The 281,312-nt window shown below is 56.2% G+C and overlaps 3 protein-coding genes across 5 annotated transcripts in view; 2 read left to right on the top strand and 1 right to left on the bottom strand.

Annotated features, from left to right (window-relative positions):
- The window catches only part of LOC308352671 (uncharacterized protein C7orf57), a 14,717-nt gene extending 5,940 nt beyond the window's left edge, over positions 1–8,777 (bottom strand). For both annotated transcript variants that reach the window (XM_080818988.1, XM_080818989.1), the window contains exons 1-5: positions 8,684–8,777; positions 8,182–8,337; positions 4,016–4,201; positions 2,766–2,874; positions 1–134 (exon numbers count right to left, since the gene is read on the bottom strand). The exon at positions 1–134 is cut by the window's left edge and continues 23 nt beyond it. In XM_080818988.1, coding sequence (XP_080675114.1) covers positions 1–134; positions 2,766–2,874; positions 4,016–4,201; positions 8,182–8,236 — 484 coding nt within the window. In that variant the 5' untranslated portion in view covers positions 8,237–8,337; positions 8,684–8,777. The remainder of the gene's footprint in view (positions 135–2,765; positions 2,875–4,015; positions 4,202–8,181; positions 8,338–8,683) is intronic.
- Positions 8,778–45,401: 36,624 nt separating this feature from the next.
- HUS1 (HUS1 checkpoint clamp component) lies at positions 45,402–55,497 on the top strand. 2 transcript variants are annotated; one of them, XM_080818145.1, is made up of 8 exons: positions 45,402–46,592; positions 47,376–47,503; positions 47,587–47,763; positions 49,051–49,158; positions 50,074–50,148; positions 51,771–51,870; positions 53,203–53,322; positions 55,308–55,497. In XM_080818145.1, exons 1-8 carry the CDS (start codon positions 46,541–46,543, stop codon positions 55,388–55,390), a joined length of 843 nt encoding a protein of 280 aa, XP_080674271.1. In that variant the 5' UTR covers positions 45,402–46,540; the 3' UTR covers positions 55,391–55,497. The 2 variants fall into 2 exon arrangements, with proteins under 2 accessions (XP_080674271.1, XP_080674272.1); XM_080818146.1 differs by lacking the exon at positions 45,402–46,592 and adding an exon at positions 47,026–47,124.
- A 19,858-nt stretch (positions 55,498–75,355) lies between these two features.
- On the top strand, positions 75,356–155,270 carry PKD1L1 (polycystin 1 like 1, transient receptor potential channel interacting; the record flags this gene model as incomplete). Its single annotated transcript, XM_080818178.1, has 49 exons — positions 75,356–75,432; positions 76,129–76,427; positions 81,493–81,663; positions 83,177–83,296; positions 83,736–83,904; positions 84,574–84,813; positions 86,266–86,398; positions 89,126–89,332; positions 92,280–92,461; positions 94,477–94,698; positions 96,740–96,900; positions 99,434–99,499; positions 101,153–101,329; positions 102,315–102,392; positions 103,535–103,677; positions 104,807–104,927; positions 107,160–107,271; positions 109,940–110,135; positions 110,954–111,010; positions 113,411–113,623; positions 114,611–114,853; positions 116,290–116,400; positions 116,494–116,648; positions 117,812–117,912; positions 120,998–121,190; positions 121,694–121,777; positions 124,669–124,876; positions 125,889–125,995; positions 126,654–126,876; positions 128,546–128,719; positions 129,506–129,625; positions 129,713–129,770; positions 129,868–130,156; positions 130,790–130,943; positions 131,526–131,604; positions 132,892–133,030; positions 133,825–133,909; positions 134,239–134,391; positions 135,197–135,315; positions 142,452–142,575; positions 143,875–143,988; positions 144,712–144,884; positions 145,734–145,968; positions 146,569–146,673; positions 146,919–147,059; positions 148,040–148,174; positions 150,216–150,260; positions 154,118–154,279; positions 155,112–155,270. 49 exons carry the CDS (start codon positions 75,356–75,358, stop codon positions 155,268–155,270), a joined length of 7,332 nt encoding a protein of 2,443 aa, XP_080674304.1.
- Between the last annotated feature and the right edge of the window lie 126,042 nt (positions 155,271–281,312).

Below are 281,312 nucleotides of genomic sequence, written 5' to 3'. Positions count from 1 at the left end.
CCTCGGCTTCCCTCTGCCAAACCGTTTTCACGTCGAAGTCGAAAGGCCCCCTCCTGGACTCGTAGCTTCCGTTGCTCTGCTGGGGGCTAAACTCTTCGTAAACCATGTAATCGGGCATGGAGACAGCGGGGATCCTGCGGAGACAAGAGCTCCGACCTGAGGCCCCCTCTTCCCCCCCTACTCTCCCCCTTCTTCCCCTCCCTCCTCCCTCCTTCCTGCTCCTCCGTCCTCCCTCCTCCTCCTCCCTCCTTCCCCTCGCCCACTTCCCCCCTCCTCCCCCTTCCTATTTCTCTCCCTCCTCCCCTCCCTCCTCCCTCTCCCTGCGGTCCCACAGCAAACACCATCCCTTGCCCTCCTCCCACACCAGCTCTCGCAGGCCGTCCCTCCCCGTTCCACTGAATGAATGACTAACGCTTCTCGGGGCCGCTTCCCAGAATCGGAGTCCAAGTCAGAGGTCACAAGGTGACACAACCGGTAAAATGAGAGCATCTTACATTACGAATTCTTGAAGTAGATGAATTAGAAACTAATGATTTCTGTTATGATATCATCTGCCACTTTGTCCGCTCAGACTATCTAGACCCCCTTCAACATCTGCCATTGCACACGGTCGTTTCATAACAATAATACCCTTTTTCTGTTTGACAGTCATTTTTAAAAAGACTTTATTTATTTATATTGAGAGCGAGAGATGGGGTGGGGGGAGCATGGCAGCAGGGGGAGGTGCAGAGGGAGAGAGAGACTCCGAAGCAGACTCTGCACTGATTCCAGAGCCCGACACGGGGCTCGATCCGAGCCTGACCTGAGCTGAGACCAAGAGTCGGAAGCTCAACCGACTGAGCCCCCCAGGCGCCCCTCATGGTCCTTTTTACTGTGGTACTGAAACTCCCAGCCTGGTTTCCTGTCTCCACTGGCGAGCACTCAGGCCTGGCTAGAGGCTGGGGGGTGGGACGTGCACCTGCCAGCACTGTCCTCTGTCATCATCCCCCCAACACACACACTGCTGCGGGCTAAGGGCGAAGGGCTGGGACTTTATCCCGGCAGCAGTGAGGGGCATGGAGAGGGCAGGGACTGCAGCTGGGGGAGGTGGGGAGGGGGGGGAAAGGGGAGATGGGAGGGGAGGGCCGGTCCTCCAGGATGCATCGCCTGTCTAAGCCAGGGCTGCTCCGAGCAGGGGAAGGGAGGGACACGGATGAAGTCGGCAGAGCACTAGGAAGTACAGAGAGGAAGGGGCTCCCGCTGCCCCTGACACAGAGGGAGGAAGGAGGCGGGCTGGAGGCCCCTGGGGAAGCTGGTGCAGAGGCCAGGGAGCAGAGATCAGAGGCTGGGAACGCAGGCTAGAGACGGGACCCCAGTGCCCAGGAAGAGAAGCCCACAGGTGTGGCACCCCCCTGCTTCCCTGCAGGGACAGCAGAGCGAGCCCTCCCATGTTTAGGGCTCTTTGCGGACAGGGAGAAGCCCCAGGGCCCAGAAGGGAGGGCTGGAATGTCCGAGAAAGGGACAATTTCCACTGCAGTTCCTGGGCTCCCAACCTTTCTCCTCTCTACCTCCCACCCCCACACGCTGGGAGGGCCACTAGGAAGCTTGGAAGATTGGCAAGGGCACACAGGATGGGAGGGACGGCCGCACTCCCTGCTTCCACACCTGGGACAAGGACAGCCAGGGACACAGTGGAGGGGCAGTGCATGTGGCCCGGGGGAAGGGAGGAGGACCTGCCTGCTGACCCTCCCATCCGGGGGCTCGGGCCCCAGCTAGAGCAGCTGCCCCTGGGCTGCAGAAGGCCTCAAGGACGCTCAGTGTCCGCACAGCCCCAGGACAGCTGGGCGCCCCCTTGGCCATGCGTCCAAGCAAGGGACAGGTCACAGGATGGATGGAGAGTGCGGAAACCCAGCGCCGCCGGTCACTCCATGGCAGTGGGGTCAGGCCCTCTCCTGCCTCCTTCTCTCTTCTCTGCTTTGCTCCAATCAGAGCTCAGCTGTGTCGGCCAAGGGTGAGCTTTAAATTACGGGGGACAGGAGCCCCCAGGATGAAAGTGCAGGACCACAGACAGAGCCTTCTAGGGACACGGGGTGACAGCTCCGGCCATCTGTACTCCTGTGTCCCAAACCCCACAGGGAAGCCACAGGAAGTGGTTTCTCCCAGTGCCTCCCAGTCCAAGAGAGGGGGCATGGAGGCTACAGTGTGCACGCCCAGACAGGAATTCCGTAGACACTGGAGACATTCTGGAGGACAGGGCTCCCCACAGCTCTGTGACCACCATAGGTTGGGATTGTCTGCATTTCTGGCTTCGTGGGGCACCTGCGTCCTTCAGGGCAAAGAACGCTTCACCAGCCACTGTCACCGGCCCTGGGAACAGGGCAAGGCCTGAAGCCGTGGCCCCTAAGCAGCCCCGGAGGTCCAGCCCTGGGACCCCTGCGCGGTCATCCCTCTTGTGGCACCCCGACCCATTCCCTCCTGGCTGCTATACCACCCGGGTTGTCATTTCACACTCCCAGTGCCCCTACTCAAGATCTCTTGGTTTAATGGGGCGCCTGGGGGGCTCAGTTCAGCGTCTGCCTTCAGCTCGGGTCATGATCCCAGGGTCCTGGGATCGAGTCCCGCTGCTGGCTCCTTGTTCATCGGGGAGCCTGCTTCTCCCTCTGCCTGCTGCCCCCACTGCTTGTGGGCTCGCTTGCTCTCTGCCAAATAAATAAATAGAATCTCCAAAATGCAGAGCGGGCTACGCTCCCCTGTAACAATGAGGGAGGCAGCCCCGTGATACTCACTGTCTCTGCTCGGCCGTGGGCGGCTTGCTGTGGTGGATGTACCAGTCTGGCAAGGAGTAGGCCACCGGGGAGCCTTTCCTGGTCCCGGGGACGAAGTGCTTCAACAGATCTCAAAGCCAAAAAGACGCCGGGGTGAGCAAGCAGCGCGAGCAGCAGGCAGCTTCCCATAAAGTTGTCAGAACAGCAGGAACCCCCATCCCCCTTCCCCAGCCTCCCCAGGGGCTCACATCTGCTGCATTTCTCCCCCTCTCCCCCATTCATTAGTGTCATCACCATCAATGCTGTTTGGGGAGCAGTTTGGAAGCCCCTCGCAGACCTGTGGCCTCCTCTGCCCCCATGAACTTGGGTAGAAGGTTCTGGAAGACTGGTGTTACATAATGACAGCGCCCAGATCTGTACCGGGAAGTCAGTGCCGATGCCATCCTGTCACCTAACTCGGAGGGCCCATCTAGATTTTGCCGGCTATCCCAGGAACTTTCTCTCGACCCGAGGCCGGGGAGCGGGGAGGAGGCTGGAGGAGCACTGCAGGTCCTGTCCTGGCCTGACTCGGACGGATGCGAAATGGTGAGTTTTGGGGTCTTGAACATCCAAGCCTGGCTGTTGCGGGGCTGTTTCCCACCACCCGTGACAGCCTCCTGGGGAAGTATGGTGGCCAGGAAACAGGACAGGAAAGGCGGTGGCTCTCAGCGTCCCTTACCACGGGGCCTGAGCCCTGCCCCTCACCAGCGATCTGTATGAGCTCAACCAGGCAGCATGTTTTTGGCTAAACCGTGGACCAAGGTGGACACTCACCAGCATCATCGCTGAAATCATCTGTGACCTTGGTGTTGAAACCGCTCGAACACGCTGGGCGAGGGCTGTGATCTTAAACCCAGGACCCCGCGCTCCAGCAGCTCACGAACTGGTTTCCCCAGCAAGGCTACGGAACTGCAGGCGGGGACTCTCTGGGGAGGTGGACAGCTTCTGGGGACCCTCTGCACCTGGACCACGGGGATGGGGGCGGGGACCCTGACACAGGGTTGCTTGCAAGCCAATTCCGTAATTTCGGTCTTTTTAGTCTTTGCCATTAAAAAGGAGACATCCTTCGGGCCACACCCATCCCAGGCTGTGGCCTGACCCTCGATGTCCACTGGCCTGGGGCAGAACTCAGAGATGTTACAGGTATTTTCACATGGAACCATGAGGACCAAAACCAGCCAATACCCCAGGCCCGCGCAGTGGAGACCCAGGGGCGTGCACAGGCTGCTTACCGGGTCGGCCGCCTTGTTTCGCGAGCTTTACATACTCGGAGTCTGTTTCTTTTACCCAGTACCTCCGGGGCACAGGCAGGTGCCCGTTGGGAGGCTCCCTCAGATCACTGAGGCCCGGGATCTGGGAGGCCGGTGGGACATCCACGGGCTTGTCAGACCGCTTCACGGGAAGGTGGTAATACCAGTCTAGAAAAGAGGTGACCGAGGACCAATTAATTACACCAAGTTCAGGTTGGCTTGCTGCACTGCCTACAACACAGCCATGCCCCAGAGAGCATCTCAGCCTCCGCAGGACATCAGCACAGGAAACGCTTCCTTGGGACATCAGCATGGGAGACATCACCACAGGACATTAGCACAGGAGAAACTCCCACAGGACATCAGCACGGGAGACATCACCACAGGACATAAGCAGAGGAGAAACTCCCACGGGACATCAGCACGGGAGACATCACCACAGGACATAAGCAGAGGAGAAACTCCCACGGGACATCAGCACGGGAGACATCACCACAGGACATTAGCACAGGAGAAACTCCCACGGGACATCAGCACGGGAGACACCACCCCCCTCTCTGGAACGCCTGCAGTGAGCTTGTAGGCACCAGTCTCCTGAGCCCACCGGCATGCCAGCTGCTGGTCCCACCAGAAGGAAGAATTCCTTCTATGCGGCCCTGTGTTCCTCCGCCCCAGGCTGCACCTCTGCTCCAAAATAGTGGCACGAGGACCTCCTCCAAAGTGTCCCTGTCCCCCTGTGTCTGTGTGTCCCGGGCACTCTCTCCTCCGGGGAACTGGGAGTAACTGGCATTTCTGGATATATTGGAGAGTGCACATTCCTGAAGAATCCCAAGACACTAACAACACCACAGGGTAGCGTGGGGGGCACGGGACCAAGGCTGGCCCAGATCTGCTGAGCTCAGCACATGAATGACGCTGAGACACACAGCCCAGCCCAGAAGTGGCACTGCCCACATCCGACTGGGGCAGGAGGAGGCAGGCCGGGTCCCCATCTGGGGACCTCCCTACGTGATGCCCCCACACCTCCGCGGGCCCACCCCGCTGCTCCCGAGGCCTGTGCTTGAGGCCACAGTGGGACCGAGTGAGAGGTCCCAAGAGCAAGGAGACGGGAGGAGGCCAGGACCTCGGCCTGGCAGCCGGGTGTGACGGAAAGCCACCGCAGGTCCCAGGCGGGGGACGAGGCTGAGTCTGGCTCCCCGGGAACGTCAAGCGGGTCCCACAGAGCAGCAGCGTGATGAGCGCAGATGGAGGGGGTGCCACTCCCGTGGGTGGGGGGCTGTGAGCAGGAGGAGGGAAAACACGGGAAGGAAGAAGGAGGGGAGAGGAAGGCAGCCTGCTGTCTGTCCTCCCCACCCCCCTTGCTCTGTGCCCCACGGACAGAGGGGCCCCGGGCAATGCAGTGAATGTGGCATCCACAGAGCCATGGAGCCCCCAAGTGGGCACAGGAGCCGGGGGCCTCCAGGACAGCCTCATCTGCAGGCCGCTTTGGGACCACCTGCCCCTGCCGGGAGGGAGAGGTAGAAACAGAACCCCAGACCTGCCGTTATCGGTGCCCACTGTAATCCCACAGAAGGAAGAGATCACAGACACGCAGACTTCTCTGAGGGCATTTTTAGGTGAGATTAACATTTATAGCAGTGGACTCTGATTAAAGCAGATCACCCTCCATCATGTGGGTGGGCCTCGTCCAATCAGTTGAAGGTCTTAAGAGAAAAAGACTGAGGTCCCCGGGGTGGGGGTGGAGTTCTGCCTCCAGGCAGCCTTCAGACTCCAAACGCAGCATTAGCTCTTCTCTGGGCTTGGCCTCCAGCCACACGACTGTGTGAGCCTGTGAGCGACTGTGTGAGCCTGTGAGCCGGTTCCTTAGAATAAACCTTTAGATAGATAGATGGTCCACAGATAGATGATAGATAGCTGATGGATGACACAGAGAGGTGCACTGTCGGATCCATTGCTCTGGAGAACTCTAATACGGTAGGATCACAGGAAAACGGTGCTGAATAAATTAAATTATGTAGAGGGCACCTGACTGGCTCAGTTGGTTAAGGGTCTGACTCTTGGTTTCTGCTCAGGTTCTGATCTCACGGTCCTGGGATCGAGCCCCACATCTGGCTCTGCACTCCGCTCAGAGTCTGCTTGAGATTCTCTCTCTCTGTGCCCCTGCCCTTGCTCACTCTCTCTCTCAAATAAATAAACAAAATATTTTAAAAAATTAATTTACGTAACACACAAGTATCTCATGAACATCTGTTCTCTAAAAGTAAAGCTTAAACATCCAGTTTCTACCTCTACCTAAAACTGGGTTCACTGCATGAAAACGAATATATTTAACATAACAAAATATTTGAATATCAAAGGACAGCAATTAGCTGAATCAACATCATACGCTTGAGAATGAAAAAAAAAGCATTAAGAAAGGTTTAAGAATGGAGCAGAAGCTCACAGGTAATTTAAGACTTAGGAGAAAGAACTAAGCAGCTTCCTACTCTCAACACATTCAGCTCAAAGATTTTCCCTTTTAGAGGGAAGGCATGCACTTCTTGCTTTATTTTTCCTCTGTGTTTTCATTACTAATTAATCCACAGAGAATGGTGTATCTTGCAGTTCTCATTACTGGAAGCTTTGGGCAGGCACTGAGCTCTACTCCAGGCATTCATAACTGCGTGCAAAGGAGCTCACACACAGGCATGCTTGCCCGCTCGCGCGCGCGCACGCGCACACACACGGTGAAAGGAATGAGAACTGTCTGGTAGCTTCTATCACTTAGAAATTACTGGTACTTGTACAGCAATTACTACCAGTACTACTGTGATCAATTACTACTCTGTCGATTTCTTTTTGTTCCTTTTATTTTTACCAGCAGTGCTGGGTATCGTGTAGATTTCCTGTTTAAAAGTCTATGTATTTATTTGACAGAGAAAGAGAGAGCACGTGTTGGGTGGGGGAGAGGGGCAGGAAGAGTGAAACTGTCAAGCAGACTCCCCACTGAGCACCGAAGCAGGTGTAGGACTCGATCCCAGGACTCTTGAGATCATGCCCCAAGCAGAAACCAGCAGCTGGAGGCTTAACCAACTGAGCCACCCGGAACTCTAGTCCCAAGGCAGTGTTTTATGCCCACTTACCCCGGGGCTCTGGTGGCTGATGGCCACGCTCCTGCCTTTGGGCAGCTGCAGCCTTGCAAGGCCTGGACAGAGGAGCCCCCGTGAGATGTGTGACCTTGGGCAGCTTCCTAAAACTCTCTGTGCTTTAGTGCCCACGTCTAAAAACCAGGGTTAATGATATGACGTCGAGTTGTTTTGAGGTTAAATGTTAGTGTACAGAAGTGCCTGGCCTTTGTCAGTGTCCACTGATATCCTATATACAGGGGAGTCCACTAAGGCTGGGGAAGTCACAAAGAGGCTGAGAGCCCACAGTGGAGAAGGGGACCGGGTCAGCTGCCCCACCCCCACCCACCACACACCCAGCTCCCAGCACACCCACGGTGTCACCAATGGCAACGACCGAGCTCTGGACTAGGTCACCAGCTCATTTAGGAATGAGAAGGCCACTTCTGAGCAGATGCGAGCTCGGCAGGTGCCCACCAGCTCCCACCCGGAGGCTCCCCGGGGGCACCCGAGCCCCCCTTCTCCAGCCTTTCTTCCCACCTTCCCAAGAAGGGGAGGAATCAAGACAAGCGGCACAGACAGGCCGCAGCATCCAGCTCTCCCTCCCTTCTGCCCAGCTGCCCCCAGAACCCTCCACCCAATCCTTCTCTGCGCCCAGCCACGAAAATCCCAAGACGCGGTTAACTGGGCGGGGGCATAAATCACCAGCAGAAGAGAGGTCACGAAACGCTCTGGGATGCAGCGTCCATTTTCTGGGATGGAAATGAGGTGCTTACACTCTCGGAGACAGCTGAGGCTCACCCCGGTCAGACCTTTACAGGACAGAGACCCTCCAGCCTCCACCCGCGGAGGCAACAGGAGGAGGCCGGCGTTCTTGCCGGGAACATGGAGACTAGCCGGGTTCTGGGTGCGCCCCCCGCCCCCGCATTTCTTTCCCTGTTTCCCTTTAAGCTGCCTGGACCCCGAGGCCCAGGAGCAGCACTTCTGCGGGCCCCTGCCCCGCGCGGCGCGGGGCTCGGAGCGGGGCGGCTGCGGGTCACTCACCGCAGGGGGCGTGGCGGCCGGCCGCGCCCTGCAGCTCCTTGCTCGCGTTCCTCATGCCGGGGCGCCACGCGGACCGGGTGCCGTCGGGTGGGCCGGGACGCCGCGGGGCTGCGCTGCCGAGGACACGCGCCGGACCTCCTGTCCAGGCCCCTCCACCTGCAGGCGCGCAGGCGTCCCGTCGTTCAGCAGGGGCGTCCCGACCGCGGGGGGAGCAGCGGGCGCGGCCAGGCCCGGCGCGGCGGGGCGCACGCTCGCCGGTACACAGACCGGGCACGTCACGCGCGCACGCGGCGGGGCAGCGGACGGCCGCGGGGACACGGCGGGGGCGCCCGCACACGGGCGTACAGCAGGCGCCCGCCCACGCCCGGTCCACCGCGGGGGCACGTCCACCGGGATCACGGCTGCGCGCGGGGGGCCCTCCGGGGCCGGGGTGACAGAGGGCCCCGCCCTCCCCCCTCGGCGCCGCCCCCCGCCGCCCCGCGCCGCCCCCTGCCCAGCTCACCGGCCCGCCGAGGGTCTCCGTGAGTGCGGCCCGCTCCGTCCGAGAAGACTCCACTCGCGGCGGCCGGGGCCCCCGCCCACCCCGCACTCCCAGCGGATGCGGAAGCGCAGCAGCCTGCGTCGCCCGGGCAACGGCCGGACGGCCAACCGGCGGGCGGGGCGGGAGCGCCTCCAGCCAATCGGGAAAGCTTGCGGGGAAGCGGCCGACCAGTCAGGGCCAGGGGGCGGAGCGATAGCGCCCGTCAGCGGGCAGGGGGCGGAGCCGGGGTCCGGCGGGGGGCGGGGCGGGGGCGGGGCGTGGAGAGGCGGGGCCGGCCCCGGGCTCCCTCGGGTGCTCCACCCCGGGGAGGTTCCAGGAAGGACAACAAGTTAGACGGATTGGCCTGCTCGTCGCCCGTTTAATTCATGCATTTTTTAAAGAGGACGAACGGGGGCCCCTGACGCCCTGGGAGGAGCCCGAGACTCGGTGTGGGGCGGCGAGCTGGAGCCCGCACTGGGTGTCGAGGTTACTACAAAGGAGAAAAACAACTTTAAAATAAATCAACTTTAAAAATAGAGGAGGGAACCCAGCAAACGCCGTTTCCGCCCACCGCGTGCCGGCAGGGGACGGTCCCGCAAGGGGCCTCCCCAGACCCCGTGTTTTCAGGGTGTTTCCGGTTCGCGACGGACCGACGCCGCTGCGGCTGTTTCTGGGGAGCCCCTGACCCAGGGCGCAGCCGCCTGCACGGGGAGCGGCCAGGCGCGGGCGCGGAGACGCCCACCCCGGGGCGCGACCCTCCTTAGGACCCGCGGTCCGCGCTCGGAAACGGGGCGCCTCTGGCTCCGATCCCAGCCGTGAAGGCCGGCGGTCCCCTGGGGAGACAGTCGCCGCTTCCGAGCTCGGAGGCCGAGGTCGCAGGGGTCGGGCCCAGTGAGAATCCAGGTGCGGCCCGGGCGGCCAGAAGGACGAGCGCATCTCCCACCCTTCGGCCCCCACCGCTCTCCCGAGCGCTTGCAGGGATCCAGACGTCCTCACACAATCCCACCTGCACATTTGATGTGGTTTTATTTGTGGATGTTTGGATGAATTGTACATCGTACCTACATCTTTTTTCAAAATATATTTTTTTAATTTACTCATTTGAGAGAGACAGAGCACGCGAGTGCATGAGCAGGGGGAGGGGCCGAGGGAGAGGGAGAAGCAGGCTCCCCAGTGAGTAGGGAGCCCCAGGTGGGGCTCGATCCCAGGACCCTGAGATCAGTGACCCGAGCCGGAGACCCTGAGATCAGTGACCCGAGCCGGAGGCGCTGCACTGACTGAGCCACCCAGGCACCCTTCCTACATATATCTTACCTGCCTATCTGTACATAGACATCCTCATTTATTACATATATCCCACTATATTTAAGATTTTATATACTCTGTATCATGTATACAGGCATCTTATTCTAGATATATCTTAGTAGAGAGCTCCTGCTCAGCAGTATTTTGAGAAAAGGAAAAAAATGCATTTGAGTACACATTGTGATTTCTCAAAGCCCTTGAACCTGTCCTATTTTTCCTCTCTCCTAGTTTACCCCTGTTGTTGACTGAAGCTGTTTATTTCAACTCCCAGGACACAGGTTCATTTCTGCTTTTGCCCATCCTTGTTATGTACCCTACCCAGAGCAGCTAAAAGGTCTGGACAGTTCCCTTCCCTAGACATCCTGCCCCAGGACTCCATCTGTCCCCTCTCCATCAGGGGTCATGCTCAGGCCATGATCTCAGGGTCCTGGGATCGAGCCCTATGCCAGGCTCCATGCCCAGCTTGGAGTCTCCTTGGAAATCTCTCTCTCCCTCTCCTTCTGCCTCCCCCCATCCCAACAAGATAAGTAAATAAATCATTTTTTTAAATAATATAAAATGATTTAAGGACAAGCTCCTCCTTTGTGACAAAGATTTCAGTATCTCAATATTACATAGCAGTTTGGGCTTTCAGCCAGTTGGGAAAACAAAACCATCCTCTCTGCCGGCACAGAGAAATCCTGTGTCCCCATCAACACCTTCTACTGTGCCCTGTAGTATGTGTTAAAGGGATAATGGCCTTTTCTTTCTTTCTTTCTTTTTTTGGTAGACAAATTTCACATTTTATTTTTTTTTAAGATTTTATTTATTTATTTGACAGAGATCACAAGCAGGCAGAGAGGCAGGCAGAGAGAGAGGAGGAAGCAGGCCCCACGCTGCGCAGAGAGCCCCATGCAGGGCTCGATCCCAGGACCCTGAGATCACGACCTGAGCGGAAGGCAGAGGCCTAACCCACTGAGCCCCCCAGGTGCCCCTAAATTTCACATTTTAAAATGGATGTAAGCCATACCCCTTGCTCAAGATTGAGATGGAACAGGAAGAATTTTGGAAAAGTAACAGAGTGAACACAAGATATACTTAAGGGACAAAAGGGTTTAGATCGGTTCAATTAAATCCCTGTAATGCAACAATTTCTTATTTATTTATTTATTTATTTGACAGAGAGAGAGAGATCACAAGTAGGCAGAGAGGCAGGCAAAAAGAGGGGGAAGCAGGCTCCCCACTGAGCAGAGAGCCCGATGCGGGGCTCGATCCCAGGACCCTGAGATTATGACCTGAGCCGAAGGCTGAGGCTTAACCCACTGAGCCCCGCAGGCACCCCAATGCAACAATTTCTATACAAGGCCAAGGTGATTGTATTGTTTGGGAGAAACACAAAGTCAAAACTTATAATTGAGAAATAATAATACATTATTTATTAGTTTCAGTTTTTTGTTATACAGTCTATCAGAAACCACTATTTAGAGCAGAGTTGTAGGATTTTTGTTTTGTATATCAAAATGAGATGAGTTGTTTTTAAAGGTTTTATTTTTTTATCTGACAGAGAGAGAGAGCAGGAGCAGGGAGAGGGGCAGAGGCAGAGGGAGAAGCAGACTCCCCACTGAGCAGGGAGCCCAATGCGGGGCTGGATCCCAGGATCCCGAGATCATGACCTGAGCTGAAGGCAGACACCTAACCAACTGAGCCACCTAGGCGCCCTGAGATGAATTTTTTTTTTATATTAATGCAGTATTCTGCTGCCTTTCTTCATTCCAAGGGGTACAATGGGTCCTGGTCATTTTTAAAAAATACATCAGTCTGCCTGCTTTGCATGCGAGCTTTCCGAGGGACCTGCCTGGTAGGTAGTTCCCAGTTGGGAAGGGTCATAACTAAGGATGAGAAGGATAATGTCATCCATGAGGATGACAGTGAAGACGGCTATAGACGGGATGGGTGTGTGTCCCCCACACCCCCTCCCCAATCTGCAAGTTGTAGTCTAACCCCCAGTCTGCTGTTATTTGGAGGTGGGGCCCGTGGGAGGTGATCGGGTCATGATGGGATTAGTGCCCTTATGAAAGAGGCCCCGCAGAGGTCCTTGTCCTTTCCCCGTGTGAGGACACAGCTGGAAGGCCATCTGTGAACCAGGAGTGAGCCCTCGCCAGACCCCGATTCCGCCAGCACCTGGATCTCCGACTCCCAGCCCCAGAACTGCGAGAAATGAATTTCTCTTGTTCACAAGCCCACCCCGTCTGTAGTTCTTGGTAAAGCATCCCCTGCACGGATTACAACAGGACCGGGTACCAGAAGTGGGGTGTTGCTATAACAAATATATGAAAATGTGGAAGTGGCATTGGACGTGGGTAGAGGGTAGAGGTTGGAGCAGTTCTGAGAATATGCTAGAAACAGCCCGCATTGCTGTGCACAGACAGCCGAGGATGATTCTGGCAACAGCTGAGAGAGCAAAGAGGGGTTCCAGAGAAAGCTTTGTCCCCCCTGGGGAAGGTCAGCGTGCTCACGGACAGAACATCGGTAGCATACACCGGCAAAGGCCATGGTGACAAGGTCCTGGATGGAAACAGGGAGCACCCTACAGGACAGGGGCAAAGGCCACCCCAGCTAAAAAGTGGCAAAGATCCTGGCTGCATTGTGTTTGTGACCCGGTGTTTTAGGAAAGGTGGGCTTGAGAGGCATGACATTGAATACTCAGCTGCAACTATTTCCAAGCAAAGTGCTGAAGACGCGGCTTGGCTCCTCCTGATTGCTTGCAGGAAAATGCGAGAAGAGAGACAGGTTGCACTGGAGACTTGCAGTTACCCAGCCCAGGACATACTTCTCTTGTTCCTGGCTCTGTCGGGAAGAGCTGATCACGGGGCTGGGAAGGCCCTGCGGAGGAAGGGTCTCAAAGCACAGGGGCCAAGGCGGGGAAGGGAATCAGTAGTAAAGATGGTGTCAATCAGAATTTCCATCTCCACCAATTAGAAGACAGGAAACACAATCGCAGGTAGGAGGCCGAGTGGTCCTTGTCACAAGAGTGCTGTTAAAAAGATGGTCTGATAAGGATGGCATTTCGGGGATGCCTGGGTGGCTCAGTTGGTTAAGTGTGACTCTTGATCTCAGCTCAGGTCAGTCGTGAGATTGAGCCCCGCATGGAGCTCTGTGCTCAGCATGGAGTCGGCTACGATTCTCTCTCCCTCTACCCCTCCCCTGATCACTCTAAACAAAAAAAATTAAAAATAAATAAATTAAAAAAAAAATTTTTTTAATGCTCATTGGGATGCCTGGGCGGCTCAGTCTGTTAAGAGTCTGACTTTGGCTCAGGTCATGATCTCAGGGTCCTGGGATCGAGTCCCACATCCAGCTTCTTGCTCAGCGAGGAGCCTGTTTCTCCCTCTTCCTCTGCCGCTCCCCCTACTTGCACGCTCTCGCTCTCTTGCTTGCTCTCTCTGACAAATAAATAAATAACATGTTTTAAAAAATAAAAAAACAATAAAAAATTTAAAAACCACTCATCAGTATGGGGCAGGTTGGATGGATTTCAGCGCTCAGAAAACAGCCTGCAGCCATAGAAGACCGGGGAGGGTCACCTCCAAGTGAGTTGGGAGGACTTAAAGATAGACATTTTAAAGGAAGAAATGCAAGATGCAGAACACGGGTTACGGTCTGCTCCCAAGCCCACAGTGTGAAGAAATGAGTGTATTTATAGATATTTGTTCCTAACCACATTTTACATAAATATGTCATCGTATGTGCATTCCGTATCCTTGAACAAAAACAAGAAAGTGGGAGGAAGGACAGCCCGCAGCGGGGGTCAGAGCATGGCAGAGACGCAGCCTGTCCCTCTGCTGCTTTCTGTCCCCGGTGAGCTTGGGACAGCAAGGCAGAGAAGGAGACATGCTGGGGTTTCTTGGAAGGAAATCCCAAGACCTCACAGGGTCAAAGAGTAGATCAGCGAACTGTAAAGGAGCACTTATGAACCCACCCTGAAACCAGCGTAGACAAAAAGGGAAAAAAAACGTGAAAATCCCAACTGTGACGGGGCCGTGAGCTATGGGGAGAGTGGGGCCAAAGGAAGTCACAGTGTCCCTAAGTGGGCATCACCAGAAACCAGAGGGACTGCAGAGAAGCATTTGAGGAGCGGATGGGGGAGAAATATTCCCGAAATGAGGCAATGCAGGAGCACCCCCACGGACCTTGAAAGTAGCCGCGTCTATCGGAACAATGGGAACTAAGGTCCCACTTCGGTGTATCCAAGAGAAACTGAAGAACGCCAAAGAGTGAGAGAGGAAATGTTAAAAACTGTAAGAGGAAAAAGATCAAACCACCACACACGTGCACAGACGTACGTGTGTGGACACACAGACACACATGCACACAGACACACACACAGAGGGACACACACGAAGACACACATATGCATACACATAGACACACACAGACACACACACAGACACACAGACATGTGCGCGCGGCCGCACAGGAATGAAGAGGAACCAAGGAGGCGGAATCCCCATCACCCCCACCCGCAGCCGCCTGCTCCAAGCACGCTGAGGTCGAGCTCCCCGGCTGTCACCAGGGACATATACAGAATGAAGTCGCTCCTAGGTGTGGGCTGGCGAAGGGTGGGCCCCGGACACGCACAAGGACGGGCGCCGGCTCTTACCTCTTGCTGGAGACCTGAAAGCAGCCTGAGTGCGCATCCGTGCGGGAGCAGGTGGAGGACCGTGACGTGTACGTGACAGAATCGATCATCGGAGACTGCGCTGGCGCGAAAGCGATCGCGCCCAAGTGAAGACGTCCCAAGACGACGGGAGAAAACGGAGGAAGGCATCTGGCGGAAAGCAAACACACACCATTGTGTTCTGTAACGACACGTGTATCGTGATCAAACATTCAACAATTCGTGGGAATTCCGTGTGTCGGTTTCCAGATCATAGTTCCCTGTGGGAAGGAAGGGACAGGAGTGACGTTGGGGGGTGATGTTTTGGGGTCTCCCGTGGTCTCCGTGGTGTCTTAGCAAACCCCCGGCTGGTGACAGCGGGGAGCTGGGTGCAGGGGACCTCAGACCGGGTTACGGTGAAGCACGAGCACGCGCTCGGGACGAGGTTGTGCCGGCGGAGAGGCGGTCACAGGCGCACCGCCTGACCCGGGCGGGTGGGGTCCCATTGTGATGTGTCACAGCGGGTGATGCAACAGAAGGGTCCTCAGCAGGCCCAGATCTGCCCACAGACGGTTCCCCCCTCGGAGGAGGAACACCCGAGAAGACGAGAAGCCCACCCGGATCCTCTGCGTAGGGCGTCATGCTTCTCCTAAAATAGCAGAGAGCGCGGGGCTGCCCTTCTTCCTCCTCCCAGCTCGGTGCTGCCTTGTGCGGGAACATGAGCGGGAGGCCCAAGCCGAGGAGGGGCGCCAGGACTTTGAGAGGTCCTTCGGCGGAAGCCGGCGGCAGCCTTCCCATCCCGCTGGCGGAGGACGGGAGCCCCGAGGCCAGCCGGTACAACGCTCTGGGGAGGGTCGGCCGTGCACCTCGCAGTGCCGCGGGCCAGACGTGCAACGCTCACCTGGGCACGGACCCAGTGAAAGCTTTTTTTCTTCTGGAGAGAAAGTCATTTCCTATCAGTCTCCTGGCAGGTGTCTCTTGACCACAGGGCACGGGGTCTCCCTTCCACGGTGGGGGAAGGGGGGAGGGGGGGTCACTTTGATTCCTTCCAGCCCAGGGGCCTCAAGGACTGTGGACCAGAACCGCAGCAGCGGCAAGGTGACTGCTGTGCCCTCTACGGGTTTCCAGATTATCCCCGTTGGGGCCCAGCTGTCGGTTCTCTGTGACTTACCCGGTCGAGGAGCCTGGACACGGAGTGCTGAGGGCATCCTTTGGGGGACAAATGATGCACAGTTTGCGGACACCCATTTGGAGCCAATAACTGCGTCCTGTGGCCAGAGCGGGTATGGAGTGGCTGCAAGGAGGTGGCGGGGAAGTCCCGCCCACCCGGGAGGGGGGAGGGGCAAAGACCCCAGCCCCCCCTCACCCCACCCCCGCCGCCTGCTGGGAAAGCAGAAATGGAGTCACCGAAGAGCCCCGGGAGTGACAGCACAGCCCTTGCACAGAGACAAAACCGCACAAACGAGCGAGGGCTACGACGTTTTGTGTCATTTGTCACGATACAGGAAGACAGTTTTGGTCGGTCGGAAGCAGAAGTAGCCAAGGGCGGTCCCCGCCGAAGACAGGGTCCCACAGCGGGGGGCAAAGGCATCCACGGGGCTTGGAAAAGCAGAGGCTGACAGCCAGGGTTTTCTGGAAGAACAGAAGTAACCTTTGCCTGGCGTGGGCATGTGGTCATTTTCAGTTCATGCAGCCCGTGGCGAGGGCTCACCTGTGCTGTAGATCCGCCTTCCAACAACTCTCTTTAGGCAGTGGACCCCCCACGTGACCCTAAGTAGTAGTTGCAGAGGATGTGGCTTCAAGACACACCTCCCTCTGAGGGCAAAGAATCCAGAAAAACTTTTGGGTCAGGACAGAGGTGACCTTTGGGGTGGACAGGACACAGTCTGATGGGGGCACAAGAGGGGCTGCGCGGGGCTTTTGCTCATTCCCGCGGAGCTGACGCGGGTGTGTTCATCCTGCGAAGGTCCTCGGAGTCTGGCGGTAGGATTTGTGTCCTTTTCTGTGTAGATGGTAGACGGCAAGGAAAAGTGAGGAGAAGCGTTAGGATCTTTTACAGAACTTCATCAGATAGTTGTTAATCATCCTAGTTTCTTGGCTGAACACCTCTTTCTTTCTTAAGTAGTAAGACCTAAGCCATGGGGCTCCCGGATGGCTCAGTCCATTAAGTGCCTGCTTTCAGCTCAGGTCATGATCTCAGGGTCTGGGATCGAGCCCCCACATCCGGCTCCCTGCTCAGTGGGGAGCCTGCTTCTCCCTCCCCCTCTGCCCCTCCCCCTGCTTGTGCTGTGTGTGTGTGTGTGTGTGTGTGTGTGTGTGTGTGTGTGTGAAATAAATAAAATAAAATAAAAAAATAAGACCTGAGCCAAAACCAAGAGTTGGACACTTAACCAACTCACAACCAACCAACCCCCCCGGCAACCTTTAATACCTAATTTCCACGAAATCAGACTCTAACCTCTTCTCCTTCTGCCTCCAGATGGCGACGACCACCCTTTCCATTAGGTCCTTTGTAAGCATCTACACACACATGAAAACACCGGGGCATACACAGGACATCAACACCAGCATAACCGTGTAACACGTGTGACAGTGAGGGACAGGACGTTTGAGTGTGTAAATACACCCCCAAAACCGTTTTCTCTCAATTCCAAAGCTCCCTTGGGAAATGAATTGATTCTCATACTCGGCTGGAAGGAACACGTTTGTGGACTTGGTTGTGGCGGTCAGTTTCACGTCCAAAGTACAGGTTCTTGGCGCTGGGCCCTTACATTGTTTTTGTTTTTCTTCTCTGTAGGTTAACCCAGTCCTGGAAGACTGTCATAAGTGCAGTGTCTATACTGACCCTTCTTCTTATAGGTAAGGCCCTCAAAGCCATGTCGCAGGACGTTTCTGTGTGGGGAGGGGGATCTCTGTGGAACGAAATGCCAGACCAAACTCTGGAAGTCAATAAATGTCACAGGGAGGGGCACCTGGGTGGCTCAGTGGGTTAAGCCTCTGCCTTCGGCTCAGGTCATGATCTCAGGGTCCTGGGATCGAGCCCCGCATCGGGCTCTCTGCTTGGCAGGGAGCCTGCTTCCTCCTCTCTCTGCCTGCCTCTCTGCCTACTTGTGATCTCTGTCTGTCAAATAAATAAATAAAATCTTTAAATAAATAAATAAATAAATGTCACAGGGAGACGGCAAGGAAGACTCACTTATCCCCGGGGAGGTGGAGAAATGGCTGAACGTGCTGTTTGCAGGTCTCTGACTGCCAACATCGCATATCGCATCCCCTAGCACACGGAAAATTGCTCTAATATATCGATGACTTGAAGCACAGAGTGCCCAGTAAAATCAAGGCTCCAACCTGGGGGCTCAGTCCATAAAGCATCCGACTCTTGGCTTTGGCTCAGGTCATGATCTCAGGGTCATGGGATGGAGCCCCACGCTGGGCTCTGTGCTCAGTGGAGAGCCTGCTTCCCCCTCTGCCTCTCCCTTCTCCCTGCATGCATACACACGTGCTCTCTCTCAATAAATAAATAAAACTAAAAAAAAAAAGTTATTGTCTATTATGTCCACTGTTTGGACTTCCCCAGGGATGGCTTTGGTCCACTCGTTTTTCTTTAATTGGGTCATACTTTCTTGTTTCTTTGCATGTCTTGTAATTTTGTGTTGGAAATGGGGTATTTCAATATTTAATATGGTAACTCAGGAAGTCAGATTTCCCTCCTTTCTCAGGGATCGCTGCTCCTCCTTGTTGAGGGCTGTAGTCTTACTGATGATCACTGTTTGCTCTCTCAGTGGTCTGCTAGGGACCCGACAGATTTCCTGGAGTCATCGAGAGAGAGAGAGAATGAGGACTCTCCGAGTCTTGATTCTGACTTAACCTTCACCTCTGGCTCACACAGACCCCGCAGAGCCACCTGAGATCAAGCCCGGGATCTTCTCTACGATCTCTTCCGAGCATGCACCCCGTTCCCGCCACGCATCGTGCATCCCCTTTTCCCTTCCAAGCCCTGTTCCCACAAAAGACTTCTTCCTCTGACTTCCCCTTCCCATGCCGTGGGGCAGTCTGCCACTTGCCCCGTTCACTATCCCTTGCTTGGGTGGGGAAAGCCAATTTATGTCCTTAAATCTTTTTTTTAAGGGTTTTATTTATTTGTTTGACAGAGAGAGAGAGAGCAGAGCAGGGAGCAGAGGGAGAGGAGAAGCAGACTCCCACTGAGCTCTATCCCAGGACCCTGAGATCATGACCTGAGACGAAGGCAGCAGCTTAACCCACGGAGCCGCCCGGGCACCCCTGTCCTTAAATCTTTCAACAGATATCACAGCCTCCCAGAAAACCCTTCTAGCCCAAAGGAGTGGGAACACCGGGCAGGTCAAAACTCCCAGGCCCTGTAGATTAAGAACAAGTCGGCATTAGCCCCCTGGAGCCAGGGAGCTACACCAGCACTGTATACTCCCATCCCCCCCATACTCCCCGTCCCTGCCACCATGGTGGGACCGTGGGGGGATGACAGGCAGGGGAACAGGAATCCCACACTCTTAACAACAATAATCTGCTCTTTTCTTCAGTCCTCTGGTTGCTGTAAACTTGGGATTAGATTTCAGAGTCCAACAAAGGTAGAGCCTACTGGTCTTTGCCAACATATGAACATTTCAACAGAGAACTGATTTTGTTAAGCACCCAATATTGCCATTTTCCATCTTGTCGCCCAAGGGTCTGATATCCTTCTTAAGAGGTTATGTATCCTTCGTGCTTAGAGAAATTCTTACCAGTGCATGTAGCATGTCAGGGCAGGCGGCTGGCTTCGTCGGTGGAGCTCGCAACTCTTGCTCTCGGTGTTGTGAGTTCAAGCCCACACTGGGTGTAGAGAATGACTTAAAAGTCTTTAGAAGAAATACAAGCAGGATATCACGAATGTTTGCAGACAGAATCTTTCATCAGAGTCGGCCTTTTCTTTCACAGGACTTGGCAATCACATGTGGCTTAAAGAAACGGAGTTTCCTCACAAATCCAGACCATTTTACACTCTAATTGCAGAATACGGTTCGAGGCTTTATAATTACCAGGTGATGTTTTGTTAAACCGTTTTCTATGTCACTCGTTTAAGATTTAATATGCTCCAACTTGTAGTGTGTTACCTTCGTTTTGCATGTGAATGTCTGATAGAAATAGTTCAGGGACCAGAGTCCTGTTAAGTGGTTTTATGATGAAGCTACAGTTTGACCTACAAACTCTCTCCAGCCTCTGATCCTGGCAGGCTCCTGCCATAGCCTGACTATTTGGGAACGTTTCGTCTTCTGTTTCTTTCTTTTGCAGTGAGGATGTCTGTCCTCTCCCCGTCTCATGATTGTACTTAGCAAGCACATGTTTGGTTTCCTAGCCTCACAGCTGGAGGGGAATTCGCTTCAGGATGAATTTTATCTGGGATCTTAACCCATATCGACTTCGGTGCTATTTAGCCGAGGCTCTGGACTTTAGAGTTTTCAGTTCATGGAAACTGAATTTTGAGTTCATGGAATCAGCTAAGACTTCGGAGGCTATTGGGATAGAATGAATGCATTTTTGGGGGGACTAGGGTCAGAATGCCACAGACTGAGTGTTGGTGTCCTCGCAGTGGAAATCAGTCCCCAGGGGTGTGGAGGAGGGGCTTTGGGAAGTGATGAGGTCATGGGATGGAGGCTCACTCCTGGGATGAGTTGAGTCCCCTTCCAGAAGAGACTGCAGACAGTGCCCCCATGCTCTCTGCACCACCCGAGGACACAGAAGACGCTGTCTATGAACCAGGAAGCAATTCTCACCAGACACCAAATCCACCCGCCTTGATCTCACACACCGGTGTCCTTCCTCTCTGTGGCCCACCCAAGCTCTGCCTCCAAAGACCAGACAAGAGAAGGATGAGCAGGGCCAGGTCAGCCATTGCTCCGTGGGAAGAAGACAGAGAAATGGGCTCCACCTGGCAGTGAGCTTGCACCTGACTTCCCGGCCACTGCCCTCGAGATCCTGTTTGCCAGCTCACCCGTCAGCCACTGGAACCCAGGGCGTCTGGTCATGTCTCCACAGGGGGAGACGCTATGGGTAGGGTCCCCACGGCATCCTACCCAGGGAGGAGCATCCCCTGGGACGTTGCTAGGTGGATACCTAGAAAGGCTCCCAGCTGCACGGATGCGGCCTTGTCTGCACATTCTGGGAATCTGTCTCTAACAAGTGTCAGATCTGGGATGAAAGGAGCACCCCCCAAAAAACCCCAAAGGAAGGTCAGTGTGACTGCACCACGCGGCCCTCACATCAAAGGCCAGGACCCAGGCCCACAGGAGCTGGGGCCAGATAGTCAGATCATCACCAGGAAAACAGAGATGAATGAGAACTCAGCGTGGCCAAAAGAGGCCTCTGGTTACTGCCAGTTTGGGATTAGCCCCTTTTACAGCGGCTGATTCTGTGGGTCAGTGTCACTAGGCTAGGTGCCCGGATGTTCCAAGTATTAGTTCTAGATGTTGCTGTGAAGTCATTTTTTGATGTGATTAACATTAAACTGATAGGCTTTGAGTAAAGCAAATTAGCCTCTGCCGTGTGGGTGGGCCTCACCCAATCAGTTGAAGGTCTAACAAGAAAAAGTGGAGACCCACAAAGAGGATGAAATTCTGCCTCCCAGCAGCCTTCAGACTGGAGCTACAATATGAACACTTCCCTGGGCCTCCGGCCTGCCAGCCTCCCCTGTAAGTGTCAGACGCCAACCTCCTCAATCATGGAGTCAATTCCTTATAATGAATCTCTCCCTTTCTCCCTGCATGTCCCACTGGTTGTGTTTCTCTGGAGGACACTGGACTGACACACTCGTCAGCTCCCCTGGCAGTTGGTCAGGCTTCACCATCGGGCACTCCCTCTGCCTACAATCTTCTGCCCAGACTTTGTGGGGGAAGCTCTTCGGTGACATTCCAGCCCAGCTCCGGGGTCCCCTCCTCGGAGGCTCCTGTGGCCAGCCAGACTGCCCGTGACCGTGTCTGCACATCCCAGGGTTGCCTCTCCTGTGGACACGTGGTGGACTTGTGGCACCCCTTTCTGCCTCCTCCCCTCCCACCGAAATGTAACGAGCGGGGGCTTGTCCAGAGCATAACGCGGTCGCCAGCTACGCAGGGGCTGGGGAAACACCACCTCCAAGAGTGAGTGATCTGACAGTGTTGTCTACCCCTTTTTCACAACACCTTCTTCCCCTCTAGCTCTCAGTGTTGGGCAGACCGGCACACTCAGCTGTGCTTCCCCCTAAAACTTTCTCCCGCTCAGCCTCTGAAGCCAGAATTTCTCATGAGGATAGGGTTTCGCTGCGGCCATGCCATTGACCAGTGTTACCTGGTTTTCCTGCGGAAGAAAGCCCTGCTGGAAACCTTGTGGCCAGCGCCACAGGACTTATCCCTAGGTGATTTCTTTCTTTTTTTTTTTTCTTTTTCTTTTTTTGGTGATTTCTTTATAGATCCCAAGCGACGGGCAATAGAAGCCGTTTTTATTCAACTAACAATAGATTTTAAACAACATTCCCTTCTCTTCAGATATCATTTTTTAAAGATTTTAATTATCTATCTGAGGCAGAGAGAGAGAAAGAGGGATTGAGCTCACACAGGAAGAAGGAGAGAGAGAAGCAGACTCCCCACCTAGCCTGACATGGGACTCAATCCCAGGACCTGAGATCATGACCTGAGCAGAAGATGACGCTTCACCAACTGAGCCCCCAGGTGCCCCTAGATATTGTTTTATAACAACATCTTATCCTGACTAATACTGTAGTGAATAGACACGAGCAGTAACATATTTAATAACACTTATTTCCAAACAATTGGAATGTTTGCAATTTTCTGATATTTTATAATCCTCAATGTCCCTCTTGCCAAATCTTTTCAAACATGCTTAATTTTTCGCTTAGGATAAACTCCTACAAGGAGGATAAACAATCCCCAGATTTTCGGTGACCTTTGTATATTGAACCTTAATAACTTGATCCTGCCTTTCTAGAATCTAGCCATGCCTCCTCCACACCACGGGGAAAGGGGACGGGGGCAATCACCCCACACCCGAAGCACATTTAATACACATTTCAGTTTCTCCTCAAAATGAGGATTTCACAAGAGTATTACTGAATCCTACTTAATAAATCCACTTACAGGCTAGGAAGCTGCTTAGAACCATTAGAGAGATTATTCGTGGGGCTTGAGTTCAAACCCAGGTTGTGCTGAGACTGGCCCTGCCCGTCTGAACTATTGGCCACTTCTGCTGGGGACGCGGGTTTACTGATCCGCGCCACACGCCCCCCCCCAATATGGTCACTGTCAAGAGCATCGGACCAGTGACTGTGAAGTAGCCGCTCCAAACACTCAGTTGGTTGACATCGAGCACCCTCTACGAAGCAGCGAGCTTGATTACTAACCCAGGAACACAGTCGGCAACTAATACACCTTCAACGATCCTCTCACGGGGTGTGTACAGGGACACAGGGCAAGACACAGGACAAGGACACAAGGACAAGGACGTCTCCCAGGAGTTTCGTTAAGGGAAAAAAGAAGTCACAGCCGCGCGCGCAGCGCACGTGACCATGAGCATCGGGTTGGTCCCAGCGCACCTTCCTGGAGCCCATTCCAGGGCAGGAAATCCCGGACCTCATCCACGTTGCCTGAAAAAGCAGAACACAGTGCGCCCACTTGGGCACAAAGCCTGTGCTTGAAACTTGGGACCAGCCCAAGAAGATGAGCCCCTGAGAGCTCTTGGGGAGGACACCGCCTGCGGGGAGGGACTCTAGAAAGTTCTCAGGGGACCCCGTGCTGCTGGCGTCAACAGGCGTGGTGCAACGCAACTCCTCCCACACCTTTGATTTTTGGCTTTTTTAGCACTGCGCGTGGTCACCCCTGCTTCCCATGTCAACCCCCACTTCCGTGGCTCTGGTGCTGGAACCCAGCGTGGGGTCAACAGCTGACAACCTCCGGGCAGGGAAGGCTCCCGACCTGCAGGGCGATCTCCCCTCCTCATCCCCTTTTTCTTCTTCCTTTTACGTCCTCGCCGGTTCATTGTCCTGGGTCTTTTCATGCTGTCTGTGTTCCTATGGTGGAAACCCCCTGAAACCCATTCGGGGGAGAAGCCAGAACAAAATATAATTTTTTTACATCCTGAGATTTTTAGGGACGCCGGGGTGGCTCAGTCGGCGAAGTGTCTGCCTTCGGCTGAGGTCATGATGTCAGGGTCCCAGGATCGAGCCCCGCATCGGGCTCCCTGCTCAGCGGGGGGCCTGCTTGAGATTCTCTGCCTCTCCACCCCCGCAACTCACACACACCTGCTGTCTCTCTAAAAATAATAATAATAATAATTAATTTAAAATAAAGCCCCAGCAGTGTCACTTCACTGCATGCCACACTGTGCTCCTTGGGGCCCGAGGTCCTCACGTGGGCACAGAGCCCTTCGTGGGCTGCCCGCCCTCCGTGCCTGCGCTGATTTCCACGGGGCAAACGGGGAGGAGGGCGGGTCTTTGAAACAGAAGGGCAGACTGGTCAGCAGAGGAGGACAGCAAACTGTTTCCCAGGCAGCACGTGGATGGTCACTGGTTTGGAAGGGGACCCCCCCCCAAAGCTAGCCAGGTCCCCGCCTGAGAACCCGCGTCACCTTGATGTGGAAAGAGAGTCTCGTCAGTTGCAGTGAGGGGTCCTGAGAGGAGATCGTCCTGCATTTCCCAGGTGGACCCTAGAGCCAGCGACAGGGGTCCTTGAAGGGCCCAGAGGGAAAGGCCTGCAGGCCGGGCACGGGCAGCCCCTCGCGGGGAGCCAGGAGCCACCAGACGCTGGAAGAAACAGGAGGCCGAAGGTCCCTCTCTCCCAGCTTCAGAGGAAAGCACGGCCTCCGAGAGCAAGGGGGTACCTTTCTCCCGTTGGAGGCTACTGGGTTTGTAGCCATTTGTGGGAGGGCCTGGAAGCCACGCGGCCGAGGACCAGGAGACGCAGAGGAGCTGGCGCCCAGGCAGAGAGGCTGCGAGGGCTGCAGCCCCAATCCAGGCCTGCCGTCCCCGTCCCCGTGTCCCCCTCTCCGCTGACACCTCTACCCTCAGCAGCAGACTCAGCCCCTGCTCATTCTCAGCCTGGTCGGGGCATCACCCCTGCCCACGGAGATGGTCAAGGTCAGACACCTGTCAGCCTAGGTCAGTGTCTGCATGTCTGCCAATGGAATCCTGCCATAGATCCATCAGTTAAGCAGAAAGAGGATGCCCCTTCCTATTTACAAGGACAGCCTAAGGCCTCAGCAAGGCCCTCTGACCCCTCCCTCCCTCCCTCCTCCTCTCCCCTCTGTCCCCTCCCCCACAATCCCCCTAGCACCTCCCCCCCACTCTCCCTCGGCCCCCCCCCTGTTCCTTCCCTCCCTCTCTCCCACCTGCCCCCTCCGCCTCTTCTCCGTGTCTCAGGGGCACTGAGCGCTTACACTAGCTTGAGAAGCAGCCCCTCTTCCGCTCCAGCTGTCAGTTTCCGCTTTGGGTGTGGCTCCGTCCCCCAAAACTAACCATCTGCAGGAAGGCGGACAGATGTGCAGGTGTCTTAGGGGACGCTTGGCTTCCCCCTGTCATGCATGTCCGTCAGGGAACAAACGGGATTTCTTTCCCCTTTACGAATAAGAACACTAACTCTGCTTGACCAGGCAGGATGCGGAATGATTTGAGTCCCGTGGTTTCTTGCAGGCCAGACTCCGGATGCCCAAGGAGCAGCTAGAACTTCTAAAGTGAGTGACGCGCTCTGATCTGTGGGGCGCTGCTGCTGGGACTCCAGCAACAGGATCCTCTAAAAACCATAAAACGAAAATCACTCCCACTTCCTTAAGGAAATACACACTGCTGCCAAGGTTATTTACAATTAAAAAAATGAAAACTGCCTAGAGAAGAAAAACAAGCCAATGGCTAAATACATTGGAAAATATCCGTGTAATGGGGAATTAGGGAGCCTTCAAACTAGCTATAATAATGACTAATGCATGTATTTAATGATTATAATATATAATAACGTGTATCTAATGCCTGGGAAGCCGAGCAGGACACCAGATCACAAACAGGATCTCTATTTTGTTACTCATTTTTCACATGGGATAAAAACTGTTATAAACACACTGAAATGCAACAGTGTTTATCTCCTGAGGATTTTTGTATTCACCAAACCTTGAACATGTACTGTTTTACAAATTGGGCAGCAGGGGGGAGTACTAGGTGCATAGGGCGTCCATTTTTCAACCTAAAGAAACACCTGCTGGCTTGACATCTTCTCATTGGGTCCACCAGCAATTTTCAACCTGTTCTGCACTCAGCTGTCACCCTCCTGCTGTCCGTGTGACAGGTGGCGGTCCCCAGCTGTAATCTCCAGCCACACAGCCTGTAGCCACCCTCCTTCCTAAGCCTCATCCGTAGGATCTCAGGGCTCAGGACGAAACCCCTGCTCCATACCCCACTGGAAATGCAGGACGTTCCCCCATATGAACAAGGGAACAAGGTGGCCCTTAGAGATTTAGGCTTCATGCAGTGAAGTCATGCAGCCTCTGGTCAGGGTAGCAGAGCCCCCAGGGAAGGATGAGGGACGTGTGAGGTTGGAGGATCCCTACTTCCCTGCCTAGAACGCGCCCCAAGCGTTGGGACACGGTCTGGAAGCTTCTTCCCCTGAATGTCCTTGCTTTTCAGGGGGAGTGAGAGGCGGTGCTTTGGACAACAGGGCGTTTCTGGACTCCCTCTCTCTCTGCTCCAACATAAGGCCCCTCCCCTCTTCCTCTGGGGCTCCTGAAGCCCAGCGCAGGGCAGGAAGCCCACTCCCCCTCCCTTCACATCGGGGGTCTCCCTTTACAGGAAGGAAAGCCAGACTTTGGAGAACAACTTCCGTGAAATTCTATTGTTAATTGAACAAATAGATGTTCTGAAGGCATTGCTTAGAGACGCGCAGGACGGTCTCCACAGCCACAGCTGGAACGTGGATGGAGACGGGGACCAAGAGCCCCCAGAGGCCACCGACGAGGTAAGGGCACCTGGAAGGGTTGCACCGCACGGCTCTGGGAGCAGAAAACTCGGGTACTGGCGGCTATGTGTCTGTGTCTGTGTCCTCCTGACCATTCTCCCCGACAGGAGCTTACCTTGAGAAGGTTTGCCTGGGAACCCCTTCTCTATCACTGCTGTGTCACACAGATGACCGTTGCTGTATGACGGATGTCACCCCCCCACCCCAAGTCAATAGCCAATTCCATCTTACTTTCCAGTAAAACAAACAGAAGGTCATTCAGAAAGGCAGCCTCTGAATACTTAAGGAGCAGAATATTTTTATTCACGGAGCCGAAGCTAACGCAATTGACCTCATCAGCTCCCGATTAGGGAAGGAGATGCTGGAATTCAGTCACTTTGGCTGCACTTGCCATCTCCCGCACTTCCCATCTTCCTTTTTTTTTTTTTTTTTAAGATTTTTATTTATTTATTTGTCAGAGAGAGAGAGATACAGCGAGAGAGAAAACACAAGCAGGCCTCCCACTGAGCAGGGAGACCAACATGGGACTGCATCCCAGGACCCAGGGATCATGACCTGAGCTGAAGGCAGATGCTTCACCAACTGAGCCACCCAGGCATCCCAAGGATGGGTAGTTTCTTTTGGAGGGGGGGCATTTTTTTTCGTTTATTTTCAGCATAACAGTATTCATTGTTTTTGCACCACACCCAGTGCTCCATGCAATCTGTGCCCTCCCTAATACCCACCACCTGGTTCCCCCACCCTCCCACCCCGCCCCTTCAAAACCCTCAGGTTGTTTTTCAGAGTCCATAGTCTCTCATGGTTCACCTCCCCTTCCAATTTCCCTCAACTCCCTTCTCCTCTCCATCTACCCTTGTCCTCCATGTTATTTCTTATGCTCCACGTATAACTGAAACCATAGGATAATTGACTCTCTCTGCTTGACTTATTTCACTCAGTATAATCTCCAGTCCCGTCCATGTTGATACAAAAGTTGGGTATTCATCCTTTCTGATGGAGACATCATACTCCATTGTATATATGGACCACATCTTCCTTATCCATTCGTCCGTTTGAAGGGCATCTTGTTTCTTTCCACAGTTTGGTGACTGTGGCCATTGCTGCTATGAACATTGGGGTACAGATGGCCCTTCTTTTCACTACATCTGTATCTTTGGGATAAATACCCAGTAGTGCAATTGCAGGGTCATAGGGAAGCTCTATTTTTAATTTCTTGAGGAATCTCCACACTGTTCTCCAAAGTGGCTGCACCAACTTGCATTCCCACCAATAGTGTAAGAGGGTTCCCCTTTCTCCACATCCTCTCCAATACACATTGTTTCCTGTCTTGCTAATTTTGGCCATTCTAACTGGTGTAAGGTGGTATCTCAATGTGGTTTTGATTTGAATCTCCCTGATGGCTAGTGATGATGAACATTTTTTCATGTGTCTGTTAGTCATTTGTATGTCTTCATTGGAGAAGTGTCCGTTCACGTCTTCTGCTCATTTTTTTGACATGATTATCTGTTTTGTGTGTGTTGAGTTTGAGAAATTCTTTATAGATCCTGGATATCAAGCTTTTGTCTGTACTGTCATTTGTGAATATCTTCTCCCATTCCGTGGGTTGCCTCTTTGTTTTGATGACTGTTTCCTTTGCTGTGCAGAAGCATTTGATCTTGATGAAGTCCCAAAAGTTCATTTTCGCTTTTGTTGGATGGATAGTTTCTAACAAGCAGTGGTGAAGTCCGTGAAAATGGCCTGATGCCCAACTACCTACAGAATGATCAAGTCTAATTACCAAGCACAGACGCGAATGAAGGGGCGACCCAGCAGGTGGCACACAGAACCCTGTGTGACTGCCTCACTGCAGAGCATGACAGGTCATTAGGGCTTCTGAAGGGGCCTTGGGTCCAACCTTGCTGGGACTTGGGGGGTGTCTGGACACATCGTGGCGGCCCGGAGAGCAGCGATGCCCCAGCGCCGTGGAGGGCACTAGAAATCCTCCTTCAGCGACCGGCTCAGCGCAGCTCCCTCAATGTTCACTATCGGTAATTCACAGATTATGGTCTTAGGGTCCAGATAACAAAGTGAATGGTCAGAACTTGAGCAGTTGGCCGAGATTAACAGAGAACTGTTTTTGATATTTGCACAGGAAATGTCAAACTTGGTCAACTATGTCCTTAAAAAGTTGAGAGAGGACCAAGTCCAGATGGCTGACTATGCCCTTAAATCCGCAGGTGAGTAAAAACTAAAGAGTTAATGCTTCTAAACCGTCCCTGTTCTCTATATTTTATTTTGTTTTTTTAAGTTTTTTTTTTTTTTAAGATTTGATTTTTAAGTCATCTCTACACCCAATGTGGGGCTTAAACTCACAACCCAGAGATCAAGAGTTGCATGTTCGACTGACTGCGCCGGCCAGATGCCCCTCTTTCTATTTTTTTTTTTTTAATTCAGAAAACACTTACTGGGGCACCTGGGTGGCTCAGCTGGTAAAGCTTCAGCCTCCAGCTTGGGTCATGATCCCAGGGTCCAGAGATTGAGTCCCACGTCAGGCTCCCTGCTCAGCGGGGAGCCGGCTTGAGTCTCTCTCTCCTCCTCTTCCTCTTTCCCTCCCGCTCATGCTGTCTCTCTCTGTCTCTCAAATAAATAAACAAAATCTAAATAAACAAACAAGGACATGGGAAAGTGAACCAGAGAATCTTCTCTTTCTTTCTTTCTTTCTTTCTTTCTTTCTTTCTTTCTTTCTTTTTATCTTTCTTTCTTTTTTTCTTTTTTAAGTACTGGCACTCGGACACACCCTTCTTACGCTTTCTTTCCTCTTCTGTATTGAACGCACGTGCGGCTTCCGTCTCGAGAAATCCGTGACGATGAAGGTAAATCCAGAGATTGTGTAGAAGAAGGACGAGCAGGATACGTGATGGTTTCTTAATAAATGTGAGCGTGAAACACGGTGCCATCTTCTGGCTGGGCCAAGATGGAGAGAGCCCCACCGCGTACACGCAGCTGAAAGATTTGGACAAAATACAAAAAGCAGAGATCATGACCTGAGTCCAAACCAAGAGTCGGCTGCTTCACTGACCGAGACACCCAGGCGCCCTTGATAGTGTTGTTTTTATGATTTTTTTTGTTTTGTTTTTAAGTAGGTTGGGCTGTAAAGAAGTGGGTGTCCGTGCATCTGTTTAGGTACTAAACACAGCCCACGTCCTATTTCCACCCCTGAATCAGTTGTTCTGGAATTCACTCCATACCGGTTTCAGAAATGCTGTGAAACCACACGGAGCAAGGATGTCGTCCCAAAGTGACACAGCCTGAGCCGCAGTGAGAGCGGGAAGCCGTGCTCTCCCGGCCGAGTCCCAAGTGTGAGTCTCACCTCACTTGCAGTTTGCCTGGGAATGCTTTTCCAACAAAGCTGGAAGTGATGCGTTCTGAGACCTGTACTTCTTTATTTTTCAAATTCTTTTGTCTTTGCAGGGGCCTCTGTCATTGAAGCTGGGACGTCGGAAAGTTACAAAAATAATAAAGCGAAACTTTACTGGCATGGGATCGGCTTCTTAACGTATGAAATGCCCCCAGATATTATCCTCCAGGTAAAAGCGAGGCTCAGAGGAATCCATTTGTATCAGAGGATTCTGTTCCTATTTATCATGGAGATACTAACACTCAAAATCGAGGCCACTCTGAATTCGCCACAGCACCTGAAACCCTCACCTTGCATTTTATTTTACTATTTTATTTTGGGGGAGGGGAAGGGAGAGGCGGAGAGAGATTGAGAATCCCAAGTAGACTCCACGCTGAGCGCAGAGCCTGATGTGGGGCTCGATCTCACGACCCTGAGATCGTGACCTGAGCTGAAATCAAGAGTCAGTTGTTCAACCAACTGAGCCACCCAGGCTCCCCTATACTTGCATTTTAATAGTCATCAAACTATATGAATTATCTCTTATTTTATGAGCAGTAAACTATAATTGATTACTGTTTTTATTATTTTAAAATCAGTAAGCTAGATTATTTCTTAAGTAGGACGTTTGCATTCCATATCTTTTCCTGAAGTTGATCCTGTGCCCCCCACCCCTTTTCTGTTGAAAACTTCAGTCTTTCAGCAAATGTTAGCTCCAGGTCCTCACCCCTAAGTGTCAACACTGTGCCCCCTTCTTTCCAGACCAACACATTCCTCCAAAGTCCAAGTGTAACAGGAGAGATTTCCAAATGAGATTTCCACTAGCCTGTGAGTGCAATTCAGAAGACTCTAAGTAGACACCAGCAGATGGTAGGGCTGCTCTTAACTACCGTCTACAAACCTGATGTCCTTTTCCAAGGGAGGAACACCTTCAGGAGCAATTGTGCAGATCTCGTTGCAGACTCTAGATCTAGAACATAGTACATTCTTCTTCCTTACCACCACCACCGCTTTGACCACCACCACCGTCATCACCTCCACCGCCACTATCATCATCTCCACCAGCACCATCACCACCTCTGCCATCATCACCTCCATCATCATCATCACCACCATCACCTCCAAGACCACCATCACAACCACTGTCACCTCCATCACCACCATCACCTCCACCACCACCATCACAACCACCATCACCACCACCACCACCATCACCACCACCATCACCTCCATCACCACCACCACCTCCACCATCATCATCACCACCTCTATCACCACCATCACCTCCACCATCATCATAACCACCCTCACCAGCTCCACCATCACCTCTGTCTCCACCACCACCACCATCACCACCTCCACCACCACCATCATCACTACCATCACCTCCATCACTGTCTTCATCTCCAGCACACCATCACCACTCATGCCAACTGGCTAAGTAACAACATACAGTCTAGTTAGAACAATAAAAGAAGATGCATAGTAAATAAATCATATAATCCTATAACAGATAATCCTATTAGGAAGGGCTTTGAGTGCTAGAATTGTAATGTGCTCTGGGAGAACAACCAAACCCCTGGGTACCTTGGCAGTTTTCCCATGTGGTATGTACCGCACACAATGCCTTCGTATTACAGGCATACATGAGATCTGTGGTAATGATGAACTCGGTGTTTTCTCTCCAGCCAGATGTCCACCCTGGGAAGTGCTGGGCCTTCCCGGGTTCCCAGGGCCATGCCCTGATCAAGCTTGCCAGGAAGATCACGCCAACTGCTATCACCTTGGAGCACATCTCGGAGAAGGTGTCTCCCTCAGGAAACATCTCCAGCGCACCCAAGGAGTTTTCTGTGCATGTGAGAGGGAGTTGGAATCACCTCAGAGTGGGTTATGCTAGGAGGGGGTTGGCTAGGAATCAGACACTGGGCTGGCACCTCAACTGGGCAGCTAACCATTTTTATCACTGCAAGACAGTTCCTTCTTTCCGGGACCTCTGCTTTGCCATCTACAAAACAGGGAGGGTTGGACCGGAGGATTTCTATGACTTACTGTTTTTTTTTTTTTTCTTTGATCAAAGCTACAGGTGCACAATTTAAAAATCAGCATTCTCATATGCTTATAACTAAACACTTTTTTCTTGTGCCAGGGCTCCCACCCAGGTTTCTACTCTCTGGAAGCTTCCGCTCGCCAGTTTTAGCTGCTCGTTCCGGCACACTTCCCTTCATGTTTGCTTTTACCGTTACTACTTCTTTTGAAAGTAATCTCCGTGCCAGATGTGGGACTCGAACTCATTATCCCCCCAAAAATCAAGAGTCATGTGCTCTACCAACTAAGCTAACCAAATGTCCCTACATTTATTTCTTGAAATTTTTTTCAGTTTTGCTTATCATCTGCTGACTTCTCTGATGAAAAATGAAGATGATTCCTCGTCCACGGCTCTCCCATCCTCCCCCAGTGTTTAGGTCTTACCTGTCTTTAAAAAACAAGTTTATTGAGATGTTATGCACACACCAGCAACTCGCTTAATGTGTTCACGTCTGTGGCTCTTAGTATATTCACAGAGTTGTGTATCCATCACCATAATCGACTTTAGGACATTTTTGTTGCTCCCCAAATAAGACTTGCCCTCCTTAGCTGTCAGCTCTCATCGCCGAGCCTGCTCCCTGCCCCACACCCACGCCCCCACACACACCACTGACCTACTTTGTCTCTGCAGTGCTGCCTACTCTGGACGTGTCATTTAAGTGGAATCGTATAATACGTGGTCTTCAGTGCAAGGCTCCTTCCACTCAGCATCACGTCTTTGAGGTTCCTCTGTGCTCTATAACGTGACTCCGTACCTCATTTTTAAATTGTTGACTAATAGGGGTGCCTGGGTGGCTCATCCTTTGAGCGTCTGCTCTTGGTTTCAGCTCAGGTGGTGATCTCAGGGTCCTGAGATCGAATCCTGCGTTGGGCTCTGCGTTCAGCATTGAGTCTGCTTATGACTCTCTCTGCCTCTCCCTCCCCCGTCTCTCATTCTCTCAAATAACCTTTTTTAAAATCTTAAACATTTAAAGAAATAAAAATAAATTGCTGAATAATAAAAATTTCATGGTGTGGCTAGAACACGTCTTCTATGCCCACTCATCAGCCGATGGGCGTTTGAGTTGTTTCTCCTTTCTTGACTATCGGGAATAATGCTGCCGGGAACATACATGTACAAGTCTTTGTGTGGACGCTGGTGTTCATTTCTCTTGGATCTATACCTGGACGTGGAATTACGAGGTCACGGGGTAAATCCAGTGTCAGTTTGAGACGCTGCTAGACGGTGTATTTTCCTCTGCATCAATATGCGTGTTTTCACGGTCAGTGTGTGCGTGGTGGTGGTCTCATCGAACCCTGCGGCATATTGGAATACTATTTTCTTTGGGTGAGACTTTGATGTTCCCCTCGTTAAAATGAATGCCTCGTTTCAATTGAATTTGCTTTCTTTTCTACATTCCCAGCCCAAAACCGTCCCCCACCTCGTTTTCGGAAGGGTTAAAGTCCTGCCATGTGTTCCTTCCTGTCAGGTCATTTCCAAGTTTCCCCTTCATTTTATTTTTTAAAGCTTCCCCTCTCGCCCCCTCTGCCCTCGTGCTCCGATCTGACCGGACTTCCCGTCCTCACCCTGAGGATGCGACTTAACCACCTAATCTATGATTTAAACAATCTTTTTCTCTCTAATTTTCCTTCTTTGTTTGTTCCACCTTCTGAAAGATTTTTATCAACTTATATCCTAAGCCATATGTTGAATTTTTCATTTCTGCTGTCATGATTATTCTAAGATTTATTTTTTCTGCAAATAACGCCTCTTTTTAGAGCCTGAATTTCTTCCTCCATGGATGCGGTATCTTCTCTCAAGCTTCAGAAGATGCTAATGGACACTAATTAGAGCTGTACTGCATGTTCTCCTGCTCCCTCCCGTGTCCTTATTCCCAGAGACCACTTCTCCCGTTTGTGGAAAGGTGCTTTTCTCTGGTGTCTGCTGATGCTCGTCTGTTGCATTTAGGAGCCAAAGGGTAGAAAGCCAGCCAAACTCTGTGCGTGCAAGGTGGTGGCCGCCGGGTGGGTGGTCTGCTTGGGCCGATTCCTCCGGAAACCCCAGAGTGTGATGGGGGGGCAGGTTGACCCTTGAGGAATCCTGCAAACTTGTGCCCAGATTTCAGCTTGGTCAACCACCTGCGGGGACAATAGGTACATGGGCTCCCCTGGCAACCCCAAGGCCAGCCCCCAGCCCACGGCCCCGTGTCTGCCCTTCTGGGGACTGGCAATGATAGTGTCAGCATGCTGCTGGTCCCCCTATAACCAGGATAACCCATTCTTGCTCCAGGCCACTCCACCAGTCACCGATCGGCTCTCTCCGGACCTTTTCGTCTTAGTGTCTGTTCCCGGGTGTTCCCTGTTGCTCTCTGCCTTGGTGGCCCGATCTGGAGGGGGGGTTGGGGTTAAAGCATGAGCGCTCAGTCTGCTTTGTGTACCCCTTGAGTGCCTGTAAATGGCATGATTCTGGGTCACAAGACAGAAAGGAACACCCTACCCTTTGAGGCGAACCTGCTGACACCCACAGTGGGTGTCTGCTGACAGACAGACAAAGGTTGGATTTGAGCCGCTCGAACCCCATCTCAGAGAGATGCATCGGTTGCTCATTATAGGGGAATTATGGGCAACCCTTCAGGCAATAAAAACCATTCTCATCATTTTTCTCTTATATTAGCAAATTCAGGAAGCAGTAAAATTAAAGTTAAAGGAATTAGAGCAGTCACTCCCTCCCATTCAGTTGAAACCCCTCCCCTACACTTGACCCCCCCAAAACTTAACTACCAACATTTTACTGTTGACCCCTAAGTCTTACTGATAACAGTCAATGAACACATTATTTTGCATGTTATATATATTAGACGCTGTATTCTTATAATAAAGTAAGCTGGAGGAAGGGCACCTGGGTGGCTCAGTCGGTTAAGCGTCTGCTTTTGGCTCAGGTCAGGATCCTGGAGTTCCAGGATGGAGACCCACATCAGGCTCCCTGCTCAGTGGGGAGTCTCTTTCTCCCTCTGACTCCCTTTCCCGCCTCATGGTCACTGTCTCTCATTCTCTCTCTCAAATAAATAAAATATTTAAAAAGAAAAGAAAAGCATGTAATTATCCAAAAAATCCACATCTGTGCGGACCCACACACGCAGTTGAAGCCGGGTTGTTCAAGGGTCCGCTGTGTATGAGGTTTGAGCTGTATGTTGTATCTGTAATTGTGGCTGCATTAAGTAATCATGTTGTAGCCAATTCTGTTAATAAAATTGTGATGGGGACACCTGGCTGGTTCAGTAGGTGGAGCTTCTGACTCTTGATCTCGAGGTCATGAGTTCAAGCCCCAAGTTGGGCGTAGAGCTTACCTAAAAAAAAAAAAAAAGAACCTTATGATAGAGCTTACGTATTAATATTTTCACTGTCAAACAGTTGAACCAATGAACTCTTTGTTTATTGTGTTGCCATGATTCAAGGAAGCTAATGATAAAGTTCAGAGCCACAAAATAAATTCATTTCCACTGGTCTGTCTCCTCTCAAAAATCTTCCATTTTGAAGGTAGAGGAGGAAGGAGCCCAAGGGAAGGAGCGTACAAATATCATTAAGTTCTTTCAGTCAAAAACCTTACTTTTTGGATGGAGTTATTTGTGTTCTCAAGTCTGGCGATTGGATTACACTTATCTCATTTTGAAAAACTTTGGGTCAGCATGGGGACGCATTTTGCGTGTGTGTGTTTTAAAGATTTTATTTATTTTTTTTTTTTACTGGAGGGAGGAAGTGGGCTGGGGAGCCGTGGAGGGAGAGGGACAGGCAGATTCCGTGCTGAGCACAGAGCGTGACCCTGAGCCCAGATCGAGAGAGGGATGCTTCACCAACCGAGCCACCCAGGCACCCCTCAACTTTGTGCTTATTTTATTCAAAGTATGCCAACTGCAAATTCAGTTACTGAACCAGGGTCCGTGCTGGGATACGCTCTGGTTCCCTGTCTCTGTCTGTCTGTCTGTCTGTCTATGTATCTGTCTATTGATCGATTGCTTGATCTATCTCCCTATCGTCTGTCTATCCAGTCAGAACTGCGGTCAGCCTCCTCTTGCCTCATAAGCTGAGCTAAACACCTCTTGGGTGTACAGGGCAGCACCACGCTCCTGGCCAGCGGCCAAAGATGTCTTGAGAATTGCTGCTACCTGGACGGACAACCTTCTCCTTTTATGTAGCCGAACATCCATTCACGAAAACCCCCTCATCTGTTGCTCTCCTTCACAGGGCATCTCCAAACAGTGTGATGGAGAAGAAATTTTCCTCGGTCAGTTCGTCTATGACAAAACGGGAAGCACCGTTCAAACATTTGAGCTCCAGGTACCGAGGGCCCCGGAAAACATGGGGTGTGAGGAACTCCATCCCTGGGGCGAAGGTCTGTGGGTGTTGCTGATGCCGTGTTGTATGAGGATAATTATGACAAAAGTGTGAGCTACGGAAGGCGAGGCGCAAATTCCATCTTTAGCTCTAAGAGCTACATGGATTTTAATGCCCCCAAAAAACAAATACCAGAGCAGGTTCTAAGCCAGATTCTTTCTCATTTTCTCATTTCTCATATATATATATATATGAATGAATATAGTAAAATATAGTAAATATATTTACTATATTTTAAATATAGAAAACTATAGTAAACTCTATTATAAATATAATATAAATAAAATAAACTATATAAAAATAGAGTAAAGTATATACATATTTATATATAAAATATATATATATTATATATATATAATATATATATATTTTACTGTATTCATTTTCTTGGTCCTTCTCTTACCTGTTGGGTTCCCTTGATACTATTAGGTTTGGCGGTCACTGGGTCGTCTCCTATGGAGATGGCTGCAGGCAGACAAGAACTCGGGAACAGAAAGTAAAGACCAGACGATGTGACTCAAACCTCTCTTCCTGACATTGAGGAGTGTTAGGAAGAGGAGATGGGAAAAAGTACCAACTGGTAGCATAAAAACCCCTCAAAGCCATTAAGGTAGATGAAATAAATATATTTTCGTTATTTGTCATTAGACACAGGAAGACTTGAGGGCGTTGCCTACCATGTAAAAAGAAGTGTGCTGTAGATGATACTTCCTGGCCAATGCCGAGATCATCTGAGCTGGAAACGCTATGTGTGTTAGAAATGAATGAACCTGTGAAGTTTCTCACCTGTGATCATTTATCCATGTCTCTCTCGGGCTCCCACCTGGGAACACAGTGCTTCTCATGAGCCCTGTGCTTGCCAGGACCTGTTTTCCCATCCCTGAGACTGGGCATCTAATATAATACTGGTTAGGAAGGAAAGACAGAGTTCTGATTTCCCATCATATCAGCGTCCCTTGGGACGCTTGGAGATGGATTTCTGTATAAGGCATTCATTTGTATCTTTTCTTTATTTTCAGCGTGACGCTTCTGAATCCTTATTATGTGTGAAACTGAAAATCCTCAGCAACTGGGGACACCCGAAGTACACGTGTTTATATAGATTCAGGGTCCACGGAACTCCAGGAGAGTAACCCTAGAGATGGACCCGTGCACACGGCCGTGACCACGGGTCCAGAATATGGGACCACGCTCATTCCTTTCGATCACCGCACCCGGAGGAATCCAGACGGGGGAGTGAGAGGGAAATCTCCAAGTGTCCAAGTGTCCCTGGCAATCAAAAGTGAATGACTTTTCCTAGTAAAAATATATGAAAATAGGTGCAAGTGGTCTGGTGGTGGTTTAGCTCCGAGGATAAATCTGTGGAAGGCTGAAACGTACGTATTTGGAAGAAGCGGCTTTTATTCTAGTCTCTCCTACTCGTATCTGCCTTCATTAATCACACAGCCCTAACCACACCAGGCTCGGATGCCCCCCGCCCCCGTTACCGCAATGACATATACGTATATATGACAGTGATGTGATTGCTTTCACCGGTCAATGTGAGCAGGTAAGCCAAAGAAATTCGACGTAAAAATTAGAGGGGACGTCAGCCCGTCGGGCCCCTGACTACCTGCAGATGGCTTGGTGAATTCCTTGAACTGCAGGAAAGTCGATGAAGAGATACGGACAAGGAGAAACTGCAGGCAGTTAGCGGGTACAAGATTGTTACATAGAAATCGACTTCATTCATAAATACGAACGGCGGCCAGTGGGGGGATGCAATTCACAAAGCTACGACCACGATTAAAGAAAAAAGAAGGGGCGCTTGGGTGGTTCCCTCTGTTAAGCATCTGACTCTTGATTTCCGCTCAGGTCATGGTATCAGGGTCAGGGGATGGAGCCCCAGTCAGTGGGGGTCGTCTTGAAAGTCTCCGTCTCTCCCTCTGCACCCCCCCAGATAAGTAAATAAATCTTTAAATAAAATAAAATAAATAAAACAGTTAAGCTACCTGTACAGTCGTCCCCCTTTGCTTTGGGGGGATACATGCGTGCCTAAATCCGTGGATAGCAGAGAACCCCGTATATACCATGTTTTCCCCTATACACATACACGTATCATAAAGTCTAATTTATAAATTAGGACAGGAAGAGATTAACAGTAATAACAATAAAACAGTACAAGTGTAACCATATACGGTGATAAAAGCTACGTGCATGTGGTCTGTCTCTCATACTTCATTACTAACCTGCACTCATCCTTCCTGGGATGATTGAGGAGGAGGAAGTGAGGCGAGGGGATGATGGGGGTCAGTGACGCAGCCTTGTGACCTAGGGTTGGATTGTACTGACCTTGTGAAAGTAGATCATAAGGGGGGTCACCTGCTTCGCGACCACAGTTGACCATGAGGACCTGGAATCGTGGGTCAGGGGAGCCTGCCATGAAGACCCCCACAAACACTGGTGGATCATTAAACTAAAACTCCAGGAACTGGGAAGACCTTCTTGCTCTGTGGATGTGCAAACTCCACTCTCAAGACATCAGTTCTCTGCATGCTAATCTACACAGTGAATTTAATCCCACTTAAAAACCTGAAAAAGATGTCAATTAAAAGCCTGAAAAAAATTTACTGTACTTGTCAGAGGATTATTTGGGGTGATTGTTAGAAAGCATGTTTCAGTGCCTATGGGGATTCTTATCAGTTAGATTTATGTATTTAGATTTATGGATTTTTAAAATATATGCATGTTTTATATTTATATTTATAGATTTATGATTTACAAATGAAATGATATATTTAGGGTAAGTTCCAAAATTACGTATGAGGAGGACATGCATCGCGGGATGGATGAAAAAGATTGGCCATGAAATGATCGTTGAAGTCGGGTGCTCGTCCCCGAGTGTTCACTGACACTATTTTGCCTACAGTAAGTATCTGTATTTGATATTTCCAATTTCAGTGAAGTTTTAAAAAGATTAAAACACACAGAGGATGCCTGGGTGGCTCAGTGGGTTAAGCCTCTGCCTTTGGCTCAGGTCATGACCCCAGGGTCCTGGGATCGAGCCCCACATCCGGCTCTCTGCTCAGCGGGGAGTCTGCTTCTCCCTCTGCCTTTGCCTGCTGCTCCCTCTCTCTCTCTCTCTCTCTCTCTCTCTCTCTCACAAATAAATAAAATCTTTTTTAAAAAAGGTTAAAACACATACATATCCAAGAAAGTAAAAGAGTTGTGTTTTGAACAAGTTCATATGAAAACAGAAACTTGGTAGGAAGCCAGGAAACCTTCCAAAGGAAGAGAATTGACAAAAATAGCGCCAGGATACTGTGATTTATAATACAAAGGATATATCTGGCCTTTGTCCCCTTTCTGGCTGGAGCTCCTAAAACCCTAGTAATTTACTAAGTGACAGGAGCAGAAGGGTGCCTCTTGTTATGCTAATGAGAGGACCTTGGGACCACTCCAGGGAACCCACGGGATTTGGGGATTGGAGGTTTGGAACTTCCAGCCTCCACCCCTGACCTTCAGGGAAAGAGGCTGGAGTTCATTCACCTGCCGGCAATGATTACATCAGTCACGCTTACATAATGAAGCTTGTGTAAAAACCCAAAAGGATGGGGTTCAAAGAGCAGCCAAGTTGGTGAATGCGGAGATGTGGGGGTTAAGTGGTGCCCTGGGGAGGTGTGAAAGCTCCATACCCTTTCCCCAGACCTCACCCCATGGGGCTCTTCTTTCTGGCTGTTTCTGGGTTATTATCTTTTATTTATTATTTTTAAGAAGACTTATTTAAGAGGGAGAGAGCGTGCACACACGTTAGCAGGGCAGGGGCAGAGGGAGAGGGGAGAGGAGATCTTAAACTGAGCGTGGAGCCCAACCCAGGCTCGATCTCAGGACCCTGCGATCCCGACCTGAGCTGAAATCTAGAGGCGGGCGCCCTGTGGAGGGGGAATGAGCAACAGAGATGGAAGGAAGGAATTTGAACAAGAAGGAAATGCAGAAATACAAAGTGGGGCGGCTCCTGGCAAGTGAGAGACCGGGACCGGGCGTCCCCAGGCTGACCCGTCTCCACGCGGCCCCGGGCACCAGAGGGAAGTCCCTGGCCCTTCTGAAAGCCAGGACGCCCTCAGGAGGAAGTGGAGAAGGCAGCCGCCCCGGCGCTGGCCCTGGCGTTGCTGAGTGTGGGGACACAGTCGTGGCGTGGTGGCGGGAGAGGAAGGCTGCAGCGCGTGATCCACACCTTCAGGCCTTTTGGAGCCTCCCCTGAGCACGGGGGCCACTTAGCAAGGCTCAGGGCCATGGGAAGCTTCGGTCTGCTCCAGGGGACAAAGCCCTATGGATGTGCGCTTCCCGTCAGCCAACGGGTGCCCCACCCGACACACGGGGCTTCCGTGGAGAAGGTGGCTCTTCGGTGAGACCATGAGGCCGCACAGGAGCCGCCGCACGGGGACTTGGGGCGAGGGGGACAGCATGTGGGGTAGTTAGTCGCGTTGCTCTAAGGAGACACACGTGTGTGGTGTTTTGCTTTGTTTTTAAGATTATTTATTTATTTGACAGCGAGAGATCACAAGGAGGCAGAGAGCCAGGCAGAGAGAGAGGGGGAAGCAGGCTCCCCGCTGAGCAGAGAGCCCAATGCGGGGCTCGATTCCAGGACCCGGGGACCATGACCGGAGCCGAAGGCAGAGGCCCAACCCACTGAGCCCCCCAGGTGCCCCGTGTGTGGTGTTTTGTTTCAAAAGAAGTGGAAGAGCTTTGCAAAAGTGACATGTGATGAGGCTGGACCAGAGAGTACAGATTTTAGCTCTAACACTTGTGGATTTGTGGCCACCGGGGATCAAATGTGAGTGTAGACGTGTCCATCTGGCTGCCGCTGGGGAACAGAGGAGTCGACCCAAGAGTGGACACACGGAAGCCGGACAGGGAGTTGTGGCAATTGTCCGGTGGGGACAGTGGGATGGAGGGAGGTGGGGGGATGGAGGGAAGCCAGGGGAACCAAAGCCTCGGAGGAAAGGCTAAGTTGGTCCCTCAGGCCGGTGGGGGGGGGTTCCCCAAGCGGCCACTCCTCTCAGGAGTGAATGATACAATCATTTCCCAGTGACCAGCGTGGAAGTTGGTTCCCAAGGGCATCGTAGGACAGGTGAGTCAACAGTTACCCCAGGCACGCACCCGCACTGGGTGGGAATGACGCCCGTCTCCACGGCATCCCTTGGTGCCCCGAGACCCTCCTCGGGTTGGGGAATTGAGGATAGAGCTCTATTTCAGCCGGTGAGCACGACTGTGTGGGGCGGCGTGAGTGTGGAGATGCAGGGTCCTGATCAGTTTCCAAGCTAACAACGGCTGTGACCTTGGGCAGCATTCTTGGACAGGTGGTTTGGGTTGTCAGAGAAATGCCCTGTGGCAAGCCCAGTACGAGTGAAGGGAGCTCTTATGGCGTTCCCTGGAGATCTTGGAACATGAGGACAGGAAACACGTACGCCCCCCTCTCTCTTTCAAGCCTCGCCTTTGGCCGTGGCTGGGTCGGGGGCTGTTCTAGGGGCACAGAGTCCTCTCTCTGCGTCCCATATGCACGGCCCTTGGCTGTTCCATTTGGCCGCTCCTCCTAACCAGAGGGGCGGTCTGTTCCTTGGCCTCCTCGTCTCTAGGCTGCCCTGGGACTTGCACTGACTGATGGAAAAAGACAGAAGGGACGTTGTAGGAATTCTGGAGACCCTGCTGCTTCTGCCGGCTCCTTGGACCACCGTCCAGAATCACCCTGCCAGGATGGGGGACCGCAGGGAGCAGAAGAAGGTGCCCCGGGGCCACACCCAGCACCAAATGCCAGGTGTGGGGGGGAGACCCCTAGACCAGCCCCCAGCTGAATGCAGCATCACCAGGACGTGCAGGTACAAATGGAAGAGGCCAGACTCATGCAGACACCACAGACCCCTGTTGTCGAAGCCACCAGTTTGGGGAGAGTTCCTTACACATCCGTCGGTGACCAAGACACTGCCCATTTCCTGCCTGTTTTCAATTCTGGGGATCCCGATCCCCGTTCCTCTAGGAAGACTTCAGGACGGCAAAGCCCCCTATGTTCGTTGGTGCTGGCAATGTAAGGAGAGGCCGGATACACACACAGACGACGGCCAGAGCACACACGCAGGCAGAACTCTGACCCACAGTCTGCGGCAACCAGCCTGGGGAAACCCGCCAGGAAGCCAACCCACGTACCCACCTACCTACCTACCTACCTACCTACCCTGATGCCCTGTCTCCCGTTGCTCGTTCTCCGCAGTTCCCCACCTTTCAACTGGGGGAATTCGCAACTGGTTTCTGGGGTTTGTCATCAAAGTGATACATAAGTGATGAGTCTCTAACTCACCCTGCTGGGATAGTATTTCAACAGTACCCATGCCTGAAAGATAGGAGAGAGCCGACAAATGCTGGTCTCCCTTGTCCTGGGAGGTGGGGGTTCCCTTCTTCAGAACGCTAATCCTGGGGCACCTGGGGGGCTCAGTCGGTGAAGCGTCTACCTTCAGTTCAGGTCATGATCTCAGGGTCCTGGGATCGAGCCCCGCATCAGGCTCCCTGCTCAGGGGAGAGTCTGCTTCTCTCTCTGCCTCTGCTGCGTCCCCTGCTTGTGCTCTCCTTCTCTGTCAAATATATAAATAAAATAAAATCTTAAAAAAAAAAAAAAAACCCAACCCTGAGCACTGTGCCTGACAGTTGTCACGGACTCCATGAACGTTAATTCTAAAAGTGTTTATGAAATTTATGGAAGTATTTTTCCTGCAGCATCTAAAAGATGAGAAGTCTCTGAAAAGCCTTTTAAGCAAAAACCATGCCTTAAACGGAGACAATTCTCAAAAGATGTGCCCTCACGCCACCTCTACAGTACGCTTTCCTTCATTTTATGTGTTTTCATGTAAAAGAAAAAAAGAAAGATAAATACTGCCTGTCAAACCCAATGCAGAAGCTCTGAGCCGTGCCGGTCTCTTTCCCCTGGGGTAAGATTTCCGACACTAAATGGTAGCACTGGGATTGCAGTCAGTCCTCCCCCCAGGGGCTAGAGGAGATGAGCGAGCACCTGACCCACCCTGGGCAACAGCCAGCAAACACTCTTATCCGCTACCCTCTGGTTGTATTTCCATTTGAGGACAAAATTAGGGCATTTCCTCGCACAGGACACAGACTTAATGAACACCATCAACACTGGTCCCTAGATCATCCGGTGTCTCATTTCCTAACCCTGAGGGGTGGCTGTTTTTACATCGGAAGGCTGTTTACCAGCTGGACTGACAGCAACATGAATGTACATGCTGTTAGAAAACTTGGGGCGCCTGGGTGGCTCCGTCATTAAGTGTCTGCCTTAGGCTCAGGTCATGATTCCGGGGTCCTGTGATGGAGCCCCGCATTGGGCTCCCTGCTCAGTGGGGAGCCTGCTTCCTCCACTCTCTTTGCCCTCCTCCGTGCTTGTCTTCCCTCTCTCACTGTGTCTCTCTCTGGCAAATAAATAAATAAAATCTCTAAAAAAAAAAAAAAGAAAGAAAGAAAGAAAGAAAGAAAGAAAGAAAGAAAGAAAGAAAAAGAAAAGAAAACTCAGTAGCACACACAGGTTTCTAGAGATCTCTGGTGATCTCGTCCCTTACTACACAATCATTTGGGAAAAGAATGTAGGGAAGTAGTGCAGTATATTTAATTATCAGAACTGAAATTATTAGGTTGCTAAACCTATTTAATTTAGTTTAAGGAAACTGCAAGACTTCATACATAAGATCCCTTTTCTCTTTCAGGAAAAGATCATTACAGCTTCATTTTATAACTGTTGGGTCAAAATTCCCGATATTATTTGGGCCTTTGTCTACACAGAATGCATTATCATGGAAGTCTTCTTAGCGAGTTTAAAAAGTTATTTTTTATGGCATAAAATTAAGTCACGTAAAGTAAAGATCAGGGGTGCCTGGGTGGCTTAGTCGGTGAAGCAGGTAACTGTTGGTCTTGGGAGTTGTGAGTTCAAGCCTCACGTTGGGTGTAGAGGTTGCTTAAAAATAAAACCTTTAAAAAAATAAAAACGAAGGTCAATATTCTGTGAAACATTGTTTACAAAGTTTATTTAGAGACATTCTTTATATTTATGTGATCTCCACAACCACCTCATGTAATAACTTATCTATTTTAAAATTAATTTATGCCAGGGCGCCTGGGTGGCTCCGTTGGTTGGGTGACTGCCTTCAGCTCCGGTCAGATCCTGGGGTCCCAGAATGGAGTCCCCCATCAGGCTCCGCGGGGAGTCTGCTTCTCCCTCTGACCCTCCCCCCTTTTGTGCTCTCTCTCTATCGCAAATAAATAAAATCTTAAAAAACTTAATTTATGTCATAATAAAGAAAGCATGTTTTGTTCACAAAAAAATGAAAGGTGACATTAAATCACATTTGGTTTGGTAAACACTTCTATATTACAATGTAGACTGCAATTAAGTTTCACGTTATAGTCTTAAAATAGGCAGAATTGTTTGTAATTTTTGTATTTTACGCCTTTCGAATGCTTTGTATTCGTTTTCACATCTTGATTCTACCTGTCAAGTTAAAAGCAAGTTTGTGGGTCCTTATTTGCAAAGTACATTAAAATGAACACTTTATTTTACAACTTTTTTTTAAGTAGGCTCCATGCCCAACGTGCGGCTGGTACTCACTACCCTCCACCAAGAGCCCGCCGGCAGAGCCACCCCGGCGCCCCCAAATCACACCTTCCTAGCACGGATGATCTTGTCTTTGAGCTGGATTCAGCGGATGCTCCGTTTCCCGTTTTGTTCTTTGAAATTCCGCGACGTCGTGTACGTCACCTGCGCTGTCAGAATTTCGCTCGGATCCGGCGGAGTCCGGCCTGGAGACGAGCTCGCCGGGTCCCCCCTTAGGTCTCCAGGATGCGAGGTAAAGGGAGCGTCTCAGTGAGGCGGGGGGGCGGGGGCGGGGAGGCGCAGGGGTGCGGTCCTCGGCTCCAGGGGCACCTGCGGGGACCGACCCGGGGCGCAGAGCCGTCCGCGGGGACACCTGCAGGCGCGGGCCGGGGGAGGGCGGGCGGCGTCCCCGCAGAGACCCGCGGCTGCTCGCACCGGGCCGCCGGGACCCTCACCCCGCCCCGCTGTCTCCGCGGACGGTGGCGCGGACCGACCCCTCCCGGCCTCCTCCTCCTCCCGCGCCGTCCGCCGTCCCGCGAACCACCCGCTTCCGTCCGCGCGGACCCGGCTTGCGCCCGGACGCCGGCGGTCCCAGCTCCAGGGTCGGACCGAGCCCCGGGGCGGCCGGCGGAGCGGCAGGGTCCGGAGCGCCCGCGGCCCGAGGGGTGCGCTCGGCGACCGCGTCGCTCGGTCCCGGGGAGCAGCCGCGGGTCCTGCGGGGCGCGTCCCGGCGGCCGAGCGCGGCGGCCCCGAGCGCTCCCCGACCGCGAACCCGCCGAGGCCGCGCCGGCTCCCGGGGGCCGCGGCCCGCACGTCACCACGAGCAGAGGCCGCCGCCGGGCACGACCGACCTGGCGCGCCCGCAGCGGACCGGAGACCCCACGTCCCCGCGGAGGCGACCGGAACGCGACCCGCGTACGCCCCCTCCCGCGGCCACGGCCCCGGACCCGAGCCCTCGGGAAGCGACCTGGAGCCCGACCGCACCCGAGAACGTGGCCCCGGACCTCGCCTTCCCCAGGGTGCGACCCCGACTGTGACCCGGACCCGCCTCCCGGTGACCCGCCTCGAGGGTGACCCGCGAAGCCCTCTCCCGGACACCTGGCCCCAGGCCCCGCCTCCCCGGGGGCGTGACCGTGGGACCCCGCCTCCCCGGGGGCGTGGCCGTGGGGCCCCGCCTCCCCGGGGGCGTGACCGTGGGACCCCGCCTCCCCGGGGGCGTGACCGTGGGGCCCCACCTCCCCGGGGGCGTGACCGTGGGGCCCCGCCTCCCCGGGGGCGTGACCGTGGGGCCCCGCCTCCCCGGGGGCGTGACCGTGGGGCCCCACCTCCCCCGGGGCGGGCCGGGCGGCGGAACCAATGCGCGCGCAGCGGCGTTTCCGGCGGGAAGCTGAGGAGAGGACGCGAGTCGCCGCAGAGGACGCCCCGCGCGGGCCCGCGTCCCGCCATGAAGTTTCGGGCCAAGATCGTGGACGCGGCCTGTCTGAACCACTTCACGCGTGAGCGGGGGCCGCGCCCGCCGCGGGGGGCGGAGGGGGGCGGAGGGGGGCGGAGGGGGGCGGAGGGGGGCGGAGGGGGCGGGCGGACCGGAAGCAGCAGCGCGCGCGGCCGCGACCCCGCGGGGGCGTGTGCGGGCGCCCGCGGGACGAGGATGGAGGACGGGGGCGCGGGGCGTGGGGTGCGGGGCATGGGGGCCGCGGGAGGGGCCGCGGGAGGGTCGGGGGCGCAGGGGTGGGGGTGGGGGTGTGGGCCCAGGGGGGTTGCTGCGGCTCCGGATGGGGCGTGGAGGTGCACGGGGCTTCGCGGGGGGGGGGCGGGGGTGGGCAGGGGCGGGGTGGGCAGGGGTGGGCACTGGCAGGCAGAGCAGCTGCCGAGGTACCCGGGCCGATTTCCCCGACTTGATGGGGACCGGGTGGCTTCTTCCAGCGCAGACCTGCCTTGGAAGTGGGGCCGCAGGGGTCCCTGCGCCCTGTGGGTGCCGAGCCTTGCACTGGCCTCGGGGCTGCAGCCCCCTTCGGGCCTCAGTGCCGGGTGAGTGAGGGACCCCTCAGCTAGGGGCCAGGTAGCCCCCAGCTGGCTGTCCTCATCCCGCACACACGGCGGGGCTGTGAGGTGGCTGGCGTGGCCTCAGGGTGTCAGTGCTTTCCCGCGGGGAAGGGACAGGCAGGTTCTCTTCCCACCGGGCGGTGTCCTCAGGCTGCAGCGTGGTCCCAGCTAGGTTATGCCCCGGACCCTCCGTGTGCTTCCCGCTGATTCCCATTCCCGGCTTCCCTGCGCCGCAGGGGTCAGTGCCATGATAGCCAAGCTCGCCAAGACCTGCACGCTCCGCATCAGCCCGCAGAAGCTGAACTTCATCCTCTCGGACAAAGTGGCCAGCGGGGGCGTGAGCATGTGGTGTGAGCTGGACCAGGTGAGCCCGGCGCGGCGGAGGCCCGGGAACTGCACCCCGAGGCCGCCAGAGGCCGCACAGGCTCCCTCTCTTCCTTCCCACAGGAGAACTTCTTCAGTGAATTCCAGATGGAAGGCGTCTCTGCAGAAAACAACGCCATCTACTTAGAGCTGACGTCGGAAAATCTGTCTCGAGCGTTGAAGACGGCCCAGAATGCCAGAGCCCTGAAGGTCAAGCTGACGAACAAACACTTCCCCTGCCTCACCGTGTCCATAGAGCTGGTGAGCGGGAACGGGCGTTCCAGACACTTCCCGGGAGGGAGGCCAGTGCCTGTAAATCTAGGCTTTCCAACGGTCTGGAGAAAGCCGGTTGGTTTTATTAAAAGGAAAGATGTGCGCACAAATGCTTGCCTTCTCGTACCTCAGTGGTGGTGTGATCACATCGCATTCGGCTAGGGCCCTGCCTTTTCCCGGGCCAGAGCACTCCCGCGTCCTCCTCTGTCTGCGTATCCCCACGCGAAATCACGCTGTCCATCCAGTGCCACCGTGGAAGGGTTTTCCCCAACTCCTCTGTGACACTTTTCGGTGACCTCTGATTCTCCCAGAACGCACACATTTTTAGTGCTGCTTCCAGAAGCCTCTATTGCCCAGCTCTCCTTGAGACACACACCCCACGGGCTCTCCTGGCTCACAGGATGGCATTCATATGTCTTACCATGATGGCCAGAGCCCTGCACACCCGGCCCCGCCTGTCTTGGAGCCAGATCACCAACTGCCACCATCCAAATGGTTCCCAGAGTGTCCCCTTCTTGCCCAGCTCCCAGACTTTGGGGACCCTGGAGATCCTGCTTGGAATGTCTCCCCTTCTGGCTCCCTGAAACCCTCACCCTGGTGCCTCTTCTCCCCACCTGCCCTCACACTGGAGCCTTCCCCCACTTTTTTTTTTAATATATATATTTTTTAAGAGTTTATTTATCTATTTGACAGAGAGAGACACACCGAGAGAGGGAACATAAGCAGGAGGAGTGGGAGAGGGGGAAGCAGGCTTCTTGGTGGAGCAGGGAGCCCGATGCGGGGCTCGATCCCAGGACCCTGGGATCACGACCCGAGCCGAAGGCAGACGCCTAGCGACTGAGCCACCCAGGCGCCCCGTTCCCCCACTTTTTAAAAAGATTATTTATTTGAGAGAGAGAAGGAGAGAGAGTGCACGTGCACAAGCACAGGGAGCAGCAGAGGGAGAGGGAGAAGCAGGCTTCTCGCCAAGCAGGTCGATAACAGGACCCTGAGATCCTGACCTGAGCTGAAGGCAGACGCCCCTGTGTGTTGGTTTCTTGCTTATTGAACTATGTGGGCCCCTGGAGAGCGGGGACATGTCTTATTCACCACACGTCCAACTCCTTACGGGACTCGAGCAGAACAGGCACGCCATAAGTACTTGGTGAATGGGCTTTGATGAACACACAGAACATTCCAGTTATATTTGGTATCAGTTTCTGTTTGTCCTTCAGCGACTCTGTTTGCTTTTTTAACATCGACACTGAAAATATGTTCTAATTTTTCTCTTGGCAGTTATCTGTGTCGAGCAGTAGCCGCATTGTGACACATGACATTCCCGTTAAGGTTATTCCTAGAAAATTGTGGAAGGATTTGCAAGAACCTACAGTCCCGGACTCTGATGTGAGTGATGCTCATCGTCTTCTGCTCGTGACGTGTTGAGTGGTGTGATGAGAATTCCCTGCTGTCAGTTATGGGCTCGCAGCATACTTTATTTAGAAATTGTTTAGTAACTGAGAGGAAATGCTAGTCATTTTTAAAGGACACTCCAGGAAATAGCTTGTATTATTTGCCTTTCGTTGATTACGTAAAACATCTTAAAACAGGGCCGCGTGTAGTAGAAAAGCCACACTCCGCACACGGGAGAGCAAAGTGCTTGGATCATTGTGCTTAATTAACTAACCTAATGTAGCCCTTGGGGGGCAGGAGTGGTGCCCAGAACGTGGGTAAGAGCCAAGAGGGGGGCTCCTCCAGTCCTGCTGGCAGGAGTCCCAGAGCCCCTGAGAGGAACGACGATCCCAAAGGGTGCCTCTCGCTCACACGTTCTGGAAGACACGCTGCAGGGAGATTGGGTAGACCTTATTGACTCCTGCCGGAGGGCGCCTGTACCGACAGCGCCATCTCGGGCATCGTTAGGAACCCGGTTCGAGCGCCGGGGCCGGACTGGCTCGCGGTGCCTGTCGGGCTGGGAGGAGGCCCAGCGTGTGGCTCTGGCCCCTCAGAGGTTGGGCCCCGGGGGTGCTGAGTGCCATCCCCTGGGCACGTGCAGCGGCATCTCAGCCGAAGGGCTGCATTCTGGCCCCGGGAGAGTGCCCACGGGGACGCGGTCGCCCCGGTAACCGGAGGCCGGCAGGAGCGAACAAAGTTACAAAGGTGTTTTCTTTTCATATTTTGAGAGGAGCTTTATTGAGACAACTTTACGACAGGATTTCAGAGCTGTTCAGCCAACACACGGTCCGAGCCCAGGTGGCGGAGCCGGTCAGCACTTGGCTGTGCTCATGTTTTCAGTACTCCCGACGTGTCGCGTTGGTTTTGTAGGTCAGCATTTATCTTCCGGTCTTGAAGACGATGAAGAGCATCGTGGAGAAAATGAGGAACCTCAGCAATCACCTTGTAAGTGACGGCTTCTTCGGAGAGGAATAGTCCACGACTTGCAGGAGTGTTCAGTCTGGGTCCTGGGCCCTGGGAGGAGGCTCGGCTGGTCGGAGGCGTGGATGCCTTCACGATCACGGCTGCAGTGTCCTGGGGGGCCTGGGGACCCGGCCTGTGCGGAGAGCCTGCCGATCCAGGCCGCCTGCGGAAGCCCCGTTCTCGGTGCTTCTCCGCTGCCTTCCCCGGGGAGTTTCGTGTGTGCCCTCACCCCTCGCATTTCTCTCCGTGGCCCATTAAGAGTGTGTTCAACAGTCAGGCCTTGTTTCCTTATGTGTCGGAGAGCACATTCCATGTTTCGTCTAACGGTGTCTCTTGAATGAATCACTGCAGTCGGCTGGGAGTTGAGTGTCCTGTCCGCTTAGCCGGGACAAGGCTGCCCCAGAACGTCGTGGTCTGCAGTGGCTGCTCTCCTGTTGATCCAGTCGTCAGGCTGGGAGCTCCCTCTGGGCCCACTCCGGCACCTGGGAGACGCTCAGAGCGGCCCCGGGGGGAAAGGCAGGGCAAATTAATCCCAGGCCCTGCTTGTTTGTTCTTGTAGTCCGGTGGGAATGACTCAGCAAAGTGGCCCAGACAGAGTCATCAGGGGTGTTTTTCTCTCCTCTGGAATGTGTATAGAGAGATGTCACGGCGTAGCTACTACGGCCTGGAGTACTGGGTGGAAAGGTTCCAGAGGGGCTGGGCGCACAGGGAGCGTGGCTTGGTGACCGGAGTTCTGCCTCTGAGGGTCGTAGGAGAGAGAGCAGAAAGAAGGGGGCTCACCCTGGAGGTGCTCGGACACCCTCGCTGAGACCCCCGCCCTTCCCCCACCTCCTGCAGGGAGGGATGCGGCCTGTGGGGCAGTGTAGGGGGGACCCGTGCAGGAGCAAGGGAGACCTGCACCTACAGCCAGGGGTCCACACCAGGCTTCCTGGGGCCCCCTCCTGCTCCAGCCCCTGGGGGTCTCATGAGCCCGGCTGGGGTCTGGGACCCAGTCTTGCTGTGCGTCCAGGTGCCTCGTCGGTGGCCGTGGTGGGAGCTCTGTCCTGCTCCGCCTCACCTTTTAGCCCAGCACCTTTGCAGACCTGTACACGTGAGCTTCGTGGTTAATGCGGTAGTGAGTGTCATGACATGGTGGCCAAGGGGGAGTCCTTGGCCGCACAGACCTGGGGCCCCTCCCAGCTGCACTGGGCAGCACGTGCGGCCTGTGCCGGGTGTCACCGGAAGCAGGCGGGGTGGCGCGTCTTCACGGGGCCGTGCTGCTCTCCGGGCGCGGGGAGGCACTTCCCGTTGGGCGTCTAGCACTCTGGGTCAGTCTTCAGAAGTTGTAGGTGATGATCGCTAAGGAAACCGTGGGTAGAGCTAAGGTCTTATCCAGACCTGTAAGAGACGGTAACGCTGGAGCGGGGTCTTCGCTCTGAGGGGCCCCTTCTCTGGGGGTTTCCTAGTCCCCCCTGTCGGGGATGCCGGGTGGGTCTTGCTGCTGTCGGGAGTGGTCTGGGGCTATGGGGCTACCTTGTCACCTGGTTTGGCAGAAGCTGATGTCCTCCCTCCCTCTTTTTTTGCTTTCCTTTTCTTTTTAAGACTATAAAATACTCAATTTGCAGATTATCGAAGCAAACCTTAGCGGAGACTTGAACTTGAAAATAGAAACAGAACTAGTGTGTGTTACGACTCACTTTAAAGACCTGGGGAACCCTCCGTTGGGTAAGTGTTCCCATGGTTCGTGTTCTGTGTGTAATACGTTGTTGCAGGTGTCACATCTTGCTGAGATCTCTACCTGGAACATGGGAGAGATCTCGGGCTCACACTTGGGGAGGGAACAGACTGCTGAGGTCCGAGCGGGGAAGGTTGGCCTCCCCGGCCTAAGGAGCGGCACCTGCCCCACTGGTCCCCTGGGGGCCCCTGGTGACCTGTTTCTGCCCATTTCTCACCTGGAGTGGCGTCATAAGGTAGACAGGGTTTGCTTCCTCCCACTTTAGTCCCTGGTATCTATGAAATTAGATTAGCAAATGGCAGCTTTCCTCCCCTGACCAAATTTTTCATTCCTTACACGGCAACACAGACCATGGGATCAGTTCAGTAGTGGTGAATGACAGGGTAACTGACTGGATGGGGGAACGGGGGACCTGAGTGGTGCCCACAGAGCTCGTGGCCAGGGACCACACACTTAGCAGGTGCTGGAGTAGGCGACAGGTGGGGCCTGGGGAACTCCGCAGATGACGTGGAGACTGGATTAGTCCCACGCGTGTTCTTTTTGTTTTTCACCTAAGATTTCATTTATATATTTAAGAGTGGGGGGAGGGGGAGAGGGAGAAGCAGGCTCCCCTCTGAGTGCAGAGACTAACAATGCAGGGGCTCGAACCCAGGACCCTGAGATCATGACCGGAGCTGAAGTCAGGGGCTTAACCGACTGAGCCACCCAGGCGCCCCCGCACATGTTCTTTCCCACATGAGAGGCCCGTCGGCTTTACAGTAAAAATGTGCAAGTGCCAGATGGGGTATGGAAGGCCCGTCAGTGCGGCCGGAAAGGCTTTTACTTTGTAGAGAAGCACGTCCCGCTCCAGCCAAGTGCAGTCCGCACAACCGAGGCTTTGCTAGCTGTCCTGTGCAGTGACTGCCTTCAGTGTTACCGTGCTCTTTATTTTAGTAAATTACGATAAGGGTCTTGTCTCTGATGCTTGCCGAGAGTCGAAAGGACCTTTTCTTTCTTTTTATTCCCCTTTGGAAGGGGCGGTCTTGCGTGAGCTCTGTGTGGTCTGCTCCTCACTATGTGTCCGGGGACTAATAGGGACCGTTTTCTTGGACGAGAGTGGGGAGAGCGGGTCATATCTCAGGTCGCCGTAAAGGAAGATTCGCTGGGAATTTGCAGTGTTTAGAGAGAAGTGCTTGGCACCTGCTGGCTCAGTCGGCAACAGCGTGTGCACCTGGGTGGCGTCTCCGGGCTGCGCCAGCCAGCAGGACCCTAAATCGTTGATTTCAGCTGTCACCGCGCGGACCCGGCTTCCCTCTCATCACGAACTAGTCATGTCTTTGCAGCCTCTGAGGACGCCTCCCAGGATCGAGACCCAGAGCGGATGGCTGAAGTGCGCATAGACATCCGGAAGCTCCTGCAGTTCCTCGCTGGGCAGCAAGTGAACCCCACGCGGGCCGTGTGCAGTGAGTGCGCGGGGGTCCTCGTGCGCGTCTCCGATCCCGTGACCAGAGGCCGGCTCGCGGCGGTGCGCGGCCCCCGAGCGTAGACACAGCTCAGCCTCTGGAGCCCATGCTCTAGGGCGGGCGGGGGCTCGGGTTTTCCTGGATTCAGCTCTGCTGGCTTGGCACAGGGCCGTGGCTGCCTCACCCGGCCGTCCTGTGGGGCTCGCTCATGTCCTGGGGAGAAGCTTCCAGAGGATGGGGGCTGGTCGTCCAGCCTTGCCGTGTTGGTCTGACCTGACGCGAGGATGCTCTGACCCCATAAACCGGGCTTGGGCTGAAGGTCCTCTGCTCTTGTTCCCGCAGTCGTGCCATATCTGGGCGCCTGGCTTCCTCTCAACTCCTGGTTTTTCACAGTGGTCCCTTGGTCGGGGTCGGCCCTGCCTTCCTCGGCTGTGCACCTGCCTCTCAGCTCCCGTCAGTTACTGGCTGCACGTGATGAAGGGCTCACTCGCCCCGAACTTTTCAAGGATTTTTCTGTCTCCTTGCCACTGTGATGACCCGGCAGTGGAGAGGGAGCACTGCCTCTTGTGGAAGAGCTGTCCGGCTGAGCCTTGGGGGCGGAGCTGAGGACGGTCCAGGAGTGCACCCGGCAGCTGGCAGATTGCCAGCGCTCTAGATGAGGAATAGAGAATTCTAGGGGCCTGTGCCAAGGACGACAGCCCTCCAGGAGGAGAGACATGCAGTGAAGCAGATCATGGCAGGGCAGTTAGCACATGTGGAAGGCACTAGGTGGGGTGATGGGGCACAGGAGGTGGTATGCAGAGGACAGGGCCCGGGTTAGGGTCGGAGACGCTGGAATGGCTGTGTCCTGGGGCAGGTGCCAGTGTCCCCGTGCACTGCGTCCTGAGAGCCCCCGGGCTGGACTGTTGTGTGTTCCTGGGTCTGAGGACTGTGGGAGCTGTGCCTTAGCGTGGGGTCCGTGCAGGCTTAAGACGGTACCCCATGGGCTGACGAACCCGGACAGGCTGCTGGCTGTGCTGCTCTGGTCCTGGCGAGCCCTGCAGGTGGCTCCAGTGTAACCCACTGTGCCGGGTGCAGAGCGGAAGCCCAGCGGTGGGGTGGCATTGCCCTTGAGTGTGCCCTCTTGGGCCATGTTGTTTCTGGGCCAGGCGGCCAGCTGAGCTGCTAGTGCCCTCGGAAAGGGGACTCTGGGGTCCCTAAGAGTGGCAGAGATGGACCAGGAGATTGTGACAAAATGTGGATTTCTCCTAGCCTTTCCTTCATGCTTCAAACCAGCTTTTCTGCCTGTAGTTTCTGCCTCTGGGGTGGCGTCCTCCAAGTGTCCCATCCGCTGCCCCGCACTACCCCCTCCCCCGCCCCGGGGCACTCTGCCCCACACCCTCTGTCTCCACCCGCCACCTCTCCTATAGGGTATTTCTGCTGGTGCTGTGCCCCTTCCCCACTCCTGTCCCCTGGGACCAGTCCCTCTTCAGCCTGGCACTTGGCCAGGGCCACCCTCTTGGGCTCCACATGGTCTCAGCTGCTGGTCTCAGAGGCCTGGAGAGCTAGCGACCTGCCCTCGGCTCTTCTGCACTGCTCCCGCCCCTTTACCCTTGGTGGCCGTGGGCCCTGGCCACTGCTGTCGGTCCTGCCCCTCACTGCTGTTGAACCGAGCAGGCCTCCCACGGAGTTTGCCCGCCACCCCGCGCAGTGCCCAACCTGGGCCTCGGTGCGATGTGCAGCCCTCCTGCGCCCTGGCGCGCACCACAGCCTGTCCTTGGGGGGAGGTGGGCCGCAGCACTGGGCCTTCACACACAGGTCACTCTCGGGCGGGAAACCGCATTTTCCTGGAAGGACCCTGATTTTGGTAAACGGGGGCTCTTTGCCAAAGTCCTGTGGGCCAGTCCCACAGCGGGGGGCGGAGCATAGGGAGGCCAGGCTCCAGGAGAAGAGATAGCGGCTCTCTGGGCAGGGTCTTTGCGGTGACAGGTTTTCTCTCTCCGCAGACATTGTCAGTAACAAGCTTGTCCATTTTGATTTGCTCCACGAAGACGTGTCCCTGCAGTACTTCATTCCGGCCTTCTCCTAGACCGCCTCCGGCCACGCGTGTCTGTGCTTTACTCTGCCACACCGTGATATTCTAGCTAAAAACTGAGTTCATGGAAGACAGCTGGATAAACATACTTCTTTATGTGACGTTTTGTTCTCGTGTCTGTTTTGTCGTTAAGACATGGGAAATGGGAACAAAAGCACGTATTTTTGCAGTCTTCAGGTAGGGTGGGGCTCGCAGACGCTGCCCGGCTCTGACTCTGCTCCTTGGAGCCTGATAACTGGGGCACGCAGAGGTCACACAGGGCAACGGGGGTGTCGAGGGGTGTCCGGCTGCAGCTCGTGGAGCCTGGGGTCCGTGCCCGTGAAGGCCAAGTCCCTGGGCTCAGCTGCTGGTCTGCCAGAGTCCCTGAGACCCACGGGGGTCCTTGGTTACAGTCCTCACCACCCTGTCTTCCATGCACAGTGCTCGGTCATCTGGAAAGCACACCAGGTATTTGGATAAAGAAGAGCTCCGGGGGCCTGTGTTCAGGGCTGAGAACACGTCTGGTTGTCTCTGCACAGGCAGAGACAGGCTGGGCCCAGCAACGTCTGCTTTCTCATCCACCAGGGCCTGCCCCATCGCATCCCGTGGTGGGGGAGTTCCCTCTGCCCTGTGGATGGGATGTCGTGAGCAGTGTCTTAACTCCCGCGACAGCCGAGCAGTGAGGCCGTGGCCTGGGGTAGAGGAGGAAGGGGCACATCTGCACAAGTGAAAAATTTTTCTGTGGCCTTTTCTGAGTCTGGGGTGAAAACCAGCATTTGAGAGCCTCTCCGGATGCTGATATTATCAGTGGGAGTTCATGTGGGGCCTAATACTTGGTCACCTAACGCTTTAAAGCCAGCTCGTCATTTTGCTTTTCAAGCTTCTCTCCCCTCTTTGGCTGCGGCCAGCGGTAAAACTTAGAAACTCTTGATGTTCGACAAAGCAATGTCTGAAAATAGTCGGTAAAACTTTTGTTGTTGTTGTTAAAGAAAACGTATAGTCAGTTACTAAATGAGGACATTCGTTCTTTCTGATTATTTAAATGATGTTTAACCTGTAATGAACTAAGATACTGGTCCTAGGATAAGTGAGTGGTGAGACGGCGCATCTCCTCGCCTGTCGGGCGCGGCGTGCCTTGGGTCTCTGCCCCGGCGTGGAGCCTGCGTCTGCTGGCATCCCGCCCTTGGGCGTCTGCTGTCAGGGGCAGGGCCCCTCCATGTCAGAGCTGCACAGACACTTCGGGTTCTACACCATGGATCCTTTATTTGCCAGAGTGGATTTCGTGGCCTGCCCGGGGCCACGCAGCTGGTGGTGGGGTGGGACTAGGATCCAGGCATCTGACTTGGGGTCCGTAACCCTCTCCTTGGGGCGCCGCCGTGTGGCCAGATCAGTCCCGCATGGCAGTCAGGGTCCACCCGTGGCTTCCTGTGTCTGGGAAGAGGATGTTCCGTGTAGCTGCTGTGGTAAAGCGGCTTCACATGCAGTTTCTAAAATGTGCTGCAACTACGTGTAACTGCCCTCCGGTTTCTACAGTGTTGGTTTAGGCGCTCCCGGATTGTGGTGGTTTTATTGATGGCCCGAGTCTGTGCATGTGGCCCCGCAGGCCGTCCTTGGGGGTCGGGACGCGGGGCTCTCTTCCTGCTTCTTGGCAGCACTCCCTGCTTCGCGCTGGCTGGGCCTCGGCCTCTCGGAGCCTTGGCCGAGGATGGCTCCCGCGGGCTTAGGGACCCACCGGGCTGCTTTAGTGAGCAGCGCGCCATGGGGAGTTCTGCTAGCTCAGCGGAGGAGCACGAGGAACGTGCGTACGGTTTGGACATGCAGCGTGTTTCCAGACTGACACCTCCCAGTGCCGAAGTCTCTCGCCCGCGTCCTGCACTTCGGGAACACGCTCTGCTGGCTGCGGCTGCGTGGGGCTTCCCTGGTGCTCGGGCTCAGGGATGTTTAAGAATCCTCGACCCTGCAGCTCATGACTCACGTCCAGTGCCTCGTCATCCTCCTCGCAGGTGCCCCTGGGCCTGGCAGAGGACCCACTCGGTCTGCGTTTTCCTGGGCGGGAAGCGTGGCTCCGTCCAGGCAGCGGAGGCGCTGAGTGGCTCTCGTGTTCTTGGTGGACCCTGTCCAGTGGGCGGAGCTGTGTTTGAAGAGACGCAATCGCGTCCTTCACTCTGGAGTGCGGTGCAGGGTTGGAAAGAAAGCCTCAGCTCCTGGGGTTTTTCAGCTTCTCAGTATTGTCCTTGAGCCAGGAGGTGGGCAGTCTCTGTCTGGAGATGACGGGTGCATTAACCACACAGACACCCTGGGGTCCGGTCGATTATTGACTGTGTTTGGAAAGCCCTGAAAGGCTTGTGTGCCCTTCGACCCAATATTTCTGATTATAGGAATTTTCATAGAAATTATAATCAAAGCTGTTCCTGTGATCTTGTACTAAAAAATCCTGAAATCCTGAAATCCTGAATATGAATTCCTGGGGGATTTGTTAAATTATCTATGGTGTGACAGTATTTTCTCCTGTAAAAGTAACGTTACAGAGACACTCAGGGTTTATGATGTACACTTACGGGTGTGTCTGGTCGGATTCCAGTTCGAGAATAATCACATACGTGTGGGGGTATGTGTGTGTGAGTGAGTGACAGGAAAAGGTTGGAAAAATATACAGCAGGGCTTAAACCTGATTATTTATGAATGTTTCATTTCGGTCTTTGTAAACTGAGGTGTCTTCTGAAACTCTTATAATCAGTTTTGTAACAAAAAATAAATTATTTTTGGAGGGCCTGAGTAATAATATTTATTATCTGAACGCAGTCCGTAAACCGGCAAAGACCGTTTCCCCTTCATCCACGCGCGTCCTTTCCTGAGTAGAAGAGTGACCTCTCACCTGTCGCGTGAGATCGCAGGAGGGTCGCGGCGCGAGTCGTGCACCCGTGAGGCAGCAGCGCTTTGCAGCAGCGCGTCCCGGCCTGCGGAGGAGCCGGAGCCGGTGTAGCCGAACCTGTGGTGAGGCGAGTGTGACAGCCGCTGGGGCCCAGGCTAGCCGGGTGGGGAGGTGGGGGGGCTTTGCACATCTGTGATTACCGGAGGGAAGACCCCTGGGAGCACGGGGATGGGGCCGCCTCCCTGAACCCCACTGAGTGAGCTCTGGTTCCATCAGAGACCCTGGGAGACACAGAGGGACGTGGGTTCTGTATCCCTGTCCCAGGTGTAGCGTCTCAGAGAGGCTGCCTCTGTGGGGTTAAAGGAAGTGCAGCCCTCAGGCGCTTTCTGAGTCGAGGAGCAGGCCCAGAAACCAGGCCCCGCACCGGTGCTCGTGGGTCCACCCAGTGGTGCGCAGGAGGCTCCGATCATCAATTCCCAGCACGCCCCGACCGCAGCCGTGTGCTCCCGGCAGAGGGTGACCGCAGCCCCTCCGTCCTCCTCCGGGAGGGAGACCCCAGGTCTGGCTAGCTGGGTGGGGGCGTCCCATCTGTGGAGAGCAGGAGGAGAGGGGAGAGTGACAGCGGGACTAGGGCCAGGGCGCCCCCCCCCCATTTTTGTCCCTTTGTCTTCCTCCTCTCCCTTGGGGCAAACCTGCAAGGAGGTGGGCGGGGCTTCCCCCTGCTCTCCTTCACCCCCGAGTTCTTGGGGCAGGGGCTGGAGTGTGAGGCTTGTCCCGTCAAGAGGTCCTGCTCAGGGTGGTTTTGGGGTGTTTGGTGGTTCACCTGCCCCCTAGGGACACGGCGACCTCCCTTCATAGCGGACATGTCTGAAGTAACCTGGTGAGTCACTGGTGGTTCCCACTCAGCTGTGCAGGGGCTTCTAGAAGTTTAGAGGGGCCCCTGCCCAGAGGAACCAGGGACCTGGGGTGAGGGTGTGTCCTGAACCCTCCTCGAAGAGCACACACGCGCACACACACACACGCATGCACACACATGTGACCTGGGTGGTCAGATATAGCAAAGTTTCCAAAGATCATCCTATTTCTATTTTATAGTTTATCAGTTATGTGTATCAATAGTTTTGATTGGTGTACATTTCAGGGAGAAGCTTCTCCAGATAGAAGGTCAAAGGAAGAAAGAGACCAGTGCGAGGTTGGGGGGCGGGGATCCCATGCAGGGCCGGGTGCCACCAGCTGCCTACCCTGCCCACATGTAACAATGTGTATTGTGGACCCCAAGAAATTCCCCCAATACATCTTGTGCTTTTCTTAATTACTGCCTTGAAACAAGATAAATGCAAAACGGGTTATGTTATCTTCTTGCTTGTAATGTATTTTGTAAGAGAAAAGTCAGTGATCACCGAAGTCTTCAGTGCCGAATAATGACTTCTGTGACTATCTGTGTCCTGTCAGTGTCCCTGTGACTTTGCAGAGAAGGAGAGGGCAAAGGGGATGGGGGGGGGGAGGGAGGGGGGAGGGAGGAGGTAGAGGGGAAAGGGGGAAGTAGGAGGAGGGAGGGAGGGGATGGGAAGGGGAAAGGAGGGAAGGGGAGGGAGGGAGGGGGGAGGGAGGGGAGGAGTGCTTAGAAGAAGGAAGAGGTGGGAGGGAGGGGATAGGAGAGGGAAGAAAGCAAGAAGAAGAGGGGGAGAGGGGGAGGGGGCGTAGTAGAGGGAGAAGGAAGGAAGGAGGGAGGACAGTTAGCAACCAGGTCAGACCTTCAGGATGGCAGCCTCCCCTCCAAGTGGCCAGAGTGCCCAGGCCTTTGGGGTCACTTCTGAGGGGGTTCAGATCCTGACTTCTGGATACTTTGTCTCCTTTAGAAGCCGGGGCGGGGTGGGGGAGGAGAAGAGATTCTAGAGGGGCAGGTGCCGCCTACCGACTCAGTGAGTGTGGGAGTGTGCAGGGCAGTCGCCCCTTGCTGCAGGAGCCCGACCTGGAGAAGGGCTTTGCCAGCGTCTTGTTCCGGCCTCTTGGGAGCGCAGGGCGCCCCCTCGCTGTCACCGTCACCCACTTTGGATGGGCGCCTCCCTGGCCAGACTTACACTCTGCAGGGTCGCGCAGATGGGACTCAGGCCAGGTGTGCTGCCTCCTGTGGGGCTTTGGTGGGGGGAGGGGGGAGGCGGGGGGGGGGGAGTGGGCGGGTGAGCCCCCAGCCCACGCCCGATTGGCCAGGCCCTCTGCTGCTGGGCAGGGGAGGGCTGTCCTGCCGCTGCGGGCCCATTGTGGGCGCACCTGCGGCTGTCCAGTTCGAGCAGGAGGCCCCATGGGAGCGGTCTGCGGGGGTCCGGGCTGGAGGGCGCTCCTGCGAGCCCTGCCCCTGCTCTCCGTGCTGCAGCCCCTTCCCGGGGTCAGCTCGAAGGACGGTAAGTTCACATCTACCAGCATCTCAGCAGCTCCCCTCACCTTTGCTGCAGTGTAATTACCGAATGCGCCCCCAGCTCTGATGCTGGTGTGCTGATGGGGGAGGCCTAGGGCATGTAAAGAGGACAATGAATGCGTGCATGCCCCGGGCGGGACCGGGGGTGGGGGGACCTGCAGGTGGGAGCAATGTGCCAGGTGCACCCAGCTAGGTCCATTCAGAGGTGGGGTTGGAGTCCTGCGGTCACAGCCGAAGCCGGATCTGCACCGAGAGCCCAGAAAGGCCCTTACCCATGAGGAACAGTGTCCCAGAGCTGGTTGGCACTGTGATTTTATGGATGTGCCAGCAGACCATGTGGGGTCCACGCTGCCCTTGTGCGCTGGGCACTAAATCCCAAATATGAATTTGTGGTTAAAAAAAAACCCTCTAAATAGGTGGCTTTTGTTCATGAAACTTAGCAAAAAGCATGGAGGGTTGGATGGCTGTATCAGGTTCTTTGCCTTCCAGAAGGTTCTCCCAGGGGCTCCGTCCTAGTGCAGGGAAGTTGTGGGGAGGAGCCTTTCGGACCGGCGGGTGACTTCTGGAGTCTTGGCAGCTCCTCGTGCGGAGTTTCAGTGGCCATTTCGTAAAGAAAGCCACTAACTGATAACCTCCAGAGCTTCTGGCTGGAGAGCTCCTGGGACGTCACGGGCCACCCTCGCCTCCGCACATCCCTGTGTCCGCAGCTTCCTGTTCCCGGGGTGGCCTGCCCACAGCCTCTCACCGGCCCCAGCAGCTCCCGGCACCTGGAACATTCTGTGTCCCATGCTGAAACCGGGCCAACGTGATGGAGACACGAAATCTTACTTATTTTAATGGAACTCAGGGAGCGCCAGGCGGCGGTGGCTGCGGCCAGTGTGGGGGGCGGCACTGGGACATTTCTTCTCTCCAAGGTCACTGCATATTGGATTATCCCCATGGCCAGGAGTGACTCGTCCCCACTGCTGGTGCTAATGCCAGCCTGGGGCGTGGTGGCTTTGAAGCTGGTCTTCAGGTCCCACGGGAAGGTGAGACAGGGCAGAGCCCGCCGCTGCAGGGCTTTGGAGAGGGGCCTCGTTTGCCAACTCAGTGGTGGGTCTGTATTTATCTTGTAATCACAGGGATCCTTCCTGTTTGCATAGCTCATGTGAAAGCCTTTGTCCCTTAGAGAAGAGGCGAAGGGGGCTGGAGGTGCCAGGAGGTGCCCCAAAGTCCAAGGGGGGGGTGCGCAGGGCCCCCCATGAGTGTACTGAGCCGACAGCACAGGCCTGAACCCACCAGGGGCTCTGGGCCCGTTTACTCACCTGCTTGTCTGCAGGGCCCCAGCCCCGCTCTAGAAATCACAGGACTCCGAGAAATCTGCCGGGAAACCGGCAGGGCTCCCTGGTCTTCCTCCTGGGATCCTCCCACCCTCCCCACCTGGGAACCAGCTTCTGCACAAAACATGCCTCCACGCGGCACCCCTGTCTTCTCCAGGGCCTTGCGTACCCATAAACACTTCTGGGGAGAGGCAGAAAAGTGGCCTCGTTTTCTAGGTAAAACGTGAAAAAAACTAACTTTCGTAAAATCCCTATTCAATTAGAATGTCGACATGAAGAATTAAGGGAACTGACAACTAGTCAAAAAAGAGAGATTTCTATCCCGGTAGGCTTTGCGCCAGTCCTGGGAATGGTGGTGCAGCGGCGGGGTGCAGGTGGGAGCGGGGACAAGGCAGCACTGAGGGGCCACAGTCCCCCGTCACTCCTCTTCCCTGCCGTGGTGTCCGTCGTGGGTGCTGGGGCTTCTCCAACTCTCTCCGCTGCCGGATGCCCTCTTCCCCTGGAGAGCTGGCCCGTTTCAGACCGACGCACAGAGACCGCTGCACTTAAGACAAGCTTTCCGTGAGAGTAGTAGGGAATCAAGCTTTTCGGATGGGGAGCAGAGTATTGGCAAGATTTCTGCTCCCCCGTGTGTGACGAGTGTCAGGTACGAGCATAAGCCCCCCCCCCACTGTCTTCCAGGGGACGCAGGCGGATGCTGGCCAGCTGACTGCTGTGGCCAGGGCCGTGACCCAGTGACACCAGGAAGGACCTCGGTCCCGAGGACCCAGGGATCCCCGAAAGGCGTTTCTGATGACCTGCAGAGGTGAGTGGCGCTGGTCGCAGGGACTTTGAGAACCTGTATTTTAGAGCGTGTACTCGGGACTTTTTCTTTCAAAAGGAATATTCCACGGAGTTGGGCTGTGTGTGTGTGTGTGTGTGTGTGCTTGCCCCTGTCTATGTGCACGCGTGTGTGCTTGCCCCTGTGTGTGTGTGCATGTGTGTGTGTGTGTGTGAGAGAGAGAGAGGGCTTCTGCGTATCTGTCGTATGTGCCGTGTGTATGTGTCGGAGTGTGCAAGTGTGTGATTGTGTGTGTGCCTGCGTGTGTGTGTCTATGCTCACGTGTCTGTGTGTGCTTGTGTTCTGTGAGTGATTGTGTGAAACCATGGCACGTGTATGTGCGTGACCTCGGATCCTTCCCAGTCCGAGTTCTGCACAGGACCCACTGTCATCTTGCAGCCACAGGGGTCATGGGCACAGTCCCCTCCCTGGAAACCACCTAGATGCACCAGACTTCGCGACTGCCGTGGAGTCCGTGACGTGTGACTCTTACCCAGGTGGTGGTGGGGGGATCGGTCCTGTTGAAGGATCCTAGCAACGAGCATCCCCAGAGCGCAGGCCTGTAGCCGGGCCAGTGAAGGAACAAACACGGGAAAGAGCAAAAGGCAAAGCCTGTAAATAGCACTTCTTTGGGGGGTGCTCTCCCACCGGTCCATCTGTTCACCTGGAGGGGGGCCCCTGCTCTCCCTCCAGTGTGTCTGTTCACGTCGGGGGTGGATGCAGTTTCAGGTATGTCCTGGTCTCCCTCATTGAGCTGGTCAGCAGAAGTGCCCCCCGTACCGCCTTCTGTGAGGCTCTGGCCTCTGAGGAGGAGATCCTGGGGGCTGAGTCACTCCAATGCCCTGTGCCTCTCCCACCCTCGCCCTGGGGCGGGGGGTAAGGAGAAGGGTCAGGCAGGCTGGGGGGGGGTCAGAGTTCCCAAAGTATCCTGGGCTCAGCCGGCCCCGCCCAGCTCCTTCTTGGTGCTGGGAAACCCCGAGGTGGCCCCCACCATCTGCACTCCCCGACACCCCAGAGGCCTGTCCCCAGATGGGTGAGCGGTGCCGTCCCACCAAGGGGCAGGTTCACACACACGTGTCCTCTAGGAAAGCGGCCAGAGCCGGCCCTCCAGGGCCAGGGAGAGTCTGTCTTGTATGTACATTTTCCTTCCAACACCGCCCCCCCTTTTGTATTAGAAAAGGTCTTTGAGCTCTCAGGGCACAATCCCTTCCGTGTGTGGTTCACCTTCAGGGGGGCCATCTGGGGCCGGTGTCGTCAGGCAGCCCTGGCAGTGCCCCCAGGTGGGCGGCAGGTGCCTGCAGGGGGTGGAGGTTCCCCGGGGGCCTTCCCTGTCTGATCTGCCCCTGGTCCTAGTGGATGTCCCTCCAGGTTTGCGGTAGGATGTGTGCCGTTCCAAATGGTCTCTTTTCTCTTTTCTCCTTTTCTCATGTCCCTGGCCTGTGGGAGACAGGTGTAGTCAGGGGTGGGAAGGAGACCCTGGGGATGCCTCACTCAGCCGCTGAACGGAGGCCCTCGGAGGCCCTCAGTCCAGGTCAGAACTCCGTGGTCACCGCTGCCTCCCCACGCCCCCACTGCCCACCATAAAGGATCCTCGTCTGCCATCTGGCGGCAGCTGCCTGGTCATTGCATCGGGAAGCCCGTGTAAACTGTCTTCCCTTGGCAGAAGTCCCTGCTTAAATGAAAGCATCTACTCTCCCTGCTTCGCAGGCGTGCAGAGCAGTCAGAAACAACTCGCTACAAAGTGTGCACGTGTTCTCGTGGGGAGGCAAGCCCAGCCTCGGGGACCAGGATTCACACCTGCAGTGCAGAGACGCACATAGCCCTGGGGGCGGGGGGGCGGCCCTGGGTGGCATCCCAGAATGGCACCCCATGTCTGGTCAAGACCTCAGTTCCCACACCTTGGTTCAGGGCTATTTGATCACTGCACATGGATCTTTCTGGATGGCGATGGGCCCCATGAACACAGGCGCTGGTGTCCCTGGCCCCAAGAAGCCACAACATGTAGAGGAGTGACCAGTGCCTCCCTTCCCCCTGCCCCCCAGGCTGGGCCTCCCAGTCTGTGCACCGGCTTACTAGGGGCTGTACTTGGGGCCGCTGGCCAGCGGTCTGGAGCTCTGCAGGTGTCCCCTCTGTCCCTTGGGGGAATGTGGGAGGGTGCAGTGAATTGTTGGCTCTGGAGGTACCCCCGATGCGGGTGAGCACAGCTGCCTGTCTCCCACGGTCGCCCTGATCTCACCTTGACACGTATCCCCTCCCTGGTCCACGGTGGGGATCACACGGCAGGGGCATGCTGGCGCATTTGGCCGCTGTCTTGCGGTGCACAGTCTCATCCCCGCTGGTCTGGGCCCTTCTGTTCCAAGGTGGGTCTGGTCCACACAGAGGTGAAGGAAAGGGACACAGGAGAGGTGCGGCTGGGCCTGCCCTGCTCTGTTCCCTGCTCCCCAGTGCTGAAGCTGGAGGGAGCAGAGACCGAGGAAGGGAGGGAGGGAGGGAGGGAGGCTCTTTTAAAGCAAGATGAGAAATCTGTTTCAAGTCAGTTTGAGCCCAGGCCCCACACTTGGAAAACACTTGAAAAACCACGAACAACTTTCCATCAGTGTGCAGCCAACTGTGTCCCTCTTTAGTTTAGGCAAAAGCTACGGACGTGGACGGAAGAGGGGGCCCAGGCTGGCTGTGAATAAGACTGCTGTGTCGTGCAGCACCCCTCCTCTGTTCCCACCCTGTTAGGTGCGTCTGGGCTGCCTGCTCCTGGTCCTGCCATGGTGCCGCGCCCCCGAGAGCCAAGGAGCACACGGGCCTTCATCCCTCCGACGGACTGCCAGTGCCAGTCGGTAAGGGCCTGGGAAGGGGCGCCGGCATCAGGGCCGCTGGCTGGGGCTCCCTCTGCAGGGGGCCCGGTGAAGCCCACAGCCCTGAAGCCATCCCTGCCCGCACCTGCAGGGAAGGGCCGTCCTAGCCTGGTTGCTGGTGAAAAAGCACAGAATAAAAGAGAATAAAAGACACCACGCTGCTCGCTCTGAGCTTGCCAGTCAGTGACACTTGGGCTTCGGAACCCCTCTCTGGACCCAGAACCTTCCTTACCTACCTCTCCTGGGATCTCCAGACTCCAGAGGGCATCAGACTCATGGGGGGGCTCGCTGAAACCAGGCTATGGGGCCTGCCTCAGACATTCTGCCTTTGGGGGTCTGAGGGGAGGCTGCTGCCGGTCCAGGGACTGTACTTTGAAAACCACTGAGTCTGGGGGGGGCCACCCTGGAGCTACACGATGGGGGCGCCCAGGTGATGGGATGGGGTTGCTTCACGGCCACAGTGCTGGGTTTCCCCGCACCAACGCAAGACGATACTCCCATTATTCATCTTTTAAAATAGAAGTCTTAAGTGGGTGCTTGAAACTTAATTTCTAGTGTTACTTCAGGTCGAAGGAATATTTGAGTTCTGCACTCGGGCCATGCTCCTGACAGACGTGAGGAGCTTTAAAATACCAGCAAGGCGGGTGTGCGTGGTGTGTGTGCTGGTGGGAGCGGGGCTTGGGCATCCGGACGGAACGCAGCGTGAAACAAACCCTCGTGACGATCGTGGGGAGTGGATTTCCCTCGTGAGCTCATTTCTCCTTCAGATTTGTGTCTGTGTCATTTTGTGACCCTGTATCTTCAAGATGCTTTCCCGTGATCGTTCCTGTCCGGAGCATTTGTGCTTGTGAGGAGGCTGGGTTTTCCTTCCTGTAACCTGACCACAGTGGCTCTGGGAATCGCTTGGTTTCGGAGAAACAGAGGTCACTTTATTATCCTAGCTCACCTGCAGACGTTGTCGGGCACTTGTTAGTCCGTGCGGAGGGCGGCGTCTGGCTCTGTGGGCGGCAGCTCAGACACTCAGCTCGTTTTTAAAGAAGCGGCAGGCTGTCGGTTAATTTGGGACAGCTTTTATTAGCATGAGATGCGACCCCACGGGAGTCCTGATAGTAAATAGTGGCGTTGACTCAAAATATTTCAGTCGGTCTGCGTGTCGTCCTGGAAGGCTGGGAGGTTGAAGGCCAGTGTTGCTGCCTGGGCGGTGCTGGGGACGGCGCTGGGGACACCAGCTCTGGTGGCAAGGGGCAGTGACGCGGCTGATGGAAGCCAGGGGCTGGGTGCTGGAGGAGCCCCGAGGGGAGCCAACCCAGAGCACCCCCTCCTTTCCACCCGACGTTCCCGGCCCTGCTCTGGGGACCTGCTCTGGGGGCTGCGTGTCTGCATGTGCAGGGCCGGCTCTCTGCTTCGTGCCCCCAGGCTGTGCGCAGAGCCAGGGCTCCCTGGAAATGCTTCCTGTAGCTTTTGAATTGTGGACATTTTCAAGCCTCTGCAGGACTAGAGAAAATGGCCTCGCAGACGCCCTTGAACCCGCCATCCGCTTCCGTGGTTTTAACCCATGTGCACTTCTTGGGTTCCAGATCAAAATTCCAGTATGCCTGACTGACTGTTGGTGGAGCATGAGACTCTTGATCTCAGGGTCGCGAGGCTGAGCCCCGCGTTGGGCATAGGGATGACTTGAAAAAGAAATTCCACCGAGCAAGTGTGAAGATCTCATTGGCTTTGTTAAGTCATTCATGACGCTGGCAGCATCCCATAGGCATGTAGACATACGCCCTCAGGAACGGTGCAAAATGGGAGATTTTCTTAGGGAGGAAGGTGAGACGAGGAAATGACTAGCAAAGACGAGCAAGGATTGTTCCAGGCAAGGTCATTGTCCCCAAGGGGAAGGGCAGGGGTTCTCACTGGGTGGACCACCTCATCTACCTTTGGCGGGGTGGGGGGGGGGGCACAGGACAGATTACCTCACTGATGCTGACCTGGAAATTCCTGACTGACCATTACGACAGCTTTTCTGGGGGAGGCTGGCAGCTCGGGTAGGTGATGTATGACGCGCTGGTTTGCTGACTTGGCCTCAGTGGTTCTGTCTGCGGTGGTGGCCTTCTTTCTGCTGCTGGTTGCTTCGGCTCCGGCAGGCGAGGCAGGTGGATGCCGGCCTGGCCGGGCCCAGCAGCTGGGCAGCGTGCGTCCAGAGGCCTTGTGGGGAAGCATCCTGGCTTTTAAACTTCACGGGTCTTATTGGCCTTCATGTTGGCCCCGCAGATCCCCACCTGGTCTTTGGGACTGTGGTTCTCCCCGTTTTGTGCCCATCTCTCCGATGGGGAAGGCTTGAGTGATGGAGGAGAGAGGGTTGGCCCTCCGCGTCGGGTGATGAGCCTGGGCTCTGGCCCGGGAGCTCCCCAACAGTACCCGGCGTTGGCTTATCCGAGACACCGTATCAGTGAGTTAGAAACAGAAAAGGCACCAAACGCAGACACGGCCCCCACTCAGAAGCAGGTCCCACGGGCACCCGACTCCGTGACCCACGGGAAAGCAGGTGGCGTCAACCCAAGTGGGACTTCTCACGGCCTGCAGTGGCCGCCCTCTCCTGGCTGCACGTTGCAGGCTTCAGACCTGGTCTTTCCCTTTTCCCTAGGGGCCCGCGCTAATCCCATGCCTTTGAGGAGCACTGAGAAGGCCAGCGGTCCTCCGGGCGCGAGGACGCGTGGGTATGAAGACGCGGGAGCGGAGCGCCCACCCCCGCTGGTGTCACCGGACGAGGTATTCCTGGGACAGCCGCCGCTGTATCTGGGCCGCTCGGGCTTTGCTTCCCGAAGACCCGTTACTCAGGCCGGACTCGCCGGACGGAAGACACAGTGCATCCGTGCGTGGCCATCGGGAGGGCCGGCGGAGGTGGGGTGCTGGAGGCGGGACAGGCCGTCTCCGGGTGTGAGAAGCGAGGCACTGTCTGAGCCAGCCGCGGGGGGTGAGCCACGCGCGGTGGCCCAGACAGTGACGTGAGTGACAGCGTGACGCCGTCCTGCTGAGGATGAGCTCTGACTCCCAGGGGGCAGTGCAGTCAGCCCGGACCCAGCGTTTCTTGTCCTGACCCGAGGGAGCCAGCTCGCGGAAGCTCCCGGAGCCTCCCCGCCCCCGGCAGAGGTCATCGTGCAGCTCAGCTTCCGGTCCTCCTCGTGGGGGCCCCCAGTGCTCTTCTTGGGGGGTCCCCAGTCCTCCTCGTGGGAGTTCCCAGTGCTCCCCATGGGGTCCGCAGTTGTGCACACAAGGGCATTCGTGTCTGAAGATTAGCCTATCGCAGTGCGCCCCGTTCCTGCTGGCGGCTCCTCCAGGCTCACCCGCCACTTTGGGAAAGTTCAAAGGGGGGTTTTCAGGTTAACAAGAAAGGGTGTCGGCCAAGGCGCACTTGTCATGCTCTGGGAGCAGGGCTCGCTAGAGGTTCGAATGCAGGGTGCTCTCCGAGACACCCGGGGACCCTGCCGCCGTGGGTTTGTCATGGGCCAGCGGCGGGCTCCCCACCCCTGCCCGTACCTGCTCCTGTGATAACCGTGTGCAGCCAGCCCCCGGGGGGGCAGGGGGGCTCTGCTTCTTGCACAGACGGGGGATATGTATTCAGCCTTGGGTCCCCAGGGCCTAGGGCCTCCTGCCTGTGCTGTTGGGGTTTCCGTGGTTCCTGTTGACCTTGAGCCCACCCGCGCCCCACCCAAGCCCCCAGCGCCCTGTTCCCTGGAGCCCCAGCCACCCCAGCCTCAAGTGAGGGCCACAGGGGCTGCAGCCCGGGGGCGGGTTGGATGGTGAGGCGTTCTGTGGCCCAGCTTTGCAAACTTGAGACTCCATCAGTCTGTAAAATACTGTGCTCCCTGGGAAGAACAGACACAGGTCTAACTTCAGGAGGTTATGGTGTGGACTTGTTTATACCCCGATTAGGTAACCGTCACATGCCATATTGGGATTTGGAGGAAATACAGCTTTGGTCGTTTGTGTGGTCTTTGTCCACGGCTCCCAGCTCCCCAGACCCCTGGACTCACCCTTAGCTAAGGGCCAGAGGGTGTGTTCTGTTATGTTAATGGAGACCTTCAGACCCCGTCCCAGGGCTGGGGGAGCTGCGGGGAGAGGGGAGACAGCCCTGTGATTCTTGGCTTGAAACTTCTAGTCCCACCTCTAACCACCCCCCTCCCTAAAAATCCAAGAGGATGGGATCACAGAGCTTCTGGGTTGGTGAGCATGTGGAGATTGGGGACAGTGGACCCTGGTGGGGGGCATGGGAGCGCCACACCCCCTTCCTCTCCCATCTGGCTGTACAGTCACATCCTCTATTGTATCCTTTACTGGTAAACATGACTAAGGGTTTCCCTGAGTTCTGTGAGCACCCGCAGTGAATGAAAAGAGCCTAGGGAGGAGAGTGTTGGAACCTGCCATTGGTAGTGGCAGATCAGAAGCAGAGGGGCCAGCCTGGGGCTCCCGGCTAGCGCCTCAGTGTGTGGGGGACAGCATGGGGAAACCGAACCCATCCCCTGTGGGATCTGACGCTGTCTTGGGTAGAAGGGGCCAGAAGTGAGTTGAATTCTTGCTAGTATCTGAAATTCCCTTGGTGTTTTGGTGGGGACCCCACCCCCCACTCTGGAATTGGGTCTGAGACCCATAAAATATCATAGTTCATAGGTTCAACGTTACATAAAACGTTGATGAGCAAATATGGTTTCTAGAACAAATGCAAATGAGTTATTACATTTCTTACCCCACGTGAATGTTGCGGGCAGTGAAGGTTATCAGACCCATTTCTGTAGTTCACATGGCAGGTTGGGGGTGATTTTGGTAAACACATCTTGAGTTTAGAAGGACAAGACCAGACGCACTGGGTAGCTGAGCTGGTCCTCACCCCACCCTGACTCATGGCAAATCCTGGGTCTTTCAGGAGGGAAGACAGACACCCTCAGTCTTGTCTTCAGGACGGAACATCGAGGGCAAACTTAGTGCTTCTCTTCTTAGGGTGTCTTATTCTCCTAGAAACTGCTTCCCGGTAAAGCTTGGGGCCCCTGATCGGAATTATGTTTTCATTCATGCCAAGTAAAACATTTGGGGCTTTTGTAACGTTTGTACGGTAGTCAGTCCTGCCCCCCACAGCCTCGGGGGGCCCGTGACTCGATGTGGGGGGTCCTTGAGGTCACGGGAGTCGGGTGGCCCATCGGCCTTCCCAGTGTGGCACCGTCTTGCTGGCCAGCCCCACCGGCCTGGAGGCCTCCCCACCTGCTTATCTGCTGTTCCTTCGTTTTGTCACGTTGACCATTAGGGCGGCTATTTGCATACTTGGAATTCTGAATGGCATCTCTTCCCGAGCTGGTGACATGTGGCACATCCTCTCCCGGGATGCTGGGGGCAGCTCGCTACCCGGCAGGTGCACGGTCCCAAGGTTGACAGCTGATGCCCCGACCGCCCTCCTGCGCCCACACGGCTCTCTGTTTCTCACCCTCAGTACAGCATCCAGTCACTTACAGAAACAGTCGGCGCTTTATTATACAATCAGCTTTTTAGGCAAGGATTTTGCCCAGTGTAGGCTCATGAAGTGTTCTGAGCACGCGTATCGCAGGCTGGGCTAAGCTCCGATGTTCGGGAGGCTGCTGTGTTCAGTGTATTTTCCAGTTCACAGTATTTTAGCTTATGACGATTCATCTGGACACAGCCCCCGTGTCAGTCAAGGGAGGTCTGTGCTGGTTAGTTTGACACAAACGGCCTATGATGCCCTGCGTCTTGTAAGGACTCCATCAGGAGACCCAGTGGTGCTGTCCTACCCTTATCGGCATTGGCCGTCTCTAGGGCCGACGCAGTGTCTGAATGGAGAGCCAGTTCAGAATATCTCCCTTGGGATTCTCGCCTCCCTCAGCGTTTTTCAATAGGTGGCCAGGCCTGGGCTTCCGAAACATGGGTCAGATTATGCCACTCTGGTACCCACACCTCTGTCTCATTCAGAAGGACATGCGAAGTCCCAGGTTCAAAGACCCCATCTGACCTCCCTGCCTCCCCCATCAACCCCTACTCTCCTGGCATCCACAGCTCCCGCTCTCCAGCCGGCCCCCCACGACCCCAAGAACGTGGGCTCTGGGAGGACAGGGGGCTAGCCTGCTTTGTTCTCTGCACGATCTCTGCAGCCCAGCAGGGCCAGCTGCTATCCTAGGACCGAAATAGTGTAGCTTTTCCAAATCCACTGGGGTTTTGTAAGCAGCTCTTAAATGACTGCTGTTTGTCCCCCTTCCAGAACATTTTGAAAACAACCAGCAGAACACCGCTAAGTGCTGTCAGTGGGAGGATGCGGGCCGCTTCGGATCGGGGTGACTGTGCCGACAGGTATGTCCGCGAGCCCCGATGGAGCCCTGCTCCTCTGCACTGCACAGGGGCGTGCAAGGACCTACCCGGGCTGGCGTCAGCTCGGGAGCGCCGTCAGGGGTGGGGATGGGGGGTTTCAGGGCGCTCAGAACGCCGATCGCCATGGAAGGAAGAGTGGGAGACTGGTTTTCTTGAGGGTGCGGTATGGTAGCATCAGAGGAACCCAGAGCACGGGACACTACGTGGAATAAGCCAGTCACAGAGGATGGGAACTGGAGGAGTCCACGTGCACGAGGCACTTAGAGCAGCCGGGTTCCTTGAGAAGGATGGGTGGGTGCCGGGGGCTGGGGGCGGGGAGCGAGGACCCAGTGTTCAGTGGGTGCGGGGTTTAGGGTGAAAAACCCTCGAGGTCTGTTTCACAATAGCACGGAGGTACTGAGCACGGATGAAGTGAGCATTTCAGAATGAGAACGACGGTCGGCTTCATGTTTTTATTGTGGTTTTACCACCATAAGAACGTAGCATTGGGCCGTCAAAAGTTGGAAGTCGGCATGCTTCTAAAAACACGTGGCCTGCTTTGGGATTCTGCCTCATGCTGGTCCTGAAATCTATGGTTTTACTCACCCTAATGAAAATTAAACGTTGACGCATACAGAGAACAAACTTGATCTTTCCGAAGGCAAACACAGGGTGTCTGGATGCAGACGTTTCTTTGTTTTTCCTGGTGACTAGTGCATTTCCACCATGTTCGCTGAGGTGAGCCGCCCGTGTGGCCCACCTGCCAGGCCGTTGGAACCGCTGTGCCCCCAACCCTCCCCGTGCACCTCAACGCACCTGCTCTCCATTTATTTGCACGATTGCTCCTTCCTCTTCTCCGCAAAACCCCCATTGTTGAAGCCCTCCCTTATGAGCCAGAACTTGGGTTACGGAGACTAATAAGATCCCATCCTCCGCTGGGGGACCCTAAATCCAGTGCAGGAGGGAAGCGTAATCCAAACAGCAGATACGGCAACATGGGACCCTCCAGACTCTACGGGGATGCAAGGCGGGGGGGGCGTTGGCTGCGTCTGCGGAGTCAGGAAGGCCTGGGGCTGGGGACTGGGCTCGGGGACTGACGTGGAAGACTGTTAGCTGGAGCCAAGGAAGGCGTCATCCCCGCTAACGGGGAAAGGCAGGCACGGGAAGGAACGTGGCCCGTTTGGAGAAAGCGGGTTAATTGTAGGGACAGATGCCAGCCACTCCTGCTGGCAGCGCTGCTGGGACAAGCCACTCTGTTCCGGTGGGCGCTTACCCCGATGACACAGGCGCCTTTCTGTGTCCTCTGGGTCCCTTCCTTCTGTCCAGTCTCTTCCTTTTCTCCTTCGGTCCAGACGAAGGAGAGCTGCGTGCAGGCTAACAGAAGCAGCCCTCGTGCCCTTGAAGCCCCGCTCAGGAGTGGCCGGTGTCCCTAGGGTGCGAGTAGAAGCCCCCGGCAGGGCGGGGATCCAGAGGCCTTGCTCCAGGAAAGCTCTGGAAACAGGTGTGAGCAGAGCAGGACTCTGGAGTGGCGCTCCCTGTCTGTCCTCGGGAGGCTGTGCGAGCTCAGGGGGCATGTGCGGGGTTTGAAGGAACATCGCTGCATTAACAGCTAAAGGAACCTAAGGGAACAGGTAGGGAGCAAACAGCCAGGATGAGCGCACTAGGACTGTGTCGTGGGAGGACGGCTGGCGTGGCCGGTGGCAGAGCTCCTGGATGGAGAGAACAGGTAACCCCGTGCAGGCAGGGAGGGCCTGGGGCAGACCACAGGGAGGCACAGCCCTGGCAGCCGGCAGGGCAGCAGGGGGGCTCATGAGACCTGTGGCGTTTGTGCTGCGATCTGAAGGCTGTGCCCTTGCCGCATGACCATGGCTGGAAGCCAGGTGTCCTGAGCCCAGATGCTTCCTGCCCGGCGTGTTAGGACAGCCCGGGCCAGAGTGGCTCAGCTTCACCGGCCCCAGGACAAGGATCCAGCCCTGTAGCAGAGCGGGGGATGGTGTCCCTGTCTGAGTGCCCTGGGCCTGAGTGGCCTGGGCACATCCTTCCTGTAGGGCCCCTGGGTTGAGGTAAACGGGGTCCTGTAGCATGGGACACGAAATGGACCCTCTAAGAGGTCCTCATCCTTGCTGGCTGTGGTCATGCCCCTCGCACCCCCTTCCTAGAACCGTGGAGGGCACCAGACTCGGTGAGCAGCTGCCCTGCCCGGGAGCCACCAGAAGTTCAGCTGCAGCCCCGAGTCACAGGTGAATCCCGCTGAGGCCTGGCTCTGCCTCGGGTGTCAGCTCCCTGTGACCCGAGCCCAGGCTGCCTCCCCCAGACCATGGAGCATGTTAGGACAGTGAACCGCCCTTCGGGTGACCTGTCTGAAGCAGGGTCCCAGCTGGGGACAGACATTAGTGAATGGCTTTAAATACGCTCCTGCTCCGTGACAGTCATCCCTGGGACGCTGGCACAGCACTGGCAGGGTCAGCTCTACCTGCAGGCACCCCACTGTCACCCGGACCGCTGACGAGCAGGCGTGGGCCACACAGGCCACATGAGCGAGTGAAGCACAGCCAGCCTTCCTGTCTCTGTCTTTTTCCTTCATATCCAGAAACTCCCAGGGACCTTCTGTGACAATCGCGAGCTTCCGGGGCAGCAGCGGCCTGGGACCCTGTCGCCGATGGATGTCCATGGCTGGGAACATGAGCCGTGACTTCTGTGGGCTTCTCCAGGTGGGTGTCTGCCCGCCGCAGTGGAACGCCCCTGGAAAGCTGCTGGTGGGTCAGGCGGCCCTGGGACTTGGGGGCAGCCGTGTTTCTGGCTGCTAGTCCTTCGGACGCGGCTTAGCCAGTCTGAAAGCGTAACCTGAGCTGGATCCTCACTAAAGGAAAGTGTGCACCACAGTTTCCATGTCTGCAAGAGCGTCACTGCTCAGCCGTCCCCTTTGATCGTAGCTGACCCTATAGAGGAGCTCATTCGTGGTAGCTAGCAGGGAGCAGCATGAACTTGGGGTAACAGCGGCTCCCCGGGCTCCTGGTGGTTGCCGGCGGCGTGCTCTTGGCCATTACGCTGGCAGGCGCGCACCCTCTCCTGAACCCGTCTGCAATTCACGGGCCACCCTGCACTAACCCCCGGATGAGGGAGCCCGCAGCCGCGCGGGGACCTTATTCTCCAGCTTCCTGACCGTGCAGAAGGCAGCGCGGCCGCCAGCCTAGGCCCCAGCATGCCCCCTCGCTCACTCACCTCTTGAATTCCAGGGCACCTGTCCCGCAGAGGGCTCCTGCCGCCTGAGCGCACAGACCCCCTCCTGCCCCTTGGGACGGCAGCGCTCTGCAGAGGACGTGGCCCCAGAGCGGCTTCCAGCGACTGACGTCACGGCAGCCACTATTGCGATGGGGGCCCCCGTCGGGGTGGCTGCGTCCCCGCATACCAGCACTCCGACCACACCTTCTCCCACCTTAGCCGGAAGGTAGGGTGCTGGTGGCCGGGGGGGCCAGCGTCCGCCCTAGACCCCCATTCTGGAGCCCCGCCCAGGGAGCCGGCGACATCACTGTCCCCCTGGACACCTAGTGGTGGTTGCAGCTGTGGCCAGTGCTTGTAGTCCCAGCGCCCTGGGCCACGCAGCCGGCCACTGTTTTCCCACGAGAGCCCACGTTACTGGGTGGGCTCTGTAATTCGGATCGGGCCCACGCCCATCCGGACCGGAGCTGTGAATGATTGCGTATTCCCAGTGCACACGCAGGGCACTCACAGCACGACGGGCCGCCGGCGGAAAGGCTGGCGCCCAGCCTGTGTTGGGCATTTTCACAGAAACATCAGAGGTCGTGACTTTCGGGGAGCATGGCCTGTATGGCCCTTACTTCAGTGCCGAGGGAGAGGATTTGCATCGCGGCTGGGATTAACGCCGCCAGAGCGGGGCTCTCAGATTGTAGCTGCCCTCAGTGTCCCCGTGTCCCCCCCCCACCCCCCCCGGCTTCTGACTCCGCACACCTAGCATGTCTCACCAGTGCCTGGTGATGCTGGTGCCACTGGTCCTGGGACCGCACTTTGGGAACTGGGAAAGTAAGCCCTGCCATCAGATTCCACAAAGCTTGACCCGCTCGGTCTCCGTCCCTTCTGCTCAGACCACTGTGTTCTCTGAAGCTGTCCTTCTCTCTCCCCACAGCTCCCTCGGCCACAATGGCTCAGCGTGCTGGCCTCGTCCCAAGCAGCTCTGTCCCCCTGCTCAGTGTCACCTTGGAGCCGTCTCCGTGCAAGTTCCTGCTGACGCGGTGGACCCCGCTGTCTGCGGCTTCCCAGGCACGGACGCTCAGGCACCTCCCAGTCTGGGGTTCCGGGTCCAGGTGGCTTCCCGAGCAGCTCTGCATCTGGCAGTGGATTTCGGAGATGGCTCTGGGGTGCACCTGACGGTCTGCAATGTGTCCGGGGGAATGGCGGTCACCGCCTACCACCAATTTGGAAAAGGTAGGGTACTCGGTGTCAGGATCTGAACCCAGGCAGGGAGTGCAGGTACGGCGAGACCCCAGCGGTAGCATTGGCCACGCCAGGGTCGAAAGGAGACCCCGCTCCCCCCCACTCCACCCGTGCCTGCCGTGTTCTGATAACAAAGGCTCAGGTGCCCGCACTGTGCCTCCCCCATATACGTTTCCTCATCGAGTCCCCCCATTGCCCTGTCCTCCATTTGGAGGAGCACAGGGAGGCCAGAAGGGCAGGGGTTTGTCCTGCGGTCACACACCTAGTGAGCCACGTGACCCCCTCCACAGGGAAAGCTCTGAGCTTTGGTGCGGACTGCGGATACGGTCCTTCAGGTGCACACACACTCACACACACACACACACAACATTGCACACTTAATCTTTTGCACTAAGATGTTAAACACTTTGCATTTAGGCAAAGTCACAAAAGATGTCTTTCTCCAGACACCTTGGCGCTGGAACCAGTCTGCGTGGACAAGAACCAAGTCCCCAGAGCTGGTGTTGGGGGGTGGGGGGTGGGGCAGAATTCTGACCTTGTCCTGCTCACCGGCACCATGTCACCGTTTGCTTTCTGTTTATTTTTTATTATTATTTTTTGAGTATGGTACATTCTCGAAGCTGGGGGCCATGGGTTCACCCCTCAGGCACAGTGCTCGTCTCTGAGATGTCCGTGCAGTTAAATATTTAGTACATAGGACTGTGCATTCTGGCCACGAGTCTGAGGGGGCTGGCTGCGCTTTCTTTTTATCTGAATGGCCACCCCAGGTGCTGCTGGCTCTGTCCCTGGGGATCCGGAGAGCACCAGCCTCCGCCCGCCGGCCCCAGCCTGCCCTCTTCACCCCTACTTGTGGGTTGGGTTCTGCTGTCCATGCAGCTGAGTTCCCCTGCGTAACTCGTCTTTTCTAAAATTACTCTGGTTATTTTCACTTGTCCGTTTTCCCACGTGGACTTTAGACTCCCAGTGGCTCACGTGAAAACATCTTATTAGCATTTTTGTCCTCATAATGTTAAATTCATGAGTTGATTTCTGCAGACTGTTTATGTTCAAGAAGTTCCCCCCCTCGTGAAAATACCTTTCTCTGCACAAGTCTTCCTTGTGTCTCTAGAACATTTAAAAGTGTCTTCGCAGGGAAAGTGCACAGTTCTCAGGAGAGATTTTATTTTCTGTGCTGGGGTGTGTGAGATCTTTTCTTTCATTTTCTCTTCCAGTGGGTTGTCATTGGGGTGTACAAGAGTCGCTGGTGTTCACTATGAATTCTGTAGCCTCTCTTGCTCTGAATGATCACAGTGTGTGCAGATACCGTGAAGCTCGCTCCTTAGTGTTGGTCGGTCACGTGAACAGTATTTACAGATGGGGGCACGTCATCCTCGTTCCTCCAAGCTGAGACCTGTCCCGTTCTCGTCCTACTCTCTCAGCGTGGCTGCTGCTTCTAGAACAAGGCGGCCGAGGACAGAGGACTGTGGCATCTTTGTTTTGAGATGCTTTTGGTGTTGCCCATTAAGCTTAGTACCAGATTTGGGGCCGATAAAACTTCCTGAATGTTGAGGAGCTTCTCATCTTTCCTCCTTTTTCAGGACATTTTTTGTTTTTTTATTTTAAACCCCAGTTAGGTCGCATACAGTGTGGTGTTAGTCTCAGGTGTGCAACACAGAGAGTCAGCATTGCCCTCCATCACGGCAGGTGCGCTCCTTCATCCCTGTCACCTGCTTCCCCCCGACCGGCCTCTCCTCCGGTGACCAGCAGCGTGTTCCCTGCAGCGAAGAGTCTGTTTCTTGCTTTGTCTCTTTCTGCCCCTTTGCTTTTTGTTTTTTTCTTAAGTTCCACATACGAGTGAAATCGCATGGTATTTGTCTTTTTCTGATGGACTGATTTTGCTCAGCGTAATACTTTCTAGCTCTACCTCATCGCAAATGGCAAGAGTTCATTCTTTTTGATGGCTGAGTAATATTCCGTTGTATATATGTGTGTACACACACACCACATCTTCTTTATCCGGGCGTCACTTGATGGACATTTGGGCTGTTTCCGTGGTTTGGCTGTGGGTGACGATGCTGCTGTAAATGTCGGGCTGCATGTGTCCCCTGAATCTGTCATTTTGTATCCTTTGGGTAAATGCCTCCTAGTGCAATTGCTGGGCTGTAGGGTAGCTCCATTTTTAACTTTTTGAGGGATCGCCATACTGTTTTCCAGAGTGGTCGCACCAGTCTGCATTCCTACCAACTGTGTAAGAGGGTTCCTATCAAGGATTTTTAAATTTTTAATTTTTAAAAAAAGTTTTATTTAGACACAGAGAAAGAAAGGGAGCCCAAGAGTGGGAAAGGGCAAAGGGAGAGGGAGAACCTGAATCAGACACTGTGTGGTATGTGGAGCCCAACGTGGGGCTCAATCTCAGGGCCCTGAAACCATGACCTGAGCTGAAATTAAGTCGGACACTCAGGGGCGCTTGGGTGGCTCAGTGGGTTAAGCCTCTGCCTTCGGCTCAGGTCATGATCTCAGGGTCCTGGGGTCAAGCCCACATCAAGCTCCCCGCTCAGCAGGGAGTCTGCTTCTCCCTCTCCCTCTGCCCTTCCCCACTCGTGCTCTTTTTCTCTCTCAAATTAATAAATAAATCTTTTTTTTTTTTAAAGGAACCAGTCTTGGAATTTGGAAATTGACTACATTTCCTCTTCTAAGTTTATCAATTTCTGCTTTTATCTTTACTGTCTTCTTCCTGCTTTTAAACAATGCTTTTGTTCTAGGTTTGCAATTCGAGTTGGATGCTTACATTATTATTTATTATTTAAGTAAAATCACCACCTGTCGCATGGCCTTTCTCGTGTTTTGGCTTCAGTATTAATTCAAAGTTCCAGCCCATCATGATGGGAAGATATGTTCTCCCATTTTGCTTAAAAAACATGCCCAGGCTGTCTTTGTGGCTTAAAATGTGGTCAGTGTTAGAAATGAAACGATGACAGCTGGCAGGTTGTCAGGCGGCACAGCCCCGTGTCCCTCATCGGAGCGGGTGTGTTGGCTCCTGACCTCTTCTTGTCCTGAGCACCTGCGCTCACCTTCTGTCTGGTCTTCCTGATCACACCCCTGCCAGGAACGTGTGTGCATGTGTGCATGTGTGCGAGTGTTACGTGTGAGTGTGAGAGCGTGTGAGGAGGAGGAAGGGGGCCTGGCCTGAGGCAGGATTCAGGGGGTCCTCTTTGCAGCCCCACTCTGTCTCAGCAGACAGCCCAGCACCTGTCTGTCCCACGCCCTCGTGCTGGATCCTAGAGTAAGGGCATATCTAGTTTTAAAGAAACCCCCCAACTGTCCCTCAAAGCAACTGTATCATTTTTTTTAAGTTTATGTATTTATTTATTAAAGTCATTTCTATGTCTGGCATGGGGCTGGGACTCACGACCCTGATATCTGGAGTCGCCCACTCCTCTGACAGAGTCGGCCAGGTGCCCCGCATGGGCCGTCCCACATCCCCACCGGCAGTGAGCGAGCACTCCCGGGGCCCCACATGTTGGCCAATGGTGGGTGTCGTCGGGGCCGATCGGGGCTGTCCCTGAGGGGTGTGGTTCCCGTGTACTTGGCCTTGACGCGGGACGTGGAGCATCTTGTTACCTGCTGGTCCCTGTCTCACCGTCTCCTTGGGTGCCGCGCCTCCGTCCAGATCGCCCCCATCCGGTTTCTGATCAGGCCGTCTGCTTGCTTGCTCGTTGAGTGTTGACAGACCTCCGTACGTTGGGGCAGCGGCCCGGATCAGACGCGTCATTCGGAATAGATGTGTCAGGAAGACTCGTGGATTACTAGTCCCACTTCTTTCATACTCAGACTTGTTACATGTGAATGACAACTTGCTGGCTCTTCCGTCCTGGTCACACGTTCTTTTCTTGAGGAACGGAGGGGTTTCTCTGCTTTCATCTGGCCCGAGTGGGGTCCTTGGTTCTCCAGCCACAGACATGGACTCAGAAGTGCAGGGGCTGGGTCCTCGTCCTCGGTGCCGCGGGGAGCCATCTGCCTGACCGTCCACACTTCCGCGCTGTGGGGCTCTACGGTCAGCTTTCTTTTTCCTCCTTGGAGATCACTTGATGGCTTTGTCTGCCTCAAAGTCATTGTTTATATGTGAGGTCCCCTGCGCGGGAACACATCTCAGCGCCGGCTGTCCCACATTAACTCTCTCTGGTGCGCACTGTGCCTTTCCAGTATGTCGGTATGCTTCATTTCCTTTGTTTCAGGAAGGATTTTTTTAAAAAGGTTTTTATTTATTTGAGAAAAAGGGCATGAGTGGGGTGAGTGGCAGAGAGAGAGGGAGAAACAGATCCTCTGCTGAGCAGGGAGCCCCATGAGGAATTTGATCCCAGGATCCTGGGGTCATGACCTGAGCTGAAGGCAGATGCTTAACAGACTGAGCCACCCAGGCATTCCCAGGAAAGATTTTTTTTTTTAAATTATGTCTTTAAGTCACTTCTGTGCTGGCATTTCAGCTTTCTTTATGAAGGCCTGGCCATGCACGTGCTAAGTCCCTTTGCTTCTCGAATCCTTTCTGCTTGTTTCATCTTGTTTATCCTTCTCGCTTTTCCTCCAGATCCTTCCTGTCGTGCTCTCTGGTCTGTTTCCCTCCTGCCAGCCGGCTCCACCCCACCCCTCACTTCCTAGAAGGCCAGTGTGTGCACGTGTGTGCACGTGTGTGCGTGTGTGTGCGCGTGTGTTTGCATGTGTCTGTGATCGTCGCAGCTGCTGCCTTCTCTTGCCTCGCTGCAGAGTGACGACGTCTGTTTGCTTCCTCGTGGGTACGTTCCAGTGTATGGTTCTTGGGGCCCAGGGCAGCGTGAGAACGCAGCATCCTTGGTTAACAAACGACTAAGACATTCATGGCGCGGAGCAGGAAAGCACACGCCAAGCCCTGTTGCATGTGACGTGCCCTGCGCGGCCCCCCTGCCTACGAGGTGGCCCCTCCGGCAAGAGAAGGCCACCCGTGCTGGGTCCATCCCCAAGTACACACCCCTCGTCGCCCTCGCACGGACGTTCAGGGTTGCACGTGTTCGTCATAACGATCATGTGCCTCTCTTCTTCCCAGAAGGAGTCTACGTGCTCCGGGCATTTATCTACGAGTTCTGTGGAACTGAAAAGGAGCTGGGGCCTTATTTTGTGGAGATCGGCCCTGCGACCGTGTCCGTGTTCATGAATTCCAGCAGCATCCACAAGGACGAGCTTCTCGTCTTTGCCGGCCCCGGCGTGGGTCAGAAAGGTAAGAGACACACACAGAGCCAAGCGCCCAGACCCTCCTGGGCTGGTGCGGTACCATCCAGGTCCAACCAACTCTCCGCACAGACACACATTCATCCTTTCCCCCGCCTCGTTGGCACGGCACCATGCTCAGAGGGGCATGTGTGGATGAAGTCCCCAGGTCCTGGTCTCGGGATTGACGGTCTAGGAAAGGCATCGAGGTCGGTGTCGGAAACACAGGAGCCGGGGATGGATGAGCGCTCACGGGGTCAGGCCCTCTGCTCGTGCTTCACTCCTATCAGCACCCAATCACCGGTGAGGGGCCCCCCCCATCCACTCAGTGTCGTAGAGGAGGAACCTGGCTTGGGGCCAGCGGGACGGGAGCAGGGCATCAGCCAAGTGTCAGCGGCACGTGGAGGGAAGAGTTGTGGGCAAACACAGGCGCCCGTTGAAGACAGTCCCAGAGTGCTCAGCCTGAGTGGATGGGGCGATGGGTTACGTTTCCCAGAAGTGGGGAGGAGGGGAAGCCAGTGGGGCACGTGTCCCGAGACGCCCGCTCACGTGGAGGTCTTTGAACCTGGTTCTCCACACTGACCGTACGGCTTCCATGCGGTTGGCCTCGCGGGAGCCTCTCCACCCAAGAAATTAGCCCAGGCAGGTGGGGGGTGGTTAGCCTGTCCCCGGCCATCCTGTGTCAGGAGCTGGAATCAGAGGGCCTGGCACAGGTGCACGTGGCACGCGGTGTCCCGTGCAAATCCGCGCGTGTGTTTCGTTCTGTGGTCCGGTCCCGCGTTCCTGCCCGCAGAGCTTCAGCTGCTGCCCATGGGAGGGTGTCTCTGTCAGCCACGGGTGTCGACTTCTCAGAAATCCTGAAGCTCAGGTGAACGGAATAGCGCTCTGCGTTACCATTGTTACAAAGGAGCATTTTCTCCCCGTGAAGGGGAAATGACACAGAGCAGCGGTGCTTGAAGGGAAAGACCCCTCCTTTCCTCATGCAGACACATGGCTTGTTCTGAGCTGCCCCAGACACGCCAGTCCTCTGGGACGCAGCGGGACGTTTGGTGCCTGTCCTCCGCGTGCACCCATGCGCGTGCACACACACGCGTGCACACACACACACACGTGCGTGTGTCCTATACGTGTGGCACTTTGCATTGCATATCCGAGGGGTCACCAGCCCAAGGCTCACCCGGGGCCCCGTTGAGAGCCTTGTGCAGTAAGACAGCCCTTAGTGTGCCCGTCGGGGAGATCCTTCAAGACAAGGCCGTCCAACGACGGGATGAACACGCCCGCCCCAAGCACAGCCCCTCTTGGGAGCAGAAAACACTGAGCAATGTTGTGAGAGACATTCTGGACAAGGCCCATGACCTGCAGGCCTGTCTGACTTCCAGGTTCACTCGTCAGAACTTGAACCTCACCGGAACTCGGAGACGGGGAGAGTAAATGATGGAAAATACTGGTCATCCACCACGTGAGACGGAGGCATGGCCCTTCCAGCCCTCACACCTGTTCATTTTGTTTTGTCGTCTGTTCAGGTTCTGTTGTCTCGCATCGATTTCCAGCCGGTCCCTCGAGCGATGTGTCCTTCACTTCTCAGAGCCGAGCGGGGGCCGGCCAGGCGTGGGGCCGCGTGACGGTCGGGTATCACATGCAGCGTACGTCCTCCCTCTGGGTCCGGCTGGCTAGGGGCCCGGAGGTTGCCCGGTGCTCTGATTAGCTCTGCTGAGAATCACATTTGCCCTCGAGCCAGCTCTGTGTTCCCTGCGGTTCGTTCTAGTGCTTTCTAGAAACCACACATGTCGAGGCTTCAACCTGAAGCTGTGGGGTGGGTCGAGGTGTAGAAGCCTCCGCCTGCCCCCGGCCCCGTCCCGTGCTCTTTGGGGAGAGCTCGCAGGGGTGGTCGCTTTCACTTTATGAGCTATGACTTCGGTGGCCTTTGATCTGGGGCCAGAAGTTCCCACCGCAGCCCTCCATTGGGATGGGGACCCTCCCTCCCGGCGCCCCGTGTCGGAGGTGAGGGTGCGAGGGCACTGATGACCCTGCACGGCCCCCGCCCTCCACGCCGAAGCTTCTCTCCCTCCCCCACTCTCACAGCCGTCTCTGTCTACACAAACGGAACCGTGTTTGCCACTGACGCCCACATCACTTTTCTGGCTGTTACCGAGGAAACGACCCCCCTGGAGTTCGTGTGGTCATTTGGAGAAGGTCCAGCCGTGAGGACAATGTCCAGAACCATTAAGAAAAGACTCGGCATCCCCCAGTGGTGAGTGCGCGGGCATCACGCACGACAGGCGGCTGCGGGAAGCTCCGCCTAAGCTCGTCCGCAGACTCCCCCGCTGCCGCCACAGCGATTTCGGACGCCTCTGCGGACAGGAGGGGCACACGGGGAAGGCTAAAGGATGACGAAATCTCTCCTGCCTGAGCTAGGAGTGGGCGTGCGGCTTTGGAACCAACAGTGCTGGGTTCAGATCCCACCTCCTCTACCTAAGTCAGCCCCTGTCCAAGCCCCGGTCCCAGTGCTGCTCCTACCGCCCTGTAGGTGACTGACACGAGGACGAGGGGTGGTCCCAGTGTCCCACTACCTCTCCCAGTGAGTGGGGAACCGTGGGGGCTGGGGGGTGCCTGCAGATGAAAGTGCCCCCTCCCCAACATTGTTTTTTAAAGATTATATTTATTTATTTGACAGAGAGAGATCACAAGTAGGCAGAGAGGCAGGCAGAGAGAGAGGAGGAAGCAGGCTCCCCGCTGAGCAGAGAGCCCGATGCGGGGCTCGATCCCAGGACCCTGAGATCATGACCTGAGCCGAAGGCAGAGGCTTAACCCACTGGGCCCCCCAGGCGCCCCTCCCCCCCTTTCTCGGGGCTGCTCTCTACCTCCGACCCGCTCCTGTCCCCAACCTGCCCTTCCGGCCCCCTCGGCCGTCCCCCCGCAGGTACAACGTGACGGTGCGGGCCACCAGCGGGCTGGGCAGCGTGGCCTCGGAGCCCCGCCTCATCAGGACGCAGAGGAGAATTGTTGCCAATCGGCTCGCGTCCCCCTCCTCAGCTCTGCTGAACACCAGTGTGACATTTGAGTTCAGGCTCAACTTTGGCACCGACGTCACTTTCCTGTGGGACTTTGGGGACGGCACCGTGGGCCCGGGGGACAGTTCAGCCAGTCACGCCTACAGCAGGTGAGTGGCTCGGGCGCAGACACGGCTCCTTGGTGGCGGCTGGAAGGGCCTTTGCGAGGCATGAGCCCCTCATTCTCCACAGCTGACCTCGCAGTGCATGCAGTTGGCACGTACTGAGGAGAGTCAGATAAACCTGCTGTCTGGGAGCTCACAGTCTGGGGTCTGGGGACGGCAGGCAGAAAAACAGGCACTTTGAGCGCCAGGATGCAGGGACAGGGCTGTGGAACGAGGGGTGGGGGTGCAGATAGAGGTAGAAGGTGCTCGGAAGGACTGCCAGGGGCTCAATGTCTGCTGAAGAGCTTGGGCTGTGTCCTTTCACTCAGCATTTACTGAGCACCTGCTGTTTACTGGAAGGAAGCATTAAGGAGATCCAAGCACTGCTGGGCCTGCCTGGGGGAGGTGGGCGTGTCTACGGGAAGCCACCAGGGCAAACTATAGGATTTCCACGGTCAAGGTTAGGAGAATGATGAAGGGCCGGCCAGCCAGGTCTGAGCCTGAGCCTCCTGGCCGTTGCTCCTCAGCTGGGGGCGAGCCCTACCCTGGGTTGCTGAGACCGTGCAGACCTCTGGGTGGAGCTGGGGCTCCGGCTGGCGTGGCACCGTTCACGCTGCCGTAATGAAGTAGTAACGGGTGCAGAAGGGCCCAGAAGCGAGGCCTGTGTGGCCGGCAGCAGTAGGGAAAGACGGCCGACCTCCCTGAGTGCGGGACTTCCTCGAGAGCCCCCGTGGCCTTGCCACCCACAAGGACATGCCCGAACGGCCCGACACTAGCTCTCCCTGTGCGCCTTCTCCACGGGAGGTGGATGTTCACGTGAGGAAGGAGTTGAGCGGTGGCGCCCGGGCAGGCTCCCCCAGGTGCACACCTGGGCCCCAGACCTGGGGATGTGCTCTCTGGCTCCGGGATGGACACGCACCACTCCGCACCCCTGCCTCGTCTCTGGAGTGTCCCAGAGGTCCCCAACCACCTGGACCCTGAGGGGGACCCCACAGCCTGCACTGGGGTCAGCAGGACCCACCCTCCTTAGGGACACACCATGACAGCAGGTGGCACCCTGGTCCCGTGGCTCAGAGAGCAGAGTGGGAAGGTCATGCTCACTTTCCGGGTGAGGGGCCAGGGTGCCCATCACATGGAGGGTCACCCCATGGGGCACAGATGGGCCAGGCCGGGATCTGTCCCCACGGAACGACTGTTTCTCCGTCAGCAGGTGACATCGGTCTGGGAGCTGGGCGTCCGGCTTGCCCTGCACTGGGTGGGCAGCCGGTGTGTTAAGTAGGCAGCAGATGGCCCCCGTGGATGCCAGCCTCACGAGCGGCACGCCCTCTGTGCTCACGGGTGGGCTGTCTGGCCGTCGAGTCCCACAATGACGCAGTGGAGGCTGTTAGGAAGGGGGAGGGAGAGGCAGACGCCTGGCGGGCTGGGCGTTCGCATTCCTGTGTGCTGTGGCCCTTACAGGGAAGGAGAGTTCACCGTCCAGGTCCTCGCCTTCAATGACGTCAGCGCCGCCTCCCTGCGAAAGCAACTGTTCATCGTGCGGGAGCCCTGCCAGCCGCCCCCGGTGCGCAACATGGGGCCCGGGAAGGTGCAGGTAGGCTGGGCCTGGGAACAGCGGAACTTTGGGGAACGGACACCAGGGTGAGCCTCTCAGGGCTTCTGAGGGCCTGGGCCCAAGGTTGGGGGGATGGCAGGGGGAGGGCCTCGTCCTGGCCTTGAAGGGGCCTCACTGGCCTTGATCGCTCTGGTGTTCCGTCCGGCCTGCTTTGAGGGGCTGTTTAGAAATCGCTTGTGCAGGCTGGCCTGGGGGGCTCATTGTTAGCCCTCTGCTTCCGGCTCAGGACATGGTCCCGGGGTCCCGGGATCAAGCCCCATGTCAGGCTCTCTGCTCAGTGGGAGCCTGCTTCCCCTCTCTCTCTGCCTGCCGCTCCCCCTGCTTGTGCTCTCTCTCTCCTGCTCTCTGTCTCTCAAATAGATGAATTTTTTTCTAAAAAATAAAATTTTTTGTGCCAAGCACTCAAGCATTTTCAGGAGAAAGGACTGTTTGGATTCATGTGACGTCAACAGCCAAAGACACGATTGGTCCCTTCCCAAGCAGCCACGGTGGGTTAGAAGAAGGAGGGAGGACCTACTGTGGGTTAGGAGAAGGAGGGCGGTGTTTTACTTCTTTTGTTCCTCTGAGGCCTCTGGGTTAGAGCAGACCCATGTCAGGGCAGAAGTGTCTGTGACACATGAAAATCCAAACATTTCCAGACTGGATGCTGGGCCTCTGACCAGGGTCCATGGTCAGGTACCTCCCACCGGGGATGAGGTGGCGGGGACCGAGGAACGCACAGAGGAGCCCCCGGGGCAAGGCGTAGATGGTTCTTGCCACATGACTCCTGCAGGGTGGTGACGGCCCCTTACAGGCAGGACCCGAGCCCCCATTAGGCCAGCACACATCTATGTGTGTGCATGGACAGTGGGCTCTCCAGTTTGGGGGGTGGACAGAACATCAGGGGGACCCCACCATGGAGATGGGGATGGCCAGGAACCAGGGGAGACAGTCTGCATTTAAATCGTGACTCTGCTCTCAGGTTGAGGCACCAGATGTGGCACCAGATGTGTCCCTGGTTAGACATGGTCCAGGGGTGTCGTCCGCGGCATGTGGCCCAAACTGTTAATGGCGATGTGACCCGGGGTTCTGTTCCAAAGAGAAGGACTCAAGTGTTTTTCATTCTTGAAACAAAGGAACCAACACTGATGAGTCCATTTTTCCTTTATAATGTTTTTTCTTGTACGCATTTTCTGAAAGTGTAAGGGAAAGGGGAGAATCATCTGGAATGCAGCAGGAGAGCCCCACTGTGTCCCTGGACCCACTTAAGGAAGGCCAAAGGTCCGCTCCTAGTGTTAAGGAATACCGGTTTTAAAATCCCATTTCCCACTCCTTCTAGACCTTTACCCTTTTCCCTTGGTTGTGGGAGATTTTCATTAAACTATCCTGCAAGGGAGCTTTTGTGCCCACCGTCTGCCCCGACTGGGAGGCCAGCCTGCAGGGCAAGATCTTCATCCCTCGTCCCTCGTCCCTCCTCCACCCTCCATCCTGCTCCTGGGGAATCCGGGCAGGCTGGGTGGTGGGCCAGGCGGGCATGTTCTTGGGGCCTTGCAGGGGGGTCTGGGGGTCTGGGAGAGGCAGACTGGCTGGGAGGGGTGGGGTTGTGACTGGAAGCCCATACCATTGCTTTTTGGCTTATTAATGTTAGCAAGTATGCTTTTAGGTATTTATGAACTACATTTTTAAAATCTTTTTTTTTTTTTTTTACATTTTTAAATTCTTATGAAAAATCTCGAACATAAGTAAAAGGAGAAAGGACTGTGATGAACCATCACCCATGTCTGAGCGATCACTGAAATTTTGCCGCACTGGCTTCCTCCGTTCTTTTCTTTGCCGGAATATTCTAAAGTCCCTCCCAGATCGCAGCACATTAACCCCTGGGTACTTCAATGTGTAACTCTAAAAGGAAGGGCATTAATTACCCTTAATTAATTACCTATTAATTACCCATACAGAAAGCTATTGTCCAAAAAATTAGCAATGATCTCTTAATATAATCTAAACCTAATATAATCCCATTGCCCTATCCCAGAATTTCTTAACGCAGCTGTTTGCTTGCTGTGGGATTCATGAAGTTTTGTTTTGTTTTGTTTTTTTTTTCAAAAAAGAGAACAGAAAAAAAAAGCTTTTCCTCATCAGCTAGATCTGTAAGTTTTCCACCAGATGCCCTTGTCTTAGTGATTTTAAACGGTATTAACTGTCATGTATTTTGCAAATGCTTTTTTTTTTTTTCTTGCGTTGATCACTTTTTAAAATGGTTTATTTTTAGGGGGTGCCTGAGTGGCTCAGTTGGTTGAATGTCTGTCTTCTGCTCAGGCCACGATCTCAGGGTCCTGGGATCGAGCCCCACATCAGGCTTCCTGCTCAGCAGGAAGCCAGCTTCTCCCTCTCCCACTCCCCCTGCTTGTTCCCTCTCTCACTGTGTCTCTCTCTGTCAAATAAATAAATACAATCTTGAAAAAAAATAAATAAAATGGTTTTTTAAAAAGATATATTTATTTTAAAGAGAGAGAACATGAGCAGGGGAGGGGCAGAGGGAGGGAGAGAGAATCCCAAGCAGGCTCCCCGCTGAGCGTGGAGCCTGATGTGGGGCTCGATCTCACGGCCCTGCGATCACGACCCAAGCGGAAATCAAGAGTCGGGCACTTAACCCGGGGAACCACCAGATGCTTCTCTGTGGCATCGAGCATAATGGACGTTTCGAGACCTCTTCTCTCTAACCCGCAGGTGTGGCGGTCTCAGCCTGTGACCCTGGCCGTGACGTTTGAGTCTGTGATCCTCTGTGACATCTCCCAAGGCCTCTCCTACACCTGGACCTTCTGGAACTCCCAGGGGTGGCCGGTGGCCCTGCCCCCCACCGTCAGCACGCGCAGGCAGACGGTCACTGTCCCCAGCTACTTCCTGGAGCCTGGCAGCTACACTGCTCTTGCCAGGGTAGGTGGTCAGAAGACATTTGTCCCACCAGCCCTGGAGCAGGAGCTCAGCCCCGTCCCTCCAACCTGCTCTGCCCGAGATAATGAGGGTTGTCACAGCAGGTGGGGCTGGGCTCCCGAGAAACGCTTAGCTCCTCTCAGAGAGCAAATTGCGTGTCCAAGCACAGGAAAGTCATCGTGAAAATCTCCTCGTTCTTTTAGCAAAAGTCTCCTGAGTATGTGCTTTGACGGTGTCGCTGAGGTAGTCCCGAACTGTCAGGGAGTGTCCGTGTCGTCACAGAGCGTCCCGCCTGGAGCGGGAGGGCCCGTTCGTCAGACAGCGGAGGCCAGGAGGACACCCTGCGGACCGGGCTGCTGCTGGCACTTGGTGTATTTTGGCTGGAAAAATGGTGAAAATATGTCATGGTCCCTTCTAGAAGAGCTGGCTTCATGGAGCAGAGTCTGTTCGCAGGCAGAGGCTGGCCCTGCGTTTTCCTGCTGTCTCAGAGTCCCCCGGGGAGCTCATCACCTCCCGGGGGCAGGGGGGGTGGCTGTGAGCCCTGCAGCGCGCCAGGTCGGGAGAGGGTTCCAGAATGGTGCAGGCCGGGACGGTCCCCTAGAAGCACGTAGGGTTTGTGGGGGTGGGTGGGGGGACACGGGGCTGGACACATGTGTGGGAGGTTCTTCTGAAGGCCAGGGGAAGGCGAAGATGGAGGGATCGGGCCTCAGTGCTCAGCGGGCCGAGATGGCCATGTTGGAGGGAGGGCAGGTGGAGGTGGGGGAGGGGGGGGGATTGTGCTGGGTCTCGGGGCCGGAGGCCGGGGGCAGTGAGGGAGGAGGGAGGGCAGGCAGCCCTTGTGTTTTGGGGCTGGGATAGGGGAAGGAGCCGGACAAGGAGGCAAGCTTTGGTCCGTCGGTATTAAGCATCATAAGGATCTGTGTCACTAGTTTTACTTAAATTTTAAAATAGTGGAAAAGTTTTATTAGTTACAGTTTAAAAAACAAACAAATAACACTTGTTCCCGTAATGGTCTGTGTTGTTTTTTGGTTTAACATCTTCGTGTCCAATGTCGTTTGGGCAGCGGCGAGTAGGTGTCCCATTTCCGTGACTGCTCGTGAGCTCGCCTTGTCTCTGAGGAACCTGGGAAGTGACTCCTGGAAGGGTAGATTTCCGCTGGACTGACAGGGCCAGAGCAGACCCTCTGAGGTCCACTGGACCGTGCTACCAGCCTAACTTCCAGTGTCCCAGCTGGGCACGAATGGGGTGGTGGAGTGTGTCTGAGGCAGGCGTCTGGCCAGCCTTGTCAAGAGGCCGCCTGTCTGGTCTGGCCCCAAACTTGGCAGAGCCCAGATGGTGGTGTCGGTTTAGTTAGAAATGGCCATTCCCGCAGGGTCCGGTTCATACCGCATAAGGTCGCAACTGCCATGTGACCTGGCAAAAAAAGAAAGGGACAGGGCAGCCCATGGGGTTTCCCCTCCATCCACTGGTTCTGAGCAAGTGCGTGCAGCTGGGTGAGGTGTGCGAATGTGGGCACAGACACGATTGGTGAGACCACGTGCCGGTAGCCTGTGCGTCCAGTGCTGAGAGCCCCTTTCCCCCAGGCTCTGGACAGTGGGGGTCATGGCACCTGTCCTCCCCGTGCGGGAAGAGTGAAGGTTGGGATCTAAGCCGCCCTGCGCGGCGGCTCCGTCTTGGCACGCTTGCTCGTGAGCCTGTCATTGCCCACGAGTGGCTCGGACGTGTCTTCCTCCGGGTCACGGGACCTGCCTTGATGAGGTGCTTCTGCTGATGTCTGAGCTTGTCCTCACGTTGCCTCTGGGGGTCATGCCCTCCGATGTGCAGACCTCCTGCTGTCACTGCCGTCCTGACGGGCAGCTCCCCCGCACGTCCCCGTCTTTGGACGCTCCCGATGGTTCCTCCAGCCGCAGGAGGAGCTGAGCAGAGATGGAGGCGTAGGTGGGAGTGGGATCACACTGTCGGCAGATGGCCATTGGGGCCCCACTCGGGAGAGCCACCAGCAGGGAACCTCGGGTGGCTTTCTGAAGGAGGTCACAAAGGACCAGGCGCAGACCCACGAAAAGAGCAGCAAGTGTGACGCTGTTGTTCCAGATTGTGTCAAATTCTCAAAGAGCTCTTTGAATGGCCTGTTTACAAAATGTTCCCGTATTCCCGAGTTTCAGAATAGTCGTCTTGCAGTTCATTTACGTTGCTTCAAGACCGTCGCACGGGGGCTAGAAATGTAGATTTTTTTTAAGATTTTATTTGAGAGAGAGCGGGAGCGGGGGGGTGGGGGGCAGAGGGAGAGTCTGAAGCAGGCTCTCCGCCGAGTGTGCAGCCCGACGGGGCTCGATCTCACGATCCCGAGATCATGACCTGAGCCGAAATCAAGAGTCGGCCGCCCCGCCGCCTGAGCCAGGCAGGTGCCCCCAGAAATGTAGTTCACAGAAGGCGAATGTCATCCAAGACCGCGGGCAAGCTTCCTGTTGGCGGAGCAGGCTTGGCAGCTGGCCTGTGTGCCGGTGACGGGGACCCGTGTCGTCAGAGGTGTACCTGGGGAGTCGCAGCTCTGTGTGTCCCCAGACGTGAGTACATGTCCCTACCCGCCCCTGCTCCAGCCACCTTGGCCACACTGGCACACAGTAGGTGGTTTCTCTGACACAGGTGACTGGTTGGGCTTCAGAATAATGGAGCGTCTCCGTGCGGCGCCGGGAGCCACTGTGGGAGCTGGCCGCGCGCTTACACTCACAGTTTCCTTCCAGTGTTATCTTGTTTTTGAACTTACTTATTTACTTCGAAGGCATCGCCACACCCAAGGTGGGGCTCGAACTCACAACCTTGAAAGAGTCGCACGCTCCACCGACGGAGCCCACTGGGTGCCCCAGTGTCCTTGCAGCGTCAGAGGGCGTCTGGCTCCAGCACGCCTCCTGCCCAGTCCCCTGGGTGACGCCCCCATGTCGCCGCGTTCCAGGTCCGGGTGGAAGGCAGCGTGGTACACAGCAGCTACAGCGTGGCGGTGGAGGTGCGAGCCCGGGCCCCCGTCAGCGTCATCGCCGAGGGCACACACCTGTTCCTCTCCAGAGCCCCCTCGTTCCCCGTCGTCCTCACGGGCTCCCAGTCCTACGACCCAGACCACCCAGGGGCCGTCCTCAGGTGAGCAACCAGGGAGCCCAACTCACGTCTCCCCCAGGAGCCCAACATACGGGAGACGGGGGGGGGGGGCGGGGGACGGCTGTCACTCAGACGGGAGTAGTGCTGGAAGTCGGTATTTGAGAAGTGAGGCTGCCGTGGGTCAGTGCGTGCAGCCTGCGGCGCTCATGGGCAGTGGACGCGGCTTTCTGTGGACTGGAGGCCGGCAGGCCGGATGGAGGGCCGGCCGTTCGGTGTCTGGGACGATCTGCCTCCTGGTTCCTAGCTGGTTCTTCTTGCGCTGTCCTCAAGGGGCAGGCGGGGTGGGGGTGCCCAGGGCTGTGCCATAGGAGTGCCATCTGTCCCTTCCCGGAGGCTCCACCCCCATGACCTAATCCCCTCCCAAGACCCCCGTCATCACCCCGTTAGACGGAGCGTTAAGTCTCCACATCGTAGCGGGACCCCTCAGTCCTTAGCAAACATGTTACTCTGTGACTGACGTTCTTGCTCTGATGAAGCGGGGACTTGAGCTCCGCACGCCCCTCATTCTGCGCTGCGGGAGATCCCGGCTCGGGCCTTGGTCCCCCTCCCCATCCACACGCCCTCCCCGGTGGCCTCACCTGATTTTCTGATGGGACCCGATCCATGTGACAGTCGCCTCGAGCAAGCACCCTGCGTCCGCACTGTTCCTGGCCTCCAGGCCGGGTGTCCCGCCGTCTCCGGCCTGGTCCCCGGGCGGCCTTCCCGTCTCTGTGGACGGAGGGGTCCTTCCCAGCGTTTAGGCCAGTCTTCGCCGAGCGGGTGGACGGAGTCTGTGAAAGCCCCGTCACCGCCCTGCCTCCTCCCGTCTGCACTCGGACATCACGTGCCCGGGGAGGCTTCCGATGACCCCGCGGTGATGACCGTCCCCTGCTGACTCCGCAGTGTCTTCTTCCAGAGCCCCCGCTCCCCGTGACATCCCGCAGTCCTCACCAGCGCTCCGTCCCGGCTGGCATGTTTGTGCGCAGCGGGCAAGGCCGTGCCTTGGCATGTCCCTGTGTCCGGCACGGGGTGGGTCGTCTGGGGGTATTTCCGAATAGTGAGAGCGGACAGTTGCTGTGTCCCAAGCGTGACTGTTGGTGGAGGCGAGAGGCGGCCTGCTGGACTCGCGGGTCACATGCACGTGTTCTGGACAATGCACACGCTGGCAGCGAGCCCCCATGTCCCGGCCTCGGGAGACAGAGCAGGGCCTTGTTCCTTGTGGACCCTCCCCGAGAGCCCTACATGGTGCCTGCGGCAGGAGCTCAGCGTGTGTCTGCGGAGAGGGGCAGAGTCCGCTCCCGGGGAGCGGGGACTGTTTCCGCCCAGCCCAGGAGGAGGGTTGCTCCCCCAGGGGCCTGAGCTGGACCGGCGCTGACCAAGCTCCTACAGGCTCTGGAAACAGGGAGGCTTAGAACTGGTGCCTGGGTCCAGGTCGCTTACAGTCCAGATAGGGAAGTGAACTCGGAGGGGTGAGCCTCAGTGTAGACTTCGGAGGTGCTGTGTGGGGAGCCCATACCTCCACCTCTCGCACCTCCCGGTGGGGCTGCTTATTTCGATGTGTCCCCCAGAGGACCCGCTCCAGGCCGGGATTGGGGCTGGCTTCCTGACTGTTGCGCGACTGTCACAAGGCAGAGCACTGCATAAGGGAGATGCCTGGCGCTCATCTCCTGGCCTGTCCTCCTGCTCTGGGACGAGCAGGCCCCGAAGCCTTGGCCTTCCCAGGGTCAGAGGCCGCGTGCTTCTTGAGGGCTGCAGAGATCCCAGCGGGGGTGGGAGGTGGCATGCGTGGGGCCAGAGCAGGGCCCCGAGCCCGGGAGCCGGGTGAGGCGGGTCCTGGCCCCTGACCTTGGTGGCTCTGTTCTGCTGTCGGAACCTCCCACCCCACCTCCATCAGAGAGTAAGGGAGACATCCCCCGGCCCCCCTGCTCCCCTGGGCCAGGAAAGCCCCATTAGTGGCCGGTGTGGTCACCTGACTGCTGGGGCAGGTGTGTTCAGCGCCGTGGTGGCTTCTCCTGCAGCTATCACTGGAAATGCACCGTGGCCAGCAGCCCCGGGCACTCCTGCTTCGCCGCCTCCTCTCCACCCAGCCTGGATGCCGGGGCTCCCTCCCTTGCCTTCCCTGCGGACTCTCTCAGCGACAGCTATGACCAGTTTGTCGTGACACTGACGGTGTCCAGCACCGGCCGGAATTCTTCAGAGGCGCAGGTGTTCCTGTCCCCTCGCCCCGACTCGGCGCTCAGGTACCGCCTGCCCCTCGCTCCCTGCAGGACGGGTCCAAGGGCTGCGCCTTTCTGTGCCCTGCGTGGCAGGTGTGGGGGCCAGCGGAGCCGTTGGGGAGGAACGGGACTGGCCCGCGAGGGTGGCGGAGCCCGCACTCCGGTGGCACAGGGGCGGAGCCTGTCCCAGCAGCTGTCCCAAGACAGGGGTCTGTTGTCCGGCTTGGGGCTGAGGCTGGACAGAGGCTAAGCATCTCGGGGCCTCTGCGCAGCGCCTTCCAGGCATCGCGGGTCTGGGCCAGTGGTGACGTGGGGGCAGCGCAGGGAGCAAGGTCGTGCTCCAGCCACAAAGCAGACGTGTAACAGGGAGGCCGGGTCAGCACCCGCGTGAGGGCCTCGCTGAGCCCGGCACTGGGTGCAGGCTGGCGTGAGCCGCACCTGCTCTGCACGCCCGCAGGGGGACAAGCGGGACGCCTGAAGGACTGGGGTGCGCAGGGCTGCTCCCGTACACGGACCCTGCAAATGGTCTGGGCAGTTACCGCCACCTTGTTGTGTAAAAACAGCTCGGGGTTCAAAGTGTGGAGAAAATGTGGGTTCTGGCAGTCTTCCCGGAGGAAGAAGAAAATTCGCTGTGGCTGGCCAGGACCAACACAAAGGAGAGGACGTGAGCTGTGGCACCGAGGTCAGATAGATGACTCTGGTGGAGACCGCCCCCGCCCCAGGGTTCAGGGTTGAGGCCGTGATAAATACGTCTCAGCAGACAAGCGTGGGTGCCTCTCCAGGTCCAGCCAGACCAAGGTCTCCTGTGCTTTCTGAAAGCTCCTGCCATGTATTAAAAGCGCAGGAATCAAGGTTCCAGGCTGGCTCGGTCAGTACAGCCCCACGTTGGGTGTAGAACTTACTGTAAAAAAAAAAAATTATAAAAAGAAAGTGGAGGAACGGCAGTACAGGGCTACAAACCTTGGGTCGTAATTTAGATAATTATATTTAATAGATTTTTAGATATAAATTAGGTTAATTAATCTAGATTAATTAGTATTACTTAGAATAAACTATTATTCTAAAAACACAACATGCTATATAATTCTGTTGCTCACGAGATAAAGATTTTATTTAAAAATACTCCATCGTGCAAAGGTGTGGGGTGGGCATCAGTTAGTATTGTCAGGCACAATCTGGGCCCCTGTGCACCACGTCCTGGAGGGTCGGGGGCCAGACGGGCCTCTTCCAGCCCGAGTCCGCCCCGTCCCCACCCACCAGGCGCACACACACCCCGCAGGGAGACACGCTCACACACGGAGACACACACACGCAGGGACAGGCTGGCCGAGGCCCCTCGAGGAACCTGCGTGGCCCCACGTGCTGGGCTCCCCCTACCCCAGGGTCCTGCGCTGGGAGCATGTGTGGAGGCCACGGTCTGAGACGTGTGTGGGCATGCCGCCTTCATGTGGGAGATGCTGGCCCCCCACGCGCCCTTGGGGGGCTCTCTCCCACCGTGACCTGCTGATGGCTGCCGAGTCTCTCAGGAGAAGGTCCTGTGAATCAGGCCTTGGTGGCCATCCCAGGGTACCCCGTAACGCCCTAAGGGACTGCACGTGCCAGTCAGTGAGAGAGCCTGGTTGTGGGGCCACAGGACTGAGGGAACCTGTGGGGTTCTTCCTTTGGGGTGGGGGGGCCAGACCACAGGGGGCGGTGAGGCCGCGGGACATGAAGAACATACCTGGCCGTTGGGGGATGTCCAGGTGAGGCTTAGGTTGTTAGGAGGGAGCCCTGAGGTGAGGTGAGCACTCAGGGGGCCTCCCTTTGGTGGATAGTGCAGGTGAGGCCGGGGTTGGGGGGCCATGGGGTGAGGCTCAGGGGTCCATGGGGCCAGGGTGCCATCCGGGATCCGTGCGTGTGCATCCTGGGACCTGGCCCGTGTCAGGAAGCTGGGTGCAGGCTCGGCCACCCCGCAGTGCTCAGGCGCGCCGGCCCTGACACCGACCCGCACTTAGCACAAACGAATGAGGCCGCCGGACTGTCCGGTGTTCTCCCTAAGATCCCCAACTGGGTTCGCATGGCACAGGTTCGTCCACATCTCCTGGGTCAGCTTTAAGGACGTGTTTGTTAACTGGAACGAGGAGCTTTCTCTTCGAGCCGAGTGTGACGAGTGTGGTGAAGGGCCCCACCTGTCTTACTCCTGGGACCTCTTCCTGGTCAACGCGACTGCAAGGACCCGAATGGAAGGTAAGGTCACGGCCGCCTTCATTTTGTTAACCCAGGGGAGGACTTGGGTGTTCGAGGATCGCTGAGACTGCGCAGGCTCTGCGTCGTCTGGACCAGTGTCCCTGGCTGTGCCCATCACACCGAGCTCCCCCAGCCCCTCTCCTTTATGCTCACGGAGACGGAGATGCCCGAACGCTGTGGCTCAGCCGCCTGCACACGACACCGGACCCGGAACTTACCTTTGTCCCTCGCAGCTCCTGCTGTCCTTGGGGCCAGTCCTCGCCCGGCTCTGAGACCTGCGACTTTAGGCACTTCTCTGGGAGGTGGTTTTCTTGGGTGGGAAGGGTGGGTCCCAGTGCTGCGCCGGGCAGTGGCCAGGTGACGTGAGATCACGTGTGAGAACGTGCCAGCTCTGGGATGGGACATAGCCTGGGTGCAAGCCAGGAGGGCGAGGGGTTCTCACCCGTGGCCTCTGTGGTGAGATGGCTGGGAATGGCGGACAGGGGAGCTTTTGTTTCTGAGCTCAGTATGGCCGGCTCCTTGGGCAGCAGCTTGTGCCGAGGGCTCAGAGGCCCACACTTACTCTGTATCCGTTCCACGGGGCTGCACGAAGCTTCCACACTCGGGCTCTGAGTGCAGCGGACCTCCCAGCGAGGGGGACAGGAACACACAGGGGCCATTGTGCCCCTCTCTGTGGGGGAGCCGTTCCCACATTTCCAATGTAATTGGGTTTTCCAGAAGCAAAGCCGGTGGGGAACGCATGGGAGGAACGAGGGCAAACCGTACCCCCCCCCCCCGTGGTTAAACTTGCAGTCAAGCCAGTGACCGTCCGAAGGCCATGTGGCTCCCTTTCTTGTCACAGCATCCGTCTCTGTGACAGCAGTGAGGATAAGCTCACTCTAGCGAGACGTCCTCATGTTACATCCGTAGAGGTTTTCTCTTTGTCGTTCATCCTTTCTCGTAATTATACCAGCGTTCTTTAGAGTTGTTACGTGAGACACGGACAAGTGAGCGAGGGTCAGAGGCTCCACACGCCCAGAGTGTGTCTAGAGTAGACGTGAATAACCGTGTCAGGCGTGCAGGTGCAGGGGAGTCCGTGGCGAGCAGATCCCGGGGGAGCTACGGCGCCCGCCGCCCTCCTGCTTCCCCGGGGGTGGTCTGTCTGCCTCCAGGTGAAAACCACGCTCCCCGGTATTTTCTGGGACGTGTCCTTCTCAGAGATGGGTCACATTTGTTAAAATGGCATGCTGATGTAATCTGTAGACCTTTGTATTTATTTATTATTATTATTTTTAAAGATTTTATTTATTCGAGAGAGAGAGAGAGCGCAGCACAAACAGGTGAGGGGCAGAGGGAGAGGGAGACGCAGGCTCCCCGCTGAGCACAGAGCCCAGTGTGGGGCTTGATCCCAGGACCTCAGGACCATGAATTGAACCAAAACCAACAGTCAGATGCTCAACCAACTAACCGGGCCCCCCCCACGCCCCCGTAGACCATATTCAACCACATAGTTTTTCTGGTCTGAATGTCTCCATGTTTGTTCAAGTCCCCTCTTGCAGAACAGTGGGGCTGCTGGGCGCTGCCGGACTGGGGGCCGTTTCGAAGCTGCCAGAGTCCAGTCCACCATCCACAGAGCCGAGCTGGCCAGAGCCCCATGCAATGGTCGCACCGTCTTCTCGGGAGCTGTTACCACAGACCCGGGCCCCGCCGGTCCTCTCGGCCACTGGGAAACCCTCCTCGGGGCCCACAGTCAGCGGGCACTGGGTTCCTGCTGCGGGTGACCAGCGTTCCCCAGGGCCCAGCCCCCCTCGGAGGCCGTCCCCCCAGAGCCCGTCCCCCTCCCCCTCTGGTAAGTGCCCCTGTCCCGTCATATCCGCGCAGCTTGTGGGATGCTCGTAGGGTCTTAGAGCCTTCCTCCCTAGCCGCAAACCCTTGTCCAGGCTCTGACAGCTGTCCGTGCACACGGCCTCCCTCGTCCCCCTGTCCTTCCCAGCACCAGGCCCTTCACGGTATCGCTGGTTTTCAGGCTGCCCAGAAACGATTTCTGGGCCTCCAAAGTTGAGGTTGTCAGGGAGCAAAGCTGTGGCCCAGACTCTGCCTGTCCCTCATTGTCCCTCCCCACGGTCACCATTGACACTGTGCTTTCCTTGGGCTGCCGTCTGGCAGGTGCCACCCTCCCCCAGGATCCCCTGCCATCAGGTCAGCCGCCAGGACGGGACACCGTGGGAACGGAACAGTAACCTCTGCAGTGGGACGTGCTTGTGTCCCCTGCTTCCTTCTGAGAGGAGGGAGCGCGACGCTCTCTGAAGGGACAGTGGGAGTTTGGAGAGTGGGGTCCCGGCCTTGGCCTGCGTCCAGGGGCTGGCTTATCCCGGGGAAGCAGCACACGCAGACACCTGACTCCACTGTCGCGGTGTCGCGGTGACACACGTGGAGCCGGGTGTGGACTCGAGATCCAGACCCCGGCAGCCCGTGTGTGCCATCAGGAGGGTCGTGTGGACTTTGGGGAAGTCTGTGGCTTTCCGTGACGGGGCCTGTTTTTCTCCTCATACAGATTTTGAAGCCTATTACAGCGATCTCCAAGAAGCCGTGCCGCCCAGAGGGAGACAGCCTGCCGACTGTGAGTCTGTGACCGTCACCTTCCTGGGGCTCCGTCCCCACGCCATTCTAGTCTCTAAAGTCCCTGAGATCAGGAATTGCCCCTCCGCTCCCCCCCAGCACGAGCTCCAAGAGCTCCCAGAGACGCAGGGCACATCTGGCCCAAATCTTCTAGCTCACCCGCTGCTACACTGCGGGTCCCCTGTACTCAGAGCCCCAGGTAGCCCCAGCCCCACGGGCAGGCGCTGCTGCACTCCCACGCCTTGGTCCGTAGGTGATCGATGCCGAAAATACCCCCTTAGCGCCCTTCCCAGGACGTCACTGTGAAGCGCTTCCTCCTGTCTGTCGGCTTCTGTTTCCTTCCTCCGGGTGGTCCCCTTCGTCTTGTCTCGTATCCCTTCTGCCCTGTGAGAGCCCAGCGTACTTGTAGTGCTTGAAGCCGGTGCATGCGATGCTCGCGGCTCTTTCCCTGGCTGTCCTGCTCTAGCTCTCCAAGGACACGTCCAGGGAGAGTGTGGACCCCCATCCCAGACGACCGTGGTGCCTGGAACCCTGGCCCACAGCGAGTATGTTCTTGAGTGGACAGATGTGTGGTTGGTGGACGATGTAGCCATGGACAGGAGAGCTGGACGGGCAGGGTGCGGTGTGCCCATGGGCGGAGGAGCTGGACGGCTGTGGAGGTTTTGTCCGTAGGATCTGCTCCGTGTTTTCGCCGGCTTCCTCCTCTCCCCCTCCTCTCCTCCTGCCTCTGTGGTATCGTTAGGCCCGTCTGTGCTCCCTCCTGCGACCACACCCGCGTGTAAGCGGCTGGTTGCACGCTCACAGCGGGTGTCTAATAAGTAACACTGAAGAAAGAGAAATTTATATTCGTAAAATTGCCCCTCCTGATGGTGACTCACTCAGAATGGGGGGGTCACGTTCTCACTGCGTCTTCTGTCCATGACTGTGAGCCTGGAGTCTGTTGCTCTCCACGGGGTCCTGCCATGCCGCGTGCTGGACCATGCAGGATCCCTTCCTCTGTCCCTGCCTCCCTTCCCACCGCCTAGACAGACAGCCCGGGTGCTTTCAGGGCACGCCCAGACCCCCCTCCAGACCTGCCCTGAACGGCTTTCTGGCACTTTCTCCCCACCTGGTTTCCCTCTTTCCCACCCCCTCCAGCTACATCTCCAGCATCTCTCCAGGGTTCACTCCAGAGCTCCTTCTGGCCTCTGTCTGCACCTCGCCTCCCAGGGGACTGCCCAGCCGATGGCCCACGGCTCTGAGTCAGTCCCTCCCCATGCCCTCCCCTATCTGTCTTTGCTCACGGTCACCCGGCTCTGGAGTCGGAGGGTGGCGAGTGTCGTCTGGTTTGCTGGGCTGAAGGCGAGTGTCGTCTGGTTTGCTGGGCTGACTTGTTCCACGGGGCCGCTGGCAGCCTGGCCCCTGTCGCTCTGGTGAGCGGCTCTGCCGGGGACCAGCTCCCGGGCTCAGCGAGCAGGGTGTTTGCTGAGCAGTCGAGGCCAGGCGGGAGGGAATAGGCCGTCATGCCCCCACCGCACGGTGGTGAAGGACAGCTCTGGAGCATGGGTATTTCGACACAGGTGACCAGCAGCACTGGCGCAGTTACAGATGATATTTCAGCAGCTCAGTGGGACTCTGGCCCTGGACCATGTGCTTACTTGCCTTATCTTCCCAGGGGCCGATGCTAGCCTCCCGGGAGCAGGCCCGAGTTCGAGTCCTGATGGAGGCCGCGGGGACGGGGACAACCTGCTGGGCCCTTTGGACCCCCTGGCTGCCGCCAGGCCCACCCTCCTGGTGGACTGGCCCAAGTCGCTGGTCAGCCGCGCTCACTTCCACGGCTACACCTCCTCCGGTAGGAGCCCTCCCTTTAGATCCGGGCCTTTGCAGCCGGGTCACAAGGGTTTGGGGACCAGCCCCTCCGTTTCTTCCACAACATTTCCTTTCAGTGGAGAAGTGTTTGCCGTCATCATGCCTGTTCTGCGTGTGCGTGTCCCTCCGTGGCCTGCAGGCAGAGGAGGCTCCTTGTGAGAGGCAGAACGTGCCCCTGGGGCCCTCCGGCAGCCGTGCCTGCGGACGGGGTGGTGGAGGGGGGTCCTGCTGAGCTGGTGCCCATGCACGACCCCGAGGCCAGGTACCCCGATGCCCGTGTACACAACAGCTGCGTCCTCCTTCCTGGGGACAGTCACCCCACAAAGTGGGCCTGGGGCACTACTCCTGTGGTACAGCTACCTTCATGCATTCGTGATGAGCTGACGTACCGCCTCTTGGGACACTTGGGATCACACTTCCTCCCCCCGTTGGAGGCTCTGGGCCTCCCACTGTCAGATGGCTGCCTCCTCCCTCTTCACCCCCACATTTTGGGAAATGATGGTTTCCCTGTTGAGACCCCCAGCCTGCGTTTCCGGGTCAGCCTCTGCCTGCTGTCACCAGCGGGCAGCAGTCACACCCAGATTTAAGAAATGGTTCACCGTCGGTGTCCTTCGAGGGGAAAAACTCACTTTGAAAAGCCTTAATCGTGTCTTGTGGACAAAGTCAGTGTGTCAGCGAGCCAGGTTGGACACGGACGGCACCACGAGGGGTACAACGTGAGCTCCCGCCAGCATCCCCTCGTCGCTGGGAGCTGAGTGTGACCCGGGCCTGCCCCCAAGACCCCTACTCAGGGTCGCTGCCCTCGGCCAAGGGAGGCTGAAGGGGAGCCTCCAACTCCGTAACGAGGGCAAGTGACGAACTTCTGGGGGCATTTGCAGATCGGAGCAAGCGCCGGCACAGAAGGGCTCTGTCTGCCCTGCCCTGCGGAGCCCGCTGACGGCCCTTTTCCTGCGGCCCCTTCTCCTCAGGTATCACAGGACGCACGGTGACAATAAAGCCATTCTCACTGAGCCCTGGGGATACCTACGTCCTACAAGCCTCTGTGGGTACGTCACGCTCCCGGGCCCTTGTTCCAGAGCGTCCTGACCCTCCCTCCGTCCCCGGGGTCCCGCACTGCTCATTCTCACCTCCTCCTGTGTTTCCGATCCTGATGGGGTCAGGTGGGTGTTGAGGTCACGGCAAGGGCTGAGATGTTGGCCTTTAAAAAACCCGAAACGAGGTCTGTGTTTATTTGATTTCTCAAGACAGCTGTGCACGTTGGTCCTTTGCCTGAGCTGGCTGATAATCCGATGCGCGTGTAAAACCCAGGAGGTGGAGGTGTTCGTGGGGCCCGTGTCCGTCAGCTGCTCGTTGACCCGGTGACCCACTCCGCCTCCCTTCTGGCCTTTTCCATGACGCAATCACATCTTCCTTTGGGGGCGGTTTTGGACCTTCTGTCCCATTTCTAGCGGTTTTTAGTTCCCTGTGACAAGCGCAGGGATCTGACAGTGCACAGATGGGTTGGGGTCGGAGTCCCCCTGTTGGGCTCCTTGGAACCTGGGGTGCGTTTCCAGGCTTATCTCCCACATGGGCCTCCTCTCATGAGGAACACGAGGCCAGTGTCCGTGCGAAACCCCTCGGTAGGGCTCTAGGGTCCCCAAGCTTCGTTCTCGTTCCCCCGTCTCTGCCGACAGCTTTGCAGATGTCCCCCTGTGCCTCCCATGGTGCGCTCAGAACCGGACCCCCGGGCCCCTGTGTTTGGCACAAGACACAGTGCTGCTTTTGCTGTCACAAGCACCGCCACACAAACCTTTGGCCCTCCCCGCCACTGGTGCCACATTTGTCCAAGTGACGAGCCTGAGGGCCGTTTTCTGAGGCAGGTCACACTCTTTCCTGGTGGTAGAGACTCTGAGCCTTTGCGCGAGAGGCCCGGGGTGTCCCCGCTCATCACCCCCGCACCCCCAGCAGCAGCACTTGCCCCCGGGCTCCCGCACACGCTGGGCCGGGCCATGGAGCCGCCACTCCCTTCTCTTCGACTTGACCTTGTGGTGGCCTCCATGGCCGTGCCCCTCCGTCCTGCACTGCCAGAACCCCACGGAGGGCGGGTCTCGGGCTCCGCACCCTGGCAACCCCCCGGGGTATGCTGTGAGGACGTCACCGTGCCGCTGTCTTTCTCTGGGGTTTTCAGCCCTCGTCCTCCCGTCTGCAGCTTCCCCGCACCACGTCCTGGGGAGGGCTCAGCTGTTCGTGACGCTCAATCCGGCTCCGCAGGACGTGGCCTGCCAGGTGCAGCCACATCACGGCCTCGAGGCTCACACAATCTTCGGTGTCTTCTGCATGTCAGGAAGACCGGTACGCTTGGCCGCCCCAAGTCTGTCCCGGAGTCTGGGGGCAGAGGCCGCTCTCAGAGGTGTGGCCAGTGCTCGGGGGAGATGTCGCGGGACACGAAGCTTCACCCCGGCGGCAGGAGTGCCGCGACGTTGTTCCCCACACTCTCGGGGACACACTGCCCCATTCTTGTCCCGATCCTGCTCCTTCTCTTGGAAGCCCACCATGTGCATCCCTGGAGGGTCCGATCCTGGCCCTTCTCGGGTCCAAGTACCCTGCTCCTTTTTCATTATTAAGTTTTATTAATTTTTTTTAAAAAGTTTGTATTTATTCATTTGAAAGAGAGAAAGCAAGAGAGAGCACAAGCAGGGGGAGAGGTAGAAGCAGAGCCCTCTCCCCACCCCCCGCCACTTATCAGGGAGCTTCCCTTCCCAATGCAGGGGCTCGATCCCAGGCCCCTGAGATCATGACCTGAGCTGAAGCCAGACACTTGACCTTCTGAGCCCCCCAGGCGCCCCCGTTGTTAAGTTTGAATTTTAATTCCAGTGTAGTTCACGTACAGCGCAGTCTGAGTCTCAAGTGTACAACACAGATACTCAACACTCCCCTGCGTCACCCGGTGCCCATCACGGCAGGTGCCATCCTTCGTCCCAACACCTGCCTCCCCTCCCCCCACCCCTCCCCTCTGGTGACCAGCAGCGTGTTCCCTGCAGTGAAGAGTCTGTTTCTTGGTTTCTCCTTCCCTCTCTCTCTTCAAATGCCTGTTCTGACACTTAGAGCTGGAGGGCTGTTCGCGTGAGCGCCCCCCTGCCGCCCCCCGTCTGTTGTATCCCCTTCACCCTGAGCAGGCCCAGGGATCTGTGTCTCTGTGGCTTTTGGGAGTTCCCAGGCCAGGAGAGCACCCGGCCCCGAGTGACAGACACAGCCACAGTGTGGGGTCCTCTTGGCTCTAGGAGAGGGGCCCTGGAGGGGCGAGGTCCTGCCGTGTGCGTGCACATTCGGGGATGGGAAGTCAGTGGCTGCCCCCGCCTGTCTGTACACGAGCTCTCGGGGTGGGGGGCGTGAAGGACACGGGTGGGTGCTTCCTGGGGATATAATTCACGGTTTGTTCATCTATTCGCTGTTTTTTTGCTCCACGTGGAACGGATCCTAGGACTTCCGTTACGAATTTAGTTATCGGATAGGAAATGCCTCCAAACGCACTCTGTACCACGGGAGAGACAGCCAGTACTACTCCACGCTGCCAGCCGGCGAGCCCTCGGACGATTATAAAGGTAAGTGAAGCTGTGGGTTTGGGTGGCTGGTGGTGCTCACTTAACGGCTGTAAACCTTTCCCCCGGCTTCTGAACACTAGAAAATGTTCGGACCGTGTATCTGGAAAATAAAATTCGTATCTGTTCATCTTAAAAAGTTTCATGCTTTTTAGATTAAGGGGATTACCTACTTTTTATTTTTATTTTTTTAAGATTTTTATGTATTTGAGAGTGAGAGAGAGTGAACATGAACAGAGGAGAGGGGTAGAGGGGGAAGCAGGCGCCCCGCCGAGCAGAGAGCCCAGCGTGGGACTTGATCCCAGGACCCTGAGATCTTGACTTGAGCCGAAAGCAGACGCTTAACCAACTGAGATCTTACATTACAGCGGAAACATAATGTAAACGCCAAAGTGCCAAAGCCTACCCAGTATTCATAAATTAAATGTTTGAGACCAAGCTGTGCCTTACTCACTAAGGACGTTTGTGGTATCTGGTGAGTCCTGAGTTGGTTGTCGATGGCACCAAGTCGAGGGGCTGCCCCATGAGGAGGAGGCCGGGGTAAAGGGATGCGGGGTTAGCATGTGTCTTTCTCTGAACAAGATCAGCTCTCCGCGCTGACAACTTCCCAGACCTCAGGAGCCTGCCCGCCCTGAGCCCGTTAGAGACACGGGTTCAGGAATGTGCCTTCATCTGTAGGACCCATGCCGTTGAATAAACCTCCAGGACCAGGTGGTTCCGAGGTGCAGGCAACTTGGACTCACTCATCTAGAACTTTCTTGGAGCTGGCAAGGTAGATTATTTCCACCTGAGGTCTGAACTCGCTCATCCATTTGGTTTCCTTAAACCTCAAAGCCCAGCCGGAAAGCTTTCTTTTTCATGAAACCTTGCCTGACCCCAAGTTGGACACATGAGCACCTGCTCCTGGTGCAGGTCAGAGACGCGGAGCAAAGGTGTTCCGAGCTGGACGCTGTGCTCGGTGAGGATGGACGCGTCCACCGCATGTCATGACGAGCACAGTGCGTGTTGGGTGGATGGACGGACAGAGGTGGTGCTTGCCGGCCTGCGCCATAAATTCCTCCTCAGTGAAACTGCACGTGCACTCTGTCTCCTGGAAAGTTCCCTCCAAATGGATGCTCGCCCCCCAGACACCCACCTTGCTGGTGCTGGATATGGAGTCCTGTGTTTGGTTCATGCCCGGCAGGACCCTGCCCCGGATGCCCGCCTGCAGGGCCATGTAGGACCCTGTCCTCGGGGGCCTGCAGACCACGGGGCCGGGCGGACACCCACATAGGATGTCAGGGGCAAAGCCTCCGCTCCATGTTGGACAAAATGGTTTCTTACCACAAATTGGTAGAGCTAAACTTAAAGCCACGGTCACCGAGCGGTGTCAGGGTGAGTGACATCACTCGGGCCATTCCCAAAGTGTGCGTGAGGCCTTACAGTGGTCAACATCAGGACGATCGACAACTTCCAGACTCCTATGAGGGTGGAGGCCAGCAGAATAAATACAGGGCAGTGATACTGCTCCTGTCCTGTCCACCTTTTGCGTGAAGGTTCCACGGACTCGGTATCAGGTTGGAATCTGGACTCTGCTGGCTCTCTTGCACTCTCTGCCCTTGTGTTTCAGGCTGAGAAGGCTTTCATGCCCCTGGCACACCTCTGGTCTGCCTTCTGTGTGGCTCTGTGCCTGGCCCTGTGGCCTCCATGGCAGCATCATCCACATGTCCCCACCCCGCAAACCCTGGGCCTGCCTCACAGACCCGCATCCAGCGGCCCCAGCAAAGCCACATGCTGCCGTGCTTCCGGGATGGCACGCAGACTTGGCTTCTCTGCCTTCCTCTGCACCTGCCCTGTTTCTGGACATCACTGAGGGGTTGCGGAGAATGTGGCTCCCACCCTTGACCCTCCGTTGCGGGGCATGGCTTTCATTCTCGGGTCTCCCTCGGCCCCGGTGTCCCATTCACCAGTGTGGTCCTGCCACCATGGGCTCACGGGGCCTGTAAGTCAGACGAGCGAGTGAGTGGGTGGAGCATTGCCCAGCCCCAGCCTCCGGCACTCAGCGCCCTGTACCGCCGTGTGGCACTGGATGTGGGAACACTGGGCTCACCGCAAGGGCGGGGCAGCTCGCACTCAGAGCACGCGCCTTGCTGTGTTGGGACATCAGCACCCTGGGCACATAGGTCCGCGCCACAGAGATCCTGGTTCCTAGGGTTTGCTCTCCACCGTGACCCTTGTCTGCCACGTTCTCTCCAGTCACAGTGTCCACTGCGATCACAGACGGCGCAGGCTCCCGGGCACCGCCGTGCACCGTGACAGTGACCGTCCTGCCCCGTTTCCACGGGAATCTCTGCCTGGATGAGGACATGTGAGTAAGCCGCGTGGAGACACTGTCGCGTATGCCTGTATCTCCTCGGGAGCAGGGTGTCCCCAGGCCAGCCACAGGCGGGGGTCCATCTTCCCGGGATGAGCAAAAGAAACAGCCAGGGCTCCGCGGTCCTAACTCCAATCTGCGCGGGGTATGTGCGGGTTCGCCGGGGCCTAGGAACACGGGGCATCCCGGGCTCCCCTCTGGATGCTGTTGGTCCCTCGGGTTCAGGGCACTTACATAGCCACGCTCCTGCTTCCTGAGCCCTAGTGTGGGAGCATCTCCTTTGTCTCCTAAACCCGTGGGCTCGTTGCCTGTCCCTTTCCTTCCTGCACAGCCTCAGACCGCCGCTAGCCCACCTCCCGTCCACAGATGGGCCGATGCTGGACATGGATGCAAACAGGGTCACAGCCCATGCTCCTGTGTGCCGGCCCCTCTCACTAGATGTGGTGTTTTTGAGGTCTGTCACAGCCCTGTTCCCTCCCATCTGCCACAAGCCGCTTGTCCCTTCCTCAGTTGGCGGACGGGGGACGCGTCTCCATTTCAGACTGTTAGGGACAGTGCTGTTAGGAACAGAGGTGTGGACGTGTGTTTTCGTTGTTGTTGGGTACATACCTAAGGGCGGAGCTGTCGGCTCACAGGGTCACCCCGTGTGTATCATGTAGGGGAAGCAGCCAGACTGCTTTCCAGAGTGGCTGCCCCGTTTCCCACAAACCTCCAGTCTGCCCTGTCTACACCGCACTGCTACTATCTCTCTTCTTCATTCTGGCCGCCAGTGCCGCTGAAAGGGTGTGAGCTGTGCCTTGACTTGCATGTCCCTCGTGGCTAACGGTGGAGAGTGTCTTTTCATGGGCTTGCACATCTGGCTTGGCGAAATGTCTGTTCAGCTCCTTGGTTTAAAAATTGGGTTTCTCTTTCTGATTAAGCTGAAGGAGCTCTTTACATATTGTGAATGCATGTCCCTGGTCAGAGACATGATTTGCAAACATTTCTCCCCAGTCTGTGGTTTGTGTCTTCTCTTCCACGTGGTGTCCTTTGAAGCACAGAAGTGAGTAATTCTGATGAAATCCAACATACTAATGTTCTCTTTTGTTGCTCAGCATAGCCATAGGCTTTATTGCTTTGTTTTCTTGTAGAAGATTTCCAGTTGTTGCTCCCACACTGAGCTCTATGACCCACTTGGAGCTAACGTGTCTGTGGTGTGAGGTAAGGCTCCAAGGTCAGGTCCCAGAGGGAGCTGTCCAGCACTTCCAGCACCATTCTATTGCCTTAGTCGCTTTGTCAAGAGTCGGTTGGCCATAAATGCTGTGGGGTCTCAATTCCACTCCCTTCTTCTGTGTGTGACTTACGTAAGCACCACACTGTCTTCATTAGTGTAACTTTGTGCTAAAATCTGACTTCGGGAAGCATGAACCCACTGACTTTGTTCTTCTTTCTCCAGACGGTTATCCTGGATCTTGTGGTTATTATCTGTTGATTCCGTAGACAGCCACGTGGGGTTTTGAGAGGGACTGCACTCAGTCTGTTGATCATTCTAGAATATCATCGTCTTGAGGATATGGGATCTAATGACCACCGGACAAAGTTTTCCCTTATTTAGATTTCAATTTCTTTCAGCCATGTTTTCTAGTTTCCAGTGTACAGGTACTGAACTTTTTGGTTAAATCTTATTGTAGGCATTTTATTCTTTTTAGTGCTATTGTAAATTGAGTTGTTTGCTTAAATTCTGGTTTTGGATTCTTACTGCTCATGCGTAGATACACAACTGGCATTTATGTGATTGATCTTGTATCCCGCAGCCTTGCCAACCTCACTTACTCGTTCTAGAGTTTCTTAGCACGCTCTCCGGGGTTCTTCTGTGTGGAAGAGCATGCCTTCTACAAATGGAGTTTTACTCCTTCCTTCCCAGTCTGGATGACGTCCCCCCTGGCTTAACTGCCCTGGTGAGGCTCTTCCAGTTCAGTGGTGACTAGAAGCGGCAAGTGCATGTATCCTGGTCTTGCTTCCAGTCTAGGCCAGGAAGCCGTCCATCTTCACCACTGAGGGTCACCTTAGCTGTAGCTTCTCCATACATGTGTTTCTTGAGGTTGAAGAAGTTCCCTCGTATTCCTAGGTTTGGGGTATTTCTATCATGAAAGGGGAATGGATTTTGTCAGTGCTTTGCCATATCTATTGAGATGATTATGTGGGTTGTCCATTACTGTGCTAACTAGCTTGACTGATTTTCCTCCTGGAGTTCCTCTTGCATTCCTGGCATAAACCCCATTTGGCCAAGGTGTGTGGTCAGTGATCATGACATAGCATCCAAGTGCGGTCTGAATGTGCCCTGGGCTGTGGTTGTGGGTTCGGGTCCTTGCAAACCTCCAGCCCACTGTAGCCACAGTGGTATCTGGTCTAGCTCTGCCCTGTCCTCCCTCACTTTCATTCTGCTGGGCAACTCTGCCCATCTCATTTCTGATCAGGGGTTTTATGGAATTCTGATGTTCTGCATCACTGTGTCTTTCTCGAGTTCCTCTTACATGGGCGATCTGTCCTCTGAGCCATCCCCTGTCTGTCCCAACCCACCCACAAAGCTTTCCATAGCAAAAACCCCTCCTCCACTGGTCGGCAGGCTGGAAAGCTTTGGCGTGTGTTGGAGCAATCCTGGTAACTCTTGGATTTCTTTCAGCTATAACTCCAGCCTGAAGCATCTCTCCACCCTTCAGCTGATGGGCAGCTACACAGAGATCAGGAACTATATCACCATGATGACCAGGGTCCTGACTCGTTGGGCTGCGGAGGACGGAAGTCCCTCGTGTGGCCAGTGGTCACAAATACAGGATATGCTGATTTCTTCCACATGCAGACTGCCTTTCACAGATCAGGTGCGAGCTGGAGCAGGGTAGGCTCAGAGCCCGCAGGTCAGTGTCCACGTGGGAGGGCCCCTGACTGCCTGGCTCACCAGCAGGTCGCCTTGCTTAGGAAACATGGTCAAGAAATGGGACCTGGAGGGCCAGACGGTGAGGCCTCTCTTGTCTACTCATACTTTCACGAACAAATGCTGTTGGTTCGTAGAAGTGAGACCATGTGCATCAATGTCACACAGATCGTTCTGCTCATTTCTCTAAGTCAAGCGATGTGAGTTCCATCTGACTTGACCTTGCCAACAGTGAGATGGTGGAGTTAAGTGTATGATGACGGGCAGCTTCTAAGGACGTGGGCATGTATTCAGTGCCGCTGTCCTCGGGCACTGCCACTGCATGTGTCCGCCTCCTGCCCGCCCTCAACCGCCAGAGAGCGCTTGCATCTCGGAGTGCGCCTCGTGTCCCTGTGGCCTTGACACTTGTGTCCATGCTGTTTCTCCCTCCCTGAGGCCTCTCACCCTTTTCCAGAATTTCCCTGAGCTCTGTCCTCCTTCTCCCTCCTCTCTGTTGGGACAGAGGACACATAAGCTCTGTCCTCCTTCTCCCCTCCCCTCCCCTCCCCTCTGCTGGTCACACTCCTGCTGGGCTGGGGGAGACCAGTGAATGCCCAGAGGACTTGGGGCCCTAGAAGGCAATGCAGGTCACAGGGGACGATCCCTCCACCATGACTTAGCTCAGAAGCCTAGACCACTCTGTCTGAGAGCACACTGCGGAGGATGCAGCTTGGAACTTGTAACTAACTTTGCCCTCCTGTGTGTTTGCTCGTTCCTCCCGGTCAGGAAGAAATGAATGATTCCATTTCCATGTTAAGGAACCTCCTGCACTTCCCTCATAAGGTGAGTGCTGTGTCTTTCCAAGTCTCTTTTCCTGCCTTTTTTTTTTCCTTTGCATAAGTGGGAGGACCTTGATCTGTTCTCGAAGAACCCACAGTGCAGGGTTCTGTTTGACACTTAAATTAGAAAGGGGACTTGCCCTGAGAATACCCTTGAATGGCATTGCCCATCCCAAATCACTGGAGAGGAACTTCTTCCCTAATACAGAAATTAGGAAACCCCAAAGTAGAAACAGGTCCTGACAGTATGACCCGTGCGTTAGATGCTTCTGGTAAGGGGATCGCTCTCTGTTCTTAACCCAGGTGCTGGGGTTTTCCAGCTCACCCCTTCTTTGTTGTCAAGTTTTTATTTAAATTCCAGCCAGTTAGCATACGGTGTAATATTAGTCTCAGGTGTACAACACAGTGATTCAGAACTTCCCTACGTCACCCGGTGCTCATCACGGCAGGTGCCCTCCTTCCTCCCATCACCTGCTTCCCCACCCCCACCCTCTCCCCTCTGGTGACCAGCAGTGTGTTCCCTGCACTGAAGAGTCTGTTTCTTGGTTTCTTTCTCTCTCCTTTTTTGGTCCCTTTGCTTATTTGTTTTGTTTCTTAAATTCCACATACGAGTGAAATCATACGGTGTTTGTCGTTCTCTGCCCGACTTATTTTGCTCAGCGTGATACTCCCTAGTTCCATCCACATGATTGCAGAGGGTAAGATTTCATTCCTTTTGATGGCCGAGTAATATTCCATTGCATAAATATTCCACATCTTTATCCACTCATCTGTTGACGGACACTTGGGCTGTTTGCATGATTTGGCTTTTGTTGCTAATGCCGCCATCAACAGCAGGGTGCAGGTGCCCCACTGAACGAGTATTTTTGTATCTTTGGGTAAATACCTCATAGTATGATTGCTGGGTCGTAGGGTAGCTCCATTTGTAACTTTCCGAGGATCCTCCATACCACTTTCCAGAGCGGCTGCGCCAGCTTGCATTCCCACCAACAGTGCAAGGGGGCTCCCCTTTCTCCACATCCTCGCCAACACCTGCTGTTTCCTGATTGTTAATTTCAGCCATTCTGATGGGTGTGAGGTGGTACCCCACTGTGGCTGTGATTCGCATTTCCCTGATGATGACCGATGTGGAGCATCCTCCCATGTGTCTGTCGGCCACCTGGATGTCTTCCTTGGAGAAACTTCTGTTTGTGTTTTCTTAGAGCCTGATGGGGAGCTCAATTCACAACCCTGAGATCATGAGCTGAGCTGAAGCCAGAGTTAGATGCTTGGCTGACTGGGGCAGCCAGGCAACTCTCTTCTGCCCATTTTTTAACTGGATTATTTGTTTTCTTCTCAAATTTCCAGCTCCCGCTCTTGGGCTCTTTGTTGCTTTTTCCATTTCTCCCTCTCTGTGGGACGGTCCCCAGCTCAGTCAGAATGTCACTTATTTAAAATCCCCCTGGATGCTCCCCCATTTCCATGCCCCTTATCTTTTGGGCACTGATGACTAAAGCTACACGTGGGAACACATACACGTCGGTGAGCGTGCCAGGTCCTGTAGTGAGGATGACAGGGTGTTCCAGAAAGGTGCTGGTGCAGAGCACTTTGCCTGGCAGATGTTTGAAATTGGTTTTAAAAGGTAAGTGGGAAGACTCATGAGTCATCTTGTTCGAGGTGACTGTGGCCTCGTGGGCGAAGGTCGGCGAAGCCTCTGACTCTTGATTTCAGCTCAGGTCATGATCTCGGGGTCGTGAGATCGAGCCCCGCCTTGGGCTCCATGCTGAGCATGGACCATTCTTAAGATTCTCCGTCTGCCTCTGCCCTCCTGTTGGTGCGCACTCTCTCCCTCTCTCAAATAAATGAATGAATAAATCTTAAAAACAAACCCAGGAGTCCAAGGAGGGCTAGAACACCTGTTGTGATGAGTAATGGTCCCAGCTGGGAGGGGGTTGTCACAGCACTGAATCTTTCTCTCTGCTTCTGTGTGTGTCTGAAAATGGTCCCTGCTCAGGGTTTAGGGAAAGAGTGCCGTAGGATTTTGCCAGCAGACGTAGGGTCAGGGCATTGCAGGGAGAAGCCTTGGTTCTTTAGGAACCATAAGAGGGTCTGTGTGCTCCAGACCTGTAGGAGGCAGCGGGGCCCATTTCAAGAAGGGTTTGTGAAGCTGTCATTGGCTTCAACCAAGTAGCGTCTTAGCATAAACGGCCAGTAGAGACCTTTATATTCTTTGGTCGTTTCATGGGTCAGGAGACTGAAGACCAGAGAAGAAATAGGCACCAATGCCATTGGCCAAGAATCTGCTAGACACCAAATCTGGGCTTGAAGCCCGCCCTCTCGAGCCCTGGTGCTGTTTCTCTTATTTCCAGCAGTGATGGAAGACGCAGGTATGGGGAGACTCCCTCCACCTTCTCTTTTCCCGCAGTTAAGTCTTATGAGTGCGGCTCTCATGCTCAAAGCTGCCCGGGCACTCCGGGCTCAGGGCCTGCTGTCGGGGAAGCTCGCGGTAGACGAGGGCCTGGTGCCCGAGCTCATCCTGCTTGTGTCCGAGGTCTTGGAAGCCTGTGACCGGAAGGAACAGAGGGCTGCGGGCTTCCTGCAAGAAGAGGGGATCAAGTTCATCTCGGATCTCTTGTTGGTAAGCCTGACTTTCTCGTCACGGGCGATAACCATCCCTTCCGGTACCTGCTTCTAGAAACCAAAAATGGAATTGGTTCCAGAAGTACTGTGGCGATTGTTCCGGGTGGTCATGCCGTCCTTGGAACTCTGGGGGTTGAACTGCAAGTGTTTCGGGTGAATTCTGTCGTGATTCCATGAGCTGTCGCTTCTGCTCCACGCTTCCGCGTTTGGGGAGATTTCCTTCTGGGATGTCTGGGGCGGCGCCAGACTTAGAAGCAGGGTTTCTTAGCACACTTTCTGCTTCGCGAGGAGCTAAGTGAATTATGCAAAGGATTCCTAACATGCGCCGGGGTAGACAGCAACCCTCTGATCCTCGACCGCAGAGAAACCCACCAAAGTTTACTTCTGCAGCACTGACTGTGGGAAATTGGGATTTACTGGGATTTTTTCCCCCATAAGAAATGGCCGCTTTTAAGAAGCAGTAAGTTAACAGACAGTCTTCTGTCTCTCCTCTTCTACCCATTTATCCTCTCTCCTGCCCAGACCTACTGGTTTACCTTACATTTGGGCAATCAGGAAATAAACGCTCTGTCTAAATCTGGTCATAGCAAGCGTGATTAGCAATGATGCGTGTGCACGCTCACACCTACCGCCTGCCCTTGCTGACCCCTACGGCGCAGGGCCTCGGCCCCTGCCAAGTGCACGGGTGCTCAGCCTCCTTCCAGATGTGCCGAGAAGCCCCAAGAACTAGAACAGAAGTATCCCACCTGTTGCAAAGTGAGTAAGATCACAGGACAATGAGTCACAACTGAAGAAAACGGTTTACATTTTATTGCTATTGGGCATTTTTATCTTTATACCAAAATGTTTGCTGGGGCCAGTGAACCCCAACCACGCCGAGATGGGCTGCCGTTCCCACGATTGGCCGCCTCGACCCTGGCTCCGGATCCCAGACAACGCACTTGTTATGCACTGTGAATGTTTGGCTCTCCGGGCTCCGTTTCAGGATGGCCTCTCTGCGAGCAAGGAGCGCCGGCTCCACATCAGCACCGGCCGGACGGAGTTCCTCACGCTCCTCCACCGCAACCTGCAGAGCTGCGTGCAGAGCCTGGGCTCCGTCCAGGTGCATTTACCTGCGGACCTGGCTGGACAGGGTCCTGAAGGCGCGGCAGCGCAGGGCCCGTGCTATGTCAGCCAGCTCGTGCTGTTCAAGGAGAACCCGTTTCCAGGGGGCCCAGCTCCTGGTCAGGTACAGTGTGGCCAGTGGCCAGTCCCTTCCAATGACCAACGTGCAGTGGTGATGCTTTGATGACGAAGAAGGGACCAGGGTGGTGGGGCATTGGGGGGGCTCAGTCGGTTGAACCTCTGCCTGGGATCTGTCGTGGGCATCGTGCCCCGCATCGTGCTTCCCGCTCAGTGGGGAGTCTGCTTCTCCCTCTCCCTCTGCTTCTCCTCCTGCTTGTGCTTTCTCTCTGTCAAATACATAAATAAAATCTCTTAAAAAATCAAAAAGAAAGAAACCATCTGAAGGACCCTTGGAATGGCAGTGAGCTGGGCCGGGGGCAGAGCCCCGTGCTTTCTGCGTGTTCCACACCCCCAGCCTGGGTCCAGGGCCCGATAATGTCTGACGGGTGAAGGTGCCAATTAATGTGGACAGCTTCTTCTGGTGACAAACGCTTGTCTTCCAAAGCATTGACCTTTTATTATTTTGTAGGGAAATAGAAGTGGTTAGCAGCATAAGCAACCCATTCAGACTAACGGGCAGTAAGGAAATAGAAATGAAAATGATTGTTTTAGCGTGTGACAGTGCAGGTCTTTAAAGAGACGGGCCTGTGTGGAGGCGCAGCGAGTGGGCGTCTGGGGTCTGTGCTCCCGGAGCAGTGCTCCCGAAATGCTTCAGACGCCGGACGGCCGCTGCCCTTGCAGGACCCTTCAGGGAGGCGAGAAGAGAGTTACTCAAAGCTAGATGTGTAGCTTCATTTATTCAAGACAGCACGATTCATGATAACCCAGATAGAGCCGTACCTGAGCGTTCAACGGGGACACAGCTCACTGGGGATTTAAATGAATTGTGGTCATCCACACGTAGCCGATTAAAATGACGCCAGCTGGGGAATCTGAGTGCCTTTGGGAGATTCTATGAAAAATGAAGAAATGAAGAACGTGTGCCGTGTGCCGCGTACGTAGCCAGAGCACAGAGACAGTTTCAGATGTGGTGTCCCCAGGTGGCTCTCTGAGCCAGCGTGTTCTCGACATCTTTCTGTCCCTCTGTCCTCGATCTGCCGCTCTTTCTTTCTGTGTGAGCTTCCCAGGAAACAACAAGACTCCCGGGGCACCTGGGTGGCTCTTTGTTAATCATCCGATTCCTGATTTAGGCTGAGGTCATGATCTCAGGGTCATGGGATCGAGCCCTGCGTTGGGCTCCATACTCAGTGGGGAGTCTGCTCGAGATAACTTCTCTTCTTCTGCACCCCCATTAAAAAAAAAACTGTGTTAGGGGCTAAATATTATCAAGGTAGTGAGAGTAATCATCCAAGAGCAGCACGGCATCCTCCAGTCCTGCCATCCTGACCAGCTAAAGGAGCCACGTTTTTTCCGTGCCGCCCCCTACCATCGGGTGCCCAGCAGGACACAGGAGGGGCGTCACTGCTCACCCCCTGCTCCTAAGTGCTCTCGTCTCCGCAGATTGGCCGGGTGATCGCCCCGTCCCTGTTTAGCTGCTCCAGCAGGAAACCCATCCGCAGATGGCGGCTGCGGGAGCCCGTGACCGTGGAGTTCGGGGAGGACGATGACCTGGTGAGGGGTCTCTCCAGGCAGCCTTGAATTCACGCGGGCCGTGCCAGCCGGCTTTTCCTGCCTTCGCTGACCTTGCTTTCCATTTAGGGACAGGATAATGGGAATAAGACGACGTTTGTGCTATTCCGGGATAGAGTGAATGTTCACCAGATCGTCGGGCGTTCCGCAAACCCCCAGGAATCTCTGCACATAAGGATAGAATTTTCTAGGCCCGTCTCAAGAGCTTTCCCGGTCATGCTGCTGGTAAGGTGTGTTGTGGGGGGGACCGCCACCGTGGGAGCCGGGCGGCAACAAGAATGACAACATGATTCATGATAATCGTGAGCATCTTGTGAAAACCAGGGAGTGAAATGCACTGTCCACGCAGTCCTGAGGTTCATGGTCTGATGAAATTACGGGACATAGTCACCTGCTTTATTTCCCTGAGCTTGGATTCCTGTCCACAAAGCTTGTCAGAGTAAGAAACACGGGCGTGTCGGTGATAACACAGGGAGCCTCATTCAGAATCCAGTGCTCTCCCAGTGTAGACCTGGATCCAAATTCTATTGTTTATTAATTATAATAAAAAGATGTGTTCAGACTGATGTGTTGGAGGGGACTCGGCAAATGAACCCTCTCAGTGATGTTGAGTTTGTGAGGCTTGCGCAGGCCCGTTTCATGAACAGATCACGAGGGAGCACTAAGTGAATGGCCACATGGTTAGGTTTTGGGAATCCTGCGTTGACAGTGCCCATGGAAGCCACTGGCTGTGAGTGTTCGTGGTCTGTCTGGACCAGCCTGGGTTCTGTTGGAGTATCTCTCCTCCCCTTGGGCCACCCGACAACGCTTCTCTCTTCCCACTGCCCCTCTCAGGTGGCCCCCAGCCAGGTAGCCTTCTGCAGGGGGACGTCTGCACCGCGTGCACTGTGGTCTCCCTGTATCATTGGCTACACCCTCCTCCTGCCGCATGAGCCGAACCCTTCTCTGCAGCAAATCTCTTTTCTCCATTGGATTTTCCCTTCATTCTTTAAGTCACGCGGACAAAGGTCAGTTGGTCCTGACCAGGTTCGCAGCGACTACGCTGGGCTCACCGTCCGCCGCCTGCCCGTTCTGACCGCTTGCCGGTACCGCGAGTGGGTCGCTCTGACCAGCAGAGGCGTCTGCCTGAGCGGCCGCCTTCCCAGACACACAGGGCGGCGCAGTGTTGTTCCCGCAGGCTACGTGGTGACCTAAATTCCTGCTCTGTCCTGAAGTTCCTAGTCTGTAATGAGTGAGGAGTGTCATGTGGTCCTTGTCGAAAGCCCAGTGATGCCGTGGCGTCCCAGCCTGTGTCCTTGTCACCAGAAGGATGTTTGCTCAAAACCCTATGACTGAGGTCTTTGGGAGGAAACAACAACAGAACTAGATACTGTTGGTTTGTTTTCCATCCCAGGTTCTCTGAGCAGCCGACTCCTTCTGACTTCCTCGTGAAGAAGATCTACGTCTGGGACGAGCGGACGGTGCACGTGTATGTACCTGCTGGTCCTCTGAGAGGTCAGTAGACAAGGCCCCATAATGTTTATGTTTATTTTTATTTTGTTACAATTTCATTTATTTATTGGAGGGAGAGAGAGAGCAGGGAGAGGCAGAGTGGGAGGGAGAAAGGCTCCAAGTCAGACTCTACACCGAGAGCAGAGACTGATGTGGGACGCGATCCCATGACCTGAGCCGATCACGACCCTGGCCAGGACCAAGAGTTGGACGCTCAGCCGACTGCACCGCCCAGACGCCCCTGGTGCCACAATTTATAGTTGTTTGCGTGATGACATGTGCTGTTAGAAGGTGGGCACAGATAGCGGTGTCTTTCCTCACTCATGATGGAGACAGGAAGCCACATCCGAGCAGGTGGCCCGTCCCGGCACAGCCTGACCGCAGTCATCTCCACACCGGCACCTTCCCGGCGGCTCCCCAGGGTCCTGCTGCCGGCTGTCCTGCATTGCCTCCCTTCCTCAGATCCACCGCCCCCCACCGCCCCGCTGGCCTTCAGCATTCCACTTTGGCCTGTTTGGGGCACCTTCCCCAGTCCCCGAGGTCTCTCTGCTGACCGCTCCTGACACCTGTGTTTGCCTCTCCTGTTGGCCGCTGTGCTGCCCGGGGTCGGCAGCTATGACTCCAGGGCCTTCCCGCAGCCCTCACCAGGGTCTCTGTTCTCCCCCGAAGGCAACAAACAGGTAGTGTGCTTTGTTGGGGGGGGGGGGCCCGGCGGCATCCACACGCAGGTCCGGCTGATTCTGCGGGCTGTGGTCCTTGCACGGGGACGGCTCCGGCTCACGCACCTGTCCCCCGTCTCCACATTCGTACGGGATGTGACTCTTCCTCTGAGAACCCATCCCGCTGAGCTCTTCCTTTCTTTTCAAGATAGATAAATCTGTTATCAAGTTCAGATTCTCAATGGCAGTTTATTTCTTTTAAAAGATTTTATTTAGGGGCACCTGGGTGGCTCAGTGGGTTAAGCCTCTGCCTTCAGCTCAGGTCATGGTCTCAGGGTCCTGGGATCGAGTCCCACATGGGGCTGTCGGCTCAGCAGGGAGCCTGCTTCCTCCTCTCCCTCTGCCTGCCTCTCTGCCTACTTGTGATCTCTCTCTCTCTCTGTCAAGTAAATAAATAAAATTTGGGGGGAAAATAGGTTTTATTTATTTATTTATTGAGGAGAGAGTTCGAGAGAGCACGAGCAGGGGGAGAGGCAGAGGGAGAGAGAATCTTCAAGCCGAGTACCCCCGAGCAGGGAGCCTGATGCGGGGATTGATCCCGGGACTCCAGGATCATGACCTGAGCCGAAGGCAGCTGCTTAACCACTCGTTTGTTTCTGTCAGGTTTTACTTTACTTTCTTAGGATACATCGTCCCAAGAGTACGTGGTCAAAATTGCGTGGGTTAGTTCTTTTCGGTGTGGACTTCTGCTGTCAGTTTTATGGACTGTTGGGTTTATTGTTTTTTTTCTAAATATGTTTAACATGAAGGGTCACTGTTCTCCATTTGCTTTTTCTGCTTGTTGGCTTTTTCTGCTTGTTGTTTTTAAGATTTTTTTTTACTTTTAAGTGATCTCTACCCCCAACATGGTGCTCAAACTCACAACCCCAAGATCCAGAGTCGCATGCCCGACCCCCTGAGCCAGCCGGGTGCCCATTATCTCCTTTTGTTTTTATCTATTTTTTTAAAAAAATATGTGGGGAATTTCTGTTGTTCAGATGTCTAAGCCTTATTAAAAATGTAGCTACCCAGGGACACAGGAAGAGTCTAGGTGCGGTGTTCCAGGGTTGAAGGGCAAACGTGTGTGCAGTTTCCATAAATGTGGCCAAACTCCACACCCAGCCCCCCCCCCCCATGTGAGCACAGGGCCTGTTTCCCCACAGCTTCGCCAACAGACTATGTTTTCAAGATTTTGAATTTTGCCAGATGGATATTTGAGAAATGGTAGTTTTAATATGCAATAGATATTGTGATTTGAGCATTTCTTCATACACTTGAAGGCCTTACCTCCTTTTTTTTTTGTGAGCTGTCCATACACATCCATTTCTGTCTTGAGTTTATTTTTTCTTGACTCCTAGAGTTTCCAACTTTGTCTTTATTGAGCTGTTTTGCTTTGTAAAAGCTTTTAAAAAAATAATGTTTATGAACTTTTTAAAAATTACTCTTAGATTGTGAGTGAGTCCTTGTTAGAAATTCATTCCTTATGCCAGGTTATGAGAGAAGGTCATTCGCATCTATGATTTCGTTTTGTGTCTGCACAGCCCTGGGAGCTTGCGTTTAGATCTCTGACTGCTGGTGCTGTACGGGGCATGAGATGCAGATCTGATTTCCTATTTTTACAAGTAGGTTAGTAGCTAGTTGTCCCAACATCACTTAATAAAAAGTCTCAGGGGCAAGGGGCGCCTGGGTGGCTCGGTCAGTTGAGTGTCCAAGTCTTGGTTTTGGCCCAGGTGATGACCTCAGGGTCGTGGGATCGAGCCCCACGTCGGGCTCTGTGCCCAGCACGGAGTCTGCTGGAGATTCTCTCTCCCTCTCCTTCTACCCCTCCCCCTACTCTTTCTCAAATAAATAGAGAAATCTTTAAAAAAATCTTTAAAAAAAAGTCTTAGGGACAAATTTTAAATAAATAGAATGTCAAATATTTTTCCTTCTAAACATAAAAAGTTACTCCCAAGTGATAGACTAACAATGCACGGTCACTGTGCTGTCCTCATGGGGACCACTGGAGACCCAGGACTGGCAGCCAGCTGACGGGCCAAGGAGAAGCAGGAAGGGGCTGTGTGGAGCTGGGGGAGCTGCCTCCGGGGTCCTGTGTCTCCTGGGCAGGGGGTGGCCCGTTCAGGGTGTCCAGAGGGTCCTGGCATGTAGGCAAACATATCCCACACTCGGCCAGCCCTCATGAAAATCGGCAGTGGGGAGCCTGCCTGGACCCATTTGCCTCGCAGCTTCTGTGCCCTGGGAGAGGCAACGCCAGAGGGACTCTCCCCTGCCCCACCAGCCTCTCCCCTGCCCTGCCAGCCCTGCCCCTGCCCTGCTGCCCCTGCTCTGGCCCCCGGGAATACATTACGCCTTTCTGCAAATTTCAGGTGTGTTTGTTTTCCCCTTTTTAGACCCCCACTTGGGATATTTATCCTTACTAGACGCTGCCTATGACAGAAGCCCTCCGAACAAACATTTCGCACAGGCAGTGAACTACACGGTGTGTTTCCAGTGGGTGCAGTGCCTCTTCTGGGAAGAGAGGGAGTGGAAATCCGCAAGCTTCTCTCCCCGGCCAGGAACGTCTCCGGAAAAAGTGAGCTGCAGGTACAGACGTACTCTTGAGGACAAACTTGAGACTTTTAGAAGCTCACTGTACTTTCTTCTGCATGGGGCCCGGTGCCTGGCCTCCCTGGCCCCGGGTCCCTGTGAAAATGGCCACAGTACCTGGTTCGTGCGCCCCTCCCCGTCTGCAGGCCCGGCTCCCTCCGGGCTGCAGCCTCTAGGAGAGCAGGGTCTGGCTTTCCAGTGCTCTTGTGCCCCCAGCCGAGGTGATGGCTGTAGACGTCTGTTGAAACGCGCTCGTGGGTGGACGGTGGTTCCCGTGTCTGGTTGGTGGCCACGTGTCTGCCCATAGCAGGGCTGGGCTTACACCTGCCCGGGCTCTGGGCTGAGCCGGACCGTGCATGATGTACACAATGAGCCATCCTGCAAGGTTTTAACGACTAGAACCTGTTAGCCTTTCTGTCCCACCTTTAACCTGCGTACGTGATGCCGTAGACGCTGCGCTCAGCACACATTTGGCGTCCTAACCCGCGTCTCCCTCCTAGCTACGACCGCCTCGCACCGGCCTCTGTTGCGAGAAGAAGCCTGAATGCCAGCTTTTCAATGAGTGACGTTTCCAAGTGGCAGAGGTGAGTTCCATGTTCTAGATCACGGATGCGTGAAACCCATGTCACCTGTTACTGTTTTGAGTTTTGGAATCTTCTCTGTCTGTCCCTACATCCTCGGACAGGAGACACAAAAGCCCGAGAAAGTCAGCATATGTCCCGTCCAGCTCGGCTTTGGTTCACCGTGACCCTGGTTGGTGGGCACTCACTGGGGCAGTCTCGTCAGCGAGGTCACGGTGGTGTGCCCTCCTGGTTTATGCATTTTCACAGCTCCCTCTTCCTCTTCAAAAGTCCCATTTTAGCTGCTTTTTCTAACTCACGACCCCAGGATCAAGAATCACACACTCTTCCAACTGAGCCAGCCAGGCACCCCAAAAGTGCCCCAGTTTAGATAGTGGATTTCAACTTAAGTTTGTTTATATAATAAATACACAGAACACGTGTATTTGGATTCTGAACTTGGGTGAGTAGAGGGTGAGCTTGTGCGGGCAGGAGCCCGCTGCCCAGTCACCCACACGGAGCCCCGACCAGGCTCGGCCACAGCAGACACTGAGTGGGGGTTTGCGGAATGGGTATCAGTGGCAGGGTTGGCATTTCCTGCTGAGCGTTGGGTCTCCCTCATGCTGATGTAGTGGGGAACCTTCCATACCTTGTTACTGAATCAGTCGTCAAAGAGTTGATTGCTTTGTAGACCAGCCAGTGGGTCAATGGGACCACAGGTGCTGGGGACAGTGAGGCCACCAGGAGTCCAGCGAAAGGGACTCAGGACAGCTGTTTAACTGTGCTTTCAGATATGACTTGAGGGGGGACAAGCCTTGGGGACACCCAGATAAAAGGCAGCACCTTGAGTCAGGCAGGGACAGGTGCATTCTGGGGGAATAGTACCCCTGTGAAGCACCTGCCTGCCCTTGGAAACCCCATCAGAATCCCGTGAGACTCCAGGTCAGGGTCCTGGCACTAGTGACTCGCAGTGGACCCCACTCTGTGGGTCTGGAGGGGTCTGGCCAGCTCTGGTGCCCGGGAGCAGGAGGCGAGGGCCAGGTGCGGTGGGGAGCAGGCAGCCCGACCACGCGGGGCGGGAGGGTCGGGGCATGTAGTCAGGGTCTCCAAGAGGGAGGGAGCGTCTGTTACGCCCACACGATGCACTTTGCGGAATCGTTCTCCTGAGTCTTCACATAAGCAGCAAGATCGGCGTTCTTACCACATGTCACCAAGAAAGCTCCTCGGAGAGAGGCCCTGAGTGGCCGCCCCACACGGGCTTCAGATGCAGAAGCTGGTCTCTCCCCAGGCGTCTCTGTCTGAGTCCTTATGCCTGAGTCGGCCTCCAGCGGCTCCTTCCCCTGAGGGGCTCAGACCCGTCCTAACACGGGGACGGCAGAGGCCTCGCAGCTCCCTCCACCTTTCCCTGCTTGGTCTTCTGCCCCAGTAAGAATCTACTTTCTCCGCGAAGTTACGAGACGGACAAGCGTTTACAAACGTATCAGTGAAGACCAGCGTGGGCTTCTGTGTGCGTGTGAGCGTGTGGGTGCGCGTGCCTGTGAGTGTGCATGTGAGTGTGCGTGTGTGTGAGCATGTGAGTGTGCATATGGGTGTGCGTGCATGCGAATGTGTGGGGGGTGTGAGCATGTGGGTATGTGAGCATGTGAATGTGCATGCGGGTAAGTGTGAGTGTGTGCGTGCGAGTGTGCCTGTGGGTGTGTGAACATGTGAGTATGCGTGTGGGTGCGCATGCATGAGAGTGTGCATATGGGTGTGCGTGCATGCGAATGTGTGGGGGTGTGTGAGCATGTGGGTATGTGAGCATGTAAATGCGCATGTGGGTGAGTGTGAGTGTGCGTGTGTGCGTGCGAGTGTGCCTGTGGGTGTGTGAGCATGTGAGTATGCGTGTGGGTGTGCATGTGTGTGAGCGTGAGTGTGCGTGTGTGCGTGCGAGTGTGCGAACATGTGAGTGTGGGTGTGGGTGTGCATGCGTGTGAGCATGCGGGTGTGCATGTGGGTGTCCGTGAGTGTGCGTGTGTGTGTGCGAGTGTGCCTGTGGGTGTGTGAATATGTGAGTGTGCGTGTGGGTGTGCATACGTGTGAGCATGTGGGTGTCCGTGAGTGTGCGTGTGTGCGTGCGAGTGTGCCTGTGGGTGTGTGAACATGTGAGTGTGCGTGTGGGCATGCATGCGTGTGAGCGTGTGGGTGTGCATGCGGGTGTGCGTGAGTGTGTGTGTGAGCATGTGAGTGCATATGGGTGTGCGTGCATGCGAATGTGGGGGGGTGTGGGTATGTGAGCGTGTGAATGTGCATGCGGGTGAGTGTGCGTGTGTGCGTGCGAGTGTGCCTGTGGGTGTGTGAACATGTGAGTATGTATGTGGGCGTGCATGCATGTGAGTGTGCGTGTGTGTGAGCATGTGAGTGTGCATATGGGTGTGCGTGCATGCGAATGTGGGGGGGTGTGTGAGCATGTGGGTATGTGAGCGTGTAAATGTGCATGTGGGTGAGTGAGTGTGCGTGCGAGTGTGCCTGTGGGTGTGTGAACATGTGAGTATGTATGTGGGTGCGCGTGCCTGCAAGTGTGCATGCGAGTGTGCGTGTGTGTGAGCACATGAGTGTGCATATGGGTGTGCGTGCATGCGAATGTGGGGGGGGTGTGTGAGCATGTGGGTATGTGAGCGTGTGAATGTGCATGTGGGTGTGCGTGAGTGTGCGTGTGGGCGTGCGAGTGCGCCTGTGGGTGTGTGAACATGTGAGTGTGCGTGTGGGCGTGCATGCGTGTGAGCGTGCGGGTGTGCATGCATGTGAGTGCGTGTGTGGGTGTGCGTGTGTGTGAGCGTGCGTGCGTGCGAGCCAGCATGGGGGGCCATTGGTTGGTCTTTGCCCGAATGTTTATTTCCATAATTTACCACTTGTTCCTCTCCTATCATTTACAGACGCCCAGAGAACCTGCTTCCGAGCATTTTGATTGTCGTTTTTACGGTGCTTTATACACTTCTGGTTACTAAAAGCAGACATGTGGATCGTCACAAGAAGGAGAAAGCTGGTTACATTTTTCTTCAAGAAGAAGCTCCTCCCGGCCACCAGCTGTACGCGGTTGTCGTGGACACAGGCTTCCGGTCCCCTGCCCGCTGCAGCGCCAAGGTAAGTGGGTCATCCTGGCGCTCGCAGTCTGTGGTATGCGAGGCTGTGGATGGCGGGAGTGACGGCCCCGACACGCCCCGCGTGGAGACTGGCCTGCCCAGCTACCTCCATCCGGAGTCGGGGGCTCCTCTCCCCCATCGTGCACTCCCTCATGCCTGCTGATGCGAGCCCTCCTCGCCCTCAGGGCCACCCCCCAACCCTCGGCCCCTCCACCTTCTCCGTGGAGAGCTGCCCACACGTCCAGCCCCGTGTGAGGCAGACGGACAGACGAGGGCACGGGGCTACAGCTGGCGCTGGGCATCACGGGGCAGGATGGGAGGAGCAGGGGCCCTCCCACAGGATACCTGGGGACTGTGGCTTTTCCTGTGGAAGAAAGCTCTAGTGAACCCCTACTTCATGTTACACCCCAAAGCAGCTCCACAGACTGGAGACTTGCAGATTAAAACAAAGTTTAGAAACTTCTTGAAGAAAATATGTGTTTTGCGACGGGGAAGGATTTTAAAAACTGGAAATAGATAAGGAACTTTCCTAAATGAAAGATTGATCGTGTGTTTCTGGGCCACAGAAGCCGTCTCGGTGGGGAGTCGTGAGCCCCGTGCAGCTGGGAATGTGTGTCTGCAGGCGCCTCATCTAGCCCGGTCATGGTCACAGCCCCCGGAGGGCCCTCAGTCCTCCCCCGTCTCTGTCTGAGCCGAGGGAGGAGGATGCGACCACTGTCTGTCCGCTCCCTCCTGAGACCAACACATGCCCTAGGGAATCCGAGTTGCCATCTGGCTTTTCTAGATCGAATACGTAGAAATCTGGCCAGCCTGGCAGGACAGACACTCCTTCCCGGGTCTCTCCTGGGAAAGCGTGGGAGGGGCCGTGCTGGGATGGGACTGGGTGTCCCCTTGGTCCCTAGGGCTGGAAGGCTCTGGAAAGGCTGGGGGTTGGGAGGCAATACCCCTTTCTGACTCAGCTTAGTGTTCTGTGTCCAGAATCTCAACCCCCTACCTTGTGTTTTTGTCTCGAGGTTTACATCGTTCTACGCGGCGAGAACGGGTCTTCAGAACCCAGAGAACTCTGCTGTCCGGAGAAGGCCCTGTTCGAAAGGAATTCCAGACACACTTTTGTCCTGAGGTGAGCAAGACCCGTCCCAGTGGTGTGGCTCTGTGCACAGACGGTCTCAGTCTTACAGAGTCATTCACGGTGCCGTTGGACACAGATTCGTGCAGGAAGGAGCGGGGGGTGGGGGGGTGCTAGTTTACACGCTGGGGGTGCTCAGACGGCGCGGCGCCCGCTCAGCTGATTGGGGCCCCCCACATTGGGAAGAGCACGGACCCGTGGCCGTGCAAAGACCGTAGTGTGGCTGGACAGGGCGGGGTCACTTCCCGGGAGTCCTGCTGGTTCATACAATGGGGAGAAGCTGCACTAAATGCTTTTCTCCTGGAGAACCTCGTGTACGGTCCTTGTCGGTCTGGGTCCCGTCTTCACTAAGAAGAGGTGAGCTCCAGACTCGTCCAGGCTGGACACGGATGCGTGAGGGAGCTGGGGCGGGCGGGGCTCTAGGGGGCCGGCGGGCGTGCGGGAGCGCAGCGTGGGGCTACTGACCAGCATGGCCAGGGGCCTGCGGGAGCTCCCTGTCGCGCCCCACGCTCCAGAGGGGCTCCGTGGGTCATAGCGCATGGCTCGACAGGTCCGAGGTGCCTCCGAGGGTGAGAATTGAGGCTGAGGCTGCCTTGCGGGGCCCCCGCCGCCCAGACCCCGTCCTGACCGTGGCTGCTGTGTGTGTCCTCAGCGCCCCTGCTCTGCTGGGCCCGCTCCGGGGCATCCGCCTCTGGCACGACAGCCGTGGGCCCTCCCCAGCCTGGTACGTGAGCCACGTCGTGGTGGGAGAGCTGGGACCCGGGCCCGGGCGGAGCTGGCTCTTCCCCGCCGAGTGCTGGCTGGCGGCGAGCAGGCAGGACGGCCGTGTGGAGCGGGAGCTGGGCTGTCTGCGCCAGGGCCTCGGCTTCTGGAAGGTAGGTGACCGGCCGGCTGTGATGCCAACGCTGCTTCTCCCTGTGGCTGTTTCCCTAAACCGCACTGAAGTTGGCGTCGAGGTGGCCGTGGCGTCGAGGTGGCCGTGCCATCAACCGGAAGTCGAGCGGGCCAGTGCGGGCAAGGATGAGTCACCCTCAGGTACTGCTGCCGTGACGTAATAACATTCACAGAATTTACTGTTGCCTGAGGTCGGCAGGGTCCAGAGGGCCACTAGGTAAGGACGGCAGTGCCCTGTGCATCCTGAACCCCAAGATGGCCAGGCAGCCGTACGGGCGTGACCTGGGGGCCGAATGCACGGGATCGAGAGCAAAGACAGGACCACCAAGCATCTCACCAAACACCCGTGAAACTCGCTCTGCGTGAGTCCCGATCTTCCGGGAGAGGGTTTGGTCCTGTCGGGATGACGCTTAGGCATTTTGCACTTTCTGGCGAATTGTCCTCGTGACTTTTCTGTAGACTCGTCACTGAAGGGCCGGGTGTGCCTGCTGGACGTGGTGGTTCTCTTTCCTGTAGTCGTAGAGACACTTCGACGGGGACTTTGTGTTCCCAGAGCCCAGTTTCGCAGCTGGTCTCAGGCGGGCGGAGGCCAGGGAGGGTTGGTGTCCTCCCACGTCACCAGATCCTTCTTTCCAGTGGGTCCCTGTCGCCATCTGTCATGGGCGAGAGCCCGGGCTCACCACATGGGCGCTGCCGACGGAGTAAGAAAACCACCACGGGCGCTGGCAGTACGGAAAGTCTTCAGCCCCGCACCGCTGAGTGCCTGGCTCGGCCGGCACTTTCCCTCAGACCAGTGTCTGTGCGCGATTATGACGGACAAAACAGTCGCGTTCATTTTCCAGCTGTTTTGCTTGAGAACTTGGGGGGAGAAGTCTGTATGTGTTAGTCCTGAGACCACCTGCTGGCCAGTCCATTGATGAAGATGTATTCCTTTTTTCGTTCTAAAGATTTTATTTATCCATTTGAGAGAGACAGTGAGAGAGAGCATGAGAGGGGAGAGGTCAGAGGGAGAAGCAGACGCCCCGTGGAGCTGGGAGCCCGATGTGGGACTCGATCCCAGGACTCTGCAATCATGACCTGAGCCAAAAGCAGTCACCCCACCGACCGAGCCACATCCCGAAGATATATTCTCATCTCGTTAAACCTGTTTTCCCTGGATTTGCCTCTGTGTTCTCATGCTCGTCACGGTTTTCCTAGAATAGTGTTGAGCACCGAGCGCTCCTCGGGTTGAACTGAACCTTTTGTACCCAGCGTGATTCTGTAGGTGGCGAGCTGCCCGCCATGTGGCCGATGCCGTAGGGCTGCTGAGGACACCCAGGGCCAGGCACGCTCCCGGCCCGCAGTGCACTCAGAGCCCAGTGAAAATCACGTGTGTTGCGAGCAGCGTGCTGGGAACAGGGAGGGCTTGTAGACAGAGGCTCTGCCGGGCAGGGCGTGAAGATGCTCGGGGGTGAGACGGGAGAGGCGGAGGGACAGCTCGTCCCAGAGCTGCGGGTGCCCCAGTGCAGGTCCAGGGTGCAGAGCGAGGGTCTGGGAGGCCCAGCGACGGGCTGAGGAGCTGACAAGCTAGTGGCATCGCCCAGAGAATCACTGCCTGCCCACCCGGAGTCCCCGCCGTTGGTCCAGCGTCTCTCTCCCGGTCTGTTTCAGCTCTTGTATTCCAAGTTCACGGAGTATCTGGAGGATTTCCACATCTGGGCCTCCGCATACGGCTGGCCACCCCCCAGCGGCTTCCCGCACACAGCGCGCCTCACCGTGGCCTTCGCCTTGCTGTGTGCCTACGCCTGTCTCGCCGCCCTGCTCGCCGCGGCCGGACCGGAGCAGGTGGGGGGCCCTGGATTCTCCTGGAAGTGACTTCTGCTTCCCAGACCGGCCATGCGACAGGTTCTCAGCCCGGGCATTAGCGAAACTCACAGTCCTGGCAGAAAGGTTTCAAGCCAGGGGAGGGAGCCCGGTGCCTTGAGCGCCACAGAGGGGAGGCTGGCCTGGATGGAGCCGGGGGTGAGGGGCAGGGGGCTGCCGGGCGGTGGGCTCGGAGTGGGGCCGGCACAGGCCTCCCTCCGTGATCCCCGCCATGCAGAGCTCGCGGCCTCCTGGTGCCACGGAGTGTGACTTCTCCGGAGTGAGCAGCCTGGACTGTCCCCAGAGCACACTCCTGGATTTTTTTTTTCTAAGGTTGGCACTTATTTCAAATTTTAAAAATCCTCTGGCCAGAAAAATCTGTCCAGGCAGCAAGTCTGGGTCCAGCTGGGTCAGGAATGGGCTGCGGTCCTGAACTCGCCCTCCCCTCTGGGGTTGACGCTTTGTCTGATCTTCTCTGCTCGTGTTGGGGACATAGAACGCGTCCGGGACATGGATGCCTTCTCATCAGATTGCGGCAAGGACTCAGCCAGGGGCGCAGGGAGTGTGCCCAGCAGGAAGTGGGCACGCAGCACACGCTCGTTCAATCTGGAAAGATGTGTATTTTAGAAAAACGGAAGGATTCCTTGCGAGTTTCCATTGTTTCCAAGGCTTCAGGGAGACAGGGCTTTCGCCACACATAGGGTACTCGTTCACATTTAAGACTACAGCGGACGCGTTCCCGGTGTCGTGACTGCTGCCTTCCTACAGCTCCCATGGGCTCTCGGCACCCCGGATGCCACCGCCGGGTCCTTCCGGACAGGGCTCCTGTGCTCGCTGCTGGCTGCTCCCGGGGCACAGCTCCTGTCAGTGCTCCTGAGGTTCAGCCAGGTACGGGCGGCCCGTCCTCGTGCCCTGCTGCCCCGGGCCCTCCGCACAGGGGGACGCCCGCCCCCAGCTGACTCCTTCCTTCTGCAGGAAGCCCGCCCGCACCCCTGCCTGCCCCTGAGAAGAGCGTCCGCTGAGGCAGCTCAGGGTGAGTGTGTGTTTAGAAAAAGCCTGGAAGGTGTTTCCTGTTTGTTTACACACCACAGCGCTGGCTGGTGGTGAAGTCTCCGCCCGCCGTCCTGCAGAGGACACCTCGTGTCTCCTGTTCCCTGTGTTCGCTGCTGTTCACTGCGACGACAGCGAGCTTCACTCCATCTGCATGAAAGCCTCTCTAGGGGCCGTGCAGCCCGCGCCCCAGTCCCCGTGGACGGGCCACACTGGCAGCCACGTCCCGTGTCTCGGGGAGGCCTATTTCCTGAAGGAGTCTCTCTCCCAGAGCACCCTAGATCCCGGCCTTAACGTCATAACTCAAACTTTGTTTAAACAGGCCCTCACTCCTCCGGGAGGATGGCAGACGCCCATAAGACACAAGAGGTAAATACAGCTGTGTTTCTCTGCGTCTCTGTTCCTCTGTGTCTCCCTGGGCCATGGCCTGGACACGGCTGGTGAGGCCCAGGGCAGGGACCCCGAGCAGGGCAGATCCTGCGGAGAGATGGGCCCGTTCCCCAGGGAGCTCGAGGCCCACTGTCAGGAGCCCCAGCGGAGGCCACACGAGAGGGGTGTGGTTGCTGGTCTGTGCTGACGTTTGGGGGACGTGTGGTCCTTGTACTTTCCAATCTCTGCCTCCCCACTGAGAGCTCCTGCCTGTGCAGACCTCAGTCCCCTCTGCTCCCCTGTGTGGGGCCGCCTCTCTGCCCTGCCGCGGGGAGCCTCGCCCGAGCCCTGCGCTGGCGGGTCCGGGTCGGCCTCCCAGAGGGCAGGTGGCATCCCTGTTGGCCGCAGCCATCCCGTCCTTGCCTACAGGCACCCCGCCACCCTCTACAGATGTGAGTAAGCTGGTCCCAGGATGGCCGCGCCTCCTCCCCAGAACCTTCCCCAGCCTGAGGCTCGCGGAGGTTACGGCCCAGCTCCTAAGAAAGCTCGCAAGCCATGCCGCGGAGGACACAATATGGCAAGGGAACTGCGGGCGCCGAGGTGTTAACCTCACCCCGACATTGTCTCTTCCAGGGTCAGGGTCTCTCGGGGCATGCCAGGGCCCACGGGAGGGCAGCAGGTGGCCGAAGTGTGGGCTGTCCATCCCCAGAGTGGGGGGCCCGCGGAGCTGACCCCGGCCAGCAGGCTCCAAGGGAGAAGGGGACCCATGGCACTCTCCGTGTGCAAGGTGACGTTGGGTACAATGCTGGGCCCCTTCTGTGTCCTCGGCCCCTGGGAGAAGCAGGGGTCACCCAGCGGGAGCTGGGTCCAATGAGGCTGGACTTTCTGGTCACATGGACACCAGGCCTGTCCGAAACAGCCGTGAGGTCTGTTCCCAAGTCCTGTCCGTTTCTGCTGTACACACACGTGGGTTTACTCACGTCTTGAAAAGGTCAGGATAGACTTCACTTGCTGTGGAGCAGAGTGACTCACGACAGCTTCGGACAAGCCAGTAGCTCAGCGGAGAACGAGCGGGGACGGGGTCCCCGGGGGTGGCCAAGCAGCTGGTCAGTGCTGTCCAGGGGGGCTGGCCGGGGCCTGGCCGGGCAGGTGCACGTGGCTGTGGGGCCCAGGGCTGCGGGTGCATGAGCCGCGTACTTCCCGGCTCCCAGTCACCCAGGTTCAGACGCTGACCATGGACACTGCTCCGTGGACCGTGGTTGGCAAGGTGGCAAGGGCGGCGGGAGGCAGCCGGGTGTGGCTGGGCTGACACGCACAGCACCCCGGCCGCTGGGGTGTGGCGTATAAAATCCTTGGTTTCCGTGTGCAGATGGGGCCTGGGGCCGGCGGCCTGCAATGCTGGAGCCGGGAGAAGGCCGAGGGCACACGCCTGGCCGTGCCTGGCCGGGGTGGGGGGGTTGGAGGAGCACAGAGGCTCATGCCCCACCAACAAGCCATGGGGGAGGTCCTCGAGACAGGACAGCGCCTGAGCTCGGGGTCCCCGTTGTACGTGCAGCAAGTGTCCTTCCCTTGCCCAGTGTCCCCTCTCCAGCGGGTGCTGCTGAGTCTGTGTCAGCGGACCGCCTTCTGCCTCCAGAGGGGCCCCGGGGCGTCTTCCTAGTGGAGTGATCGCCTGAGAAAGCGGGGCTCCGGGACTTCCTCTTGGAGACATGAGCACAGGCGGGGGACCCTCTGATCATGTGCTCAGCTCCAGGGAACGTGCCCAGTGGAGCCTGCAAGAGGCCGCTGCTGCCCACGTGGTCCCTCCCCCACGTGGCCGTGCTGCCCTCCTCTCCCCCTGTTCCGCCCTCTCCCTCCTCTCTGCTCTTGTCCTCGTCCTCCCCTCCCCCCATTCTCACCCTTCCTCCTCCCCCCCTTTTCTCTTCCCTCTCCTCCCCCTCCTCCCCCTCCTCCCCCTCCTCCCCCTCAGCTTCTCCCCCTCCTCCCTTGCTCCTCCCCGTTCCCCTCCCCGGCTCCTCTGTCCCCCCTGCCTTCCCTCCTCTCCACCCTCCCCTTCCTCCCCTGCCCTCCCTCACGCGCACAGCGGAAACTCGAACCCGCGGCCCGGACTGTGGCGTCGGCTGATGGAGAAGGCTGAGTGCGAAAAGTGCTCTGCCCTGAGGACGTGAGGAAGTGAGGCCTTTTCCATCCAGGCCGGGGAGGGTGGTTGCCGTGCGCAGCCGTGTCGCTGCTGTGTCGACCCGGCTGCTCTGCGTGGAATTGCGGGTCTGTGGCACCGGGCATGGGGTGTGGGAAGGGCGCGTGGGTACATACGAGGAACCGGCTGGCTCGCTCATGGAGGCGGGCAGGTCTGAGGGCCCCGCGGTCCGCACGCTGGAGACTCAGGAGCACCAGTGTCTCAGTTCAGGTCCAAAGACAGGAAGAGGCAGGTGTCCTGCTCAAAGGCCCTGGGGCAGGAGGAATTCTCTCTTCCTCCACGAGGTTGGCCTTTCCTTGTATACCAGCCTTCACCTGATTGGATGAGGCCCACCCACACTGGGCAGGCAGCCAGCTTTCCTCTGTCCAGCCATTACACGTTCATCTCTCTAGAAACCCCCTCATGGACACGCCCAGAATACCGGTCACCCGATGTCTGCACACCCACGGCCCAGGCCCACTGACAGAATTAACGACCACACTCGGACGGATGGAAGTGATGAGGTCTCTTACATGTACCTCTTCCTGCTCTCCCTTAGCCCCCGACAGTGGGCTTGGAGGACTCGCTGCTCTCCGGTGGCTGCAGGCGCTGCTGCCTTGGGCAGCACCCGCGGCATGGGCTGTTTGCGGGATGGTCTCCGTGGCCTGTGGTATAGGGACGGCGTTTCTAGGATACAGGTAACCAGTCATGGTTTTCAGATGTCCCTGAGTCTGGACGGGAGAGTCCAGACTTAGCAAAAACCTCCAGGTGTTTCTGATAACGCAACGTGTGGCCCCAGATGGGCTATTGCAATCTGGGTCCTCATTTCTCCCTCCCATGACCCTGGGGGTGAGGAATTCATGTACAAACCCCAAAGGGCCACTGGGCCCGGCCAGCTCTGGGATGGCGCTCTGGCCTGGACAGAGTCCCGGTGGGTGAGAGGCCGGGGAAGAGGGAACATGGCTGGGGAGCTCCCAAGAAGCTGTGCTCTGGGCCCGGTGTGCTGGTACAACGATTCCCATCTGTCCGTCCACGCTGTGGCCTCTCTCATCCGGTTCCCTGGGCAGCTCGGCTCCCCGGCGTCCCTGGGGCAGTCCAGCTGGGCTCCCATGGGGCAGGGGGAGCTTCCCTCTCCTCCCACCCCGGCTCCTCCCTTTCTACACAATGAGGGCAATGATGGCGGGCAAGTTACTTAGGAAACAAACCAACGAAATCCTCTGTGACTCAGTTTGCTCAGCTGGGAAATGGGAAAATCCACAGGGTTTCAGGAGGAACTACTGAAACCCTCCATCCTCGCCACCTGGCACCTGCTCAGTGCTCTGCAGATGTGAACTTTATTGTCATTATTATAACTAAGCCCCCCAGCCCCCGCCCCACTCCACGGCCCCCTCCCCGCCGCAGCCCCACTGCCGCCTGCCGCCCAGGCCCTCGGGCGCGATGTCCCCATGCACACGCAGGCAGGCGCTGATGGCTGTTCTCTCTGGGGGGACAGGTTCGACCCGACTCAGTGTGTGCGCTGGCTGCACCTGCTCGTTGTGTCCGTGCTGGGCTGTGTTTTCGTCACACAGCCACTTCTGGTGAGCGGGGGGAGGGGGCCTCCTGCGGGGTCACTGTGCGTCAGCGGGGCCTGGGAGCGGGGGGAGGGCTCCGCGTTCCTGACCCATGATCGCATGTCTTCACATTTGACCGAGTGTGAGGGGAACCTGGGAGACGGGCCTGTGCTGTGTTGCCCACAGATACATCCCAGGATGGGAGCATCTCTTGAACCCCATTTGCACTCGAGGACACGGAGCCTGGGGAACGGGGGGGCCTGGGAATCCCAGGCAGGGGACACTAGCTTGTGTAGGATCGTGACTGGGGACGTGGGGCAGCGACCGTGTACGCATCGTCGGGCCTCTCCTTCCAGGTGGGCCTCGCGGCCCTGAGCTTTGCCTGGAGAAGGAGAGACGACCCGCACGTCTTCACCGAGTCCCTGCACGCGGCCACCAGAGACCTGCACTCGGAGCTGGAGGAGCGTGCGAGCTCCCGCACGCCCCTCCCTGCGAGCCAGATGGCGGAGGTGAGGCCACCGTCCGTGCCCCACCCCAGCCCTGCCGGGCCCATCCGTACGTACTCTGTGGATTCAAATTCAATTGCGTTTTGGGGTGTGATTTAGATTTTTATGCTCCTTTGTGTGCACAGACACGGTGGGTGAACACAGGATCCGCTTCCTTCCCTCTACCCCATCCCAGAGAAATCAGACCATCGAGAACGTGAGCTTAGCTTAAGCTATTGAGGCCGATGAGAAGGAATGCTTGGCCATAATTTTAGAGAACTTTGAGGTCTGTCAAGGTGCAGCCCTGATGTGGGGCCGGCGCCACACCTCCTGAGAGCAGCACGTCTCTAAGCCAGGCGGACCCGAGCGGATGGCCGCTGACTCCTTGAATCTGTGACACCTGAGTGCCCACGTTCCCAAGGCGTCCAGCGCGGTGTCCTGTCCCCCACAGGACTCAGGATGGTGCATCGGCTGCAAGGGAGGAGGGTCCCAGGCCTGGGGTTCCTCATCTGTGACTTCCCAGGACAAAGGGTCTCTGATTCCGTAGGTGTCCCGAGCACCCGACCCAGGCTGTCATCCGATGGAGCCAGACCGGCTCTCCTGCACAGTGAGACTGCCCACAGAGCTGTCCTGGGCCAGGAAAGGACTTTGTGAACGGCACATTGCCCATCAGCGTGGTGTCAGCGACCCACACAAAGTGTTCCTGTCCCCAGCCCCAGGAGGCACGGACAGCACTGCTGCTCCCTGGGCTGGGCAGGAGTGCCGGAGCTCCCCGCCCTCATCCTACCCCCATCTGTGGCCCCAGCTCACAGCACTGTCATCCCCACAGATGCTGGCCACTCGACAACGAGCTCGCCGCCTACGCTGGGCACGTCCGCCGTCCGCGGCCCAGCTCAGTGCCGTCAGGGAGAGGATGAGAAGAGAGACCCGGACACGGGTGGCCCTGAGGTGGGTGGTGGCCAGCTGGGTCTTGCTCTGCTCCCGCAGCCCCTGGGGGCAGGGTGTACAGGTGGGGCCCAGCTGCGGGGGTGGGGGGACACCTGGGGAAAGTGGGTCCAGAGACAGCAGGTCTGGAGCGAGGCTGAAGCCACTCCTGCATATGCTGGGCCGAAAAGTCTGGAAAATCCTACAAAAATGAAAGCGAGAAAAGCAGACCGAAGGTAACATGTTATGACACTAAAATGCAAAACCCAGTGTCTTTCAAGCACACAGTACAAGCCAGTAGAGGATGTGACAGAAGTCTCTTTACCGCGGCCAAGGAATAAAATACCACAAACACACGCGGGCATCACCGCGAGAGGAAATGCCCAAAAGTTCCACGGGAAAGCGCAAGCGGTCCTGAAACGCACAAATGTCCCGTGAACATCGCGTCTTCTCCAGCTCTGTCTAAATCCGTGTCTGCCTTCAACACAGGCCCCACCAAAGGCCACGAGACTTTTCTTTCCTTCCTTCCCCTTCTCCTTGACGGGATCTGGTCAGTTACGCAGTCCCCTGGGCCGGCCGCGGGGAGCCGAGGAGGGGAGCAGTTGGGGGCTCGCTCTGCCAGCCGTGACCAGAGCCCAGGCCCCCGCTGCGGAGTGTGGCTCTGCACACGGACAGTGGACAGCCCCAGGGACGCGGGTCGGAAATCCGGAACCAGACCCGAGTACGAGGGCCACGGCACACGAGTCTGTGACGCAGGGGCTATCCCAGTTCTTTGGGGAGAAGATACGGTTTTTAAAGAGGAATAACTGAATGGTCATGAGGGAGGGAAGTGTAAAAAACATGAACAAGTAGATGCTTTTGTCCCAGTGTACACAAACTCATTCCCCCGAATAAAGATTTAAACGTGACAAAACCATACATGTCCTGGGAGAACGCGCGTGTCCGTGTATGACCTGTGGGCGAGGAAAACCTCCTGTGACTTAGAATCTAGAAACGAAAAGAGAAAGCAAGTTTGGTGACATGAAACTTGCAGAAGAAAATCTCGTGCGACGAGATTGATGATGTCATACGTTATGTAAAAAAGCAGTGACGGACAAGGAAGATATTTGTAGCAGACGAAGGCTTAATCTTCAAATACAAAGAGGCTCCAGAAAAATGGAAAAGACCAACAAGCTCTTTAGAACAAAACCGGGCCCAGGAAGCGGGCCGCTCACCGAGAAAAGAAACACGGACGTCACTTGCACGCAGGATGAGAGATCACCGGTTAAAGTACGGATGTCTGGACGCTGGTCCCCGTGCAGCGGCTGGTGAGCCTGTGGCGGAGATGGGATGCCACATGGTCCTGGTGCGGATGCAGGCTGGCCCCACCGTGGGGACTGGGAGGCGCCTCGCACAGGCACAGATGCACGGAGCTCCCCCGGCACCCCCCCGGCACCCCCGCTGCAGGGAGCCCATCAGCAGAACCCAGGAAGAGCCAAGGGCAAGGCAGGCGGGGCAGGACCCCCTACAGTAAGCTTGGGGGGCCGGGGGGCCCTGACGGTGGAGCGTCCGACTCTGGATTTCAGCCCAGCTCGTGATCTCAGGGTCCTGGGATCGAGCCCCGTGTCGGGGTCCATGCTCAGCGGGGAGTCTGCTTCTCCCTCTCCCTCTGCCTCCCCCTGCTTTGCGTGCGCTCTCTCGCTGTCAAACACATAAATAAATAAATAAATAAATAAATAAACAAAATCTTTAAAAGGAAAAAAGGGAGAGAGGAAGAACCACATATTATGTGTCTCCTGAAGGAAACGGATCACCAGGAATGTAACCTACCCCGAACAGGCTGGTCTTAGTCTGACCACGTTCTTGTCCCAGTGTGCGGTTGACCAGAGAGCACACGCTGTGTCCCTAGGAGGCAGGGTACGGAGAGGGAGGGGACAGCAGTTATCTCAACAAATAAACCCCGAGACCGAGTAGAGATGGAAGTGCTGCCTTTGGGGTAAAGGGGACGCGAGAAGGAAGCAGTGAGTCAGAACCACGGTGGGACAGACGAGTAAGAAAACTGTGCGCTCATCTCAACAGACAGGGAAGAAACCATTTGGCAAAATTCAAATTCCCGATTTACGGGAAAGAAAAATATCTCAGCAAACTGGGAATGGAAGAGAAATGCCCTCAAGTAATAAAGGGTGTCTGTGAAACCGTACACCTGGCCTCGCGCTCGTGACGAGACAGCGTGTGCTTTTGAATACCAGCGACAAGACGAGGAGCTCCTGTCCCCGACTCTGATTAAACCTCACATTGGAAGGCCCAGCCGCTGCCGGAGGCAAGAAAAACACGACAGCCTCTTGCAAGAGGACATGAATGGTCTATGCAGAAAATCTCGAGTATCCTAAGCAAATTGAAGAAAACACGCAGAATGGGTGCGCCGAAAACCACAAAACACTAATGGACGATCTCAGAGAAAAGCTAAAGAAATGGGGACACACGTCCCATCCGCTGGGACACTTGTCTTAAGGCGCCCGTTCCTCCCGACACGATCAGTCCCAAGCAAAGCCCCACATTAGCTGTTGGCGAGCTAATCCGAAAACTTAACGTGGAAAAGAACCAGAATAACCAAAATGATTCTGGAAAAAGAACAACAAAGCCAGAGGGCTGACTCCGCGTGGCTTTAGGACTCAGTACAAAGCGAAGCCACGGTAACCGAGACGCCAGTATTGGTGGTCGGTCAGCGCACACGCGCTCGGCTGATTTCCTGACAGGACACCGACGCCCTTCGCACTGGAGAACGGACTTTAAAAGTGGTGCTGGGAAAATTGGACGGCGACCGACGTGCAGAAGAAAATGCACACACTTCACACCTTCTAGGAAAATCCACCCGGGGACTTAAAAGGATTTAAAAGCCCAGTTCCGAAACCTGTTTTGCTGGGTCTGGATCCCTGGGTCAGTGTGGGTACTCATTGTGCAATGTGTTTCTCGTAGAAACACCTGCCTGTGTGCCCTCATGCTCCTTCTGCGTGTGTTTATACTCTCTGGGCGGTGCTCCCGGGACGAACGTTCTCTCAGTCAAGCCATCCGGAGTGAGTTTACGAGGTAGGTTGTGTTGTCCACCTTCTCCACACCCCTGGCCACCACACCAGCAGTCCGTGGCCAGCACACGCTGATGAGGGACCCAGAGGCCAGGGTTTCGGGGTGGGGGTTACTTCGTTATTTTGAACCAGTCGTGTCTATCTGCTACTACAGTCTGTCCGAGAAGAAGGGGGCCCCCAGACCATCGCATCCTCGCCCTCAGGACATTTTAATTCTGCAAAACAGAGGCCCAGGGAAGGCGCTTGGTCACTGTCCCAGAGGGGAAATATGGAAAAAATGGTCAAATTGCCTTGGGCACTATTTCCCCCCTGTTCATGCTAGGCCTGTCTTTGCAGACTTTGGGCACGTACAGAGCATCTCATTTTGGTAATAGTGAAGTGATATTTTGAGGCACGTTAGGGTCTGGGTGCAGAGACGCTAAGACAGGTTAGTGGGGTTGCTTTTGCGTGGAAGTTATAAGTTCCTCGACCGGACTTGCGGTTCACAAGAAATGGCACACGATTTCGAGCAGTGATAATTCCCCTCAGGTTCTCTACATTTGTTTCTTCCTACTTTTAAAAGCAGTAGATGCTGGGATGCCCGGGGGGCTCCATGGGGTAAGCGTCTGCCTTCGGCTCAGGTCATGATCCCAGGGTCCAGGGATCGAGCCCCACGTCGGGCTCCCTGCTCAGCAGGGAACCTGCTTCTCCCTCCGCTCCTCCCCCCACTCGTGCTCCCTCTCACTCTCTCTCAAATGAAATGAAATCTTAAAAACTAAATAAATAAAAGTAGCAAATGTTCGTTGTGGGTAAATATGGAAGAACTGAAAAATAACAAGCAGAAAACCCTCAATCATAGTCACCCAGAGACAACCCCGGGCAGCACTTTACAGTGCCAGAATTTTCTCCATGTTTCAGCCTTTCTGAAATTGGGACAGGAAGTACATCAAGGTGGATCCTTCATGTGGCATTTTTTTTTTGACAGTTGTTACTAAATGACTTTGTTTTCACCTGCCAAAAATATTCAGTCTGATCGTTCTTTCAAAGACGTTTGGCTTTGAATTCTGAAGGGCATGACAGGAACCCATACGGATTCTTTATTACCGTTTAGGAGGCAGAAGTAAAACATGGTATTCCAAGATTTACTTTCTCTTTCTCTGGAGAAGATTTTATTTTATTTTATTTTTTAAAGATTTTATTATTCTGAGAGAGAGAGTGAGCATGAGGCAGAGGGAGAAGCAGGCTCCACTGAGCAGGGAGCCCCACGCGGGGCTCGATCCCCCAGCCCTGAGATCATGACCTGAGCCGAAGACAGACACTTAACCCACTGAGCCGCCCAGGCATCTCTTGGAAAAATATTTTAAAACACATTACTGCATTTTTTTTCTATGGGTCTATTGCCCTTGACTAAGTAATTCAGTTTTGCTGCTTTGGGGGACAGAGGTGGGTGGGTGGCTGGCACATCTGTTTGGTTTTATCTACTACTTAAGGGTGTATTCATTTTCTTCCGGGAGAGAGCTGGTGACTGATACCGCCCAGATGACGGGCGAGCAAAGTAGGGATAGAAACCACTAGTGGACGCCCGGGTTCATGAGTCTGGACACTCTGCAGGACACAGCAAGGCACCCGCTTGCAGGTGAACACTGTAGCCACGGAACTGCCTCTCCCTGTGCAGAAACAGCTGCTCTTTGCATGAAGGGCCGGGGTTCAGCCCGCTCTCCAGCCGCCCCCTTCCCCCGTAGCACAGCTTGTGCCGGCAGGGGGCGCCGTGCGCAAAGCAGAGTGACCGCGTGGCCGCCGCTGGAAAGGGAAAGGCAAACCTGAGCTATTTCTGGCTTCAATCGTTTACTTTTGATCTCATATTTTGTGAGTCAGCGCTACTTGACATATTTCTCATGCGAATTGTTGCCCCTTGGTACTCAAATCAGAAATGCCGCAGCCGAGATAATATTTGTGCGATAGTCCCCCCCGCCGAGCCGTAGACACCTTGGAGGCACCGCTCAGCGCTGGCCCGGGGTGTCATGGACCTGTATTTCCTGCAAAATCCCACTACCTCTGGTGGGCTGGCCACCAGGCAGGGGCATCTGTGTCCCGGTTGGTACTGGGATGCTCAGGGGGACCCTCTCCACCACTACCCCCGCCCCGCCTGGTACCTGATCCTGAAACTTCCACGGCGTCTCAAGGCTTAGAGTTTGCCGGCATCCAGGAAGAGCGTAGCTGGATCACGTCTGACTCAGGGCCCGGGCTCTGTCATGCTCTGCTCTGTGAGCAGGTTCCTGTGGCAAGTCCTCCAACTCGGGTCTGAGTGTCCCCGTCCGCAAGGCGAGGCCGTTGGGCTGCTAGATTCCTCAGGTCTTCACCCAAACTATGATCACGATGTTCCATTCCGTCATAGTCAAGTTTTCTTTGAAGCCTTTCTGGACTCAGTCAAGTCTTTATGAAAGTCCAAGTAAAACAGAAACAAACCACCAAATAAAGCACCAATAAACGGGATAGTCACTCTGTCCAAGAGCCGTGAGTGGGAGAGAACTACTGACTTTAGTTTTGCAACGTTTCGTGCGCTTGTAGGCCTGTTTTATTTAATAGCTAATTAATGCGGAGTGAGAACATTTCTTGCATGGTTCGGCTCACTCTCTGCTCTCCGCATGTGTTGAGAACAAGGCGTGAATTGTGCACAGTCTGGGCGTGTGACAGCTGTCTCTGGTCACATGCAGGTCTTTTAATTTTTTTCCTTAAAATTTTTATTTATCTGTTTTAGAGATAGAATGCTTGGTAGGTAGGGGAGGAGCAGAGGGAGAGGGACAAGCAAACTCTGTGCTGCGGGCAGATGTGGGGCTCGATCCCAGAACCCTGAGATCATGACCTGAGCTGAAACCAAGAGTTGATGCTCAACTGATTGAGCCCCCCAGGGACCCCAAATCTAGGTCTTTCGTGAAGCCTCTGTTTCTTTAATGTCATCCCAATGGGGAGCAAATGTCAGGAAGTGATAGCAGTCCCTCCAAATTGTGGTTCTAGCAGGGTTTCGATCCCTGAGCAGAGCTGATAACCAGCACCGTATAAAGGGCCAGCTTGGATTAGGCTTGGCAAGTGGACGAACCAAGGAAAGATAGAAGTCGCGCATGGGTGAGTCTGTAAGGAGGAGATAAAAGCAGTAAGATACGCGGCTTGCCGGACTTACTTCCATGCGCCGCGGATGTGTTTGAACGTATTTACAGCACACGCGAGTGTTGATTGACATCATTTGCTTCTCTGTTAATCTATGCACCAGTGACATAGAGCTAACATGTCACTAACAGGACACTTCTTCCTCTCGGATCTCTTTCCCTTTTATGTTGTCCAGTTTCTGTCATGACTGTCAGGTTTTGTTTTTTTTTTTAAGATTTATTCATTTATTTATTTGACAGAGAGAGATCACAAGTAGGCAGAGGCAGGCAGAGAGAGAAAGGAGGAAGCAGGCTCCCCGCTGAGCAGAGGGCCCGATGCGGGCCTGAGATCACCCTGAGATCAAGACCTGAGCCGAAGGCAGAGGCTTTAACCCACTGAGCTACCCAGGCACCCCATGACTGTCAGGTTTTAAAGCACTTCCTAAGGATCTCTAAAATCTGCCTCCGTCAGCAACATGGTAACTCCCAGTCCCTCACTGGGACAGTCTCTGAGCTGCGGTGGTAAGTGTAACGCGGGCTCTGGGGAGCGACAGCCCCCACCTTGTCATACCTTCCCACCACGGTCCGCTCCATGCTACGGCCATGGCTGCTGGGCGTGGAGCCGGGGCAGTGGGCGGCAGCCGACTCAGGAGCCCCGCGATGGCCCGCCTTGCACTCACATCTGTTTAATGAAACCAGACTGGCTTTTGAAGAGCTCGTCGTCGCTGTGTTCTTTAGGGTGGGGGTCTAGATTTGGTGGCTGGATGAGGCAGGACGATGGAAATTGTGTTCTTGGATGGCTGGGGTTTAGATCTTCTCCGAACATGTCATAGCTTTCCCGCAATATGACTTTGGGGAACAGAGTGCTCCCCAGGGTCGCATGGTACCTCCTACTGCTCACGGCTCTGCCTTCACGCCCGCAGGTGCTTCTGACGCACGTGAGAGAAAGATCACTTGTCTCTGCTCTCGTGTTCAGGGGAGCCGGGAGCGCCTCCGGAGGCCTGAGAAGTGTGGAGGACTGGTGGGGCTGGAGTCTGACCACGCTGCTGGACGGCCTGCACGGGGCAGGCGCCCCCACCGCCGGCCCGCCGGGCGCTCAGGTGGGCTTCCGTCCGCTCTCCGCACGGGGTCCCGGCAGGCGCGCGCCGCGGTGGGGCCGGGATGCCGGGATGCTGGACCGGCAACGCCACATGCGCGCGCGCTCTCTTTCTGAGATGGATTGATTGATTTGAGAGAGACAGAGAGAAAGAGCACGAGCCAGGGGAGGGGCAGAGCGGGAGGAGAGAAATAGACTTCCCTGCTGAGCGCAGAGCCCGACACGCGGGGCTCGACCCCACGACCCTGAGATCACGACCCAAGAGTTGGACACTCCACCAACTGTGCCCCCGGGCGCCCCACTGCGTGTACTCTTGAATGGCCGGGAGGCGGTGGGCCAGCAGATGCCTCCCACTGCTTCCCCATCCCCGCACACGCGCCTCAGCCGCACGCACACCCCCGGACACCAGCAGGTGCCAGGCCGTGCTGGGCAAAAGGGCATAGCCGATGGGGACAGACGGCTAGAGCACTGTGCAAAACGCTGTGACACGGGGACACGGCACCCCGGGACAGGGGGGAGCATCCAGGAAACTGCCAAGAGACAGGAGAATCTCCTGTCCAGGAGAATTTCCCCAAATTCTGAGAAAAAATTGCCAAGGAATCTGCATTTCATAGAATAACCCAATTCCCTGCTTATTTTTCATTTTCTTCCTTGTTTTAAAAAATTAAATGACCTTGTGTTGCATTCCTCAAACACTGTACAGTCGACCCTTGAAGAGCACGGGGTTAGCGGTCCCCCCGACCCCGGCAGTCGAAATTCCACGTATCACTTTGGACTCCCCCAGAACTGAGCTCTAACAAGCTGACCGTGGGCCACAAGCCTCCCCGAGTGCCCGGTCGACAAGCACGTGTCTTGTGTGTCAGCTGCGTCCTACGCTGTGTTCTCACAAGAAAGAGATGAGAAAATGTCATTAAGAAAATCCCAAGGGGGAGAAAATGCACCTACAGTGCCATCCTGTCTTTCTCGAGAGACGTGCGCGTTTCTGTGGATCTGTGCCGCGCGAACCCGTGTTCGGGGTCCGCGGTACTTCTGATGCCACTTTCGTTGTGGTGTGCGGTCGCGTGTGATAGCGCCCGACACACTCTAGAAAAAGACACAAAGTGACGCTTCACGTTCGGTCCAGAGAGCGTGAGGGAGCCGTGTCCTCCTCAGAATGCTCTTCAAGGCGATGGGGGGTTTGTAACGGGGCGGGGGCGGCCATCCTGACGTCTGAGCCGGAGGCAGGGGCTGTCCCAGCACAGCGAGCAGCATGTTCCAGCTTCACGGTCTGTCCAGCGGTCTCACGCGTCCCTTTCGCCTCCAGCCCGGAGCCCTTGGCGGGAAGTGCTATGTGCTGGGCGCTGTGCTGATCCGGCAGCAGAGGGAGGCTTCCGGCGGCGCGTGCGAGGTACGCAGCTCTCCGCCCGGCTCTGTGCAGGTGCGTTTCCCCCGGGGCTCGCCCCGTGTGTATCTCGCCCCGTGTGTACTGCTTTTACTGAAGCAGATTGAACACATCGGGTTATGTAAGTCTCAGGTGCACGCTACACCGATGTAGCCATTCTGTGTGTCACCTGCTGCTCATCATGACGGGCATCCTGAGTCCCCATCGCCGGTGTCCTCACCCCCCCGCCCACCGCCCCGCTGGCGACCACCAGTCTGTTCTCTGTGAAATACAATTAGAGTTAGAATAACCTTGGAGATATCGGGTGGGAAGGCTGCAGACCGCCGGAACCCTCCCCGGGACCCTGGCTGTGACTTGAAATCCTCAGTGGCCGGGCTCCGGGACAGCCAAACTTTCCCACGCCCTCTGCCAGTCCTGGCACGCTGTGGGAAACCAGGACCTCTCTATCTAAAATCCTGAAAATACTCCCAACCAAGATTCTCGCATCTCCTCCTGGGTGGGAGGGGCTGCTGGACGGCGGGCATCTCACCCTCGTCCTCCCGAGACGGAGCCCTTCTGACGTCCAAGCCCAGACAGGTGTACAGCTCAGGTGCTGGCCGGAGCCCTGATCCTTCGGGCTCAGCTGGAGCCCAGGGACAGCGAGGGGGCTTTGAGGGAGCGGGGGCCACGTGTGGCCAGCCTTGGACCCCCCCCCAGGCCACAGGGCTGACTGTGAAGTGAGCGTCTGCTTCTCCCTCTGACTGGCGGTCTCTCCTTCAGCCTCCCAGCCCAGCTTCAGCGCTTACAGAGGACTGTCCTCCTCCACGTGGCCCCAAAGCTGGGGGCCCCGACACCCCCTCTGCGACAGATCCTGCCACCCAAAGAGTGGCCCCAAGTGGCCCCGGAGACTGTGGGACCGGGGAGCCCCAGGTGCTCAGCCTGGGCTGCACCAGGTCAGTGGGATTCAGAGGTCGGCTCCATCCGGGCCTGCCGGTCCGTGGCTCCGTGTGCAGCCGGGTGCTGGCAGCACACCCATCCCAGGGCAAGGGCAGGTGTGTTCTCACCGCAGAGGAGGGCAGTGAGGCCCAGCACAGGGAGGCCGTGTCAGGAGGTCAGTGCCGGCGGAGGGCTTCAGTCTCTGAGCGCAGGAAAGACCAAGCCACACGTTCCTCCGGGGTTTGCCAGAGGCCTCGAGGTCAGGGGGCCTAAAGGACACTTGTCCCCTCTGGCTTGGTGCTGAGCAGGGTGCTCACGGGGCCTCCTGGTGCTCCTAGGGCTCCGCAAAGGAGGGCAGCCCCACCTCGGTCCAGTGCTGTGCCGATGAGCCCTGAGCTGCAGCCACGGTCCCCGGTGGGTGGCCCGGCCCCCTGGCAGCTGTGGCAGCGCACGACCTGTGTGGGGGTGGACTGGGTGAGGGTGACAGGGGCCCTGCGGCAGGTGATGGGTGCCTCCGAGTGCAGCCGGCAACACAGGAGCGAAACTCTTCCATTGTTACCAAGCACAGACAGGTCAACGGGAACTCCTTTCCAACACCAGAGCAAGTCCACAGCAGGAAAAGATACAAGAAGGTTCTAGAGGCCTCGCAGACAGAGATGGTCACGTCTCCCCGAGTCGTGCCCATGAGAGATGGAGGGCCTCCCTCCGTGGGAGCTCCCCAACCTCAGGGTCCTGGGCAAGGATGGGGGGTGCACACAAGTGCGTCTGTCCAGCCCCAGGAACCCGGGCGGCCTCAGGGGCCTGGGGTGCGAGGCTGGGGGCAGGGGCTCCGTGCAGGCCTTGCCCCGACCTGCTGCACTTTGCAGGCCGGCAGCGCATGCAGCCTTGAGTGGCCTCCGGGCCCGCCGGTGGATCGACAGCAGCACCAGAACCGTGTCCGTGCACTTCACTCTCTACAACCCTCCCACTCAACTCCTGTCCAGTGTGTCCCTGTGCGCCGAGCTGCTGCCCGCGGGGGACCTGGCCCTGTCCCCGCTGGTGCAGTCGCTGGCTGTCTTCCGCGGTGACTCGGCCCCGTGGTCCAGCCCCATGCTTCCCGAGGTGGGTCCTCCCGCCCCTCCCCTGCACGCGGATCCCGGGGCTCCCCTGCGGCCTGCTCCCCACCTCCACCCGGACCTGCAGGGACGCAGAGCCTGGCACTCAGAACCATCAGCCTCTCTCTGTTCTGACCTGAACTTCAGCCCGGGCCAGCACTGCTCCCCAGAGGGACGGAGCAACATCCTGAAAAGAGGCTTTATTAGCCTCCACGTGTCCACCGGGAGGGTCCAGGGGAGCCCTGATACAGGAGCTCCGCGTGGCCAGGGAGCCCATGATATGTGTGTTTTACGAACGTGGGAAAAGTCATTCTCTGGAGCTGTCTGAGGACGGGCTGGGAGGACCCTGCTGGGTGGCGCTCGGGGTCTGCCTGCGCACGGGGCCCGCGGCGAGCTCACCCGCATCCCTCACGCCTGGCCCGGGAGCGGGCGGGCGGGCGGCTCTGCGGGAGCAGGTGCCTGGGAAGAGCCCCGCAGAGCCAGAGCCGGGCTCGTGCTGCGGCTACGCAGAAGGGGCCGGACGGGGAGGCGGCGGGGAGTGCGGGCATGGGGAAGGCTCGGGTCCTGTGTGTCCGTCTGGGTGCTCTGCGGTCGTTCCCTCCACCAGCTGGTCTTCCTGCTGCTCAGCCTGACTCACGTCTGCTTGCAAGTCTGCGGCCTGGCCGAGGACGGCGTCCGCGGATACTGGCGCACACCGGGGAACTGGCTGGAGGTAGCCACTGCCGTCCTCTGCCGTGAGGAAAGCAGGAACAGCCAAGTCCCCACCTGGACACGATCCTGCTTATGCCGGGGCTGACTCCAGCCATCCTGCTGTCTCCCCTGCGGTCGTGTTTGTGACCAACAGCGCGAGATCAGTGTCCCCTCCCTGCTTGCTCTCTGATGTTGCACCCTGAGCCGTGGGGGGCCACCGTGGGCCCTCCCCAGCGCCCTGAGGCTCCTTGGTCCCCCCTGCTGCAGCTCGCCATCCTGGGAGCCAACCTCGCCTGCCACGCAGCCTCCAGCCACCTGGCCACGCTCACTGGGGACGTGACAGACCACTTCCGGAGAGGACAGTTCCAAGGATTTATGGACCTCAGCCTCGCGGCCTCGTGGAATCAGGTACAGCAGGGCATCCTGGTGGTTCACGCCCTGCGACACTGTCCAAAGGAAGAGGTCATACACGTTCTAGAAGGTTCCAGACGGGATTTATTCCATACTAAGAAAATGCTCTGAGCTCCAGGATGGGGGTGAGCGGGACAGGGAAGGGCTGAATCCGTGTTGCAGGCCGGGGGGCCCGTGGTCTGCGGGCAGCGTGACTCAGAACACGGAAGTGCTCAGCGACTCCCCGGGACCCTAAGTGGGGGAGGGAACAGGTGTCAAGGAGGCATAAAGGAGGCACAGCCGGACTCAGACGCATCAGGTCTGTCCTCTCTCTTCCTTCTGTGGCCGTCCCAGAGGCAGGTAATGTGAGCTGGTCCTGCCATGGGGACAGGTGCGGCTTGAAGCGGGGGACTGACCCCCACCGGGATGGGGTCCACCAGAGGAGCCAACCCAGCCCAGTGCACTCCCACCCGGCATTCATGTCTCTGTTAAATGTCACTCCATCCTCATGGCACTAACCAGCCTCCACTAGGACCTGCGTTGTAATGACTTGGTTCATTGTCTGTCCGTCCTCAAGTCTGGAGGCTCCGGGAGGGAGGGAGGTGTGACGCTTTGCTTCACCCCTGTCGGGTGGCTGCTTCTCAGGATGGATGGCGGGCTCTGGGTCTGCCTGTCTCTGCGTCCCGGTGTCCCTCGGCCTCTTTCTTCCAGCGGGATTCCGGCTTGGCCGTGCCTGGCTTTCCCTTGCTGGGCTCAGGGAACCGCGGGCTGCTGGCCAGCACACCCCATCCCTGGGCACACTTAGCAGGTCACAGAGGGCTGGGCCTGGCCTCAGGAGCGGGCAGTGCACATTCTGTCCGTGATCTTCTCGACGATGTGGGCGGGGCGGTCCTGTCCAGGGTCACTGTGGGGTGACAGTGAGTACAGTCTGGCATGCCCACGTCTGCGCACTCCGTAGCCGGCGGGACCTGCCGACCCGCTGTGTCCTTCCATCTCAGACGGTGTCCTGGCTCCAGGGGACCCTTTTGTTCCTCTTGACGCTGAAGCTCGCCTTCCTCGTTGGCATCCAGAGCTCGACGGCCTGCTGCTCCCTCCTGCTGCGTCACTTGCGGGCTGGCGTCTGCACGGCAGGGGTAAGAGGGCTCCCCGGGGCCGGTTCTCTCCCTGATGAGCCAGCACAGTCTGTGTTCTCTCCGGGGAGACACAAGCCTAGAGGCCCGGCTGTCCAGCACCCTGGAGTGGTTTTAGATCACGGGTGCTGGGGGTTCTAGAGTGAGGTGAGCTCGTGAGCACGGAAGCCCGGACGCACTCCACGGTGCTCTGCCAGACCCCCACCCCGAGTACTCGTTCCTACCACTCGTGCCTGTGGTTTTCACCACCCACGGAGTGGGGTCTGCGTACCAGGAATGGGGCCTGGGCTCTCTAGTAATTCCCGCCCCAAATTATCACAACTAAGCATGGCGGCCGGGGTGGGGGGAGTTCCTCGGAGGGAGGAGCAGGGTGCTTACGCCAGCGAGGGCCCCCACTTCCCTTGCCCCTAACCCTGGCCCCGCACCCAAACCCCCCGTGAATACCTGAAACCCACTTGAGTGCAGTTTATCCCCCGCGTGGAATCGGCCTCAGTGGGCCCAGAAGAAAGCGCACGTGTAGGGTTCTCAGGAAGCCTGGCTCCCACCCTGGGGACCGGGTCTCAGTCCAGGGCTGGCCCCATCTGGCAGGATGTTGATGCCCAGCATCAGGAGCCCCAGAGCCCCGCACGGGATGCTGGCCAGATTCTGGGGTGTGGGTGATTCTGACCTGGCCCCCGGGGGAAGAGCTTGCCCCAACCCGGCAGCCCCTGGTGGGCCCCCACAGCCGGACTGTCATCAGGGCAGAGGGACGGTCCAGGCCAGGTGGCCTGATGAGGGGGCCTGGCTGTCAGGGTCCCAGGCTCAGGCAGATCATGGGGAACCAGGCACAGGTCCCCCAACCCTGCTGGCCTTATGCTCAGTTGGACAGACTACACAAACCAGGACAGAGAAGCTGACCCAGGAGTCAGAGACCTGGCTTCAAGCCCAGCCACACCTCCCCCAAACCCACTGTCCCAACTGTGGGACCAGTGCCCGAGCTTCAGCTCCAGAAGCTCCTGGCAAGTGTGTGCCTCATGGGGCATTGCACGCTGAGAGATCACACGTATGTGGAACTTATGTATGACACTGGTCATTACTCTACCACGTAGCGATGGGAAGAATGCTTTTTTGTTAAGGAAAAAGCACAGAATATCATGAATAAATCGTGTCCAAATTAGGTGGTGGGATCCGAGCCATTCAGAAACCACGGGCGGGTGAGGGCAGGTGTTCAGGGAGACCGCACTGGCTCGGTCTAGATGGTGGACCACTGGGGGGCTGCGATCCCACATAGGGAGTAAATAATAGTGGAGTGAGTGCCTGCGTGTTCGTAGGGAGGCCGTGGGTGCAGGGCTGGGGTTAGGAGCGAGGGAAACGGGGGTCAGTGGGGGCCTGGAAGAGATGTAGCCCGGGAGGCCCCTGTGATGGTCAGTGCACACACTGGGGCCCGTGTGGGCCTGTGACAACGGGCTGCTGGCCTGTGGTGCAGGTGAGTTAGATACACACGCACACACACACACACACACAACTGGGCCCAGGGGACAACCCCAGGCTCCCAGGCCAAATTCCCGGCCTGTTACAACAACCAGACCACAAAACTTCACCTGAACTAAACTTAACAGCCTTTACTTCTGAAGTGGCTTATTTTATTGAGCCTTGCTGGGTGCTGGGGACACGAAGAGGGCAAGGGAACCAGCCCTGGAGCAGCGTGGCTGTCAGCAGCTAGGGCAGAGGGCGGGGAGGAAGCCGCGGAGATGGCCCCCAGCCAACTTGAGATGGGCAAGGGAGTGGGGGGGAGGCCTGGGAGAGGGTTGGAGCAGGGAGGGAGTGGGGTAGGGATAGTGAAAGGGGAAGGGGGGGAGAGAGGGAAGGGGGGCAGAGGGAAGGGGAGGGGAGCAGGGCCCCAGAGAGTGTGCACGAGATAGATCCGGGCCACTAGGGACGACGTGATCAACACTCCTAAAACTGCTTCTCCAAGCTTGTTGTTGCTTCAAAGCATTAGGAAGCCCGCACACCAGTCTGGGCTCCGAGGCCCCAGAGCCCAGAGTTACAGTCTTTCTCCCCGCAGCTGGCGGGCGTCCTGATGCTGGCCGCCCGCTGCCACCTGCGCACGGTACCGCCCAGCACCTTCGCAGACGTGTCCCGAGACCTGCTGTTCCGTCTTCCAGGAAGAAGCCAGACACACACATCCCGTGGTCCTTCCGGGTCTGACCTGTGGGCCCCGGCTGGGTGCTGCGGGGCCCTTTTCATAGTAGTGAGCACCGTGTGGTGGGGAAGGGTACGTGCATGTGTCCCAGAAGTCGGGGTGTGCCAGGATCCACCTGCCGTGGGGTGACGTTCTCCGTGGTCCGTGTGCACGTTTCTGCATGACCTTGGCTCCCTGAGGTCCACCTGTCCTGCGCTGGGCGGGGCTGCACCCAGCCGCAACCTGGGCAGGTCCAGCAAGACCAGCATCCCGGGGTGCGTGCTGCCTCTTCTAGGGAGCCCCCGGCCCTCCCGGCGCCGAGCCACTCCCTGTCTCTTTCCCAGCCTCCTCTCACGGTTGCCGCTAACTCTTCCCTTGTTATTTCAACCTTCCTGTCTTATGAAGGTTTCCCTCCGTCAGTCAGCCGTCACCGGATAGGAGTTCTGGCCTCGGGGGGCTGAGTTAGGAATGGGGCTCCCTGTTTACTGCCCTCCTACTGATCTGCCACCTGCAAATGTAGTCATATCACACACACACCCCAGCGTAAACTCGAGCCTTGACAATACTCAAACCTGTGCCCTTTGTTTTTGTTTTTTTTTCAGTGTTCCTAGCTCCCTGCTCCCTGCTCATCTGTCCGTCTAGTCTCCCATCTTCCCACCCGTCCATCCACCCACCCATCTCTCCATCCCTCGCCCCCTCCCTCCCTTCTCTCATCCCTCCCTCCCTCTCTCCTTCCCTCTGCCTTTCCTCCATCCACCCACTATCCATCCATCCATCACCTGTCCCATCCACTTGTCTGTCCATCCGTCCAGCCATCCATCCATCCTTCCCTCCATCCACACAACCCATCCACTCGTCCATCCATCCATCCATCCTTCCATCCGTCCATCCGTCCATCTGTCCGTCCATCCATCCATCCATCCATCCACCTGTCCGTCCATCCGTCCACTCATTTTTTTCATTCATGCACTCATTCAGCAATTGCTTAAAGAATACCTATTCTATTCAGGCAATGGTGGAACAAAATAAGAGGACACGGTCCACAGTCCATAAAGGAAGACACATGTATAAACAAAGAATTATAGCAAATGTTGTATTTTTGACACCTTTCCTTCATTGGAGGTGCGGTTTGCAGGTGTTTCTCCCATTCTGGGGCTGGTCCTTGTCGTTCCTCTAACTGTGTTTTTTGCAGAAGTTGTTAACATTTGCAGAGGCCAGTTTCTCGGTATCTTCTTGGGTAGATTCTGCTGGTGTCCTATCAGCGAATGGCAACCCCACGCTCCCACGCATTTTCTCCTATGTTTCTTCTAAAAGTTTTATGGTTTTCTGTTTCAGATGTAGGTCAGTGGTCCATTCTGAGTCCCTGTTAGTGTAAGATACGGGGCTTAGCACAGAGCAAGTGCTCTTGCCCGTTTGGGATGTCTGGTTCTTGTTGACACCGCCTTTGAAGAGCACGTTGGGACACCTGGCAGGTCCTGCTGGTTGAACATCTGGTTCTTGTGTTCAGCTCGGGTCATGATCTTGGGATCCTGAGATCGAGCCCCGTGTCGGGCTCAGAGCTCAGCACAGAGTCTGCTTCCGATTCTCTCTCTGCCTCTCTCTGCCCCTCTGGCTCACGATCTCTCTCTCTCTGTCTCTCAAATAGATAAATAATTTTTTTTAAGATTTTATTTATGTATTTGATAGAGATCACAAGTAGGCAGAGGCAGGCAGAGAGAGAGGAGGAACCAGGTTCCCTGCTGAGCAGAGAGCCTGATGCGGGGCTCGATTCCAGGACCCTGAGATCACGACCTGAGCCAAAGGCAGAGGCTTAACCCACTGAGCCACCCAGGCGCCCCGATAAATAAATCTTTTTTCAAAAAGCATGTTGAATTGCCAGTATATCTTCGTCACAAACCAGTTGGTGGCTTCTGCGAGTCTGCTTCTGGCTCATCCGTTCTGGTCCACCGACCTGGTCTGTCACAGTCCCACTCTGTCGTGATCGCTAGAGCGCCACAGCGAGTCTTCACATAGCACAGGCGAGTCTTCCAGATTCGCCCTTTTTCAGTCTGGGCTGCTCCTAGTTCTTTTGCGTTTCCACATAAGTTATAGAATCAGTTTCTCGGCGTCTGTGAAACAGCATTTCGGGGTTTTGCTTGACCTTGCTGCGGATGTGTAAATCAGATTCGGAGAGAACAGACATCTTCCCAATAAGATCACCCCAAGAATGCTGCCGGTGTCTCCATGTATTTCGGTCTTTTTTATGTCTCTCTTCAGTGTTCTGTAGTTTTTAGCAAATTATATGATATTTTATTTTATTTTTATTTATGTGTATGTATGTATTTATCTGAGGCATCTCCTCAAAGGGAGTGGCATCTGTGGGTGGGAGGACTATCACAGGAGCAAGGCTGGTGGCCCGTGCTGGGGCTCAGGGTCAGGCAGGTGTGGTTTTGGGAACGATGCTGGGAGCCAGGCCTGGTGGGCCCTGGACGTCTCGCTAAGATGATGAAGTGCTTGGGCTTTATCGTCGGGAAACGGAAGGCAGTGGCCCCGGGGACCCTGCATGCAGGAGTCGGGACACATCACTGCCGGCTCCTGGGGCTCGTGTGGCTGGTAGAGCAGGGAAGCCTCAGACCCACGTATGCGGTCTGAACAGACGGTGTCCTGTCCTCAGGCACCTAGACACCCCTGCGGGGTTCTGACACGCGGCCGGGGCCCATGGGATTTAGGGCTGATCCGGGAAAGAGATATGACCACAAGAGATAGTAATACACACAAGCTGTATGTGGCCACGTCCTGACAGGTGTCATAGCCCAAGCCCATCCAGACACTGTGTCTCAGGGCCACCATGAAAAAGGGAAGAAGGGGGTGCACCTGGGTGGCTCAGTGGGTTAAAGCCTCTGCCTTCGGCTCAGGCCATGATCCCAGGGTCCTGGGATCAAGCCCTACATCGGGCTCTCTGCTCAGCGGGGAGCCTGCTTCCCTTCCTCTCTCTCTGCCTGCCTCTCTGCCTACTTGTGATCTCTGTCTGTCAAATAAATAAATAAAATCTTTTTTTTTTTTTTTTTAAAAGAAGGTCAGAAGGGCAGGAGTAGGAGGGGGTCTTTTAGTATAGACGTCGCCCAGCAGCAAGCAGGAAGTCTGAGTCAGACCTCCCAAGGGCGGCAGCGTGTTGGAGTCCGGGAACTGGGTAACAGCTGTCTGCGCGATTCTGCAGCGTATGCAAAGCAGGCTCTAAACGGCCCAAACTTTGCTTGTTTGGACTATTTTTACAACAGTCGAATGCATGCAACTTTGAGTTCGGTGCCCACAGGCTTTGCGAGCCTGAGAACAGGTCTCAGCCTGCAGTAAAGAAGGAAACAGCTGGGGCCGGTCCACAGGGAGCATATGAGCTCGTCTTCCTGCCTCCTGGGCACAGGCACCGCTCACGGTGGGGCCCCCAGAGCCCGGCGGGGCCGCAGAGCACCCCGAAACCAAGTCTGCTTGTGGAAACGCACACCATGTTGACAATCTTCATCCTCACCTGTTAGAGACTGAAAACACCCTTGATTTATATGTCCGTTTATGTATCCATGTTCATTGTTGGGTTTATCTCATTGGGGTTCAGTTCTGTGCACAAGAGCTATTTCCCAGGTTTGTGGGGTTTTTTTGTTTTTTTTGTTTTTGGCTAAGCAGTTACTGTCTTACTAAAAGGTCCTAAAATAGCGTCATCAGGTAGAATCTCCATTTTACAGTCTATCACATTAACAAAGCCATGTTTTGCTTCATAACATGAAATCCGTCTGTCTTTTCTTTCTTCTCCCCAGCTGAGAGGGTCCCTCGCGACTCTTGCTCGAAAAAGGAAATCTTTTCAAAGCCAGTCCCTCGTGAGCCTCGCCGACCTGACTGCCTACGTGCGGGGGGCGGTCCTGGCCCGGCTGGGAGCGCGGAAGCCACCCCAGGAAGAGAGTGACGTGGCCGCGAGGCGTGTAAGCTGTGGGTGTTGGATCGACGAGCACGATCTTTCCTTGTAGAACCTCACTTCTGGCCATTAAAGCACGTGGGATTCTGTGCGCCCCGTCATCGCAGAGCCGTGGCATTTCCCGTGGAAATTCTAGCGCTTAGCAGATGACCAAGCACGTTCTCTTCCCTTAACTTGTGACATCCTTGGATGACCGAGTTTATGATTCCCGCCCCCCACAACACACACAGCCCCCTCTGCCCCTACAGAGCGGCTCTTTGCTTTGGGTCTCGACCACCAGGGCCAAACTTCTCCGCAAACACGGGGACGTAAGTAGAGCGTTTGGGCCTGGTCCCCTGACATGACAGCACCAAAGCACACTGAATGTCTCGCCAGCCTTCATGACCGGCACTGCGGTGTCCTGCAGTACGGTCCCCAGACCAGTCATGGGCGATGGCGATCTTGGGCTTTGCAGAGGGCTTCGCTCTTTGTCATGTGCCTTTAAATCCGTGCTCATGCATGTGACCCGGGGCGTCGGAGACGTGTGTGCACACGTGTCCATGACCCGGGACGTCGGGGACGCATGTGCACACCTGTGTGTGACCTGGGGCGTCGGGGACGCATGTGCACACTTGCCCGTGACCCAGGGCATCGGTGGCACGTGTGCACACCTGTGTGTGACCTGGCGGGCTCAAGGGACTGAGATCAAGAACTCGGGCCCAGCACCAGGTCTCTGGCTCCAGGGAGTTCCCTTACAAAGCACAACACCATTTAAAGTCGGGACCATGAAATGCTTCAGAAAATGAGGGGAAAAAATCGTTTCTTGAGGGCATTCACTAACCTGATTTCCTTTGCTCCAGAATCACTACCTGGATGAAGTCTCCGATCTGCTGGACGAGCTCCTGTGGAAGGTTCACGGTTTGTCCGACAGCCCCCAGCCTCCTCTTCCAGGACAGCGATCCGGTGACACGGGAGGGGCCGGGCCAGGAGGCCGTCCCTCGGAGGGCGTCTCTGCCTAACGAGCCACTGGTGTAAGCAAAGGAGAAATTATTTTCATCGCTCTTCTTTAGGGCAGAAATGTTTTTTACGTTCTAAGGGAGGCCTGAACCGGGGGCTGTTCCAGATCATGAGGTCCCTTTGCATAAATATTCCCTCCGGGTGGGTGGCCGGTGGGAAGGGCGCTCTGCTCCCAGCGGAAGGACTGACTGCTTTCCCAGGGCCAGTGTCGCCTGTGGCCGCCAGCTTGCGGGGCTGACTGAGCTGGCTCTCTGCTCCCTCCCTCTGATCACAGCTGGGAGCGACAAAGGTAGGGAGCACCAGAAATGGGAATTCCGTCCTCCCAGACACCAGGAAATATCTGTGCTCCAGGACGGGACCAAGAACCCCCCAAATGGCACCCGCCGCAGAGAAGATCAGGGCGAAGGGGGAGAGGACTCCGCCCCTTCCCAGAGCACAGAGTCCCCCTTCTCAACAGCCACATGGCGGGGGCCAGCAAAGGCCCCTGGCGCGGAAGAAAAGATAATACAACAGCACAGAGCTAAAGGCACCCCCCGGAGGACGAGTGTTGGGGACACAGGGCTGCAAGAAAGCCGTCTGCTGCAGAAGCTGAAGCGGAACCAGCAGACGGGCTGTTGGTGGCCCAGAGGCCTGGAGCCGGGAGAGGCACACGCTGCGGGCGGTACACGGTGAAAAGGCAGGCGAGCACCGGGCTCCCGTGTGACATGTGGTCTCAGGGGGCTCCCTGAGATCCAGAGAGACACCATGCAGCCCAGGCTGGCCACCATCACAGAGCCCAGCGGAATGGGTGTGCTCCCTGGCCCAGTGAGGTGGACCCCTTTGTGCAGAAGTGGACACGCGTGACAAACACAAACCATGATGGGATAATGTGACATGCTACCCAAGAAAGCCGTCGGTAAAGATGACTGGAAGCAGGGCGCCTGGGTGGCTCAGATGGTGAAGCATCTGTCTTTGGCTCAGGTCATGATCTCTGGGTCCTGGGATCCGGCCCCATGTCGGGCTCCCAGCTCCGTGGGGAGCCTGCTTCTCCCTGTCCCTCTGCCCCTCCCCCTGCTTGTGCTCTCTCTCTCCATCTCTGTCTCTGTATCTCTCTCAAATGAATAAATAAAATCTTAAAAAAAAAAAAAAACAAAAGATGACAGGGGGGGATGGACACGGAGACCAGCCCTGCAGAGCATTGCCACACGCAGGTGAGACCGCAGGCAAGCTGCTCTCTGCGCACAAGACCAAATGTACGGGAGTAAGAGCGCGGAGCCAAGACGGCAGCGCTGAACACCGGCATAAAGCACAAAGGAGAACGGGCAGAGTCGAGGAAAGGAAAGGACCAGATGACAAAAACACAAGCTGAGCAAAAGAAAAAGGTAAGAGATTCACAGAAAAGAGAGCGAAGGACACCGATGGCAAGTTTGAGAACGTTCTGCAACATGAGATTAAAAATAAACAATTAAAATTGATTTTAGGGAAAATCATACACACAGAAGTCAGACAAAGAAGAATATGCGTGAGGCAAAGAAAGGACACGTGTCACCTCCCAGCGTCCTCCTCCACCCCCCCAGAGAAGAAAGTCAGAACACACACAAAAATATTTAAAGATATAATTTAGGGGCAACCGGGTGGCTCAGTCGGTAAGCGTCGGCCTTCGGCTCAGGTCATGATCTCGGAGTCCCTGGGCCGAGTCCTGCGAGGGGCTCCCTGCTCAGTGGGGAACCTGCTTCCCTCTCTGATCCTCCCCTCTCTCCTCCTTTCTCTCTCTCTCTCTCTCTCTCTCTCTCAAATAATAAATAAAATCTTACCAAAAAATGTCACCTTGTTGGGGCACCTGGGTGGCTCAGTCGATTGAACATCAGACCCTCTACTTCAGCTTAGGTCGTGATTTCAGGGTCGTGAGATTGTGCCCCACGTCGGGCTCCTTGCTGAGTGTGGAGTCCGCTTGGGATTCTCTCTCTCTCTCTCCCTGTCTCTCTCTGTTCCTCCTCCTCGATCATGCTCTCTCCTCTTTCTCTAAAAAACAAAACAAACAAAAACAATGGCAAACAGAATCCAGCATCAGATTAAAAGAATAATATGCCATGATCATCTTTGAGTTTTAAACCAAAGACATGTTTTAATATCAGGAAACAGACTGGTGACCCCCCACCCCCGCAAGAGATGGCAGAGATTCTCATTTGATTTTCCGTGACTGCATTTGATGAAATTTGACATCCATTTCTAATTTTTAAAACACACTCTTCATTGATATAATTCAAAAATCAGACCGTATGTCAAGTCAGTGCTACGTGTCAGTGGTGCCATGGCCAAGACCTTCCCACGGAGTCAAGGGCGAGGGGAGACGGTCGGTTCAGAAGTCCGGCGGGAGCACTTTCTCGGGGTTTACTGGTCTCGTTCCCGGAAGCGCTGCCCGAGCTTACGTAACTAACATCACACAGCCTCGCTCACAGCAGGGTCGCTGGTGTTCGCCAGGTTCTGAGCGCACGGCGCAGCCTACGGTGGGTCCTGGGATGAGCCCCAGCCTGTGCCGTTCAGACCAGTCCTGAGGCTCGAGGACAACCGCACTCCATGCCCAGGGGGCCGCAGGGGTGCCCATGGATCTCAGTTCCTGCACCGGGACCCGCTGGCCCCTCACAGGAGGGGACCGGGAATGTGCCTGGCCTTAGAGCAGACCGGGCGGCCTGAACCCCCCGGCACAGACCCTCTTCTGTACGATGTGATCCGGGCAAACAACCCGCTTGACTTTCGTAACTTCAGGGCAGCTGTTTTCCATCTCAGCCATTAATAATTAAGATTGTATCGGTGTGAACTGGGAGGGTTGGATGCCTGGAGCTATGCGAGCCACCCGCTCAGCACACGGCCCTTTGTCTTTTCCAAGTGACTCAGCGCAGTGCCGGGGGCTGCCCGCCTCCACTCTGGTCCTCGCCCGCTTGGCAGCCGCAGGTGCCTCGTGCCTCGGCCACTCTCGGCTCAGCCGCGTCCATCCCACTGGGGCAGAGCTGCACCAGAGGACTTGGCCCCGAATTCGGCCTGATGCCCAGGGACCCGCTGCTCTGCGGGATTGGCCAGGCCACTGAGACTTGGTCGCATCTTCAAGAGGCCAGAGCGGTTTTTCCTGCCGATTTGCCTCGCGATTCCCTTTTATGGGTAGGGCTGAGTCAGGCAGGAGCCTCCTGACCGCGGGTTACGTCGGCCTGAGCGGCTTGGTCCTTCTCTACAAGGAAGTACCATTCCTTCGCACCCACCTGTTGGGGGAAGCTGGGCGTTTGGCGCAGCCGTGGAGAAGCCGAGGCTCACTTTGCACCTCCATGGGGGAGGGTGTGCGGGGGATGGGGGCTGGTGCCCCAGCACCCATGGCCTCTGCCTTCAGAGAGGTCTGTGTGTGCGCCCCGTGAGTCAGGGACCTTCGGGACACAGGGGGCCGTCAGACTGCGGATTTTGGTCCACTGCTTCCCTTAACTTGGCCAGTTTGTGGGCGACTTTAAAAGATATTTAGAAGACTTGACTTTCCTTAACATGGACAGCCTGCGAAGGTCACGGGAACCTGTCCAGGAAATTTGCTGAGTTTCCCCCTTGTACCAGGACTTTTCGTGGCCCTAATCAGCCTCCACAAACCCAGCATTCTGGACTCCTGAACACACGAAACCGGAATCCTTGAGATGAAAACAGGTTATGAAGGGTTTAAGGAAATATCTGCTTGGCCTGTGCAAGCAGACGAAAGAGCACCCCGGGGAGGCAGGTGGGACGTGCCCGAGCAGCCGCTGAGCAGTGGGTGGGCCTCGGGTGGTGACTTAACGTTCTGACCCTCAGTGTCTGCCCCATGAAGCAGGTTCTCCCAGCGCCAGGCTTCCTGAGTCATCATTCAACCTGGGTTCGTGTTCACTCACCAAGTACGGTGGCAGCACAGTTCCAGCAGCTGGGAAGGGGGGCCTGGTGATGTCTGTGTCCCCCGAGAAGACACAGTGTTCCTAGAACTTGGAAAATACAAGCCTCAGAATTGGGGACAAAGTTCTGAGCGACTCTGGTGCCCACTTGAATCGGCAGCAGGACGTGCCTCTTCATGGGATGCTGTGATTGCCCGTTCATGGTGCAGACCCTGGGGTACAGTGAGGTCTTGGGGCACCCAGCTGGCTCTGTCAGGGGAGCACATGGCTCTAGCTCTCAGGGTCGTGAGTTCAAGCCCCACACTGGGTGTAGAGATGATTTAAAGATAAAATCTTTTAAAAAGACAATAAAAAAAATTGAGGGGCACCCAGGTGACTCCAGTCAGTGAAGTGTCTGCCTTTGGCTCGGGTCATGTTCCTGGAGTCCTGGGATCGAGCCCCGTGATGGGTTCCCTGCTCAGCGGGGAATCTGCTTCTCCTTCTGCCTCTGCCCCTCCTCCTTCTTGTGCTCTCTCTCTCTCTCTCTCCAATAAATAATAAAATCTTTAATAAGTAAATATTCTCCTTTAGGATTTTGTTGGAGAACATAGGCAGTAACCTCTTCAACATCAGCCACAGCAACTTCTTTCAAGACACATCTCCAAAGGCAAAGGAAACAAAAGTGAAAATGAACTTTTGGGACTTCACCAAGATCAAAAGCTTCTGCACAGCAAAGGAAACAGTCAACAAAGCAAAGAGGCAACCCACGGAATGAGAGAAGATATTTGCAAATGACACTACAGACAAAGGGCTGATATCCAAGATCTATAAAGAATTTCTCAAACTCAATACTCAAAAAACAGATAATCATATCCAAAAATGGGCAGAAGACATGAACAGACACTTCTCCAATGAAGGCATACAAATGGCTATCAGACACATGAAAAATGTTCATCATCACTAGCCATCAGGGAGATTCAAATCAAAACCACATTGAGATACCACCTTACACCAGTTCGACTGGCCAAAATCAACAGGACAGGAGACAACAAGTGTTGGAGAGGATGTGGAGAAAGGGGAACCCTCTTACACTGTTGGTGGGAATGCAAGTTGGTGCAGCCACTTTGGAGAACAGTGTGGAGATTCCTTAAGAAATTAAAAATAGAGCTGCCCTATGACCCTGCAATGGCACTATTGGGTATTTACCCCAAAGATACAGATATAGTGAAAAGAAGGGCCATCTGTACCCCAATGATCATAGCAGCAATGGCCACGGTCACCAAACTGTGGAAAGAACCAAGATGCCCTTCAACAGACAAAGGATAAGGAAGATGTGGTCCATATACACTATGGAATATTATGCCTCCATCAGAAAGGACGAATACCCAACTTTTGTAGCAACATGGATGGGACTGGAGGAGATTATGCTGAGTGAAATAAGTCAAGCAGAGAGAGTCAAGTATCATATGGTTTCAGTTATACGTGGAGCATAAGAAATAACACAGAGGACATGGGGAGATGGAGAGGAGCAGTGAGTTGAGGGAAATTGGAGGGGGAGGCGAACATGAGAGACTGTGGACTCTGAGAAACAAACTGAGGGTTTTGGAGGGGAGAGGGGTGGGGGGTTGGGTGATCCTGGTGGTGGGTATTAAGGAGGGCACGGATTGCATGGAGCACTGGGTGTTATACACTAACAATGAACCATGGAACACGACATCAAAAACTAATGATGTACTGTACAGTGACTAACATAATAAAAAAAATAATAAACAAACAAATGATGAGGTTTCCTAGGAAGAATGTGCTCCCGTGTAACTCCCAAGATTCACTGGATACGTGAGCAGGAGATTGGTCTGGATGTGACTGAGCTGACTCAGCATCCCTGCGGGTCTGTGTCCCCCTCTTCTCTCAGTACTTTCTACAGAGCCCGGTGCTCAGTAAACACATAGTAATTGGCAATTGGTCAGAAGAAGCTACTAGAGTATGCATATGGGTAGGAAGAGGAAAGATAAATGGGGCAGAATGTTAATATGTGATTCCAAGGAGACGTATAGGAGCACACAACTGAACTATTCTTGCAACTTTTCTTGTACGTTTGAGACGATTTCCAAATGAAAAGCTTCCGGGGCGCCCGGCTAGCTCAGTCAGTGGAGGGGGTGAATCCCAATCTCAGGATTGTGAGTTTGAGCCCAAGTCTGGCCCTAGAGATGGCTTTAAGAAAAAAAAAAGAAGAAGAAGAAGAAGAAAGGGAAAGTCTCTGTTGAGTCTTTCCACGGCAAGAACACAACATGCCAGACTCACAGCTGCGGGTGTGATTAGCTCTGATGCTTCTTGTCGTTTGTTTTGTAAATTTTCTGCACGCCTCAGTATACCTGGGAATTTTTCCCTTCCGTGGACATCACAAGAAAAGCTAGATGAGTTTAAGAGCAGTACTCAGATGTGACTTACAAAGGTGTAGTATATCAGAAGTGCAAAGGACCAGACAGAAATATTCCAGCAGACAGTCCTCAGAGATAAATTTCCTCTGCTTTCGGGATTCTACGTGCGTCTGCCCGCGATAACTTCGAGAGACGGAGCGCTGTTGTCAGAGCCGGTTCATTCCTTCCTGGCAGTCTGCTCCGGCAAAGCTGATATTATTGTTAATGCCTTTTTCATTTTGATGTGTGCTGGGGTAGCACTTGAGACGGGATGGAGAGAAACCAGGATTTCCGTGTGACCGTGGAAACATAATTTATTTGCTTGAACCAAGTTATCTTGTAGCAGGAGCCAGGAAAGCTGGATTCCTCAAGACGAAACAGCACTATAGGCTGGCTTCCTTCCACAGAAGTTTCTGTTCTAGCTGAGAGTCTCTCAAACTACAGTTATGTCCCCAAATAACAAGCAAAATACTGCATTTGTTTGCTGCGACGGCTGCAATGAGGCCCTGGAAATACGAATGTGTCATGTCAGGATGCAGGAGTGCCAGGATCCCAGATGGGGTCCACACCCTCTGAAGCCATGGGGGGATGGGTCTGCACCAGGCCTCCCCCTCCCCCCGCCCAGCTCCTCCCCTAGGGGACCCCCCAGGTTCTGTTTTCCTGGCATGTTCCCGTGCACATGTCTGTGTGTTTTATAAGAACGTGGTCGCCTGTGGTCAGGGCCTCCCCATGGGACCTCATCTTGATGTGATCATCTACAGAGTGAGGTCCTGTCCGCAGGCACTGGGCCGGCACCCATCACAGATACCTTTGAGCAACTGTCACTATTTGAAGACAAAGGCTCTGTCATTTCAATTAATTTCAACATTTTGAGGAATTTCATTCCACTGAGGTGATAAAGGTAAAACAAAAATTTCACAACCTTTCTATTTTTTACTCTGCATAGATCCCCCTGCGGGGAGGCTTTCCTAGGACTGATGTTTGCGTGTTAGGCCATCTTGATTATCATAAAAGCTATGGAAGGAATGAATCATCTGAGTTCTTGGACTCTGAGAAAGATCAGGGGATAACCAAAAATGAATTCTTTTTTGCCACTTGAAATGGCAGTTTAAACCAGGAGCACGATGGGGCATCTGGGGGGCTCAGTCGGTTGAGCTTCCGACTCTTACGTTCAACTCAAGTCATGATCTCAGAGTCATGAGATTGAGCCCCGTGTCAGGCTCCATGCTCAACAGAGAGTCTGCTTCTCTCTCCATCTCCCCCTGCCCGCCACTGCCCCAGAACTCTCTCTCAAATAAATAAGTAAATCTTAAAAAAACATGGGTGCACAACTGAGCCTCCCCCTGAAACCATGGGTGTCTGTGTACCACACCTTTAGTAAAGGATGACCCCATTCCCCGGCGGCTTGGAAGGAAGTGTCTAGCCCTGGTAGATTCTAGCACAGTGGTTCAGAGGGGGCATCTGCCACTTGGGGATGTGTTCATGACATCGAGGGGTGAGGCATGTAATTTGCAGTGGGACCAAGGGGAGGAAGAGCAGAAGCCAGAGCTTCCCCGCCAGACCCCACTTCCTCTTTCTGGCATCCCAAGTCTTTCATCTTTGCAAGAGGAAGGGTCCTAATTACAGCAGGCACCTGGGCATGTCAGACCCAAGAATTTCTCCACTCACTGCCCCAGGGTGACAATGTACTGGACTGGGTCTGCAGAATTAGAGTGCTTGAGGAAGGGAGCCGTGGAAGTCTCTGGGACTGGGGACCCCTGTTCCAGGCCTGGCCACCTTCTCTCCAATGTCTCGCACTGCCATGGATTGTCTGGAACTGGCTGAAGAGCATGAAAATACTAGCCTTTGACCTCAGAAAGGTAGAGCCCTTAGGAAGACTTTCTGTGCAGTGAGCAGAGCTCAGCTGTTTCCCAGAGACCCATGCTGGCCAAGGGCACCTTCATAACTTCACTGCATTTCGTTTCCATCATCTTCCTGGCCCTGTTCTTAGGCAAGGAGCTAGGAAACTGGATCATCAAATTTCAAGAGCGTGAGCTGACATTCCAATGACCTTAGCATGCCCAGTGCCCTCCAGACGATGAGCAGATTTGTTCCCAAAGCTGTGGGTGACGACGTTTATAATCCTCAGAGATAGCTGATTTCTTGGAAGCTGAGTCAGAGGAGAGGGGTGACCATGCCAGGTCAGGACAGTGAGGTGGGGCAGAGCGTCAGACACGGAGGTCACAGGGACAGAGCAGAGAATCCAGAAATAGAGCCGCATAAACAGGCCTGACCAGTTTTTGACAAAAGGGCAGAACAATTCAGGGGAGAAAGAGCAGCCTTTTCAACAATGGTGCTGGCATGACTGGACAGCCAGAAGCAAGAAAAAGAAAAACAGTGCTCCAACCTGCTCCTCACACCCTAGACAAAAATGAACTCAAAACAGATCAGGGACTCCAGTGAAAAATGTAGAACCACAACATTTTTGAAAAAAGAAGAACTAAAGAAGCAAATCATCACAATCCATAAGATCAAAATTAAAAGCTTTGCTCTGCATACCACCCTGGGAAAAGGGTAATCAGGCAACTAGAGACTGACTGCAAACCACACTTTAGAGAAAGGACTAGTATCTAGAATATATAAAGAACTCCCAGAACTCAGCAATAAATTACAAATAATCCAGATAGAAAACAGACTGAAACACAAATGGACATTTCACCGAAGAGAATGTCCAGAAACTCATGAGAAGATGTGAGCCTCAGCAGCCGCCATGGAGACAGAGAGTGAGCCAAGAGAGCATCACCCCCGCACCCATGACAATGGCTCAAGTTAAACTAGTGACACTAAACGGGGCATGTGTGCAGAGACCAGCTCTCTCCTCCATCACTGGTGGGGATGTAGAGTGAGACAGCCCCTCTGCAAAATAGGCAATTTGTCATAAAATGAAACACAAAAGCTTAGGATCCGGGAATGGTACAAGAAATTATACATTTATCCCAGAGAAATGGAGACTGGGTGTTCGCACGAAAACTTGTGCGTGCGCTTTCCTAGCTTCCTTGTAACAACCCTAAGTGGGGAAACCTCCCTGATACATGTCACTGATGAACAGCTGAACCATAGGACCTTTGCCAGTGGAACCCCACGTAGCACAGAAGAAGCACAGGGTGTCCTTGAGTGCAACAACCAGGGTGAGTCTCCGGGGAATCATGCTGACCTCAAGAGCCAAGCTCGGGTTCCATAGTCTATGGACGTGTTTATATAACATGCTTGAAGTTGGCAACGTTATAGATTTGGGAGAGCAGACTCTGGAGCAGGAGGGACCCTGGGGGTGGAATGTTCTGTATCTTCACCATATTGGAGGTCACCTCCCAAGCTGATACTGTTCTGTGGTTACGCAAGACATTACTATGAGGGAACCCAGGTAAAGTGTTCATGGGATCACTCTACAAGCTTTTACAAGTTTGGGGTTTATCCTTTCCCTCCATTATCTTTCCAGGGTGAAAGTTCCAGAGCATGGAGGCACCTGCCATCCTCCAGGAGGTGGCCATCGTGAGTGCTCTGATTTCCACCTAATGAGGTCCAGACCTGTTTTGGGCCCCACACCATCTGTTTCCACTTCCTGTTGTACCAAGACTCAGATGGGGGAGATCCTGTGCCACGGTGGGTCCTAGAGAGGCCCTCTTGGAAGCTCAAAAACTCGGGATTATTTGTGATCAGAGTAATATGTTTGTGTCAGTAACCACATATCTGCAGAGAGAACGGGATCAGGAAGTGTGGGTGGAAGAAGGATCAGGGCATTGGCCAAGCCTGAGAGATAGAGGAGCTCTGCCTAAAGCAGGAACCACCCTCCTGACACAGCTCAGTGAACGGGCAGCTTGCTCCTTACCGAGGAACGCATTTCTGCTACGAAAGGCTCCCCGGCACCTGAACAGCATCAGCACCCCAGAGCGAGATGGACGAAGGGAAGCAAGTCAGCCCAGGACCAGGCAAGTTTGCTGTCCACCTGCACGGCTCAGTACTTGGTCTCTGCTCTCGGGTGGCCCACTTGGCAGACAGGCAGCAGGCGGGCTTACTGGCGGGATGTCTGTCCACAGGGTCTAATTTCTTTGGGATCCACGTTTGCTGCCCTCACCTAAGAAATGAGGGGAAATCTGGGCAGGGCCGATGCTGTACTTCCAGGGTGCTCTAGACCAGGTGAGTTAAGCTATGAGAGCGCACTGTCAAAGCCCGCTGAGATTCCCCAAGGGACCAACGTCCTGACTGATTTACTAATGTAGCAGCTTGTCAGCTCTGCTCATGCTTAAAAAGATACAGTCACTAGTTTGTTCTATACGGGCTAAACTCCTTCCAGATAGTCTTGCCTTGCGTTCCAGGTAGGTCTGGTTCAAGAGCGGAGGTGCCTCAGAGGTCGGGGACGGTGGTCAGTGGGGGGAGGCCAGTGCCCACGGGACTGAGAAGTCCATCCGTGGGAGGTGCAGTGAGAGAGGAGCTTGTAAGACACTGACCGACGCACCAGGGGTACAGTTGCAATCCCAATGCCCTTGTCCCTCCTCCAGATTTAAATGCACTGGAAATTGACGTCTTAGGTCAAAGCCCTCAGCACACCAAAGAACAAAAGTGGCTTTATTATTTGTAGAAGAAATACTTTTTTCATCTCACCCAACTGTAAACTACATTTTTTTGATGGTGCCCCCAGCCCCATCTGACACTGCCCAGGCCCCACCCGCATCTGCCATCACCCCACCCCCCACCCCGTCCCCATCTGACATTTCTCTGAGTCCCTTCACTTGACTGGAGACTCCTGGTGGTCCTGCTCTGGCCCTGTGGGCACATTCGTGTGTCCAGAATGATAAACAGGAGTCCGGGAGTAGGACGGTCAGAGAAGATAAGTCCTGTGCTGCTGGGGCTCGGGGAGGCTGGTGTCCCGCCTCCTCGGCCTGGCGGGGGTCATCGGGTCACAAAGAACCAGCTTCCGTTTCGTTGCCTTTCTCTGTTCAAGGCGCTGATTTCTGTCCTGATCTTTAGTATTTTCTCTCTCCTCTGACATGAGGTTTAACCGGTTCTTCTTGTCCTCCCTCAGATAGAAGCCGAGGTGAGGTCACTGGTGGGAAACGTTTCTTCTTCCCCGTTAAAAGGGTTTAGTGCTGGGCGCCTGGGTGGCTCAGTGGGTTAAGCCTCTGCCTTCTGCTCAGGTCATGATCCCAGAGTCCTGGGATCAAGCCCCACATCGGGCTCTCTGCTTGACAGAGAGTCTACTTCCTCGCTTCTCTGCCTGCTTGTGATTTCTCTCTCTGTCAAACAAATAAATAAAATCTTTAAAAAAAAAAAAAAAAGTCCTGCGGTTCTCACACGGGCTGTTACAGGCCATGTTTTCGCTTTCATTGAGTTCAAAATACTTCATGATTTCCCTTTTGGCTCCTTGTGACCCCATGGATTATTTAGAGGAGTGTGTTTTAGTCCACCAAAATCACGTGAAAATCAGTTACATAAGGTCATCCGGAAAACCCCCCAAATTTGGGGGACATTCCTTCAGGTGTTTTCCTGACACCTCCCCTTCACTGACCTCAAGCTCCACAACTCACGGGTGTCCTTCTCTCTTTGTGTTTCATTTCCAGTATTTTAAAGAGCTATATCCTCAAGTTTGCTTATGTTTTCTTTGCTGGCGTCTAATCTCCTGAATCCCGTCAGTGTATATATTTATATACATACACACATCTTCTCTCACACTTTATAGTTTTCCTTTCTTGAAGTTTGGTTGTGTTTTTTTTTTCAGGTTTATTTATTTATTTGAGAGAGAGAGCAAGAGAGCAAGTGAGCATGAGTGGGGGGAGGGGCAGAGGGAGAGGGAGACTCTCCAGCAGACTCTGACCCAAGGGGGAACCCCACAGGGGGCTCCATCCCACGACCCTGAGATCATGACCTGAGCCGAAACCAAGAGTCGGATGCCCAACCCACTGTGCCACCTGCCCCTGATCCGTTGGTTTTTAAACATATCTTCCATGTCTCTGCGTCACTTCTTGAACATCTAGAAATCCAGTTATAATAAGGCGTTTGGTTTAGACCCAATTCCAGCACCTGTGTCCCTCCGCACCGACTTTAACTATTGGATTTCTGTCCTCATTCTGGGCCCATTTCTCCGTGGCTTCGCATCCCTGCTATAGCAGGCATGTGAACTTCACCTTGTTGAAGGCTGGATACTTTTGTGTCTCTGCGAAAAGTCACAAGCTTTGTTCTGGGATGCAGTTGAGTTCCTTGGAAAGACTTGGAGCCCCTTGACTCGCTTTGAAGACCTGTGAGGCAGCCTTGTTGTCGCTGCAGAGACGAGGCCCTTCTGAGTGTCCCGCATGAGGACTTGCGGACGCAAACACGAGTGTGTCGTGACTGGAGCCAAACCCACAGCTGCTGGCGGCCGGGGGCAGGTGAGGGGCTACAGAGCTGCAGGATTCCATCTTGGTCAGTCCAACGTGCCAACTCGTAGGCCATTGTCTAAGCTCACATTTCTTTGGTTGTTGGTGAAGCTGAGCGTGTTTTTTAATGCGTGTTGGCCACTTTTTTTTTTTTTTTTCAGTAAATTGTTCATGTACTTGACTCACTTTTTTTTTTTAAAGATGTTTTGTGTATTCATATGAGAGCGAGAGAGAGCATGAGCACAGGGTTGGGGGGAGGAGAGGTAGAGGGAGAGAGAGAAGCCGGTTTCCTACCGAGCAGGGAACCCGATGTGAGTCTCGATCCTAGGACCCTGGGATCGTGACCTGAGCCGAAGGCAGACGCTTCACCGTCTGAGCCATCCAACGTCTGGCCCATTTTTCAATTGGAAAAAATTTTTACTTTTGTGTCTGATTTTATTTAGTAAGTGTCTGTCTTTATTTAGTAAGCGTCTTAATTTGTTAGGGCCGTCAGAACGCCGTAACACAGATCCCATGGCCGGGATGGAAACTGATCTCCTCCCTGTGCTGGAGGCTGGAAGTCTGAGATCGGGGTGTCGGGATTGGTTGTCTCGAGGCCTCTCTCCCGGGCTGGGAGAAACCATCTTCTCTCTCTGTGTCCTGATCTCTTCTCATTAGGACACCAGTCAGATGGGGTTAGCGCCCTCCAAACGGCCTCATTTTGCCTTATTCATGTATTTGAAGGCTCTGTCTCCAAACACGGTTACATTCTGAGGTGTGAACATGGACGGGGCTGTCAGTAGGAACCCCAGGGCGATGCAGATTACCTGTAACACTACGAATTCTAATTATTCTACCTACTTCGTTTTTTGCCTTTGAAGTTCTTGTTGATAGCAAATACAGAAGACCATCTCTATGTATATGTACGTATTTTGCTGTTGCTAGCCGCATGCCAGCCACTGCTCAAAGTTTTGTTCTGTTTTGTTTATTTTTTCCAAACATTAATGAGCTGAGTCTTCACACAACTCTGAGAAGTACGTTTTATTAGCATTTGCCTTTGTGTCAGGGCACAGAGAGGTAAGGTAATGTGTCCCAGGTCCCAGAGCGAGAAGACAGTGACGCTAGCATGTGAACCGGCCTCCGGGGTTCTGGAACCCGCCTTCACACATTGGCCTGTCCTGCCTCTCAGGGGGGAGCAGAGTCCATGGAAACCTTGGCCTGGGATGGACTCAGCATCTGCCCTTGGGGTTCGCTCCACAGAACCTTCTCCGTCCTGAAATTTCATAATACAGATGCATCTCTCCTCCTGCTACTTATCTAAGGTGCATTTAGAATTTGTTTCCATGTAAGATGGTTTTCATTTTTTCTTTCCGGCCACCAGGCATGGAGGATGGATGGCAGCCCAGTGCCCCGCCAGGGCGCTCTCAAACCCCTGAATCCCCTCGACGCCATCTGCAGCCAACATCCGGACTTTACAGGGGTAAGAGCCAAGCTTCCAGGAAGGTGCCTATGATCCCGGTTCACACAAGTGTATGGAAAGCTAAGTCACCGTCAAGGTTTGTCTGCCACTAGACCATCCCTCAAAACCCCCTTCCCAACAGTTCACATCGGGGTAAGTTTCCAGCTCTGCCGTTTTCATGACGTTTCCTTTCCCAGCTGCCCTGGAACTACAGATTGTTGTATTTGTTTGCTTTTCTGTTTTACTGAATCCATCCCGGTATCAGAAGACCAACATCTTATTTTGTGAAGTTTCTCTTGCAGCTGCTGAGTCTCCGTTTCCGTAAGTTAACACATAAATCTAATACATGCAGTGAATGGGCGGGGATGGGGGCGCCTGGGTGGCTCGGACTCTTGATTTCGGCTCAGGTCATGGTCTCAGGGTGGTGAGGTCGAGCCCCCCGACTGGGCTCCCCTCTCAGGGGGATTTGCTTGGAATGCTCTCTCTCCATCTCCCTCTATACCTCCTCCCCTGCTCCCTTTCAAGGAAAGAAAGAGAGAGAGAGAAAGAGAGAGAGAAAGAAAGAAAGAAAGGAAGGAAGGAAGGAAGAGAGAAACAGAAAAAGAAAAAGAAATACAATTGGATCAGGATGGGATTTTGATTTTTAAGTAGGGTTTTTGAAATAAAGACCTCATGTTGTAAAGTTAGCAATTGAATCTTGCTAGATTAATAGCTATCATTTTTGTGACTTACTAATTCAATATAAAATGATAATTCAAACAGAACCTTTGGAGTTGGCTGGGTTGCTATTTTGAATCCATTTTAAAACCTCCATGATCTTTTTGCAGCTTCTTGGGGTACAAAAAAAAAAAAAGAAAAGAAATTTGAGGTGATGACATTGTGGTGACCATTTGCAACATATATAAATGTCAAATCATCACACTTTACACCTGCAACTAATATAATGTTAAATGACAATTATGTCAATAAAAACATTAGAGTGGGGCACGTGGGTGGCTCAGTGGGTTAAGCCTCTGCCTTCGGCTCAGGTCATGATCTCAGTGTCCTGGGATCCAGCCCCACATCGGGCTCCCTGCTCAGCGGGGAGCCTGCTTCCCCCCTCTCTCTGCCTGCCTCGCTGCCTGCTTATGATCTCTCTCTGTCAAATAAGTGAATAAAATCTTTTTAAAAAATTACAATGTGTAAGACAAAGTTTTTTAGAAGTATTTTTTGTTGCAAACAGTGAATTCTATGTATTTCTGGTTTTCTTTTTTTTTTTTTTAAAGATTTTATTTATTTATTTGTCAGACAGAGATTACAAGTAGGCAGAGAGGCAGGCAGAGAGAGGAGAAAGCAGACTCCCTGCTGAGCAGAGGGTCTGATGCAGGGCTCGATCCCAGGACCCTGGGATCATGACCTGAGCGGAAGGCAGAGGCTTTAACCCACTGAGCCATCCAGGTGCCCTATTTCTGGTTTTCTTTATCCTCTTTATACCCAGCCTCTCTCCAAAAAACTAAATGAACAGAACCTTGAGATAGTGTACAAACAAGGATGTCAATGCTGCACAGTAGTCGATAAACCAGCTGGGGAAGAAAAGTCATGGAGAGGAAAGCAAACAGTCTGTTGAACGTCTGACTCTTGAATTCTGCTCAGGTCATGATCTCGTGGATCGTGGGATCAAGCCCTGAGTCAGGCTCCATGCTTGGTGGGGAGTTTGCTTTGAAGATTCTCTCTCTCCCTCTCCCTCTGCCCCTCCCCACCCCACACTCACTTTCTCTCTTTCCAAAATAAATAAATCTTGAAAAAGAAAAAAAGAAAAGAAACCAAATGAGATTAAAGCAAGCTGTGTACCTGTCTGGGGGGTGGAGAGGGGAGAAATGACGGGCAGAAAAAATTAGCAAGTGCAAAGGCCCTGAGGTGCTCCCACCTCCCACCTACAACATAGTGACAGACAGAGACAGAGACAGAGAGAGGAGGAGCAGAGAAGGGAGAGGAGGTAGGAACCTAGGTAAGGAGACAGCCAGCAGCATGGGGAGTCTTGAAGATACAGAGGACTGTGAATTTTATTCTGAGTGTGAGTAGGGAATGGCATGATCGACATGTTTTTAAAGACCTAACTCTGTTGCTGCATGGATAAGAGGCTATAGGGGAGCGAGAGATGAGGGAGGGGGGACTGGCTGGGAGGCCCCCAGGCAGAAGGTAGGGCTGGTTTGGTGTTGGGTAGCAAATGGCTGGCTCGAGGAGTTCTGTGTCAAGGTAGAGCTGTCAGACTTTGTGCATGGAGTGGGCCTCGGGTAGTCAAGTCAGGGTGGCCCTGAGCGAGGCTATGAGCAGGAGCAACTGGTAAAGTGATGGAATGTGTAGTTGACATGTCCATGGGGAATTCATGGTGTTGAGACCATTGGTGTCCACGTGTGTGAAAATAAATTAGATCCTTAACTCACACTACAAGAGAAGAGTACGTTCCCAATGTGTCTGAGACCTAAATGCAAAAAGTGAAACTTTAATATTTTTAAAAGAAAAATAGGAAAAATTACTGTGGCCTTATTTATAGCAGAAAAAGATTTTTTTAAAATAAGACACAGAAGCAAAACTCAAAAAATTAAAAATAAATTTTATTATTTAAAGCTTTTGCCCAGCTTCATCGAGATATAATTTACCAATAAAATTATAAGTATTGAAGGTGTACGACAAAATGACTTGGTACACACACGCATTGTGAAATGATCGCAATAATTAGCTAACTCACACATCCGTTAGCTCACATACTTATCATCTGTGTGTATGATAAGAACACAAGATCTACTGTTTCAGCAAATGTCAACAATATGATGTATTATCATTAACGATTGTCACCATGCTGCACAGCAGATCCCTCTAAATTATTCATCTTATAACTTAAGGTTTGTGCCCTTTGACAGATGTCTCCCCACCTCCCCTCCCCTCCAGAGGAAACAGAACAACATTTTCTTTCAAGCTATGTTCTTCCTAGCGTAACTGACAATGGGTTAGTATGCACCATGTACAAAGAACACCAACATGTTGTTGCAAATGGCAGAACTTCCTTTTTGAGGCCAAATAATATTCCATTGTACATAGACCACATCTTCTTTATCCAGTCATCCGCGGATGGACACCTAGGTCATGTCCATGTCTTGGCCAGTGTGAATAATACTGCTGTGAACATGGGGTGTAAGAGATCACTCTGAGATGGTGGCTTTATGTCCTCTGGATAAATAACTAGAAGGAGAAATACTGGATCATGGAAGCCCTATTTTAACTTCTTGAACCTCCATGCTGTTTCCAAGATGGCTGCACCAATTTACATGCCCCGCAAAAGTGTACAGGGGTTCCCTTTTCTCCACATCCCGCCAACATGTGAGGTCTCTTGTTGTTCTGACAACAGCCATTTTCTGACAGGTGTGAGGTGGTACCTCATTGTGGTTTGGATGTGCATTTCCTTGATGATGAATGATGTTGAACATCTTTTCATGTGTCTATTGGTACATTTCTATGTCTTCTTTGGAAAAATATCTATTCAGTTTCTTTGCCCACTTTACAGTCAAGTTATTTTCTTGTTTGCTTTTTACAACTAAGTTATGTGTGTTTTATAGACATATCTGGTATTAGCCCCTTATCAGATGTATGTTTTGTAAATGTTTTCTCCTGTTCTGTAGACCGCCTTTTCATTTTGTTGATGGTTCCTTTGCTGTGCAGAAGTTTTTTTAGTGTGAAGAAGTCCCCTTGGTTTTGTTTTGTTTTGTTTTGTTTTTTCTTTTCTTTTATTGCTTTTGCTTTTGGCGTCAAATCCAAAAAATTCATTGCCCGGACCAATATTGAGAAGCCTCTTCCATAGGGATGCCGGGGGGGCTCAGTCAGGTAAGCATCTGTCTTCAGCTCGGGTCATGATCACAGGGTCCTGGGATCAAGCCCCACATCGGGCTTTTTGCTCAGTGGGGAGTCTGCTTCTTCCTCTCCCTCTGCTTCTCCCCCTGCTTGAGTGCACACTCTCTGACAAATAAATAAATAGAATCTTAAAAAAAAAAAAAAAAGACCCTTTCCTATTTTTTTTTTCTAGGAGTTTTATGCCATCAGGTTTTACACTGAAGTCTTTAATTGATCTCAAGTATTTTTTTGTTTTGTTTTGAGTGGTAGAGGTCCAGTTTCATTCTTCAGCATGTGCATGTCCAGTTTTTCCAGTATTATTTATTGAAGACCGTCCCTTCCCCATTATGTGTCCCTGGCACCCTTGTCAAAGATTAGGTGCCCGTGTCTGTGTGGATTCATTCCTGGGCTCTCTATTCTGTTCATGGGTCTGCATGTGTGTTAGTATGTTGGTATCATACACCTGTTTAACACAGTGTGAAATCAGGAAGCATGGTGCCCCCAGGTTTGTCCTTCTTCTTCAAGGTTCCCTGGGCTATTCAGGGGTCTTCTGTGGTTCCATGTGAATTTCAGGATTGTTTTTTCTATTTCTGTAAAAAATGCCAATGGAATTTTGATAGGGATTGCATTAAATCTATAGGTCATGGGGCACCTGGGTGGCTCAGTGGGTTAAGCCTCTGCCTTTGGCTCAGGTCATGATCTCAGGGTCCTGGGATCAAGCCCTGCATCGGGCTCTCTTCTCAGCAAGGAGCCTGCTTCCTCCTCTCTCTCCGCCTGCCTCTCTGCCTACTTGTGATCTCTCTTTGTCAAATAAATAAATAAAATCTTTAAAAAAAATCTATAGGTCATTTTGTGTACTATGGGTATTTTAACAATATTAATTCTTGCCCTCCAAGAACACGGGATATCTTTCCATTTATTTCCGTTTTCTTCAGTTTCTTTCATCCAAGTCTTATAGTTTTCAAAGTATAGATTTTTTACCCTCTGGTTAAACTTATTCCCCTAGTGTTTTTATTCTTCTTAATATTATTATAAGTGGGATGCATTTTTTATAATTTCTTTTTTCACCTTTCAAACCTTGAAAATTTTCTCTGAAACTAAAGTCTACAAACAGAGTGAGGAGACAGCCATGGGGTGAGAAGTGTTATTCTTACTACATATAACTGACAATGAATTAGTATGCAGCATGTACAAAGAACACCTACAAATCCATGAGAAAAAGGCACATCCACAAAAACGGGCAAAGTGAAAGGACAAGGGACACAACTATCAGTACAGCAACAACCATACAAGGAAAGAACAGATGTTCAAATTCATCAGGAATCAAGGAGCCATTAAAATAACCTGCAGTGCCACTCCGTACCTCTTAGTTACGCACAGATTAAAGTGCGTGATGACACGAGCATTTGCCAGGGGACTAAGAAGGAAGAAAACCCTTGTGTGCTGTGGAGAACCACACATTCCTATAACCACTGCAAAAAACTACGTGCTGGGAAGCAAATCTTCTGGGGGTACCTGGGTGGTGCAGTCCGTCGAGCATCTGACTCTTGGTTCCAGCTCAGGTCATGATCTCAGGGTCCTGGGACTGAGTCCCACGTTGGGCTCCAAGCTTGGGGGGGGGTAGTCTGCTTCAGATTCTCTCTCTTCCTCTGCCCCTCTTCCCCAGTCACACTCCCTCTCTCTCTCTCTCTCTCGCTCTCACTCTCTATCTCAAATAAATAAATCTTAAGAAAAAAAAAAAAGAACAATCTTCCATGGCCCGTGTGAGGAGACCACTGGTGGCGTTCTGTGTCTATCTGAAGAGCTAACACTGGGAAGCTTTGGGAGACACGGTCCTCCTTGGGCTCTCTGTTCCCCTCCGTGCCTCGCGGGCTGTGCCAAGAATGCAAAGCCTTGACTGCTTTTGACCCACCGTTTTTCAAAGCTGTGTTTGTAGGAAGGAACCGCGAGGAGAGGTCACCCCAGAACAGAGCGACAGCTCACGTACCACCTGCTCTGCACCCACGGGGTCCCCCCAGGGTCAGAGGCCCTCTCCCGAATGGAACCTGTGGCATCTGCAGCTGTCACCTGGCCCTCCATGGTCACCCGGCAGGCCCTGGGGGCGAGGAACCCACGCCCACACCCTGGCCCTCTGGCTCTGCTTTGACTGTGAATAACAAAGTCTTTTGTCTCTGACCCCAGAACCTCGTGTCTTCCGATGACCTGAAACTGGGGCAGCCCAACTTGCCAGCCAGTAAGCAGGTGAGATTCCAGACCTTTCCCAGTTCTTGACCGAAGCTACCCAAATATCCACCCTTATAACCACAACTAGAGTGTGTAATGCCTGTGAAATGAAGTGCTCCGCACCCGTTAAACGAAGTGAATTACGCTTCAAGTATTATTTACACTGCATGAGCATCATGTCAGGTGGAAACAAGCTCACTACAGAACGCTGCGTTCACACACAAGCTCGGGCCTTTGCTCTGAACTGGGTGTGGACACGGGCATCCGTAACCGAGCAGAGTTACGCCCTGGACGTGAGAACAGCTATTGAAGGACAGTGAGGGCAGCACAAAGGGCTTCTCTGTGGGGTTTATTTCTTAGTGAAAACGGACACAAATATGGCAAAATAGTAGGATTTTTAAAGTGGGCAAGTAAGTGTTCGCTAGGCTTCTCTCTATACTCTTCTGTATATTCGAAATGTGCTATGACTTAAAATGCCAGTGGTGACGGCCTGATGTGCTTCGGACCCACAGCCCGGCCTCACGTCTTCCTTCAAACATGAATTTCTGTTCTTGCAGTTGCCTAATTGATGCTTCCAAGGGTCATACATGCTTCTGAGAACACCTTCCAACCCAGTGCCCTGGGAAAACCATTATGAATCGGCCAGGCCAGGAGGAAATCCAGTTTTTTTAACTTGTGTTAAAGAAACAAAACCCCAAACCTAGAAGCTCCATTAAAGTCCTAACGAGGAGGCAGAATGAGGGCCCACGCGGCTCCCCATCCACTGGCTGGCGCCCCCCCCCCCACACCCTCGCCCGGGCCTCCGGCTCCTGAGTGCCCGAACCTGCAGACAGAGCTCATGTGGACACAGGCGATGTGGACACAAGCTTTGCCTCGGGAGAAAAGATGAATCACTGTGCTCTCCTGATAATCCGATCTCTGCCCTTCTGCTGGCAAACAGCGGAAAGACACGTAGGACATTCTCTGCGTCCTCAAGCCGGAGCAGCCCATAAAAGGGCCACGGGGGATCGGCCCGAATGGGGAAGCCATTTATCACCTTCAGGGAAGGAGAATGTCAATAGGCTCGGATTTATTCTCGGGTCCTCCCAGGGGCCCAGCCACCCCAGAAGTACTCACCTTGTCTCGCTGAGCAGGCCAGGGGTCAGGGGTCCATAGGGCTGCTCCGGCGGCCCCGCATGGCCCAGCAAACAGGCCCCACAAGGAGATGCTGTTTAAATCCAGAATTGCTTTCACCGAAGCTCCAGGGGTCAGCCAGCTGGCATGGGAGGCCATCCATCCTGCCCCTCGCTGTGGGGGCCGGTGGGCGAATCAGATCAGAAATACAAGGGAGCTGCCCTGACAGGTTGGGAGAGCCACACACTCGTCTTCCACGGCTCTGAGCCTGTGATGACACCTGCTGGCACCTGTCCCCGGGCCGGTGGCCCCCTGCACACTCGGGGTGGGAGGGGCGGTGGGCATGCACAGCAAGAACACAGGCTGGACAGTGGGGGTGGCGTCCCACAGAACGAGCCAGGCTCCCCCAGACCGGATAGCGACCCCCTCCCCCGGCAGCAGACTCACCCGGGAGCCCGGATGAGGAGGGATACCCAACGTGCAAACTCCCAGAGAACTTTGAGAAATGTGTTGGGGCCCAGAGGGCTCTCCGATTGGCCTCTGGCCTTAGCGTGTTGGAGGAGAGGCTGGCTAACTGCACTCTAGCGTGTAAATCTGTGTGGATTTGCATGATCCGAGGAGTCAGCGAAGGCAAGACAGTCCTATGTGTTTCAAGGGTCTGAGTACGGGATGCCGGGCCGCCCCAGAGACCTGGGGGCTGGAAGCCCCTCGATCCCTCTGAGGTGGGAGGGAGGAAGAATCCTCTCCCTGGAGTGTAGACAGCCGCCCACTCCTTGTGTCCCTTTGCATCGTGTTCTCCCTGGGTGCGGCTCTGTGCAAGGTTCCCGTTGGTTCCTGGAGTCCCGTCCTACTGGCCCGGTCCCCCCGCTCCCACGCAGCCCAGCCCCGTCTTCACCGGGTTCCATCTACAAACCCTGCTTCCAAATGAGGGGGAGGACATCCCGGGGTGCCAGGAGTTCAAAGTACGCATTTCAGAGAGACACAGCTCCCCTCCTACCCCTGCCCAGTCGCAGAAAGCTTAGGGCGACACGCTCCCCACATCCAGGGCGTGTTCGCGTATCCGCTCATTACCATCTCCCCAGCGTGGCTGCTCGCTTTTCTTTCTTCATCACTTACTGATGGGTTTGTGAGAACTGGGAATTCATTCTTAAGTAAACTGGCCATCTGTGAACTGGCCGTTTGGGGCCTCCCCAGACCGTGGGAGCATCTCTCCCCTCGTAGTGGCTGGAACTGAGAAGGGCGCCGAGAACCGGCAGGTGCTAAGCGCTCGGTCGGCAGGTGGAACGGCCCCAGCCCGCCCCCCAGGCCCCCCCCCCGTGGAGACCGCCCTCCCAGAAGCCGCCATCCGTGTGGCATAAGTAACGTCCCCTAAGAACCAAAGCACGGGGTTCAAGTCTCGGCTCTGGCAATTTCTGTGTTATTCTTCCCGATGCTTGAGACCTTCGTCATGTCAAGGGCAAGATGGAGACAAGGGAGCTTCCTTGCCGGGCTCCTGAGGCTGCGGTGAGCTCTGAGGGCATCACGCTCCCACATGTGGTGTGTCGGTTCTGGGGAATGTCTGGGCCTGGAGCCGCTCTGCGAGGGCCAGAGTGTGTCCGCGGAGTGAACAGGTCACACGTCACGGGGGCGGGGGGACTGTCTGAGCACGAGCACCAGGCTCTTAATGCGAGTTAGCAGGTTTCTGCACAGAGAGGAGGCCCCATCCTTCAGTGACCTGCTGCATGTGGCAAAATCGAATCACACAGGGGAGCTCATGGACTGAAAATTCAATTACTTGCCATATTTTTTATTCGCTCGTTTCCTCCTTTCCCTGGTAAATTTAATTTTTCTCATTCTAATGAAGCTCCCCGGGAAAATCGAATCATTGTCTTATGTGGATCAGAGTAATGAACTCGAGACGCAGAGGCACAGATGGACGTGAGTTTGGAGGAAGGTGTTCGAGGCAGCAAAGGGTGGCATCTGGGCTGGCTTCCCCTGGGTCCTTGCTGGAAAGGATGAGTCGCGGTCGGCGCTGAGGACCAATGGGTCGAGAGCCAAGGATGTGTGAATACAAACTACCCCAAAGAGAGTTTTCTGGAAGCAAAAGACATCCTTGATTCAGTCGCGACCTGCTCTGTGTCAGCTCTCTCAGAAACGAAGGAAGACTGTCTAGAGGACAGCGTTTTCTAGAATCAACCTGTCCTCCAACAACAGGTCCTTGCCAGTCAGCCCCACTGACAGCTCGAGACGGGCTCTCATTCTCCTCCAGACGCAGCCTGAGTCTGTATTCGTGTCTCAGTCGCTCCAACGGGCCACCCTCCAACCACGTCATCCCCAGCTGTGGACTCCAGCTCCCTGCCCCTGGGTGCACAGCTGTGCTGGCCGTCCACGCGGGTCGCTGCCAGGCATCTGACAAAGAAGGGGCCTCATCCCCTGGGGGTCAGTCTTGTGCACACCCACATTTCCAAGGTCTTGCCACCTCCCAGAGCGCAGCCCAGACAGCGGCACTCGGGGCCGTTGCCTGGGGAGATGGCCGGACCCCTCCCACACTCGTGTACGCACACATGCATATGAAAAGCCACATACATGCACACATGCATACACACACTTACACGCCTGTACATGCGTGCACAGCCATGCAAACTTTGGGGATGGTCATGAAGGACGGAGGCGTTCCTGTGGGTTGTGGAAGGAAGAGACAGATGGGTGTGTGCTCGCTTCTCTCCCATCTTCAGAATTCCCTGAGCGGGTGGCCTGGAGAACCCACACGGGTGAGACTCGTGTGTTCCTGGTTGTCGTCCTCCTTTCCAACCACCCCGTCCTTTCTCGGAGGCAATAGAGGTCCAGCTGTTGGCTTGAATGTAGGGGAGGGGAAGGGTTAATCATGAGTGGGGAACAGCAGGGAGCAAAAAGTAGCCGATCCATTTCTGAAAAAATTTGACCCTATTATGCCCTCGTGCCATGAAGAGCCCACATTCCGACAGCAGCCTGTGCTGGGTTGGGAGTGGCAGGGATTTGTCTCGGGAGTTGACCTGATGCCAGCCCTGCAGGTGTGATGAGTTGATAAGGGGCTGGGGGAAGCCCGGCGGGAGAGGAAAGGCTTCACTCTGCGGCCAGGGGTGGGGGGCAGCACCAGACGGGGGCCCGGAGGGGGGCCGGGAACAGCAGGTGTGCAGTGGGGGAAACATATAAGAAACACACTCTCCACCCCAGGCACTTTTAAATATTTTATACAACTTCCCAATGTCCTTATCAACTGTAGAGTACATGATGTTTTCTCCATTTCATGGAAGAAGAAACTAAGGTTCTGAAAGGCCACGTAATTCTTCCCAAAGCACTTCTAAGTCCCGAGTCTCCCCTTACAGCGGTGGGCACAACCATCACCCAACAGCTCAAGACAGAAACCTGAATTCACACGAGACTACCCCCTTCCCACTGGCCACCTTCTTCGTCTGGTCGCTCAGGGAGCAGACCCCCTTGAGGGGACCTCCCAGAACCCACACCGCGTCCTTTCACTTGCCACCATCTTGGCTTCCTGCCTGGATTGTTACAACAGCATCTTACAGGTTTTCCAGCCAATAGCTCTCCTGCTGGGCTCTGAAAAGAGCACTGGGCTTCCCTGCTCAGCTTCCTGGGACACCTTGTAGACCTCAGCTCCCAAGAGACTCCGTTCACCTCCATTCTCCTAAAAAAGCATGCTGGAATTCTCTCTAGAATACCTAGTCATGCACTGGGCACAAGTCTGAGATCGCTTGCTTGCCACGAACTGAAGCACGTTTTCCTGAAATCTAGAGTAATCGAAAGTGTACGAAACCGGGATGGTTTGGATCCAGACATAAATCCTTAGCAACAGAGAACATTTTCGCTGGTTTTTAGGTGTCCTTTATTTTGCCCAAAATGAGGAAAACGCACACATGCTGATTCACTCACAAGAGTTACAGTAAGTTTCAGTTCTGTTTTGACTTTGCAGCTGGCCATCCTGAAACTAGACCACAGATCCTTGTGTGACACATTGTCCGAGCTACGACCTGGGCAGAGACGGAAGCCCGACTGCAGAGCAGGTGTTAGTGAATTATGGTGTCAGGCTCCCAGGTCACAGCTGGTTTTCATTCCATTTGCTCAGAATGGCACTGGCCATCGTGTTCTTCGGACACTCTGCATCGAGACGTCAGCCATCACCTAGGAAGGAACAAATACTAACATCGTTTTCTTAGTACACAAGAAGAAGCTTGATTTTCATTGTCCAGAAATATGTAACAAATAGAGAGCTTTCCTTAAATTCTCTACAGTCTGTTCCAGAAAATAGAAGCAACGTAACACTTCCTATTACGTTCTGTGAAGACAGCACCAACCTAATAACACCGTCAGACAAAGACACTACAAGAAAAGGAAGCCACAGATCGATACGTCTCATAAACCAAGATCTGAAAATTCTCAACAAGTATCAGCACATTGAATCCAACAACGTATAGAAAGAATTACACACCATGACCAAGTGGGACTTATCCAGGGTGTGCGAGACTGGGTCGACATTCAAAACCCATGCAATGCAATCCATCATGTCCACAGGTTGAAGAAGAAGAACCAGTCCATTAACTAAGAAGGAAAGGATTATGAGACAAGGACCAAACACGCGAGCTGCAGTTGGCCCCCAGGAGCCCTCCTGCTCACGAGCTGCCGGGAGGGGGTCCGGGCGGGCTCAGGCCCCGAGGGCCCCACCGGGCATCTTGGCTAACATGCCTTCAGGCTGAGCTCCCCATGGCCTACCCATCCTCTTCCTCAGGGACTTTTCCCCCTTAGGAACGGACCCCACCAACACCCTGATTTGGCAAGACCGAAACCAGGGTGTCATCCTTGACAACAAGGCACAGTGGAGGCCTTGCTCCTCCCATGTGCACACGCCTCGTCTCAACCTTCCACCAGCCCCTCTGACAGTAACCGAGACAGGCCGCTCCCCCACTGGACCTGCCCTGTGGAGGCTGCCCCGGGTCACTGTAACCTGATTCTCTCTGTAGAAGGCCGAGTCTGGGCCCTGGCGCGCTTCATTTGGGTTTGATTAACGAGGCTGCGGAGGGTCTCCGGGGCACAACCGCCCCGACGCACGCTCCTTCCCAGCGCCTGATACGCCAATTATCTGTGACTTTGGGAGAAGACGGAGGAAGTGGGCAGTTAGCAAAAACACAGCCTCGTTCTTTCTAATAAATTGTGGTGAAAAGTAAAACAAACACGACCCGCTCATAAAGGGGAGAAAAGCCCAGTAGAGAGAAGACAGCAGATATGTGAGAACAGACGTCTGCTGCTTGGCCCGCCAGTGGGACGCGCAGCCGCACTCACCGTGCTCGCGGGCTGGGGAAATGCCGGCGTCCGGATACTCTGGTTCCGCAGAGAGCTCCTACACGGTACAGAGCCGGCTCCCTGGAGGCCAGAGAGCAGCGGACCGGTGAGCACAACTGAAGGGAACGGACTCGGGAGCGTACACGGAGAAAATGTCTGCCCTTCCTGGTGATTAAACAAATAGCAATGACCATAAGGAGGAACGTTCATTGCTTATGAAATTAATAAAACCCTTGAAACAAGGTCGGGCCCAATGCTGGTAAAATCAAGGGAGTTCCTGGGATGTTGGTGGATGTGGAGCTGGTTTTCAAAGGTGACCTGGCGGTGCGGATTAGGAACCGTGAAAGACAGGATTACCTTTCACCTGATGTTGATGTCACAAAAGCAGTAATTTATGTCAGTAAATATGACTCCCCAAAATCCCGAACTATTTAATGTAAAAAATATGTGTAAGTCAAAGAAACAAGTCTAAACACACCCCAAATTCCACGTACAACGCCACTGATCATAGACTGTTTGGGAACAACCTAACTACCCCTGAGCTATCGGGGTACGTTTAAGAACGAGTTGCAAAGACTTTCGCACACTTGCACAAATGTGTGTCTTCGAAGGTCGGAGGACGCAGACAGTTGTAGAGAGGCTTACCTAGCTCAGCTGCGATGATGCAAACAGGTCTTGGGTCTGGAGGAGGACAACGAAACCGCAGCGGCACTCTTATTTTGGAACTTGGACACAGTTAATGTTTCGGTTCTAAAGTGTTGGTGTTTCTAGTTTTTTTAAGTCAAAATGTACTTTTAGTAGGAAAAAAACAAAGATGAGCTCAGATCTTCCCAATGACTCGTTCGTTGCTCATCCGTCGCTCATGAGCGTATTGGGACTTTCCAGGCCCATTTACGCTGTCACCCCACGTGTGCTGTGGCTAACGAGCTGCTACGGGAGTCGCTGCAGTGCAGATGACTACCTCCTTCCCTCCCGTGTCCACGTGTGCCCTGGACTGGGGTCCTTATTTCTGTAGCAGCCACACGTGCAGTAAGTTCCCGTGACCGCGGTTCCTCAAAACTCCTAGAGATCCCAGGCTCTGCCGGGGGAGTGCGCGCGGGAACATGGCACTTGGCCACATGCAGGGTTGACGAATGTGGTCACACCTGCAGCCGGCGGCTCCCCGTTGAGGAAGAGTCCACGGGGCCCACGCAGGCCGCGCCTGCTCTCCGGGTGCCTGGCCGGGCCTGCACGCTTGGCACGTGCACAGGGAATTGCACGGAGGGAGGCACGGAGCCCGCGTCGGAGCAGCACCCATGAGGAGTGGCCCAGGCTCGGCCCTGGGTCAGCGGGAGGTGAGCCAGGGACAGGTCCGGGGATGCCTTTCTGCTTCCTTCTGCGGGGCCCTCCTTGGAGGAGTCTCCAGGGTCTGTACGTGGGTGTGTGGTTAGGGGTCAAGGCAGAGCATGAAGATGGCTCTTTCTTTCTTCCTCGGTTGGGGAGACAGTGGCAGGGGACAGTGGCAGGGGACACTGGCAGGTGGAGGGCAGGGAGTGCAGGAGGCCTGGCGGCTGGAGAAGGAAGAGAATTTCTCTCACCTTCATTAGAGCCTTTGAACACTACTGGGAAGGTGGCTCCGGGTGGCTGAGCCAGCAGCCAGTTTGGGTCCCTCTCCAGGGGTGGGGACACAAACTCACAGAGGCCCAGACACAGCTGGGCCCTTGTCTCCAGCCTGGAAGCTAGAACGGGGAGACGGGGGTTGGGAATCATCACGGCAGGCCCAGGTGGTTTCGGGGACGCTGCCGTTGAGCACCCCACGTGCCTTCAGGGAGCCATCAGAAACGTTCACATCTGTAACAAGAGCTACTTTATGTGCCTTGAACTGGATCCTCAAGGACTTGTAACATTCATCTAGAACATTCTCTGTCGGAGGCGGTCCTGGAGGCCCATCATCCCACAGACCCCAGGAAGGAGGCCAGAGCCATGGAGGGGCCGCAGACGTCCTCACAGAGTTTCCCCATGGGTCCCGGAGCGAGTGGGAGCCCCAAGGAGCATTGTCCCTGTGCCGTCCCCCATACCTCCATCTGCGGGGCCCACAGACACACTCCCATGGGACAGACCGACAGGTCATCTTCCCAGGTAGCTGCACCCAGAGTCACAGATCCGAGACTCAGACACTTTAGTCCGACCTCAGATCAACTGTCTTCCCACTAAACGCCGATGCTCACTTAGGAACAAACCGAACTTAATTTGTTTCTAAGCACGCTCGAGAAAAAATGGGTTTTGCAATGCATTTCTTCGTTTAGTAAAACTCACCCTTCCTGTGCCTTTGCCGCCGAGCCCCGCTAAGTATCCACCTCACGGAGAAGACGGTGTCCCTGAGGGAAGAACTGCCCCATTGGGGGGGTGGGGTAGGCTGGAGGAGGCAGAGCAGAGGACACCTGACCTGTCCCCTTCTTGTCCTGCCCTCTCCCGACCAAGAACGTGGCATACTGTCTCTGTGAATTAATAGAGCCGTGTTTATCCAAACCCCCACAGGGACAAAGCTGGACACAGTGTGGTCCCTTCAGTGACTGCCAGAAAACTCCCACCAGCTGGAGTCCTAGAAGGTGTCATCTTCGGGGATGGGCGAGGACGGGCCAGGGTCCCAGCCCCAGCCTCTGGCCGATGGCCTCCTGGTTTGTCTCTGATCCTCCGTGCCCTGATTTGTAAAATTTCGATAATTCATAAACTCCTCGTGGAGTTTAAACATAAACTATTCCTTCCTGGCCACGACTTAGAAGGGAAACCATCACTTTGCTCTGGAAACACCCTGGTTCTGCCCCCGCGCTAACCGCACTCTGATCACCTTCGCCCCGTGCGGGGTCCCCATGTCCTTCCGCACCTGCATCCGCCAGGGAGGCACAGAGCACCGTGCGAGCGCGGCCGTGTCCGCTGTGTGCCGCAGACGTGGCCCCCTGTGGCAGGTGTAACCGAACCCCCCTACCCGGTAGCTCACGTGGCCGCCTGAGCTCCTCAACCGAGACTGAGTAAGGGACAGGCAAGGCTAGGGAGGGAGAGACAGGCTCCGGCCGTGGAGAAGTGCCGTAGACAAGGTACCAGCCAGAGAAGCGAGTATAACAAGCCCACCCTGTTTGCTCCAGATACAGACTTATATTTACGAACCCACCTTGTTTGTCCTTAGTGTTATGGACAAGATATTTACCAAGTTCCATGAAAGACTGACTATAAAAGCCCTCGACGGCCACGGGTCCGGGACCCGCCTCACTGCGGAGAGCTGTTCTCGCCTTCCCTGAATAAGCCTCCCTCCACCTCGTCCTGCTCTCCGCAGCTCCGTTCTTCGACCCCGAGAGACAAGGACCCTGCGACCCTACAGCAAGAGGAAGCTGATTTTGCCGGGTCCTGCAGGAAGCTGGCCGCGTCCCGGTGTGAACGTGGTCCGACTGGCGCCGTCCCCTCTGGATCTCAGGCCGTCCCATCCTCAGTCATGAGAACCTCCGAGCTATAGCGGAGGAGCCTGGCCGGCTGCGGGGGGACACTTGCGGGTCCCACAGGGAGGGGAGAGCCAGAGGCAGAGTGCAGGGCTGCAGGCCGCACCGCCCACCTCCCCACCAGCTGGCCTGCGCCGGCTGAGCCCAGCGGTCTATTTCCCGGGGCCGCTGTACACAAGCACACAGACAGGGGCCCAGACTGTAGGACTTGGTCCTCTCCCGGTTCTGGAGGCGGAAGTCTGGACTCAAGGGGTCCGCCAGGCTGTGCCTTCCTTGAAAGCGCTGGGGACGGCTCTCCCCGGGCTCCTTCCATTTCTGGTGGCTTCTGCCTTTCCGTGGCCGTGGCTGCGTCACACCACTGTCTGCCTGCGTCCTCACACGGTCTTCTCCCCGTGTGTCTGTGTCTCTGTGCCTTGGTTTCTTCTTATCAGCACACCAGTCGTACCAGATTAGGGCCCCCCTAATGACCTCATCCCATCTGGCGGCACCCTGTTCCCAGGCCAACTCACATTCACAGGTCCTGGGGATGAGACCTCCAACAGACCATGTTTTGGTTGGTGGAGAGCCAGGGATTAACTTTAATTTCACACTAATGGAAACCACCAAAAAAGGTGGACATTTCACATGTCACGGCACAGCATTTCAACAGGATAACAGATCTCAAGCCCAGAGTAAACCCTCCTCGAACAAAAGGCTCTGTTGCTCAGGGTATAGGAAACTGACCTTGTAAACATCTGCTGATGGAGGATATTGAGGTCCAGACGTGAACCCACGGGCTCGCTGTTCACTTTCTGTGCAGTCCCGTTAAAAGATGAACTCAGGCCTAGTCAACGTCATAAGAGTTTATCCGAGCACAGATTCTAACGGGGCGGGGCCAGACCAGAAGGGGTCAGGAGCACGGCGTCAGGAACCGGGAGAGACATCAGGGGAGCGGGTGCAGACGTGGGCGGCCCGTGGTTGGTGGGCCACGCGGGCAGCTCAGCTGGCACTGGTGGCTGCTGGTCCCCGGTGTTTTGACTTCACACCCTCGAGACACCGACAGGCTCAGACTTCAGTCTGCTGAGCTCAGCCTTGGCATCCGAGCGCCCCAGTCTGCCGGCCTCCTTGTGCGAATGATCTCACAACCCATCACGAACCAATCTCCATGAGGGATTAGCACCCGTTTACAAAGCCGTCTTCCTACTGTGGCTTGGGGCACCTGGAGGACAGCAGGAAGGCTAAGCCCAGTCCGAAAGCATGTCCCAGTCCCAGTCCCAGTCCCAAAGAGGGTGTTTCTGTACTGCACAATGCTAACCATGCCGCGCCGACTACTTTATTTCCTGTAAGTGCATTTTCAAGGTTGGGGGGCCATGTCTCTCCTGCAAGGGGAGAGCGCGTCCCCGAGGGGTCAGGCGGGCAACATAGCATCGGGCGTCTGTTCTCAGATGGCTGGGAGGACATCTGACGTCAGGGGAGAAGGTCTGTCCTGCTAGGGGTATTTTCCCCGAGAGCCAGAGCAGCGCAGAAGCCAACGGAGATGCCCTAGCAGGGCCCCCCTCGGGAACCCCCAAGAGCCCCTCTGGGAGCGGCCGTCGAGGGAAGGCCCATGGCCTGGACTCCAGGCTTGTCCAGAGGTTCCAGCACCCACTGGCCATACGGATGAGGGCGAGCCCACCACGGAGGCCGAGGACAGGCGCCCGGCAGGCTGAGCAGCTGCTCTGCAAGGAGGTGGGAGGAACCTTCCAGAACTGTGAGTCACGAGCTGCGCCAGAACAAGACACGGGAGTCAACACCAACCGCATGAGAAAGAGAGCACGAGCGATGAGACGCGGCGGATGTGCAGAGAAGTGGGGCTGGGCATGTCGCTGACCGTGGAGGGGGGCCACGGGTGGACGTGTCCGCACAGGTCTGGAGTGTAAGTGACAGTGAGGACCTGAAGCTTCCGGGTCTGCCAGGCTAGTTCCTAATAAAATGTTCCCCAAGAATCTGCCTCCCCTTGTGCTAAGCTGCTCCTTAGGACGTGAGGCACTTGCCACCTCTCAAGTGTGAGATTTAGGGACTCGTCAGTTTCCAGCGACAGAGGCGCCCTCCCCACCGTCACTCCAGCTGCTGCGGGAGCCCGCTTCGAAGCTGGGGTCGTTCCAACGGCCGTGCCGGGAGCAAGCCCAGCCTCCTAACGGGCAGAGTGTCTGGTGTCCAAACGGATGTGTCGGGCCTCTCTCCCTGCGGCAAAATAAAAGAAAGAAACTGGGGCAGCTGGGGGGCTCAGGTGGTGAAGGGTCTGCCTTCAGCTTGGTCATGATCTCAGGGTCCTGGGATCAAGTCCCGCCTCGGGCTCCCTGCTCGGCGGGGAGCCTGCTTCTCCCTCTGCTCTGCGCTGCAACTTTGCTCCCCCTCTCTCACCAATAAACAAAATCTGTTCAAAATAAATCCCAACAGAAATGCGAGCACGTGTATAGCCAAGAAAACTACACATGAACATGGCTTCATTTGTTGTAACCCAAAAGTGAGACGAAAGGGAAACCAGCATCTGTCAGCAGCGGAATGGGCACGTCGTGTAGTCAGAGGAGAGTCCCACGGACGTGGTGCAGATGGGAGGTCCCCCCAAAACAGCCCAGCCCAAGGCACACCCAGCGCACGATTCCTGATATAAGAAGTACAAAGGCTGAAGGGACACTTGTTGTCAGAAGTCAGGACTGTGGTCACCTTGGCGGGGAAAGGAGGGCAGGACGTTGGACGGGTCGCGCGAGGCCCCGGCGTGGTGACGGGTGTGCAGGTGTTTCTGGATGCATCTGTGACGGCGCCTCACATGGTACTCCCATGACTTATGGTTTATTAAAATTCAGTGTTTGAGCTCTACAGCCAAGGAATTTGACAGTGAAGTGCTTGGAATCATATTACGAATCTTGTCGATCTGGAGTTTTAATTTACAAATATGCAGTCCTAAGCACCCACTCTCCCAAAGTTCAATGTTGGGATCTACCCAACCTTGACGATTAAAATATTTCTACTATTGTCCATAGTCTTACTTTCATCTAAGCTACACTGACCTTAAGGGGGCAATTATGGGTCTTCATCTGGGCGTCATCTATAGTCCCAACACTTTTTAAAAGCATGAGCACGTCTGGGTCTTCTGATCATGAACAGCTCCTCCGTTAAAACGTCTTTTAAAAGCCTTTCTTCCTCGGGCAAGGGGTTGGATCTCTTTCTGGACTAACATTTGGAGAGAAGATGTTGAACTAAAAACTCCTAATATATTTGTGTTTGATTTTGTTTTATAGCCTTGCAGTTCTCGTAACTGATTCTGACTCCCCTTAGCATTGAATTGGAATGTGCCCACTTGTGTCGATTGTAGGTCTGTGTGTAAGTGCCCGCACGTGTGTGAGTGCATCTGTGTGTGCACGCATGTGAATGCATGTGTGTGAGTGCCTTGTCTGTGGCTATGTGTGAGCACGTGTGTATAAGTGCATGCGTGTGCATCTGTGTGTGCATATAAGTGCATTCAAGGTCATGTCTGTGAGTGCATGTGTGTGTCCGTGTGTGTAAGCACATGTGTGCATAGCCATGTCTAGTGTGTGAGTGCACCTGTGTGTCTGGACGTGTGAGTGCATGTGAGTGTGTAACTGTGTGAGTATGTGTGAGTGCATGTGTGAGTGTGTGTGTGCATAAGTGCGTGTGTGTAAGTGCCTGTGTGAGTGCATGTGTGTGTGCTGCAGGGGAGGGTGTGTAAGATGGCCTGGGGAGAGTCAGAGGTGAAGAGAAAGTGTTGGAACGGCTGCAGGGCATACATAGAGGACTTTGGAATTGTTGCCCACGACATGCTGGGTTACGGTCAGCTCGGACGTCCAGGCTGCTCCACGCGATCTCACAGGATGACTGTTTGATGTTTCAGTAGAAGGGCCTGTGGGACTTGTCTCTGCTTTCTCACTGCTTTTCTGTTTGCCCGTGTGGTCTGATTCTCTCTGCATGTAAGCACGTCCTGCCTCCCGCATCAGTCAAAGATTTCTGGGTCCAGGTTGCTAAACTCCTCCACGTGCTCCAGGAGTGGGCGCGGGTGGGCATCCTGGACTTACCCAACAGGCTGGGAGATGGGCTGCTGTCCCACCTGATTGTCTAAGGGCTGCGTCTCTGATCACCATTCTTGTAAGAGATCCTTTCAGTCCAAATTTAGCTCAGAATGAACTGACACTTTTTTCTTTACAGATTTATGCCTCTTACACCCGAGCCTGTCATCCGGCATGCTTGCCCACTGCTGTCATGGTCATCTGTGCTGCACATGTCCACTGTACGCATCCCTCGTAGCTCCGTCCGTTAACCAGAATATCAGCACACCCGTCAGGGGCGTTCCTCTTCAGGGAACATGGTGTAGCCATAGTTTCCTCCATTTTCAACTAAAAGTCCTGAGCACCCTATAAAACACAAACTAGGAAGGCTCTGGAAATAGAGGGAGGCAAACTGGCTACAAACCTCAGCATCTGAGGAATGGCCCAGCCAAGAGCTCCCAGGGTTTCCTTCTTGCTTCTCAGATCCCGGACTGGGCAATGGAGAAACCAACAGTCTGCCAGTGCCAGGAGGGGCAGAAAGACACCAAGACACAAAAACCAGCAGCTTAATCTCTACAGCCCGGTGGGGGCGGCTAGAATGAGGCATATGGGCAAGACGGAAGCACCAATACTGTAGCAGCCATTATAGAAACGTTTCCACAGACGATCAGGAACACACCTGAAACAAATGGCAAGAAAACTAGACGGCACAAGAACAAAAATGGAAGCTATCAAGAACCAAGTGGAAATGTTAGAACTAAAAAGCCCAATAACCAAATTTAAAACGCAATGGATGAGCTCAAGAGTCAGTGAGATTGAAGACAGAAGTTTAGAAATTACTCATCCTGAGGAACAGAGAAAGCGGGCCAGTGGGATTGTCACAGTAGTCCTAACGTCCGTGTCAGCAGAAATCCAGAAGGGACCATAGGAGAGAAAGGTGTGGCTGAAAGAATATTTGGATGAACAACATCTCAAAATGTCCCCAATTTGGCACATGCAAAACCAAAGCCAAAACCAAAAACAACCCAAAACCTACAGCTTCAAGAAGCTGGGTGAATCCCAAACAAAATATATCAAAGAAACCCACAGCAAGATTCATGATATCAAAACTAAAGACAAAGAAAAGAAGTCGTGAAAGGAGCTCTTTACCCACGGTGGGGGGGGGGGGTTGAAAACCACCCAAATGACAGCAGATTTCTTATCGCAAACTATGGAACTGGAAGAAATTGGCATGACGTTCTTCAAGTGGGGGAAGAGATGTGATCCCAGAGTTGTGCATGCAGGAAAATGGCCTTCGGGAGTCCAAGTGAAGGAAGGTGATGGGAAGAGAAGAGGCTTTGTCACCAACAGACTTACCCTAAGAAATGGCCACAAGAAGTCCTCTAAACAGAAAAGGAAACGAGAGCACAAATACCGGGTCACTAGGAAGGAGGAACGAATAATGAGAAGAGTAGAAACATAGGCAAATACAAAAGATGGTCCTTTTTCTCTTGAGTTTTCTAAATTCTGTGTGATTTAGAGCAAAAACTGCATCACTGTGGTTCTCAAGAAAAAACTGCACGTGATGTGTCCTGCCCTGCATTTCTTCTAGACAACAGTGCTCTGCATAAAAATGAAATTGTAAAAACAGTAACTTTTTTTTTTAAAGTGGGGGACCCAGAGAGTCACGAGATGCAGTCGCCTTCCCCATAATTATTCCCAATGAAAGTGTTTGTGGAAAAGCACTGATAACTCAGGAAACCAGAATTTCCAACCATCCATCTGTCAGGACAAAAGAAATGCATGGATAGAGTCTAGAACACAATAGCAGGGCTGGAAGAGAGAAGGACATGGGGGGGGCACCCATCATCACAGCACCGGCTGTCCCCACCCCTGGGCCGGGTCCGCGCGGAGCCTTGTGGTCGGTCCAGACGAGACCTTGCCCTATTCTCAACCCCCTTCCTCCCCAGCTGTCTCCAAGCGTGAATTTCCAGCGTACCTCGCCCATATAACAACCCACAGCCTCACGAGGACTCCCGAACTGGATAGCTTTTTAAAAATGTGTTTTTCACAATAAACTTTACAACTGAGGATATATTTAAAAGGAAAGTCAAATGGGCATAAAGAGAAATAGAGGGGGGAGGGATAAGAAAGGATCTTCACACTGGAGAGCCATGGACCCAGAACATCCTTACCCCTGGATATTTGTCCCACATTGAACTCTTTATGGCAAGTTATAGTCAAGCACATCCAGAAATGAGTTTCATTCGTTGCAGTAAGAACAGGCAAACAAGTTCATCACCAAGGCAGTAAAAATCTGGTTTCTGTGCTTAATGTCAAAAACAAGTTGACATTGCTTGCTTGTTCTGAATATTGAGGAAATGTGAAATCTCTTTACACTTCAATAATGAGATTTCCTATTGCTAATCTATAACTAGTCCAACAGAGCTTTAATTTCCTCCTAATAGGGACATTTAAGAATTTACCAGGTTATAGAGAGTTCAAACATGGTCAGGCTTTCAATCAAGAATTCCTAATTCAAATCCTGTCCTCCGCTGACTAACAGGCACTAATGGGGATCATTACATCTTTGCAAACCAGGACAGAACGGTGCGGGGTAATCGGCTTATCCCTTGCCATCTGGCCAGAATGCCTACAGCTGGCTCTGGGCTACAGACAGGCTTGGCTGGATGGTAAATCGTGCAGGAAAAAGCCCAGGCTGGAGGCTCCCAGTTGGCTTTATGAGGGAGCAGCAGGGTTCTCCGGTAAAAAAAAAAAAAAAAACAGAACCCAGAAGCAGTACTGGTGCCAGCCAGTCTGGCTGGAAGGTACCAGCCTCCTCTTCCTCATCCTCCACACACCCCTACCTTTTCGGGTCCCTCCAACAGCACAGTCACTAACATCTGCTGTGTTAGGCTCCATGGGCATGACATCTTCCCTTCTCCATCTCATTAGGCCAGTCCAACCTGTGAAATGGGAAGGGCTGTGTGTTTATAGGCAGGGAATCTGAGCAGAGGCACATTAAGGCACACCCCGGAGGACACCAGATTTTCATCAATGGGTGATGCTCTCTGTGCCTTGACTCCTGCTTCTTGTTTGACTCGGCTAAACCATCTCTCAATGTTGACTGTTGACATAACACCCACATATAATTTAGTCATGTCGGGGGGCCCACATCGGGACAGGCTTCCCTCCACTGGCTTAATCCAAGTTCCAAAGGGAGACAGTTCAGAAAAGGCACGTTTTTCCAAAGTCCTCTAGGAACCTGAACATGTTAGTGTTTTTAATGGAGCCTGCAATGAGCATGGACGGCAGGGGCTCCTACCTCTCTTTCTGCACATACAGCATGTTTTGCTGATTGAAGGCAGATCCGTAGCAGAGTCATCATCCAGGAGGGGCTGGTAGAAGTGGATTCACTGTAGAATGGAGAGTCTTTCCCTTTCTGCTCAGCGGGTCCGAGGGAGAACACTTGACCCATCAGGTCTTCTGATAATGATTTGCTGAACCAAGAAAAATGGCTCTGGGTTTTTCCAGAAAAACAGAACCAATAGGATATAGATAGAGGTATAGATGTGGAAACACAGAGATAGAGATAGAGTGGGGGTGCAGATACTCATTTGGGGGAATATAATTGTGGAAGTAGAGGCTGGGAAGTCTAAAATCTGCAGGGCAGGCCAGTAAACCAGAGACCCAGGGAGAGTCAGGGGGTGCAGTTTAGGTGGGAAGAGGTCTGGAAGCAGAATTCCCTTGTGCTCAAGGGAGGTCAATCTTTTTCTCTTAAGTCCTTCAACTGACTGGATGCGGCCCACCCACACTGTGGAGAGCAATCTGCTTTACTCCAAAGCCCACTGATGTAAATGTTAATATTATCACAGAAAATACCTTCACAACAACTTTTAGAATGATGTTTGACAAACTACCGGGTACCAGGGCCCATGAAATTAACAATCACACTCTCCCATAGGACACAAACGGGTCTGGCAGTGACAACAAGGGTCAGGCTCTAAGGGATTCAGGGCTTTGGGGTCCTTCAAGGGCAGCCCTGTTCTTGAAGCTCCTCTTTTGTGGTGCTTTCTTTGAGGCAGTTTGTGGACATTCTGCAGAGGAGGCTGGAAAGGTGTGCTGGCAGTGTGGGCCTCATAGGACTTGTCCAGTTCCCGAGGATGGGCAGCCCGGCTCCCCATGAGCACCCACAGAGGCTGTGAGCATCCCACCCGCCTGCAGATTGTCCTCCTGCCCCAGGCTGGCTGTCCACCCCTGCTTCTTCACAACGGAAATCCTAGAACCCGAGCATCTGGACGACGTCAGACTCTGGAGTCAGGTTCAGGGATCCCCTGGAGCCCTCGGGGTTAGCCCGAGCCACCCACAATCGGCCCCGGACCCTCCCTGCAGACGTCGACTCGTCTATTCCCCTGCACATTTGCGCTTTGTACCAGGTGCTACGGCTCCCCCTCACTTCTTCACGGAAGTCATTTGAAGTCATCGTGGGGTAGACCTGGGACCTGAGTCTTGTGCCTTCCACAGGCAAACGCGTCCTTTGTGTCTGTCACGAGATCAAAGGAAAGGCAGAAAGGGGGGGCTTGGGGGACGTTTTCTTCCGCCGGCAGAGCCTTGCTCGTGTCAACGTTTCAGATGACACACGATCCAAGCTGACTTGAAAGAATCCTGTTGACTTCATCTCTGGATGCTTTGAAGAGCATCTGTCACAGGACCGGGATGGGGTCGCGCTGGAGGGGGTCCAGGGGCTTTTAAACTGTTGGGCTTTGCTGGGCTCCTGCACCGGACTTGACCAGCTGCACAGGGGGCCAAGGCGGTTTGGATGCTCGGAGCTCTTTGTGCATTGTGTGGGGGGGGTCATCTCGCACAGCCTTGACCTTGCACCTCCCTCCGGGATGTTCCACCTGCCCTGGGTCTCCCCACCTGAGCCCTGAGCCGCGCCAGGTCGCACCCCAAAGAGACAACCCCATGCTGCGCCATCAGGAGCACAGCCTTCTCCAACCCCCCTGCTCTGGGCGGACACATCTTGTCTTGTAGGGATCAGAGGAAGTGTCACCTCCCCCCTGGACTGCAGAGGCCCTGAGAGCCAGACTGAGAAGCCCGAGTGTCCTCTGTGTGGCTGGCCCGTGGGACCGACAGAAAAGCACCCACAGGGGCCTGAAGGGCAAGAGAGTCTCGCCCCTGGGAGGGTCCGGCCGTGTCTAGGGCTTTCCCGCCCACTCCGCCATGGATGGGGCAGACAAGGCCACCTGTGTCCATCCAGGATTCACTAGCCAAAGCCAAGTTCATGGGTTTCACGCACATGAGGAGTCACGTGGTGGCTTCGAGTCAGGAGACTCTCCTGTCTCGGGGGCACGAGGTGACCACGGAGATGACCTACGTGAAGCCCAGCATTTGGGACAATGCCAAGCAGGCATGCCGCTGAGCCAACACGCTGGCAGGTGTTCAGCCTTTGCCAGACTCCCATCTCCTGCGCTGAACGCGTCTCACCGCAGCGGCAGTGGGGAGGTGAGGGCCGGAGGCAAGACTTCGTGGAACCCCTTGGCCCATCCCTTCTCCAAAGTCTGGGGTAAAGATCCTTCCAGCTTTCCACCTCAGGGTCAAGTTCCCGAAGCCCTGAGTGAGAGAGGCAGGGGGAGGGAGGAGCGCCCCTCCCTCCCCAAACCCAGTGTGCACGAGAGAGGCCAAGGGCAGCGGTGGTGGGGGCGCAGGCAGGGGGCGCACAGAGGACAGGACACAGGAGTGAGGCCTGGCCAAGGAGGAGGGGCACAGCGTCGAGCCCCAAGGAAACATCGCAGGTGCCCAGGAAAGGTGATGGTTTCCAGCATCTTGCCCAAATCGCCATGATGCAAGAGAACGTCTGGTCTAAGTTTGGGTCAACACAGCATGTGCCCTCAGCCCATCCACCCCCAGAGGTCCCCCCAAGCCCCAACATGACGATCTGCAGACGGAGACCTTCTGCGTGGCCAGGCTAGCCCAGGGCCCTCAGAGAACACGGGGGACGAAGCTGTGGTGTGCGGACGGGAGCAGGGAGGCACCTGACGCCGCGAGAAGCAGAGATCGGTGGGGCCCCCCTTTACCTTCTCTCGGTTCCTCTTGCCTTCGGGGCTGGCGGCCCGTAAACTCTGTGCCTCAACAGATCATCCGGGACGCGGCGGGCTGCCTCTCGCTCGGCCCTACCCGACGCCAGGCCTCACCACGCCCCTCTCCGTCCACCCATCACCCGGGTCAGGGCTGAGCACCTCCCATGCGCCTGGCCTGGGAGCAGGACGGGGCCACGAGCAGGACCCAGGGCTGTGCACGGCCACTCAGGCCACAGACACGCTGTCTTCACGAATCTGGGCAAGGTGGGTGGTAGCGAGGGGAGAGTGGGACGGGCTGAGCACCTTTCCCCAGACACACGGAGACACACACCGGGGGCTCTCGGGTGGGGCCCACGCGGTCTCGCGTGTAAGAGAGATCAAGTTCAGCCGTTACAGCAGCAGAGTGTCGCCCTGCCCGCCAGACACGCCTGCTGGTGAGGCCCGGGGTCACGGTGCAGGGGGGCTCGGAGCCCCGGGGCCCTGACCTCCCGAGGGAGGCTGGGAGGCTCCGGCGAGGTGTCAGGTAGAGAGGCCAGCATGCTGCCTAACGGGGCGGGGGGTCGGCCGCCAGCTCTCCAAAGCCCCGTCCCGGCCACCGTGACCATCGGGTGGGGAGAGGAGACCGTGAGAGCTCACGGTCCAGATGGGGGCCGGCTCGCGGGGGTGGGGGGGGCGCACGCGGAGCCCCACACCAGCCCCGGCGCTCGATGTGGATAATGAGGCTGGGCCGGGCAGCCGCACTCCTCGTCTCCCCATAAACACAGCTGGGGCAGGGGAGTAAAGAACTCCCGATCGCTTGGACTCGTATTTAATTATTTTGATTTATTAACACCGAGTACACAGGGCCGTCCCCTGAACGTGCAGCCCTCCGTCCCCGGCGAGTCTGGGAGTCTGGCTGGCCTCCCGCCGCCGTCCCCGCGATCCTTTCCATTCCCGTCACGTGATTATCCTCCGCCGCGGGCCCGGGGCAGCAGGGCGGGCGTGCAAAGTTCACCGCGAGTTCAAGGGCTGCCCACGAGGCCTTGGGAGCGGCCGCGAGAACCGGAGAGCTGCCTACGGGCTGGAGGAGGGGGGCCCTGAGGGTCTGAGGGTCTCCTGGGGCCCGATGGGCAGAAGGCTCAATGTGAAGGCGGGGGCCGAGGGGGACCATTGCCGGCGCCGCTCCTGCACCTCCTTCTCTCCTCGCCACCTTTCTCCACTGCTCCTGCTGCCCCCCTCCCTCCTCCCTCCCCTCCCCCTCCCCCCTCCCCCCACCTGTGCTCCCCCTCCTTTTTCTCCTTCTCATGCTCCCCCCTCCTCCTTCCTCCCCTCTTCTCCCTCCTCCTCCTCCTCCTCCTCCCCCAGGGCTGGTCCAGGTCCACGTGGAGAGCAGGTGCCCCCCTAGGCCCCCTTGTCGCACGTCCCCGGTGCTTGCGTCTCACCCAGGCAAGCTCTGCCCCCTTGTCTCGGACACGGGAAGCCCGGAGGATACATTCCAGCTCCAGCAGGGGTGACCTGTGGGACATTAATCCCTGTGGCATCAGAGGCTCTGAGCCCCAGTTGTGACAGTCGGACTGAGACACAGAGGGTGGGTCCTCGCCTGGCCGCGGGTAGAGGAAGGGTACGGACGACGCGGCGATCCGAGACCTCAACAGTTTCTCAGGCAAACACACCACCAAACACCTGGTGAAGCGTCTGCCTTCGGCTCAGCTCATGATCCCGGGGTCCTGGGTCGAGTCCCGCATCGGGATCCCTCCTCGGCGGGGAGCCTGCTTCTCCCTCTTCCTCCACCCCTCCCCCTGCTTGTGCTCTCTCTGTCTCTCTTTCTCTCAAATAAACAAATAAAATCTTAAATAAAAAACAAACATAAAACGCTTCAGACATGCACAAGGACCTGGAACCTGCCCTACGCAGCCCCTTCGTGCCTCAAGATGGCTACCACGGGGCTTAGGCAAAGTCGTGCTTGGTGACCTGGGGCTCCTGGGACAGTGGCCACGTGCCCACTGGGGCTCAGGCCATGTGGCAGTCCCCTAACATGAATGCAGAGGACAAGCGGCTCGGTAGCAGGGGGGCTTCCGGGAACCAACACGTGGCACTGCGTCTGGTCTCGCCATCCCGACGAGCGTTTGCAGGGCTGGGAGGAAACCCCATGCCAACCCCTGTGCCCCCAGAGCCGTCATGCTTCAGCACCCAGTGGACATGGCCCCAAATGCCGAAAAAGAGCCTCTGCTCTTGGGCTCTCGTGTGGAGATCATCCGCTATGCGCCCCACGCAGGGCTGGGGAGCTCCTCCTCCTCGCCACGGCTCTGCACATCCGCCTTGGTCGCCCATCTCACAGCTGGGAAAACTGAGACTCGCAAGCCCGCCCCGTGTCACGGAGCCCACAGCAGTGGCACAGAAGCTACATCTGTCCCCCCTGTTTCACCATCTCCCACAGTCTGGGAGGCTCCCTCCTGTTCCAGTAGAATCAACAGGTGTTCTGTTTGGTTCGTCTGGGACACACGGGCTCTCCAGCCCCGGCATAAGGTGCCTGGAAGGAGAGCCCATGCCGGGTGGCCAGGGAGGGGAAAGGAGCCGTGGCTGGCTCCAAGCCGGCCACAGGGCCACCCTGCCCACAGGGCCACCCTGCCCGCTGTTTCCGGCATGCACCTGTCTTCCCCGAAGATGCGCCGACCTGCAGCATTTCTTCCGGAGAGAGAAACTCACATCATGGGGGATGTGGCGGCTCGTGTAAGGCTCCTGACTTCTGAGGAAGGAGCATGACCATTCCAGAGCTGATGGGTTGATGCGCGCGTCCACCGCTCACGCCTCACACTGTCCGAGAAGTCAAGGTGGACGCGGACCACGAGAACAGGGGAAGCCAGACATTGAAGGCAGGGAACCAAACGTTCGCTTCCTGTCCAGAGAATGTGGCGGTCCCCAGCAAACATGTCAGAGAACCAGGTAAAGGTTAATTGACCAAAAGCTTGTCCAGTTTTCAACCATCATCAGCAAGAGAACGTCATTTTTTTTTTTTAAGTATTCCGTTCACGGGAGGCCTGGCCGGCTGCATCGGTACAGCACAGGACTCCTGATCTCAGGGTCGTGAGTTTGAGCCCCACCACGCCAGATGTAGAGACTGAAAAATAAAATCTTAAGGGGTACCTGGTGGTTCAGTCGGTTAAGCACCTAACTCTTTTTTTTTTTTTTTAAGATTTTATTTATTTACTTGACAGAGAGAGACATAGTGAGAGAGAAAACACAAGCAGGGGGAGTGGGAGAGGGAGAAGCAGGCTTCCCGCTTGAGCAGGGAGCACGATGCGGGGCTCGATCCCAGGACCCTGGGATCATGACCTGAGCCAAAGGCAGATGCCCAATGACTGAGCCACCCACCGGGTGCTCCAAGCATCCAACTCTTGATTTCAGCTCAGGTCATGATCTCAGGGTCCTGCGATCCAGCCCCGCATCGGGCTCCCTGCTCAGCGGGGAGTCAGCTTGAGACTGTCTCCCTCTGCCCCTTCCCCCCATTCCCACTCTCTTTCTCGCAAATCAAAAATAGATCTTTAAAACATTTTTTAAAAATAAATCTTAAAAAAAAGTATTCATTGATAAGAAGAAGCAACATATAAAACACTCTAGATTAAACGTAAGGTCTGCAGGACATCAGGGAGGCGAATGAGGAAGCGATGGCCGTGACCTCGTAACATAGGGTTTTGAAGACTCAGCCCTGCCAAAAAGGCCAGATAACAGCGGTCCCCGCGTTGGGACCCGCTCCGTTCTTGACAGCGTGCCCGCGGGACCACAGAGGGTGCAGAATGATCAACGGTGGCCACGGCTCAGGACAATTTCATTTACTGAAACTGTCCCAGGGACCTCGTCGGCCAACCTCGGCCGCGAACGCGTCTCTTTCTTCTTCTAACACAAAATAACCACAAAGAGCATTCTACAACTTCTAAACCCTTCCCTCTCTGGAGATACTCCCTGCGGAGAAATTCTTGGAATTTAGATCCATGGGCCAAGGAGGAAAGGATGCATTCCGGGTTTGGGCCGCACCTCGCCGCGCTGCACCTGACCAGTTATCCATGTGGGTGACTGTTCCATCCTAAATGTCACCAGCATTAGAGAAATCTTAACAAATTTAAGTTATTCTGTCTGCAATAGATTTTCTGCCATAACTACAGAGGGGTAGAGGGGAAACCCTTTTTTTTTTCTTTTTTGTATTTTTCGGAATTGTCAGGGTTTTCCACCAAAACAGAAGTGGAAACCCTTTAAAGAGAAAGGGTGCTTTGGCGATCCTATGGCTGTGCACGTCATCTATTTTGGGGCCCTCCACCTCAAACGTCTGAGGTCTCGTGCTATTTAAAGATGATCTTTTTATGTTTACTTTAAAGGATCGACTTTGAAGATGTTAATTTAGCCAAGATGGGGCAGCGTTGTGGTTTAACGGCTCTGAGGTTTATGAACATAATTGAAGTCAGGCCTCGCGCAGAGGCTCCTGGCTGCTTCCAGGGCACTGGGTAGGACTTGGGGTCCACAGCCCGCCCCTCCTGACCATCCTTGAGCCTGTGCCACCGCCGCCGCCGAGGCTCTGCTCCTGCGGGGGGTGCGGGGACCGCCTGTGGGGCTCGCCCACCATCGTGAGGCCGTTCACAGCTGCCCATGTTTCATGAGGTACATTTTGATTGTCTCGAACTTACTGTGAAATGTAATTACTTGCATTTTATATGGATGCAAATCCAGCGGGAATGAAGGACAGCGTTGGTGTTTGGCTCGTCTGTGTCAAAGGAGCGGCCCCTGGAAAGGCACCGTTGCCCCAGATGAAGTCAGGAAGTGACTCAGAGTTGGCGTCTGGCTGTCTACATGGCCCATGTTTTCCTGAAACAAAAGCGAGCAGGGGCTAGAACTCGGGGCTTGTGCAGTGAACCTCCCCTGTGGGGCGCCCCTGGGGAGATGGGATGGGACTGAAAAATAAAATCTTAAGGGGTGCCTGGTGTTTCAGTCGGTTAAGCACCTAACCCCGACCCCTGAGGGCCGCAGTCAGCAGGCCAAGTGCATGCCCCCCGCCCCCCTTCCCAGGGCCTCTGCCTCAAGCCCCGAACCGCCAACCTCAACGGGGCATGCTGACCCTTCACAAGGCCCAGGAGGGAGGCTCTGTTCCTGACCGGTCCCGTTGCCCTGAGGAAACTGAGACACAGGGGCCCGTTCACACTGCCAGGGACCTCCACCAGGCCGGTGAATCGGGCCCCAGCCCTGTGCACCCCCCACCACCTGCACCCGCCCCACAGCCTTCTCCTGACTCCCGCCCTTCCCCTCGCTTCCGACCGCCTGCTCTTGGCCTCCTTGGAGCCCGAAAGGCGCGCCATCCAGTCGTCTCTGAATTGGGCTTGAAGACGGTGAAGACGCCCCCTCGGGACAGGCCCGCACCGTCCGTGGGTCCTCGGGTCCTCGGGTGCGTGTGGTCTTGTTCCGCGCTCTCGGGGACACTTAGGGCTCAGGCGTCCATGGGCGCGGCGCTCCCTCCTGCCGCCCCAAGCTTCCCCACCCCACGGCCCCACCACCCCTCAGGAACCCACGTGAGTGTCCCCGGGCAGCCCTCCCCAGTCCCGCACCTCTTTCCAGAACACCTTCTGCCCACCTCTCCTGCCTTGGGCCCCAGCAGGCCCCGGGCCAGGCACAGCTGGGCTCGAAAGCCCTCTTGGCACTAGAGCGACCACCTGGCTCGGATTTCAGGGAGTGATTGGCCCCCAACCCCCGCTCCCCCACGGCTTGGATGGAGTCCCAGCATTTTGTCCCCGACACAACGCACGACAGCTCAGATGCAGACCCTGGCTGGGGCCTTCGGATCAGCCGCGAGAGCCACAGTGGGTGTCCGCCCCGATGCACGGAAACGGCCCTGGGGAGACTTGGAAACACTTCTGTGAAAGGCACGCCTGCCCCAGTTTCTGGCGTAGCCATGGTGGCGTGGGGCCCCCTACGCTCCGGCCTCCAGCCGTCCCTGTCCCAGGCCGTCGGGGAGACTCCAGCCCCCCGCACCCCGTCAGCACCCAGGCCCAGCCAGGCGGCAGACCCAGGCCCTGAACCAGGGTTCGCCCCCCGGCTTGTAGCCCTGTCCCCTGGCAGAGGACACACATCCCTCAGAGAAAGCCCAAGAGACCTTTCAGCTCGGCCAACACACGGAGCCTCCAAGTCCGGCCGAGCGTGGAGTGGGGCGGAAAGCAGGAACGCGCGGCTGGGGTCCCGGGGTGCGCGCGGTGTCCGTGGGGACCTGTGGCCTGGCCTCTCGTCTCCGTGGGCCGGGCACAAATTAGGACAGACACCCCCGGGAGCCCGGGGCCCCGAATCCCACCGGCTGTCGGCAGCCTGCGTCCCGCTCCACTTCCCCGAGACCCCCTCTGCAGGCGGCTGCGTCCCTTGCCCAGCCTGGCTCTCCCGGAGCCCCCAGGCCACCTCTCTCACCCCGTGGCTTTCACGGGGCACTGCTGAGTGTCTTCTGTCTGGTCTCCCTGGAGGCCTCGTGCGCCTCTCACGGCTCCCCTCCTCCAACAGCCCTTGGAGGCTACTCTGGCTTTCCTTCTCTGCGCTCCTGGGGCCCGGGGCTGGGGTCCGTCCGCAGCCATGGTCAGCGGCTGGTGGGACCGGGAAAGGGATCAGCGGGCTGGGGCGGTCGGTGGTCACAACGGTGGACGTGCAGCATTGTCTCCGCGGGCTCTCCTGGGGCTGGACCGAGGGAACCGGGGGCGGAGGCTGGGGCTGCTTCTCCGCATCCTGGCCAGGTGAGAACAGAAGCGGGTGCGTGGTCCCCGGGGGCAAGACAGAGCCAGGAAGGGGACAGCCAGGAGAGCGGCTCCTGGGGGTGCCTCCCCCAGTCTCGGCTATGACTCCTGGCTCCTCAGAGGTTCTGACTTTCTGCTGTCCCGGTTCGTGTGGGGTCCAGTATTTGAGGAAGCCGGGGATGACATTGCAAGTCGCGGGGTCCCGTGATGTCCGTGACGCATGAAGAAATCGAATTGCAGAAAGAAATGCATACGCGCCTAGGAAATGTTACTTGGGGGAAGGTGCCTTCTCTCCGTGTCCCGTAGCCTCCTTCATTAGACCAATGACGTCACTGTCACAGCTGCACGTTTCCTGCCCCAGGAGGTCCGGACCCTCGAGCCCTGCCTGGCCTGCCCTCTCTCCCCCACGCACGGGCCTGGGAAGGAACGTTCAAACCACCGCCGGCTTCCTGCCGGGAGCCAGCAACACTTAGAGGAAAATCGTGACGCGAGCCTGTTTTATTTGAAAGCTTTGACGCCAGATTGCGGCTAACCTTGAGGGGACCGAGCTGGCGCTGGCACCGCCCGGGGACGGCCTCATTTCCCCCCGGGGGCCCCTCGCTGGCCTGCACGCGGCTTTTCCAAGGCCTTTCCCCCCAGCGCTCGGCCTCCCTGCATGTTCTCCTCCTTCTCCTCCATCCACATGCCTCCCCCCCCCCCGACCTCTCGATCACGGCTGCTCCCCTCCCTCTGCTTCCACTCTGTGCCCGTCTTATTCCTCCAGATATAAGCGTATCCTGGGTTTATTTTCGGCCTTTTAGATCTATGCCCTTTTTTTCCCCATAAAATTGAAGAAAACAAAACAAAAAAACCAACCTTTCCTTACGGGCTAACCTGCAGTCACACGGATGTCCCACGGCCAGAGTCCCTTACCGGTAACGGGCAGGTGAGCCCGTGCCCAGGGCTGGGGCCTCGCTCCTGCTCCGCGTCCACACGGAAAGGTCTGTGCTGAGCACCCAGACCTCACGTCAGAGCCCGCGCATCGTGAACGCAGTAATTCACACGTGGAGTGTGGGATGCTTGATCTCAGCTCCGGTCTTGATCTCAGGGTCTTGAGTTCAAGGCTCACGTTGGGCTCCATGCTGGGCCTGGTGAAGTCCTGCTTACTAAATAAAATAAATAAATAGAACAAAATCTTTTATTTTTTAAAAAATTTTGGTAAAGATTCCGTTTATTCATTTGACACAGAGAGATACAGAGGGTGCAAGCAGGGGAAGGGGTAGAGGCAGAGGGAGAAGCCGGCTTCCTGCTGAGCAGGGAGCCCCAGGTGGGACTCGATCCCAGGACCTGAGATCATGCCCTGAGCCGAAAGCAGACGTTTCACCGACTGAGCCATTCAGGCGCCGCAAAATCTTTCAGAAATAAAAAAAAATGAAAAATTAATATGTCCTAGCCATTTGACTCGTGATGGAGGTAATTTCCACTCTTCTGGATTTTTCCAGGAGGAAAAGAGAGTCTCCCAAAAGATGGAAACCCTGGGGTCTGTGGCTGGAGGTCTCCTACAGGTGGGCCGTCCTGCTGTTCCGATCTGCAGGGAGCCCCGATCGTGTTGTTCCCAGGCCCCACGCCGCCTTCAGCCCTGGCCCAGACCCCGTCCCTGGGATGCCCCTCAGCCTGCGGCTCACTGACCAGCCCAAGGAGGAGGCGAGGAGGGGTCCCTGCCCGGTGGGGGCACAGGGGTCACACTCTACAGTCAGAAGCCCTGCCATCATCCACTGTGTCCTCAGACAAGCAAGGAGCAGCCCGCCCTTTCTGGCTGCGTTTTCTGAAACCATCAGGTACGGACAGTGACCTCACGATGCGAAGATCGTATACATACATAAACATATTTTATGGGAAAGTAGAGACATGGGATACATCGAGCAGACAGCTCCGTGCCTAGAAAAAAATTCAATAAAAGGTCGGTGCTACTTAATCAAGACTTTATAAAGACAATAAAAGTCCTTTGAAAAGGATGGGCCGACATCGCCCTAGGAGCTGTGAACACACGGCTGCGTCTTTATGAAGCTCTGATTCAGCCACCGCACTTCTGGGGTGGTCCCCGATGCCCCACCCTCCCGGAGGGGCGGTGAAGCCCTCGGCCAGGTCCAAGAGCGGAGACGCTTTTCTCCTGATGCTTGATTGTCCTGACCCTGCCCTTCCTCTGCGAACCACATCTGTTTGGCCGAAAGCAATGCTCTCCTCTCTGGTGGCTCCTGCAGGAGACCGTGCAAACTTGACTTTCAGGGGACTGCACCCAGTGCTCAGCGGTCCCCACGTTGTCACTCAGCAGACTTCTCCAGCTCTGGCCGTCACTGCTCCTAAGGCGACACACGCAGAACCAAGCAGTGCTGCCTCTGAGGGTCCCTTCCCGTGTACACCTGAGGGACACTGTGCACACCTGTCGAAGGCCATCTCTCCCCAGAACACCCCTTCCTCTGGATACACGAGGCAGCGGGAGGGTGCGTGGAGACCCCAGTCCGGACAGGAAGAAGCTGGTGTCCTGGTTCCGTGCTGTCTGAAAGCAAGACCTCCCTCATCTAGAGGACATCCCGCAAGCGTCCCTGACCCTTGCAGCCTGGCTGGGGGCTCCGTTTTGTGTCATCAGCACACCAGGTCCTGAGTGGAACAAACAGACATGAGTGACACATTGTTAGCCATCGTGACAGAGAAAGAGAGGCAAGTCCCATCCCCCGGCCCTTCCAACTTCTACCTGGAAGTGACTCCCGTCATTTCTACCCACATTTGGATGGACAATGCAAGTCACATGGCCACACCCAACCTCCGGGCGCCTGGGGACAGCGCCACCTTCCTGGAGCCCAAGAGGGGGAATGCACATAAACACACACCCTCTTTGGGCCAGATCCCTGTCGGAATGATTCAACCCTGACTCCACACCTAGTCTGTGGAAACCCACGCCTTCGCCCCTCTGTGCACGGAATGTGGCATCGCCCTACGACGGCCCGATTTCCAGCGATCCAGCCAAACTCTCAGCTTCAGATCTCTCCAGGTGAGTCAGGTAGGAGACTCTCCAGAGAGACCCTCCTGGACCGCCCCTCACTCAGCGGGCAGGTTGGGAGGGCGGGGAAGTACCTCTCGCTTCCCCGCGGAGGGAGACCAATGCTGAGCACCCCGATTCACCCCCAAATCATTTCTCCTGCCTTCCTCACGTCTTCTGGAAGAAGGGGATGAGGTAAGCATAAAACCAGTGTTTAATCCACTGTGTCCGGCCTGTGGGGGTCTGTATATGGAAACCAAGATAGCAGGGAGAGTCTCATCTAAGACCTCTTCCACTTCCACATGCAGACCCAAGGGATCGCAGTCCACGACTCCTGTCTTTCAGAGGTTTCTAGAACGCGTGGATACATTGGAATCTTTGAATGCTGTCATCACTTCCCTCACCGTAAGCAAAATCCAGGGTCAACATCCTTGCTCTCTTCCCTGAGTAACACACAAACGTGTACACACATGCTCTCGCACGCTCACACGCATCCATAAAATCCCTCCCCCAGGGGCCCACTGACCCACAGCCAGAATTTTGAAGCCATCTCTCTTCTGAGCACTGGGGAGCTGGATTCTGGCACAAAGTCATCCTGCCCAGAAAGTCTGAACAGGGTAGAAATAACGGAACCAGAGCAGGTCCGGGAGATGGTCGATCGGAAGGGATATATTGATCTTTCTTACGTTAAGTGAAAATTACGCGGTTGTAAACACATGTGGGTACAGACCAGGAGCTGATCTCCCAGAGACAAAAGCCCTTCTGCTGAGTGCGGGTGGACACTGGAGGCTGTCGGAGAGCAGGCGGACAGCTCGAGAATGCCGCCAGGGGCCACGGAAAAGAATCCATTTCACGGAAGCAACGGGGTTTGGGGTCTGTGATAGCGGACCCATGCGGTTGACGATTCTGGGGGAATGTATCTGGTTCCAAGTTTTCAGGCATGGAAAGCCAAAGGGGACCCAGGTCACGCAGATTTAAAATTTGGACAACACAAAACAGATGCTTCCAATTGTGGAGACTAAGTATTTCCTGGAATGGAGCTCACACGGGGATTTATTGCCCCTTGTAGTAGGCAGTACATTCCGCCACGGTTTTACAAGAAATCTCGGGACAAAGCTCCATATGGGCAGAGAATGCGCCCGTGAACTCAAGTCTGGGGCTGTCTTTAGCGGCAGACCCAGCACTGTGCGTTCTGACCCCCAGGGGCAAGGCTCAGAGCCTGGAGATGGGGGCGGGTCCCTGGCCCCTTTGCCGGGGGCCCCCAGATTCTGCATCAGAGGCCAGCTCCCACCCAGACGAGAGAGGCCCATGTGTGTTCAGGCACTTTTTTTGATCATCGTGGCAAGTCTGGGCTCTTCGCAAATGAGATGGCGTGCCTCCGGGTCATTGCCATTAGACTTGGGTTTGAGGAGGCTGCCCGGTCGTTAATCAGGGTAGGCGGGAGAGAACCCAGCTACGCGGCTGTTCTCAAGATGAGGTCAGAGACGGGGAGCAGAGAAGAGTGGACGGTTTTGAGGGGAACCTGAGAAATCAAACCCATAGAACGAAAGCAGTGGCACAGAGGAGGGGTCGGTGACAGCACCTCAGAGGGGGTCCTTTGGGGCACGGTGCACGGTCCCTCCAACCAGGCGGCCGTGAGGGGCCAAGAGGCCTCAGGACTTGGCTGGACACAGACGGGGGGTGTGCGTGACAGGTGGGTGATGGTTGTGACCTTGAGAGTTGAGGTCATCGTCGTGGCTGACAGCAAAGAGGGAGAAGAGCGGAGTCGGGGGCGGCAGAGTGGTCACCAGAGGGGTGGCTGGGGCTGGGGTCTGGGACACCAAGCAGATCCGTGGCCTGAAGGGGGAGATGCATTCCAGACGGGTCCCGCGAGGCCTGAACACGGTGGTGTGTCCTCTCCAAGGACACACGGCCCACACACGGCTTCCTGCTCTATCTGGTGGGACGGATCCGGTCTCTTGGCTTTCCACAGGGGCTGCCCCTACCCCAGCCACGGCTTCCACACCCTGTGGCCAAACACCAGTGCTCTCAACCGGCCAACACCTTATCCCGCCGTTTTTCCAAACGCTAATCCCTTTGTTCGAGGAAGAGCAAATGTGCCGAGAAGCAGCTATGTGAACTCATCAGCTCTTCGGAACGGCTCCTTAAAAAGATCGACGACTTCAGGGGCACCTGAGTGGCTCAGTTGTTAAACGTCTGCCTTCGGCTCAGGTCATGATCCCAGGGTCCTGGGATCGAGCCCCACATCGGGCTCCCTGCTCTGCGGGAAGCCTGCTTCTCCCTCTCCTAGTCCCCCTGCTTGTGCTCCCTCTCTCGCTGTGTCTCTCTCTGTCAAATAAATAATAAATGAAATCTTAAAAAAAAAAAAAAAAAAGATGGACGACTTCACCTTCCAGGGGTTGAAGTCAGCAACTGAACACGGTGCGATGTGTAAATCTTCCAAATTTGAAAAGAGAGGGGAAATCATATTCTGAGACGCAAAGACCAAGTATGGTTTTTCTACTTCCAAGCCTTCTGTAATAAAACACACCAAAAAATATCTTAAGAAAAATGACTATGAAAGATCACTCCATCCACCAACCTTCGCCTGCTGTTTTTCCAAATAAGGACCAGCACCATGGATTTTCTGTAAGTCATAAATTATTTTGATATTTTTTAGTAATGCAATAACCACATGCATAATATGAGTAAAATATGATGAAAAAATTTATGTGATGCTCTTGGAAAAAGTCAAATTCTCTACCTGTATCGAATACAAACCAGTCCTTTTAATAAGATTACCAAAAAGTCCTATTGAACTGTTCAACCTGATCTAGCAAAGATAGAAGTAAATTATTATATCTTTGTCTTCAAAATATTTCATGTTCTAATAGGTCTGTATCAAAGGGGATTAGATTCAAGCAAAGCCAGCTAATTTCAAGCATTTTAAGATGGTGCATGACTGGCAATGTCTAGCGTCTTCCATCTGGCCCGCAGGCCTGCAGAACCACTCAGGAAATCCGCACACCGGGGGTCTGCCGTCCTGGCTCCTGAGAATGTGATTGGTGGTGTGATCCTGGAATGTTCACACATTTTAAAAATCAGCCTCTCTGTGTTCAATGTGAGGAAGGACGGAGGGGTTATTTAGCGCTGCGCATAAAAGGGAAAGTGGTTTTGAAGGTAGAGTAAGAGAGAGAGAGAAGTTAAGATCGTTTTCTTAAACAAAACCAGCATTTTGTTTTATTTTAAGATTGTATTTTTAAGTTCTCTCTACACCTGATGTAGGGCTTGAACTCCCAGCCCCGAGATCAAGAATCGCACGCTCCATAGACCGAGCCGGCTGGGCACCCCTAAAAGTAAGATTTTAGTCAGATTATACAATCCCCTTGATTATGGAGGTCTGGGACACTTGAATAAGAACACCTTTACCTACATTTCAGCCGTCAGAGCACCGGGATGAGCAGACAAGTCCACAGCGGTCCTCAGTTATTATCGGAGGGGAGGGGAGGCAGTGGATGGGAGAGAACTTTGCTCAGTGTCACCAGGCACGGGAACCCCTCTGGCCGCCCCCATTCATTCTTACAGTTCAGTATTGCTGAACTCATTTCACAAGGGAAAAAAGTGCTGTACCTTCTAAGCTGCTTCGGTTCCCTAAAATAGCTACTTCTATAGCCAATAAGTGTAATTGGCAAATCAGGAATATACAGGAAATTCACAAATGGGACTATAGGTCATTAAGTTACTAATGTATAGCTAAACTGTAACTATGTAACCTGTATGTAACACATGCATGTACGTGTGTGAAGTGTTACATAATTGGTCGCACTCACAGTAATAGGGCTGCAGAGACCTTGAAGTCCTCTTTCTGCCGACTGCTTTCCCCTACAGCCACCCTGCAAACCTCACTACGCGTCGCCCACATGCTGGGAATGTCTGCGCGCACAACTACGAGTCGCTCTGAGAAGCCGGCCGGGGCTCTGACAAGCTCCGGGGCCCGGGACGAGGTGCAACGGCCAGAAGGTGGACTGTGCGGCCATCGGGAAAGCATCACCCCCGTTGGCCATCTCAGGACGCAGCCCTTCCCGCGTGAGGCGCGCACCGAGGGAGCAGGAACTCCCGTCGCGCTGGAGAGCTGGCTGCCCCCCAAACGGCGCAGTATTGCTACCGGACGTCTGGCAGCCGGAGAACAGGGAAATAAAAGGGGGCGTATTTGTGCATGAACTGCATTCAACAACGTTTGTCTTCCAAGCGAAACTAAGCAAAAGATGTCAGAAACAGGGGTGTGTCATTGGAGGTTTTATTCACATACGGCTCAGAAATAAGCCCGAGGGACCCATTTGGGGGTACATATTTAGATAACAAAGTACAAAAAACAGCAAGGAAATGAGGCTCCCGGAAGCGGGCGGGGTCCACGGGCCAGCACAGCGGGTGACCCCGGAGGACCGTGCCTGGACCGTGTCTGGGGGCTCCCGTGGCGTGGCTGGCGTGTGATGATCGCCCGCCACACGGCATGCCGTCTGCTTCGTGTCCCGTAAGTGTGCTGTGCTCCGCGGTAAAGGGTGGGCACACACCAGCCCCTGTGTGCACACACGTGTACCTGTTTATGCGAACAGACCCATTTAGTCAATTGTGGCCTGGGGATATAGGTTTTCTATGTTTAGTTTCCCCAGGTTTCTGCAGGGAACAATTAATAGAGCAGTGAACAGGAGAGTGTCTCTAAAAATGAGGGCAAGCAAGCCCAGCTGGGGGGCCGGGTCCGGGGGAGGGGTTCAGGCTGGGCTTTGGCGGGGAGGAGAGGTTTGGGCCAGCCAGCATCCCAGGGGGCATGAATGACTTTGCCTGTGACCTCCCGTAACCCCTGGGCTCGCCTCTGTGTGCAGTGAGCCCAGAACGGTGCCTGTGGTTGACAGAGGCCAGCGCCCCTCTGTCGGCTCGCCAGGCCCCGAAGCCCCCTCTTGTCCCCTCCCTTCTCTGGCCCTGGAATCCCTTCAGGATGGCTTGGACCTCCACTCGGTCTCCTTCCAGCCCTGATACCCTTTTCTGTCCCTGTGTTGAGCCGAGCCATTCCATTTTATGTCCAGTAACCCTTCAGGCTGTGGTGGCTTTCCACCCTCCCAGCCACACAGGGGCCACGTCCGCCTCTCCCTCATTCACTGGGCAGACAGGACTGGAAGCCCCACGCAGCTCAGCCACTCTTTGGACTGCCCAGTCCAGAGCGATGGTCCTTGGCAACGGCTTTGGCTCCACCGGGAGGGCTACAGCGTGGTGGGGGGCAGGGGGGCGGTCTATTCTAGTGAGAAACCACATCATCAGAAACAAGCTGCCTCCTGCAAACACCTGGAGCCTTCCCGGGCAGCCCGTGACGCTGAGGTGAGGTCCCCAGTGAGGAGGTCAGACCCCAGCCGGCCTCCCCCACAAACACACATCATCCCCAAGAGTGGAGCCAGAGCCCAAGATGCTCCCATTAGTGGAGTCTGGGTCTGGTTCGGTTTTTATTCTGGAGCCCATGAGTTCTCCAGTGATCATTTCTCAAATCATTCCAGTAATGAGCTTGATAAAATTGTCAGAAATTAGCCGCAGACCTCGAGTGGCAGTCACTAGTGGAAACGGGCAGAACAGTGGTCTCTGAAATTCACATCCTTGTGAGTCAACCACCGAAAAAAATTCCCAAATCAGTGTATCTTTTCAAGACTATCATTCGCTTCTATAAATTATGCATAAAATGCTGTGATCATTGCATTCTTCTGCCAGTTTGTTTACTTTATCTGTGTTTTATGTATTTTCAGAAAATGAATCTTTAATCAAAGTTGTTGTTTTTTTTTTTTCCTTCTCCAGAAAGAGCAAAGGGATAGGAAGACAGAAGTCATATATATGGCAACTTGAGGTTATCAGGAGATCAGCTCTTCCGGCACCTGGGTGGCTCAGAGGGTTAAGCCTCTGCCTTCGGCTCAGGTCATGATCCCAGGGTCCCAGGATCAAGCCGCGCATCGGGCTCCCTGCTCGGTGGGGAGTCTGCTTCTCCCTCTCCCTCTGCTGCTCCCCCTGCTTTTGCTCTCTCTCTCTCTCTCTGTCAAATAAATAAATAACATCTCTAAAAAAAAAAAAAAAAAAAAAAAAGGAGATCAGCTCTTCCCAGCCTGATCTGCAAGATTTGATGCCAGTGACTACGTGGCTGATAGTGACACAGTTCAAATGGAAAGACAGAACACCCAGATCGACCGGCACAGCTGAAGAAGAGAAACAAAGCCTGGGGACTGGCTTTACTCACCTTGAACTCTAGAACCACAGTAATCAATCAGCATGGTGCCGATGGAGGAATGGAAAAACACGTCTGTGGAACAGGATAGAGAGCCCAGAAGCCCACCCTCGTCAATCGGGTCAACTGAGGTTCGACAAAGGAGCCCAGATGACACCACGGAACAAAGGCGGCCCCTTGGCCAATGGGGCTGCAACAATTGGAAACAAATGAATCCAGACACAGACCTTACAGCTGTCACAAAAATCAGCTCGAAATGGGTCACAGACCTGAATTCAAAACAGTAAACTATAGAATTCTTAGAGGAGAACATGGATGAAGTCTAAACAACCGTGGATTGGGTGTGACTCTCTAGATACAACACCAAAGATAAGGCGCCATGACAGAAAAAACCACTGAGCGGGACTGCATTAAAATTGAAAACTTGCGTTGGGGGAAGGACGCTGTCAGGAGAATGAGAAGATGAGCCACAGACTGGGAGAAAATGTTTGCAACATACACTCCTGATGATTGACTCGTAGCCACAATATACAAAGAGCTCCTAAAACTCAACAACAGCAAAACCCAATTAAAATTGGGCAAGAGGGAACCTGGGTGGCTCAGTGGGCTAAAGCCTCTGCTTTCGGCTCAGGTCATGATCCCAGGGTCCTGGGATCGAGCCCCGCATAGGGCTCTCTGCTCAACAGGGAGCCTGCTTCCTCCTCTCCCTCTGCCTGCCTCTCTGCCTACTTGTGATCTCTGTCTGTCAAATAAATAAATAAAATCTTTAAAAATGGGCAAGAGATCTGAACAGACACTCACCAAAGAGGACACGCAGAGGGCAGAAAAGCTCATGAAACGTCGCTCCACACTCCATGTCGTCAGGGAGCTGCAAATGAAAACGACAAGACACCACTGCCCCCCATTAAAACCACCCAAATCTGGAACCGATGACCCCCGAAGCTGGCGAGGTTGCTGAGCGGCCGGAGTGCTCACTCATTGGTGGCGAGGAGGACAGCTTGGCGGTTGCTTAGAAAAAGCAGCTTACTCTTGCCGTACAATCCAGTAATCACGCTCCTAGGTGTTTACCCAAACGAGCTGAAAACTTCGTGCCCACACCAAGACCTGTGCATGGATGTTTGCAGCAGCTTTACTCCTACTCGCCAAAGCTTGCAAGCAACCACGACATCCTTTGTTGGGTGAACGGATAGCAAACCGCGGTCGGTCCAGGCAAGGGACTCTTACCCGGTACTGAAAAGGAATGAGGTTTCACGTCATTAGAAGACACGGAGGAACCTGGAACGCGCATCTCTAAGCGACAGAAGGCAAGCCGCAAAGGTTAACACCGAATGATTCCAACTCCGGCATTCTGGAAAAGGCACGACTGTGGAGACAGTCACGAGATCATTGGCTGTCGGGGGTCCCGGGAGAAGGAGGACGGGCAGGGGAAGCTCGGGACGTTCAGAGCGGCGGAAACTACTCTGTGTGATTTTATCATGGTGGCCGCAGGCTGTCCCACGTTTGTCTAAACCCAGACAACGCACCACAGCAACACAAGGTGTTCAAACAGCAGACGCTGGGGCACGGGGTGGAGGAGGCGTAAGAAAATTCTCCGTTTTTCTTTATTATAGTTATGCATACACGTCTGAGGGATTCGCATCCCCTACCCCGCCTTTCCAACCGTGTCTTGTGGCGCACACGGTCAGTCCCGCTGTCCCCGCTGGGATGGGTGGGGCTGGGACACAGCTCCCTCCGTGGGCAGGGACACAGCTGGTGGAGCCACCCGTGTGCCTCGCGTGCTGGGACGTCAGCACCGTGCGGAGGAGCGAGCGGCTCTCTCACCGCACTGACCGCCCCAGGCCTCGGTTTCCTGCTCTGTAAACGGGGCTCCGGTGACCACGTGGGGAAACGCCCAGAAAGTTTTGAAGCAATAGCGGAAATCACTGTCACTTAACCTTCACCTGAAAGTCACACGGTCCCCAGCCGAGTTTTGTCTTCTTTTCTAGGATTGCTTTGAATCGACAAACGCGGCCCGTGGGGCATCCGTCCCTAATCTCATCTGCTGGTTTCAGTAACTCGGGGACCTGCTCCCCATGACCCAAACCACCACGGAGTGCAGAGGGGGTTTGAATCTGGATTCTGTCCGTGATTCAGGGCTTCTGCGGGCCTCAGTGCACCCACCTGTACCTCAGGAAGGTGGAGCTTGCGGGAGGAAAAGGGGCACCCGGGCGTCCTGCTGTCCCCCTCTCTAAGGAGCAGAGCGCCTCCCCGGGCATCGGGCTGCGTCCCTTTCTCTTCCCCACCCGTCCTGCACCCCGCTGGCCTCCGCGTGAGGTCCCGTCATCTGCACTGGGGCTTCTAAATTCCTGAGCTTACAGACTCAAGCCTGGAGACCCGAGAAAATCCATGTCACCCCTTCAGAAAGAAGACGATCAGGTGAACCGTGCAAAAAGCAGACAACAAACGCAGTGGGGATTTGCCAGCCGTTCAGCTCACACCTGAAAAGCCCCAGGCGGGTGTGGATCTCTCCGATCTCCCCTGAGCCCTGAATTTGCACTGAGGGTGGGCGAGTGGCCCGGGGCCCTCAGAGCAGGCTGGGCAGTGGCCGTCCCAGGACCGGAGAGAAAGCCAGCCTCTCGAAGCTCCTCAGCGTCCCCTGCCTTGTGCACCCCACACTGCCTCGACACAGAGCAGAGGGCTATCCTGCAGAGACACCCTGCCCCCGGGGCGTCCTTCCCCGAGTACCGGGCCTATGCGCGCTGACCGTAAGCACAGACGTCCAGAACAGACGGGGGCGGCTCTGCATGTGCGCCCTGGGACACCCGACGTCCGCCCAAGCCTTCCGCGGATTTCCTGGGATCCTGGGGCGCTCGGGGGACGGGGAGAGCCTCTGGGAGTTAACTCGGCTCTCGGAGCCTGCGTCGCCTTACGTGCTTCCGTGCGTGGAGGGCCTTGTCCCCTGGACATTGATTTCTGCTTTCCACTGGCTTGGCACAGCTCACCCCACCCTTGTACACATACACACACAGATGCACGGTCATGTGCACACAGGCACACACAGGCACACACTCACAGACATACACATATAGACCCCGGCGTGCATGCTCACGCATACACATATACACAGACACGGGCACGCTCACACCCACACGTGGACTGTGTGTAAGCTCACTTGCACATGTATACACGTGTGTGCAGCCTTCCACATGCATACACACAAGCATGCACACTCGTGCACACACGTATGCAGGCGCACACACACGCCCTGTTCTTTCAGACGGGAAGCACGGCAACTCCCACATGGTCCCACGGCCCCACTCAAGCCACGGCTGGGGGCTCTCAGCTGCTGGGCCTCCTGTAGCCCCACACACGGCGCCCATGCCTGCTGGCCCCCTTGCCCAGGCCCACACCTCTGCCGCTCCCTACCCACCTCCTCCCGGATTGACTTGCACACCCCAAAATCTTCTCAATGCAATGGGCAATCTGGCCTCTCTGGCCCCTCCTCCCAAACTTGTTCCAGAACCACCTTGTAAACACCAGATGTCTGCAAACTCTGGCTCGGACCCTATTACTCTCCGTGCTCATTAAGAACCCCAAAGAGCTTCTGTTTATGTGGGTTACATGTGTTAATATTTTCCACAGTAGAAATTAAAATGGAAAAACCCAAACACTTATCGAAAACATGATAATTACATGTTAACATCAATGACGGCTTTTTAAAAGAAAAGTAGCATACATTCCCAAACCAAATGATTTAGGCAGCAGAAGAGTACAGTTTCACTTTCATGCAGACCCGATGTCTGCCCTGGGAGTCGGCTGGATTCTCTGTAGGCTCTGGTTTCTGTCTCTCGAGATACTACTTTGGTGAAATGTATACAGAAAATCTGGCCTCACGCAGATAAGTACTTAGAAAAGGAAGACTGCTTTTACAGTGTTTTTGAATCATTATGGATTTTTTTCTTTGAGAAGATACCAGAACCAGGCAGTCCCGTCTTAAAGTTGAATTGCAGGGGCGCCTGGGGGGCTCCGTCAGGGAAGCGTCTGCCTTCAGCTCAGGTCATGATCTCGGGGTCCTGGGATCGAGCCCCGGGAGATCGGGCTCCCTGCTCAGCCGGGAACCTGCTTCTCCCTCTCCCTCGGTCTGCCGCTCCCCGTGCTTGCGCGCGCTCTCTCTCTGTCAAATAAATAAATAAAATATTTAAGAGAAAAGTTGAATTGCTAGGTTACATCAAAATCCTACCGATGAACGCGCCCTGTGTGTTCTGTAAAATCCATCAGCTGGACGGATCTCTTGCACTTTGAATCGATCTCTCCAACTGTGCACAGCTTTGCCACGTCACGCCTCGGTCATTTGCAAAGCATCGACTCTGCGAGTGAAACAGAGCTTCCATATGATGGCCCATTTCATTATCTAACAGCCAAAAAAAAAAAAAAAAAAAATCCAATCATGTGTTCCTGGCCCCAAAGTTCTCATCCGCAAAGTTCCTACGCAATAGAAGTTGTCAGGCTCACAGAGCGATTACAAGAGGTCCAGAATACTAACCTCTCTCGTGAAAGCTTGAGTTTTATGTTTGGCCTTGAAATACTTTTGGGTGTTTTCCTTGAAGCGGCAGCTTTACCGGGTTCATGTTAGAAAAAACCCCCACCGATCGGCCGCCAGCGTCACCCGGTCGGGGAAGCCTTCCCCTATGCAAAAACAGGGTTCCTGGCACCACAGCCCAGACCGGGAGCGCGTCCTCAGGGCGCTCTGCGTCCTTGCCTTTGGTCCCGCAGACTAGCAGAAAGCCTGTTTGCGGGGAGGACCCACATGTAATTATTAATTCCTACTGCAGCATCAGAGATCTACATGTTGACAGTGGACACGAGGCAGTGAGGAGCTCATGCGCCGCCCGGATCCACGGGAAGTCACCAGCGTCACCCTGCCACCTTGGCTTTTGTGTCTGCAGTGAACACCGAACTCAGCCACAAAGGCAGAGAACATGTTCCCGGGAACAGGGGGTAGTTTGGACTCAGTGGTCCTCTGAGGGGCTCTCGGGGAGCCTCAGGGGCTGTGGCCCACGCTCTGAGAACCACTGATGACAACAGGGCCACTGGTGGACGCCAGACCTCCGGGGGTGGTGGATGAGCCAGAATCCTGCTCCGTGTGCCCACCTAGACCTGGACAGGAGGCAAGCACACGTGTTCCTGGAGCTCACACCTAGTGTGTAAGCACCCAGTAACGACGGAGAAATCATGCCGCAGGGACGAATATCATCGGGACCCCAGGGATGAGGCGAGGAGCCCTCTGCAGGGAGACAGCCCGTGGCCCCCTGCTCCGTGGCCTGGAGGGAGAGAGAGAGGTGACAGGGGACTTTGAAAAATAATTCAGAGGTGGGAAGGGTTTAAGGTGTGCTGGGATTGTAAACTGCCTGCCTCGTTGCTGTGAATTACAACGTCCACGCGTGTCTCTCTAATTGCTTTCTTCCTAAAGCACCCGGCCCTGTCCCTGGCGTAGAACTGACACTCAACTGGTTCTGGGCACTGGCTACGAAGTGGGCAAGAAGACGTTTTCCGAACACCTGGAATCAGACATCGCACGGGATCACAAATCAGGGACACAGGCTCTCCAGAGCTCGGAAGCATGGGAGGTGACCACCGTCCCTGCAGAGGTCACAGGGACCGCGAGCCTCGGCGAGAGCCAGGCCCCAGTCCAAGGCTTCCCCGGGGGACAGAGATGTCGCTGCTCTGTGCCGTGTCAGACGGGCCGGGGCGTAAAGGACGTCGGTGTTTCTAGCTGCGTGCGAGTTCCCTTCAACACAAGAGCCGGGGCTTGAACTGCTCTGCGAGGTAGGAAATCTTTGATAAGTAAAGTACCTGATGACCTTGGCCACGGAGCTTGGGTGCCGTTCTCCGGGCGGTGCACTCACCCCTGTGCAATCCGGAAGTCCGCTCGGTACGTCACCGTGAACGTTCCCGGAGAGAGATCGCAGCAGCTGACCGTGTTCTGCGCGCTGAGAGGTTGTGTATGGTCTCGTCTCTGAACTCTTCTCTCCAGTCCTGCCTGCGCACCTTGTACACTTCCGCGCAGGAAGATCAACGCATCGGGGGGTGTGTGCGTTCGTGTGCATGGGCATGTGTGCCAGTGTGAGAGTGCATGTGTGTGCGTGTCAGAGTGGGTGTGAGTGTGCACAGGTATGCATTGGTGTGTGCGGTGCATGTGTGGGTGGGCATGTGTGCCAGTGTGAGAGTGCATGTGTGAGAGTGTGTGGGTGTGAGTTGTACACGTGTGCATTGGTGTGTGCTGTGCACATGTGCATGCGTGCCAGCGTGACTGTGCATGTATGTGAGTGGGCGTGACTGTGCACCAATGTATTGCTAGTGTGTGTGCATTCGTGTGTGTGTACGCATGTGCCACTGTGAGGCTGCATGTGTGTGTGCGTGTCAGAGTGGGTGTGAGTGTGCACACGTGTGCATCGGTGTGTGTGCTGTGCGTGCACGTGCATGTGTGAGCATGTGTTGCCTGCTCTACCTCTGCTCTCTGGCTGGTCCCTCTCTTCCCACGCTTGGGGCTCCCAGTCCCTGTCTACACGGCACCAGCTGCTCTATTTTGCAATCTGACCCCACCCACTTATCGCCTCCTAGAACCTCCTCTCACCTCCCGTGGGGCCCAAGGCACCAGCTGGTGAACCTGGAGCCCTCTGCCCTCGTCCCTCTGATGTCAACCATTGTCCAACCCAGAACACCAAAAGGACATCATGTGTCCTCTGTGCCTGACCCCTGGACTGCCCTGTCCCGGGCAGGGGCACATGTCCGGAAGAGCCAACAGCCTCCAGGGATCTCCACGGGCCCCCAGGCCCTGAGTGTGCTCGCGGGCGTTGCTTGCTTCCCACACTGGTGCCCGGCACTGCTCTTGACTCCTGACGTCCCCCGGGCCAACCGCCGTCTCCCCGCCGCTGGAGCACCAGCTGGTGAGGCTGTGGCCTGGTGGGTCCTGGTCTGGGCTGCCCCCCGGGCCTGGCACTGAGCAGGCCTCAAGACGAGTGTGAGCGGATGCGTGCCTCTGCCCCTCGGGGGTCCCTCTGAGCCCCAGTCACTTTCATCCTCCATCCTTCCGGCCCCGCTCCTCGGACCGGGCCCCAGGAACACAGGACCATGCAGGGCCACGTGTCATCACGGGTGGGATCCCGGGCCCCGGAGAGCTTCAGGCTGCCCGCACCAGCAGGACGGGAGCGCGCGCTGCATTTGGGATGCCGTCTGGCCCCAGCCTCCAGGGCGCTGGATCGGGAAGCTAAATGTCGGGACAGCGGACTCCCGACCTCCACTGTGTGCGTGGCTCTGCGTCCCTGTTTAAGACGTGCGTCGGTCACCCCAGCTCCTGGTGATGGGAGGGGTCAGCAGAGGGCCTCCCACCCCCACCCACGTGGTGGCTTCTCTCCACCTGCCTTTCCACCCGTAGAGAAAGCCCCCACCGGCCCCGGCTTCTGCACAAGTGTTGAGAAGCACCCGTCAGACTCCGGCGACAAGTAGCCTTTATTGCTCCTCATTAGGACGAGATTGTCACTCAGCGCAGATGGGCCCAGGGAGGGGACAGGACAGGCAGGGAGGCTGCTCCCCGTGGCCTGCATTTCTCGCTACCTAGGGCTGCGGGGTCCTGGGTCCGCCCTTGCTCCCACACCTCGGGTGATGCCGGGCAGCGCAGCGGTGGTGACAACTGCTGCCCAGGACATGGAGGAACCACCCGTCCCTGTGGTGGGGCCGGGAGACGGGACCCACCGTGGGCTGACCCTGACCGGCGGGTATCTCTGGCTGTCGTTCTGGACAGAGATCTCTTCAAACCAACCCTGGTGAGGGGCTCAGATGGTTCAGTCTTACCAATAAACCCGGGGTCCTACAGAGCCGGGTGCCATCCCCACCCCCTGCCCCATGTGAGGGGACAGTGCCCTCCACGGGCCTGTGTCCACCCCACGGCCCGCAGGCTCTCACATCCTCTGTACTTGCAGACTCAGACGCTCCTGGGCCCATTCTGGCAGACTCCAGCCCCCCCGGAGGACCCCTCCTTCAGCTGCCCCCAGGACGTGCCCCTTTTGAATTGTCATTGCAGCTGGAAACCTCTCTCTTCCCTGCTGGTCCCCCAAGAGGAGGGCCCCATCCGATGGCCCCAAGTGCCCAGGCTCTGGTCCCCAGACGTGCTCAGTAACATCTGTAAGTGAGGCCTGTAACAGTCCTGTGAAAGAGGCGCTAGTTGGGCTCCACTTTTCAGATGGGGAAGCCAAGGGCTGAAGCCGGCGTTCCTCCTGATCACAGTGCGAAGGACTGTCCTCGTCCCGAGGCAGTGTCCGCCTGGGAAAACTCAAAAACTAGTCATGGAAGTCTTAGAAGATGAACCACCCCCCAACCGTGCAATCCCTTCCTCGCCATCGACAAGGTCGGGGTGGCAACTTCCCAGACATCTGTCACAGCCCCGCATTTGCATTCTGTGGACAGAAAGTGTCACGCTCGGGCTAAGAATAAGATGAACACTGAGAACGAAAGCTGGAAACCAGAAGCGGGAGGCAGGCCAGGCTGGGGATCCTACAGGTGCACGGCTGCGTCCTGCCTCGGTTTCTCGCTGCGGGACCCGCAGCACCCCTGTCCGGCAGGAGGCCAGGACAGCAACACTGAACCCCGAGCAACAGAGAAGGCAGAGCTGGGCACCCGGCAGCTGTTTGCAGAGAAACCGTCCCTCCCCTCCGTAATGTGCCAGATTGGGACGACCGGTCACAGGGCGAGGGGTTCTATGGCCCCAGGAGCTCAGCAACTCGCCCTCCGCCTCTGGCTTGGGGTGGGGGCAGCCCCCCTGAGGAGTCACATGTCCCCATCTCCTCCGTTACGGTGAAAAGCAGGCTAGGGTCGGGACCCGGCCTCCACGTGCTCCCTGCGCCGCTCCTGCCATGCTCCTCACCTTGCGAAGTTCCCCCCTTCCCTGTTTCCTCACCTGTAAAATCAGGAGGGTCCTTGGGAAGACGGAGTGAGGTAACAAGGTGCTGTTTAGGACACTGACTTAGGGATGCGCTCAACAGTACTGTTGGCTATGATCGTTTTTATTTTTATTTTATTTTTATTTTTTAAGATTTTCTTTGTTTATCTGACACAGAGAGACACAGCGAGAGAGGGAACACAAGCGGGGGGAGTGGGAGAGGGAGAAGCAGGCTTCCCGCTGAGCAGGGAGCTCCACACGGGGCTCCATCCCAGGACTCTAGGATCATGAGCTGAGTTGAAGGCAGATGCTTAACTGACTGAGCCCCCCGGGTGCCCCGTGATCTTTTCTAACAGGGGATTTTTATTCACTGAGCATCTTGCATGCCCCAGGGACAAAGAGCCAAGACCACCCTCCTCTGCACTGACTTGTGGAAGGGACCTGCATGCCTCCCCCAGGCTCTGCGAGCGCCTCGAGGCAGGGACACTGGCTTTACCCATCGTCACACCCCAGGGTTGCTGGTATACAGTAGGCGCTCAACTCTGCATGCTGAAGGCAAAGACCAAAGGTTACCCTCATTGTCTGCGTGCCGGGCTGTGGTCTTATGACTAGGGCTCCAGGAGCCACCGAGGAGGAGCGAGAGGAGGAGGCCAAGCCGCCGGCATGGCCAGACAGCGAGGCTGCAACTCAGCTGCCCGAGCCCTGGATTATCCCATAGTCAGGAGGGTCCTTGTGCACGGAACACTGAGTCAGAACGGTCCGGGAGTGGCCGCGAGGGGCTGTCGCTGGCCGTGGGGGTGGGGAGAGCCGAGAACCAGCACACACGGGTGCCTCGAGCACCTGGAAGACCTTCATCTCGGGTCCGGGGAACCCAGCAAACATTTGAAACGTTTGTGGGTCACACCCGAGAATCACCGGGGTTGCGGTAAGAAACCCCGTTCTCCCAGCTGTGCGGCAGGGGACAGATGGATGGCCTGAGGGTTCTGCTGGGAATGCACACCGCCCCCTGCCCCAGAAACCTGTCTTCAGGCTAGTCTTCAGGGCGGGGTGCTCCGTGGTAGAGAAGGACACAGCGTGAAGGGGCAGGAAGGGGTGTCCTTGCTGCTGGGGACACCAAGGTGAGCAGAGTCCTGCCAGGTGGTGCAGAACCTCCTATCCACTTCCAAGCCCATTTCTCCCTTCGTTCAGCAACACGGGGTGCAGCGTGAGGTGCTGGAGTTACAGCCCCCGGCTGCGCTGGAGAAGCCCCGGGCAGAGCTCCCGGGCGTGTCTGTCGCTGTCCCCTGCCACATCCCATGCCCCGGGGACTGATGGAAGCTCAGCTCAGAGGAGAAGCCCCCCCCCGCCATGGGCCCGCAGGCTCTCGGGGCAGCCCCAGCTCCCGGCCCAAAGCTCAGCCAAGTGCAGTGGGTTTCTGGGCTCTGAGGCATACGGACCTCACGAACCGGCTTTGGCTGGGAACCGAACCGTGAGTTGGTGACTGTGCGTGGGTCTGAGCTCACCGAGATGAGTTCCGGCTCGTCTGCTAGGGAGGGAGCCGTGCGAAAACGTACTTGCATGGGGACCTACGAAGATATTGGGGGCGGGAGAGGAAGGGCAGGGCCCAGTCCTGGGAGAGAAGGGCCTGGAGCTGGAGCTCAGGGAGTCCCCTCTGGGCACCCCAATCCTGAAACCCTTCCTATGGGCCTCAGAAAGTCACAGGGTCAAAGTGTCACCCTCCCTGAAATGAGGTCGGGGTTGTTTGTCATGAGCTCTGTGCCATGCGTGGGCTAATGCTCTCCATCAGCGATAGAACTTGAACAACTAAAATACGTTTTAAAAAATCCGGAGGCAGCGGGAGAACCGTCTTTGCTCTTCCAAATGCAAGGAGGCGAGACTGGAGAACAGACGCGGAATTGAAACCTGCGCGTCCCTCGGCGCTGCTGGGACCGACTCTGGCACGCGGGCCAGCCCGGAGTGAGGCCCCCACCTGGGCGCCCCTGGTCCCTTCTACCACGAGGCCTCGATGAGTCCATTTTTGGTGGATTTGGGAATCTCTTCTTGGGCCCTGCGCCTCCCCGAGCTGATTCCTGAGGCTGGGGGCTGCCCCGTTCCTGCGCTCACGGTCCCTCGCTCGGCCACAGAGGCCCCCTGCCACCAGCCCCGGGAGGCTGTCCTCCTCCCAACAGGCAAGTGTGGGGACCACGGACATGGCTCCCTCTGAGACCTCGCACTTAGCCGCCACTGCCCAGAGGGGAACTGGAAGATCCACGACGTTCGCTGCAAACGTCCAAGCGAGGTCAGTGTCCCTTGGCCCCCGGCACAGGCACTGTCCCTCCTCCAAGAGGGAGCTGTACCTGAGGACCCTCTAGGGGGTCCACCAGAGTCCCTGTGACGCGCAGACTGAGCAGGAGGAGGGTTGTGGGGCGGACAACTAGCACGTGGGGGCCACCGTGGAAACCAGGAAGGCAGTGACATCCCAGCTGCCCCAGATCCGGAAAAGGGACTCCTCGGGGAAAGGCACAGCAGCCTCCCCCATCGTTGGCAAAGACGCCCACCAGCCAGGTTTCCCATTGGAATCCGGAGCAGTCCCGTCCCTTGGTCGGCACTGACCATGGACGCGGAGCGCGGGCTCCTGGGCTGGTGGACGAAGGCCTCGTGCTCCCGATTCATCCAGCACCGAGCATCGAGAGGACAAGCAGACTATGGTCCCTGCCTCCCGGGAGCAAATGTAGCCATGGGCTCCCCCAGGAGAAAGCGGGATCCGTGCACGACCCTACTTACGGTCCCTGCCCTAGCACCCTTCTGGGACCAGCCGGGGACCAGCCCGCTTTCCTCTGTCCCCGTAGCCAGGAACGTACGGATTTTAAGGTTGTTGGTGCGTCCTGGTCGAGAGAAATCTCCTTCCTGTTTGCTGCCCACACTGTCCCTCCTGGGCCCCTGGAAGCCTCTTCAGGCGGGAGCCCCGGTTGGCGAGGGGTGCGTGGGAGGGTGTCAGAGGACCACGGTCCCCGCGTCGCCACCAACAGCCCAGCCCCCTTGACTCAGCGTTTCTAAAGCCCGTCTCTCTCCTGAGACCATCTCGGGTCAGCTTTCCGGCTGTGGGAGAGGGGACTCATGTGTTGCTTTCTCTCAAAACGAATTTTCTCGTCCCCTCAAACCTCCCTGAATGTATTCACGAATGAGGTCACGCTTTAGATGTACGCACGGATCTATTTTTTTAAACGTCGGTACAGCTCTCTCAACAGAAACAAGGGAGGCATCTCAGAGCGAAAACCCATCTATCTCTTGTGGTTTGGTCTGATGAAAGCCTCGGCGAAGCCTCAAACCCACACATCCGTCTTGGGTGCAGGGGGGTGCTCAGCGCCGAGGCCCCGTCCCATTCCCTCCCACCCCCCAGCACGGCCGAGACTTTCCCAGAACTCTGGTCTCCTCTGGTCGGCCTGGGAAAGGATGCATTTAGAGTCATTTCTGTTTGCAGTGTTTGGGGCTTTGTTTTTTTTGTGGGTTATGTTTTTGGTTTTGGTTTGGGGCTATTTCATAATCCAGAAACATACCAGCTCTTGTCCATTGGTGCATTGTCTAGAACATGAGACCGGGGCCAGTGGGACCCTCTAATTAGACAGCCTCGGTGGAATGAGCGAGATTTTAAAGACTAAAATAAACTGGCCCTGGGAGACAAACAGAACCGGGAGGCCCTCCCCTCGCCTGAAGCATTTCCTGGGGCCAGCAAGGCCTGCAGAGGCCAGGGAGGGTCCTGCCGGCCTGGGGCGCCGGCCAGAGTAGCTTTGCACTTGACCGTGAGGACAGGAGAGAAAACTCAGGTGCTTTTCCTTGTCATCGTGTTTGTTTTTTAACGAGGATGTCACCGTGTTTGTTTTTTAACGAGGACGTCAACACTATTTCCAATTCTGCCGGATGGTGAAGACTCCACTTTGGGCACCCCCGTGAAGGTGGCCTTGTCACCACCTGGCGGGAAGTCCAGGGCCAGACGCCCAGAGTCCGCTGCTGACTCTGGAGAGGCCGGGCCCAGGCCAATCCCAAGCTCTTTTCCTGTGACCCCCAGACACCCATCGGCTCTGTCTGTCCATCCCACGAGCCTTGCTGGTCTAGAGGGAGGACCTATTTTAACATCCGCCCAAGTCACAGCCACCGTGGGCCCCCCCAGCCCCAGGGACGGCCCCTTGGGCGTCGCTGGCAGCTCCGGGCACCGTGGGTGGTTCTGATCCCATGGCCGGTTCCACAGGCCTGTGGCCAAGCTGAGCCAACGTGGCGTTGGCCCGGTGGGAGCCTGGGGTCTCTGCTCCAGACAGGACAGGCACCCCCGTCTCACACGTGGGCCCCAGACGCTGCGGACCCCCGCGGGGACCCCCTCTTGCCCCATCAGGGCGATGACTGCTGAGTCCACGCCCCAGCTTCATGGTCCAGGGTCTGCGCACATGAGTTACTGGAAGGTCCTGTCGCTTCCTCCCTGCAAAACCCACCGGGAAACGTCCGGGCCTGGCCCCAGCCGCTAACCACTTCCTGTACGGCTTCTGAGGACCAGCAGAGCTGGGGTCTCTGGCTTTCCTCCACCCACCCCCACGCTTTTCTTTCCAGCCCGAGCTGCCAAAGTAAAGAGGATCCGTTCTGTTCACAGGGTCCTGCATTCCGGAGGAGGCTCGGGTTACAGCGGGGGTGGGGCTGTCCGGGGCTGCGCTGAGCCAGTGAGCGGGTGACCTGGAGGCCGGTGCTGCAAGGGGGGGGGGCACCCCTAGCCCAGGCCACCCAGCGGGGACGCAGGACTCAGCCGGACAGGGGCACACGTAGCAGCGAGAGGGGGGTTGGCAGAAGGTCCATTCGGCTCCGCCGTGGACCGGACACCACCCTGGGTTTTCCCTGCGTTGCCGTCCCATTTTCCTGCCAGTCCTTGGAGCCCCCCGTCCCCACGCGGGTGAACCGCCGGGCTGAGCCCTGCCCTCTCTCCTAGCCCCACTCTCTTGCCTTCTCAGCAAAGTCTCGTGCTTTGCAAGGTATGTGCTTTCCCAGGACGTTGGGGCCCCCAGTTGTGCAGATACGTGCGGCGCCCTGACCTGAGCACACTGGGGCAGCCGCTGTGGGAGCTCCGGACTCTGAGTCGAGGAGGGCCGGGCCTCGCTCAGACGCAGGCTCCCCGTGGGGCGCAGGGCCGGAGGGGGGGCGCTCCACCTCCCAGCCCGGCTGCCGGGTCCTCCGCTGGGGGGCACGCAAGGAGCACGCAGCTGGGCCCCTGTGTCAGCCGCTGCTCCCGCTCCCCTCCCGTGCAGGCCCAAACGTTCGAACAGAAGCATCTCTTGTTTCCCAGGGGCGGCTCCTGCCGTCGCTCCCGTTACATGCGTGAGGCCGCCACAGAGGGGCAAGGGTGACCCCCAGGGCCTTCCTCCGCTCCTCTCTGTGCTCCAGGCCTTCAGAGGCGGTCCCCAGCAGGCGTGCCTGAGGCTCCTTCTCCCCTACCTCCTGGCCACAGAGAGGTCCCCTTGCCCTCGGACCTCTGCTCTGGTCTCTGACACGCAGCTTCTCTCCCACACTGATGGGCAAACTGTGCCAGGTTCGCCCACGGAGTCATGCGAGTTAGCAGTGACTGAACCAATGTAAGTCACACCTGCTGCTAGACCTGGGGCTGGACCTCCACCATCGCCGGCCCTGACCTCCACCACCACCTCCCATGACCATCACCATCACCGGCCCTGACCTCCACTGGGACCTCATTCTGGGGCTAGCACAGAGTCAGCCCTTCCCCACCTGGGCTCCCTAGACCTGGCGTCATGGGAGGTGGGGAGTCTCCAGGGAGACGACCCGTAGGATGGGGGAATGGTGACGGGTGCTGCTTCACATTGCTGTGAGCTGTCGGGGAACGTGCATGTGGCAGGACAGTGGATACTCTCGGGAGATGGTGTTAATTCTCGTGCATGGTGACAGGATTTGGGGGATGCAAGAGAGAGCACTTATCCTCGGGAGAGGGGTGCCCCTTGTCCCGGGCTTGGTGGTCCAGCTTCGGGTGCATCAGAGAAGGAACGGGAGGAAACGGGGAACAGAGAGAGAGCAAATATCGTGAGGGGCTCCGGGGGCGGGGCGCGCGTCCCTACTGTCCCTGCAAGTTCTCTCCATGTGGGCAGGTGGTCATGAGGCAAACCTGGAGGCTGAGCCGCTGAGAACCCCGGTGTCCCCTGTGTGAGCATGAGCAGCTAAACACGGGCCGTCCTTCACCCTCTGCGTGGGACCTGGGTCTCCAAAACGAGCTACTGGTTTCCTCCAGGGCCATTTGGAAAGCCCTTTGGGGTATGGCTGGCCTGGTCCCCGTCTACCCGGATGCCACCGTGTGCACAGCCTGCAACTACCACACCTCGGGGACGTTCCCAGTTCTGCCCCGGGTCTGTCTGGGTTTGAACCTTTAGAACATGAGCTGATTTCCAGGCAGGGGTCTGTCTGCCCAGACTTTTCCATCGAACAGTGCCTGCGCCCAGAGGCCGTCGGGTTTTCCTCCTCCTACAAGGGACACCCATGGCCAACGCCCAAAAGTGGGCAGAGCATTCCTTGGTTTCTCGACTTCACTCAAGGCCCATTTGCTCCCCAGGGGCAGGCCTTCGACTCAGCGTCAAGGGCACCCCAGCAGCCAGCCACATGGGGCTCGAGGTTGCTTCTGGCAGCCGGTGACCAAGGGGACCCGGCACAGGGAGGCCCTGAAATCTTCTGGCTCTGGCAGAGCCATGCAGAGGTTAAGAGTGGCCCGTCGCCCCCCGTGTGGCCCTGCTCCAATGCTCTCCGGCCCAGGCCTCCGGGGACCCCCTGGGGAGATTTCGGCCCAAACCCCAATTCTGCCACCTTCAGCCTGATTCTTGACCAGAGACAATGGCACAAGTGCCATCTCCTTGGGGGTGCTGCTCGGAGGGACTGAGGCCACCCTGAAGAGTCAGGGGTCCGGGTCTGGGTCTCCTCCTCCTCATTCGTCCCTCCCCACCTCCCTCTTTCCCTGGGCCCCACCCCCCAACCTGAGTGTTTCCCAGGGGCCTCCCGAACTCTACTCAAATCCTCCCCGTGCCCCAGGCCATGCGTCCTCAGGGATAGGACCCTAGCCGGGGCCAGAATCCTACAAGCCACCTTCTACAGAGGCGGCTGGCCGGCTCTGAGCTCCGTGGTCAAGAGGCAGCCAGCATTCCCAGCGGACGCCTGCGTGGTGGCCCCCTCGAACTCCACGGGTCCAAAACAAGTCCACCGGCACTGTTCTGGACGTCACCCCCTTCCCACAGCCACTTTTCCTAGAGACGAGGCCCCTGGACTTGCTGCCTGCTGGTCCCCCTCGCTGTCCCGCAGGGCCCTGCAGACCGAGGGTCCCCGGTTGCCCACAGCTCAGAGACAACACCTTCTTTCCTTTCCTTGGGTTCAACCGAGACTGGACCCAGCAAGAGGCCACAGACAGGCCGAGCCCAGGGAGCTTGGGCCTCCCACTGAGAAGCGGACAGAGCATGCGCCCAGGGCAGAACAGGCTGGGCGTGGGGATCCGATGAGAGGAGCAGGTGTCGTGTCCAAGAGTACCCCATCTCAGTGGCAGGGGTGGGGTGTGCTGGGACCCCATGGACACACAAAGTGATGCACAGGTGTGCCCAGCTGGGGGCCAGGGTTTTGAAAGAGTTAAAGAGGGGACGCCCCTTGCACTGCCCAGGGCTTTGGAACAGACCCCTCAGTGCTGTCATAACAGACGGAGAGATAGCCGCATGCCAAGCCCTGTGCTGGGAGCTCGCCTTGCATCTCCTCATCTAACCCTCTGAGCTAGGAAGTTGTGCCCATTTCACAGAACAGGAAACAGAGGCCCGAGTTAATGGGCAACAAGGTGACGCAGCCAGTGACAAGAAGGAAGGTGGGGTTTAAACCCGGCCATCAGCCCCCAAAACTCAAAACCCTGCCGCCTGACCTCCTGATCCCTGAGAAACTTCTGGGGTGAGGCACCGGGTACAATGAGGGGCTGTAGGGTCCGAGAAGACGGACCGGGAATTTGGTGCAGGGCAGGGGGCTTCAGAGCCCTTCTGGGGCATAGGCTCTCCTGTCATGTGCCTGCCGTCCCTTTACAGCAAAATAAAAGCCGTCTAAAACCAGCTCTTGCTCTGAATCTCCACGTGAACGAGAGGCACTTCCTGAAGGAGCCCCTCGGGCGAGACAAGGGGAGGACGCGCCCCTTTCCAGCAGCGTGTTCCTGGAAAGCCCCGGTTAGTGACCTCACCTCTGCCCCTCGACAACTCAGGGGTGCTCAGCCAAAACTACCGCACACAGCTGCGGAGCAGGGCCGGGAACCTCCGTGCTGGGCGTGGGCCCCGTCTCCAAGCAGGGGGCTCCGGCTCTGCGGCTCCCGCGGGGAGTCTGGGTAACTCAGCCCCTCGGTTTAACAGGACGAAACAGCTGGTTTCGATTTAGAGCAATCCCCGCGCCCAACTGCGACCCCACGGAACAGAGTTATTTCTGAAGTCGAAGCTCTGTTGGATCCTTTCAAGCAGCCGAGTGCCGTCCACGGCAGCCGGGTGTTGTCACATGACACCCGCCCCCCTGTCCGGTCGGTCCTGCAGAAACACAGCCGCGCCAGGGGACCCTCCACACGGTCCCGTCCTCTGGCAAACCCAAACATGTTACAAACATGTTACAAACCCAACATGGTTTTTTAAAAGCACTTGAGGATTGAGAGAAAGCCCTAAAAGGGTCTGGGGCTCAGGAGTGCCCACCCCTGGAAAGGGTTAACGGCTTCCTTCCATGCTAATATTTGGCAGTCAGACAAAGGAAAAGAGAGAGAAAGGGGACAGAAATTCACCACAGCTGTTATGTACCTAAGGGGACTTTCTCAAGCACCAACCCTGTTCGAACAACGACCTGCTTGGCCCGCTCTTGGGCCCCCAAATTCTTTCTCCGTTCAGCCCTGCATTCTCTTGGCCCCCCTCCCCCCAATTACTTAGTAGGAAAGCAATCTGTCCTTCTCTGGGAGACTTAAGGCGCCTGCCCTAGGGAACCCCCTGTGAGTCCTGCCTCTCTGCCGCGGCTCACTGGGGCACCGCATAGCCCCAGGGCAGAGCCTGAGTCTCCTCGCATCACCCTCCGACCCCCACAGACCCTGCTGTCCGGGGCCCCAGCAGCCTGCCCCTCCTTCACTGCCCCACTTTGTTCGGGAACCGGCCCCAGCAAGGACCCTGGGAGAGGATGGTGGGTCTGCTTCCCAGCACCGGCCGGTCCAGGACAGGCATGTGCCGCACTCTGGCCAGTACTGTATGAGTTATGTCTGCTCCGGGGGCCCTGGGCACGTTCCCTCACTCTTGCTGCGTGATAGAGAGCGGGGTCTCTGGCTGCTGGGGGGTGGGGTGGGGGAAAGCAGAGCTGCTGCGGGCGTGTTGGCGACCAGGCGAGGCCACCGCGGGTCCTGGGGCTGCCCCGTCTCCAGGGCCCCGAGCAGCCCTCCACGTGGCGAACAGGGGCTGACCCCTGTCCCTTGCAGGCAAGTCCTGTACAGAAGCCGGTCCGCCTGTGGCTCAGTGCAGACCAGCGGGAGCCGGGGCCAGGCCTCCCCATCAGCCTGGGGTGGAAGGAGCTGGAGCTGGCCACCAGCGCCCCATGGCCAGGCCAGGAGGAGGGGGCGGCGGCGGGGCTGAAGAGAGGAACGAGGGTGAGACCGGGGCTGAGGCCATGGGAGCAGAGAATCAGAGCTGGGGGGGAGTGGTAAGCACCCTCATCCCCTGTGCGGCCGGGGTGGGCGTCTAGAAGGCCAGTCGCTCACCCACATCCTGGCTGCCAGCATGCCTGGGCACAGAAGGGCCGAGTATCCGAGTACCCACAGGACATGCCGGAGACTCCCACTGCGGGATGCCTCGTGTATCTCCAGCTCTGTAAACACGCGAGCCTCCCTTAGGGGCTCGCATGGGCGTGGAGATGGCCGGCAAGGGTCTCTCCTTTCGAGACACATCTGGGAGCCGGCGTCTTGGCATCTTGCACGCTGGGCCTCGGGGGTGCACGTGCACAAAGGAGACTCTCCCCGGCAGGTCGCCGCGTGGCGGTGGGCGGCAGGCACCTGCTGAAGGCTGCGCCTGCTGACGAGCAGAGATGTTGTGAGGAATTAAGGTCCCTGCACTGAGCGAAACATTTTGCATCAATTGCATCTATCTCCCTGGGGTAGATCGGAGTTTCCAACGGCCGCCTGCCCCGCCTGTGTGTCTCACCCCAAGTGCCGGTCACCACTACCCTCCAAAAGAGGATGGCCCTGGGGTGCTGGTAAATGTTCGCCAGTGGGTTATTGGGTAAAACACGCCTGGTCTGAAGAGCCTGCCGGTGTCTGTGCATAAACGTCTCCGGCCGCAGCAGCCAAGTTCCCGGTGGGACATGCCCGAGCCGGCACGAGGTCGGCCCACAACGCCGCGTTCCCCTGCGCAGACCCAACAGATGGGGCTACCCGCAGGGGCAGAAACAATGCCGATATAAAGCAGAATAACTCTAATACGATTTTTGATATCTAATCTAATGTAATACGATTTTTGAGAATTGACGGCCTTTGTTTTTCTAATACGATGTATGTAATTACAAGTTTCTATAACTTCACCTTTAACGAGGTCCGTGGCGAACCGGCTGGCGGGATTCTGGACACTTTACCAGGCGGTTCCCCTGTGCTGGTGCCGTCGGGCTCCAGATGCCAGACGCCAGAGGCCAGGGTGAGACTGGCCTGCGGGGTGGGGGATGGGCGGTGCTTCTCGGCAATCGCTGACCACGCCCACACTGAGTTTGCAGGAGAAGAAGCAGGGTCCCAGCGGACTCCCCACGGGGAGCGGGGACCCCACCGGGTCTGGGTGACGGCCACCACGGCCCCCCTCAGGCGCACGTAACCCAGGGTCTCTGAGAAACTAGGCAGCCTCAGAGCCCTTCAGGTCATTCTCAGGCTGGCCTCCGTGCACCTGCTCCGGAACAGGCAGGGGCGTCCCAGCCTCTGTCTGGTGGCCAACAGTGTTCGAATGTCCCTTGCCACCACACGGGATCGGATTCCGTCCCCACAGAACGCTGTTATCCTTTAGCGACCAACCCGCTTGCGATTCTCCAGCAACCCATCAGCTACCAGACCGACCGCTAGAGAATTTGCTCTTCCGAAGACAGACCTCCGAGCCCCACAGAGAAGCGCAGCTCCTCAGCCAACAGCCCCCGTGTCTGCGGACAGGGCCTGTCCTGGCCGCTGCTTACCCTCTGCTGGAAGTCATGGGGGGGGTGACCCTGTCACACATGGGGACCCTTGGGAGGTGACAGAGCACCGTGCTGGGGACAGGTGTGCAGCCTTCCTCCGGAGGAGCTGTGACCGTGGGGTCCTTCTTCTTTCTGGGGTTGGAAGACGGGGTGGCGGGCGAGGGGCAGTGGCGTGTGTCCACACGGCAGGGTGGCCCGCTGGAGGAGCCGTGTGTGTGGGAGCGAGGCCACAGGTGCCGGCAGGACCCTGACCCGGCCGGGAAGGGCTGGGTGGGGACCCAAGTCTGCGGCGGATTTCCTCTCACGGGACACCTGCCGCCGGGGGACCAGAACCTGCCTCCCAGACGGAGCTGCGCTGTGCCGCTCTGAGGTCGCAGGGTTGGCAGGCACTCCACTCGAGGTGGGTCACTTGAGGACATGTGTGCAGCAGGTCGCAAAGGAGCGCCGGGGGACCCCAAGACGGGTGTCCCTGACAGTGCCTCAGGTGCTCAGGATCACACACGTGAAACCGCATCTGTGAATCTCATGGGACAAGCCTGCGGGCTGGGAAACGACCCTGTAGCCTGACCGGCAGAGCACACGGCAAGGGAATTCTCTGCCCCGACCCCCTCCAAGACCCCCTCCAAGGGAGCTTCATGTTTGTATCGGTCAGCTCAGCCCAAGAGAACTACGCACACAGACAGACCCGGCATCTGAAAACAGAAGAGATGTACCCTCCCCCGGTGCCGGAGGCTGGAAGTCGGAGATCTAGGCGCGGCAGGGCTGGTCTCTCCAGAGTCCTCTCCTGGCCGTGCAGACACTGTCTCCTCCCTGGGTCCTCATGGGGTCGTCCCTCTATGCATGTCTATGTCCCGATGTCCTCTCCTTATCAAGACTCCAGTCATATTAGACTAAAGCGCCCTATTGACATTGCACCGTAGTCCTCTCTTCAAAGGCTCTGCATTCAAATGGGGTCACATCCTGTGGTCCTGGAGGCTTTCGGGCTTCCACTTCGGGATGTTGAGGGCCCAGAGCTCCGCCCACAGCGATGTCTTGGTCTTCTTTTCCTTTTTGTCGTCCTTTTTTTTTTTTTAAGATTTTATTTATTTATTTGAGAGAGAGACTGCGTGAGGGTGTGTGGAAGAGTTGGGGGGGAGGGGCAGAGGGAGAGGGAGAAGCAGGCTCCCCACTGAGCAGGGAGCCCGAGGAGGGAGCCGGATCCCAGGACCCCGAGATCATGACCTGAGCCGAAGGCAGACGCTTCACCGACTGAGCCCCCCCAGGGGCCCCTAGCCCTCTTTTTCTTAATAAAATACCATTTAGATTTGTGAAAAGTTAATACGCACACAGCAGGCGGTAGGAATCTGTAACAGGAATGTCTGTCCCCACCTTGACCAGAGCACGATTGAGCCTCGGATGTTCACGTTCATTGCTGGGGGCACGACCTGAGGCTCAGACTCTCCCCCATTCAGCAATAAGCCTGAAGCCCAACAGAAAACGAGGCTCCCCAGCAGGTCTCCGAGCTGCTCTGATGTGTCTCTTGCTGGCTTCTGGGTCTCCCGCACCACAGCCTACCCCTTTGGCAAGCTCACCCCATCTCCCAGATCCCCTGATGGCACCCCCGGCTCCTCTGGGCCACACCGGCACCCCCTGTACTCAGCCAATCGGCCCGCAAGTGGGCCACGCTCGCCGACATCTGGTCTACCCACTCCGCGGGCCGGACGCCGTCTAGCAGGCGGCTGGTGGGAGCAGCCCTTCTTGTTCAACGTCTGATTCGTTACCTGGAGCGCTCAGACTTTCCATCTGGCACATCCCCCGAGGCCGGTGACGGGCAGCCCTCCCGTGGGTGCGGCCAGCCGGGACCATGCGCACGCTGACCCTTGACTTCCGCCGACACGCGTGGGACAACATGATCCAGAATGAGGAGGACCTTCCTGCCCAAGTGAACTTGATTCTGCTGTTTCGTTACTTGCTGAAGGGCTCGTGCTTATCTCTGCAGCTTATCGCCGTGACAGAGTCAGAGAGACCACGCGCCGGGGAGGGGGGGGGCGGGCCCCTCCTTGGAGACACAGACGGAGGCGCTGGGCTTGCCCAGGGCTGAGCGGGGTGGGGAGACGGTGCGGCGCGTAAGGGCTGGAAGAATCACCCCAGAAAGGAATGTTGGCAAGTAAAATGATTTACTTAGAAGTCCACGTCTAAGTTGGCCACGGGGGCCCTTCCAGGCTCTTGGCAAGAATGTTGGCATCCCAAGTATGTGGCGAGAGCTGGCCAGGGTCAAAAAGCTGCTTTGTGTCCTTTTGTTTGGAGAAGGGAAATGGGCTTTGCTGAGAAGCAGTCTCCGTGCTGGTGGGGAGTCGGACTGCGGACACGGAGCGGCCCCACTCTCCGGGGCGAGGTCTCAGAAGCTAACAACCGGGCGGGCGTTACGAGGACCCATCATTTTAAGACACGGGCAAATGTGGTTTCATCCCATGTTGGGAAAGTGATATGAGCCCACGGGGAATCCGGGAAAACCGGGGAAAGTGCGAGGAGAGCTTGCTGACAGTGCCGCGCCCCGGGGTGGGCCCCGCTCACCCCCACCGTAACCCCCTTCCTTCTGGCTAGGCTTCTGCTGACCACATCTTCATGGACAGAAGCACGCCCCTCCCCCGCGGCGTCAGAGCGTGTGGGCAAAGTCTGCTCTAGCTGAGAACCTTCTTTGAGGCCATCCTTGCAAAGGCCGGCATCCGGTCTCCATCTCTGGCCCCCGGTGAGGTCCCTGGAGAGGCAGGCCAGGCCTGGAGCCAGCGCTCTGCGGCTTGAACGGCCCCCCGGGGGTTTCCGTTTTGTTCTACAGTGAAGTGGAAACACCAATATGGAGATGGTAAAACGTGTGACTGATGGGACGCCTGGGGCGGGGGGCTCTCGGTTTCGGCTCAGGTCCTGATCTTGGGGTCGTGGGATCGAGCCCCACAGCAGGCTCCCCACTCCGCCTGGAGTCTGCTTGAGAATCTCTCTCCGCCTCGCCCTGCTCTCTTTCTCTCAAATAAATAAATCTTTAAAACACACACACACACACACACACACACACACACACACACACACAACGGGAACAGTAAAGCACATGGACACTCCCACCCCACGGTGTGTCCTCAGGACGTGTTTCCCTGTGCTTGTATGTCTCATCATTATAGATGAGCTTGGGGAACACCTCTGCGCCCGAATGTCAGGGGAAAATCAGGTGGGGTCACAGACGGCTTTCCCAGGGCTAGGTCCCAGCCACAGCATGATCAAGGCTCCAAAGTGGGAAATGACCTCCTTCTTTTGGGGGGCGGGTCAAGGGCTGGCCAGGGAGAGTGGCTTAAGGAAGGAGGGCTGGTACCAGAGGGCAGACCCGGGTCCCTAGAGATCACCCTGCTCCTCCGAGCGGCCCCCTGGGCTAGTGCTGATTTCCATGTGTGTCCCACCGCGGACCCCGGGGCGTGGGCAGAATCGGGTAGGAAGGAGTGTGCGTCTGACCTGGAGAAGGAGGCCGGCAGGTCATGCCATCCTCTGGCCCCAATTTTCTCACCTACGGATCACGCCTTAGAAACTCAGGACAGAGGTTGGCATTTTTTTTTTTAATAGAACCTTTTATTGAACCAAACTGATACACACACGAGCCCTGATATTGGAAAGTCAAAGCTGTCATTTTTGGATACGGATGTCCATGTTCCAGTGCAGAATGTTTGTGCATGCGCATAGCCTGTGAGATAGCCATGGCATGTGGCTGGGCACACATAGGGGCCAGGGCCGGGGAGAGGACGAGAGCCCCAGGCCCCACTCCCTACCCCCACCCCCACCACCCCAGTCAACCCAGGCCTGCCTTTGGGTCCGGCAGGCAGCAGCGAGGAAGGCCTGGCTCTCAGGCGGGGCGTGGCAGGTGTGTGGTCTGTTGGCCTCACACTCGTGGCTTTCCATGGCCGAACACGCAGATTCTCTACTTAAAAGGAATCCTGGAGCCTGCAGGGCCCAGAACAAAGTCTTATTCTAGTCATGAGTTGATTAGCCAAAGGCTTGTCTTTTTTCAGTGTCTGACTTACCAGAGTCACAGCCTGGACTTGGGCCCGCACCTTGGTCTCACGGGTCTCATCCTTGGTCTTTGCCCGGCTTCCCCTCGGAAAACTCTGGAAGGCCAGGCTTCATCTTTCCAGGTAGTGATGGGCTTCTGCCAGGTGTCTGGTTTCTGGGGACTTGCTCGCTGCTCTTCTTCGGACGGGGCAGAGAAGGGGGGCCATAACCACCGCGTGTCCTCGCGCTGGGCTCTGGAGAGTCCACAACGAAGGAAAAGAGCCCGGTCCCCCCCGCCCCCCGGCCACCCATTTACTTATTAAGGAAGAATGTTGCTGAAACCCAGAGCAGCCCCCAGCCCTGTGTTCTCGGCCTGGCTGGGGCAGGCCAGGCTGAGCCCGGTGCTCCCGTCCAAAGCCTCGCTCCCAGAGACGCAGATAGAGACCCGTGGGGGTCTGTCCCCTAAGGTCTGCAGACCAGAGAGCGGCCTTGGACCCAGGGAGTGTGTCGGGATGTTTTCTCATGGGAGTAAAAATCTCATGGGAGTAAAAATCTCATTCACAAAATAATCAGAAGCAACCCTCAGGGGGCTCAGAGGGTTCTTGGGGTGCAGCCTTGAGGGGGTTGGGGGGTTCTGGGTTTTCATGGAGCGCAACCTGTGGGGGCCCCAGGGTTTTTCAGGGTGTAACCTGATAGGGCTTGGGGTTTCTTGGGATCCAGTCTAAGGGTCTCAGGATACAATTCTGGAGGACCCTAGTGTCTTGGGGTACAATCTGGGGGGACACAGGGTTTCTTGGGCAACCCTGGGGACACTGGGGTTCCTCAAGGGGCTCTCGGCAGCCTCCGCGCAAGCCAGCCTCACTTGTCCCCACTGTAGGCTGGGGGGACCCTGCTGCAGGTACCCCAGGGAATGACAGGAGTGACTGGGGACTGAGAACCATGGGGGGCGGGGGGATGGTTGCAGCAGGGACTTCCTGGTGCCTTGGGGGAGGGGACACTCACTGCAGACACTCCTTTGCCCTTGGGGGAAAGTGGGTGTGTTCAGGGGAGCTCCTGCACTCTTCTCGGCTGAAAACCTTCAGCGTCCTGGGTGCCTCTCGGACCATCAGGATCTTCAGCTCCCCTAGCCTCCAGCCCTATCAGAGGACACCGTGGGGAGCCCCAGATGGGACGGGCACCAGGCAGCGAGAGCCCCCGGGGCACAGGCCAGGCGAAGGAATCCTGCAGGTCGGAATTCCTCCCTTAGATCGGCCGGGAATACACCCACCTACATTCTTGGACTAGTTTAAAATCTATGGGGTTTTTTTTTCCCCCACAAAAGACCATTTTTAATAGAAAGGAGGTGTTGGTAACTCATGCTTCAGGGTAACAAAGCCCTCCTCCTAAATATATACACATCTCCTTAGGCAGTAGTTACAAAAACAAGGGTTTTTTGTTGTTTTGTTGTTTTTTTTTTTAAGCGCATTCCTCGACCCAGCCCTGGAATTCGGAGCCCAGGCTCAGGAATCTGCCCGAGCATCTGCCCCGCCCCGATGTGATTTTGATGATCCGCAGGTTGGGAAAAGCCACACCTCAGGCAGCAGATTGTTTTCTGGCTGGGGCTGGAGGAACGAAGGTGACGGGAGGTTCGTTTAGGACGGGTCCCGGCCAGCCTCCTTAAACATCTGCGGCGAGCAGCGGACACGGCTCTGAACAGAGCTGGGAACCCGCCAACGGGATGGATGGGGTTGGTTCTAGTGTCGTCCCCATCTTCTACAAAAGAAAACACCAGGGCCCAGAGAGGTTCATTAACTCACTGAAGTCACACAGCAAATCCTGGGCCATGCCAGGATTCCAGATTACTGCCGGCTGTGTTCCCAGGGAGCTCCCAGGCGGAGAAGATGGAGGGACCCCCTGAGTGTGAACTCGTGCCACTCGGGGGTGGGGTGCACACACCCCCCCCCCGCCCCCCGCCGCCTGCACGAAGACCCAGATCAGTTGGCCTCTATCCGTCTCGTCGTTGTGCTCACTGGTGCAGCACAGGGACACTCGTTCTGAAGTTTTTCAGAACGAGAAACAACGCTGGGGCCCCTGTCTGAGGTCAGGCAAGTGTGAGGGGCAGCTGCGCCCGTGCTCACTCCCGTGGGGTGCCCTGCGTTCAGCCAGGGGTGCGCCCGGCCCGTGCTGCAAGCAACAGATGAATGCCTGAGACCCGGTGTGTGTGTTTTTTATAAATAAATTATATGTTACATTTTCAAAGGAGTCTTTTTAGAGAGAATCCTCCATTGACTAACCCTTTGTAAACTAGTACCATTTGATAAATAATTCCCCTGTTGCCTGGGGGAAGGGAGGAGGAGGAAGGGTAGGGGCGGCTCACAGATGCCCCCTCCCCCCACCCCCTACGCCTGGCCACCTTCTCCCTCGTGCCCCCTTTCTGCGCTCAGATTCCAACTGCTAATTGCTCCCAACCCCAAACCCGGCTGTGCCAGGAGGGTCCCCGGCTGAGTTTGGGAGCCAGCCAGATGCTGACCTGGGAACATGGCCACAGAGCCGCCTTCTCCCGGGCAGGCCTGCTGGGCGGGGTTCCCTCTCCGTGGAGAGCCACGATTCCTTCTGTAATTCGTAATTGTTTCCAAGCAAAACCATGAAGCCCAGTGTTGCCGGCTAGAAGCAGGAAGATGAGAATGGACTGGCCCTCGCTGGCCCTCGCCGGTCCTCTCCCCTGGCGGCCGGAGCCTGTGGCAGGGGGGGCTCCGCCGGAATGATTGTCAGACCTGGGTTCCCCGACCTCCCCTTCAGGGTTCCTGGCACTGAGCTCTACCTCCAGCCACCCACCGGGGCTGCCCTGGCCAACCGCAGTGGCTGGCCGAGTTACCTGTCAGGCCCAGAGCAGAGGGCCACAGGGAGGCCACCAGCGGGCCAGTGAGACCCGGGGCTGCCGTTGACGGGGCCCTGTGTCACAGACAGGACCCCAGGCTGGCGGAGGTGGCAGGGTGCAGGTCGGTGGAGATTCTCACTGGGTCCTCCCCCAGAACTGGAAGGGCCCACGCTTAGCGTTGCGGCTCTGCCTTCTCTCCTGCCCCCAGCAGGGACGCTCCAGCTGTCCCCTCCCCTCGGGGCCATCTCCTCGGATGCCCCCACCCCGGGCTGCTCCTGGGCCTCACTGTGCACTTGTCTCTGTTCCTTCTTCTTCCCCCAGGGGTACTCGCCCTGCCCACTCCTGGGCTGGGGCACATCTTCACACCGTCAGGGCCTCCCGAGAAGGCTCTCCTACCAGCCAGCAGAGCCATTCCTCGCTCCTCGGGAGAGGGGGCTGATGCTTCCAAGCCTGGGAGCTCCCCTGCGTTGGAAGCCTTCAAGTCGAGCCCGGCGAGCGTCAGGGATGGTGAAGGGGACGTCCTGGCATGGAAGGTGGAGGTCGGGGACTTTGCCGCCAGAACATTCTGGAATCTTGAGATCTGCCTGGCACGGCATGGACCCTGGTGTCTCACCGCGGCGATCCTAGAGGCGAGGGCTCACGCCGGCTGAGGGCTCAGGTAAGGTTTGCACAGCACGGGACCTGGCAGACAGGCGGCGTGGACAGACCTGGGTTCCGGAAGGTCTGCGGGAACCATGTTCACAACATCTTACTGAACAGGAGTTTAGTGAACCTTTGCTGGATGCATGAATGAATGAATGAGTGAGTGAGTGAGGGAACGCATGCGCCCGTGGTCTCCGGGTTGTGCTCTGAGCCGGCAGCAGGGCCTTCTGTCCTATTCCGAGTGGGCTCCCACGGCAAAGACCACAGACCGGGCACCTTAAACAACGTCTGTTCTCCTCTGGGGCTGGAGGCTGGACGCCCCGGATCCAGGTGTGGCAGGGCCGGTCCCCCACCCCCCGAGGCTTCTCCTGGCCATGCAGACACCGTCTCCTCTCCATGTTCTCACAGGATCGTCCCTCCGTGTGCATCTGCGTCCTGATGTCCTCCTCTGATGAGGACCCCAGTGCCCTGGAGTAGAGCCCACCCTAGGGACCTCGTTTTACCTCCATCGCCTCTTCAAGACCCCTCTCTGAGTACAGTCCTGTTCTGAGACTAAGTCCGTTCTGAGACTGAGTCCATTCTGAGTCCCGTTGTGAGTCCCGGCCTGAGAGTTAGGGCTCCAACATACGAATCTGGGGGGATCACCGTTCAGCACAGCTGAAGGAGCGTGTGGCTGAGGGTGCGGGGCGGGCCCCACAACACGGGGAGCTGCCCTTCAAGCACCGAGTTCGACAGCACCATGGGGGGAGCGAGAACCCACTTTCCCGGCTGACGTTCCCCTCCCCAGCTGGGATTCTGTCTCAGGCCCTGCAGGGGGGGCTGTGTGCATGGGGACCTGTCCATGGGTCTCCAAGGAAGGGCTCTCCCTGTCCACCTCCCTGGGCCTCTGCCCCTGACAGCTTCATTCTTGCATGATTTGGTGGGGACGTGCTGCTGTCTGGGTGGTCCATCGGGACTGTGGTCAAGAGATGCACGCTTGGCCTGGCCCTTGGTTTGTCAGCCATGGTTGGGAGCTGACCTCAGCAAAGTTCCATTCTCTGCTGTCCCAGGCTTGGTTGGGACAGTCGCCAGAGCCCCTACAGTCCCAAGACTGCCCACGGTCAGCACTCCCTGCCCAGGATCTGCAGGGGAGACTCCTGGGTCTTCTGGGGGCCCCTGACCAGAGCTCCGTGCAGGAATCACTGCTTACCTTTATTTTTTCAAGATTTATTTATTTATTTGACAGAGAGAGAGGGAACACAAGCAGGGGGAATGGGAGAGGGAGAAGCAGGCCTCCCACTGAGCAGGGAACCCAGTGCGGGGCTCGATCCCAGAACCCTGAGACCCTGAGATCATGACGTGAGCCGAAGGCAGACGCTTAACGACTGAGCCACCCAGGCGCCGCCTGCTTTTTTCTTTTAAGATCTTATTCATTTATTTGAGAGATACAGAGTGTCCGTGCATGAGAGGGGGGAGGGGCAGAGGGAGAAGAGACTCAACCCCAGGACCCTGACATCATGACCTGAGCTGAAGGCAGACTCTTAACCGACTGAGCCCCCCAGGCACCCCAGGAATCACTGCTTATCTTGAGATCTGCATCATAATCTGTGTCCTGCTCCCCCCATGGTGCTGTTGAATTCCGTGCAGAATGTGGAAAAAGCAGTCGGAGCATCAGGGACTGGTACTCATGTCAGGAACCTAGTGGGTTCGCGGAGTAGATCACAGAATAGAGGAAGAGGATGGTAATACCTTTGTTTGAAATTAAGTCACAGTTTTTATTGTAAAGCACTGTTCACGAAGTCCATCGGTCCGGTTTTGGAACATGTAATGCACCATGTAAATGGTTTACTATGTCTGATGTCCTTAGGATGAAGGTCAGGTGTTATCGATGCTTGAAATTTTTCTTAAATATTCACATTATCTTCAGTAGAGACACATATGTTTTAGGAACAGTCATGTCCTTCTTGGCACCCTCTGCCCCCCGCGGTGACCACTGTTCCTGCTCAGCTGGGCAGACACCATGACGCACGGGGCAGAGACGTGGAATCAGATGCATACTTTATCCCGGAAATTTCATCTCTCTGGAAATAAATCCATGTTTCACTAAAAAAGACGATGTTTAAGAAGGACGCAGATGTGAAGGGGAGACAAAGGGAAGGAACTCCACACGTCCACAAGCTCAGGTCTACACAAGCTCCCCTAGCAAGGGAACCACGTGCTTTGTAGCCGAAGGTTTACGGAAGTTTGAGGGTGCTTGGCTCTCTCCAGGACGCGGAGGGGCAGTCCACGGTGACATCTCGTTCTTGGTCATCTGCGGCCAGGGACGCACGGCGGTGCTCTTTTCTGTAAGGGGAGCGTTTTCTCTTTCTAGCTCTGATGGCATTTTAAAAATAAACTTTTCGTTTGAGAATCGCTTTAGAGGTATAGAAACGTGGCAAGGACCGTGCAGAGCCCCAGGAAAGACATCCGCTCCCCGCATCATTCTCCGATGGTGACCCTGCCTTAGACGGTCACATTGTCATGGCTCAGGTACCAGGGCTGGGACCTCACGCTCCACTAAAGCCCACAGCGTGTTCGGGGTTCGCTCATGGGAGCCCACAGCCCTTTCTCTGTCCCAGCACCCCAGCCAGGACACCAGGAGACATTTAGTCCTTGTGTCTCCTTGGGATCCTCCTGAGAGGATCTCACACTTGGCTTTTGATGACCTTGACAGTGTGGACGAGCGCTGGTCAGTGTTTTGTAGTCCGCCAGCCCCTCAGCTGGGATTGTCTGGCGTTTCCTCCCGCGTAGGCTGGGGTTCAGGGTGAGCTGGGAGGGAGACACAGAGGCCGAGCGTCATCCCCACCACCTCAGGTCGAGGGCACCTACTCTCAGCACCGCTCATGGGTCACTGTGGACCCTGACCCCCAGGCTCAGGGGTGGGGAGGGAGCCCTGTCTCCCAGTCTCCCTGGTGGGGAGCTAGCCACATAGGCTGTTTGGGAATCTTCTCTGAGGGGGATCGGCCCTATTCTGACGCACTCATTCAGCCAGTCAGTCCATCAGTATGGACTCACGCGTGTTTATATCCATACTTTGAATTATAACCCCAAACTGTGTTTGTTTTGTTGCTCAGATGGCTCCAGGTTTAGCCACCAAGAGCTCTTTGGGGTTGGGGAACTGGGGCCGTGTCCCTCCCACTGCCTCAAGCCTGTCATTCCCCGACATTACTGGGGCTCTGGGCTCCGCTCATGGGTTTCCTGCCGGGACCCAGAACCCAGAACCCAGAACCAGCCCCGGCTCCTCCCAGCGGGGAGTGGGATTAGCCCTTAGCGTGGGGCGGGGGGCTGGGTCTGCTCATTGCCCCCGGGTTGCTCCTCCCAGGCCTTCTTCAGGGCCGTTTTATTTATTTATGTATTTATTTTTAAGAGAAAAAGAGAGAGAGAGGGAGAGAGGGGCGGGGGGAAGAGGCAGAGAGTCTCAAACAGGCCCCGTGCCCAGCTCGACCCGCGCTCCTGGACGCCGGGCCCCTCAGACCGAGTCGTTCTTCCAGGCTCCCCCGCTCACTCCACGCACACACCCTCGCCAACGGCCCGCGGAGGCCCCCGCGCCCAGCGCAGCCCTGGGGAGGCCGAGACGTCGCTGGGCGGAGGGCGGGCGGGGGCCGCTGCGGTCTCCACCTGCGCGGGCGCCGGCGCGGGGCCTCCGGACCGGGAGCCCGGACCCGGCTCCGCACCTGCCGGGAAGGGCTGGGCTGGGAAGAGGCGCCAGGGCTTGGGGCGAAGGGCGGTGGGGGAGGGGAGGCCACGCCCCCGCGCGCCAGACCCCGCCCCTTCACCCCGCGGCCCAGACCTCTCCGGAAGGCCCCGATCCCCTTAGGAATGGGTTTGGCTGCGGGAACAGGACGCCGGGCTGTCGGGTTCAGGGATGGGCCCCGGAAGCCCCGAGCCGGTCCGCCCCGTGGCGACTTCCTTCCCGCTCTGCTGTGGCATCGTTTTCCCGCTCTTCGCCTCCAGTCTCCTGGGCTCCCGCTCCAAGGGTCGCCCGGGGTGGGGGGGGGCGGGACCATCAGGAGAGACAGCAGCCCCTGCGGCCCGCAGGACGGAGCCCAGCCAGGTTCTCTGCGCAGGCCGCTCGTGGGACGCAGCAGCCCCGTGGGAGCTCGAGGTCCCTGTAATGGTCTGATTCCTTCAATGAACACTTGCTGGCCGGGCTGCTGGGAGGTGGCCCTGAGCCGTCGGCCTCCTTTGTGGACCACCTCAGAGGCCAAGGGTGGCCTTGCGGCACTGGCCCACGCCTGAGATGACCCATGTGCTCCAGGACGGCTCCCATAGCACCGGCCCCCTCTTTGCCTGCCTCCCTCTCTCCTCCTGGTGTGTGAGCCTGCTCACACCTGTCTCAGAGCCGATGTCTGTGGCCCCAGCAGGGCACGGGTGGGGGGCTCCCAGGGCCATAGCTGCAGAAGCTGGCGGCGTGCATTTTAGCAGAGAGAGCACTGAGATTCCACAGGTTTAGGGAAAGCCTCTGGGGAACGGAAAAGGCGAGGTGCTGGGTGGTGCCTGTGGACTTGTGGGCCGGGGGAGAGAAGCATAGGGAGGGAAGGGGGCCACGTCCCTGTGAGCTCTGGAGGAGCACGGTACCCAAATGCACCGCCCCAGCGTGTGGACCCGCTGCAGCCTCATGAGCCGGGGCCTGCATCCCGTGTCCTGCTTCCTGCTGCCCCGTCCAGCGGCTCCCTGGAAAACGTTACTTTTCAGTGCAAGGAAATCAGAAAATTATCCACGTCATTGCCCTCATGCTCTCTTTGACCCAGGTGTACTGAATTGTCAGACTGCGGCTGTGGCCAAGACCATCTTCATGGCAACGACAAAGTTCCAGAAAGTTCTTTCAGAACTCCAGTGGGAAGGAACAAGAGGGGCTCTGGGCAGTGGAGGCGCGGCCGAGCCCCCACCCAGACCCACGCCTGCCCCGTCTGCAGTGCTGGGGAGGGAGCGGCGCGTTTGGTGTAAGCCTGCTTGACCTCAGCTAAACTGCTCTGACTTTTGTTTTCAGATTTGAGATATTTTTGGATGGGTAAGGATGGAAAAAATGTGTGTCCCTTTTTCAGATAATTGCAGGGTGCCCTGTTGTTGTTCAGGTTCTTGGAGAGTCCAAGTTGTGGGCTGGGAAGCGGGAGCTCCTGGATTTGGGAAGCCCCCTCCCCCCCTTGGCAGTCTCTGGCCAGGTGCGGGCAGGTGTGGGCGGGTGCGAGCATCTGCACTTCGGTGAATCTGGGAGCCAGCTGCTCGGGCTAAAGGAAAATGCACGAGAACACCAGGTCCAGTGTGCCTCCTCCCTTCTCGGGGCTCTGCAGGGGGGATGTATGAAGACAGACACCGTCTCAATAGGCCTCCACGTGTCCACAGTCCCAGAGGCAAGGGACAGCTAGCTGGTAAGGGACAGCGGGGTGGGTGGGACTGTTTGGCTTTGAGGGAGAGAAAGTTGAGGACAGAGATTTTAGGAGAGGCTGCCCCGCAGGGGCGAGGACTCCCCGCTTCCCAGCCGCGTGATCTCGGGCAAGCTTCTTGGCCTTGTCCCCGCAAGTAGATGTCCTGGTCCCTTCAGAAGTTCAAGTTCACTTAGTCGTTCAGCCAGCAGGGACCTGGACACTGTGACAGAGCTGAGACACAGGACGGACAGAGGCGGTCGGCTCTGGGATGTTCCAGCAAAGAGACGAGTCGGTACAGCCAGGACAGCTGGATGGGCAGAACAGGCGGCGTGGAAGAAAACTAAGAGGAGCTTGTCCGCCTGGTGGTTCTGGATCTTTATCACGTTCTCTTGCTGAACAGCTGAGGGACCTTGGTCAGGTTAGCTACAATATCAGCTTCTTTCCCTATGGGTGATAGCACCAGCCTCAGCCCCATCTAGGGGTCAGCGGGCTGCGACCTCCTCACTCCTCCCCTCTTCTGCGGAGGCTCCTTTCGCGGCACCCTCTGCCGTCTGAGGATGAGAGTCAAGAGTCTTGACCTCTTGAGAAATCATGCTACCCTCGAGAGCAAGGCAGGGGTTGTTGGCCTTTCCAAGAGGCGTTGCAGCGTAGGAGTGGAACGGGAGCGAGGTTCAGCCTCGGCTCTCAGTGATGAACCGAGGAAGGTCGCCGCAAGCCAGGACAGGCACGGCTGGACCCCGAGGGCCCGGATAGCTTTGGGTGTCCAGCCCCGATCAGGGGCCGTGCCTGGTAACAGCACCTTAAGACGTGGGCAGGCCTCTCCAGGTGGGATCCTAAGACCGTTTGGTCCCCGCGGCGGGTCCAACCCCTGCCCTTCTCCTGCAGGTTGTAGGGTGGGTGTCTTCTCACATATGCTTTCCCTGTGCCAGGGGCTTTCCACGCACTCAGGGGCCCCAGGTTAAGATCTTGTTGACACTGTTCTTTTGCCTGTGAGGGACAGCACTTGAAATCTGCAGAGGGCTGTGTGTTTTCCAAAGGCATCTTTGGAGGGTGCTGCCCATTTCCGGATTTCACTAATGGGTAAACAGAGGCTGAGAGACTGACCGAGGGGATGTTTGAGTCTCGGGGGGATGCTGGAATTTCTCTGCCTCTCCTGCCCTGAGTATCCCTCTGGCCTGGGACCTGCTCTCCTGAACGCTTCTGGCCAGACAGTCCTGCTTGTTTCTCCCGGCTCATTTTGAGTAGTCATGTGACTTGTGAAGTCCTCCCCGAGTCCCTCCCTTCCGGGGACTTCTAAAGCATCTTGGGCCTTGCCCCCCTTGGCCGCGCTGCTTTACGTCCGCAGAACCCTGTTAGAGTGTGAGCTACCCGCGGGCAGGGAGGCCTGGGTTCCGGAGAGCACAGTAATTACAGCGCGGAAGGAAGGAAGGAATGGGTGAAGGAATGAACAACCGGTTTTGCAGGGGTCAGGACTCCAGCCTCCCTCCGTCCCCCACCTGCGGCGCGTGAACTCTCGGAGCAGGGACCCCCGGGTGGGCGCACCATTTGGCGGTCCCGCGGGGCCTGGCGGGGAGGTGCCGGGGCGCACGGGGGCGCACGGGGGTGCGCGGGGGCGGATCCGCCCCGCGCCCGCAGGGCTGGGCGCTGAGGCCAGGTGACCGGCGGCCGGGCGCGGCGGCGGCGATTGCCTGCTCCGCCTCGAGGGGGCCCTCCGGCGGGCGCGGCGGCGAGCCAGGAGGACGGCCCGCCCGCGCGCTGCTGCGCTGCTCGGCGCCCGGCCTGCTGCGGCCATCGCCCGCGGGACCCGCCGCTCGCCCAGGTACCGGGCCGCGCCGCCGCCCGCTTTGTTTCGGGCCGGCGCCGGCGAATGCGCGCCGGGCGCGGGGAGGGGCTCGGGGAGCGCGCGGGAGCGAGCCGGCCTGGGGTCCGGGGACGGGGCCGGCGGCGCGGCCGGAGCGGCACTGCGCGGCGGCGCCCGGCGGACTTCGCTCTCTGGGACGCGTCTCGAGTCCTGCAGGGCGGAGAGCCGAGCTCGGGGCCCTCTCCCGCCCTCGGCGAGCAGGCTCCGTCCGCGTCCCCGGGCTGGGCGGGAGGCTCGGGGCGGGGGTGGGGGGGAGCTGGGCGCCCGCTCCTTCCGAAGGAGCAGAAACCGCGCGGGGTCGCCGGGGCCCCGCGCCACCTGTGGCACGTGTCCCCCGGCCCGCCGCGCGGTCGCTGACAAGCCGCAGGGGGGAGGGTCCCAGCGCGCGGGGCGCCGGCGGGGGTCTGCGTGCGGGTGGGCCCCGCGGGCTGACAAGGGCGCTGGGGGCTTTGCCTGAAGTGATACGAAGATCAGTGTGTGGCGGGAAGGGACTCGATTCTTAAGACAGCGCCAGAGGGTGACCCCCACTCTCCACCGTGGTTAGTACCAGCGCCCCGGGACGTGGGGACAAGAGAGAGCACTGCTGAGGGTGGTCACTGCCTGCTTATGGAGGAGAGCCCACCCCGAGGGGGTCCCAGCCCTTCACACCCTTGGACTTTCTCGGGGCTTTCACTCCCTGTGATATGAATGCTGGGCCTCCAAGACTTGAAACATATCCTGAAAACAGCACCGCGCGAGTTTTCATCGCATTCATTGCATTAATGTTAATATCGCCTTAATTATCTCATTGCCTGAGGTTGGGCCTTCAGAACCCCCGTTTTGACATTCTGGTGGGTTTGCTGTGGGCCTGTTGCCGTCTTTGAAGTGCTCCACTTCTTGGCCCTTTGAAAGAGACTTGCGTCCTGTGATTCTCCCCTCTTTAGGGCCAGGGAGGTTATATTTGCAAATCAATCAACAAGTATTAAGAAAGGCCTTTCTGTGGCGAGGCCTGGAGGGGCCGGGGAGGGGCCCCCCTGCAGTCTGCAGCTGGAGGGTGGAGGGAGCAGGGCCGGGCTGCAGGGAAAGAGGGGACCTTTGTGCACCGGGAGCTGCCTGGGAACCGGCAGGAGGCCAGACTCCTGACCTCAAAGTAATGGTAACTTACTTTGCAATCTTGCAGAGGAAGGGTGAGCTCAGAGACAAAGCATCGGCGCGCACATCTCCAGCGTGTGTGCTGACTGCCTTGCGTGAGTTCATTTAGCCTTTCCTCCGTGTGGCAACCCCCAGAGGGAGCTGCGATTATGGCCCCATTTTACGGGTGTGCAAACGGAGGCAAAGAAAAGGCTAGGTGTCTTGTCCAAGTTGATGAAACAGGGTGGTGCAGCCGCGGACTTCCTGCTCCCCGGCCGAGTGGGTGCCTGTTCTCTCAGCGGATTCCTCAGCCCCGCAGCAAAGCTGGCAGTGGGGCAGACGGAAGCTTCGCCAAGCTCTGGGAGGGCGGAAAGAGAAGTAGGCGCGCCAGGAACTGGGTGCTCCCGGATGCAAACTGACCGTGTTTCCAAAGTGTAGCGTTGGCACCTAATGGTTTCAAAGAGAGCCCCTTGCAAAGGGGACCCTGGGAGCTGAAGGTCATGTTGCTGCTGATGGGGGCGGGATTAAAAAAAATGAAAAAGCCTGAGAATGAAGGTGAAAAGTCAAGAAAAGTGAGGGGAGAGAGCCCCACAAGGGAAGGCTTCTGACCCGCAGGCTGGCCCATTTTACAGATGAGTACATTGTCAGGTAGGGATCTGGATCAAACCTATGGCTAGTGGCCCGCCTCTCGTGCTCCTTCTCTAGGATCAGCCTGGCATAAACCACCCCGATGTTGGGGAGAAGCCTTCTGTTCCCTCGCAACACCCTCCCTGGGCCATGAGCTCCTGATGGGGGAGGCGCAGGGCATTCCTGCTGGAGAATCCCCCAGCCTCCACCAGCAGTGTTACCCTCGTGTGCCCACCACCCAGTGGGGCCGTGGCTCTCTCGGTAGGAGGCTTCCTTAGGGTGGCTCCCAGCCACAGGAGAGGCCTGCTTCGTGGCTGGGCCTGAGGGTCTGCTCCTGGCAGTGGGAGCAGGGGTGAGGTGCGTGCCTCCCCCCCCACCCCCGCAAGGTGCAGGGATCCTGGACTGCCCAAGAGCCAGCCTGTGCGCCTGGAGACCGCTGCGTTTGTCTCTGGGGATCCAGGAACAGCGTCCTTGTTAGTGGGTTAGTTCAGCGGGTGTCTGGTGAGGTCAGAGCTGCCCTTGGTTCCCGGCAGGGAGCGACAGCGTGGGCGGCCGTCACCGTCTCTGGAAAGTCCTCTGACCTCTGCACTGTTCAGCTGCTCTGGCAGAGGTCTTTCCGAAACCCTCCGGGCCCAGCGGGGTGTGGGGGGGTGCATGCCACGGGGTGCTCTTCCCAGGCGTGCCCACATGAAGCTGGTATGGAAAGCCATCCCGCTGCACAAAGGCATTGTTATCACAGTGCCCCCCCCACCCCGCTTTGAAAACACCCACGCATTCAAGGTCGCTTCCATCAAAGTGCTGCTGAACGGGACTTGGCTTCTCTTAGGTTCTAGAAATGTTATGAATCTGTTCTACTGCATTGAGTCCTTAGAACTAACGGCCGGGTCACTCCCCCACAACTGTTCAGACTAGGACCCGTCGTCTCCATATCTGTTCCTTTCCTAGAAACGCGGGAAACATGAATCTCCGGGTTTCTGGAACTTCCTGTGGGCCCCTGCCTATGGGGACCGTGTTTGGTGAATGCCCACGTCTCCCCGCATGGGCCCCGCATGGGGGTTGGCCACATCCACGAGGTGGGCCCTCCTGCAGGCATGTCACACTGTCCCTCTCCTTGTGCACTTGGGGACCTCTGGGTCTCAGCTGTATGTCTGGTGCTGGTGCAGCCCGGCAGGGTGTTCTGTAACCCCCCCAACGCCCACCCCCCGGTGGGGGTGGGGCTGCTTCTGCTGGACGGGAAGGAGGAGGCCGGGGAAGGCCGGATGACCGCCACCTGGACCCAGCCTTCGAAGCCATCACAGTGCCTCCCTGTGCCACGGGGGCAGTGAGGGTCATCGGGGATGACCCCCTACACATTTTAAAAGAGTTATGTTAATTTAGAAAAAAAAGAAGGCAGTGATCTGGAATTCATATATTTTGTCCCCGGAGGGTTAAGTTAATGACAAATTTACGTTCAAGAAGTCTTGGTCAGTAAGCAGGAAAATTCCCTCCAGGGGAGCATTCTCTGATCAGGGAAGGGAGGAGCCCCTCGAGGCCACCAGCTCTGGGGGAGAGAAGCCTTTCCAAGGCATTCCTGGGCTGGGCAGGAAGCCTGGGCGCCCTCCCTCTGCGAGTATCCCCCTGCGTCAGGCTAGTGACCTTGTGAGCCTAAGGCTTTCTTCCGAAGGCACAGCTCTGCTTGCCGACGGGGGGGCGTTTGCCGGGCAGGATCTGATCTTCGCCCAGCCTCGCGAGGCGTGGGTTTTGTCCGTATTTTCCAGAATTGGGCCCTGATGGGGCGCCTGGGTGGCTCAGTGGGTTAAAGCCTCTGCCTTCGGCTCAAGTCATGATCCCAGGGTCCTGGGATCGAGCCTGCCTCTCTGCCTACTTGTAATCTGTCTGTCAAATGAATAAATAAAATCTTTAAAAGAAAAAAAAAAAGAATTGGGCCCTGAGACTCAGGGAGCTTGACTAGCTCGCCGGTGTCATGGGGCTGGTGGGTCTGGGATTGGAGTCTGCCCCGCATTGGCCACCGAGGCCGGAGCCTGTGAGCGGATGGCGTGGCGTGGCACTGGGGGGCGTCTCAGATTGGAACCCAGGCCCGGCTGCAAAACTGGGACTTCTTCCCAAGATTGGGGTCCCCGTGGCTCCCTGTGAGGGGCCGGCGAGGTGTCCCCAGCTGGCAGGGTTCCCTGCGCAGCTGTTTCCTCAGACAGGGAGCCTGTGTCTCTTTCTGCTTCTCTCTTCCTTCCTCCCTGGGCTCTCATTGTGGCACGTGGGGGCTCCCGCCTCCCTCTTCCTCTGCTCTGGAGAGATGATGACCCTCCCCGTACCCGTCGCAGCTCCGGCTTTGTTCTTCAGCGTTGAGGGACGTCTGTCTGGGCGACCCTGTTCCGGCTTCCCGAGCAGGGAGTAGCTGGTGCCCTCGGGACCGGGCTGTGCCCGCGGGCATCATCCACGCTGCGCCCGAGGGCACCGTCCAGGCGGCTGAGGGTCTCGGCGTCCCTCGCTGTGCCCAGAGGTAGCAGCCGGTGTGCCCCAGTGGCATTTCAGCGCAGACTTTCTGAAGCTGGCCGCCAGTGGTGAAACCACTCCCTGAGGTTTGGAAGACCCGAGCGGAGTAGCTCTGAGCCAGGGGAGCAGGCAAGTGCTCGAGGGGTGCGGCCCCAGGGCCTGTGCCGGCCTGTGGCTGCTCTGCTCTTTGCAGGAGAGGCCGGCCGGAGTCCACAGCAGCAGAGTGCCATGCCACTCATCTGGAGCTGGGGGGGGATGTTGTGGGGGGGGGGCAGGCCCACATCTGGCCATCGATCGAGGCGCCCTGGGGCCCGGCCGGGCCATTAGCTGGGCATCTGCGTTCTGTGCACATTCCTCCCGGAGCTGGGCCGGAGCGGGAGCCGCAGCACAGGCTCCGGGAACAAAAGGGCTCCATTGACTCGGTCCTGGCCGTCCTCCCGCCTAATTCATCACCTCTCAGGGGTTTCCTGAGGCTCCCTCCCTCCCACTGGTGATTTTGGACGCAGATCAAAGGCGAGGTTCGGACAGCCCGCTGGGGCAAAGAGTGGGTTCTGCGGGCCACAGGCTTGGGGTAAAGACGCCCTCTGTCGCCATGAGTGTCCTTGGGGTGTCCCCACCTGCAGCCTGGGGCCTCGATGCCCCTCATGGGACTCACACCGGCAGGTCCCACGGGCTGTCCCTCTCTGGCCACTGCTGACTCTGGTCCCACTGAATGTCCCTAGCCCCAGCGGCTCCTGCTGGAACGGCACTTCCTCATTCCTGGACGCGCTATCTGATCCCGCGCAGGGAGCCGCGTCCTGTGATGACCAGAGGCGGCGGTGGGGCACCTTCGTCCCGGTGATCCCGACGGGTGTGTTTCCAGTTCTTGACTAGAAGATCTGAAGCGCGGGTGGTGGGCGGGGGTGGGGGGGGCGATCTGTGCTTATCTCCACTGGGGGGGGGGGAGCTGAGCGAGACCCCGGGCCTGCCGGGGGAGGGGGGACCCTTGTCATCTATGCTCCTCGGGGGTAGGAGAAGCTTCCCGGGTAACGGGGGTCTGAGCTGCTTGAGCCGATTGTTGAGTCTTTTCCTACAAAACCATTTTCCCGGGCTCTCCCCTGGCTGTGGACTTGGAGGAAGGTCCTTCTGACAGCACCGCCCCAGAGGCAGTGTTTCTTGGCTTGCTCGACACCACATACCGGCTGCGCTGTTTGGGTTGACGGCGCCCCGATCCCGCGTGTCGCCCTGGGCCCCGCATTTCAGCACCAACGTGGCAGTGACAGCGCGTCCCCACCTGTACCCACCTCTGTGCGCACTCAGGGGTCGGGGGTCGACGGCAGCAGGCGCCCCCGCACGTGGAGACGCAGGAGCGGACAGGACAGCTGTCCCCCCGCGTGCACCTGTGCGCAGACGTTCTTGAGCAGGACTCTGGCTGGTGTTGTGCCTGGAAGGACTTCCAAGCCTGGTGCAGAGGTCAAAGAACACAAACTTTTTTTTTTTTTTAAATTGTGCTAAAATGCATAGAACAGCGGCTCCCATTTTAACGTTTTCAAGTGGACAGGTCAGTGGTACTGAGCACATTTGTGTCTTGCTGGCAACGCCCCCCTCCATCCCTGGATCCCTTTTTGTCAACGTCTGTCCCCAGGAAACGCTCCCCTCCCCCGCCCCCAGCGCCCTGATTCTCTGGCCCCGTGAGTGTGGTCCCCCAAAGGATCACACAGTCTTCGTCCTTTTTGTGACTGCCTTATCCCGCTCACATCCTCCGGGCGCATCCATCCTGTGGCGGGTGTCAGAAGGCCCTCCCATTCGAAGGCTGTGTTACATTCCACTGTGTGGACAGACTGTGATTTGTGCGTCCGCTGGCGGACACACGCGCCGCTCCTGCAGTTTGGCTGGGAACAAGGGTGCATGGAGGTCAGTTTCGACTCCTGCTTTCCCTCCTTTTGGGTGTACACCCAGGAGGGGACACAGGCTTTTGGAAGTCCCCCCATACACTGCAGTGCAGAAACCCGTGTGCTCACTGGGGTCTCCCTTGTCCACCCGGTGTCTCGGAACGCCGGTGTGCACAGGCTGAAAACCAGGCCTGCAGGCAAAGGAAGAGGGAGGCTTCTCACTGAGCTATTTTGACAGATCGTGTAAACTCTGTGATTAATGGAATGAGAAAGCAGGAAGAATGTCTTTCATTTAAAAAAAAAAAATAGAGCCTTCAGGGTTGCTTGGTTTTATTTTCAATTAAAAGGGTCTGATTTTGTTTCTGGAGAATGGTTTTAATTTGGATAAATAGTTCAGTCTGGGGACTGCGTGCTGGAGCCTAGGGTCTCTGAGGGCTGTTACCCAGCGCTCCCCCCGCGGCTTTTCGCAGGGAACGAAGACCTGGGCCCTGCGCTGGTCTGGCCTCCGTGTGGTGGCAATGAGCGTCCAGTGCTGGGGAAGGGGTTGGGGGGCAGCCCTCCTGACCCGGGTGTACGACCGATGGGAGCGAGGGGCCCCAGCCCAGTGGTCGCTGGTTAATTTTTATCCTCTAAGAACATGTTCGGAGGCTCATGTCAAGAATGCCAGCAAGCAGCCCTCGTCCCCTCCCCGCCTGGCAGTTGGACCAGACTTACTGGCATCTTTTCCAACGCGGGCCTTTGCAGCATTGGTCAGGTTTGGAGGATGCGGAGGGGGAGACATTCCTCAAGGCTGCAGGTGACTCCGATGGTAGAAGCTTCCTAGGCCACGCAGGCTTCCGACCTCGGCCCGGGCCCTCTAAAGGCTGGGTCTGTGCACCTTCTTTCAAAGGGGCTTGAAGTTGGATCTCAGAGTCAGACTCAAGCTGGGGAGGGAGGAAGTCCTGGGCATTCTGGGGAGGGAGCCCTGGGGGTGGGGACTGTGGGCAGGAACCACCTGGAGTGTCCCTGGGGCAGGGAAGGGGTTGAGGAAGGCAGAGGGGATAAGAGGGCACAGGATGGGACATCCACTTGTTAAAACTAGGACAGGTGTCAAAGCCTTCACTCTCCATGCTGTTTAACCAGTGGTGGGGGGAGGTCTGCAGCCTGTGCCGGTACCTCCCGGAGCCTGTGGGAGCTCTAGGGTGGACGGGGAGCTGCCCCAGAATGTCCCCGAGAGAGTGCAGCCGCACAGGAGGGAGGGTGGGCGAGGTGGCTGGGGACCGTGCACCTGGCAGGGATCAGGCCTTCTGCATGGTAGGAGGGACCCTCAGCATGCAGGAGAGCCTACAGGCCAAGCAGCTGTGCATAGGAGCTCGGCCTGCGTCCGGCCTGCCGTGCTGGTAGGTGGAGAGGCAGCCGGAGAGGCAGCCGGAGGCACACAGGCCCCTGACAGAGGGCACTTCTCAGCAGAACCCATAGGAAAGTCTCTGGGTTGGGGGACCAGGAGGAGCTGTGGGGAAGGGGCGCCCCAGGACCGGGGTCCTGGCCCGCTACTGGACAGGCCTGTCCGGGACCAGTGCCCTAAGGGACGGTCTGATGTGTGGCCTCATCCTTTGGACGCCCTGCATGTTTGGGACTGCGTGGGCAGACGTTGGTAGCGCCCAAGCCCTGTTTTCAGGAGCAGCCCTGGTGGCTCCCTGTGTGTCCCCCAGAGCCCCTCCTGGTGTCCCACCCGCCAGGCTGCGATTGTAACCGGAGGAGATGTTAATATGAGATTGGGGACCTTAGCATGAGATTGGGGCAGAGACAGAGTCCCTCTCCCTTGTCCTCACCCCTCCCCACCCCACCTACATAGGAAGGCCCAAGGTAGAGGTCGCCTGGAAGGGCACAGTTCGCTTTCACAGCATGTCAGCTGTTGCTGACACCCCCACCCCCACCCCAAGCTGTCCCGGACCACTGTTCGCACCCCCGCCCATGCGCCCGCCTCCTCCCCCCCTGCAGGTGCAAGCCGGCTCCTTGGCCACCCCGGGGGGGGGGGCCAGTTTGTCAGAACTTCCTTTAGGGACAATGAGCATGTCCGGCAGCAGCTCCTCCTCTGGGCAGGGGGTAGGGGATGGGGGGTGGTCTGCGGGCCTTTCTGATTCTGCATACAGCCCACCGGGAGGTACGTGCGGTCTCTGCCCTGCGGTGGCCAGGCGGGGCCATCCTCCTGGCCCAGGGTCCGTGGGGCAGAGCCCGCTGCTTTCGCACATGCTGGTTTGGCTCTCATGTCTGTACCGGTCCAGGCTCAGCACGTGTGGGGGACACATCTGGGAGCAGCGGGCGGGGGGGCGCTGGAGCTGTGCTCTGGCCGGCCGCAGCCTCCTGAGACTCTGGGGCCAGCGATCTTGGTCATCGTCTGGCTGGGACCTGCGGGCCTGAGCTCAGCTCTATAGCCCAGAGCCAGGCCCAGCTTCTGGGGTTAGGTGCCAAGCAGGGGTTGGGTCACCGGGCTACTGGACGTCAGAGACGTTGGCCAAGGGTGGGCTCTCTTGTTTGCTCTGCACCAGCTTCAGGGCTGCCTGCCTGCCTTCTGTTTGCTGAGCATGGTGTTTCTGCTGTGTTCGGCTGGTGTCCGGCCCATGGGCTTTGAGGACTTCGGCACATCCGTGTCCTGCGCTGAGCACAGAGGAGGCCCTCGGCTGGACGCTGCTGGCTGTTTACTCCGCGGCAGAACAGGACCCGGCCTGCCATCGGGGACCGTCCCGGGGCTGCTCTGCGGGGTCGCTGATCACGCGGGGGTTGGGGGCACTGAGGACGCTCCCTGATGACCGTGTGGGCAGGGGGTCTCATGTGGGTGGGGGGGGGTGTCTCCTGGGGACTTGCCATCCTTTCCTTCTTTGTTATTCTTCAGCTACTTTAGCTTTGGGAGGAGCCTCCCCAGCTGTTTCTCTCCTGCTCAGCCCCTCCCTCCACGCAGGCAGCTGGGAAGGGGATGGGCCGAGGACCCGCCCCCGCCACAGCCTCTGTGCCCTTCCTGAGCCCTCCGGGGTCAGCAGTCTCTCTGCTCAGATCTGAGCTCTTCCAAGGACAAGAACCAAGGCTGCTGCTTTCCTCTCTGTAAGATAAGAGCTTTCAGGCGTAGCTGGGTGCCGATGGGCCGGTCGCTGGGTCCCCGCGCCGCCGGGCTGCCCCCGTATCCACAGCCCACCCCACACGCGTCACAAACCGAGGGCACGGTTCCGCGCCCACACGGGAACGTTCTAGAAGCTGGTTCCTCACTGGGAGAGAGGGATGTACCCGCACGTTTCCTCGGGGTTTCGGGAAGTTTTCCAGGCCCACCGCTTCCTTTTTTCTGGAAGGTTCTCTCTGCAGTTCATTCCACTGACGTTCAGGCGAGGCCGTTGGTGCTACTCTGACAGACTGGAGAGTCTAGCCCACTGTTAGTTTCTTGGAAAAGAGCCACATTTCAAGTTGTCCTGTTATTGGAAGTTGCCAGTCAGGCCCCGCTAGGAGCCCACGCAGACTCCCGGACGAGAGCGGCAAATGCCGTCCTCTGCTCGGAGCACCAAAGAACGTTCTCTCTGGACAGAGCGGGTGGTGGGGTTTCCTTGTAGCCCACACCGTAGAGGGCAAGAATTATTTCCTTTGTCTTCCTCTCAGAATGTGTCCACTGTCGATGCAGACTCACCAGCACGTGTCATCTCTTGTCTGATATTTAAACGACGGTTTTGTTCTTGGGAAAGTGCTGGGCATCCAGCAGCCCCCGTGGGGACGAGAGCCACCGGCCCCGATGACTGGCTTTCTGTTCTGCCGATCCAAGGTCACGTTCACTAAGTCTTTCTTTGGGACTGAGCCCATTAACAAAATAAGTTAAAAAAAAACCAAAAACAACAAAAAAAACCCCCAGAAAGCCAAGCTGCCCAGATTCTGGAGAGGTGTTTGCATCCGCGGTGTGGGGGGCACGAGGCCGGAACCCCGCAGCCCGCTGCTGGGAGGAGGAATGGGCAACTGTGCTCGGAGGCGGGCCGTGCTCGAGGGCCACGCGCTCTCTGCCCGTCCGCTGGCCCGTCGGCCCTCCTCTAAACGGACAGCAGCCTTCCGGAGGGCCACGCTGTGCCTCTACCACCTGCCTCTGTTCCCTCCCTCATTCACTCTTTCTTGCACCTGACATTGACTGAGTGCCGGCCACGTCCCAGGGGCTCTTCACCGTCACCACGCTGCGGGAAGGGGGCAGCGGGGTCCCCAGGCTTGCTGGCCGGGGCAGCCTGGACATGGCAGGCAGGGGTGCCCGGGGTCTGCCCCTCCATGGTGGTGAGTTCCTTGGAGCCCTCGCTGCTGCCCCTGCCCTGCCGGTCTCCCCTTCCCGGCAGGTCCCGAGAGGACCCCCCAGGCCACCGAGTCCCAGTGCATGCAGAGACCCCCGTGGGGGCGGAGAGCAGCACGCAGCGGGGGCCAGACTGTGGGGGGAGCTCACAGCTTCTCCTGCTCTTCTGGCCTCGATGGACTGAGGCGTTCTCGACGGCCCGCAGCGTTGATACGGAACAAAGTCACCCACGCGGCTAGCCGGCGTGGAGGGAGCAAGTCCTCCCTGTACCTGCCCCTGTGGACTCGCGTGGCTCCCCTCAGTCACGTGCACCCTGCTCGTTCCGCTGGGACCTCTGTGTCCCAGGGACTGGAGGCCCCGCCCCAGGCCTCTTTCTCCTGTGTTTACTTAGTTCTTTTTCTTACTGAGCGCAGTTGGCATACGACATTGTGTCAGTATACAGGTTACAAAGAGAACAGCACTGCAGATCTAGATACTGTGTCACCAAACAAAGTGGTCACATGCTATTAACTGTACCCCTAGACTTATATGGTATCCCAGTGTCTTTTTTTTTCCTTAAATAACTACACATTTGTACCTTTTAATCCCCTTCCCACCCCCCCCTTCTTTCTGGCAACCACCAGATTTTTCTCTATATGTCTGCTTATCATTTTATTTTTTTTAATTCCACATGTCATGGGGGCCCCTGGGTGGCTCAGTCAGTTAAGTGACTGCCTTCGGCTCAGGTCATGACCCTGGAGTCCTGAGATCGAGCCCCGCATCGGGCTCCCTGCTCAGCGGGGAGCCTGCTCGCCCCCCGACCCTCCACTTGTGTTTCTCTCTCTCTCTCAAATAAATCAATAAAATCTTAAAAAAAAAATTCCACATGTAAGAGAAATCACACAGTATTTGTTTTTTTTTCTGAATGACTTATTTCTCTTACCGTAACACCTTCTAGGTCCTTCTACATCATTACAGATGGCAAGATCTCATTCTTTTTTGATGGCTGAGTAATATTCCATTGTACATATATACCATAGCTTCTTTATCCGTTCACCTGTCAATGGACTTTTAGGTTGCTCCCGTAGCTTGGCGATTGTAAATAATATTGCAACAACATAGAGGTGCATGTATCTTTTCAAATTCATACTTTTGGGTTTTTTGGAGCACTACCCAATAGCTGAACTGTTGGATTGTATGGTAGTTCTATTTTTAATTTTTTGAGGACTCTCCACACTGTTTTCCACCATGGCTGCCCTCCTTTGCATTCCCACCGACAGCGTAACAGGGCTCCCCCTTCTCCGCATCCTTCCGACACCTGTTGTTTCTTGTCCTTTCCATTTTAGCCATTCTGACGGGGGCGAGGTGATATTTCGTTGTGGTTTGGATTTGCATTTCCCTGGTGATGAGTGACGTGGGGTGTCGTTTCACGTGTCTGCCGGCCACCTGGATGTCTTCTTTGGAAAAATGTCTATTGGGCTCCACTGCCCCTTTTTAATCAGATTATTTGTTTCTTTTTTGTTGAGTTGTGTAAGTTCTTTATATAGTTCGGATACTAACACTCTATCGGACATACCACGTGCAGATAACTTCTCCCACCCCCTCGGCTGCCTTTCGTTTTGGTGATGGCTTCCTTCGCTGTGGGGAAGATTTTTAGTCTGATGCGATCCTGTCTGTTTATTTTGGCTTTGTTGCCCTTGCCTCAGGAGACTGGTCCGATCCGTACCGCTAAGACCAGCGTAAAGAACTTACTCTTCTAGGCACCTTATGGTTTCAGGTCTTACTCTCAGGTCTTTAATCCATTTTGCATGTATTTGTACGGATGGTGTAAGAAAGCGGTCCCGTTTCATTCTTCCGCACGTGGCTGTCCGGTTTCCCAATATCATTTGTTGAAGAGACATGTCCCCATAGGCTTTGTCATAGATTCTTTGACCCTATAGTTGTGGGTTTATTTCTGGGGTCTTTTCTCTCCCGTCAATCTGTGTGTCTGTTTTTGTGCCAGTCCCCTCCTGTCCTGGGGATCACAGCTTTGTAGCTATTACTGTAGCTCTGTACACTTTGAAATCAAGGATGTTGATGCCTCTAGCTTTGTTCTTTCGCAAGATTGCTTTGGCTATTAAGGGACTTTTGTGGTTCAAAACACATTTTAGGATTTTTTGTTCTTCTATCTGGGAAAAATGTTGTTGGAATTTTGATAGGAATCGCACTGAATTTGTAGATTGCTTTGGGGAGTTTGGACATTTTAGCAATATTAATTTTTCCAACCCATCAGCATGAAATATCTTTCTATTTATGTGTGCCGTCTGCAATTTCTTTCATCAATGTCTTACAGTTGTCAGTGTACAGAACTTTCACCTCCTCGGTCATAGTAATTCCTGGGTATCGTAAATGGAATTATCTTCTTAATTTCTCTTTTTGATAACTTGTTCTTGGTGTATGGAAACACAACAGATATCTGTATGTTAATTTTGCGTCGTGCGACCCTACTGGATTCATTCATTAGATCTGACAGTTTTTTGGTTGGGCCTTCAGGGTGTTTTGTTGGTTTGTTTGTTTGTTTTGTTTTGTTTTATTTAAAGATTTTTATTTATTTACTTATTCGACAGACAGAGATCACAAGTAGGCAGAGAAGCAGGCGGAGAGAGACGGGGGGAAGCAGGCTCCCTGCTGAGCAGAGAGCCCGATGCGGGGCTCGATCCCAGGACCCTGAGATCATGACCTGAGCCGAAGGCAGAGGCTTAACCCACTGAGCCACCCAGGCGCCCCAAGGGTTTTAATGTTTCGTATTGTGTCCTCTACAAATAGTGACAGTTTTACTTCTTTTCCAATTTGGATGCCTTTTATTTCTTTTTCTTGTGTAATTGTCGTGTCTAGGACGTGTACAATTATGTTGAATAAAAGTAGTGAGAGTGGACATCCTGTTTTGTTTCTGGTCTTAGAGGAAAAGCTCTTAACTTCTCACCGTTACGGGTGATGTTGGCTGTGATCCTCTTAGACACGGCTTTCAGTGTGTTGAGGTATGTTCCTTCTGTTCCCACCTTGTTGAGAGTTTTTATCACAAATGGATATTAAGTTTTGTGAAATGCGTTTTCTGCATCTATTGGGATGATCACACGATATTTACCCCTCATGCTGTTCTTGTTGTTGTTGTTGTTTTTTAAATTTTTTTTTTAAGATTTTATTTATTTATTTGACAGAGAGAGATCACAAGTAGGCAGAGAGGCAGGCAGAGAGAGTGAGAGGGAAGCAGGCTCCCTGCTGAACAGAGAGCCCGATGTGGGACTCGATCCCAGGACCCTGAGATCATGACCTGAGCCGAAGGCAGCAGCTTAAACCACTGAGCCACCCAGGCGCCTGTTGTTGTTGTTTTTTAAGATTTATTTATTTTTTGAGAGAGAGTGAGTTCCTGTTCATGACCGGGGTTGGGGGGAAGAGGCAGAGGGAGAGGGGAGAAACAGACTCCCTGCTGAGTGAGATGCCCAACACGGGGGTTCGATCTCAGGACCCTGAGATCATGACCTGAGTTGAAATCAAGAATCAGACGCTCAACCAGCTGAGTCCCCCAGGTGCCCTGTCTCCTTAGTAATGTTAATGTGGCTTATCACGTGGGCCAGTTTGCAGACGTCAAAGCATCCTTGCATCCACAGAATAAATCCCACTTGGTCACAGTGAATGATCCTTTTTTTTTTTTTTTAAGATTTTATTTATTTATTTGACAGACAGAGATCACAAGTAGGCAGAGAGGTGGGCAGAGAGAGAGGAAGGGAAGCAGGCTCCCCACTGAGCCGAGCTGAAGGCAGAGGCTTTAACCCACTGAGCCACCCAGGCGCCCCGGTGAATGATCCTTTTAATGTATTGTTTAATTTGGTTTGCTAGTATTTTTTTGAGGATTTTTGTGTCTTTGTTCAGGGTGATGAATCCATCATTTTTCTTTTTTGTGTCTTTGTCTGGTTTTGATATCAGGGTCATTCTGGCCTCATAGACTCGATTTGGAAGCATTCCTTTCTCTTCTATTTTTTGGAACACTTTGAGAAGGGTGGGTACTAACTCTTCTTTAAATACCTGGTAGAAGTCACCTGTGAAGCTGTCTCATCCTGGACTTTTGTTCTTTGGAAGCTTTACGATGGCTGACTCAATTTCATTACCTGTAATCAGTGTGTTCGGATTTTCTCTTTTTCCGTGATTCAGTCTGAGAAGACTGTGTGCTCTAGGAGTTTGTCCATTTCTTCTGGGTTTTCCAGTTTGTTGGTGTATAGTTGTTTGTAGTAGTGTTTTCTGATCCTTCATATTTTTGGGTGTCTCTTCTTTCATTTCTGTTTTTATATATTTGGGCCCTCTCTTTTTTTCTTGATGAGTCTGGCTAGAGGTTTATTGATTTCATTTATACTTTCAGAGAAGCAGCTGTTAGTTTCATTGATCTAATATTTTTAGTCTTAGTTTCATTTATATTTGGTCTCATCTTTTTTTAAAAGATTTTATTTATTTGTTTGTCAGAGATCACAAGTAGGCAGAGAGGCAGGAAGAGAGAGAGGGGGAAGCAGACTCCCCACCGAGCAGGGAGCCTGATGCGGGGCTCTATCCCAGGACCCCGAGATCATGACCTGAGCCGAAGGCAGAGGCTTTAACCCACTGAGCCACCCAGGAGCCTGTCTGCTCTCATCTTTATTATTTCTTCTCTTCTACTAACTTAGTCTTTTGTTTGTTTGTTTTTGTGTAAAGTTAGATTATCTGGGAGTTTTTGTGTTTCTTAAAGTTGGCTGTATTGCTATGAACTTTCCTCTTAGAACTGCTTTTGCTGTGTCCCATAGATTTTGGACTGTCGTGTTTCCAGTTTTGTTTGTCTGCAGTGGGTACTGTCTGGAGGGGGTGGGGTTCTGTGTGCCCTTCCCTGGGGCCATCTTGGCAGATCTGCTGGAGATGGTGGTGGTGTGGTCCTGGGGACGGTGGGGTGCACTGTGCTGGGGCTGTCTTGGCGGGACAGTTGAAGCTGGAGTGGGTTTGGTCCAGGGCTCCCGTTGTGGATGTTACCTTGGTGGGTTGGCTGGACCTGGAGCACATGGAGGTTGCGTGTGTTCTGAGGCAAGCTGTGCCGGGGGTCCTGGGACAAACCGCTGCCTTGGTGGGATGGCTGGAGCCTGTGTGGGCTAGGGGCCTGGGCTTGCTTGGGGGTCCTAGCAGGGCTGACGGAGTGCTTGGACCCTGTTTGCATCTGTACTAAAGGTCAAGGAGGACATCAAACATGGTCCTGGGTGGTGCCTCCAACCTTGGAGAGAGTTTCCGCATCCCTCTGTTCAGCCGAGGCTCCAGAGTGTGGAAGTGGGTTTCCTCCCCTGACAGCTTTGTTGTCCTTCAAGCTGGGTTTCTCCCTGTGGCCCAGGGCAGAGGTGTACTCTGCGTCCCCTCGTCTCCATGTCTCCGTGCTGCTCTCTGTGTGCTTCCTCTGTTCGCACGGCCCTCGGTTCCTCTTCAGGAGGAACTGTTCCGTGTGCCACTGTAGACGTAGTGTGTCTGGGGAGGAAGTGAGTTCAGGGTCTCCCACGGTGCCTCTGTGCCCCAGGGACTCCCCCTAACCCCCAGAATTATAACTTATTTTCATAATTTCGTACCCTGCTGAGTTCCCAAAAGGATTTGAAAAGGATGCAGAAGTACATAGAGCAGGATTAAATATTATTTTTTTAAAAAGGCGTGGACCAAGAGAAACTACAGATCTGACAAGACCGTGGAGCCCGTGGAAGGCTGGCGTCTGCTGGGTTCGCCACAAAGCCCTGGGGACCTAGTGACTTGGCCGAGAGCCTCCTGGAAGCCGCGCAGTGAAGGAAACCGTCATCTTCAGTAGCTTCGTGTCCACAGAATACAACTAACTCAGTTACGAGAAACAGCACCAACACAAACAAGTACTTTACTCCAGAGCACAGAGACGTTTCAGAGACGGGATCCTGAGGGAGATGCCTCTGGGTGGGGGGGGCCTCGGCCACACCGTCCGTGCACCTGACACAGAGGACATGTGGAGCAGACGGTCTCTAACCCCCTCCGTGGCGGCCACGGGCGTCGGGACAAAAATGAAGTCTGTAGGAGGAAACTTCCAAGGGATCCAAGCGTCCATGTTGTCGCCCTCGGACTCAGGCTTCACTGGGCCACGAAGGTGGCCACGTCCGTAGCACTCCTTCCATGCTCTCTGAGTGGAGTCTGCCCATGACGGCTTCCCTGGGGCGCCGTGGGGGCCACACTGCTGCAGTTTGACAGAAACGGGCTCCTCTGCTGCGGGCCTGGTGAGTCCTCATGGATTCCCTCTGCCTCTGAACCAAGGGCAGGAGCCTCCTGTCCCGCGAGCAGGGGCTGACCACGTGCACGGCATGTGGCGGGTGGCCGGGGGAGACAAAGCCCAATTTTTTGTGGATAACAACTCACTTAAGTTTAAAAGTTGAAGCGTGTGGAAATACATATAGCAGGGTTAAGTTTTCGTTTTTGTTTTTTTTAATGCATGACCAAGAGCCATGGTTTGGGCAAAAGATTCCGTTTCCCTTTCATTTGAAAATTCAGTGGCCACGTTGAGTGGTGCTGACGGCACGGGACCCCGAACACCACCCGAGGAAGGGCGAACTCTCTCCCTGACGGTTTTCCGATCCGTTGCGTGGTGAAATGATAACCTTTGGCTTACGGGGTGAGGTGACCCGCGTCAGTGCAGTGAGTATCACCCGTGTCTTTGAGACGCAGCTGCTGGGTCACGTGTGCCTTACGTGGTGCGTCCGGCAGACGAGGCGGGTCCACCGGTGTCCCATGCGCTGACACGAGGCTGATGCGGCCGCGGGTCCTCGGGGGTGTGTGCCCGCCTCCGATGGCCGGCTCCGCCCTGTGCCCGGGCTCAGGTGTGGCCCTTGTCCTAAGTGAGTGGCAGGAGGCAGAGCCATGTCCCCAAGCACTGTGACCTTCAGGACCTGTGGTGTCCTGGGCGCGTCCACACCTGTGGTGTCCTGGGCACGTGAAACATTGGTTATAGGTTCTCAGCTTCCCATCACTTTGCTGCTGGGAGGCCGACTGGGGGGCGTCCTTGGGAATCTTGGAGGTGGGGGGCCCTGTTCCAGGCAGTACCCCTCTGTGTCTAGTGAGGCTTTCACACGGAGTGGACAGTGGTACCTTCCGTGGGTCACGTTGGCCACGTTCCTCTGTGTTGATTTGGGAGGCCGGTCACGGGGAGAGAGGCAATTATCCTCTGCTGGTCCCCAACACGGATCAACAGGACTTTCCTGAGGGGACGTACTTCCCGAGCACCCCTGAGGCTGGAGCTCCCCTGTGTGGGGTCCGCTCGGGAGACACAGGCTGACCGTCCAGCCCCACGGTGTTGACCCTGGCCACAGAGTTGACCCCCAGTGTCCTTGTGGAGGTGGTGTCGTGTTTTGGTGAAGTCACAAGGGCGGTGAGCCCACAGTCCCTAGGAGCGGACATGGAGGTCAGGGTTAGGGGTTGACTTGGGGGGGGGACACTTGTGGCTGAGTGGGGACCGGGTTTGGGGTGCTGAGCTGGTACGTCTTGGGGCAGACTGAGTGGAGGCTGGGGCTGTGGGGCCCCATTGGGGAAGTGGCAGGAGCTGGAGGGAGTGCCGCGGTGGGGACGGAACAGTTCAGGGGCTCCCTGGGTGGTCCATGGAAAGAGCATCGTGCCAGGAGGTGTGACAGGAGCTGTGCGGTCGGGACAGTCGAGTCCCGGAAGCAGAGTTCTCAGATGCAGAGCTCTAGACTCGATGCCGCTGGTGCCGCAAGGGGACAGGGTCCAGACCCAGGGTCCTGCCGGGGGCCGGGTGTGTGTGGACGGCCACCGTCAGAGGCTTGTGGCTTCGTTGGATGGCCAGGGCACCCACGGGGACACGGGGTCAGGGTCAGCCACCAGGCCCGCCTCCTTCGAGTCCAGTCTGCCCTTGTTCTTGTCCACCTGAGCCTCAGTTTCCCCCACTGTACAACAGGGTGACTGTCACTGTACCAGTTGTGTTTACTAACACGGAGCATCGGGACGTCCCCTGAGCTATGGGAACGGGGCTTTCTGAGTGGGAGCTCTGCACACCTGAGGGTGAGTGTGGTCCTTGTTTGCGTTAGGGCTTGTTTCCTTGAAAAACGTACTTATGAAAATTCTGGAACATTCCTCGGAGCAGAAGGAACGTAGCCTTGGAACGACCGTGTGGCATTTTACCTCTCCAGGTGTGCGCTCCTTGCTTCTGTGCCTCCGTCCACCCCTGTCCACTCTGGTGCCTTCTCCCTGCGGATCACAGAGCTAGTGTCCCCTCCCTGCACATGTGCTGTGCCCTCCTACCCCCCCCGCCCCCCGCCCCGGCATAGACGCTGGGCTCCCACCCAAATGGTGACAGCTCTTCTCTGGTGTCTCCTCCCCGTGGCTGTGCTGCGTCTGGAGTCCCTCGCAGGTGTGTAAGATCCGGGTCCTAGCAGGGCCCCAGCGCACCAGCCTCTGGTCCTTCTGCGTCCTTCCATTGGCAGCTGAGGATGCGGAGAGTGGAGAGCCTGGCACGGGGGCAGAGGGGCAGAGGGGGCCTGGGTGGGGAGCAGCCTCCGAGCCCTGGTGTATGCAGGGGATGAAGAAGTCACGCCCAGGAGAGAGGCCACCTCCCTGTCCTTTCCCTGTGCCGAGTGGCATCGGGTTGGGGTGATTCTGTCCCGACTTCTGCAGCGGGGGAACAGGAGCCCGTTGAAATTTGCAAGCAGGTGAGGGCTGGGATGGCAGGAGCCCCGCCTCCAGAGGAGGGCATGATGAGAGCCCAGGCGCCCTTCCCCTGCTCCCCCTACCCCTGCACCCCGCCTCTCTGCAGGGGGAGGGGAGCTGTCGGTCTGACCTTTCAAGTGGGAGCTGATGGAATTTTCTGGGGAAGCTGGGGGCACCCAGAGTCTGGCAGCGCCTGGGGCTGAGGGTGTGGATCCTGCCCTCAGCCTGGAAGGAGCCCAGCCTGGGAGCTTTGCTGGTTGCTGCAGGCTATGAAAAGTGTAGAAAACCAGCGGCGGGGAGCCCAGGCCACGTTCCTGGCTGAGACTGCCGGGGAGCTGGCCCAGAGCCGCTTTGATCCCGGGTGCTCCGGGCCTGCTGCAGCCTGCCCCACATTGCCCATCGCCTTTCATGTCGGAACACTGGTTGCTCCGAGGATGCGAGGGCTTCTCCCGTCTTGTCTGTAGGAAGCATGGCCCCCTCCGCAGGGGGAGGGCCTGCTGGGGCCTCATCCATGTGGACGGGAGTGGGCCAGAGGCAGGCAGACAGACGGACAGAGGAGATGTGCTAAGGGCCTAGCCTGCTCTCTGTCCTCCTCCTACCCCGACCTCCTGAAAAATAGGGCGGCCTTCCAGTGTGCTGGGTTTCTCTGGAAAATTCCTGACGCGGCCTTCGGAACACTGGAGGCCATCGCTAGGTGCGAGCTCGACCGCATCCCGGGTGGAAGCGTTCTTTGTCCGAGGCTTTGCCCCAGGATTTTCCTGGCATCCCTACCGGCCCCCACCGAAAGCTAGTGGCTGCCCCAGCTGTGGGACGGCTCAGAGATGGGGGATTCCGTACGTTTCCGGATGCCCTTGACCCGCCCAGCTGCTGGTGGGCAGAGAAGCCAGTGCCGGGAAAAAGGAAGCAGGACGAGGGCAGGACGGGGGCGTTTGGGTCCTTGAATGTGATGGATATTCATTTCCCGTTCTTGACGCATGAAAACATGGAAGACTGGGGCAGGGGGAGGCTTGGGTTAAAAGAGCCCTCGTGTGGGTGAGAAGGTCATTTTGTGAGCTCAGAGCAAGCAAGAGCAAGTGGGGGTCCCCTCCTGCTTGAGGAGGGCCCTGTGGGGACAGGGTGGGCATCCCTCGTTCCTCATTCCCTGTTAGGAAGAAGCCTGCCTCTCTCTTGAATAAGGAGTCTGTGGTTGGCTCCAGACCTTTCCAGTGAGAGTGTCCTTGGGACGCTCGGAGCCCCTGGATCAGGGGTCCCTCCCAGCTGGCCTTGCCCTGCCCACTCACTGCTCCGAGCATCCCTGTGACGGTCCTGATGCTCTGGGATGGGCTGTGAGCAGGACGTGGTGTCGGTGGGGCGCAGCGTGGCTGTGGACGGGCCAGGAGAGCTGCTGTCTGCGGGGGCGTGGCTGTCAGTGTCCAGGACGCGGATCTGAGAACAGCCAGGGGACCCCCGCTCAGGGCCACCCACTTGTGTTTCGCGAAACCAAAGGAAATTCTAAAACATCACATTTTGATTTAAAACCTTCTCCAGGATCTCCTGTGGACCCACTCACTTGTGTGGGTTTATTTTTTTTTTATTTATTTTTTATTATTTTTTATTTATTTATCTGTGGGGTTTTTTTTTTTTTTTTAAGATTTTATTTATTTATTTGACAGAGATCACAGAGGCAGGCAGAGAGAGAGAAGGGGAAGCAGGTTCCCTGCTGATCAGAGAGCCGGATGCGGGGCTCGATCCCAGAACCCTGGGATCATGACCTGAGCCGAAGGCAGAGGCTTTAACCCACTGAGCCACCCAGGCGCCCTTGTGGGGTTTATTTTATAGGAGAGGGTCCTGGGGTTCAGGAAGACATGCACATGGACTTCACGCCCAGAGCGATGCCCGACCGCCCCCACTTTGTGTGTGCGCGTGTGTGTCTGTGTAGGTACGTGCGGGGCCACATGTGCGCACCCACACACATGCAAGGTTGTGTGTCTACGTGCACACGCGTTTTTGCACGCGGCTCTGGGTGTCCCCTTGCACGCCTGCACGGGTGCGGGCGTGGGTCCATGTGCGGCGTCTGCGTGTTGTGCATTTCCAGAGGGAGGCAGAGAGAGCGCGAAGTTTGTCGCCGCTCTTGGTTCCGCTTTCCCAGGCCAGCGGTTTCTCACGCTCGCTGCACCCGTAGACTGCTTCTGGGCTTGGCGAGATTAACGCGAATGCATCTTTAAGTAGTTCTTTTATTTGTCAGATCCCTGCTATTTTGTTAGAATCTATTTTACAGCCAAAACAGCCTCCGGGGAGCCCTACTGAAAAAATAAATGAATTAGGTGTGTCCGAAAAGTGTGCCTTGGATGGGGTGCCTGCAGACAGATGGGCATGCTGCTCCTAGGCGACGCCTGTGCCAACAGCGTCCGCTGTCCTAGATTACGGGGGCCGGACCGCCGTGTCCCGAGAGAGCAGGGGGACAGAAGGGCTGCCCCTTCCTCGACTGAGACGCATTGTAGACTCTGCGCAGCTGCCCGAATTCCTTGTTTTCTCCCCTTAACGTGCCCCAGCAGAAGCATTCTCTGTTACTGTATCCCCTGTGCAACAAGAGATTAACGTTTACGCAATATTTCCATTTATGGATTTGCTCACCGGCTCATTCTTCCTTGTCTGTGGGATGCGCCCCTGTGCTGGGTGCTGCCTGTTCCCCGTGCTTGGACTCCGGGTCCCTCCCACTGTCAGTGAGGACAGCGTGGTCACCCCTTCGTGCCGTGTGGTCATCCCTTCGTGCCTGGCGCTTCTGCCTTCAGACCCCTGCGTACTTGGGCTGGCAGGGGTGTAGGGCCGGGAACATGCACTTTTTTTTTGTGGTTCTCCATAGGGATGGACATAGGGTGGAATCACTTTCCACGTGTGACCCCAGCTAAGCGCTGGCTTTCATCGGGCGGGGGCGGTGTCCCGGCTGTGGTTCTCAACACTGACGGCCCGAGGGTCCCGCTGCCCCTGCAGCCGTGCCGGAGCCCGGCCGCTCCCCCATGCCTCTGACACGCTGGGGGGCCACCTGCCCACCCAGGGTTTGAACACCCTCCTGATCTCACAAGTGCTTTGTGGACCCTGTGGTGGGACAGAAGCCCTCTGTCCTCTGTCACTCCCCGGGTGCCTGTCCCTGCCTGGTGCCAGCCACCAGCCATGTTGTCCTGGCCACCCCTCCATCCCCTGTCTCTTTGTCACAAGGCAACCAGAGAAAACTTTTTGAACGTGTCAAGTCACGTCAAGGCACTCCTTTGCTCAAACCCTTCCAAGTGGTTCCATTTCTGTCTGGGTCTTGGGCCAAGTCTGAGCGGGCTGTGCCGGGCATTTGGGGGTGAAATGCCCCCCCCATGGAATAGAGACCGGGGAACAGGGTGGGTGCTCTGATGCGAGGAGCCAGACACAGTGACTGGGCTGTGTCCTTAGAGTGAGGGGTGCACGGGTTGACTGCCTATCCCATGCACAATGACCCCAGGGTAGGATGTTGATAGTAATAAGAACGTGAAGGAAAGTGAGGTGGCATAAGGGGGAGCGAGCATGGGCAGCAGACGTGGGCTGCTTTCCATAGAGTGTCAGACAAGGCCTCTCTGAGGGGGTAGCATTTTGGCAGACATTTGAAAGCTGCAGGCGCGAGAAGAACATGTGCAAATGTCCTGGGGCAGCAGCTAGCCCTGCAGGTTAGAGAAGAGATGGGAGGCAAACTGAGTGGGCGGGGGCTGGCTCAAGGGGTCTGTGGGCTCTGGATCAGAAGTTTGGGTTTTTGTTTGTTTGTTTGTTAAAAGCGTCCTTGCAGAAGCTGGGGAGGGCCGGAGTGTCATCATGTTCTGATCCCTGGTCACAATGGCACATCTGGCTGGCCTGCAGGTGTCTAGCCCGCCAGCTTGCCAGTGCATGGAGCAGGGTCAGGGTGGTGGGACTGGAGACTGGGGCCAGGTGTCTTTTGGTATTTGTTTTGTAGGGTGTGCTGCCCGTTGGCTGTGTGCTAGCTGTGGAGAGAGGGGGTGGGGACGAGCATGTCTGGGGAGAAAATCCAGAGCTCTGCCCCGGAGGGCTGAGGTTAATGGTGCCTTGGGGACAGCCCGTTGGAGGTGAGGTGAGGAGCACCCAGTGCTCAACACTCTTGGAGGAAGGGCCGGAGGAGACAGGGGAGACGGCCGCCCGTGGCAGGCTGGGCTGGAGGCGACAGCTGGTAGCCGGGAGCGTGCAGAGGACGGTTCGGGACACTCAGCGGTGCCCAGTGCCAAGGGCCCTTCAAGGGGAATAAGGAGAGGTGCCCAGGACGCGGGCTCATAGAACCCAGGGGAGGACAGAGCCGTCCGGTGCAGCTGGGAACTGGAAGAGAGGGGAGCAGAGTCCCCTGTGGGTCTGACCGCTCCGGCTGGCTGCGGACTGGTGGGCAGTTCCCGTGGGCGGTTGCCGGGGGTCCTGGAGTGGACGGGGTGGGGAGTAGTGGGCACTGATGGTAGCCCTTGAAGAAGCTCCGCTAGAGTGGGGGCAGGAAGTGGGCCAGCAACAGGACAGGGGTGGTGCGGGCCAGGATGGGGTGTGTGCGTGCTGGAGAAGGCGGTGCAGGGAGGAAGAAGCTGGCTGAGCTCAATAGTGGGAGAGCGAGAGCTGGGTCACTTGGGGGGCCCTGCTGGGCATCTCGGTTGTAGCTGGTGTGAGTGTCCCTGAGCTGGTGGCTTGCAGTGGGTCAAGGTTTGTCAGGAGCACGGAGCTCCTGTGTGCCCAGAGCAGAGCAGGCACCGACCGTGGAGGGTGGTGGACGGTGAGAGGAAGGAAGGAAGGAATAAAGGAACGAAAGCACCACCCTCGTGGGGAGGTTTCCCGGAGGCCACGCTGAGCACTGCTGTGGGCGGGGACCTTGGCTTGTGCCCCTGACCTTCTCTTTCCTGAGCTGGAGCACAGCAGATGCGCAATGTGGACCCGGCCGGCTGGCTGAAGGACAGGTGTCCCCGTGTGCCGATGGGGAGGAGACCCTAAGAGCAGAAGGGCAGCCCCCGAGCCTGCACTTAGGGGTGTCTTCCTGGCCCGTGTGCACTCCCTCCCCCATGGTGAGAGATTTCAGTGAAAGCGTGTGACCCACCCCAGGCCCGGATCCCCAGTCCTCCCTCTGAAGGTTCCTGCCCCAAATGGCTCCAAATCCCCGGCCCGGCCAGGCTCCTTCTCAGCCCTGGAGGTGGCCTCCGTTCTTCCCACTGCCATCCCCACAGGTCCCCGCTGGCCTGTCTCCCCAGGGGTCTGCCGGTCTCTGTCTCCCCACTCTTTGCTGCAAGCCTCTCACGCCCTGTTTTCAGTGCAGTCGAGTCTCACCCTGAGCCCGGCACCCGGTGCCACCAGGATCACCTCCTCTTGGGGAGCTTTCTTCCCTCCATTCCTCCCACACAGTACACTGGGATGTGAACTGGGATGTGGCCGGAATCAGTGTCACTCAGCTAATCAGAAATCAAAGGGCAACAGATAAGAGGCCACAGGCTCCAAGGCCCAGCCCGGGTGTGACCGCAGGGTGTGGCCTCTGGTGACCGCCGCCTTCAAACCTGGCGTCTGTCTGTATTGACTCACCCTCCCCTCCCCCTGTTCTGCCAGTAATGTGTGCTCAGCACGGGGTGCCCCAGGTGTGCACGGTGAGGGAAGGTGCGCGGTCCTAGCCCATGTGGGACAAGGGGACACACGGGGACACCAGCCACGGGCCTTATAGGCAGTACAGCTTCTGTCCGACATGCACAGATAGTGATGCCGCAGGAATCGCTGACATGGAATAACACATCCTGCAGAAGGGTGAAGAGCATGATGGATCTAGCAGGACAACATACTCTCTAACTTCTGAATTTGTGCTTGGAGGGTGAAGAGCATGATGGATCTAGCGGGACAACATACTCTCTAACTTCTGAATTTGTGCTTGGAGGGTGAAGAGCATGATGGATCTAGCGGGACAACATACTCTCTAACTTCTGAATTTGTGCTTGGAGGGTGAAGAGCATGATGGATCTAGCGGGACAACATACTCTCTAACTTCTGAATTTGTGCTTGGAGGGTGAAGAGCATGATGGATCTAGCGGGACAACATACTCTCTAACTTCTGAATTTGTGCTTGGAGGGTGAAGAGCATGATGGATCTAGCGGGACAACATACTCTCTAACTTCTGAATTTGTGCTTTTGTAAGCTCATGCCCAGTATGTATATGGCCTCTTAATTTTTTTTTTTGAAGATTTTATTTATTCATTTGAGAAAGAGAGAGAGACAGAACACAAGCAGGAGGAGAGGCAGAGGGAGAGGGAGAAGTAGGCCCTCCACTGAGCCGGGAGCCCGATGTGGAGCTCGATCCCAGGACCAGAGAACATGATCCAAGCTGAAGGCAGACACTTAACCATCTGAATCACCCAGGCGCCCCTCCTTTTTAATTTGAATTTTTTTTTCTGGGTGGGGGGGAGGGGAGAGAGAGAGAGAGAATATGAATGAATTCAAGCAGACTCCATGCTCACTGTGGAGCCCAACACGGGACTCGATTTCATGACCCTGAGATCGTGACCTGAGCGGAAATCAGGAGTTGGGCGCCCAACTGACTGAGCCAGCCAGGCGCCCCGGTCTCTTTCCTTTTTAACGCTTTTCTTCAACCTTCCTTCATCTGGATCTTTCAGATAACCACAGCCGGGAGGTAATAAAGCCATTCATGGTCTTCCTTCTAGATGTCCCTTTGCCTGTAGATTTTCTGTCCTCCCCAACTAAACTGGTTAAAAACTCTCCTGACATTTATTTTTGCTGTTCTCAAATTGAGGTACAATTGACAATTCGCTATTTGTATATGTTGCAAAACGATCGCCACAATTTGTCTTTGTTAATGTATGTCATGACCCAGAAGTCACCATCTGACACCCGTCCATCGTTCTCGCTGCAACCATTTCAGTTTCATCTGCTGAATGTAGTTGTGACACTTAACTTGTGTTTCCAGGGTATAACGGGCTCACGCTCGTGGCATTAAAGGATCTCATTAAAATGCTTTGTGGCACTTTTAGAAATGGCTGCTGCTAGACAACCAAGCCTGAAATTCATCTAACTGGGATTACTTAGGTTTGTAGGTTACACGCGTTCTAGATGTGTACGTTGAGAGCACTTGAACCAACATTTTGGAGTCTCAGAATTTCTTTATAGATCGTAGCTGTAAAAAGGATAAAGTGTTGGTTGGTTTTAAAATCTGATGACCCCAGGATGCAAATGAACTTATTTTTTTTTGAGCGGTAGGATCTGATACAAAATATTCACTTGAAAATCAAGGAACTTTTTGCCTTTTTGCGATGATAAAATAGAAAATAGACATTAATAGACATGAAGATTTTAAAATTAAAGCACCACACGACTGGCCATTCTGGAAGCTGGGGCAGAGACAGCAGTCCCCCGGCAGACGCCCTGCCTGGCCCCCGCGGGCTGGCGGGTGGTGGCTGGTGCTCACGGGCCAGGAGCCCATGGGATGAGCTGGAGAGCTGTCCCCGGGGAGGCTCAATCTGGCTCCAGAACAGTGAAGTCTGGGTCCCCACGTGAGTGCCCAAGGCTGTGCGACTCCTTGTCCCTGGACCATGGCTTAGCTCGTGGACCTGAGACTGAGTCCCAAGCACGTGCTTCCTGGTTTATCCTGAGGGTTTGTGGCTGTGTCTGGGGCATCGTGGGCGCTCGGCTGTGTTCAGGCTGTATAGGCAAGGGGGTGGAAAGTGGCACGAGCCACTTTGCCCTCTTGTGACTCTGCTTCTTACCAGGTGTCCAGTGGGCCGGGCAGTCTGGGGCGGTTGGGGGTCACGGCCTGCACTCCCCTTCCGGAATGGCTCAGGGTCTCCGGACTCTGATGCCGGCTGCCCAGGGGCTCTGCATTCTTGTCTCCCTTCCCCCTCCCGAGTAGGCGGCCAGGTGGGTGGTCCTCACAGCCTGGAGAGCCCAAGGCATGCGGTCCTGCCAGGTGTGTGGCCGAGGGCCATGCTGGTCTGCGGGTCATGCAGACGTTCCGTTCCTGCTCTCTGGGTGCGGGCAGAGCCATGAAGGGTATTTTCTGGAAATGTGTGCTTCCCCTGCTGGGAACTTCCCGGGGCCAGATATGGGTGACATGGGGATTGCTTGCAGGCAGAGTGTCACAGGCAGCCTGGGTCTTTAGGAAGGCCCGGCTGCCTTCTGCGGAAATTTGAACCACAGGAGTTAATTATCAGCTCCCTCTGCGTGCAGACTCCGATGGGGCTGGGTGCATTCGGCGAGGGAGATCAGGAAGACTAATGGCCTCACTGAGTTTGAGGGTGAGCCCGTACTGGGGGAGTTGCCCCAAAGTCTCTGTTTCCCCAGAGCAATGGGCAGGGGGGGGCACCCAGCCCTTGCCCGGCTTGGCACCTGTCCCAAACACCTGCCCAGGACTAAAAATACTGACTCACCCTGACCATAATAAACACAAACCACTTTTGCTTTTTATAAAAACCCTAGGAATGAGTAGGGGCGCCTGGGTGGCTCAGCCGGTTCAGTGTCTGACTCTTGAGCTCAGCTCCGGTTTTGATCTCAGGGTCGTGAGTTCAAGCCCCACATTGGACTCCACACCCAACTTAGTCAACCTCCCCAGGACTTTTCAAGGTTGGTAGTGACTTTGCTGTCCCCACTGGCAGATGACCAAACGGGCCCAGAGTGGTTACAGATGAACACGGCGAAGAGCGGAGCGGGTCTGGGGCACAGCTTGGCGCTGTGTCTTCTGCATCTGTGCCACCTGTCCCTGTCCAGCCTCCTGGGGGTTGATGCTCCGGGCCCTGGGGGGCCAGGGGTGGGGCGGGCATGTGCCCTGTCACCATCTCATCGTCCAGAGTTTCCTACCTCAACTGCAAGTCAGAGGCCTGGAGTGGGGGAGGATTTGGAAGAAATCCTGGCATCTGGGGGTCCCTCGGAGGTGGTGAGCTGAGGGCTGTATGTTTCCAGGTGGAGACAGGTTGCTGTGGGCAGAGTCCCCGTCGGAGGCCCAGATGTGGCCCAGTCATGAGCGTGATCGCTCCATGCTGGGAACACTGGAGCAGAAGTGAGGGGTGCGGGAGGACGGAGGGTAATTCGAGGCTTTTCGAGATGAGGCTCGGTGGCCCAGTGGGTGCTCCGTCCGCCTGGCCTGCGTCATCATCCTCACCAGAGCCGCCCCCGACCCAGTCAACCAGGGAGGGCGGCGTGGCTGGTCCGTGTGCTCTAGCAGAAGGGCGCTGGGCGTGGGTCCCCTGTCCTAACCTCCCAGAGCCTCCACTTGTCTCCAAGAAACAGAGACGGCAACCCCCAGAATGGGCATTTCTGGGGGATGGAGAGTGCCCAGCCCACTGCCAGTGTTTTGAGGCCTGTGACCAGGCTGGGGCGAGGGTCTGGATTTTTGTCTGTGTGAAATGAATCTCCCTCTGACGACCATCCGTTTGGTGCCACTGGGCAAGCGTCGGGAAGGCTGGGTGAGTCCCCCGGCCCTGCTGTGACTGGAAGGAAGGGAAGGCTCCTCCCGCGCCTCCGGGGGCTCCCAGCGGAGAGCATCCTGTCTTCTCCTGTCTTCGAGGGTCTGGTGGCTTTGTTCAGGAAGTAGCTCATTCCGGGGGTTCCTTGTACTTGAAGTCAGGTGATGAGGCAGAGAGGCCGGTGGGGATGGGAGGCAAAGCCCCCAGGTCCTCAGCCTCACCTCCCCGGGCCCAGCAAAGGCACCAACTCCCAGTTTCCCCGGGACAGGATGGGGCGGCTGCTGGCTTGTTCGTGCAGACCCCCATCATGGACCAGAGGCCAAGGTGCTTGGGCTCCAGCCGCTGGGCTCCGCGGCCTCAGGTGGGCTCTGGGTGTGAGGGACAGAAAGGCTCCCTGAGGGGCCCCCAGGCCCACAGCTCCCCTCCCCTGGACCATCGCAGTGCAGAGGACGGGTGTCTGCTTTCTGGTGTGATAATTACCGTTCCTATCCATTCATCTGCCGGGGGAGGGGGAGACCCTGCGTGCTTGGGTGGGGGTCCGCTGTGTCCTGTGGCGGTTGGGGGTCGAAGCAGGTGGGATACGCCCAGTGGGGACAGGCTCTGTCACTGTCAGTGCAAGGGGCATTCGGGGTTTCCTCAGTGTTGCCGAGGTGGGAAGTACTGAAGTGGCCAGTGCCCGGCAGGGCCCCCTGGGTCCTGTCCCCCTCCAGCGGCAGGACAGAGCAGGGTGAGCTGGGAAAGGAGGAGGAGGAAGGTCAGACAGCCAGGATTTGCCCCAGGTCTGTGCTTAGGAAAGACCCAGGTGTGACGCCAGTCCCCAGAGATGGACCTCGGGTGTCCGATGCCCGGCTTGGCCTGCGTCCCTGCCTGGGGCCAGCAGGGAAGGCGCGCACGGAGGTCTCTGCGTTTGAGAGCTGCCGCAGCTCACCGGGTCTGCAGAGTCTCTCCGGTCATCAGAGGCCAACGTGCTTTGAACAGTGCCCTCAGGCAGCACTCAAGGTCATGGGGCCCCGGACAGGCTGTGGACCGGCCGCGGAGCGGTGACCGGCCTGGGACAGCAGGGCGTGTGCTGGGGCGGTGGGGTGCCCGGCGAGCAGACACCGCGGCGCTCCGGGGGACCTCGGATCTGGGGCCCGGTCACTCGACCCGGCCGCCGCTGCTGCCCTCGCGGTGGGCGGGGCTGGGGGCGGGGCCCGTGGTGGTGCACGTGGCGGACGTGAGCGAGCACGTGCGTGTGTGTGCGTGCCCGTGCGTGTGTGCGCGTGCCCGTGCGTGTGCGCGCGTGCCCGTGCGTGTGTGTGCGCGCGCGCACATGCCTCCGTTTTCATTCCTGCGCGTGTCCGCGTCCGGTGGGACCCGCGGGCCGCCCCCGCCCCTGCCCCGGCGCGGCCTTCCCGGACTTCCCCGCGCGTGTCGGTGGGACGAGCCGAGTGCGGAGGGCGCGGAGCTGTGCGGGCCCCACGCGGGACCCGGGTCTGAGCCGGCGGCCCTCCCGCAGCGAGCCCTGCGGCCCGTGTCCCCGGTCGGCGCCCGCCCCGGCCCCGGGCCCCAGTCTGGAGGGTGACGCGCCCTGCGGCGGGAGCTGGAGCTGGAGATGGCGCTGGCGCTGGACGGTGGGCCCCGGAGCCCCTGGAGTCCGTCCCCGCAGGACAGGCCTCGCTTCTCTGCGGGGGTCTCGTGCCGCCGGAGCCCGAGGAGGGCCGCTGTGGCCTCGGCAGGGGCAGCCCGGCCTGCGGGGGTGCGGGGAGAGCCGGGCCGCGCGGGCCGGGCGCGGGGGACGGCACCTGCCCTCCTCCCCGGGAGCCCACGCTGCCGCGATCCCTCTGCTCCCCAGAGGGGCGGCGGCCGAGCTGAGACGGACCGAGTCACCGGCGTGGACGTCAGGGAAATGCCGCAAAGCCGATTTCTCTCGTTCCGGCGGCGTTTATTGCCCCGCTCGTCTGCGTGTGGAAAACCCCAGACAAAGGTTAGATCTTGCGGACAGACAGGGGGCCCGGGGACGGAGGTGGGCTTGGGTGCGCGCTGGTGAGAAGTCGGGGAGGCCGGGCAGGAGAGGGGTCCTGCGCTGAGCCCAGAAAGGTGGCACTTTTCAGCCCCAAAGGAGAACTGGGAAGCTTGGAGAGGGTCTGAGCCAAGCCCCAGCACTCGCCAGGGCGCAGAGCCCAGGAGGCCCTGGGTGCACGTGGGCCGGGGGCGCTGCAGGAGGCTCGGGAGGGGCTGCGGGAGACGTGGGTGGCCGGCAAAGGGGCCGTCCTGGCAGGACTCCCAGTTTGGCGTTTGTGGGGGTTCAGTCGGGCTGTCATGTTCTGGACTTCCACCCAAAGACCCCGTCCCCGTTGCTGGGTCTCACCTGGCGTGGAGGCAGCTCTGTGGGTCGTCACCTGTGACGTGGACCACCTGTGTCTGATCCATGAGGAGTAAGAAAGCGCAGCATTTTATGAACCATGTTCTTTTCGTGTATTTAAAAAAACAATTTTATATGCTTATTTGAGAGAGAGAGGGAGAGCAAGAGGAGAAAGCAGACTCCCTGCTGAGTAGGGAGCCTGACACAGGACTTGAACCCAGGACCCTCAGTCAAAGACAGACGCTTTACCAACTAAGCCACCCAAGCACTCGAACAAGGTGCCTTTTAAATAAGAGGAGGTTCGGGCTGTCCCTATGAAAACAAGCGTCTGCCTTGTGATCTGCAGGCCTGGGGAGCTTTCGCACTCGACAGTTCTTTCCAGGGGCCCCCACAGAGTGTGGAGCCCGGCCTCGACGTCAGGGACCTTTATCACATTGGGGGGGGTCCTCCTGTTTGCTGGGATTCCCGTCCCTTCTGCTGGTTCTGTGGGTAAGGCTGATGGTAGATCCAGCTGATTGCTGGAAAACATGTTTGCACTGTGGGCCCCGACGGCAGGATGACTGGCTTTGAGCTCAGCTTGTAGACACGGTTCTGTGCCCGTCTTGTGTTTGATGTCGGGGACTCAAACGAGTTCGACGCAGATGGCATCTCGGGTCCTGTGTCGCTCCATGGGGGGAGACGGATGTGTAGTAGAAATAGTACTGAGAAATGTTTGCAAAACTAAAGTGTGAATCCGCCTTGGAAAAATGAGTAGCGATGAATGAATCTTTTTTTTTTTTTACGATTTTATTTATTCATTTGACAAAGAGATCACAAGTAGGCAGAGCAGCAGGCAGAGAGAGGGGGAAGCAGGCTCCCCGCTGAGCAGAGAGCCCGATGTGAAGCTCGATGCCAGGACCCTGGGATCACGACCTGAGCGGAAGGCGGAGGCTTCACCCACTGAGCCCCCCAGGAGCCCTGATGAATGAATCTTGAAAGCGAATGAATGAAGAGAAGGATGATTAGTGATCTCAGTTGTGGGCGGGAGCCATGAGAATAGTTGGGTGTCTGCACCCAAATAGTGGGGCGCTGGGTTGCTGGGTGTTTGTCTGTGGCTGAAAGGCGGAGACCCTTGCTGTTTCACTGTAGAATCAGGAAGATGGATGTTCCGTGCCAGAACCCGAGAGGTTAATTCTGGCCTTGAATCCACCGCTGGAATTCGCACATGTGTTAGCCATAAAGACCTCGCTCTAGCCCACCCTGGCTGCTTCCGCAGCTAAGACATTGGAGTTGCTCACGGAATCAAAGATGGGAAGTCAGAGTGTTGGCCTGACCCAGGTCTGTGCGCGGCGCTTTCGGGCTGGGCACCCAGCAGGCCAGGTCAGTGGGGGCCCACGGCTGGGGTTATAGGCCAGCAGCCTGAGGCCAGAAGGCTCCCTGGCCCTTCTGCTCCCTCCTCTTCTGGCCAAACATGATCAAGGCAGCCTTTCCTTCTCCCAGGAGCTGCCGGAGCTGAGATCACCGCCCCACAATGGCAGCCGTGTCCCCTCTGTTCAGCGGGGGTCCGACACGCTTTAGAAAAGAGCTATTCTGTCCGAGGATTGTGCCCTTCCCCGCTCTGGGCTGTCCTTCAGGCTAAGTGACCCTTCCACTTTCCAGGTGTCTGGCTTCCCCTTCTTGTGACACTCTGCCCCCACCCTCCTGGTCACCTTCAGCTCCCATGCTCCCGGTTTTAAATTTCCTTCCAAGATCACGGAGCCAGAGAGGAAAACGGGACGTGATTTTCCAGCAGCTGGATGGCCCTGAGGGTGGTGAGGAGGAGAAGAGAGTAGGGACCTCAACCCCCCAACTGTGGAAGGACCCTAATCCTGAGCCTTGAGCCTACTGTAACCCATAGCCGGTCCTCCTCCCTCTAGGAGGGAGGGCTCCCGGCTTTCCTTGGTTGCGGGAGGCACACTGGAAAGAGAGCCCTTCCGAGTTGGGGTTTGCACTCCGGGCGGGGTAGATTACCAGCCGTACTGAACATAACAGAGGCAGGTTTACCGGACCACAGTCAAGATTTTAACATCCTGAAAGCCTGAGCCCGCAGGTTTGACTTTAAGCCCCTAGGTTGGCATTCTTGGAGAGGTCTGAAATAGTCAAGCTGACCCCCTCCAACGGCGTAATTAAGTCGGGCGGCGACGGAAGGTTTGCCCCCCAGCCCTGCCCCGGAGGCCTTTCTTCTCCGCTTTGCCTGTTTGGCTGAGAAGCCTTTTGCCTCCTCCGTGGAGCTGCGGTCTGGGGCGGGGGAGGAAGGGCTAATTCGTGTCAGATGGAGGGGCGCCGGGGGACCGTGCGCTCGCTCGCCTGGCTTTTGTTCCCGGCTTCTGACTTCTGACGGTAGAGTGGACTTGGAGGTGCCGGCTGCGTCCTTTCTGGTCTCTGGGGTCGAACTTTGCCCTGGACTTCCAGGCGCCGGGGCCCAGGAGGCATCCCAGCCGGGCTCTGCCCCGGGAGAGGGGCCGGCGTCCGCTGCGACCGCCCTCACTTGGCCAGGCCGGGTTCTCCGAGCGGCCATGCGGCTGCGCGCCTTGACCTCGGGGCCGCCCGGAGGGTGCGCGCGCGGGGCCCGGGCGCGCAGGCACCGGCGCCAGGTGAGTGGGTGCGGGCGCGCGGGGGCGCGGGCCTCTCCGAGCCGGGCGCTGGGGCGCGGGGCTCAAAAGAGGGGACTGGACGGCTTGGAGTTGGGGAGCGGGAGCGGGGCGCGGGGGTTCTCCAAAAGGAGTGCTTTTGGGTCAGTACGCGCGCGTCCTTGTGCCCACGTGTGTCCGCGAACCCTTGTCTGCGCGTGCTCGTGAGCCCTTGTCTGTGCACATTCGCGCGTGTTTCTGTGCACGCGCGTGAGTACTTTGTGTGTGCGCGTGCGGGGGAGGCCGAGAGGGAGAGAGGGGAAGCAGGGAAGCGGGCCCTTGCCTGGTGGGAGTTGCGCGCCCTGGTGAGCGCACGCACGTGTGGGAGGCAGTTCAGGGTTAACTTTCTAATCCAACTGCTTTTCAAAAGGGCTTCATTGGACTCCTTTTCTGGAATGGAAGTAGGACACTGGTCCTTGATGCACTGGGGGCGCAGCCCAAATTTCTTTCAAACGGAAAGGGCCCCTAGCTTTGTGATGTCGGGATGCGCTGGCGTGTTGCTTTGGTACAAGTTCACCAGGGCCACGTTGCAGTCGGTGGTCCCCGGAACCATCCTCCACCGCGTTTGAATTAAACCGAGCAGATTCGGCGCCTGGCTCTTGCAGCCTTTCCTCTGAGCCTAATAATTAGGCATTTATTACATTCTTTTCCCTCAGAAACTTTCCTAAGGTTCTGGGAAATGAGAAATCAAAGTGTCACACCGCTTCTGTCGCCCCGCATTCTTGATAACTAGTGTAGTGGCCAGATGCTATGGCTGTGGAGCTTGGGGACAGTGTGTGGTGTGGGGATGGTGACCGGACGCCTGCCAAAGGCTGGAGACCTCTGTGGGCGTCATCCCAGAGGTTTAGGGTCTACTCTGGCCATGCAGGAAGGTTTGGTGGCCCTTTAACTTCAGGGTCAAGTTGATTTGTGTTCTTGCCTCAGGGTCTGCTCCCTGGAATGCCGCCTGCTGGTTTCCCAGGTACCAGAACTCACCGCTGAATCCTCTTTCCCTGGGAGGAAAACAGCGTGGTCGCTGCTGATTTAGCCTTTGTGTGGGTCAGCGTGTTGCTACTGTAGCATTAGCCCGGAGAACCCCCAGAGAGCTGTGTGCAGTTTTGCATCGGGAGAGGAGAGCCGAGCAGAGCTGCTCCCTCCCACGCTCACGTGGAGCTTTTCCGTGCTCAATTTTGCCCAGATTTTTCGTTCTAAAAAGAGACCTTCCCATCAAGACGAGCACTAATTACCGGGTACCCCTCCGGGAGTCCTTGTGAAACAGGCAGCCCTGCCCGCTGCCCTTCCAACTGTCTCCTCCTAACAATTAAATGCAATTTAGATTCCTGAACGGAGCCTGCTGAATGCCGCAGCGTGGAACCCCCCCCCCCAAATCGCTCTGGGGCCCCACCTCTGGGGCAAAACGAGCAAAACCAAAGCGCGAAGGATCAGGTGAGAACAAAGGCCGCCTAATCCCGCCGGCTCATTTCACAATGGAGATGGTCCGTACAGATGAAGCGTAGCAGCTGTTATTACACTATCTGGGGCGAGAAACCTTGGGGATGCGCCTGGGACAGGGATGGGACGG

This window comes from Martes martes, assembly GCF_963455335.1.
Source record: "Martes martes genome assembly, chromosome: 11".
NCBI classification, from domain to species: domain Eukaryota; kingdom Metazoa; phylum Chordata; class Mammalia; order Carnivora; family Mustelidae; genus Martes; species Martes martes.
Note: the sequence above shows the minus strand (reverse complement) of the source record. Positions and strands in the feature narration are given on the sequence as shown.

Excerpts from the sequence above, each read along its gene's own strand:
- HUS1 (XM_080818145.1), top strand. The coding sequence starts at position 46,541 with ATGAAGTTTCGGGCCAAGATCGTGGACGCGGCCTGTCTGAACCACTTC. Across the intron at positions 47,504-47,586 it reads TGTGGTGTGAGCTGGACCAG|GAGAACTTCTTCAGTGAATT; the intron begins GTGAGCCCGGCG and ends TCCTTCCCACAG. Across the intron at positions 51,871-53,202 it reads CCTGGGGAACCCTCCGTTGG|CCTCTGAGGACGCCTCCCAG; the intron begins GTAAGTGTTCCC and ends ATGTCTTTGCAG.